Source organism: Cnephaeus nilssonii (genome assembly GCF_951640355.1).
Source record: "Cnephaeus nilssonii genome assembly, chromosome: 6".
Taxonomy (NCBI): Eukaryota; Metazoa; Chordata; class Mammalia; order Chiroptera; family Vespertilionidae; genus Cnephaeus; species Cnephaeus nilssonii.
In genome coordinates this window covers 54,375,765-54,590,699 of record NC_137077.1, presented here as the reverse complement: position 1 = coordinate 54,590,699, position 214,935 = coordinate 54,375,765, and the positions used below count along the sequence as shown (strand labels likewise).

The window sequence follows — 214,935 nt, the reverse complement described above, 5'->3', positions numbered from 1 at the left end:
AGGCAGGCATCTCTGAGTGGATGATGTTTAGTTGAATCTGAATAAGGAGAAGTCAGAGACAGCCTGATGCAAACGAGGAGATGAGAAAGAATTCCAGCTGAGGGACAGGACAGCAAGTAGTAAAGATCCTGAGGGTACATGGAGCCTGGCAGATGATAGAGGGACTGAAAGAAAGCCAACCTCAGCTGTGCTTTCTCTCTCTTCCTCCTACTCCTGACCCAAGGCAGGGTTTGTCCTGTGTCAGGTCTCGTCACCTCTAGAGATGGAACTCCTTTTTCTTCCTGGAGACTCAGCCCCTCCCCTCTCTTAGTTACTAGTGGTTGAAAAGTGGCCCCTCCTTTCTCATGCCCCCTCCTCTCTGCCTCCTTTTACTCTGGAGGATGTGAGGGTGGGGAGCTCCCCTCAAACCACCCCTCCCCAACACACACACACACACACACACACACACACACACACGCCTGTTCCCCTTTCCTGCGGCCCTGGGGTGGGGGTTGGGTGGGGGAGGAGGGAAGTTGGCAACAGGAAGTGAGGAGAAGAGCATAGACTGTGAGGGAGGGAGAGAAAAAAAAAAAAAAAAACACAGCCGAGGACCAGGTTTCTCCCTCAGTACCTGGGTAACCCCAGCCAGGATCTGGTGGTGAGAAAATGGTGGGGGAGAGGGGGAGGTAGTTAGGTGGAGAGAGGTTTGGGGAGAATACCTACCCCTTTCTCCCCCCTTTCCTGGCAGGCTGGACCCCAGCTCCTCATGTCAGAGCCCCCCGTGTACTGTAACTTAGTGGACCTTCGCCGCTGTCTCCAGTCCCCACCCCCAAGCCCTGCGTGTCCCCCGCTGCAGAGGCTGGACGCCTGGGAGCAGCACCTGGACCCCAACTCCGGACGCTGCTTCTACAGAAACGCGCTGACTGGCTGCAAGTCCTGGAAGCCTCCACGCCGCACTCGAACCCAGGAGACGGTGAGACCTTCCCTCCTGCTTCTCTCTTTGTCCCTTCCATCTCCTCCTCTCCCCTGCTGTATTCCAAGGCAGCGTGTTTGCTTTCTGGGGCTCGCAGAAGATCAAAAGAATCAGAAAATTGTGAGAAGGGTGCCCCCCTCAACCTGCTCTCAACCTACCTCCTCTTCCCCCCCCTCCCCCCCAGAACCCTGGCTCCATGGAGGGAACGCAGACCCTGAACAGGGACAACGGTGTCCTGCAACCTCAGGCCAAGGGCTCAGAATCTGACACCGGGTCCCCAGAACTGCTCAACCCCCAGGTGAGATCCCTGCCTCCTCCCGTTTAACGCAGGAAAAGCCATCTTTTCACCACTTTCTCTTATGCAAGACATTCTTCTTTATTACACTCCTGTCACCCACATCCGCACTCCTCTTCCTCCGCAGCGAGGGACTTCCAAGGTAGAGTTTGCTCCACCTGTTTTTCTCCAACCCCCTGCCCCAGGGTTCACCCTGCCTCCACCCGCGCACCTCCCAGCTCAACCCCCGAGACCAGCCTGCAGCCCAGCAGCCCCTTCGGCCTCTGCCGCAGGTCCTGGACGACCCTCACGTAAGTTTCCCATTTTCGTGTGAATGCAAGATCCTCCCAGCCCCACCCCCCAATTCCTGCTCCTCCGAAACATCTTCCTCTTTCTGACTGTTCTCTGGGGAGCCTCCCTTACGCAGCCTCCCTTACCCAGCCTCCCTTACGCAGCCTCCCTTACCCAGCCTCCCTTACCCAGCCTCCCTTACGCAGCCTCCCTTACCCAGCCTCCCTTACCCAGCCTCCCTTACCCAGCCTCCCTTACGCAGCCTCCCTTACCCAGCCTCCCTTTCCCAGCCTCCCTCGAAACTTTAAGCCGAGGTTCTGTGAGGCGCACTGGGTGACTTACTGGTACCCCTTCTCCATTTCCCAGGAGGTGGAGAAGTCGGGCCAGCTCAACGTGACTAAGATTGCTCAGGGGGGACGCAAGCTCCGGTGAGGCCCGGCTGTTGGACCCCTCCCGTCGGGTAGAGCAGTGTTGGGAGAGCGCCCTCCCCGAGGGATTCTAAACGGCCTCTGCGCGGCTGCTGCCCCTCTGCCCCTGCAGGAAGAACTGGTGCCCGTCTTGGGTGGTGCTAGCGGGTAACAGCCTGATGTTCTACCGAGAGCCGCCCCGGGCGGCACCCTCCTCTGCAGCCTGGGTGAGTGAGCGAGGGGAGGGCCGGTGCCCGAGGGCACGGCTCTCCCCGCCTCAGGCCAGCTGTGGGCACGGGGGCGTGGGGGAAGGGGAGGAATTAGGAAGCAGCGCAACCTCCCACGTCCTTGTGGTCCACCCGGCGAGAGGGAGACAGTGAGGGAAACCGCACCGCGGCCTCAGTTTCTCCCCTGACTCCCAGGGGCCAGCGGGCAGCCGGCCCGAGAGCAGCGTGGACCTACGCGGGGCGGCCCTGGCCCACGGCCGACACTTGTCCAGCCGCCGCAACGTCCTGCACGTGAGTGCCTCTCGAGCATCCTCCAAGCCTCCTCTGACCCGGGGGGTGCGCCCTCCATTTCCCGCGGAGTCTCCCCCTCGGCCTCCCCGCTCTATATGCTCCTCCCCGCTGACCCACGCCTTTCCCCCGCCGGCGCCCCAGATCCGCACGGTCCCCGGCCACGAATTCCTGCTGCAGTCAGACCTCGAGGCCGAGCTGCGCGCCTGGCACCACGCGCTGCGGGCGGTCATCGAGCGCCTGGTGAGAGGGGCAGGCGGGGGCGGGGCGAGAGAGTGGGGGAGAGCCGTAGGGCTGGGGGGCAATGGGAGGCAGGATGGGCTCAGTGCGGGGCCCTGGGGTGGGGCTGGGACGTGGAGCCCCAGCAGCCAATTAGGGTCTCCTTGCTTGGAGCTGGGGGTGCAGATTTCTCTCCTCTCTTCCCATCTCCTACTCGGCCCACCTCACCCGCCTGGATCTAGGATCGGGAGAACCCGCTGGAGCTGCGCCTGTCAGGTTCGGGGCCGGCGGAGCTGGGGGAGCTGAGCGCTGGGGAGGACGAAGAAGAGGAGTCGGAGCCGGTGCCCAAGCCACTGCTTCGTTTCGGCGGCCGCCGGAGCTCCAGTGAGAGGCGGGCCTGGGGGCGGGCCTCGGGGGCTATTTCCAGGTTCCCCCTCCCGGCAGCTGTGCTCACACTCCGACCCCCGGCCTCCCACAGGTCGCTGCCCGGAGGGAACCGAGCAGAACCGCGTGCGGAACAAACTGAAGCGGCTGATCGCTAAGAGACCGCCCTTGCAAAGCCTGCAGGAGCGGGGTCTGCTCCGAGGTGAGGTGGGCTGGCCCAGCGGGTGCCTTTCTCCTTCGTGCCTCCGGGAGTGTTTTTGCGTTCCTGATCTGGGCCTCGGCCCATTTCATGGATGAGAAAACGTCAGTGAGGCTCGGAGTAGAATTGCTCTTCGGAGACCATTGCTTTTCCCACTACTGCTGACTTTGGGAGGTGGGTGTACCTCCTTGCACAGGCCTAGAACAGGCAGCCAGGAGGGCGGGCCCGACTTTGGAGGGAAGGCCTGTGCGGAGAAGAGCTTCTGTGGGTGACACTGCCACCTCATCCTGTGTCTCCCCAGACCAGGTGTTCGGCTGCCAGCTGGAATCGCTGTGCCAGCGGGAAGGAGACACTGTGCCCAGCTTTGTGCGGCGCTGCATTGCTGCTGTAGATAAGAGAGGTAATTTTCCCAGAGGCCCCAGGCCTACCCTGCCAGCAGACCAAGGCCTGGAATTTCCCACCTCCCTCACTCTTCCTTTTAGCCTTTTCCCTTCCACCCTTGGTTCCCTCGCCAGACCTCATCACACACATTAGAGCGAGAATCCTTATCTTCTTTTTCCTCGCCTCATCTCCTAGGTCTAGATGTGGATGGCATTTACCGGGTGAGCGGGAACTTGGCAGTGGTCCAGAAACTTCGCTTCCTGGTGGACAGAGGTGAGAAGGCCTGTGGGCAAGTGGTGGTACTAAGAACTTCATGTCTCAAAACCACAGGCAGTTCCGAGGGAGTGAGCTGGCAGACAGGGAGGTCTTCTGGCTGGAACTGCATGTCTTAGCTCTGAATCTCTTCTCATACATGTTGCAGAGCGGGCGGTCACCTCCGATGGGAGGTACGTGTTCCCAGAGCAACCAGGACAAGGTACTTACATGAAAGGCCCCTTTGGGCCCTTAAAAATTCCCCACATCCTCCTTGTTCCTATGATTCCCCCATCTCCTGCTCCTGGAAGGGTTGTCCCCATCCCTACCTCTGCAATCCTGCCCTACTGTAGACTCCCTAGGCCAAGCGTGTCAAACTCAAAGGCTATCACGGGCCAAATAAATGAGACATGCGACCCACGGGCCAAGAGTTTGACATGCTTGCCCTAGGCATTCCTATGCCTGCCTCAGCTGGCTCTTCTCCCAGATTCCTGATCTCTCAGTCTTTGGGTCCCTCTGGCCCTTCATGAGCCCTGAACCCTTCTATACCTCCTTCTTCTTCCAGAAGGCCAGTTAGATTTGGACAGTGCTGAGTGGGATGACATTCACGTGGTCACTGGAGCCCTGAAGCTTTTTCTCAGGGAGCTACCCCAGCCTCTGGTACCCCCACTGCTGCTGCCCCATTTTCGTGCTGCCCTTGGTAAGGGATGGGAGCTTTGAGCAATACGCTTGATATCGTGGGGAGATGTGAGGGGTAAAGAATAAAATAGGGGTTCTCTTATACTCTTCTGTCTCATCCTGAACACAGAGATGGAAAATAACTTTCAGCACATGTGCCGACCCCAGTTGTTGTTGGTTTGTTTTGTGTGTGTGTGTGTGTGTGTGTGACTGTTTAGAGTGCTGAATTGAAAAGATTTCTAAAGCTACGGTTGGGCTCAGTGAAAAAGGAAGCTGCTATGCATAAATGATGTCTTCCATGGGCCTGGGAAAGAGTAATGTTACCCTCCCTGCACTAGCACCTTCCCTAAGTTCACCCCCATGCCCTTCCCATTACTCTTTCTCTACAGAGCTCTCGGAATCAGAACAGCGCCTCTCTCAAATAAGAGAATTAATAGCCTCAATGCCGAAGCCCAACCAAGACACTCTGTGGTACCTCCTGGAGCATTTATGCAGGTCGGGAAAACTGAACATCTTGGTCATTAGGGAGAGGGTGGGGTGGGGCATGCAGCAGGGACTTTATTCGAATGGGGTGAAGAAGGTAGGGAAATACCCACGTTTAGAGCAGATTGATGAAACGGGCAACTTTTGTGCAGGGGTCATATTATGAGGGTCAAAACCTGTGGTCAGCATCAAATGGGGAAATGGGGACCAAGATCAGCACAATGATGCTGTGTGAGAAGTAAGGGAAATCTAACCTCTCCCTTCCCTCTGCCTCCTTCTTTCCCATTGGAACAGTGGTGATGGCTTATTTGGCTGAGCTGGGCCTGGGCAGTGACTTCTGAGAGAGGATAGCCATTTGAATTAAAGCCTCCCAAACTGTGAGCAGAGAGCACTCTAGGGGCAGTCTCTGACGCTGGGAAGAGGTGGTTGTATCCTGGCTTGTATCTTCAAGTTGTATCTTGAAGGTTTCTCCACTGGTCCTATCTCATCCCCCTCGAGGCTCTCTCTCCTTGGTTTCCTTTGGCCACTACATGGAGGGATCCCAGAGTGAACTCTTCCCTGCTCAAATCTTTGAAGGGTTAGATTTATTTGAAGTGGCAAAGCTGCCTCCTTATAGCCCCTTCTCTTGGCCTTTGCCCACAGGGTGATAGCACACTCAGATAAGAACCGAATGACCCCCCACAATCTGGGAATTGTGTTTGGACCAACCCTGTTTCGGCCGGAGCAGGAGACATCTGACCCAGCAGCCCATGCTTTCTACCCTGGGCAGCTAGTCCAGTTGATGCTCACAGACTTCACCAGCCTCGTCTCCTGACTGGGGCACGGAAGAAGAGAAAAGTGGTACCCTTTGGTGTTGTGGTGTGTTCTGAGGACATCCCTTTAAATCCCGTGTCTCCCAGATGGCTGTCTCCATCTTTGTGAGTCTGACCTGAGGGGTTGGGATGTGGTGAGATAGCTTCTCTAAAGAGGAAAGTGGGGGAATTAACCCCTACTTCTCTTCTTGTTCCCTATCATCGCCCCTCCCCAAGATAATAGCACATAAAGCAGGGCTTTTTCTGATGCAGTTCCTTTATTAAGAAACAGTGTCATTATCAAATCCCTCCCCCAAATATATACAGATTTTATACAGCCCCCAGCCCCTACTCCTATCCCTGGGGCATCCCAGGGGTCTATGGCTCCTTCTCCTGACTCCTCTGGGGGGATGGACACCCCTTAGGAAATGTGGATCTGTGATGGGTGGGATTCCACACTTTAGGCACTAGAGTTGAGGAATTGTGTCTCACCAGGCAGGGACCCCAGTAAGACACTCATGCTGCCCACAGCCATGTTGGGGGCTCCTGAGGGAGGTGCAGTGTGTTCAGAGCTGCCCCCCTGATCATGGGAAGGGGGAGGACTCAGCCCCTGAGCCTCATCCAGAATAGCCACAAAGTCCAGCTGAGTGTTGTCAAGATCAAGAGAGTCCAGGGGGTTACACACCTGTCCTTCAGGAGGAGGGTATAAAGCAGGACCCCCTCCCAACCTGCCCACCTCAGGGTGCCCACAGCTGGGGTTGGTGCCCCCTGCCTTTAGGGGCCCATAGCAAGTGGGCAATGGGGGCAGAAGTCGAGGTGGTGCTGCTGCTCTATGGGAAGCTTTATTTCCCCCCACTGCAAAATTTTCATGGCATGGTGAAGGGGTAGAATAGGAGCCTGACTTGTGATTGGGCAAGTTAGGCGCAAAGCCAGGTCCATATGTGGCCATGGGGGCCTTGGCAGGGCTTGGGCTAACCTGGGAACCTCCCAGAAACTTGGGACTCTGGTAGAGAGGTTCCTGGACTGGGGGATCTCCCCTGCCCCCACCCTCCCACAGCAGCTCCTGTTGAGACTGAACATAATTACACACAAGCTGAGCCTTGAGCTGTCCTGTGGAATGAGTGGGGTGATCAAAATCTGGGCCAGGCCTGGATTCTGAAGGAAGATAATCAGGGGGTGGCTGGGGATAGGGACCTGATGGCGGGTATTGGGGAGGGGGTGGCTGGGGGTAGTGGGAGAACAGAGGTTGTGGGCATGGAGGCCCCTCATTGGGGTGGACATTGAGGCAGGGTGCCGGTCCTGTGGAGTCAGAACCCATTGGACACCCCTGTTCCGGCTTGACTTGCACATGTCCATAATGTTCAAGACGAGGACACTGGCTGTAGGCTCCAGCTGGAGGCTTGGTGCCTGGGTACAGCCCGGAGTGGGCAGGGAACTCACCCCATGTTTCTGGGGTGGGGTCAGGATAGGAGACCTGCTGGGGACAGGGATTGTGGTTGTAGTTGGTGGGTGGACCAGGTCCAAGAGGCAGGGAGCCTGGACCCCTAGCTCCATAGGGCTCAGCTGCTGTTCCCTCAGGTCCCCTGTAACCCAGAGTATCAGCAGGTGGGAAGTCCATATAGGGGTTCAGGCCGCTGTCCATCATGGAGGTCCCAACCTCTGGCTCCTCCCGTAGCCCTCTGGTATCCACAGCGACATTCTCAGTGATGCTGGGGGGCTGTGGTGAGTAGACAGAGGTTGGGAGTTGGGGATCAAAGTTCCGTCCTCCCCCTGCCATGGTAGGGTATGTGTGAACACAACCCAAGCTCTTGAACCGCTGGACCCTGGCTGGGGGCGGGTGGTCAGCAGCCCGGGCTGGGTCACTGGCCCTCCGGGTGACCCCTGCATTGGGGTTGTATCCTGGATACTCAGCTCGGCTTCTCCAGGGAGGTCCTGGGAGACCCCCCATTCGATCTAGGCTGGATGCTGCAGTGGGTGGGGTACCACCTCCTCTGGCTGAAGCATATCTTGTCCGGAACAGGTAGTGCTGGGCAGGTGTGAGGCCAGGCAAAGAGGATGCCCCATTCTCTGGTGGGGAGCCAGGGGGAAAAGGAGAGGCCAGGGAGGAGCGGCGGCTGACAGTGTAGGCTGAGCTGACGCTGCTGGAGCTGCTGCTGCGGCGGTCAAGAGAAACTGGGGGGCCCAGCCGGCGGGACACAGGGGTGCCTGCAAGTAATAGGGAGAAAAGGCAGGGTGGTCAGGAAGCCCCCTGAATCTCACCTGCCTGCCCCATTGGGACAGCCTTGTCCTGGAATCCCGGGGAAAGGCTCCTTAACTCTAACCATTCGGTCTGTCTCCTCTTTCTCCCATGCCCCTTCTGCTTCTGTGTCACCAGGGGTTCCGGGCTGCTGTGAACAGTTGTACAGGTTGTACCTGGTACACTGCACTGTGCTAGGGGACAGCATTCACCTCCCAGATTACGTATATCACAACAGTTTTCCGATGGATGGAAGGGCGGTGTCTTAAGGAACGGGGGCCTGTTCTAGTGTACAAAGCTTCTATATTGAAGCTCTGAAGGGTGAAGCGTCCCTCCAACTTCAGGGAAGGTCCAGATCTCAGCCCAGCGACCGCCCGCTACACCCAGGTCTCACCAGTGTGGGTCAAGCTGGGCAGTTTGAGGCCCCGGGGCCCCACTGGCCGGAGTTGATGTAGCTGGTCCAGCCTGAGGTTCTCAAGGCGGCGAAGCGTGGACAGACCGGTGCCAGCAATGCAAGGCCCCTCGTCCAAGCTGGACAGGTCCTCGGTGCTGCCCCCGGTATTTCCAGTCATTTCCACACCGCTGTCGGTGTTCGCCGCGCTGCCTGCTGGGGAGTGGTCGCTGCTGCAGGACGACTGGGCCCCAGGACTTGGCTGTGGCTTCTGTGAGGAAGATGAGGACTGAGGGTGGCACCCTTCCTCCTTTCCCAGAAGTTGGGGAGTGGCTAAAAGCCAGTGGCTGCTCGGGTTGAGGGGAGGCTTACAGGTGTAGAGAGGGCTGAGCAGGTGAGGGATGGGGCAAAGGAGGAGAGACGTTGATGAGCAGAGCCGAGGCTGGAGCACAGATCGCCTGGGCTCAAATTCGTCCTCTCAGTTCTATGACCTTGGAAAATTTCTCTATGCCTGAATTTCCTCATCTGAAATGGGGAAAGTACGTTCCTTTCTCGTGAAGTTGTTGTGAGGTGTACATGAAATTATACAGGTAAAGGGCTTGGAATCATTGCACTGAAATCCCTAATTTGGGCCAGTCCCAGGAGCCACACGGGGACACTTAGAGGACTGGCCACGGAAGAGTGAGAGGATGGGATGGGCGAGCTGGGAAGACGTCAGCAAGGCTGCGTGGAGGGGGGTATGGAGGCAGAGGCCTGTCCGGGCGTCTCACCATGGCACCCTCTGGCACAGTCAGTCTACTCTCCTCCCTGACGGGGCCTCCATCCCGCTCCCTCTTGGGCTCCACTGTGGAAAGGGATGGTGCCCGAGGCAGGGGGCCGTCCCCTCGGTGCCGCTTGGTCACGTGGGCGTCAGGACCGTGCACTGTCTTGACATGTTTCCGGAGTGAGCTGGGATCCGTGTAGCGTTTGGTGCAGCCAGGGAGCTTACACACATATGGCTTCTGTTGAGTGGAAAATAAAGACAGCAGACAAAGGTGTGAAAGTGGAAGAATGCAGAAGGAATGCAAAAAATGGGTGGCATCAAGTGAGGGCGAGGGGCAAGGGGTTACGCACAGCATTCAAGGAAGTACGGAGAGTGGGGCCCGTGGAGTAAAAAAAATGAGAGGATGGGGGAAAGATCAGGAAAACTGACAGCCCAGGCCTGGGAGAGATGAAGGGTGAACCCAGGTCTGTGAAGCCTCATTAACTCAGGGGTTGAAGGGATCAGGGGTCTCCTTTAGTTACAATGGGTCTTTTTTAAATTAGCCCTTTGGCTGGTTAGAAGTGGGGGGCAGGGTGGTAAGAGGAAATTCTTGGTTTCAGAATGGTCTCCGGGTAAATTGTACAGGAGGGGAGAACTCACCTCCGTGGAGTGGGTGCTGGGCTAAGGGATTTCTTAAGGGGGGAACTCCCCGATAGGTGGCTTCTCAAGTGGGGAGGGTCTCTGAGGCGGGGCACTGACCTCATTGGAGTGGGTCCGATTCTGGTGCTTGGCTCGGTCACTGGCATTGCTGAAGGCTTTACTGCAGCCCTCGTGCTCACACATGTATGGCTTCTCACCCGTGTGTGACCGCAGGTGTGTCTTCAGATTTTCGAGGCGTGAGTATGACTTCCGGCACCCCTCAAACTGGGGGATAGAAGGGTCAAAGGATAGCGCTCAGACAGAAGGACATGGAATTAGAGGAACCCTGAAACTCAAATGGGACATACGTCAGAGACTATAATTCCAGATGGGAGAGCACTGGGGCTGCAGGAGAATTCCCATCATTAGGGGAAGAGGGCAGACAAAAGCTGGGGCAGCAAGTAGCCGGAGGCACTCTGCCTGCAGGGCCATGGAGCTGAGGCCAGAGCACCTCCTGGTCAAGCCGGGGCAGGGCTCCCTGCATGGGGATCTTGGACTGTTTTGGGGTGGGGTGATCTGGGAGTGTCTTCTGTCCTCCATGCGGGGCTTCCCCGTTAGGCAGAGTGGTAGGCACAGTGCCTGGGGCCCACAGTACTTTCAAGGGTCCCACAAAAATGTTTTAATTTCTTTGAAAAGCAAGAGGAAATTAGCTTTTAAATCCAAGAAAGTGTTCCAACATATAATAGCAACATGTTTATCGTCATACCAACAGTCATGAAACACACATTTTTAATATTTGCTTCTGGAGGAAGGGACCCATGGAGGGCTGCCCCAGTTTGAGGAGGACCCTGAGCTTGGAAGAGGGAGCCTCACCGTGCACTTGTGTGGCTTCTCGCCCGTGTGTCTGCGCATGTGGACCACCAGCATGTACTGGGCTTTGAAGGGCCTCAGCTCCCTGGAGCAGCCCCCCCAGTGGCACACGAACTCCTTCCGCTCCCCGTGGATGTGCTCGCTGTTGATGTGCTGAGGGAGGAGATGCAGAGGCTCTCTGAGGTTCTCCTGTGCCAGGAGACCCAGACCTCCTTCCCTTGACCTTCCCGCCACACCATATTCCTCTACGGCTCCACTTCACGGGGGAAGATGGTGCAGGAAGGACACGATAGCCCACATCTCAGTTCTGCCAAGTTTTGTTCTTTTTTAAAAAAATATACTTTATTGATGTTTTACAGAGAGGAAGGAAGAGGGATAGAGAGTTAGAAACATCGATGAGAGAGAAACATCCATCAGCTGCCTCCCGCACACCCCCCACCGGGGATGTGCCGGCAACCAAGGTACATGCCCCTGAACTGGAATCGAACCTGGGACCCCTCAGTCCCCAGGCCGACACTATCCACTGAGCCACACCGGCTAGGGCAGTTCTTCCAAGTTTGTAAAACAAAGCTACATCTTCTGAGTTTATGCCTGCTCAAAAGGGCACTCAACCTCTGACCTCAGTATCCTCTGACCTCCTGCTCTCAGCCTGATTCCAGGGTCCCGCCCAGAATGTCCTACAGGTTCCAGCCAACATTCCTGTTACCCCCTGGGGCTCACGTGCACCAGCTGCTCCTGGGAGTCAAATTCCTGGCTGCAGCCATCCCAGCGGCAGTCAGTCTCATACACAGATTCAGGCTCAGGCTTCTCCTCTCGCTCCATGTCTTCCCGCCCATCCAGCATCCCCAACAGGGGATCCTAAGGCAGGAGAGGCAATCCTAGGGTCACTTGGATGACAGCTTTGGTTTCACTCAGGTCCCGGAAGTAAAGCCTCCCCACCCTTACCTGTGTGCCTGTGGAGTTGGGACTGGACATGTCACCTTCCAAGGGCTCCTCCGGACACTTGCTGACCAGCATGTCCAACTCAGACTTCAACTTCACCACGGGAAAAAGTGGGGGTGTGAAGGTGGAGGTGGGCCGAAGGAAGAGGGAGCCCAGCCCCGAGTGCCCCCACCAAGCAGCTGGAACCCCTGAATTTGATAGAGACTTCCTCCTCAGATTGCACTGGTGAACAGGATGGGCTAAAGGCGCTCTCTCCTTTGGAAGAGTCTGATTCAATCCCGAGAGTGAACTCTAGCACCTGTATTCCTTTATTTTCCTGGTACTGAAACTTCAGTATTCCCTGTCCTTCCTTCACGTTCCCCTATATAGTCCTCTCCCCACCCCTTTGAGTTGAGGCAGATAGGTAATAATATGAGGGCTCTCACCTGGCAAGTTGGGAGGGGTCCCCGGGACTGAGGATGTGGCATCATCGCCCCCTGGGTGGGGTCATGGGGACCGCAGGGCTGGACCCCGAAGGATGGTGAGGTCCCTTTTTGGTGATTCATCTGGGGTGGGAATCCCAGAGATGGGCTGAGGAGGAGGGGGGGGAGTGGTTACTTAGGACTATCACCTCAGAAAGTCTCAGGAGTTCTGGGGGCTATGCGAGGGTGCCTGGAAGACAGTATGGGAGGTGCTTGAGGCAGTCCTGGGGAGGTACTGAGGAGGGCTCAATGCCTTAGAAATTATAAGGATTCAAATAGGGCCAGGTAGTTTGGAGGGCTTGAGGCTTTTGATAGGGTTTGTTTGGGAGTGTCTTTTGGGGCCTTTTAGCCCAAAGCTGTCTGCACCTCATAGTGCTGATAGAGAGGTGACCATAGGAGCCCCCCGGAGAGGCACAGTGTGAGTTGATGAAGGCCACGAGGGAGCTGGGTGAGGTTCGGATAACTGTCTGCAGGTCCAGGCTGGCATCTGACAGAGGTGAGATGGAGAGTGCCCGCTTCTTGGTCAATTTGACTGCACTCCGGGGAGGAGGAAAGAGTGGGGCTGGCCAGGAAACAAGGGAGATAGATACGATAAAGTGGCATGCCTTTCCATGCACCCAACCCATGCGTCCTAACTCGCAAAAAAAAAAAAAAGACACGTGACTCTGCTTTGCCCTGTTGACCCCATCTGTGACCTCTTAATCATGCTCTGATGATCCCTCAAGCCCATCTCCAAGCATTTTCTTTTCGAGCTAGATCCCCTGCCCTCCCACTGTTTCCCTCAAGACAAATCCCCGAGGGGCAGAAAGGAGAGATGTTGCCTGAGGCCTCACCCTCGGTGCAGCTGTTGGTCTCTCTGGCTGGCCCATAACTGTGGGGGCCGGACATGAGGTTGGCGTGGTGGCAGAAGGGCAGACCAGACAGTCCTAGAGAAGAGAGACAACGGGAATGGCGGGCACACAAGGCTTCACCTTGAAACCCCAGGCAAGGCCTGGTCCCATTTGCCAAGCCCACATTACACAGGGCCTCCAATCTTTTTGTAGGTGGGAAACTGTCAAGGGATAGGAGACAGAAGAGGGATCCCTGGGGCTGGTAAGAAATCTGCCAGTCCTCAAGGCTCAGCGATTGGTATAGGCACTGACCTTCTGTCCCCATGCTGGGGGGCCCCTGGCTGGGGAGGGGCCTGAGACAGCAGGGCTCGCCATAGCTACTGACTGGCGGTGGGGTCATCGAGTTGAACATGGTGTCTCAGAGGAGGGTGTGGGAGCACTGCAGAAGGGGAAGGGAGATCTGCAAGTTACAACAGTGGGAGGAAAACAGGGAAGGTCAGATAACTAACTCAGGCACAGAACCCTGGGCAGAGCTTCCCCTGTGCTCCCAGCCCCCTCCAAGACATCTGGCACAGGAAATCAGGTGGAAATGAACATCACTCAGGTAATGTTGGCAAGGAACAAAGTCAGGTAAGGAGAGAAGTCCCAAAGAGGCAGGGGCAGTCTTGGCGGTGTTTGTGGAAAGTGGGTGGGAGCTCTGCCTGTGTGGTCTGTGTGTGTAGGGGAGAGTGTTGTGGACTAATTGTGCCTATGAGAGCTTCAAGTGATTTTAATGCCGTGGAACCTTTATTAATTCTTGCTCTGACCAGGGGCCAGCTTTGAGGAGTGGGCTGAGACTCCTGCAGAGCGTCTGGCTTAAGCACTGGGCTGGCTGTTCAGCCTGAGCCTCTTTCCCTTCATTTGTTACTGCTCAGGGACAGCCCGCCAACAATCCCTCCAGTGTCCAGCAGAGGGAGCCCTCGCCACAGCCCAGACAGAGAGGCTGGTGGGGCCAGGAGGAAGCACGGATGATCTGCCCTTTTCCCTCCAGAGCAAAACACTGTAGAACGGGATAAGGTTTCTGAAGGGAGCCTCCCGGGTCCGCGGCTTACAAAGGGTGGAAGTTGGTGTTATTCTGGGTGGTTTGAATCTGGGCACCCACCTAACGCTTTTGATCTGTTTGGGGGAACAGGTAAGGGACTGTGAGGGAAGTCTTTGGGAGAATAAAAAACAAAGTCATCCATTGGAGTAGTGAGGGAGGAAAGGGTGCCGCTGTCCGCTTTTCTCCTCAAACTCCGGTTTTTACTCCACCCCGTGTTTTCCGATTTCCCGAGACTGAGGGTGGGGTGGGGCGGGGTAGGGTGGAGAACGAACGGGAGCGGGCCGGCCGGCGCGGTGGGTGATCCCGGGATGCTGGGATTTAGGGTGAGGGCGGGGTAAGTTGGGGAGCGGAACCCGGACCCCATGACCCAGTCGGAGCTTCGCAGCCTCGACTGTACTCTTCCTAATTCCTCCTTTCCTAGCGGAGATCTGGATCCCGCATCCAAGACCTCCCAACTCGACCTTGGCACGATGGAGGGGGGGCACAGCTGGCTGGCAGCTGGATCGGGGGACACTTCTCCCGCCTCCTTCTATGACTCATCCAGGGGAAGAAGGCGGGGGCTCGCAAACGACCCCCCAACACTAAAGAGACGCCCCCAAACATGCCTACTAAGTCATCTTTCTGCCCCACGGCCCAGCCTCAGGGGTGCAGCCGCTGGAAATGGGGCGACATCCCTCCTCGCCCACGCGTGCCAGGGCCCACCCACGACTCCCCTTCACATTAGTGAAAGGAAAAATTTGCCAACTTTTCCAGCTTTAGTTAAGTTTTTCTGGGGTGTGGAGGAGAGCACAGGATTGGGCAGGAAGCTGGCTCTAGGGTTCTCCACCTGGAGCCCTGAATCATCTTGTGTGTCTTCCTATTTTCCAGAGTCCCTCTCGCACCCCCGCTCCCCAACTCCCAGGAGCCGGCCCCTCCCCCTTCTCCCGGTCCCGCCTTCTCCGCCCCCGTGCCTCCTCGGCCCACCCAAGTCGCCGCCGCAGGCTCTGGCTGCAGACGGCTCCGCTTCCCCCGCCCGCCCGCCCGCCCGGGAGCCCAGTCGAGCGAGCCGCAGCGAAGGGGGGAGTGTTGAGAGGCGGGACACATTCTTCCCTCCTCCCCTCAGTGCATCCAGAAAGCTGGCAGCGGCGCCCGGTGTGTGGGGGGGCCCCTGTTGGAGGGTGGGGGTCCCAGTGGCAACGTGGAAAAGAAAGAATCCAGAAACTACAGGGAGAGAAAGTGACCGGGCAAATAAAATAAGGTGTGTGTGGGGAGGAGAGCCATCAGGACACCTTAGGTTCCCGGGTATCCCAGCTGGCTTCCCAAGGGTTAACTCCAACAGACCCCCGGGAACCCCCATAGTGACGTAAAGGGCGGGGTCTGAGCCGCCTGGCGGGGATGCCGGGGAGATAATGGGGGAGGGGGTCTGGACCCCGCCCCCCTAGGGAAAACCACTCTAACTCCGGCCCTTACAACTCCCCCAGGAAATCGCCCCGCCTTCTTCCTCTACCCGACCGTAAAGCTCTATCCTAGGAAGACCCCAGTTCTCCAGCCCCCCAAAATCTCCATTTCTCAGTCTCTATGGGATCCCCTTTCCCTAATCCTGTCCCCAAAGCTAGCTGCACAGGGCGGATTGTTTCGGGGTCACGGGGCCTGAAAGAGGCTTCAGAGCGGCGAGCAAGGGCAGGCAGGGTGGTCTGAGCCAGAGGAGGGGCCTGGTCCAGCTCCCGTTTGGGAGGGGGACCCACAGGGATGCACCGGCAGGCAGTGGCTAGCGGTCCCGCCCCGTCCCAGTAGGGGTCTCCCTGCCGCTCGCCCCAGCTGTCCTGGTGGTCCTGAGGTCAGAGGGTCAAGACAAGGGCTCTTGGGCTCCTCCTTATCACCCTGCCCACAACCCTTGGGGACGCGGGAGTCCAAAGTCCTTGGGGCGTCTTTCTAGGGCCTAAACTAGACACGGGTCCCTCCAGCCCCCTTCCTTGTCCAGAAGACACTCCTTTTCCAAAAACACAGGCACCAGCAAGCACATCTGTCACAAGACAGGTCAGGGGTTCTAGCCCCGCCGACCCCCCCCCCCCAGTGGTTTTGTCACCTCACGCACACCCATCCCACCCCACCTGGGGTTCTCTCCTTAGCTGTCCCCTCCTTTCAGAAACACTGACGTCTTCCAGCCGGCGCTCAGACACACCTGGAGTTCCCTCTCTACCTTGCAGACCTCCAGCTAGCCGTCCCTCCAGCCTCTTCATCCCAACCTCATGAAAGTGAGATGTTTCTAATGTATGGGAGAGGCAGAGACAGACAAAGAGATCCACAGTTGCCTGAGACAGACACACAGACAGTCCGAAGGAAAAAAAAAAAAAGAAACAGAAAAAGGGAGATACAAATGAAAAAACTCTCCAAACGTTCTAATATCTCACCCCAGGCTCTCCCACCCCAATTCTGCCGCTGTGCCCCAGTTCTCATGGCTGGGCAGAGTCCCTCACAAGCAGAGCATCCCCTCAGGCCCCCTCCCCCACCTCTCCCAGGTGGTCCCCCGCCTGCCCCCCCTTCTCACCTCTGTCTGGGCGCTGGGGCTCGGGATGCGCGGTCCAGGGCTGGAGTCTGGGCTGGGGGGTGCGGTGGGAAGGGGGGGGCGGACGGGGCCACTGCAGCGCAGCCTCAGTGCCACCCCCACCCCCCCTAACCTGGCCCCCAGCCCTCCCGCCGGCCCAGCCCGCCGGGCCGCGAGCCGGGACCACCCGCGAGAAGCGCAAACTTTTTTTTCCCCTAATGCAAAAACTTTTTCTCGCTCAAGCCGCTGGCGCGCCGCCGCTCTTCCCGCTGGCCCTTCACCTCCCTCCTATTTCCCTCCCTCTTGCCGTTCTGTAGGATGAGGCGGGGTAGCTGGAAGCAAGAGAGGGGGTGCCGGGCTTATTGCACCCCCAGGACCCCCAGGATCCTCCCCCTCCCTTGAGGGACCCTATGCTGCCCCCCCCCCCCCGCAACTGAACACGCTGCTGGTGGTGGGCAGTAAATCCCGGCATGGATTCTTGGACCGGCTGTCCACGAAGAGGCCCTGAACCAGTGCCAGGAATACATTGCAGGGCGGGAAGGGGGCGACGAAAAAGTTCATTCCAGAAAGATTATGTTGGAGGTAGGGTCTTCGACTTCGGTGCCTAATGAGCACCACCCTGCGGTTTCTCGGCTGTCCTCACTCTTTGGATGGAACACGAAAGAGCTGGGACGGAGTTGGGGGGTTTGTTGGAAACAGGATTGTGACAGCCTTGGGTTGGGGGCCCTGAGCGTAAGGTGAGGGTTCTGTGGAGCATAAGAGGAACAGAGGCTGAGGCAATGGGTGCAGAGTGTGTGGACACAAGGCTACTAGGGAACCCTAGCACTGAGGCACTGTTCCCGAGGAACCCCGGTTCTCCTTGTTCTCGAAGTTCTGGAGAATGCGGCCACCTCCGCACCTCTGCGCTGTCCGCTCTCTTTCTGCTCTTCCAGGCTGTCTGCTCCCTCTGCTGGCCTTTGTGGCATATGACACCCCCCTGGAATCTTGGAGGCAGAGGAAACCTGGGAAGCCAAAGGAATAGGGTTGACAGATAGCCACCAAAGCCCAGTCGGGAGTCCAGGGAGGGGGTTGTATGAGCCCCCAAAACCGGACTGGCAGAGGCTGCTAGTGCAGAGCGGTAGTGTCTAATAGTGTCTCTTTGGATTTGTGTTGCCATGGTGATCAGATGCAGGGAAAGGGTCAGCTATTTCATTCTCTCTGACCTTTCTTTATGAGAAAGGGGCGAAAGCATGGTGGGGGGAAAGGTCCCTTTATTTTCTGTTACCCTCAGACAGACCTCCCACACCCTAACTCTGCTTCCAAGAACCACTGCCTTGGGGCTGGAGGGTTAGTAGGTTAACTGTTCAGTCTGAGGGTCAAGGGGAAAAGGTGACACTAGGAAGTGATCTGAGGCCAGACGCATATAGATAGTAGCTGTGAGGTACAGATAAGGAGCGTATTTGAGCTCCCTCCCCCATGTTTCTTTGACGCAGACACCAGTTATACCCAGAGGGTCAAGCACGACCAGAGGTCACTGGAGAAGAAGGGATCCTACTCATGCTCCGGTCTCAGCCATGTGCCCCATCCTCCAGGGTAGTTCTTTTAGGTCACACTGCTTTCTCCTTCCCACACCGCTTTCTCTAGATCAGCAATTCTCAAATATTTGGTTTCAAGACCACTTTACACTCTTTAGATTTACCAAGCTTTTGTTTATGTGGTTTATATCAATTTACCATATTAGAAATTAAAACTGAAAGAAGTTTGTAACACAAGAATACACAAAGCACACATCCCATTAACAATGTCAGAAAGATGATGTAATCACATGTCACCAGCCGCTGGAAAACATTGAATGCTTTTGAGATAATGAAAATAAAAAGGCAAACAAACAACATCTTAGTATTATTATGAACATAGTTGTGACCCCATGGACACCCCTGAAAGGGTCTCAGGAACCTCCCAGGGGTCCCCAGACCGCACCTTGAGAACCATTGCTCTGGACCATCACCCCAGCCCTTTATGACTCAAACTGGTTGATTTTTTTTCTTCATTTTTATTAGGAACGTATAAACGTTTGTCTCCCCAGTGGGTCCTGCCCCTCACTGGGAAAAACCAAGGAACTTCTCAGACTCAGCACTCTTCTCTCCTGACTCCCATTTCTGGGGTTCTGCTCAACACCTTTCCTCAGCCCTTGCCCATCTCCTTCTTGACCTTCCCTTAAAGCACTTCAACAGCCCGACCCCTGGCCAGCCTGTTTCCCCTGCCCCAAGTCTGCTGGACCCTCCGTCTGCTTCTTTCTTCTCTCACTTGAGGACTTGGTCTTCTTGGGAGAGACTAAGTCATGTTCTCTGCCTGCTTCTTCCCTCCCTCCCTCCCTCCCTCCCTTCCTCCCTCCCTCCCTTGCTGCTGCTATTTTCTCATAGGGCTTAGGGCAGGAAATCATGCTTTCTGGGTAGATTCCTTCAGAGGACACACTTTCTCGAGCTCCCCACACATCAACCAGCCTGGAATAGACCAGCGCCTGGATAGGAAAGTGTCCATTTGGGTCCCAGAGAGGTCAACTCAGTCATACTGCCCGGTGGCCCATTGGGTGGTGGTGCAGATCAGGAATCTGATGCCTCCAGCCACAGATGCCCTTTGCCTGGGAACCCCCAACTTGATATCTTTACTTTGACCCCCAGATCCTCTTGCTAGCTGCAGCCACAGGCCTCCACCACCATATCTGGCACATCTGTCTTGACCACATTACCATCACGGTTCAGGTAGAGGAGAGAGAGAGGCCTTCGGGTAGTAGGGACACAGCAGGAGGTACCCAAGGGCCAAGGGTTGTTGGCCTTGAGGAGGCTGAAGACAGCAGAATGGAAGGAGGCAGCAATGCCCGGGCTGCCAGCCAGGTGGGAGGGGCACTGCCCACTGCAGTAATTCAGCTGGTACCCCTCAGGCTGCAGGATCCAGTCCCTCCATCCCAGTTCCTGGAAGTCTACGTAATGGTCTCGCCTACAACATAAGGGAGTCTCAGGCTCACAGGTGGGGGTCCTCCTCCTGACGCGGCCTGCTCCCTGCCCATTGGGACGGGTCTTAAGCTCCAGGAAGGGCCGCTGGTTTCCCTCTGTGTCCAGGAGGCGCGGAGGTTGGCCGGCAGCTGTGCTGTTGCCTTCCAGGGGACTGCAGTCCAGTTGGAGTCTCAGGACACGAGACTCCTCACCCCTCAAGCCACTAGAGGGCAGAGTCAGGGCATGCCAGCCAGGGCTTGTAATTGGGTGCTCAGCCAGGAAGGCCCCGGACCCTCTGTGCCTCCTCCTTGTGCCCCATCGAAAGATCTTCAAGTAAAGAGTGCCGGGAAGGGTGGGGAGTACATGAAGCCATAGGCGCGCATGGAACAGCTGGTGGGACCGAGGAGTGGACAGGTGGAAGGTGAGCATGGAGCTGCAGGTTGAAGTGGAGGAATCTGCCAGAAAGATGGAGAAAGGACTGAGGGACTGAGCAGAACTGGAGCTCTCCTCCGAGACTCCTGCAAGCCCTGCCCACTGCTCTCCCTAGCGCCCCCCTTTAGAAGAAACAGGGACTGTCTAGCATCCTCTGCACCCAGTCCCTGCCCCATCTTCTCCTCCTCCTCCTCCCACGCCCTGCTCTGTCTGCCTTGTCTGCCAGCCTCCCTTTCTGCCTCCCTTCCCCTGCTTGCTTTCTGCCTCTCTCTCTCTCACCCACCTGTGGTGGTAGCAAAGCTGATGACCTCCTCCCCTGTCGTCGGAGCCACACTTCCCTGCTGTAGTCTCCGGAGAGCTCTGCTCAGTGCTGCCCGGGGTGGAGGGTTAGTTATCCTGGGACGGCTGGTCAGGTGCAGCCCCTCCAAAATTTGCTGCTTGGCTAGCTCTAGGACCAGAGCTCGTTCTGCTTGGGGCGCCAAGGTGGGGCCCCCACAAGAGGGACACACAGACCTTGTCTCCTGTGCCCACACCAGTGCCCACAGCAGCACCAGCCGGAGCTGGACACCAGGAAGCCCCATGTTCCTGGTGAATGGCCCTGGGTCGAAACGGGAGCCTCGGATGGCAGTTGCTCCTGCTGTTGCGTCTGATTGCACGGAGGCCAAAGAGGGCACAGCAGCGGCGGACAGGAGTGCCACACCTACCCTTAGCCAAGGGCAGAGCCACCTGTCTTCCGTTGCTTGGTAGAAAGTGGACGGTCCGGTGGGTAGCTGTGTTTAGCACAGTCTGCCAATTTGACCCTCACAGCTCATGTCTGGTTACTGACTGGGGCCTCTTTAGAGCCTGCAGCCTGGGGCTCCCGCACCTCGTGGCCAGCCTGCAGACCTGCCTTCTGAGCACCAGATTGGCCAGCTCTGCTGCCCATCAAGCCCCTGCAGGGGGTGGATGTCCCCCCTCCCCTGGAGCTCAGGTTTCACCATCTGGCCCTGGTCACTGAGCTTGAGGTAGGGGTATGGGTGGGGGCAATGTGGACACGCATGATGCAAGAAAGAGGATGATTTCACATGGTCAGCCCTCAAGGTCTGGGACTTGGGGGAGGGAACTCCATATAGCAAGGTGGGGAAGGGCAATTTCCCCTCATCCCTTCAGCCTTTCTAGCTCGCTCTTTGGCCACTGCTGCAGCAGTTGCTGTGATGCAGCTGCGAGTTCCCCTGGTTATTTCCCTGGGGTCTCTGGGCTAGAAGGAGAACTCTGGTTTCTATTTTTAGCAATGGGTCTGGTACAGGGGGAGAGGTTGGCAGGTGGGGGCGGGAGGAGCAGAGTCCTTTTGCCCAGGCCCAGGTGTCAGTGCCATGGGACACAGAAGTCACTCCCTGACCCTGCCTGTGCTGGCTGCCCAGAGTCCAGTTGGACTGGAGCGCACGTGGAGGAGGGCAGGGGCATGGGGTTGGCATGCTACTGTGATGTCTGGGGAAACCCAGAAAGGTGGGGGCGGTGGGGTTGATGCAATCTTACAGCAGGGCAGAGTCCACCAAGGCTGGCAGAGGGCATGGGACTTGGGGGGGCCTGTACCCAGCTGCTGGTTCTCTTGCAGGGACTGTGAGAGTTGCTTAAATGTGGGGCATCCTACAAGTGGTGCCAGGTCTCTCTTAATGGGGATGAGAAATGGATGGTTTAGGACTTGTAAGAGTAGAGCAAACAAAAAGTGCAGCAACCTTAGTTCAGTCCCAGCCCTCCTTATCCCACTCCCTCGCTGACTATAAATTGGAGGGCCAGGCCCCTCCACCTTGAATTTATGAGGGAAGGCCTCATGTTAGCCTTTCTCCTTACACCTCAGTTTCTTCAAGAAGAGGGAGGAAGAGAGCGTGATTTGGAAGTGTGCCCCCACTCCATTTTATTCATCTCCCCGCTATTTAGCGGGGGTGTGGTGGGGGGCTGTCAAGAGAGCCTGCTAATCCAGCAGCAGGGGGAGAGGTGGTGCTTTGGGGGCTGGGTTTCAGTACCCCCGATGTCCACCGTGTGGCAGTGCAGTGCTACTGACAGCCACTGTCTTCGCTCTGACCAGTTTCCCAGAGAAGGGGCCACCGGCGGGGTGGAGAGATGCAGTGCTTCCCAACCTCTCACTCTGGGAACCCAGACTCCCCAGCAGGAGACAGAGGAGCTGGTCCCTCTGCTCTCACATCTCGCCACTGCCAGAGGCAGAGAGTGCTGTTAGGACCAGCATCCCTGCTGCCTTTGGTTTTGGACCTCATCACGCTGGCAGGTGGCAGTGGAGCTTGGTGATGGGTGCGCGGTTCTTCCTAGAAACTCAAGGCACCTCGTGGAGGGGAGCAGGGAGAAGGACAATGAGACTTTACAGACCTCCTGTCCACCCTGCATTTCCCCCCAGGGCCGGAAACATTCAAGCCCCTCTGTCCAGTGCTCTCCCCAGCTCCGTCTCTGTTGATCTGGCTGGTGACAGCCCTCTACCCTCTGGGGTCCGGGCCGTAGAACTGCAAGACAGAGGTTTTTCCCACAATGGCGTTTCAGAGGGCTTACCTGTTGGTGCCAGGGAAGCAGCAAGAAATAGCTGCAGGAGTCGCTGACCCCACCCCTCCCCTCTGTCAGGTGCCCCCAATTTCCAGCTCTTCCTATCCTCTTGCTGCTGTGCCTGGCTTGGCCCTACCTCCTCACTGACACTTACGTCAGAACCCAGCTATAAATATGCTCTTAGCATCTTAGTCACTTTTCCCAAGAAGTGCTCCTGAGTTATAAATACTCCAGCCATCTGCCTCATTGGCCCGCCCTACCACCAACCTGGTTGGGGCTGGGGGATAGCGACAAGGCTTAGGGGTGGGTGAGGAAGTAGAAGAATCCTGAGTGATTATCTTGCCTAAATGAGAAAAGTCTGACAGTCTAGAGTTAGGGACTCAGGGGACTCTGGAAGAAAAGGTTTGAAAGCAGACATACCCACTCTTTCTCCTTGTTATAGAAGGCAGAGCCACAGAAGAAAGGATACTGATCCCATGTTTATTTAAAATTTTGCCTTTTTTCTTTTTTTAATATATTTTATTGATTTTTTACAGAGAGGAAGGGAGAGGGATAGAGAGTTAGAAACATCGATGAGAGAGAAACATCCATCAGCTGCCTCCTGCACACTCCCCACTGGGGATGTGCCCGAAACCAAGGTACATGCCCTTGACCGGAATCGAACCTGGGACCCTTCAGTCCACAGGCCGACGCTCTATCCACTGAGCAACACCGGTCAGGGCAAATTTTGCCTTTTTTATCATAGATTTTTTTTTGCATTAATCTTGATGTTTAAAAAAATATTGAATTAAAATATTATTTATTTTTGCCCTATCCAGTTTGGCTCAATGGATAGAGCCTGCAGACTGAAGGGTCCCGGGTTCGATTGCGGTCAAGGGCACATGCCCAGGTTGGAGGCTCAATCCCCAGTAGGGGGTGTGCAGGAGGCAGCCGGTCAATGATTCTCTCTCATCATTGATGTTTCTATCTCTCTCTCCCTCTCCCTTGCCCCTAAGGTGAGTGCTTCACTCTACCTCCCCTTAGTCTTGGCTCTGGGGACTGAAGTGGTGGGAGGGAGGGGAGTTGGGTGGGTGAAGGGAGAGGTACCAGACGATTCCCTTAAATTCTCTCCTTAGATGAAGATCTCAAGTTAGAGGTGGGATAACGCCCACGAGGTTGCTCAGGAAGCCCCACAGCTCAGCCTTGCAGTCCCTCAGGAGGTCCCTTTCAGACTTTCTCCTCTAGGGTTCCTATTCCAAGGACCTCAGACCCTGGTAGAAGGGGGTTATAAGCTGAGCAAACACAGACATCACGTAACCCAAAGGCCACATGGGTTTTGCAAAATCTCGGCCTTGGGCTGCAGACAATATCGACCCATGGTGCAGGGCTGTCCAACCAAAGGGAGGAAACGGTGGGGGAAGAGGGCAAAGGTCTAGAGCAGTGATTGTCAACCTTTTTCATCTCATGGCACACACAAACTAATTACTAAAATTCTGCGGCATACCACAAATATATTTTTTGCTCATATGACAAAAAAACTATACTTTTGATTGACTTACAAAAATATAATAGTAATTACCTACCTTTTTTGCTCCAAAGTGACTTTAAAAAAAATCAGGTGTCTAGCCCTGGTGGGTGTGGCTCAGTTGGTGAGTGTCCAATGTACTGAGAGGTCGCCAGTTGGATTCCTGGTCAGGGCATAAGCCCAGGTTGTGGCTCGGGTTGTGGGCTCCATCCTCAATAGGGGGCATGCAGGAGGCAGCAGATCGATGTTTCTCTCATGGATGTATCTCTCCCTTTCCCTTCCTCTCTCTTTAAAAATCAATTAAAAAACCATTAAAAAATAAAATGTCGCCCTAACCGGTTTGGCTCAGTGGATAGAGCGTCGGCCTGCAGACTCAAGGGTCCCAGGTTCGATTCCGGTCAAGGGCATGTACCTTGGTTGCGGGCACATACCCGGTGGGGAGTGTGCAGGAGGCAGCTGATCGATGTTTCTAACTCTCTATCCCTCTCCCTTCCTCTCTGTAAAAAATCAATAAAAATATATTTTAAAAATAAATAAATAAAATGTCTATACTTGTAAATAAGGATTTCTGGTACTAAGAACTAATCAGATGCAACCTTATTATGTGATGTGATCAATAAGATGCAACTCTATTATATGACCTATATATTTATGGTTCAAGATAGGCATTCACACAAGATGGCTATTGTTGTTGTTGTCAGGTATTGAATGTTTTTAAAATACTTGCAGCCCAGCTGGTGTGGCTCAGTCATTGAACATCCACCCATGAACCAGGAGGTCATGGTTCGATTCCCAGTCTGGGCTCATGCCCAGGTTGTGGTCTCAATCCTCAGTGAGGGGTGTGCAGGAGGCAGCTGATTGATGATTTTCTCTCATCATTGATGTCTCTATCTTTCTCTCCCTCTTCCTTCCTCTCTCTGAAATAAATAAAAACTTATAAAAAAATTCTTGAAAATGTTTGGTCTAGAGAGAACCCAGAAACCCAGTCGCAAAGCAAATTCCTCCCTCTTCTCACTCCAGGCCTTCCTTTTTTTCTCCCTGCCCTACTGTAGCAGCCCTTAGCTGGTTCCAGCTTCCAATAAGGACTCCTGGATGGAGGCCTGAGAGTTGGTGAAAGGAAGGCAGCCATGTCTGAACCATTCCTCTGCCTCCCCCCACATGTGTGCCCACAGGTTGTTGGCCTACTTTCTGATTGAGCAATGATCTGTGAGTACAGGGGGAAGAGAGGACCAGGTAAAACTCAGGTCTTTATTAGCCTTGAGACCAGGCTAATAAAGGGTGCAGGGGGCCTAACAAAGGAGGGGAGGCAGCCTGGAGAAGGCAGGGCATGAAGTATGGAATGGACACAATAGCTCAGCCCTGAGGAGCCTGTGTGAGGAGAGCAGAAATGGATACAGCAGGCAGGCTGTCATCTGGCCTGTCAGTTGGGGTTCTCACAGGAGACAAAAGACCCACTCAGCTGTCTGTGTTTGCATCACTGAGAAGAGTTAATGAAGGACTTCTTTTTTAAAAAAATATTTTTTATTGATTTCAGAAAGAAGAAGGGCGAGGGGGACAAACTTCAATGATGAGAGAGAATCATTGATCAGTTGTCTCCTGCACACCTCCTACTGGGAGTCAAACTCTGACCTCTTGTTTATGGGTCGATACTTAACCACTGAGCAACACCAGCTGAGCATTGAAGGACTTCTTTACAGAGGTATGGTCAGGGTTAAGGGAACCAATGAGGGATATTGAAGCACTAAGGTACTAGTAAGAGTGGAGAGCCATTATAAGCCTTTAGCATGGAAGCAGTGATATCAGAACCCAGGCAAAGCTGAAGCCATGGAAGAGAGGAGCCAGACAGGAGCTGTAGGGACATAGTCACAGCCACAGTCACACATGGCACCTAGGCCGAGTGAGCATGAATAAGAAATATTTGGACTTCTTGCTTGTGTCTTCCCTTAGTCAAATTCAGCAGGAAGCAGAGGCCAAAGGAACTCAGATGAGTCAGCCCCCAAGGGCATAGAGCAGGGCAGAGAAGGATAAAGAATGGATATGGTTGTGCCAAGAAAGCCTTAGGTGGGCCACCCGGGCAAGGAAGAGGGAAAAGGGCTCAAGATACAGAGAGGAATGAGCCTCATTTTGGAGAGTAACGATCTAATCTTTGGTGAAACCAAGGCAGGCGCTCTTTGGAGATCCAGAAAATCAAGGGAAGGGGCTGGGTCAACTTATTTAGAGAGGGATGGGCATTGAGGGGAAAGGGCAGGGATGCATAGTGGATTATGGTGTAGACTAAGAGTAGGTTATGAGTGTCTGCCTGGGTTGCACTGCTTATGGTTGGAGGTAGATCAGAGTCTCTGGGATGGCAGTTGAGCATGTGGGGCTTGCTTGATGGACTGTGCTCTAGGAGAGAGGCTGGTGGTTAGGTATGTATTTATTTATTTTTTAAAGGTTAACTTTTTAAAAATTAAGTTTTTATTGATTTTAGAAAGGGGAAGGGAGAGGGATAGAGAGGTAGAAAACTATGAGAGAGAATCATTGATTGGCTGCCTCCTACCTGCCCCCTACTGGGGATCTAGCCTATAACCAGGGTATGTCCCCTGATGGGGAATTGAATGGTGACCTCCCAGTTCACGGGTCAATGCTCAACCACTGAGCTACCCCGACCAGGCACAGTGACTCTCTTTATTTTTTTTTAAATACATTTTTATTGATTTCAGAGAGGAAGGGAGAGAGAGAGATAGAAACATCAATGATGAGAATCATTGATCGGCTGCCTCCTGCACACTCCCTACTAGGGATTGAGCCTGCAACCCAGGCATGTGCCCTTGACCAGAATCAAACCCACGACCCTTCAGTCCACAGGCCGATGCTCTATCCACTGAGCCAAGCCAGCTAGGGCACAGTGACTCTCTTTAGATGAAGACCTCCTTAAGTCAAAGTTGGGATAATTTCCATAGGTTGCTCAGGAAGAGGGATTGCACCTTCTGTACAGAGGCAGTAATGGAGCCAGTCCCTGTTCTCAAGGAAGGGCACCTCTGTGGGGGCATATTTGCCTACCCTACCTTGGGGTAGACTAACTGCACCCACAAGCCTCGACCACCATGTCAGGTATGTCAGTCTTAACAATGTTGCTGTCCCTGTCATAGTAGAGCAGAGACAGGGGGCGCCGGACTGTGGGCACGCAGCATGAGCCCCCTCCAGCTGTGCCTGTAGCTGTGTTGGCCTTGAGAAGATTGAGCACGGTGGTGTGAAAGGAGGCAGCAATGCCAGGCATGCCTGCCACATGCAGCGGGCACTGCCCAGTGCAGAAGTTCATCGCGTAGCCCTCAGGCTGGATGATCCAGTCATGCCAGCCAATCTCACGGAAGTCCACGAAGAACTCTTGTCGACAGCACATCCTGGACCCACTCTGGCAGTTGATGCCATGACGTCGAATCCGGTGCTTGCTCCCAACTCTCACCCGGGCTGCCACAAAAGGCCTCTGGGCAGCCCCACTCAGGATGACTGAGCGCTGGGCTACCTGGCCTTCAGGTACAAGCTCCAGGGTCAGGTGTCCCTGGCTGCATGCAGCCTGAGCTTCAGGTCCCAGAAGGAGCTGGTGCCAGCCACTGGCATCCATCTTTAGCAGGTGCTGAGTGGCCCAAGTGAGGTTGGCTTCGTGTGAACCGAGCACAAGGACCCTCACCTTCAAAGTCCAGGTGGTATTGGGAGGGAGCTGCACAAAGAACCTGAGGCTAGCCTCCTGGACCTCCATGCCACCAGCAGTTCTATCAGAGAAGAAGTGGAAATCAAGACGAGTCTGGTTGATGTTGGAGAAGCCTGTGGACACAAGAAGCCCCAGTCATTGTGTGTGCTGAGTCTCAGTTCTCATCAGCTACCGCTCTATTCTGTGCACACTTGAACACTCTGCTCATTCTTGACCACGTTGCTGACTGCACTTTCCTTCTTAAAAGTCCTTTCTTTCTTGGCTTTCATTACACAACTCTCTTTTGATTCTTCCTTGATTTTATTTGCTGGCTTTTCTTTCTCTGACCAGCACTTTAATGCAAGAGTTTTCCAAAGTTTGCCTTTTATACTGAGGAGAGCTCTTACCCAAACTCATGGTGAGCCCAAACAACTTTTATTCTGGTGATTCTCAAATCTGTATGTCCAGTCCAGACCATTTTGCACCTCTGGACTGGACATGTAGATTTGGGAATCATCAAGCTTCAGGACACATAAATGTCCTGCCAGCACATTAAAATCAATTTGTCCCAAATGAAAATCATTATTTTCTTTCTTGCTGATCTCTCTTTTTGTTCTTAGAATTGGTGGTGCCACTACCCTCCTTATCATCTCTAGAAACCCTGTGGTCACCTCCCTCATTCCCCTTATCCAGTCCCTCACCACAGTGGTTCTAATGTCTATGCATTTCTTTCAAACCCTATTATGATTGCCACAGTTCCCCTCTTTATCCCTCACCTGCCCTACTGAAACACTTGCATTGGGTTTTTATTCCCTCCACTCTACTGAAATTACGCTTGTCAGGTTCACCAACACCTGCCATGTTGCCAAGTCCAATGGTTTCATCTCTTTATAATAATCTTACTTGACCTTTAAGCAGTGTTTGGCATACTTAACCATTCCCTCCTTCTTGAAATAGTATTTTTTCCCCTCCTGGCTTTTGTGACTCTGGCCACTCCATTTTGATCTTTTTTTTTGCTGACAACTCCTCTTTCTCTGCCTGACCTCTACATGTTGGAAGTCCTGAGCTCTCTTCTCCTTTTTCTTCTATATCTATACACTGTCTCAGAATGGTCTCATCAATTCCCATGGCTTTTAATTTCATCTATATGCTGATGACTACCAAATATATACCCCTGGACCTGATTTCTCCCCAAGCCCCAGGCTTGTATATCCAACAGCTGATCTGATAACCTAGTTGGATAGCCAATGACATTTCAAACTTTTCATGTTCAAAGAAGAACTCTAGATTTATCTCCCAAAACCCATTCATCCTCCAATCTCCTCCTTCCATATAAATTGCTTAAGCCAAAACCTTGATTGCTCTCATCTCGTACTTTGAAATTATCTGCAAGACCTGTCAAATCTACCTCCAATTCATAATATAATTTCACTGATCTTGTCTCCTTTACTATACATTAGTTCAGTGATTTTCAACCTTTTTCATTTCATGGCACACACAAACTAATTACTAAAATTCTACGGCATACCAAAATATATGTATTTTTGCTGATCTGAAAAAAAAAGGTATAATTTTGATGGATTTACAAAAAAATAAAAATAAAAAAATAATGGTAATTACCTACCCCTTTTGCTCCAAAGTGACTTAAAAAAATCAGGTGTCTAGCCCTGGCAGATGTGGCTCAGTTGGTTGAGCGTCCAATGCACTGAGAGGTTGTCAGTTGGATTCCTGGTCAGGGCACATGCCCAGGTTGTGGCTTAGGTTGTGGGTCGATCCTCAACAGGGGGCATGCAGGAGGCAGCAGATCGATGTTTCTCTCCTGAATGTATCTCTTTCTCCCTCTCCCTTCCTCTCTCTCTAATTCATGAAATTCATCATCTCAAAAACCTTAGTAGTGAAGAAAGCCCAAACTCTTTTAGGAAGCAGTCATAAGCCCATTATGATTTGATCTAAGCTACCCTTTTTTTCTTTATCAAGTAAAGAGTACTTTATTGTGGGAATGCCACTGGCACTTTCATGGACATAAAAGGGCAGAAAATAAAGTTCAACTAGTGTTCATGTGAATTGGAATGTCAGGAATAAGACAGCTTTTGACAGCTTTCAGAGCCAATATGATCTCTCTCATCTCTGTTTCTATGTAAGTCTACTTCATTCTTTTCTCTCTGAAAGTTTGGACTTTCTTCACTAATAAGGTTTTTGAGATGGTGAATTTCATGATCTAGCCAAGTTTTTGGCAAGTAACTCTGGTGTCAGTGTAAAATAAGAATTAAAGAAATAAAAGACCATTCATTCAACAAATTTTTATTAGGTGCTGACTATGTACTAAGTGAACCATATAATGGTGAACCATACAGGCACAATCCCTACCTTCATGGAATTTATATTCTAGCTGGCTTGGATATACTTCTTCTGACTCCTCATCAGCTTTCTCAACTCCCAAAATGGTGGCCACAGGTCCTGAGTCTACAGAACCTTTTACTCACCTCTTCCTAGCTAAGAGAGCTGATCTTTCAGTGTCCCAATTCCAAAATCCCAGAAGAGTCTGATTGGCCTAACTAATCTTTTCTTGCTAGGTCACTAAGCACCTTACTGTTAGGACCTCTAAAGTCACTCCAGTTATGGCAGGCAGACATATGATCCACAGGGGTTGTGGTAGACTATTACATCATTGGCTCCCAATTAACAACAGCTCCCAATATTCATAGCTTTGTGCAATTTCTTCCCATATTAACTCTTGTCTTGGCCATGTGATTTGATTTGGCCAATGAGACACAGGCAAGCATAGTGCAAGCAGAAGCTTATACACTGAGGCTTCATCTTTTTGGAAGCCAGCAACTTGGCTTCAGAGAAACTTGGGAGAGACTACTGAATGATGAGAAGCCATGTGGAGAATCAAAGACCATCATAGATGTTCTAGCCCCATCTGAGCTTCTGCCTGAATGTAGTTACATGAGTGACCTCAGCTAGCCCATGTGGACCAGAACTGTCCAGATAAGCCCAGTCAAATCACAAAATCATGAAAAACATTGTATTTTTTCTTTTAAGCCTCTGTATTTGGGCTTCTTTGTTATATTAATGGATAACTAAAAGAGAAACTAGTATCAGAAGTAGGGTGTTCCATAATAAAGACCTAAAATATGTAGCACTGGCTTTGGGATTGGGTGGCAGGCAGAGGTTGTAAGGATGGTGAGGAGAGTGTTAATGAAGGCAGTTAGAGCAGTGAGAAAATTGCTATTGGAAGCCAGAGAAAGGGGACACTGTATTATGTATTGGCTATCAGCTGTGATAACTTGGAAGCTAGAAGTGATATCTAACCAAGTTGTGAATTTAGCTGAAGATATTTCCAGGCATAATGCTGAAAGTGTCATTTGGCTTATTTTAGCTGCCTTATCACAAGAACTGTTAAATTTTCAAGCAGAATTTCGATAGAATATTTCAAACAGGACTTGCTAGATTGAACAATAAAATATTTTTTCATTCCTTGTCTCTCTGTCTGGCAAAAAGTTCTTCAAATAAGATATGTTCTCAAGGCAAAAGTCAAATCCAGGGCACTGCCAGTAAAACATGGCCTTGGTGTGAAGAAAAAAACAAGTAAAGGGTCAGCCATAAGACCCTTTGCTATGATCTAACATCTTTGTTAAGCTCTACAACTTAAGATGATGTTCTGTAGACCCTCTCAACAAGACAAAAGGGTTTCTAAGAATCTTAAGAGTTGTGTCCCACAACACCATGACTTATAACATAAGTAGGGGTCTGTCTTGACAGAGTGGAGTGCCTTTTGTCTAATTGAGTAGACTATAATTTATTATTTAGAAGGCCCACAGAGTTTTAAAGATAATTTTAATAGTGAAAGCAGTACCAATTTGGACTAAAGGGACAGAGACAATTCAAAATGAAAAGAGGGCCAAAACCGGTTTGGCTCAGTGGATAGAGCGTCGGCCTGCGGACTCAAGGGTCCCAGGTTCGATTCCGGTCAAGGGCATGTGCCTTGGTTGCGGGCACATCCCCAGTGGGGGGTGTGCAGGAGGCAGCTGGTCGATGTTTCTCTCTCATCGATGTTTCTAACTCTCTATCCCTCTCTCTTCCTCTCTGTAAAAAATCAATAAAATATATTTAAAAAACAACAACAACAAAAAAAAAAAAAAATGAAAAGAGGCCTGTGGGCCCCCAACTTCTCAGGAGCACAGGTCATTTCTTATTTAAAAGGAAAGACATCTCAGAGGGTACTTTCAGACATCTCAAGGAGAGCAGTGGTGGACTCTTCCTGAGAGGAGAGGAAAATCCTACCAGGGAGCAGCAGAATCAGGCACTAACCAAGGGAATTCTGGATTTGAGATAGACTGAGATATGTGCCTGGCTAAATATCAGAATTTTCATGGGTCAGTGACTGCTCTGTGCTTCCCCATCTCCCATTTTGAATAGGAGTATCTAGTACGGTTATCCTGTCTTGTCTCAGCATTGTATATTAGGTGTGTGGGAGGCGGTTAACTTGTATTTTTAGGTCACAAGCAGTGGTGTGCTGGTAAATATTTAACAACTGGATTCTAGAAGGGGAAAAACACCCTGATTTGTAGTATTTGCCAATTTCTGTGGTATAAATTCTCCCACCATGACTGATTTCAAACTATCAACGTGATGTCTCTGGATGCAGAGTTGGAAGATATTCACAATCAGCTCTCATGAGCCAGTTCCAGGGCACCACTGAAGGCCCCTACCTTAGTTTCCCAAGAGCCTCAAACTCTCTCTTCATACTTCCAGCAAGAACAATTTTCAGATCTTTATTTCACACTATGGTGTAGATAACTTAAATGAATTGAAATGAAAACTTCAGGCTAAAATATTTAAATGTGAAAGGTGAAATCCAGGCATCAGTCATTCTCACCTTCAAACTTCATCTCAGATCAGGTCCCCTCTGGCCTAAACATTGTAATCATTCATTGATTAGCAAATATGTGGAAAGTATACAGACTTTGAAGTCAGAGAGAATTGTGTTTGAATTCTGCCCCTTGCAAGCTGTATGACCTTGGCCATGTAAATAATCTTCTTTGAATCTCAGTTTTTGCATTCATAAGGTGGGAATTCTAAAGTCTACTTTATAGGGTGGTTGTGAGAATTACAGGAGGTGAGGCAGGTACACGGAATGCATGCAACCATCATTATTATTGCAAGGTGCCAGGAACTGGGCTAAGTGTCAGGGATACAAAGGTGGAAAAAAACCAAAACCAGCCAGGATTTCAGTGTTCAAGGGATTCATGGTTCATGGTCATCTGTCCACCTATGCTAATCTCCAAACTACTTTTCAACTCCAAATGCAATCTACTCCTTCAGACTTTCACCTGATTCCCCCCTCCATTTAGGATGTTATTTACCATTCTCTACCCATTTAAAGGCAAACTTACTCTATAATGGCAGCCCATTTGCAATCTTCTGAAAGACCTCCCTGTCTCACCAGGTGCCAATGAGTTAATCCTGGCCCAGCAAACTCTTGTGCCCGCAGGCAGCATTGATTTCATTCTGCCTTATATTCTAAATAACTTATTTCCAGCAGCAGCAACAGCAGCACCTAAACCCCCCATGGGCAGGAGCTAAGTCTTCTATTTGCTGTTCCCTCCTACCTTAGTCTTCTAAGTACATTACCTGTATTAGCTTATTTAATTATCTCAGCTATCCTCCAGTTATCCCCATTTTACACGTAAGAAAACTATTAACAACCCAGATCACAGAGCCATAAGTGTCTGAACAAGGATTTGAGCCCAGGCTATTTGGCTCTAGAATCGTGTTCTGAATCATGAACAGAAGCACATTTTGAACTAGAATAAGGTCTCATCCATCACTGGGGACTCTAGACTATGGTCAAGCTGACCTGCAATGTGATTTGGTTGTTTTAACGCAACCAATGTTTATTGGGCATCTATTACGTTTGGGAGCGGCAGAGTGGTGTAGTGCCCAAGGCCATGGATTCCAGAGCCATGACTGGTTCCACCACTTACCAGTCATGTGAACTTTAGCAAGTTACTCAACCTCTATGTGCCTCAGTTTCATCACCTCTAAAATGGGATAATGATAGTACTTGCGTCACTGAGCTGTTGTGAGGATCTTAAGGCATTAGTATGTGTAAAAGGCTTAAAACACAGTAAACATTGTAAGTGTAAGTTATTTCTACTATATACTAGCCTCTGGTGATAACATGAGGAATAAATGACAGTTCCTGACCTCAGGGTTGATATCCTATTGGAAGACAGGCTTTATAGAAAACCTGAAAATAGACAATTTCACACAGAGAGTTCTGGTTCAAGGTAAGGGAGCACCTCACCCTCAGGCCAGCGTGGGTTTTTTGAGAATGGGAGTGCCGGGTCTCGAAGTACAGACCAGGAATGGGAAGGGCCTTCAGACCTAAGAAAGCGCTTGTAAGAAGCTCAGAGGACAGATACTAGTAGATCACTTTGTGTTCTGTTTCTAGGGTACTGTCTCCGAATTCTTGATCTTTCTCTCCAGCTGCCCACTAAGTTCTCCAACTCCTCTCCCCTCCACGGAAGTAACTCTCCTCTTCTATCCTCTATCCACCCTTCTATGTCCCATTTTGACCCTGTCCTGATGTGTGTAACTAAGGTATCAAGGCAAGAAGGCAGGGGTAGGGTGGAGAGGTATTATAGTCCTGGTGTTTTTATTTTGCCCTTTTACCCAAATGAGGCATCTGGGGGAGAGGAGATGAAGAAGTTGGATCCTGGGCCAGAGAAAAGACAGACTCCCCAGCCTCCAGTCTCTGGGTCCAGGCCCAGGAAGTGGCTCATACCACAGCCTGGGGAAGTTTGTGGGGTCTTTAGAGAGAGGAGCTAAAGGAGATGGGGGCAGGCAATCTTAAACAAAGTGAAATTTACCCACATCCCAGCTGCCCGTTGGTCACATCTAAATGACAAGAGAGAGACTGGGTGGCGGAGAGGGGGGAGGTAGTGGGAATCCTGGATTAGGAGATTACCGGTCTTGGGAAGAAAGAGTTGGGATGGTTTGGGGGAGGAAGTCAGGGGTTAGGTTGGGGAGGACAGTTTTCCTTTCCTTGAGAGGTCAGGTTTTGAGGAAGATCTACAGGTCAGTAACCCACCTGTCTCAGCAAAGCTGATGATCTCATATTCCTGTCCCCTGTCAGCCTCCGGAAGCGCCCCCTGTGGGCGCCCATGGAGGCGCTGCAGTGCTGTCCTCAGAGCGGCTCTGGACACTGGCCGGCTCAGCGTTGGGCGCTGGCTGAGGTGCAGCTTGTCCAAGATGCTTCTCTTGGCAAGGGGGAGAAGCAGCTCCCGCTGGCTCTGCAGGTCCAAGGCATGCTCCCCACATGCCAGGCATCGACTGTCAGCTCTGGTAGTGGCCACTGTGGCCAGAGCCAGGAACAGGAAGGCCAGGAACAACGAGGAGATCATTGTTGGGGGAGGCCCTTCCTGAGTGACACAGTGAGAGAAGGCCACAAACCCCGGCCTCAGGGTCTCAACAGCTGTGGTCTCGGTTCTGTCTGGCCGCCAGAGGCTGGGAAAGGAGAATGGGTCCAGCTGGCATGACTCCTTGTTGCAGGGGAGAGAGCAGCCAAACATCTGACTTGAGAGATGAAGCCAGTTACAGGTAGAACTTGGCAGAAGCTGCCGATGCATCATCAGTGAAAGGACAGAGTGGGGGATGTGAGCGGAGGTTGGTTTGTTTGGGGAAAGAAGTGTTCCTGGGCCAATGCTGGGAGACAGTGGGTTGCCCATGTGAGCTGCCAGGCCGAGGGACGAAGGTCAGAGATGAAATTCCTCTTCAGATCAATGGCCTTGCTGGGAAGCCTTGGTGGGGAAAGGGAGAGATTAGAGGTTGTAAGATAGACTATTAAAGGGTAACTTTCAAACAGGAGGCGGTTATTGGCAGGCATTTTAGGTCACTGTCATGCAGGTAATTGAGGGTTTGAGAGTTGCATTTTCCTTTGCCTGATACTTCTCATATCTCTGCCGGCCCCCAACCCAAACTCTTGTTAGCTCTTGTTCGGTTTTGCCCGAGTGAGGCTCAAAAAACATCCAGTCTGAAGGGTTGGGAGAGGAGAGGAAGTGTTCTGGCCAGTTCTTCTGTGTACTCAGCGAGAAGTCTGAAGGTGAGGAAGGGGCTTGAGAGCTAGATGTACTCTGGGGTTTCTTCTGTTTAGGAAGAGAAATTTTAAGGTTGCTCAGAATTCTCCCTTTTCTCCCCTAAAGGTCCTGAGTAGTAGATCTTCAGGGAAAGGCTTTTATTTCCACAAGGGGGATTTACCTGGCAGGAGTGGCAGATGGAGTTTGGAGCATAGATTTTTAAGCCAGATGACCTTGGTTAAGTTCTATCTTTTCCTTTTATCAGCTGTGTGACTCTTGGCAAGTTACTTAACCTCTCTTGCTTTAGTGCCTTCATTGGAGAAATGGGATAAATTATTACCCATGATTCCAAAATCCAAAAAATAAAGTCCACATTTTTTGTGTGTGGGGGTAACTCATATAGTGTTTAAACCTGACCTGAACAGAAGTGAAGTTATTTGTGGCCATTTAAAAAATCATTCTGAGACTATTTATATGTTTTTTACTACAGAAATAGTATTTGATTATAGGATGCTACCCTTGGAGGTACTACATAATGTACATTTAAAAAATATATTTTTATTTATTTCAGGGAGGAAGGGAGAGGGAGAAAGAGATATAGAAAAATCAATGATGAGAGAGAATCATTGATTGCCTCCTCCATACCCCACTTTGGGGGTTGAGCCCACAACCCGGGCATATGCCCTGGCAGGGAATCAAACCATGACCTCCTGATTCATAGGTCGGTGCTCAACCACTGAGCCATGCCAGTCAGGCCATAATATACATTTTACATACCATTTTACCTTTCTAAAACTTGACATTTTCTAAATTCTGGTCCTATGGATTTAAAATTTTTTTAAAAATTGATTTTAGAGATGAAGGGAGAGGGAGAGAGAGAGAGAGGTAGAAACATCGATGGGCTGCCTCCTGCATGCCCTCTACTGGAGATCAAGTCTGCAATCTGGGCTTGTAACCTGACCAGGAATCGAACCAGCGTCCGCTTGGTGCATGGGACGACACTCAATCCACTGAGCAACACAGGCCGGGCTGCTCCTATGGATTTTGGATATGAGATTACAGATCTATAATGATTATCTCACAGTTTTGAGATTTAAATAATTTTGTAAAGCACTTACAGTGACTGGCACAGAGCAAGTGCTTAATAAAAGTTTATTATTATTCCTACTACATAGGTTTGTTTGTGGGCCAGAGTACCCTCACCTCTAAATGTGCTGAGGAAATTCTGCCAATATCTGCCCTTCTGGACTCTCCATTTTAATACATTCTGAAGTTCTAAAATTCAGTGTTTTTTAGTACATTCTGCAGTTCTTGTTGCATAGTAATATTTAATGGTCGAATTCTATCAATGTAAGACTACAGCACTTCTCTGAGGTCAGTAAATTATCTACATACACGTAACCAATAACTAAATTGATTCTCCCTTTCCGGGTTTGCAAACTGAAGATGACTCTTAAGAACTGTATTTTAGTGGGAGGTTGTGGTAAGAAGCGATTTTAATAGAATTAAATTTTTACATCTGAAAAACATGGACATTTACCTACCACATGATCTTTATCCACGTATACTACACATTTTTATTGTAAAACTGCTCTTTTGGGCTCAGGAGTTACTGTCCTAAGTCAAAGGCTGTTTTGAAAGTGCTCTGTAAAATTAAATTTCTTTAGTTATTAGTATTATGTTTACATTTAGGCTGAATCTGACACGCTTAATGGGTTTAAGGTGGACTAAGGATCCCAGTGGATGTGGATTGGTAGCTTGAGACACAGGTTACACAAGGGAGCGACACACTGAGCTACCCAGCGTGCCCGCGGGTGGGAGCTGGAAGGTGCCGGGGCGTCTGCAGTCGCGCAGAGGCACACAGCGAGCGGGGCCGCGACGGGCGCAAGACGCGGTGACGTATGCCGGACGTGGTGACGTAGCGCGCAGGCCGCAGCGGGGGGGCGGACTCTGGGCCTTTTCTTCCCCTTCTAATTTCCCCCCTCCCCCCTTTTCTCCCTTTCCGGGTTTGGTTCCCTCCTTTTCTCCCCCTCTTCCCCCTCCTTCCCAAGTCCCTTTCCCCTCCCCCGCCCCAGTTTCCCCCCCTGCACCCCTGTCCCGGGCCCGGGGGGAAACCCCCGCCGAGAAGAGCCCGCCCCCAGAAGCGCGCTGCCGCTGGCCGTCAGGGCCGAGCCGCAGCCGAGCGGCCGTGGGCCCGGGCGGCGGGCGGAGACGTGGGTGCCCTCCCCGCCACGGCCCGCGTGAGGTGAGGCCACCTCCTGGCCGAAGGGGCGGGCGGCGCGGGCGGGAGGCCCGTGGGGAGGGGGCGTGGCGGCCGCGCGGTGCGGCGGGCAGAGGCCCCGGGTCTGGGTTCCCCGCGCTGGAGCTGCCCGGGGCCGGGGGTGGTGGGTGATGGCCGGAGCCTGTGGTGAAGGACGGCCCCGAGGCTGGAGATGTCCCCAGGGTGTGGGAAAACGCTGGCGAAAAACGGAGAAACGGGGGCGCGGGGTGGAGGGGGGGGGGGGGGCGGGCGCCACCTGTGGCCTGTGCAGTGGGACCTAAAAACTTGCGCCCTTTTGATGCTTGGGGGTGACTACCTCCATGTATTTCTTGGGTCTCCGTTTCCTGGAAAAAATGGGAGGGAAAGGTATTGGAGTGTTTCCGATCATGCCGGTTTCCGAGTTTGTGTGGATTCAGGGATTTGAGTCGGAACATACAGGGAGATGTTTCTGGAGCTTAAAAGTTGGGCCTACACTAAGCCCATAACTCACTCGAGCCTCCAAAGACTATTACCGATTTCGGTTTCCTGTAGAGCCAAAAATTTTCAACATGTGTGACCGTTAGCCTAGTAGTTCCACAGAATATTTATTTACTCATAGTGAACTGTTCTTGTATAATGATGAGAAGTGACCGCATAACAGCCCCCGAGTTTCATTAAGCCAAAGAAAGGGAAAATTTCAGTTCAGATCCCAGTTGCATGAATGTTCTTGTATATATTTTTTCCTGGAGACTTAACTAAAATGAAGACGCCTGAACCCTGGTTGATGTTGGTGGGCAAAATGGAGACTGGAGGTTCCACTTTTAAAATGTCACAAATTCCTAACGTTTTATTGTATTTTTGAATCGTCATATTGGCACTTAAATTGGTTTTGTGACTCTTCTTTCTTACTAATGCTTTTTCCCCCTTTTCTTTTTTTGTGTTCTTTCTCCAGTATTTCTCTTTTCCCCTTGTGTGGAGCCAGGGGCATGGAGACAAAAGTTTAGTGGTGGAAAGTGGTAGGTTAGGGCTAATTCAGTTCACTCTTCAGTTGTGTTTTTTTTCTTCCCCTGTTGCTGTTCTCCACAGGTTTGAGAGACCTGAGAACCTTTCTTGAAGGTCTGATAAATTGTCAGCAAAAGTCATATTTCAGAGTTGCAGTTCCAGCTATCTTTGAGTCCACTATATGATCTATACTGTAGATCTCCACAGTTTAAAACAATTTAAAGTTTTGCTTATGTAAAGTAGGGTGCCTGATATTTTTTAATGGAAAGGAGTCAGAAGAGGAGATGGCTTCCTTTTTCTCTCAGAATAAAAACCACAGACTTTACAATTGCCTTCAAAGCCCTAGTCTGTAGCACCCTTTTGCCCCCCCCCCCCCCCCAATATATGCAATGGTCCGTGGCTGTTCCTTGAGGACATTTCTGCTTCAGGGGCTGTGCACTTGTTCCCTGGATCTTCCAGGATAACCATTTCCTTATAGAGCTGCACAGCCTTGTCGCCTCACCTCCTCAGGTCTTGACTCAAATGTCACACTTAACAGGGACATTTCCTTGGCTATCTAAATTGCAAAGCCCCTCTCCCACATACATTTTCTGAATATCCTATCCCACTTCTCTGCTTGATTTTTCTCCTTACCTCTTATCAACCTATAACATGAGAGATAGCAACATCAATGATGAGAGATAATCATCGATCAGCTGTCTCCTGCAGGCCCCACACTGGGGACTGAGCCTGCAACCCCGGGCATGTGCCCTTGACCAAAATCAAACTTGGGACCCTTCAGTCCGCAGGCCAAACCAGCTAGGGCTAACATGCTGTATATTTAGTCTCCCCCATTAGATAGGAAGCTTCATGAAGGCAGATAGTTCTGTTTTGTTAATTGCTATATCCTTAGTATAAGGCATAGTACTTACTATGCAGTTGGTGCTTAACACATTTTTTGACTGAGTAGGTAAAGAGGAGTTTTATTCTTTAATTATCTCATTGTCATGAATTTCTGATCACGATTGGTTGTCCTTGGAGGTGTGGAATGGGTTTTTACTTGGATTTTGTAAGATATTTATTGGAAGAAATTGAGATTTTTTTTTCTTCTTTTGTCAGTTCTTGCCACATTTCTCTTGACAGAAGTCTTGGGCTTTCAGGTCATTGAATAAAGCACTTTGAAGGCAGAGAGGATGAAGTGTGGGGGGAACTTTGTTTGGCAGTGGTGGTCTTAGAGGAAGATTACCTCACATCTCATGTGGGTAGATTTTTACCAACTGCTTCAGGCTCTTTCCTTGAGATTTGTTCACATCCCCAATGAGAGATATCACCATCCTTACCACTTTGGCTCCAGAGAATTGAACAAATGGGTTCCACTTTGAATTTTTCAGTAGACTGAAGATATTAGTATTTATAATCTGGACAATATGGGTTAGGCATTTTTTTCCTCATTCATGTAGAGGCAGTTGAGCTAAAAAACGATGAATAACTTTCTCTAACAATGGTGAAGTGTTCGGTAATAGGCAACATTTGATTCTTTTAATCTCAATTCCATTTTGTGGTCATTTTTAGCAACTAAATTCTATATTAAGTCTGAAGATAAAAGGAGCAGGCCCCCTGAATTCCGTGGATTATCCCTCATTTATTTTGTCCTTTTTTGTTTCTTTTTTGTTGTTAATCCTCCCCTCGGATATTTTTCCCATTGATTTTTAGAGAGAGTGGAAGGGAGGGGGAGAGATGGAGAGAGAGAAACAGATGTGAGAGAGACACATCGATTGGTTGCCTCCCGCACTAGCCTGGAGCCTACGGTGCCCTTGACCAGAATTGAACCCGGGACCCTTTAGTCCGAGGGCTGATGCTCTGTCCACTGAGTCAAACCAGCTAGTGCCCTTTCTTGCTTCTTGATTGATTGATTGGTTACTTTCATTGACCTTCTGGCCAGAGTGGCCTGGATAAGATTTCTCTTTGAGGCAGTCCTGGCCACTATTTTTCAGATTAGGAAGGCAAAGGGGTGAGGTAGTGCTTTTAACTCTGTGGGAATGCTGGTGGCAAAGCCTAAGATTTTTGCTTAACCCTTTGCCAGGACATTGAAAGCTGCCAGGCCAAAGAGAATGGTTTGTGTGTGTGAGAGAGATTGGGTATCTTGTATCTATTGGACTGGATCTGATTTGGATATTATTAGTGTAAAGAAGTAACACCATCAGAAATAAATTAGTAGTTCTCATTTGGTGAATACTTTCTGACATAATTAGGCAGATTTATAGAAGCTTCTATCAGACTTCTATTGTCTCCTTTTTAATCCTTTCCCAAAGTTTCTAGAAAGTCTTTCTGAAGCTCCAGGGATAAACAGTCTGTGCCATGTTCTTACCTCTTATAGATAAACTAGAGGCCCAGTGCATGAATTCATGCATGGGTGGGGCCCAGCCAGCCTGGCCCCAATCGGGGTGGAGGAGATGGTGAGAGGTTGGCTGGCTGACCCGCCCCGATCAGGGCCCAATCAGGGCTGGGCCAGCTGGGGGGAGGGGCTGTGGGCGATTGGTTGGCGGGCCTCGCCCCCGATTGGTGTTGGGGGGCTGATTAGGGGTGGGGCTGACAGTGTGGAGGGACTGTGAGCTGGCCGGCCCCACCCCCAAATGGTGTGTGTGGGGGGCTGATCCGGGGTCAGTGGCCTGGGGGAGGGGCCATGGGTGGTTGGCCACCCGGCCCTGTTCCTGATCAGAGTGGGGGGCTGATCCGGGGCAGAGCTGGCTGGGGGGAGGAGCTGTGGGCCGATCGTGGTGGTGGGGGCCCATTGGAGGTGGGGCCGGCCAGGGGGAGGGGCTGCAGGAGGTTGGCCAGCTGACCCTCCCCCCCATCAGGCTGGTTTGCTGGCAGCAGTGGGCGTCATAGCCACTGGTCATTCAGGTCATTATGGCTTTCCTGTCACTGGCTTTTTATATATATAGATACTGAGTGCTGACAACGGTTCAGAGTAGGTAACAGTTTCTGAATGATGCAGTGCTTATTCCTGTGTCAGATCTCTTCAGGAACTCAAGGAAAGCTTTCAGGAAAAAGCATATTTGGGGGAAAGGATAAAAAGTTTTATTTTGGTTACATGGTCCCAGGAGGTACAGAGGAGAGAATTCTATGAAACTGTGTGTGTGTGTGTGAGGGGGAGGGGGTGTTAAGGTTTTTCTATGCCTCCTTGTAAGATTGGATAAGGGACTCTTGAGTGTTCCTCTGTGGAATGTGCTACCAATTTACAAGTAGGAAAAATAACTGGACTCATGGCTTGAATATGTGTACATGAATACAGTTGGTGCGTCTAATTTTAGAGACTTTCTTCATACACAGTGGCCTCAGTATTTCCCTCCAGTTGTATCCTTCTTACCCTCTGTGTAGAAAACATTCCACTTAATAGTCTTTTAGTGGTTAACTTTCGTTCTTACCAATTTAGCAGTGTAGTAGTACCTGTTCCACCTCTCCAGTGAAGTTACCATGTTCATTCCTTCCTATGTTTGAGTTTATTTGTGAAAACAAGTATAGATAGGAAAGATTTTGTAAACAATCTATTTTAACTCCTTTTTGACTTCCCTTAGATTGCCTTAGCATATATCTGTTTTCTCCATACTTTAAAAAAATTGATGTGAAAGCCCATAATTATAATCTGCAGTGATTTTATTATTTTTATATGGGATGTATGAAAGGAAAGATTCTGGGATGCTTCCTAAATCCAGGTGTTCTTTTTGCTTTTCTGCAGGATTTCTTGTGAGTTGTACAGTCCAGGTGTTAGAGCCCATACTGAGAAAGCTATTTCAGCTTCTTGTTTTGATAATAAGTTTCCTAGAGTACTTTCCTGTACTTTTTAAAAAATATTTTTTAAAATTGATTTTAGAGAGGAAGGGAGATGGAGAGAGAGAGTTAGAAACGCCAATGATGAGAGAATCAATTGGCTATCTCCTGCACTCCCCCTACTGGGGATCAAGCCTGCAACCTGGGCATGTGCCTGACCAAGGACTCAAACCATGACCTTCTGGTTCATCATAGGTTGATCCTCAACCACTGAGCCGCACATGCTGGGCTTCCTGTGCTTTTTAAAAAAGAACTGATCAAATTGGGAACCCCCAGCCTATAGATGAGAGAGGATAAGGAGAAAATATGTGAAAGCTTTAGGTAGTCATGTCTCTCAATAATCAAAACACTTTGTATTTTTAAAGGACTAATATTATTCTATTTCTCTTTAGTTTGTTAACCACAAAAGCATCACAGATCTTTTCACTTCCTTTAATTACTTGTCACACTATGACTTTCTGAATTGTCAAAGACTGATTATTTCCTGGGAAATTATTTTCAGGCCTTTCTGGGTTTTTTCTTCCGGAAAAAAAAATGAAGCGGGTTATTAAGTGCTTTCATAAGGCCTCTTCCTTAATTTAGACCAATGTTTTGAGTCTTTCATTTATCTATAGGCATTTATAGTATGTTTTATAGTGTTTTTTTTTTTTTTTTTTTAGTATTGAAGACTTCAAAATCTTTGCAAGCAAATAAAAACTATAGTTTTGCACTCTTATCATTATTCTGAAGTTCTTATCCTATAGAGCAAGAAGTGTAAAGGTAAGTGAGATAATCAGCAGGGTTTAAGAGAACTCAATTTATTTCCAGTAGCTTTTTTGTTGATTATGAGTATTGCAGGAAAAGAAAGAGAAAAAGATGGTCTGCAGACTAGTCAAGTTGTATCTTGATCTTTTGGAGGTGTTTTTGCTCTGGCTATTAGTCTTCTTTAAAAAAGATTTAAAATATATATATATAGATATAAAATTCTTTTATTGATTTCAGAGAGGAAGGGAGAGGGAGAGAGAGATAGCAACATCAGTGATGAGAGAATAATTGATCAGTTGCAGGATTGAGCCTGCAGCCCCGCCATGTGCCCTGATCAGAAATCAAACTGTGACCTCCTGGTTCATAGGTTGACATTCAGCCACTGAGCCACACTGGCCGGGCCTGCTATTAGTTTTCTATATAATTATTTTCTGATGTACAGAATAGAGATAGATGTTTTTAACTACATTAACTAGTTTTCTCTGCCACTTGGTTCATTATCTTCTTTTGTGTAGATGCTTTTCATATATTCCATGGTTATAACATTTGTGCTACAGTGTTCATTATTAATAATGATCAAAACCATATTTCATATCTGCAAAGTAGTTTTTTTTTTCCTAAAAGCTCACTGGACCTTAAAGTGGTCTCAGTAATTATATTAAAAGTTTAGATTTTCCAAGTGTGCAGTTCATATTTTTTATAGGGGCAGTATTTTTTTTTTTTACATGTCAGTCGTAAGAATTTATGCATGGTTTTGGCATGTGAGCAGCATTCTGGGTACCAGGTAATTAATTCTTCATCCCTTGGAGAAGGGTGTTTCAGACTTGTGAAAGGTTCTGTAAGTTTCATAACAGAACCAGGAGGAAAGTAATCAAGGCAGTGACAATCTAAACTTAATAATGGATACATTTGAAATACATTTTTTTTCTCTATACTCAGAAATTGTTCTTTAGCCTTACCCTCCTTTGTGATTCTGTTGAAGAAGGGAAGAAGAGAATCTAGGATAGTACTCAGTTGATAACTTCCAGGAAAGAGTGGGCTATGGATGGGTAGCAGGTGAATGTAGACATAAGTGACTAAATGATCACTTATGGTTTCTAATGTTATTATGGATGCAGCTCCCAGCAGCCATCAAAATCATTGGGAAGAACATGGTAGACCTGTTGTTAAGTCTAATGGACCTCTTTTCATCCTTATCTTCTTCAACCATTTGTCATGGTTGATCCTTCTCTTTCTTGAAATGTTTCATTGACATGACTTTTTTTTTTTTAAATAGTTTTATTAATTTCAGAGAGGAAGGGAGAGGTAGAGAGAGATAGAACATCAATGATGAGAGAGAATCATTGATTGGCTGCCTCCTGCACGCCCCCCCCCCCCCCACGGGGGATCGAGCCTGCAACCCTGGCATGTGCCCTTTACTAGAATCGAACCCAGGACCCCTCAGTCCTCAGGCCAACGCTCTTATCTACTGAGCCAAACCGGCTAGGGCGACATGACTTTTCTTATCCACTTGCATTCCTGGTGGCTTTTTTTCTCCTGTTCATTCTTAAATGTATATTTTCCTCAGGGTTTCTTTTGTAGTCTCTCTTTCTACTTCTAATTCTTAAACCTTAACAGCATAAGCATCTCTTGGAGAATTTGTTAAGAATGTGGCTAACAAAAGCCTTCATGACCTGGCCCCTGCCATACTCTCTGACCTACTTTGTACCATACTTTCCTGTTCTTACTAGCTCTAGCCATAGTAACATTTTTTTTTTCCTGCCCCAAGGTCTTTGTGCTTATAATTCCTTCTGAGTGAAATGCTGTTTTTCCAGATCTTCGATTGACTTACCTCTTTTCATCATTCAAGTCACAGTTCAAATAATTTCTCCTTAGACTCCCTGACTACCTTATCCAAAATATTAACCTCCTCTTTGTGCTTCATGACATTCCTCTGTTTCATTATCTCCATTGCACTTGCCAATACCTTAAGTTACATTGTTTTCTTATCTGTAGTCTGGCTCACACCTAGAACTTCAACCCTATGAGAACAGGACCTTATTTCTATTATGATTGCTATATTCCTAGTGCCTAGAATAGTCACTCAGCACACATTTATGAAATGAATGAATGAAGTGTGGGTTCCTGGGTCTTAGTTCCAGAGATTTTGATTTAGCAGGCTTGGAATGGAGCCTAGGAGTTTGTATTTTAGCAAACATTCCAGGTGTTTCTGATGTCTCTGCTCAGTTGTGTTGAAAATCATTGCTTTACACAATCTGTTCGCCTCAGCCACCCCGATGGCTTTACTTAGCATTTGTTACTATAAACTGACAATTTGTGAGTCTCTGTGTCCAGTTCTGATCTCTTGTCTGAGCTCTAGGCTTGTCTGTTAAGTGGTTTCTTGAACATCGCCATTTGACTGTCACACAGCACTTCAAATTCAACATGACCAAAGCAAAAATAATTTTTTCTTGGAAATGTATTTTTCTTTCTGAATCCTTTTTTTTTTTGTTGTTCAAGATGCCACCTAGTTGCATAAGCCAGCAACCTGGATGTCATTCTTGAGTCCTTCTTACCCTTTAATATCAATAATCATAAAATTACGTAGACTCTTTATCTGCTCAGTCTTTCTTGACTCTTTTCATTTTTCTCAATCAGCATCACCACTTCCTTAATTCTGGAGACCATCCTCTCTCATCTGGATAATTGATGGCTTTTAACTGGCCCTCCTGCCCTAGCTTTGCTTCCAGTCTTTCATTTAGTTCTGTACCCTTTTCAGGGGTGGCGAACATTCGGCCCACAGGCCGTATCATTTGTTCTGGCTCTGCCAAGGCATTAGGGGTGAGTTAATTAAATGTTTGACCAAATATAGCAGGATAATTTTTAAGTTGATAATTTTGTGTGGCCTCTGAATGATGTTATAAATATCCAATTGGCCCTTGGCAGAAAAAGGTTCCCCACCCCTGCTTTAGCTAAAGAAAACTAAATCTGTTATATTCTGCTTAAAGCATTAAAAAAAAAAATATATATATATATATATATATATATATATATATATGTGTGTGTGTGTGTGTGTGTGTGTGTGTGTGTGTGTGTATATAATGTTTATTGATTTCAGAGAGGAAGGGAAAGGGAGAGAGAGATAGAAACTTCAATAATGAGAGAGCATCATTGATCAGCTGCTTCCTGCACATCCCCTACTGGGGATCAAGTCTGCAACCCGGACATGTACCATGACCTGGAATTGAACTGTGACCTCCTGGTTCATAGGTCATTCTCAACCATGCCTATGAGCCATGCCAGTGGTCATCCTGCTTAAAGCATTTTAATATCTTCTTGTTTCCAGTATAAAGGCTAGGTTTATTTGCTTATTTATTTATTTATCCTCACCCGAAGACATGTTTATTGATTTGAGGGGGGCGGAAAGGGGTGTGTGTATGTGTGTGTGTGTGTGTGGGTGGGTGGGTGGGGGAAGAGAGAGAGAAAGAAAGAAAAAAAGAAAGAAAGAGAAAGAAAGAAAGAGAGAAACATCAATGTGAGAGAGAAACATTGATACCGTTGCCTCCTGAACGCTGACGGGATGGAACCTGCAACCTAGGCATGTGCCCTGACTGGGAATCGAACCTGCAGTCTTTTTGGTGTATGGGATGATGCCCCAACCAATTGAACCATCCAGCCAGGGCTTGAAAAAAAAAAAAAAATCTGGGGGCTTTACCTCACCTGCCTTACACTTTGCTGTTTTCACTTTGATTTCAGGGGTAGACTTCAGCTACAGATGAAGTACTTAGTTTTTCACTCTCCCTGTTTTTTCACCTTATCTTCCCCGAGTGCCTCTCTACCCCAAAACAACAAGAACCAAAACCCTCACTGGTTTGAGTATCATGTTCTGGTACCCTTCCAGGGCATCCCAAACCTCTCATTTTCTCTGCCTCTTTGAACCAGTTCCCACAAAGCTTGGTTCCTCTTTGTCTTTACCATAGTTTTCTCTGTACATTTCATTCTGAGTTTCTGCTCAAACTGAAGTTAAATTTGCTAGGATCGTGATCTCTCTTGTGCCAGAAGAGCTCTCTAGAACATGTGATTTTTGTCTTATTCCTCTACTAGCTGTATGGACAAGAATAGGAAAGAAAGAAACTAGATTATTTGAAGCTTATGTTCTCGAGGTATATGTTCTAGATTGTGATTTTGCCAGTTGTGCTAAAGTAAGTTTTTGCTCTTGTTGCTGTACCATCAGAGTTGTACATTTTCCATTATCAAGGTATCTTCAACCTTATATTAATTATCCCACATTCAAATTTTCCTTCAGAGTTGTTTGGTTTAAAATTTATTCTTTGTGTTTTACTCTCCATCCTAGCAATATTTTTGACTATGAAGGAATGGGAAGACCAAGAGGGTTTGCACTTGGAGTATGATAGTGCAGAAATATTTCTTCTTTATTTTTTTAACTAAATGTCCATGATGGCTGAAAATTTAAGTTATTTGAACAGTATGGTAAGGAGGACTATTGAAACCTGCTTGATTTCTCTGTAGGCTTTATGAGGGAGTAAAATCAGAACCAATGCTTAAAACTTTGACTTTTTAACCCTGTTTGAAGTTCTCTGAGGCTTTGCTGAGTTAATCCTTAATAACTCTGCTGAATCAGTGCCTTTATATGTAAAATGGAGTTGATAGTTTATTTTATGGTAGAAGAAAACTTGACTTTTGGAGATATTTATTAAGGTTGAGTACTTCTTAATACATCTATTGATTTAAATGTAAACACTTGAGATTAAAGCTGTATTTAATGAATTTTCTTAGGCTAGCTTCAATATTTTACTCCACCTATAGTTAGCAGATAATACAAAAGTCAAAGAGGTTTTTGCAGATATTAAATGAGCACACTTTCCATGTAGCTGGGATGTATTTATACCTGTTTGGTGGCCACAGTCAGCAAGCATAGCCTACCTTACAGATCAGATTACTAGTCTCTAAATAATGTTCTCCAGTACTGTTCAATAACAGAACATCAGTGAAGTTAAGATTGGCAGAGAGAAAGTGATGCTTTATTTCTGTGTGCCCCCTCCCCCCATCTTTTTCTTCCTTTCTCTCTTTGGAATTAACATTGCTTTCATAAATGTTTTCCTGACTCTTAGTTTCTTACAGGTTGAGATTAATTAGTTCAACCTCATATGAATTTCCTCATATGGGAAATGGTAATTGTCTTTTCAGTTTAGTAGACTGGCTGGATCCAGCCATAGAGTCTCTTCAGATTAGTAAAGTGTCATAGGCCATGAGATTCTCTTCTATTTACTCTATGCTGTCATTTATTGTTGACTTGTGTTTTGCTCAATGCCCACAGTAGAGGACATACATTTAGCCTTACATATATATACTGTCTGACAGATGAGGCCCCCGGGAAGATTATAGATTTTCAATTAAGAATGACAGGCATTGTCCTAGCCCATTTGGCTCAGTGGATAGAGTGTAGGCCTGTGAATTGAAGGGTACCAGGTTCAATTCCAGTCAAGGGCACATGCCAGGATTGTGGGCTCGTTCCCCAGTGTGGTGTGTGCAGGATGCAGCCAATCAATGATTCTCTCTCCTCATTGATGCTTCTATCTCTTTCTCTATCTCCCCCTTCATCTCTGAAATCAATAAAAAAAAAAAAAGAAAAAAAAAGAATGACAGGCATTCGCTTGCCACTGTTTCATTTTACCAATCCAGCTTTTTTTCACTTAACACAGATACAGTCCTGTTGTTTAACTGCTTTGGTGCATTATGAGCCTATCATAGTATTAGGTTAGAAATCAGAGAAACCTATTATTATTATTATTACTAGAGGCCCAGCGCACGATTCAATCGTGCGGGTAGGGTCCCTAGGCCTAGCCTCCTGCGATCAGGGCCATCTTCTGCCTGTTTACCAGTCCCCAGGCCCAATGCTGCCTCCGCCGCCGCCACTGAGCTGCCAGGCTGTTGGGATCCCCAGCTCCTCCCCAGCCGCTGCCGCTGCTGCTGGGGCTTGAGGCGCTGACGAAGGGGAGCACGGCAGGGGATCCGGGTGCGGACAACCGGCTCCCCGCCTCCGATGGCAGCGGAGCTGGGTGTCCAGGGTGTCCGAGGCAGCCCCCCTCAGCGGCCGCCAATCCAGCCGTTGAGAGGCGGGGGGGGGGGCGGCGGGGGGGGGGCGGGAGTCCCGTGCCTCTCAATGGCCGGATATGCCACCCCAAGTCCCGCCCCCCAGCCTCCCACCGCCCAATTGTGGGCGTAGCGGAGTGATGGTTATTTGCATATTGCCTTTTTATTATGAAGGATTAGTCTCTGTTAGAAAAAACATTTACTTACATGTTTTCTTCCTAGGACAGTTCTCTGTTACTAAGATATTTTCTTAGTTTCTGGTTCTCCTTTATTGGTATGATAGAAAAAGGGATCTTTAAGTCAGAACTGCTGCCAAAGTAATATCTAATATTAAGAAAATTTATAAGAACAACTCATTCCTTTACTCAAATGTTTAATAGGTGCCCATTATTTGTTAGATATTGTTATATGCTAAAAATACCAAGATAAATGCAACATTGTCTCTATCCTCAAGGAACTTGTGTTTTATTATAGATTACAAAAAACTAAATAAATTACAAGGTCACAGTGTTACACAATGTGGTGATAAAATATAATATGAAGCCAAAAAGAGGAATGGTTAACTCTAAATGACAGACTCAGATTCAGCTTTTCAGAGGAAAAGTTTGAACTGAATCTCAATGGATTAACTAATTCAACCTCATATGAATAGCTATAGTATTAGGTGCTGGGGGGTATAAAATTAAAAGCCCTAGTTTTTACCTTAAAAGAGCTTAGACCAGTGGTCGGCAAACTCATTAGTCAACAGAGCCAAATATCAACAGTACAACGATTGAAATTTCTTTTGAGAGGCAAATTTTTTAAACTTAAACTTCTAATGCCACTTCTTCAAAATAGACTTGCCCAGGCCGTGGTATTTTGTGGAAGAGCCACACTCGAGGGGCCAAAGAGCCGCATGTGGCTCGAGAGCTGCAGTTCGCCGACCACGGACTTAGACAAATCAATCAGAGATTCTGCAGCCTGATGAACACTGAGCTAGAGGAATGTACAAGGTGCTTTAGAAGCACGGTGGAGATCTGGAAAGACTTGGGGTGATAATCCAGCTGAATGTTGAAGGGCTGACAACAGTTAGCCAGGTGAAATATGGGGAAGAGAGTCTAGGGTGGAACTGCATGTGTAAAGGGTGGAGGTGTACAGCAGAGCAGCAAGATGCCTTTGACAAATTTCAAGGAGTAGGATGTGTCTAAACATAGGATACTTTTATGGGGTTAGTTAGAGAAAAGGCTGGAGAGATAGGTAGGGGCCTGATCTTGAAGGCCTTATTTGGTAGGTCCGTGGTCGGCAAACTGCGGCTCGCGAGCCACTTGCGGCTCTTTGGCCCCTCGAGTGTGGCTCTTCCACAAAATACCACGGCCTGGCTGAGTCTATTTTGAAGAAGTGGCGTTAGAAGAAGTTTAAGTTTAAAAAATTTGGCTCTCAAAAGAAATGTCAATCATTGTATTGTTGATATTTGGCTCTGTTGACTAATGAATTTGCCGACCACTGTGGTAGGCTAAAAAGTTTGAATTTTGTCTTAAATTATGAAAACTATTGAAGGATTTATTTATTTTTTTAAAGATCACTTTTAGTAATTTAGCAGCTAGACAGGGAAATAGAGTGGAATCAGGAAATAAACTGGAGTCCAGTTCAGTCAAAGTAATCCAGATAAGAAGTAGGGTCTGAAGTGGCCCTGCCAGGGATGAACAGATTCAGGAGATATTTAGTGGGTAGATCTGTTAGACTTGGAGGTGTGTCTGTGTGTGAATATGGAGGTGAAAGTGATGAGTTTTGGATGACTCCCGGGGTGGATGGTGACATTATTTATGTTAGGCAAACAGGAAGTTGCTTATTTGGGAGTAAAAGTGAGGTGTTTGTTTTTGGATTGGTTGAATTTGAGGTACATGTGAAACTATGTGGAAATGACTAACAGGAAGTTAGATGTACCAGTCTGGAGTTGGAGAGAGATATTGGGCCTGGAGAGACATTTGGGAGTCAACAGTATATACCTTGTAGTCATCTAAGGATTGTGTCAAGACTGAAGAGCTGAAGGCTGGGAGCCTTGGAGAACACTGACAGTGGTAATAGAACCCTGGAAGAAAATTGAAGAGGCCAAGAAGGTAGATGGAGAACCAATAAAGTGTGTGTGATAGCGTCTTAGAGGAGAGAGTTTCAAGGAGGCAGACAGTCATTTCAGGTGTGGAGTGAAGGCCTTAATGGCTATTACCTAAATCAGTTATTATATTGGTGGTTGCAAATATTGATTCTCTCATTCCTTCTGCATTTACTAGTTGGTGTTGCTCTGTAAAGAAGAGTTTGATTTCTCTCTCTTTTTGTTTTGTTTTTGTTTTTGAGAGTCACTCTATAGATTTGAGGGTCACTCTATATACTTAAAAAAAACTTGGGCCTGGCTGGTGGGGCTCGGTGGTTGAGCATCGACCCATGAACCAAGAAGTCACTGCTTCGCCCTGGCCTGTTTGGCTCAGTGGATAGAGCAACTAAAGGGTCCCAGGTTTGATTCCAGCCAAGGGCACATGCCCGGTTGTGGGCTCGGTACCCCTACCCCCCCTCCCCCAGGGGCATGCAGGAGGCAGCCAATCAATGATTCTCTCTCATCATTGATGTTTCTATCTCTCTATTTCTCTTTCTTCCTCTCTGAAATCAATTAAAAAAAAAAAAAAGTCACTGCTTCGATTTCTGGTCAGGAGATAGGCCAGGGTTGTAGGCTCAATCCCCAGTAGGGGGTTGTGAAGGAGGTAGCCGATTAATGTTTCTCTCTCATCGATGTTTCTATCTCTCTATCCCTCTGCCTTCTGCTCTCTCTAAAATCAATAAAAACATCTCGATATGTTCCAATCCATTGCTCTACAGATTAAAAACACTGACTATAGCCCTAGCTGGTTTGGCTCAGTGGATAGAGAGTCGGCCTATGGACTGAAGGGTCCCAGATTCTATTCCGGCCAAGGGCACATGCCTGGATTGCGGGCTCAGACGTGCAGGAAGCAGCTGATCAATTTTTCTCTCTCATCCTTGATGTTTCTCTCTTTCCCTCTCCCTTCCTCTCTGAAATCAATACAAATAGATTAAAAAAAACCCCACACTGACTATATTCAATATTATAGTAATTGTCATAGTTTGGTCAATGGGAGCCTCTTCAAACTGACTCCTATGCCCTTTTGACATGAACAGGTCAAGTTTTGAGCACTTGCTTACACTCTGGCACAGATGTTTGAAGTTCACATTGTACTTTACTTGTCCCAGACCTGGAATCAATAATTTCTGCAAGGAACCTCATTCCTTTAGTGGGGAACTGCTTCTCATTCTTAATGCTCTATCCTTAGCTATCTTCATGGGATCAATTATTTCCAGTAAAAAAAAAAAAATTGAGTGAACTCTAGACCTAAGACCCAGATGTACTTAATAACAAAATGTCTAAATTGAATTATTTCTCAGAATGAAGTGAGCTACAGGCAGTGATAATGACTTGCTATGGGAAATGGATATTGAGCAGAAAATTGGTATTGTTTCAGTGCTCCTCACCTTACAATGTAGTTACTGCGCAAGAAACTGATCGAAAGTTGAAAATATCATAAGTCAAAATGCATTTAATACACCTAACCTATTGAACATCATAGCTTAGCCTCTCCTACCTTAAATGTGCCAGAATATTTAGACATTAGCCTATAGTTGGGCAAAATCATCTCGCTGCCACTGCTCACCATCATGAGAGAGTATCATGCTACATACACATCGCTAGCCCGGGGAAAGATCAAAATTCAAATTATGATTTCTAGTATCACTTTCATACCATAAAGTCAAAAATCATAAGTCAAAGCAGCGAAAGTTGGGGATTATCTGTATTGGGGTTTTTTCCCCCCTAACTTGGTGATGACATGTGAAGGTGAAAATAAGTTTTCATGTCCTCTTACTCTCATGCAATCCAGGCTTTTCCTTACTGTGGTGTAATCACTTAAGGGTTTCCCTCTTTGTATCTTCTCTTGTCTGAATTAAAATCTCCTTAGAGAGGGAAACTTCTAAACCAGAGCTTTCATACTTTGTGCTTTGAATCTAAACTTGCATACACACACATATTGCATATTGGTCTGTGAATATAGTCTAGGAAACTGACTTGAAGTTAGGGTGTTTGTATTGAACATGGAGTATGGTTTTAGATTTAAGAAAATCTAAAATCGCCGAAACCGGTTTGGCTCAGTGGATAGAGCTTAGGTCTGCGGACTGAAGGGTCCTGGGTTCGATTCCGGTCAAGGGCATGTACATTGGTTGCGGGCACATCCCTGGTTGGGGGGGGGGGGGTGTGCAGGAGGCAGCTGGTCGATGTTTCTCTCTCATTGATGTTTCTAGCTCTCTATCCTTCTCCCTTCCTCTCTGTAAAAAATCAATAAAATATATTAAAAAAAAAAAAAGAAAAAGAAAATCTAAAATCCCCAAGGGGGGTTGTGCAGCAGGCAGCTGATTTATGTTTCTCTCTCATCAATGTTTCTAACTCTCTACCCCTCTCCATTCCTCTCTGTAAAAAATCAATAAAATATATTTTTTAAAAAAAGAAAATATAAAATAGAATTAGCCTTAGAATTGGTATCTGATATACCCCCAACCAATTATGGTCCAACAGAGTGAGAATGTCCTGCTCTAGGATACTATATGAAACCAGCTATGTCAGTCTCCTCTACAAAAACATTGTTCACTGAAGGTGAAACCCATTAAACCTATCTGTATGTTCTTTTGATGTGGAAACAGATAAGTAAGCTATAAGGAAAGGAATAGTGTGCAATTAGCATGTTCTGTTGAAAATTTAAAGTCCTGCCTATTATCCCTGTGGAAATAGACTACATATTTTTAAAAATATACTAGAGGCCCAATGCATGAAATTCGTGCAAGTGGCTCAGCCTTCGCAGCTGCAGCGGCTTGCCTCGGCCCTTGCAGCCCTGGCTTCGTCTGGAAGGTTGTTCGGCTCTCCGGTCTAATTAGTATATTACATTTTTATTATTATAGATTATTATTATAGATTTTAGAGAGAGAAGGGAAAAGGATATATAGAGAGAAGCATCGATTGGCTGCCTCCTGCACGCCCCACTCTGGGCATCTAGCCTGCAACCCTGGGCACATGTCATGACTGGGAATTGAACCAGCAACCTCTTGGTTCATGAGTCAACGCTCAACCACTGAGCCACACTGTCCAGGCTATAGAATATATTTTTGAAGAGGGAAATTGTTATAGATAGAAGTTATAGATAATATTTTACTTAACCCAAGTGCTAACCTATCTGTTGATTGTGTAGCTTATATATTTATTTTATGTGGATGACTGCTTTAAGATTATTTAAGAAATTAGCTGCCTGGCAACATAAAAATGCAGATATTAAAATAAATTACATGCTTTCCAACTATTGCTGTTACTTGGCTAAATTTAGAACCATGCAGAGCTCCTGCAGAATTGAAATCTCTGGGGCTTTTAAGTCAAGACAGACAATATTTAGCTTTTCAGATTAAGGAAGACGAAATATAGCTTCAAATTAATTTTTGCACTGTCACCCAGACTACTTAATTAAGACATATGTAAAAGACATAGAGTCCAGTGAAAAGTCAAAACTATTCTGAGATTTTTACTTCACTGTTGTTGAAAACTTGTTGGAGCCTAGGCTCTGGGTGTGAAAGGGATAAATTTCCCCCCCATGTGTATTGCTGGAGGCTGTCTACTGTTTTCCCCACTGTCTCTTCAAATTTTGCTTGATAAGTATAGTTCTTATACTTCACTTGGATGGATGAGGTAATGCATCTGAGCTAGATATCAGGTGAGCAGTACACTTGGGTACTTGTGGGTGAATTTTATGACATGAATTGTTTTGCAAGTATATAAATTCACACTAGTGTAGAATATGTGTGTGTGTGCGTGTGTATGAACAATAAACACCTTTATTACACAAGCTAAGATATGAGGGAAGGGGATTTATTTGCCTTTCCTGGCCTTGGTTTTCATCAGCTAGAACTCCAGTTCTTGCCTTCTAGCACATAGTCATTTGCTGTGCCACATTGGCCTGGGGCCTGGTCTTGAAGGGATGCATGTAAGAAGTTTGCCCTGCAGAAATTGCTCCTCTAGGAGATGGCTGATTTTGGCATTCTTTTCCTTTTCATCATATTTCTTCTGAATTTTCTTTGATCATTTTTTGTTTAAAGTCTCTTTGTTCTTCCTCAGAAGTCAGCTAGACCCCCTACTTTCAGTCCAGTGGTACCGAGTGCTGTCAATGAGCACGATGTAGTTCTCTACTAGGGTCTTGGTGTGGACCAGTTCATTGTTGGATGCATTGTAGACAACATTAAAAATCCTTGTTTTGCATAAAACACTTGGAGTCCCAGGAGAAGTTGCCCACATCTGGCCTCACGCAGACTGTGTGTGTATGGCGGGGGCCAATCTTAGGGTTGGCAGCAGGGCATCACTGCTCATATTTTTGCTTTTTTGTGGTAGGACTTTCTCTTGCCCCTGGTCTTGCTGTGCTTGTGCCAGTTGTCTCGAGAGATGCCCATGGCTCGCTGCCAGTTGGAAAGAGCAAGTGTAGGATGTTCTGAGGAGAAACTTAGTTATACATTTAACTGTATATGAAATGTGAAAATCTGTTGATGGAGTTGGGTAGGATCTTTACATGAGAAATAGCAAATAAAGCCCTAGCCGGTTTGGCTCAGTGGATAGAGCATCAGCCTGTGAACTGAAGGGTCCCGGGTTTGATTCCAGTCAAGGGCACATGCCTGGGTTGCAGGCTCGATCCCCAGTAGGGGCGTGCAGGAGGCAGCTGATCAATGATTTCTGATGTTTCTATCTCTCCTCCCTTCCTCTCTGAAATCAATAAAAAATATATTAAAAAAAAAGAAATAGCAAATAAAAGGAATAGTTATTTTGGCTAATTTAAATATAATTTAAAAAGTAAGATTTTACATATGAAGTAAATATGATGTGTTTACTACCTGATTTGGCAATTGGAAATGTAGGATTTTGTTGCTACTATAGTAAGAAGTTTTTTTTGTTTGTTTGTTTTGTTTTAAATATTTTATGGATTTTTTTACAGAGAGGAAGAGAGAGGGATAGAGAGTTAGAAACATCGATGAGAGAGAAACATCGATCAGCTGCCTCTTGCACACCCGCTACTGGAGATGTGCCCGCAACCAAGGTACATGCCCTTGACCGGAATCGAACCTGGGACCCTTGAGTCCGCAGGCCGACGCTCTATCCACTGAGCCAAACCGGTTTCGGCAAGAAGTTTTAAGGACACTTGAAAAAATGCCAAAAATTATTGTAAACCAAGAAAACCCCATAAAAATGGAATGTGTGTTTTTTCTGATTCTGGATTTATACAAATGTTGAAATGGTGAAATGTTGAAAAACAAACCTACATATTATTCTTTTAAAAATATTGATTTCATTGAAAAAATATTTTTATTGATTTCGGAAAGAAAGGGGGAGGGAGATAGAAACATCAATGATGAGAGAATCATTGATCGGCTGCCTCCTGCATGCCCCACATTGGGCATCAAGCCCGCAACCGGGCTTGTGCCCTGATCTGGAATTGAACCCTGAGCCACGCTGGCCAGGCCATATTACTTTTATTGAATTAATCCTATGTGCACCATCCCTCTGCTTTCCTGCTAGGCTTCCATAGATGAGTTCTAGAAGAGAGGAGTTTCTGTTTCTTGGAGAAATGAGCTGCCTTCAAAGGACTTACTGTTTAGTGAGGCAAAATATTATGCAAAAGGTAGCAGGATAGTTTTTCTTTTCTTTTCTTTTCTTTTTTTTTTTTTTTACAAAGAACATGGATTTCTTTTATAATTAGAGGAAAAATAAATTACTTAAAAAACATCAACTCAGTATTTGAAAATATTTTATAGACTTGTTCTCCAGCACTCTTTTATTTTTATCCTCATCTGAAAATAAGTTTATTGATTTTAGAGAAGAAGTAGGAGAGAGAGAGAAAGAAAAACATCGATGTGAGAGAGAAACATCGATTGGTTGCTTCCAGTATAAGCCCCAACCAGGAATTGAACCTGCAACCTTTTGGTGTACAGGATGATACTCCAAACCAGCGGTCGCCAACCGGTGGCCTGTGGATCACTGATGGTCCGTGAGGTCTGAAAGGTTGGCGACTGCTGCTCCAAACAACTGCCACCCAGGCAGGGACAGCATTCTTTTATTTTTTAAAAAAATATTTGTTGGTTTTAGGAAGAGAGAGAGAGATTTGTTCCATTTATTTATGCATTATTGGTTGCTTCTTGTATATGCCCTGACTGGGGATAGAACCTGCAACCTTGGACAAATTAGGATGATGCTCTAACCCCGTGGTTGGCAAACTGCGGCTCGCGAGCCACATGCGGCTCTTTGGCCCCTTGAGTGTGGCTCTTCCACAAAATACCACGGCCTGGGCGAGTCTATTTTGAAGAAGTGGCGTTAGAAGAAGTTTAAGTTTAAAAAATTTGTCTCTCAAAAGAAATTTCAATCGTTGTACTGTTGATATTTGGCTCTGTTGATTAATGAGTTTGCCGACCACTGCTCTAACCAACTGAGCTATCTGGTCAGGGCCTCTCCAGCACTTTTTGTTAATCCTCACTGAAGGATATTTTTTTCCATTGATTTAAAAAAGATATTTTTAGAGAGTGGAAGGGAGGGAGGTGTGATGGGGAGAGAGAAAGAGAGAGCTTTCACATCAATTGGTTGCCTCCCAAATGAGCTCCAACTGGGACTGGGGATTGAACCTGCAACCCAGGTATGTGCCCTTGACAGGGAATCGAACCCGCAACCTTAGGTGTACAGGCTGACACTCTAACCATTGAGCAGATGGGCCAGGGCTCTCTCCAGCACTCTCGATTGGTTTCTAGTTATGTGGAGAGTTCTTTTTTTCCTAGGCTTTATGACTGTTTCTTTGGGTTATCTCTTTTTATGTTATAGCTGAAGCTCTTATTAAGTTTCAGTGTATTTAATCAATCATTTAGCTAACAAAACTTCTATTTAAACCTAGTAAGTATAGAATTCTTTTTCTGTGAAAGAGTATAAATATGCCCATTTGAACTCTGAGAAGAAAACTTGTTGTGATTATTATTAGCTTGTCTTAACTTGCTGGAGACTTAGCTTTTTGATGTCACAAAAGGGACCTCTGCAAAATTTGAAGAAGACAATATTATATGCTTTTACTAGAGTAAAAACTTAATTTTAGCATAAAGTAGCACTTGAGGTAACAGGGAAGAATATTGGATTTTTCCCATAGGTCTCAGGGTTTTTCAGAGACAACTTTATTGTCAGATAAGGTTCTTGGGACCATTAGAAGGCTTAGTATCATGCTAGGGCTGTGGGATCAAAATATTTTAGTGTATTAAAGGACCATACAGACTAGCTGTGGAGATAAATCATGAACATTTAATGATCAAAACAATAGTAGATAATAATGGATTAGATTCTGTAATATAAACAGGATGCAATAGGATTGAGTTGAGTCTAATTGTGTAGTATAAACAAATGGAAAAGAGAGAAATTAATACAGAAAGGTAAGGAAGAGGTAGAATTGAACTGGGCTTTTATTGTGGAAAATTTAAACATTCTAAAGCAATGAGAATAGTAAAGTGAGCCTCCATGTATAGTTATTAGCCTATGACTAATCTTGTTTCATTTATGCTCCTACCACCCACCCCCTTCCTGATTATTTTGGAGCCAATCCGGGATGTATTATTTAATCCATAAATATTTCAGTATATATCTCTAAAAGAAAGGACTTTAAAAAAACAATACTAGCACTAGCTGGTTTGGTTCAGTGGATAGAGCGCCGGTTTATGGACTGAAGGGTCCCAGATTCGATTCCAGTCAAGGGCACATGCTGGGTTATAGGCTTGATCCCCAGTAGGGGGCGTGCAAAAGGTAGCCAATCAATGATTTTCTGCCATCATTGATGTTTCTATCTCTCCTTCTCTCTTCCTCTCTGAAATCAATAAAAATATATTTAAAAAAATACCAACACCATTTGCACACCTAAAATACTTAATAATTACTTAGTATTACTAATACACTTCTGATATTCATATTTCCTTGACTGTATTATCATTTTTTAAACAGCCTATCCTATCTAATAAAATAGTAATATGCAAATTAACCATCACTCCACTACACCCACAAGCCACACCTACCAGCCAATCAGAGCAAGTGTGCAAATTAACCCCAACCAAGATGGCTGCAGCCACAGAGAGCAGGAGGGAGGCTTGGGTTTCCCCGGCAATGGAGGAAGCCAAGCTTTCCACACACCCTGGCAGGCCCAGGCCTCCATTCAAGGGTACAAAGTTTCAATTATAGAAGGTAAATAAATTCCAACAGAAATGGCAGCAGCCATGGAGCTGGAAGAGCAGGAGGCTAGGGTTGCCCCGGGCGATGGAGGAAGCCAAGCTTCTGCAGCCCTGGCCGGCTCAGGCCTTCACTGCAGGCTACAAAGTTTCAATTATAGAAGATAAATAAATCCCAACAGAAATGGCTGCTGCCACGGAGCGAGCAGGAGGCTTGGCTCCGCTCCAGTCTGCAAAGTTTCAGTTGTAGAAGATAAATAAATTCCAGATACCAGAGCCTCCGCTTGGGTCGCCGGAGGGCATGGCTGCCCTGCAAACCACCACAGGCCCCTCGCCCAGGCCCCCCATGCCCCAAGGGAACCTCCACCCTGATCTAGGACACCCTTCAAGGCAAACCAGCTGGCACCCACCCGTGCACCAGGCCTCTATCCTATCTAATAAAAGAGTAATATGCAGATTGACCATCACTCCAACACACAAGATGGCTGCCCCCATGTGGTCAAAGATCCTGCCTCCATGTGGACACAAGATGGCCACCACAAGATGGCCAGCAGGGGAGGGCAGTTGGGAGGGACCAGGCCTGCAAGGGAGGGCAGTTGTGGGCGATCAGGCAAGCAGGGGGAGGGCAGTTGAGAGGCACCAGGCCTGCAAGGGAGGGCAGTAGAGAGGGACCAGGCCTGCAAGGGAGGGCAGTTGGGGGCAAACAACCCTGCAGGGGAGGGCAGTTAGGGGTGACCAGGCTGGCATGGGAGTGGTTAGGGGGTGATCAGGCTGGCAGGCAGAAGCGGTTAGGGGCAATCAGGAAGGCAAGCAGGTGAGCAGTTGGGAGCCAGAAGTCCTGGATTGTGAGAGGGATCCCAGATTGGAGAGGGTGCAGGCTGGGCTGAGGGACACCAACTCCCCCCCTCCGCCCCCCGTGCACAAATTTCGTGCACCGGGCCTCTAGTATATTTATAATAGGATTCAAATAGCCTATTGCTTATAGTTGGTCAGTATATCTTTAAAATCTCTCTTTTTAAAAAAAAAAATATATTTTTATTGATTTCAGAGAGGAAGGGAGAGGGAGAGATAGAAACATCAATAATGAGAGAGAATCACTGATTGGCTGCCTTGTGCACAACCCCCCCCACCGGGGATCAAGCCCATGACCCGGGCATGTGCTCCGATCAAGAATCAAACTGTGACCTCCTTTTTCATAGGTTGGTGCTCAACCACTGAGCGACACTAGCCAGGCCTAAAATCTCTTAATCTAAAAGATTTTTCCTCCTTTTTTTCTTTGCAGTTTATTTGTTGAAGAAACTAGGTCATCTGTTCAGTAGTTTACCACAGATGGATTTGGTGATCAACATCATAGTAATGTCATTTAACATGTTTCTCTGTTCTCTGTGTTTCCTTCAAATTTGGCAGTTACATCTAGAGACTTGATCAGATTCAGATTCAGTATTTTGGCTAGAATACTTTATAGTGTATTTCTATTAGGAGGGAGATGTATGACATCTATTAGTCACTTTTTTATGATGTCAGAAGCCATTGATGATCATTGTCTACACCCATTCATTGAACTTCGTTAAGGGTTAAAAAATGGTGATATTCAAATTCTATCATTTCTTAATTTATGATAGCTAAAATACTTTTATAAAGATACTAGAAGCCCGGTGCACAAAATTCGTGCACAGCAGGGGGTTGTCCCTCAGCCCAGCCTGTACCCTCTCCAATCTGGGACTCCTGGAGGGATGTCCGACTGCCCGTTTAGGCCCGATCCTGGTGGGATCGGGCCTAAACGGGCAGTCAGACATCCCTCTCACAATCCAGGACTGCTGGCTCCCAACTGCTTGCCTGCCTGCCTTCCTGATTGCCCCTAACCGCTTCTGCCTGCCAGCCTGATCACCCCCTAACCACTCCGCTGCCAGCCTGGTTGATGCTTAACTGCTCCCCTGCCAGCCTGTTTGCCCCCAACTTCCCTCCTCTGCCAGCCTGGTCACCCCTAACTGCCCTCTCCTGCAGGGTTGATCACCTTCAACTGCCCTCCCTTGCAAGCCTGGTCCCTCTCAACTGCCCTCCCTTGCAGGCCTGGTCCCTCCCAACTGCCCTCCCTTGCAGGCCGGGTGCCTCCCAACTGCCCTCTCCTGCTGGCCATCTTGTAGTGGCCATCTTGTGTCCACATGGGGGCAGGATCTTTGACCACATGGGGGCAGCTATATTGTGTGTTGCAGTGATGATCAATCTGTATATTACTCTTTTATTAGATAGAATAGAAGCCTGGTGCACAGGTGGGGGCCAGCTGGTTTGCCCTGAAGGGTGTCCTGGATCAGGGTGGGGTTCCCTTGGGGCGTGGGGCGGCCTGAGCGAGCGGCCTGTGGTGGTTTGCAGGCCGGCCATGCCCCCTGGCAACCCAAGGGGAGGCCCTGGTATCTGGAATTTATTTTCCTTCTACAATTGAAACTTTGTAGCCTGGGGCGGCAGCCATTTCTGTGGCAGTTAATTCACCTTCTACAATTGAAACTTTGTAGCCTTAAGTGGGTGAGCCCGGCCAGGGTGTGCGGAAAGCTTTGCTTCCCCTGTTGCCGCTGGCAACCCTGGCCTGCTCTCTCAAGCTCCATTCTGCTGCCATTTGTTTGAATTTGTTTACCTTCTATAATTGAAACTTTGTAGCTTGAGTGGAGGCTTAGGCCTGCAACGGCTATGGAAAGCTTGGCTTGCTCTGTTACCTGGGAAACCTTGCTCTCTGTGGCTGTAGCCATCTTGGATTGGGGTTAATTTGCATACTCGCCCTGATTGGCTGGTGGGCGTGGCTTGGCTGGTGGGCATGGCTTACGTAGCGGAGTGATGGTTAATTTGCATATTACCATTTTATTAGAGAGGATACTTCCCCTCATCACCTATTTGCTTACTCTGAGATACAACTTGTGCAGAAAAGGCAAGACAAATGCCATTTTCAAAATAATGAGTTTGTTAACTAACATCTTGCAAAGGTGATTGGTAAGTTTTATTTTAATTGTTATTATGGACTCTCCAATTTAAGCATATTTATGTGTTTCAACCAATTTTAATTTTGTCCTTATTGATGTCTCACTTTCTCATCTTGGCAAATAGGAACCTCCAATGTCCTTTTGCTGTGATCCTGTTACTCTTTGATAGCTTCTTTGTTTTCTAGCTAACATGATGTTCTGAGATCACCTGTTACATTTCCATTCCTGGGAATGTGTGTCAGCCATTGCCCCCAAAATCCTAGTTCCTTTATGGGGAAATGATGTTTAGAGACCACAGTCTGGGTGCAAGAGTACTCATTCGCTTAGTGGGTTGGTCATTGTTTTTTGCCATTTTCAGTGAACAAGGCTAGGAAATAAGGTGGCTTTTTTTAAAAATAAATCTTTATTGTTCAGATTATTACATGTGTTCCTCTTTCCCCTCCCCCCCCCCATAGCTCCCCTCCATCTGATTCCCCCCCCATGCCCTTACCCCCTGCCATTGTCTTCATCCATAGGTGTAAGATTTTTGTCCAATCTCTTCCTGCACCCCTCAGACTCCCTTCCCCCTGATAATTGTCCGTCCCCTCCCTTTCTATGTCCCTGTTTCTATTGTATTCACCAGTCCATTCTGTTCTTCAGATTTTTTATTCACTTGATTTTTAGATTCACTTGTTGGTAGGTATGTATTTGATGTCTTTTTGTTGTTCATAATTTTTACCTTTACCTTTTTTTACTTCTTCCTCTTCTTAAAGAATACCCTTCAGCATTTCATGTAGTCCTGGTTTGGTGGTGATGAACTCCTTTAGCTTTTTCTTGTCTGTGAAGCTCTTTGTCTGACCTTCAATTCTGAATGATAGCTTTGCTGGGTAGAGTAATCTTGGTTGTAGGTTCTTGCTGTTCATCACTTTGAATATTTCTTGCCATTCCTGTCTGGCCTGCATAGTTTCTGTTGAGAAATCAGCTGACAGTCGTAAGGGTACTCCCTTGTAGGTAACTAACTGTTTTTCTCTTGCTGCTTGTAAGATTCTCTCTTTGTCTTTTGCCCTTGGCATTTTAATTATGATGTGTCTTGGTGTGGTCCTCTTTGGATTCCTCTTGTTTGGGGTTCTGTGCGCTTCCTGAACTTGTAAGTCTATTTCTTTCACCAGGTGGGGGAAGTTTTCTGTCATTATTTCTTCAAATAGGTTTTCAGTATCTTGCTCTCTTCTTCTGGCACTCCAAAAATTCGGATGTTGGTACGCTTAAAGCCATCCCAGAGGCTCCTTACGCTATCCTCACACTTTTGGATTCTTCTTTCTTTCCGCCTCTCTGGTTGGGTGTTTTCTGCTTCGTCATATTCCAGATCTTTGGTTTGACTCTTCGGGTACGGTGGTCTACAGTTGAGTTTCTGTATATTCTTTATTTCAGACAGTGTATGCATAATTTCTGACTGGTCCTTTTCCATTTTTTTGGTATTCTCATTAAGGTCCTTGAAGGTCTCTTCAAGTTTCTCAGCGGTTTTTAGAAGATTCTTGAGTAACCTTATAAATGTGGTTCTGAACACTGTGTTGTCCAGTAGTTTACTTTCCTCCATCTCTCCTATTCATGACATACTTCGGTGTTTCCACATTTTGGCTGCCTCCCTGTGTTGATGGAGTGGTTTTGTGTGGTCAGTGACCTATAGGGGCCGGTAGCTCAGCTTCCCCAGTCACCCTAGGTGGTCGCTCTTGGTACACCCCTTTGTGGGCTGAGTGGAAAGTCTTGGTGTAGTTAAAAGCCCTGATTGCTGTTGGTACACTGGGAGGAATTGACCTCCAGGCCAATTGGCTGTGAGGACCTGCTGTGTCTTATAATGGAAGCGCTGCTGCGCTGGAGACACGCTTGTGGTACAGGGCTTGTTTGAGTGGGGCTTTGGCGCTCACTGAGTCCGCCTCCCGAATGTGTAACTTATGGATGTGAGGAGTTGAAATCTGGTGTCTCACGCTGACCACTAGGTGCATTGGCTAGTTCAGCTGCTGTCTGAGGCTACCCTGCAGGAGCTACAGCGAGAACTGCTGTCCTCTCCTCCCTGCTTGGAGTTTGGAGGCCTTGGAGCTGTCTGTACTGGATTGCAAGTTTACTAGTTTAAACTGCAATAGAGAAGGCCATTCATATACAAAAGCCGCTGCTAGGAGCTTGTGTGTGTTTGTAGATTGTGTGGGGCGGAGTCTCAGGGCGTCACTAGGCTAGGGCGTGGCCAACAACAATGGCTGGCAGTGAGCCGCCTCCAACCGCGTCCCCGCAACTGCGTCCCTGCAGTCTCACGCCCCAGTGCAGCCAACAATTGTACCTCCACGCAGCTCTGCTAGTAAGCCACCCTCACTCTCCGACCCCCTGGCAGACAGCCCAGTCTCTTCCCAGAAACTGGATTTCAGAGAGATTGGGGGCTTGTCTCTCTTCGGATTGAAGAAAGCAACGCCCGCCTCCAGCTGGGCTCCGCCGCCAGTTCGTATCGCGCGCGCACTCCCCTGTACCTCAGTTTTTCAGCGTCTGCGCCCTGATTGCTCCCATCTCTTTCGGTCTAGTTGTAGAGGTTCCGCTCAGCCAGCTTTCCCGAGGTTCTGGGTGATAGACGTTCTGTCTTTTAGTTGTAGTTTTGGAAATTGTTGTGGGCAACAGCAGCCCAGATGTTTATCTATGCCACCATCTTGGATCCTCTTAAGGTGGCTTTTAAAAAAAAGAAAGTATATCACAAATTCATATCAATATTTCCAAATAAAAGTCAGGACAATAGATTTTTTTAATTAAAAATTTTCAACTTTATACAGGTTTGCATTTTTTAAATTATGAAAGTAATCTGTGTTCATTATAAGAAATATAAATAATATAAATATTTATATATAAGTATAAATACACACACACACACACACACACACATATATATATATAAACTAGAGGCCCAGTACACAAAATTCATGCACGGGTAGGGTCCCTAGGCCTGGCCGGCGATCAGAGCCTATCTGTGAGGCGATGGTTGGGTGATTGGGGCCCCTGCTGGTACCTGCCTTGGCTGACCTGGTGCGGCCCGCTCACTGGCCCCACCCCCCTGCTGCCACTGCTGGTCGTGCCTGAGGGCTGGGGGCAGCTCTTGTGTTGGGCGTCTGCCCCCTGGTGGTCAGTGCATGTCATAGTGACTGGTTGTTCCACCGGTCATTTGGCTGTTCAGTCAATTTGCATATTAGGGTTTTATTATATAGGATATAAATAATTCATGCTCAGTGGTTGAGGGTCGACATATGAACCAGAAAGTCACGGTTCTATTCCTGGTCAGGGCACATGCCCAGCTTGCAGGCTCAATCCCCAGTGTAGAGTGTGCAGGAGGCAGCCAATCAATGATTCTCTCTCATCATTGATGTTTCTATTTCTCTCTTCCTCTCCCTCCCTCTCTGAAATAAATAAAAATATATTTTAAAATAGGATTATAAGTAATTCAAAAGAATATAAGATAAAATGTGAAGATCCTGATCCTACCCCAGAATCACTAGTTAACCACTTAATATAGTTAATTCAAAGGTTTAATAGTGGGTATCTTTTATTCTTTTTTGTTTGTTTGGTGTTTTTTTTTTTTTTGTATCTTTTATTGTTATACTAGAGGCCCAGTGTGCGAAATCGCGCAAGACCCAGACTCGCTTTGCCGGCGGGACCCCAGACCCACCCTGTGCGAGATGCGGGACCCCAGCCCCGCCCTGCGCAAGCCACGGGCCCTGCCAGCCCCATGCAAGCCCCAGCCTGCGAGAGGTGCTCCATGCACCTCCTGGTGACTGGTTGTTTGGTCGTTCAACTGTTACAGCGTCATGACCACAGGCCTTTTATTATATAGATCAATTATAGATACCTGATTTAGGCACTTAAAAATTTGGCATCTTTTTTGAGGTTAGAGAAAATAAGATGAGACGTTATTATGTGAAATAGAGATTATAATATATTTTTTAGATTTATATTTTGAGTTGGTATTAATTTACATGGTTCATAATGCTAAGGATAGAAAAAAACAGGGTAAAGTTTTTTCTTGCTCCTATAACCCAACCAGTCAGTTCCTCTTTCCAAAGGCAACTAATATTATCAGTTTTTGTGCATCCTATCCTATCTAATAAAAGAGTAATATGCAAATTGTCCATCACTCCAAGACACAAGATGGCCGCCCCCATGTGGTCAAAGATGGCTGCCTCCATGTGGACACAAGATGGCTGCCACAAGATGGCCGGCAGGGGAGGGCAGTTGTGGGCAGTTAGGGGTGACCAGGCCAGCAGAGGAGGGCAGTTGGGGGTGACGGGGCAGGCAGAGGAGGGTAGTTGGGGGAGACCAGGCCAACTAGGGCAGTTGGGGGGGACCCAGGCCTGCAGAGGTGGGCAGTTGGGGGCAACCAGGCTGTCAGGGGAGGGCAGTTGGGGGCGAGATCAGGCCAGCAGGGGAGGGCATTTGGGGGTGAGATCAGGCTGACAGGGGAGAGCACTTGGGGGCGAGATCAGGCCAGCAGGGGAGGGCAGTCAGGGGCGATCAGGCAGGTAGGCAGAGGCAGTTAGGGGTGATCAGGCAGGCAGGCAGGTGAGCGGTTAGGAGCCAGCGGTCCCAGATTGTGAGAGGGATGTCCAACTGCCAGTTTAGGCCCGATCCCCGATTGGAGAGGGTGCAGGCTGGGCTGAGGGAACCCCCTTCCGTGCACGAATTTCATGCACCGGGCCACTAGTCTATATATATAAAAGCCTAAGCAACCGGCCAACCCGCCCACTGGCTTACTGGCCAATTGGCCAGTAGCTATGATGCACAATGACTACCAGGGGGAAGATGCTCGATGCAGGAGCTGCCGAGCTGCAGTCACTAGGCAGCAGCAGTTCTCGGGTGATGCACCCGGAACCAGAGAGGAGGGAGCCCAATTCCAGGGTGTGTCACCTGAGAACCGCCCTCTCATAATCCGGGACCCCTCAGGGGATGTTGGAGAGGTGGTTTCAGCCCGATCCCCGCAGGCCCAGCCAAGGGACCCTACCAGTGCATGAATGCTTGCACTGGGCCTCTAGTAATTTATACTTATAATAGAGTAGTATGCAAATTCGTTGGGATGCTGTTATGTAACGACTGATCAGCAGGAGGGCGGGGCAGCAAGCTACAAGCGGTGGAGAGCTACAGGAGGGTGGGGCAGCAGGAGGAGAGCTACTGGAGGGTGGGGCAGTGAGCTATGTGCGGCGGAGAGCTACGAGCGGTGGTGGGCAGGGCGGCCAGCTGAGGCAAGCGGCAGCAAGCTACTTGTGCACGGATTCATGCGCAGGGCCACTAGTCTATAATAATAAAAGGGTAATATGCTAATTAGACTGGACGGCTGAATGATCTTCTGGACGGCCTTCTGGACGAAGCCGGGGCTGCGAGGGCTGAGCTCCTTGCACAAATTTCGTGCATCGGGCCTCTAGTATAATATATACTTTTTATGTCTTTTTCTCTCAACATTGTAATTGCATATTGCAATGGTTTGTTCTTTATCATGTCTATATTCCATTGTGTGACTGTACCATAAATTTTCTATTGAGTTGTTTGTCAGTTTTGGACTGTTATGAATAATACTGCTGTGAACATTTTTGTACATGTCTTCATAGACATAAGCACTCACTACTGTTGGTTATATACCCAGGAGTGGGATGATAGTTCATGGGATAAATGTATATTTTACTACAGTTTTTCAAAGCAGTTGTATGAATTTATTCTCTTGCCTACAGTGTATAAGAGTTCTGGTTGTGCTATATCTTTGACTACATTTAGTACTGTCAGTCCTTTTAATTTTAGCTAGTCTGTTAGGGGTGTAGTGATGTCTTCCTATGGCTTTAATGTGCATTTCTTTGAAGACCATTGATGGGGAATATCTTTTCATATGCATACTGGTCTTTAAGTATACTCTTTTGTGAAGTGCCTGTTAAACTTTTTTTAAAAAATATATTTTATTGATTTTTTTACAGAGAGGAAGGGAGAGGGATAGAGAGCTAGAAACATCGATGAGAGAGAAACATCGATCAGCTGCCTCTTGCACACCCCTACTGGGGATGTGCCCACAACCAAGGTACATGCCCTTGACCGGAATCGAACCTGGGACCCTTCAGTCCGCAGGCCGACGCTCTATCCACTGAGCCAAACCGGTTTTGGCGCCTGTTAAACTTTTGGGTTGTCTTTTTCTTATGGATTTATAGAAATTCTTTGTATAGTGCTCGCTTCGGCAGCACATATACTAGAAATTCTTTGTATATTTTACATATGAGTCCTTTGTGGGTTACATATATTTGTACATATCTTCTCCAGGTACTTACATGTGGGATAGATGCAGGGACAAATGGATGAATCTGAGCATTCTACTGGGATCCTATGGTATGTCTTATCAGTGGAGGGTGGTTCTGTATTGTGTTCTTTAGATTCCAGTTTGCTTACACGATGGGAATGCACATGCTGATTTTGAGTGACCCATTAATATTTTGAATTAGTTTCAGCTGATTGTGGGTGTTTCTGTTATCTATTTCTATGGACCAAACCACCCTAAATCTTAGTGATTTAAAACATCTATTTACAGTAGTCCACCCTTATCCACGGGGTGCTATATCCACCGGGGTGGGGGAGGTGTGGGAGGAGAACTTAAGTTCCAGAATCCCCAATGGAAGCCTGAAGCCTCGGTCCATATGGACCTCTGTATATTACTATTTTTTCCTATACAGGGTGGGTCAAAAGTACATTTATAGTTCATATGGAAAGTAATAAATAAATAATAATACAAGAATAAACTGTGTTTTGCACACTCACAACTGTAAATGTACTTTTACCCATTCTGTACATATTTATGATAAAGTTTAATTTGTAAATTAGGCACAGTAAGAGATTAACACAATAACTAAAAATAAAATGGAACAATGTACTGTAATAAAAATTATGTGACTATAGTCTCTGTGTCTCAAAATATTTTATTTTACTCACCATTTTACTTAAAGGAAGCACTTTACAACTTCTCTTTGACATACCCTAATTGCCAGCATCACTACTCTTGTACTTTGGGGTCATTATTAAAATAAGTGTTACTTGAACACAAGCACTTTGATGTCTCAACCATTAATTTGGTAATTAATGGCTACTAAGTGAGGGTGGGTAGTATATACAGCATAGATATACTGGACAAAGGGATGATTTATGCTTTTTGAGGGCCTAGAGCTAGACAGCGTAAGATTTCACTACACTACTCAGAATGGTGCACAATTTAAAACTTATAAATTGTTTATTTCTAGAATTCTCCATTTAATATTTTGGGACCATGGTTGACCGTGGGTGACTGAAACTGTGGAAAGTGAAATTGCATATGGTGGGGGCGGGGCGCAGGGGTCTGCTTTATTTGTTTATGATTACCTGGGCTGGCAATTTGGGCAGGGCTCATCTGGCACAGCTTGCCTCTATTCCATATGGTATCTGCTGGACTCACTCATTCTATGGTTAGTTGGCAGGTTGGCTAGGAGCTGGTTTGTAGCGGGATAGTCTTACTCTAGCATCATCTAGCATTGGGCTAGAGCTGTTATCCAGGGTGCTATGGCCTCTCCTGCAGACTTTCTTGGCGTCCTTGCATGGTGGCTAGGTTCCAAGAGTGTGAGAGTGGAAGTTCTCTGAAGGCCTAGGTTCAGAAATTGCACAGTGCCATTCATGCTGCATCCGATTGAACAAATCACAAGGGCTGCTCAGATTTTGTTTTGTCTTTTGTTTGTTTGTTTTTAGCTCAGATTTAAGAGGTTGGGAAAGGAACTCCACTTCTTGATTGGAATTACTGCAAATAATTTGTGGCCATGTTTAATCTATAACAGTGGGCATTGTTCTTCCTTGTCTTCTTCCCCCTTTCTTTCTTTTGCTCCCTTCCTTCCCAGCCTCCCTCCCTCCCTCCCTTCCTTTTCTTGTTTGTCTTGACTTGTCTTTCTTCTTGGAGGTTCATGTTAGAACAAAGCTTACTTGGTTAAAGGATGTCTCCTATGATTACTTGGTGTAGCAAAGGACCAGATATTTGCAGGTTCTGACTTTGCAACTATTTTCCAAATTACTATAATAAGCCAAACATCTGTTAATGCTGAAGAGATTTTCTTCCTCAAGTGATTTTGATCTTTTCGTTTAACTCCTTTTTAATAAAAAAAAATTGCTAATTGCCAAGAGCAAACATTGTAGTCCTTTTATGGATCTTATTCCTAGCCCCTCTATGCCTTGGTAGTCACCCAGAGTTACTATTATGGGCCTGAAATGACTACTTTTCCCCCTTAGGTGCTCAGTGAAGTCGGAAGGAAAAGACTCATAGTAGGAGACTCATTGCAGTTATCTTGAATTGACAGCGTTTTTTATATATGTGAAATAAACAAGAATCTTGGGCAGGGTGCAGATGTCACTGACCTGTCAGCCCATCAGGATGAATCAGCTGAAGTCCTAGACAAAGTGACAATGTTAGCACAATGAGCCTCTTGCCCTGAGTTTATTGGTCCTCTCATTAAGGTGGCTGTCATAGCCCTTATTTTAGAGCAAAGTCAGAGTCATTGTTTAAGATTCAGCTGACTTGCAACATTATTTATTTTGGAGAGGGAAGGTCACTTTCAGTTTAGGAGCACCATTGGAAGTGACATGTCATGTGGCTGTTTTTCAGATTACAGCCATTTCGGTGTGCCCAAGTGTTAGAGTTGTTAGGATCTCTTTTATTTTTATTTTTATTATTTTTTTTAAAAATAAATCTTTATTGTTCAGATTATTACAATTGTTCCTCTTTTTCCCCCCATAGCTCCCCTCCACCCGGTTCTCATCCCACCCTCTGCCCTTACCCTCGCCCCACTGTCCTCATCCATAGGTGTACAATTTTTGTCCAGTCTCTTCCCGCACCCCCCACGCCCCTTTCCCCCCGAGAATTGTCAGTCTACTCCCTTTCTATGCCCCTGATTCTATTATATTCACCAGTTTATTCTGTTCATTAGATTTTTTATTCACTTGATTTTTAGATTCACTTGTTGTTAGATATGTATTTGTTGTTCATAATTTTTATCTTTACCTTTTTCTTCTTCCTCTTCTTAAAGAATACCTTTCAGCATTTCATATAATACTGGTTTGGCTGTGATGAACTCCTTTAGCTTTTTCTTATCTGTGAAGCTCTTTATCGCCCCTTCAATTCTGAATGATAGCTTTGCTGGGTAGAGTAATCTTGGTTGTAGGTTCTTGCTATTCATCACTTTGAATATTTCTTGCCACTCCCTTCTGGCCTGCATAGTTTCTGTTGAGAAATCAGCTGACAATCGTATGGGTGCTCCCTTGTAGGTAACTGTTTTTCTCTTGCTGCTTTTAATATTCTCTCTTTGTCTTTTGCTCTTGGCATTTTAATTATGATGTGTCTTGGTGTGGTTCTCTTTGGATTCCTTTTGTTTGGGGTTCTCTGTGCTTCTTGGACTTGTAAGTCTATTTCTTTACCAGGTGGGGGGAAGTTTTCTGTCATTATTTCTTCAAATAGGTTTTCAGTATCTTGCACTCTCTCTTCTTCTGGCACCCCCATAATTTGGATGTTGGTACACTTGAAGTTGTCCCAGAGGCTCCTTACACTATCTTCATATTTTTGGATTCTTTTTTCTTTTTGCTTTTCCAGTTGGGTATTTTTTGCTTCTTTGTATTTCAAATCTTTGACTTGATTCTTGTGATCCTCTAGTCTGCTGTTGGATCTCTGTATATTTTTTATTTCAGTCAGTGTATGCTTAATTTCTAGTTGGTCCTTTTTCATATCCTCGTGGGTCTCGCTAAATTTATCGACCTTTTCTAGAAAATGCTTGAAAAACCTTATAACCATGGTTTTGAACTCTATATCCAGTCGTTTGCTTTCCTCCATTTCTTTCATTTGTGACCTGTTTCTTGGTCTTTGCATTTTGGCTGCTTCCCTGAGTTGATAGAGTGGCTTTGTGTGCTAGGTGTCCTATAGGGCCCAGTGGCTCAGCCTCCCCAGTTACCTGAGGTGGACACTCTTGGTGCACCCCTTTGTGGGCTGTGTGCACAGTCTTGTTGTAGTTAAGCCTTGATTGTTGTTGGTGTCACTGGGAGGAATTGACCTCCAGGCCAATTGGCTGTGAGGATCAGTTGTGTCTACGATGGGAGAACTTCTGTGCTGGAGACACCCTTATGAGACAAGACTTGCTTCAGTGGGGCTTTGGTGCTCACTGAGTCTGCCCCCTGAGTGTGTCCCTTATGGATCTGAAGAGTTGTAATCTGGATGGTCCCACTCTGACCCCTGGGTACACTGGTCTTGGATCTCCAAGGAGGTGCTAATTTAGCCTCTGCCTGAGGCCACTCAGCAGGAGCTACGGAAAGATCTGCAGATTCCTCTTCTTTGTTTGCGTTTTGGAGGTGCCCAGATGAGGCCCAGCTGTGAAGCAATGCAAGCTGCTATGGGGCCTTGGGCCTTCTTTTGGATGTTCTGAGTCTCACTGACTCAGCTGCAGTTTGTTAGGTAAGTTTAGAATTCAAAGGACCAGGCCATTCATATGCAAAAGCCTCTGCACTCAGTTTGGATGGGGCGGAGTCTCAGGGCGGAGCAAACAGCAATGGCTTCCCATCAGCCCTGCCCTAAGAGGCCCCTGGGTCTCAGTGTCCCGCAGTAATCGCTGCAAGCACCTCTGAGAGAAAGCCGCGCTCAAGTTTCGCCCGCTGCCAGACAGTAGTTTCTCCCTGTGTGAGTCTAGGTCCCCAGAATTTCGCCCGGAACTGGATTTCAGAGCAGTCGGGAGCTTTGGTCTCCCTCCCGATTGAGAAAGCCAGCCACGCACTCAGTTGCCAGCCCTTTCCGCGCGCGCCTCCGTACCTCTGCACTTTACTTCCACAGCTCCTGTGAGTCTCAGTGTGCTTTTCTCTTCCCTTCTAGTTGTAGAATTTCCACTCAGCAAGCCTTCCTATGGTTCTGGATGATGTCTGTTTTGTCTTTTGGTTATAGTTTTGAAATTGTTGTGCGAGGCAGCAGTTTAGGTGTTTACCTATGCCGCCATCTTGGTTTCTCCTCTTTTCTTTATTTTCTTTTATTTCTTTTATTATTTTTAAAATAATATATTTTATTGATTTTTTATAGAGAGGAAGGGAGAGGGATAGAGAGCTAGAAACATCGATGAGAGAGAAACATCGACCAGCTGCCTCATGCACACCCCCTACCAGGGATGTGCCCACAGCCAATGTACATGCCCTTGACCAGAATCGAACCCGGGATCCTTCATTCAGCAGACCGGTGCTCTATCCACTGAACCAAACCGGTTTTGGCCTCTTTTCTTTTTTAAAAAAATAAATATATTGATTTCAGAGAGGGAGATAGAGATAGAAACATTAATGATGAGAGAGAATCATCGATTGGCTGCCTCCAGCACACCCCTTACCGGGGATTAAGCCTGCAACCCGGGGTATGTGCCCTGACCTCCCAATTCATAGTTTCACACTCAACAACTGAGCCATGTCAGCTGGGCAGGATCTTCAAAACTTGTCTCTGGTTTACTAGAGGCTATTCTGTTTCTCCTAGTAGGTTTAATTGTCTTGGGTCTCAGACAAGTAAATTCGTTACCTGTGGTTTTTGATTTATCTGTTGCCCAAACCAGTGATAATTTTTTAAAAATTGCCACCTGAGGATATGCTCAGAGAGAGGAAGAGGGGAAGGAGAGAGAAACATACATGTGAGAGAGAAACATTGATCAGTTGCCTCCCAATCTGGGGTCAAATCTGCCACCTAGGTATGTGCCCTGACTAGAAATCAAACCCGCAATCTTTTGGTATACGGGATGATGCTTCAACCAACTGAGCCATCCAAACCAGTGATAATTTGATAGAAATAACTCGGAAGTGGCATTTTATTGCAAAAGATGGATGTTGGCTGCTAAATGCAGCTGATTAAAAGGCTAGGACAACGTATGTGTTTTTCTGGTTACAGGGTAATTATTAAGGCTTTATAGAATGCACCATTAGATAACTGAACTGATTCTTTGTATTTCTGTGAAATTATCTTTAAGGCATTTGGAGTTCTTCATAGAACTCTTATCATCCCTGATTCGTTCACAGGCATTTACAGCTTGGGTCAGTTTAGCCTAATTGTTCTGGGCTGTGAGGCACTACTCAATGCAATCAATGCTGGTAGCCAGATCTTTGGGAATTGCTACTGCCTGAGAACATTGGATTTGGGCCCCACAGACCCAGAGAACAGTATTGCTAGATACAATTGCCATCTTATTTTCAGAGTGCAAATTTTATCTTCAGAGAAAAAACGGGAAATTTCTGAGAATACAAGGAAGATTGTTAGAATGAAGAAGAGAACACAGAGTTTTGACAGCTTGGCCATCTTATTGGCTGTACAAATAAGTTTGTAAAAACCTTTAAAAATCTAAAACCTGTTTTATTTATTTTTAATTATTATTATTTTTGTTAATCCTCCCCCAAGGATTAACAAAAAATATCCTCACCCGAGGATATTTTTCCATTGATTTTTAGAGTGAGTGGAAGGGGCAGAGAGAGAGAGAGAAACATCGATGTGAGGGACACATCGATTGGTTGCCTTCCGAATGCACCCCGACCAGGGCATGGGATTGAGCCTGCAACCGAGGTACTTGCCCTTGACCAGAATCAAACCCCAGATCCTTCATTCCTCTGGCCAACCCTCTATCCACTGAGCCAAACTAGCTAGGGCCCAAGTTAGGTTTTTAAAGGTATTATTTGCTGAAACCGGTTTGGCTCAGTGGATAGAGCATCAGCCTGCGGACTGAAAGGTCCCGGGTTCGATTCCGGTCAAGGGCATGTACCTTGGTTGCGGGCACATCCCCAGTAGGGGGTGTGCAAGAGGCAGCTAATCGATGTTTCTCTCTCATCGATGTTTCTAACTCTCTATCCCTCTCCCTTCCTCTCTGTAAAAAATCAATAAAATATATTTTTTTAAAAAAAGGTACTATTTACCTTTGTAAATGACTCAAACAACTAGAAAACTTTCAGTGCTTCTTGTGTGTCAGCCACTATTTGTCATTGGCGGTGCAGATGAACAAAACACACAAGATTTCTGCTCTCAAAGAGCTTGAATTCTTGTTTGAGAAGATAAACTATTTTCAAATAAATAACAAGTAAGTAATTACAGTGTAATAAGTGCTATGAAGAAAATAGATGTGGTAATGTGATTGAGAGTAAAGGAGAGGGGGAGACTTCAGATTGGGTGGTCAGGGAAGACCACTTTGTAGGGACATATGTACTAGTACTTGAGGGGAGGCAGACTCAGCATTTCCTTGATGGGAGAGGCATATTTTGGACAGAGGAACAACAAATACAAAAGCTTTAAGGAAGTATGTGATTAGGTATGTTCAAGAATAGGCAGGGGCCACATTTTGTAGGACTCTAGACCTTGCTTGGGATGATGGAAAGCCATTGGTGGGAGGAAGCTGGTTGAGCAAGAAAGCTAAATGATCTGATTTACATTTACTTTTTCTTTAATTAAATTTTTTTTTATTGATTTGTGTGTGTGTGTGTGTGTGTGTATGTGCATGTGAAAGAGAGAGAAACATTGATTTGTTGCTCCACTTATTTATGCATTCATTGGTTGCTTCTTGTATGTGCCTTCATCAGGGCTGGAACCTGCAACCTTGGGCCTGATTTACATTTTAAAAAGATCACTCTTGCTTCTTCGGGGAGAACAGATAAGAGTGCCCAGAGTGGAAGTAGAGAGATTAATTAAGAAGCTATTGCATTTTATTAAAAAAAACAAAAAAACCCCTGCAAACTATGTGGGGTTTATGGAGGATGGACAGTGGAAAGGAATTGAACTTTTATCAGAAAGTATTCCACTTTTAGTTTTGGTAAGACTACAAATAGGGCAAGAAAACCATTACAACAGTAAATACTAATGGGTGCTTTGAATTATGTTGCTCTTGACTCTCTGACTCAGAGTTGGGGAGTGAGCTCTTGGTGTTGCTCTAAGTGTTTACCTGCTATGCCCACTTAAAAATCAGTCTGGACATGGTTTGAGGGCCTATGGAGAAAGGCAACTAGTAATTTCTTTGCATTGGGGAAAACAAGGCATGTCCTGGGGAAAAATTCACCAAGCAAGGCAGTGTTTCAGACACAAGATTGGTGGTGAAAAGGGAAGGACAGTAGTCTTTGGCCATGTCTCCCAACCCTAACCAAACTACCATACTTTTGTAATGCCCAAACCCTGAAGTTCAGGGGCTATAAAGAAACGAAGAGCTTTTTCATGTAAATCTTAGTTTAATATTGGGAAGACAGCTGTTGGTGATGTGATCATGGAATAGTATTGTGAAACAAAGTGGTAAGTTAAGAATACTACTCACTTCAGCATAGAACACAGTAGGGCCTAGGCATTTTGTGGAATAGACTGTTCCAAGAACACAGACTGTCTTGGGCATATTAAGGGTTCTAGTAGTAGTTCCAGCACTCAGGGTTTTAAAAGAGGATTAAGCAGCAGCTAATCCTCAGTCCTGTAATAGCAATAATACTAATAAATATTGCATTTGGGGTGAGAAGATATTAAATTATGTATTTACAGTAATTATTTATATAGTAACCCCCCAATTTTTTTGGACCTCAATTTAATAGACTAGGGATTTACAACAAATTTCCAGTCATGTCATATGTGAAAATTAATACCCTATTAATTTTAAAATGCTTTTAACCAAGATTTGCTTATAATTAAATTAAGAGGTGTTATTTTTGTTTTTTTTGTTATTCACTGTTATTTTTAACAAATTTTAGTGAATGGGCCATATGTTGGAAAAAACACTGTAGTAATATCACCGACATAAATAAATATTACGTATCTACAACTATAGTCTACATATTTAAATCCAAGAGTCACCGCTCATAAACAATGTTTGGCAAATGATTAGTACGTGATCACACTGTATGGCATGAGGTAATTGGTTCTGTTGTCATTGCCATGACTTTCTGTAGCAGTTTTGTCTTTTTAATATATATTTTTATTGATTTCAGAGAGGAAGGGAGAGAGAGATAGAAACATCAATGATGAGAGAATCACTGGTCGGCTGTCTCCTGCATGCCTTCTACTGAGGATTGAGCCTGCAACCCTGGCATGTGTCCTGATCAGGAATCGAACCGTGATCTCCTGGTTCAACCACTGAGTCACATCAGCTGGGCTCTGAAGCAGTTTTAACACTTGCCGGCCATGTGAACTAAGCCATGCCCCAGCAGTGCATCTGGTGACTGCAAGCATTTACTAGACCTATTCAGTATAAATTTAAAATTACTGTAATACATATAGAAGACTTTTCTGTGATATTAAACTTTTCATAAATATTTAATTTTAATTACACAAACATCTACATAAGTAAAAACAGGTAAACTAATTTGTAAATTTTTTTTATATATATATATTTTATTGATTAAAAAAAAAAATTTTTTTTTTACAAAGAGGAAGGGAGAGGGATAGAGAGTTAGAAACATCGATCAGCTGCCTCCTGCACACTCCCCACTGGGGATGTGCCCGCAACCAAGGTACATGCCCTTGACTGGGATCGAACCTGGGACCCTTCAGTCCACAGGCCGACGCTCTATCCACTGAGCCAAACCAGTTAGGGCTTAATTTGTAAATTTTTTAACATACACATTAGGAAAACCTATTATCTGTAATAATAAAAGCGTAATATGCAAATTGACCGAATGGCCGAACAGCAGAACGACTGTCTGGATGACCTTCTGGATGACCTCTGGACGAAGCTGCAGCTGCGAGGGCCTACTCTTGCACGAATTTCATGCATCAGGCCTCTGGTCTATATATATATGAAAGCTTAAGTGACCGGCCGACCGTTAGCTATGTTGCGCACTGACCACCAGGGGGCAGACCATCAAACCACAGGCCTGGAAACATGGAACAGACTGATGAATCTCAAAGGGAAGGGGGGAGGGGGGAGGGTGGGAAGAGATTAACCAAAGATCTTATATGCATACTAGAGGACTGGTGGGGTCCTTCGGCCTGGCCTGCACCCTCTCGCAGTCCAGGACACCCTTCGGCCTGATCCCCGCAGGCCAGCCCAAGGGACCCCTATATCTATAAATATAAAAGTCTAATATGCAAAGTGTCCCCTTGGGAGTTTGACCGACTGGGAGTTCGATCACTCGCTATGGTGTGTGCTGACCACCAGGGGGTGGCGCAGAATGAAGGAAGGCCCAGGCCAATGGCCAGCAGCTGGGGAAGGGAGGCCCAGGCCAGCAACCAGCAGCCATTAGGGACACTACCCGTGCACGAATTTCATGCACTGGGCCTCTAGTATATATATAAAAGGGTAAGTGTCCATCCTTCCGACTGTTAGCTATATTGCACTGACCATCAGGGAGCAGACACTCAATGCAGGAGCTGCCATGATGCACACTGGCCATTTAAAAATAAATGGCACCACGGGCCTGGTGCTGACAAACCAACACTCTGCTTCCCCCAACTAGGACACAGGCCCTGCCACCACCCCGGAGTGACACCCCACCAAATTGCAGCCAACACTGCCAAGACCCCATGGTACAAAATGTGGCCCACAGCCCAGCCCAGAAACAGTTGCTGTGGGCACTGGGTGATGACATCACATAGCAACGCCCAGCTTCCTCTCCCTAGCGACTAGCTTCCTTGGAGTTTCTTCAGCCCAGGAAACTGACTTGCTTTATAGCCAGATGCAAACATTTTACAGTTGAACCAAATGTTTGTGAAGTGTTTTCACGTGACTCATCTCATTTGATCCTCACAGAAGTCCTGGAGTAGGTAGATAGGAGACTGGGTAGAATCCTATTTTCTTTTCATTAGCTGGAAAACGGAGATTTAGAAAGTTTAGAAACTTGACCTGATTGAAAAGAAGTAAGAAATGGTGGACCTTGAAAATGACTTCAGGTTTTCTCACTGCGCAGAATATAGTCAAACACTGCTACAATTAAATATTTTACCCTTTGTTCTCCCTGCATAATCTTCAATAATAATCTGCTTCATATTGATATTTACTGCTGTGTTGCTGACAATTACCTGAAAGAGAAGTTGGAGTGCTTCACTGGGTTGGAAAAAGTTTAGCTAAATCAGAAAGCAGGTCTAATTAAGCAAGTTTATGCTATATATATAAAAGGCTAAGTTGACTCGCGAATGTGTGATACATATAAAGCTCTCACTGGCGCCAATCGCACGCATGTGTTTTGATCTGTCATTGTCAATTGTGAATTTGGTTGACACTTGTATCATAGAGAAAGGGCGAATAACAATATTAAAATGTTTCTTCTAATTAATTTCCTTTCATTGTGCATGAATCTGCACCGGGAAACTAGTATTACATAATAGACTTTCAGCTTTAACGGACACCCCCTTCCCCAAATTAGTCCATTATATTGAGGTTTTGCTGTACTCACAGAAGAAAAATCTGTCTCTGGCCTCTCTATTCTTGCTTCTCACCTACTAAAGGAGATTCCAGATCTCCTAGCCCAGTTTCTGAACTTGTAAAAAGATAATGAGTAAAAAAACAGCTGAAGAATTTCAAGGAGTAAGACTGGATGATTGATTTATATTAGGAAGTTGAGAACTTATGAGAAGGGGATCAACAGAGGGGAAAGAGCCAAATGAGCAGTGAATTGAGCGGAGGGGTGGATATAAAGTGTTCAGGGCAGGTATTAGAGTTAAGAGAAACATTGTGAGCAAAAGGAATTGGGAATGAAGACATTAAGAAGCTGCTGTGGATTTTTAAATCAATCTCTTTTTTATTTTCTTTGAGAGTCTCAAAATATTAAGATTTAAATTGCTTTTAACTTACTTTTTTTTTTTTTTTTGAGGTTAGACTTGTTTCTTATATGTGATGCCATTCCAACACTGGACTCATGGAGGCTGAACATTTATTCAGGTAATAATAGGTAGCATATACTTTTTATGTACCAGGCAACAAACTAAATGCTATACCTGTATTCTTATTTAATCCTCATACATCTTCATGAGATTGGAAGTGTTATTGTACCCATTTAATAGATGAAGAAATTAAGACTTAGAGGCTATATCAAGATTGAGTTCAGCTGAATTAAAACATAAAAAGGCTGTTGCTGCAGTTGAAGTGAGGGACAATGGTAGCTTGGGTTAGATAACGTCATTCTTCACCTGGCTGGCATAAATATGAATGTAAAGTAGTTATGATTGATAGAACTTCACCTCTATATTTATAACTTTTCCCACTAGTGAAATACATCATACTTTTTTATTGTCTTTAAAACAATGCACATACTTTTTGGTAAAGCAAAATTCAGCTTAGGGTTTTAACCATAAGGCTTTTCTAACTTTTTAGAAAATAGATAAAATGTCTTGAAATAGTTTAAATTTATTTGAACAAATATCTACAAAAGGTAAAATATATATAACTGGGGAATTCTTAAGAGGTGATTTGTGTAGATAGTAGGAGTCTTTTGTTGATTTCATCACACTTGAGATACTGTTCACAGATATTTTTAGCTTTGAAGAACCTTATTAGAGTTTCTTGTAAGAGCTTTCTTGGTGTATCTAAATGCTTATTTACAGATCACATTAATTGTATTACTTGCCAGAACTGGGAGGGTTCTAGCACTACTAACTGAAGGTCAGTCAAAAAAGAAGATTGAAATTATAATGTAGATTAATGGAAGTATTTTTAAGTTTAAGAAAATTCAGATTTATCTGCTACTTTGAGTGGTCCAAGTTTAATTTTGCCAAGTGTTATCTGTACAACAAGATAAAGCAAACTGCTTTTATTACTACCTTATCAGTTTTTGAGTGGCCAGCATGAGTACATTGCCCTATTTTTCCTTCTCCATCTTTTTTTTAAAGCTTGATTGAGCTATAATTGACATATAGTAAACTGTATATATTAAAAATGTACAATTTTAAAATTTTGACATAAGTGTTCACCCATAAAACTAAAACCAGAGTCAAGGTAATGAACATATTCATCAGCCCCACAGGTTTCCTTATTCCCATTTGTAGTCGGTCCCTCAACCTCTGTGGTCTCTAGGCAACTACTGATCAACTTTCTGTTACTATAGAATAATTTCCATTGTCTAGAATTTTATATAAATGGAATTGTAAAGTGGATGCTCTCACATTTATTTCTGGTTTGACTTTTTTTCCCCACTAAGCATAATTATTTTGAGATTCATGTATGCTGTTGCATGTGTCAGTAGTTCATTCCTTTTTATTGCTGAGTAGCAATCTCTTGTATAGCTGTAACACAGTTTGTTTATCCATTCACTTAATGATGTACATTTGGGTTGTTTTCAGCAACTACAAATAAAGCTATGCTATGAATATTTGTGTACAAATTTTTGTATGGACATATGCTTTTTTCCTCCAAGTTAATTTTTTTTATTTGAGGTAAAATTCATATAACATACAATTGACAATTTTAAAGTCTACAATTCAGTGGTACTTAATAACTTTACAATGCTGTGCAACCACTATCTCTCTAGTTTTAAAACGCTTTGATTATTTCATAAGCCATTCCATATCCATTAAGTGGTCACTCCCTATTTCCACCTCCCCTTGGTAACTTCAAATCTGCTTTCTGTCTCTATGGATTTGCTTAGTATGGATATAAAATATAAAAGGATTAAGACAATATATGACCTTTTGTGTCTGGCTTCTTTCATTTAGCATAATGTTTTAGAGATTCATCCAAATTGTATTGTGTATCAATACTTTTCTCCTATCTATGGGTGGTATGTTACATTTTATTTATTCATTCATCAATTGGTGGGCATCAGTATTGTTTCCACTTTTGGGGTACTCTGAATGATGCTGCTATGAACATTTATGCACAGGTTTTTGTGTAGACATGTTTTCATTTCTCTTGGGTGTATATCCTAGGAGTGTAATTGCTGGATCATATGGTAACTCTATGTTTAACTTTTTGAGGAATTGTCAAACTGCTTCCAAAATGGCTGTGCTATTTTACATTACCACTACCAATGTATGAGGGTTCCAATTTGTTTATCCTCATCAAACATCTTATTGTCTGTCTTTTTTTCTAGCCATCCTAGTGGGTGTGTTATTTCTAAGTATCAGTACTTTTCTATTTTTCTTTTTGTTATTTATGCTTTTATTTTTTTAAATATATTTTATTGATATTTTACAGAGAGGACGGGAGAGGGATAGAGAGTTAGAAACGTCATTGAGAGAGAAACATCGATCAGCTGCCTCCTGCACAACTCCCACTGGGGATGTGCCTGCAACCAAGGTACATGCCCTTGACTGGAATCGAACCTGGGACCCTTCAGTCCGCAGGCCAATGCTCTATCCACTGAGCCAAACCAGTTAGGGCTATTTATGCTTTTAAGGTTTTGCCTAACCCAAGGTCACAGAGATTTATTTCAAAGTTTTCTTTTAAGAGTTTTATAGTTTTAGCTCTTTGAGTTAATTTTTGTGTATGGTGTGAGGTATGGTTTGAACTTTATTCTTTTAAGTGTAGATATCCACTTGTCCCAGCACCATTTGTTGAAAACGCTATTCTTGGCCTATTTGATTGTCTTGGCACCCTTGTCGAAAATTAGTTGACCATAAATATAAGGGTGTATTTTTGGGCATTCAGTTTTGTTCCACTACAATACTGTTTTGATTACTGTAGCTTGAGTCCTGCATTTTTGTTTTTCTTTCTCATCATTATGTCATTTATTCTAGGTCTCTTGCATTCCATGTGAATTTTAGATTATTCTGTCAATTTTTCTGCAAAACAGCCATCTAGGATTTTTTTAAAAATGTTTTTATTAATTTCAGAGAGAGAAAGGGAGAGGAAGAGAGATAGAAACATCGATGATGAGAGAGAATCATGTCCCCTACTGGGGATCGAACCAGCAACCCAGGCATGTGTCCTGATCGGGAATCGATCCGTGACTTCCTGGTTCATGGATTGATGCTCAACCACTGAACTATACAGGTCAGGTGTCATCTAGGATTTCGATAGGAATTGCATTGAATCTGTAGATCAGTTTAGGGAGTGTTACCATCTCAGTAATAATAAGTCTTCCAATCCATGAATATGGGATATCTTCCCCTTATTTAGATCTTTAATTTCTGTCAGTAGTAGTTTATAATTTTCAGTATACAAGTTTTACACTTTTTTTAACCATACACCTTACACTTCTTTTGTTAAATTTATACCTAAGTAATTATTATTTTTGTTACAGTTGTAAATGGAGTTTTTTCTTAATTTAGTATTTTGACTGTTCAATTTTTGTATATTGATCTTATATCTTTCAACCTTGCTGAATTTATTTATTAGTTTTTAGTGGGTTCCTTAGGATTTTAGATACAAGATCATGTCATCTGCAAATGGAGATATTTTCACTTCTTTTTGAATCTGGATTTCTTTCTTTCTCTTTATTGCCTCATGCTCTAGCCAGTACCCTCAGTGCAATGTTGAATAGCAGTGGCAAAACTGTACATCCTTGTCTTGTTACTAAGCTTGTACTCAGACTTTCATCGTTAAGTATGATTTTATTTATGGGGTTTTATAGATTCCCTTTATGAGGTAGAGTTATTTCCTTAGTGCTTGCCCTGGGGATTACAATTACCATCTTAATTTATAACAATGTAGTTCAGTTAATACCAACTCAATTACAATAGTACACATAACAATTATAATAGTATACAAAACTTTGTGCTTGTATAACTCTGTTCCCTCTCCCCTCTTTTGTGATATTATTATCATACAATTTGAATCTTTGTACATCGTGTGCCCATCAACACAGATTTATAATTGTAGCTTTATGCAGTTGTCTTTTAAATAAGATGGAAAAATAGTTACAAACAAAAAATTTATATATACTGTCTTTTACATTTACCTATGTAGTTACCTTTACCATTATTCTTTTATTTCTTTGTTTGTATTTGAGTTACTGCCTAGTGCCCTTTTATTTTAGTCTGAGTGACTCTCATAGTATTTCATATGATTTAGGTCTGCTAGCAGTAAGTTTTCTATTTTTATGTGGGAATGTCTTAATTTTTCTATTTTTAAATTAATTGTTGTTTTTTATTTTTTTAATCCTCACCTGAGGATATATTGCTTTCTTATTGATTTTTAGAGAGAGAAGAAGGGGGAGAGAGAGAGAGAGAGAGAGAGAGAGAGAGAGAGAGAGAGAGAGAAACATTGATGTGAGAGAGAAACATCAATAGGTTGCCTCCCCTATGTGCATCAATCAGGGATCGAATTGGCAACCCAGCCATGTGCCCTGGGTTGAGATAGAGAATTGAACCCAAGTCTTTTTCTCTGGTGCATGGGACAATGCTCCAACCAACTGAGCCACCTGGCCAGGGCTCCTTCATTTTTAACCCTACCAGACCTGAGGCCCTGAACCTAACTGTCCCCTTAAACCACACAAAGTCAATTCAAACACATGGAGGCAGACATTTGCAATGGCTAACCATGAGGTTTGACCACGATTGGTTATTTTTAGTTTGTGACGCATTGTTTTTTGTTTTTTTTTCACATACTAGGCAAAGTGCCGAAAATTAGGTACAGCGGTATAGCGGCAGATTTGGAAATTACCGAAAAATCGGTACAGCGGTCTGGTAGGGTGTTTTTACTGGATATAGAATTCTTGGTTAACAGTCCCTCCCTCCCTCCCTCCCTCCCTCCCTCCCTCCCTCCCTCCCTCTCTTCCTTCCCAGTGCACGAATTCATGCACCTTGAAAGGAACTGTGGGCCGCGAGGCTGTAGTAGGCACAGAGGCAGGTCTTGGCCCATCCTCCATGCCCCTGCCTGGCCCCTCCCCCCACATCCCCCGGTCCTGTCTGCTGGCAGCCCTGCTTCTGCCACCTCCACTTCCACTCACTGACGGTGGCGCTGGCCCTGCTTGCACCCGCTGACGATGGCATGGAATGATTGGGGCCAGTGCCAGCAGTGGGTGTGAGTGGGGCCGGTGCTATCAGCGGGTGCGAGTGGCGGCTGCTGCTCTGATCGCCCCTCAGGAGCAGCGGGTGTGAGCAGCGGCTCAGGCACTGGTTGTGGGTGCGAGCAGGCCGGCACTGGCAGCAGGTGCGAGTGCCCGGCGGGACTGCGGTGCATGGGAACAAAGAATTTTCAGTAACCACCATAGGCTCACCCCAATGACAGCGACTGGCACTCCACCTTGGTCTGGCACCCCCGCTCACCTGCTCTACCACCCTGCCGCGGCCAATGCCTGCCATGTTCCACACGCACCCCCTAGTGGTCAGCGCACGTCATAGCGACCTGTTGTTCTGCCGTTTGGTCTATTTGCATATTAGCCTTTTATTATATAGGATTATTTTTAATCCCCACAAATGATACTTTTTTTCGTTGATTTTAAAGAGAGGGACAGACAGAGAGAAATATTGATGTGAGAGAAACGTGTCGATTGATTGCCTCCTGCACTCGCCCTGACCAGGGCCGGGGCTGGGGAGGAGCCTGCAACCGGAATTGAACCTGGGACCCTTTGGTCAGCAGGCTGATGCTCTACCCACTGAGCCAAACTGGCCAGGACAACAGTCTTTTTTCTTTTAGCACTTTGAATATATGGTCCCCCTGCCTTCTGGCCTCCATGGTTTATAGGGAGCTTCTCGAATTTGCAGAGTCAGTGTTTTTAATTAAATTTGAGAAAATTTTGGCCATTATTTTAGTAAATATTCTTTCTTCCCTTTTCTCTTCTCTCATGGGACTCCCATTATGAATTTGTTGATATGCTGATAGTGTCCCACAGGTCTCTGGGGCTTTAATCATATTTTTAGAATTATTTTTTCTTTTTGTTCCTCAGACTGAATAATATTAATTGACCTAGCTTTGAATGTGTTGATTCTTTCTTCTACCTGCTCAGATCTTGTGTCAAACCCCTCTACTGATGTTTTTAATTTCCCTTCTTATAATTATTTTTTAAATATTTTTTAATTGATTTCATAGAGGAAGGAAGAGGGAAAGAGAAATAGAAATATCAATGATGAGAGAGAGTCATTGATCGGGTGCCTCCTGCACCTCCCCTACTGGAGATTGAGCCCACAACCTGGACATGTGCCCTGACCAGGAATTGAACTGTGACCTCCTGGTTCATAGGTTGATACTTAACTACTGAGCCATGCTGGCCAGGCTCCCTTATTATTTTTCCAACTCCAAAATTTCTTTTTAGTTCCTTTTTATAATTTCTATCAATATTCTTTTTTTTTGCTGAGGCATTGTTCTGATAATTTTCCTTTAATCCTTTAGTCATGGTTTCCTTTCCTTTTTAAATCTTATTTAAGATGGCTCATTTAAAGTAGTAAGTCCAATGTCTGGGATTCCTAAGTGAGTTTCTATTGATTGCCATTTTTCCTGTAACAGGTCATACATTATACTTCAAGATAGTGTTGTATTACTTCATGGGTAGTGTACCAACTTTACAATAATATATTTGTGCTTCTTCCTTCCTGATCCTTGCTCTGTTCTGGTTATACATTTTACTTGTATATATAAATTGTATAATATATTTAAATTATTCTTGCTTTGAATAGTTGATAATTTTAAATAATATATCTAAATATTGAACAAAAAAGTTTTTGTTTTTTTAAAATATATTTTATTGATTTTCCACAGAGAGGAAGGGAGAGGGACAGAGAACTAGAAACATCGATGAGAGAGAAACATCGACCAGCCGCCTCCTGCACACCCCCCACCGGGGACGTGCCCGCAACCAATGTACATGCCCTTGACCGGAATCGAACCTAGGACCCCCCAGTCCGCAGGCCGACGCCCTATTCACTGAGCCAAACCGGTTTCGGCTGAACAAAAAAGTTTTTTATAATTACCCACATTGTTACCATTTCTGGTGCTCACCATTTCTTTGTATAGATCCATATTCCTATTTGTTATCATATTCATTAAGCCTGAAGGACTAGTACAAGTCTGCTGGTGATGAATTCTTTTAGCTTTCATATGACTGAAAAGTCTTTATTTTGCCTTCATTTTTGAAAGATATTTTCTGAGTATAGAATTCTTGGTTGATAGTTTTTCATTCAGTCCTTTAAAATATTACTCCATTGTCTTTTGACTTGAGTAGTTTTCAGTGAGAATTCTGTTGTCATATTCATCTTTATTCCTCTATATTGTAATATGTCCTTTTTCTCTGGTTGCTTTTATTTTATTTTATTTTTTCATTTTTTTATTAAGGTATTATATGTGTACATATCTTACCATTGGCCCCCCCCACCCCACTCCCATACATGCCCTCACCCCCAGTGTTTTGCGTCCATTGGTCATGCTTATATGCACGCATACAAGTCCTTTGGTTGATCTCTTATCTCCCCCACCTCTCCCTAACCTTCCCGCTGTAATTTGACAGTCTGTTTGATGCTTTACTGTCTCTGTATCTATCTTTTTGTTCATTAGTTTATAATGTTCTTTATTATCCATAAATGAGTGAGATCATGTGGTATTTTTCTTTCATTGACTGGCTTATTTCACTTAGCATAAAGTTCTCCAGTTCCATCCAGGTTGCTGCAAATGGTAAGAATTCCTTCTTTTTTATGGCAGCATAGTCTGGTTGCTTTTATATTTACTCTGGAAAGACAAGTACCATATGATTTCACTATATGTAGAATCTAATGAACAAAATGAACTAATAATCAAAATAGAAACTTATAGATAGAGAGCAGGCTGACAGCTGTTAGCGGTAAGGGGAGCGGTGCTGTGTAGCGGGGGTGGAGGTATTGAGCAGTAAAGAAAATAAGAGAAAAAACTCATTGGCATGGACAATAAATAGTGTGGTTATGCTGATGGGAAAGGGGATGGGTAGATGTAGAGGAGGGTATGGGGGGAAATGGTGATGGGAAAAATAATAAAATAAACATTTTACTCTGTATTACTGGGTTTAGGCAGTTTGGTAATGAGTGTCTTAGTTTGGTTCTTTGAGCTTCTTGGATCTGTGTATTTATAGTTTTATTCCAATTTGGAAATGTTTAGTTATTATTTACTAGAAGCCCGGTGCACAAAATTCATGCACTCGGGGGAGGGTGTGTGTGTGTCCCTCAGTCCGGATTGCAAGAGGGCACAGGCCAGGCCGAGGGAACCCACTGGTGCACGATCGGGGCCGGGAAAGGACGTGGGAGGTTGGCCAGCCGGGGTGGGACTGCAGGAGGGCTCCAGGGTGTGTCCAGCCCGTCTTGCTCAGTCCTGATCTGCTGGACCCCAGCAGCAAGCTAACTTACCAGTTGGAGCGCCTGCCCCCTGATGGTCAGTGCACGTCATAGCAACTGGTCGACCAGTCGACTGTCTAGCCCCTGGTGGTCAGTGCACATCATAGCAAGCGGTTGAGCAGCCTTAGCATATCATTAGCATATTACATTTTGGTTGAATGGATGACTGGGCACTTAGCATATTAGGCTTTTATTATATAGGATTTTAAAGTTTTTTTCCCGTGCTCTTGGAAATACCACTAACACATATATTAGGCAATTTGAATTTATTTCACAATTCACTGATGCTTTGTTCATTTTATTTTAGTGTGGGTTTTTTTCTTTCTGTGTTTTATTTTGGTTAGTTTCTATTGCTATCCCTCAAGATTTTTTCCCCTTGATTTGTTCTGTTGAAATTTCTAATCTGCTGTTAGTCTTATTGTATTTTTCTTTAATATTTCAGAGATTTTTTTTTTTACTTCTTCTACCTAACATGCTTACTTTTTCCTTTAGATTTTTGTACATATGGAATATAATTTTAATTTTTTAAATGTCTTTCATTACTAATTTATAACTGTATAATTTCTCAGCATTTATTTTCATTGTGAAATAAATATAACTTTCATTGCAAAATAAGTCTAATTTACAGGAAGTTGTAAGAAAAATGTGCCTTCCCCCAGCTTCTACCAGTAGAACAGCCTGTACAACTATAGTACCATATCAAAACCAGGAAATTGATATTGGTACAATCTACAAGTTTATTAAGATTTGACCAGTTTTACATGTACTTCTGTATGTGTTTGTAGTTCTGTGGAATTTCATCATGTGTGAATTTGTGTATCCACAACCATCATCAAGATATAGTACAGTTCTGGTTGCTCTTTAATAACCACACCTTCCTCCACCCTTTTATAAACCTGTAATCCTGGCAACCATTAACTTGTTCTTCACTTCTGTAATATTGTCATTTCAAAATATTACTTAGATGGAATCATAAAGTATGTTACCTTTTTTTTTTTTAATCCTCACCTGAGGATATTTTTTCCATTGATTTTTAGAGAGAGTGGAAGGGAGAGGGAGAGACAAAGAGAAACACTGATGTAAGAGAGACACATCAATTGATTGCTTCCCGCATGCCCCCGACCAGGGCTGGGAGCCTGCAACCAAGGTACCTGCCCTTGACTGGAATCGAACCCTACACCCTTCAGTCCGCAGGCCGATGCTCTATCCACTGAGCCAAATTGACTAGGGCTAGTATGTAACCCTTTGAAATTGACATTTTTTCTCACTCAACATAATTCCCAAGTTATTGCATGTATTAGTAGTTTGTACCATTTTATTGCTGAGTAGTATTTTGTGGTATGGCTGCCCCAAGTTTGATTAAGAATTCACCTGTTGCCGAAACCGGTTTGGCTCAGTGGATAGAGCCTCAGCCTGCAGACTGAAGGGTCCCAGGTTTGATTCCGGTCAAGGGCATGTACCTTGGTTGCGGGCACATCTCCAGTGGGGGGTGTGCAGGAGGCAGCTGATCGATGTTTCTCTCTCATCGATGTTTCTAGCTCTCTATCCCTCTCCCTTCCTCTCTGTAAAAAATCAATAAAATATATATGAAAAAAAAAAAAAAGAATTCACCTGTTGAAGGACTTCTATGTTGATTCCAATCTTTGGCTATTATGAATAAAGCTACTATGAACATTCCTATACAGGTTTTTTTGTAAACATACATTTTTATTCGTCTGGGATAAATGTCCAATTGCTGGGTGTTATGGTAATTGCATGTTTCATTTTGTAAGAAACCGCCAAACTGTCTTCTAGAGTGGCTATACCATTATACATTCCCACCAGCTGTTAGAGAAAACCGGAGAAGAACCAAGCAATACTTAGAAAGATGGAGTTACATTTATTATACACGGGTCCAGAGGAAAATGTCTCTCAAATTCTGGGCCCCAACATGGAGGAATTTTCCCTATTTATATGTTTTTACCTTCTTTGTCTCCCAAATATGGGGTGTTTCCGGCCCCCTTTGCAAGTTCTTAAAGAGCCCCTATGTGCTGGGGCCTTGAGACCTCAACCAAAGGCCTGGCCTGGTGCCAGCACTAATAATTTCGTCCGGGGAAGGTTTAATGGCCTCTCTGAAGTGGGAGTAGTCTTATTTTCCTTATTATTTAAGCAAGCAAGCATTTACAGAAGCCAAATAGCAGGGTTAAAATTTCAAACAGCAATTTTTATGTAAGATGGATGCTTCACAGCTATACATATATGAGTGATCCAGTTTTTCTTCATTCTTGCCAACATTTGGTATTGTCAGTATATTTTATTTTAGCCATTATGATAGATGTGTAGTGAGAAGTTATTGTGGTTTTAATTTGCATTTCACTAATGGCTAATGATTTTGAACATGTCAGTTCATGTCTTTTGCTCATTTTCTAATTAGATTGTTTCTTTACTGTTGAGTTTTGAGAGTTCTTTATATATTCTAGATAAAAGTCCTTTTGTAGGATATGTGGTTTGCAAATATTTTTTCCATTCTGTGGCTTACTCTCTTCTGTGAACGCTAGACTCCTTGGCTTTCTCAGACTTGCTTGGGTAATCATAGGGCTATCCTTATTTGTTTCCTATCTCAGGAATCACTGTCCTACATTGCCTCTGATGGCAGTGTGTTAAAACCATTGTTTCATACAATTTATCTGTTTGTTTTTATGATCCCTGTTACTCCATATTAGTCAGAAATAGTCTCCCTCTCCCAAAGTTTTCAGTAATATTAAGAACATCTGTTGTTATTAACTTCTGTCTAATAATTTCTTCCCATCTCAAGTCCTTAAAAGAAGGTGTGTGTGTGTGTGTGTGTGTGTTGGGGGCGGGTGGAGGCTAAATATAACAGACAAAAAGATACTTCTGATGTTGTTCAGTGTCTGTGAAGTCCAGCAGTTTGCAAATCAATCAGATACAGGCTTAGAACTAGAAATAGGTCAGTTACAGTAGCACAAAATGATGGTGTGAAAGGATTTTAGTGACAGCTTGTGTGTAATAATATATCTTGTTCATAGTTCTCTTTGGATGTAATGCTAGGTTCTAGGTGTTTTCAATATGCTTTTTCTCTACTCTTTTTTTTAAAATAAATCTTTATTGTTCAGATTATTACAATTGTTTCTCCTTTTTTCCCCCCATATCTCCCCATCACCCGGTTCCCTCCCCCCCCCCCGTTGTCCTTATCCATAGGTGTATGATTTTTGTCCAGTCTCTTCCCATACCCCCCACACAGACACCCTGAGAATTATCAATCCACTCCCATTCTATGCCTCTGATTCTATTATGTTCACCAGTTTATTCTGTTCCTCAGATTTTTAATTCACTTGATTTTTAGAATCACTTGTTGATAGATATGTATTTGTTGTTCATAATTTTTATCTTTACTTTTTTCTTCTTTTTCCTCTTTTTAAAGAATACCTTTCAGCATTTCATATAATACTGGTTTGGTGGTGATGAACTCCTTTAGCTTTTTCTTATCTGTGAAGCTCTTTATCTGTCCTTCAATTCTGAATGCTAACTTTGCTGGGTAGAGTAGTCTTGGTTGTAGGTTCTTGCTATTCATCACTTTGAATATTTCTTGCCATTCCCGTCTGGCCTGCATAGTTTCTGTTGAGAAATCAGCTGACAGTCGTATGGGTGCTCCCTTGTAGGTAACTAACTGTTTTTCTCTTGCTGCTTGTAAGATTCTCTCTTTGTCTTTTGCCCTTGGCATTTTAATTATGATGTGTCTTGGTGTGGTCCTCTTTGGATTCCTCTTGTTTGGGGTTCTGTGCGCTTCCTGAACTTGTAAGTCTATTTCTTTCACCAGGTGGGGGAAGTTTTCTGTCATTATTTCTTCAAATAGGTTTTCAGTATCTTGCTCTCTCTTCTTCTGGCACCCCAAAAATTCTGATATTGGTACGCTTAAAGCCATCCCGGAGGCTCCTTATGCTATCCTCACACTTTTGGATTCTTCTTTCTTTCCGCCTCTCTGGTTGGGTGTTTTTTTCTTCCTCATATTCCAGATCTTTGGTTTGACTCTTCGGGTGCGGTGGTCTACTCTGTATATTCTTTATTTCAGACAGCGTATGCATAATTTCTGACTGGTCCTTTTCCATTTTTTTTGGTATTCTCATTTAGGTCCTTGAAGGTCTCTTCAAGTTTCTCAGCGGTTTTTAGAAGATTCTTGAGTAACCTTATAAATATGGTTCTGAACACTGTGTCGTCCATTAGTTTGCTTTCATCTATCTCTCCTACTTGTAACATACTTCGATGTCTCCACATTTTGGCTGCTTCCCTGTGTTGATGGAGTGGCTTTGTGTGGTCGGTGACCTATAGGGGCCGGTAGCTCAGCTTCCCCAATCACCCTAGGTGGTCGCTCTTGGTACTCCCCTTTGTGGGCTGAGTGGAAAGTCTTGGTGTAGTTAAAAGCCCTGATTGCTGTTGGTACACTGGGAGGAATTGACCTCCGGTTCAATTGGTTGTGAGGGCCTGCTGTGTCTATAACGGAAGAATTGCTGTGCTGGAGACACAGTAGGGCTTTGGTGCTCACTGAGTCTGCCTCTTGAATGTGTCCCTTATGAGAGTGGTTGAAATCTGGTGTCGTCCACACCGACAGAAAAGTCACTCTCACTCTCCGACCGATGGCCGCGAGTCCCGTAGGCGTCTGGGTCCCCCGCGTGTCCCCAGAAACTGGAGTTCAGAGTGGTTGGGATTGTTAGTATCACTGGCAGGAATTGATCTCCAAGCCAGTTGGCTGTGAGGATCAGCAGTTTCTCCGCTGGGAGAGCTTCTGTGCTTAGCTTGGATGGGGCGGAGTCTCAGGGTGGCGCAGACAAGCTTTGGTTTCCCGTCTGCTCTGCCCTAAGAGGGGCAGTTTCTCCGTGCCCTAATCAATGGCTGTGCGCCTCTGAGAGAAGGTAGCTTTCAAGCCTCGCCTGCTGCCAAACAGACCAGTTTCTCCCCGACCGCAGCTGGATTTCAGTGCAGTCGGGAGGTTTTGTTTTTCTCCCAAACGAGAAAGCTCGCCACGCAGCGTTTGCTGCCCTCCCTCTCCGCGCGCTGTGAGCAAGCCTGCCGTGTATTCAGCCGCCTGCCCTTTCCGCGCTCATGGATCTCCGCACCTCCACAGCTCCTGAGGCTCAGCGTCCCCCTCTCTTTTTTTCTCTAGTTGTAGGTTTTCCACTCTGCCAGCTTTCCGGTGGTTCTGGACGGTGTGCGCTCTGTTTTCCAGTTGTAGTTTCAAAATTGTTGTGGTAGGGAACAATTAGGTGTTTACCTTATGCCGCCATCTTGGTTTCTCCTTTCTTTACTCTTTATAGTCCTTTTCTTGAAAGAATGGCAATATTTATAAAATCATATTTAAATTTGTACAGTTGACCAGTTAAAGCAGTCTCTCCAACCTCAGTGCACTAGCTAGGTAATTCTCCTTTCACCTTTATTATTAATTTTGGAGCTTATGTCAGAGTTTATGATGATTTACTGGTATTATATAGATTAGGATTTCTTAAAGATTTATCTCTGCATTTCATATTTGCACTTATCTGTGTAAAAACTCAGAGAGATACAACATTGTTATAGGACCAGGTAGCTTTCAAACACTTGAAGGAAATATTTCTTTGTAGTTATTTTGTAGAATTAGGACACATTTCAGTTATTAGGTGACTTTGAACTCTTTGGAATACAGAGCTGCCTCTGCTTGTGTCAGTCAGGAAAGTTTTATTTCTATTCCCAGTTGTTTTTGCTGATGATCCAAAGGCATAGCTTGGTAATTAGTCTTCTGTTTTTCCCAGTGGCTATTGAGATGCCTTGCACAGAGTGGTTACTCAGTATTTGTAGGATGAATGAATGCCTCTTCATTGAGTTACTGCTTCAGTCAACTCCCTTCGTATATTTCATCCAGAATCCATCCTCCCTCCCTCCCTCCCTCCCTCCCTCCCTCCCTCCCTCCCTCCCTCCGTCCCTCCTTCCCTTCTTTCCTTCCTTCCTTCCTTCCTTCCTTCCTTCCTTCCTTCCTTCCTTCCTTCCTTCCTTCCTTCCTTCCTTTTCCATACCTGAGGATACGTTTTTATTGATTTTACAGAGAGAGGGAGAGAGAGAGAAATCAATGTGAGATAGAAACATTGATCAATTGCCTCCTGTATGCATACAATTGGGAATCAAACCTGCAACCTTTCGGTGTATGGGATGATGCTCTAAACAACTAAGCCAAAACGGCTGGGCCCTTTTTTTATATTTCTTAAATATTGGTGTGTTCTGAGGCCTCTGCTCACCTCTCTAGCCTTTTTTGCTGCTAACATGCCACTGTTCTTGCCCTACACTCTTCCTTTAAAATCCGAGGTTTCAATTTCTACCACAGTGTGGTGGACTAGATATCCAGTCTCACTGGTATAACTGCCAATTGGACCCTGACTTTGCCAGCTTGTGGGCATATCACATTTGCCACGTTTTTATTTTTATTTTTTTAAAAAACTTTTATTCATTTCAGAGAAGAAGGGAGAGGGAGAGAGAGATAGAAACATCAATGATGAGAATCATTGATCAGCTGCCTCCTGCACTCCCCCCACTGGGGATCAAGCCCACAAAGTGGGCATGTGCCCCAACTGGGAATCGAACCGTGACCTTCTGCTTCATAGGTTAATGCTGAACCACTGAGCCATGCTGGCCGGGCTTGCCATGTTTTTAAATAGAACTCAATCATCTTTCTTTCCCAACTGGTTTCTTCTTCAGTATTACTATCTCAGTAGTGGAAATATTTACCCTAGTTGTCAAACTTTTTGGTATCAGAATCTAAATACTTTGTATCTTAAAAATTATTGAGGCCTCCAAAAGAGCTTTTATTTTGTTTATATGCACTATACCTATCAATATTAATATATTAGAAATTAAAACTGGAACATTTAAAAATATTCATTCATTTGAAAATGATGATAAATCCATTACATGTTAACCTAAAAGCAAATTTTTAATGAAAAAGTTTTTTCCAAAACACCAAAAACAAACTTAGTGAGATATGTATCATTTTTTATTTTTATAAATCTGTATTAATGTTGGGGTTAATAAATCACAGATGAAATCTCATGTCTGCCTTTTCATTCAATTAATTATGCTTTTACATGTCAGATACCTTCTGGAAAATAGTCTTGTATACCTGTCAGAGCATGAGAGTGAAAAGGAACAACAAGATCTTAGCATTATTATAAAAATGAATTTGGCCATGCAGATCCCATGAAAAAGTCTTAGAGATTCCCAGGAGTCCCAGGCTATAATTTGAGAGCTTCTTTTCTATCAAGTCACCTAGGTTTCCTCTTATTCTTCTCTCCCAGTCATTACATACATCTTATATGTCACTAATTCTTAATGGTTATACCTCAGTGATGGTGAACCTATGACACGCGTGTCAGCACTGACACGCGTAGCCATTTCTGATGACACGCGGCCGCATGCCGAGGATGAAACATTTGCTGCTCCTGAGGATGAAACATTTGCGACTAGAGTCTTGGAGTATATGTTTCATCCTCCCCTATTAGACACTCTGTGCCGGAGGTCTGTAGGCCAAAACAACAGAAGTCCGGCACAGAGCTTCTAGTTCTGGGACTTCCGGTTAAACTGGGATCTTTGCCCTCACTTCCGCCGGCAGAGCAGGGAGCAGCGGAACGCAGCGGGGAACGCATCTCTGGGGGTCCTGCCATTACCAGTAACCAAATAACAGTTAACCACAGCAACCATTATCTACTGTTCTGGGGTGTCATGGATTTCTAATCCATCATTACTGAGATAAGTGAGGGGGAGGCTGGGAGAGGCGAGGGTTTGTGGCATGCTATGGGTGCCGTTTCCCGCCATTAGAAATAGCGGCAGCCATTTTAATTCACATAAGGAACACCATCTTGCTCCATAGTGCAGACTCCATTTCACCACTATTACTGTTGTGCATCCTTATTAACCCCTATTTCTGCTTATTAATTCTGCCCTTTCCTAAAAGACAGTTATATGCACCATTTTGTGGTTAGTTAGGCTCGTTAACCCCTAATTGCCTGCAGGCATAACAATCGTATCTATAATTCTATCTTCTGTCACTGCCCCCCTGATGGAGAACCCAAAAAATAAAAAACTAAGGTTAAGTAAAGGAAGTGGTAGTAGCAGTGGCCAACCCTTTCAAGAGACATGGACCGAGATGTATGGCTTTATAGAAAAAAATGGCAGATCATTTTGCGTTCTATGTACTGAAACAGTAGTAAGCAGAACGTGGAATATAAATAGACATTTTGAAACTAATGATTCCCAGCTCTTGGAAGAAAGTGAGGATGAAAGGAAGGAATACATTTCCAGGCAGCTATACCTTTATAAGAGCCAATCTAATTCCATCCTTAAATTTATAAAAGGCTCTACAAATTTAACATCTGCAAGTTTGAGCTTTGCTCACTCTATAGCTCAGCATGGAAAAGCGCTCAGTGAGGGAGAATTTATTAAAGAAACTCCTAAGATGTGCATCAGTTCTATTTCACGATATGCAGAATAAAGATGCAATTATTAAGAGAACATCTGAGTTACCACTCAGTAGAAATATCATAAAAGACTGAATAATGAGACTGAACACAAACGTACAACATCAATTAAAGAGAGACATAGGAAGTGTAAATATTTTTCGATCTCTCTTGATGAAACTACTGATGTCACATCACATGCTCAGTTGGCCATTATTGGTCGATATTCTGATGGTCTCACAATGAGAGAAGAGTTGATAAAGTTAGTATCAGTGTCAACAAGTAAATCAGGAAGCGAAATATGTAAGGTTGTTATCCAAACATTTTGTGCCCTAAGCATTGATATCTCTAAAGGTGTGTCAGTGACGACAGATGGGGCACCAAATATGGTGGGGGAAAAAGTCAGATTTGTCAAATTGTTTACAGAAGCTATTGGACATCCGATTGTGCCTTTTCATTGTATTATCCATCAGGAGGCTTTATGTGCCAAGGCAGGATTCACCGACTTAAACGACTTAATGTCAGTTGTTACAAAAATAGTTAATTTAATAGCTGCTCGCCCCCTTCACAAGCAAGAATTTTTGGCACTTTTACTGGAGGTTGATTCCACCTACAGTGGACTGCTGATGTACAATAATGTAAGATGGCTGAGCCGAGGCAAAGTTCTTGAGCACTTTGTGGAGTGCTTTGAAGAAATTAAGGTATTTCTTGACGATAAGGATCTGGGAAACTTTCCTCAGCTTAATGATGATAAGTGGGTCAACACCCTGATGTTTTTTACAGATCTCTCTGTTCATATTAATGAACTGAACTTAAAGTTACAAGGTTTTGGCAAAAGTATTGATCTTATGTTTGGATACATAAAAGCTTTTGAAAGTAAAGTTAAAATTTTCAAGTGAGCTGTAGAAACTAAAACTTATAAGTATTTTCCTCGAGTAACAAAGTATTTTGAGAAGGCCAGTGCAGCTGTACAAAATGAAATGGAACTCTTGCATATGAAGTACCAGCATGTTTTAGACTCGTTACTTGACCAGTTTAGTGATAGATTTAGTCAATTTAGAAGTCTAGAACAGACCATGAAAATAATTAAGTATCCTGATGTAGTAGTCTACAGTAGTTTGGAATTAAATGGTTTCCAATTGATGCAAATTGATGATTTGGAGATGCAACTTGCAGAATTTCAAGACAGTATCTGGGCTCAGGTGTTTGTCGACTTGAGGTCAAAGCTTGAGAATCTGGAAAGGTGCCGCTTGGAGAATCAAGAGGAGTGCCACTACGAACAGGAAATTTGGAGTGCCTGGAACCGACTACCAGACACTTTTAGCACCCTGAAAAATAGAGCAATGGCTTTACTCACAATTTTCCCCTCTACATACTTTTGTGAGGCCTTATTCTCAGCGTTAAATAATATCAAAACCAACAAAAGAAACAGATTGACAGATGAATTTAGTAACGCTTGCTTGGGCCTGAAGTGTACAAAATACCAACCTTCAATTGAAGATTTAGCCAATGAAATTCAGCAACAAAAAAGTCACTAATAGGCAGGTTAGTTAAAGAATTCCCCCTCCCCCTCACTTATCTTAGTTCACGGCACCCTACACAAGCTAAATAATATCAAGACCAACAAAAGAAACCGACTGACGGATGAACAAAGAAGTCACTAAGCAGGTAAGTTAAATATTTAGTTTTTGATTTATTAAATACAATTATATATAACGATTATACATTTATGTTATTTAAACTATAAATATCGCGAAATAATGTTTTTTCCTCAAAGTGACACACTACCCGAGTTATGCTCAGTTTTTTGGCGAAGTTTGACACACGAAGCTCAAAAGGTTGTCCATCACTGTTATACCTTTTTTTAAAATTTTTTAATATAAATGACTGGAAGTAGCGGTGGCAGCAGGTGGGTGAGGGTGGTCATGAGGGGGCTGGGCAGATTAGCATGCATCCCTATGCCCCCTGGTTATACCATCTTAATGTCTCTCTTGTCAGAGTCCCCTCAATCTACAGCTAAAATGCTTATCTCATCTTTTTCCTGGCTGGTGTCTCTGCCTCTATTTTATCTTCTTTCTAAGCCATACACATTGTAGCAAAAGTAATAATCTTTCTAAAATAGAAAGATGATGAATTAACACCATTCTGAAAATTTTTTATAAGGTTCTTATAGCTTTAGTTAGTACACAAGATGTTATTGATCCTTTTTCCACTAACCTATAGCTTCTTCTCAGGCCACTTTTTTGTGTGCCTTATACTATAGCTTTCTTTATGCAATACTTACAATTCTGAGAAAGCATCTTGGTGACCCATACATCTGTGTTAGTAATCCTATCTAATAAAAGAGTGATATGCAAATTAACCATCACTCAGCCACACCCACAAGCCATGCCCACAAGCCACGCCCACAAGCCAATCAGGAGCGAATATGCAAATAAACCCAACCAAGATGGCTACAGCCACAGAGAGCAGGAGGGAGGCTTGGGTTTCCCCAGCAATGGAGGAAGCCAAGTTTCCGCCTGCCCTTACCAGCCTAGGCCTCCACTCAAGGCTACAAAGTTTCAATGATAGAAGATATATAAATCCAAACAGAAATGGCAGCAGCCACGGATCTGGAAAGAGCAGGAGGCTAGGGTTGCCCCCAGCAATGGAGGAAGCCAAGCTTTCCACACACCCTGCCGGCCCAGGCCTCCACTTAAGGCTACAAAGTTTCAATTATAGAAGGTAAATAAACCCCTACAGAAACAGCTGCCGGCCACAGAGCAAGCAGAAGGCTTGGCTCCGCTCCAGGCTACAAAGTTTCAATTGTAGAAGATAAATAAACCCCAGATACCAGGGCCTCCGCTTGGGTCGCCAGGGGGCATGGCCGGCCTGCAAACCACCACAGGCCCCTCGCCCAGGCTGCCCTACGCCCCAAGGGAACCCCCAACCTGATCCGGGACACCCTTCAGGGCAAACCAGCCAGCCCCCACCCATGTACCAGGCCTCTATCCTATCTAATAAAAGAGTAATATGCAGATTGACCATCACTCCAACACACAAGATGGCCGCCCCCATGTAGTCAAAGATGGCTCCCCCCATGTGAACACAAGATGGCCGCCACAAGATGGCTGGCAGGGGAGGGCAGTTGTGGGCGATCAGGCCAGCAGGGGAGGGCAGTTGGGAGGGACCAGGCCTGCAGGAGAGGGCAGTTGTGGGGGAACAGGCCTGCAGGAGAAGGCAGTTGGGGGGACCAGGCCTGCAGGGGAGTGCAGTTGGGGGGGACCAGGCCAGCAGGGGAGGGTAGTTAGGGGTGACCAGGCCTGCAGGGGAGGGCAGTTGGGGGTGACCAGGCCTGCAGGGGAGGATAGTTGGGGGGGGACCAGGCCTGCAGGGGAGGGCAGTTGGGGGGGACCAGGCCAGCAGGGGAGGGCAGTTGGGGGGGACCAGGCCAGCAGGGGAGGGTAGTTAAGGGTGACCAGGCATGCAGGGGAGGGCAGTTGGGGGGGGCAGGCCTGCAGGGGAGGGCAGTTGGGGCAGAGCAGGCCGGCAGGGGAGGGAAGTTGGTGGGGGGACCAGGCTGGCAAGGGAGGGCAGTTAGAGGTGACTGGGCTGGCAGGGGAGGGCTGTTGGGGGAGACCAGGCCTGCAGGGGAGTGGTTAGGGAGTGATCAGGCAGTCAGGCAGGCGAGCGGTTAGGAGCCAGCAGTCCCGGATTGTGAGAGGGATGCCCGACTGCTGGTTTAGGCCTAAACCGGCAGTTGGACATCCCCCAAGGGGTCCCAGATTGGAGAAGGTGCAGGCCGGGCTGAGGGACACCCCCGTGCATGAATTTCGTGCACCGGGCCTCTAGTACATTATAATTTATTTGTTTGTCTCCTGCACCATTGATGTTCGTAGTAGGTGCAGAGTGATAATGTCATTCCTCTGGCACACAAATAATAGATTGCATCCCAGAATATTTGTCTCTAAGAGGACAATGCATAGTGAGGACCTTAAAACCTAATGTCACTCTGGGCCTACTTATTCTGTTCATTCTGTGCAAGCAGGCACCAAGAGATTAAGTAACTTGCCCAAGATCACACAGCTTATGAGTAGCAAAGCTGGAAGTCAAATATCTAAAATCTGTACAGAATACTGATCTTCTTACTCAGCATCCCATAGTTATATCCTTTGCTAGGATAAAGGTAAGTTAGGATTAGCTAAAATCATATGAACAGCTCTGGTGTGGTGATCTTACAGAAAAAGATGATGTAGTGTTGATTTTTTAAAAATTGAACTTAATGTTTTTTAAATATGTTTTCTTTATAAAACAACATATTTTGGCATAAATGAAAGGATCTTTCATGTTGTCTTTATTACAAAATCATCACAATTCCTAGTTTTCAGCTTATTTATTTTTCACGTCCCAGTGATAACAACAACAAAAAGTATTTTTAGTTGAAATTTGGGAGATTGATAATCATTTTCTTCTCCCAACAAGTTATATTGGTTAACTTAGAATCCTGCTGCCTTTATTTATTAAAGAAATACATCTGAACTTTACCTTTCTGGTGGGATTTGTCTGCCCTTACCTCCTTTTACCCTTACAGTCCCTTGTGCATTGCAGTGGATTATAATTTTGAGAATGCTAATTAGCTTCAGTAATTATATACCTTGTGACATTTCTAGACATTTATAGCTTTGTACTTTTGGTCTAGAATAGGATGTATTGGAGCTTGTTGGCTTTTGTGTCTTTTTTTTTTTTTTTTTTAAGAAGGCTTTGAACTTTGTTCAGGGAGGAGTTATATTAATCTATGTAAGTCCAGTCATGGAATTTAAGGCTACTGGGATTTGTTTTGCCAGTGCCCAGGAATATCATACTTATCTTTTGCTAATATATAGTATCTTGAGGTCATCAAGAATATTTTTTCTTTCAGATGATGCCTTTTGTTGTAGATGTGTTTCAGAATCAGACCATTATGGAGGATGCAATTTTATTAAAATAAAGTTTAAAATAAGTACCCAGGCTAGTTTGGGGACTTATCCTATATAACAAAAGGGTAATATGCAAATTGACCGTCTCTCCAACACACAAGATGGCTGCCCCCATGGGGTCAAAGATGGTCGCCCCCATGTGGACACAAGATGGCCAGCAGGGGAGGGCAGTTGTGGGTGATCAGGCCAGCAGGGGAGGGCAGTTAGGAGGGACCAGGCCTGCTAGGGAGGACAGTTGGGGGCAACCAGGCCAGCAGGGGAGAGTAGTTAGGGGTGACCAGGCCTGCAGGGGAGGGCAGTTAGGGGTGACTGGGCCTGCTGGGGAGGGCAGTTAGGGGTGACCAGGCCGGCAGGGGAAGGCAGTTAGGGGTGACCAGGCCAGCAGGGGAGGGCAATTAGGGGAAATTGGGCTGGCAGGGGAGCAGTTAGGCGTTAATCAGGCTGGCAGGGGAGTGGTTAGGGGGTGATCAGGCTAGCAGGCAGAAGCAGTTAGGGGCAATTAGGCAGGCAGGCAGGCAAGCGGTTGGGAGCCAGCAGTCCTGGATTGTGAGAGGGATGTCCGACTGCCCGTTTAGGCCCGATCCCAGGGGCCTAAACGGGCAGTCGGGCATCCCTCGAGGGGTCCCAGATTAGAGATGGTTCAGGCTGGGCTGAGGGACACCCCCTCCCCCCGTGCACAAATTTCGTGCACCTGGCCTCTAGTATGACATAAGAAGCATGTCTGCAACATGTCCCTCTTGTTGACAAACTTAATTCTCAGTTATGCATGATGTGCTGCTGAGCTATCTTTTTTTCCAGCCATTGTTCTTTGTACCTGAGAGTGTCATGTATAATGTTGTGAAGGTTGTTTCAATTAGTTTTAGAATAGATTTGATTCCAAATTTCCTACTTCTGCCGCAGTATTGTAACTTTTAGTTTGGAAGTGAGCATTCATTCATCAGAGAAATAAATATGTTAAAGAAATTTTTAAAAATGAAATTTGAAAACCAAAATATGTTTTTGAGAGGATGATGGAATGCTGGATATAGTTTGTAGACTTGCTTTGAGTTCTTAGGAGTTGCAAGACAAGGGGTTAGGCACAAAAGCATGAGCGACATTTAGGAAAGTGACTTTTCCTAACCTAACGTTTTAGACTTCTTTTTACTGCATCCCATCATATTTGGCACTTAAAACAAGAGCTTTAGGACAATTCAGTTAATTGAATTTTCCTCTCTGGTAGGATTATGTTTGAAATTACAGAATATTATTATTATCCCTGTGCAAGTGGGTGACAAAATGAAATTGAAGAAAGCAGGAATGTCCTCAGGTTAAAGATATACTTTAATGTTTCCATTAATTTTATTTTAAGGAAACTGTTCTGAAATTAGAGGAAGCAGCTAAGTGAAGTAACCATGAATAAATAATGGTTATGCCAGGCTTGTTTTCATATTATATTGGTGTTGGAGTGTCAGATAACAATTCTATACTTAGTTTTTGTAGTTAATAGTTTATTAACAAATACTTATTCGTTATGCCAGGAACTGAGAGTGGGGGGTGTAGCAGTGAAGAGAATGGAAAAATTCCTGCTTTTCTAAGAGCTTAAATTTTTTCCAGTTTTATTGAGATATAATTGACATGTAACTCTGTATAAATTTAAGGTGTACCACATATTGACTTGACATATATTGCAAAATGATTACCACAATAAATTTAGGTAACATTTGTCTTTTTTTTGTAAGAGCTTACATTTTTGTGGGAGAAATGGTTGTAAGAAAACTAATACTACTAGACCTTCATGTAATCAATGACAGAAATCCCTAAAATGAGACCCACAAATGGCTGGGTTCTGGTTTCTCTGAAATTGGCTCTACTTTTTTGCCCTTATGGTCCCTTTTTTGGGAGAGGAGTGGTGGCAGAGCCAATAATAATAGTTTTAGTTGGTCACATATTTGCTGTGCATCAGGCACCCTGCAGAATTATTTTGGAAATTATTTCATTGTATTAAGGAGGTTTTAGCTAGCTTATTTTACAGGTCAGTAAAGTGAGACAGAGGTAGTTACTAATCTAAGATCACACAGCTGATGTGTGATAGGATTAGGTAGGCCTGCTCCGAATAATTTTAAGTTCTCAGGCAAGAACCTGAATGGAAGCACATATTCCATATGTCTAAATATTTAAGTTATAAATCAGTATTAAAAAAAAACACTTAGAAAAACTTTTCTCCTCCTACCTGGACAGGTGTATTTTCATAATGGCCTAGAGGCCAGAATTCTTGGACTCTTCAAACTTCTGAGACAGAATGGGATAGTGCAGGAAGACACACTAAATGTAGTCTCCCTCTATACCGTTCATCTGTCCCTTGTTCACCATTCAGACCATGGAATATGTATAATAGTGGTTATTGTCTATGGGAAGACAGAGTTTAAGAAGAGATCCACTGAAAGTGGGCTTGAGACTGTATGGGCAGGGAATTCTGGGATCCAGCGTATAGTTGGAGGTGGTAGAGTCAGGGGCTATAGGTAGGTTTTTTCCTCTTGGTCCCATGAACATCTTGCCTTGAGGGGATAGATAAGTTAGAAGGGGGTCAGAGTGGATCTGTCTAAAGTGTGAGATCCAGAAAATGGTTCTTTACCACAACCAAGGGTGGTACTAGTGCCAGGACTCTAACCCAGGTTCATCTGACCAGACGGTCTGTTGTCAACAGTAAGAAAGCCTGAATTTACAGAGAAGGGGAGTGTTGGCCTACTGTCTGGTGAGTAGAACAGGGATGGAAAACAGCTGATTCAGCCTTGTTATGTCATGCCTGGAGAAGTGCATGTATGGACCATGTTTTAAATGAGCCAGTCTTTTTCTCCTTTGAAAATAGTATTTAGTGTTTGCTCTTAGAATCTAGAGAATTTAAGAATTTAAAAAAGAAACTTCCCCTTATGTTAAGTGCATTATGATCTCTGTGTAGTTTAAGTGGCACAGTATGAGGAGACAGTCAATTTTTCTTCGTTTTTTAAAAAAAAATATTTTTATTGATTTCAGAGAAGAAGGGCGAGTGAGAGAGATAGAAACATAAATGATGAGAGAGAATCATTGATCGGCTGCCCCCTGCACATCCCCCACTGGGGATCAAGCACGCAACCTGGGCATACGCCCTGACGGGAATCAAACTGCGACCTCCTGGTTCATAGGTTGGTGCTCAACCACTGAGCTACACAGGCTGGGTGTCAATTTTTCTTCTACAGGTAGGTGAGGCAGAAGCATTTGGGTCTATTATGTATTTGTCTGTAGTTTATACTGAACAAGAATTTCTTAAATATGTGTTTGTTTTGCCTAGTTAGAATAAAGCAATATATAAAAGGACCAGATTATGGTTTCTTTTTTATTTGTATCATACATTATAGGTAGATTAGGCATCATTATAAGGTCCTAAAATTTTCAGTTGTCTGGAATTCATCTCAGACTTATGAAGAGAGAGTGGTGTATATTTTGATGGCTGTGGGGAAATGCAGTATTTTTTTTTTTAATCCTCAACAGAGGAGTGAGGATATTTTTTTCCATTGATTTTTAGAGAAAGTGGAAGGGGTTGGGGAGAGAGAGATGAAGAGAAACATTGACATGAGAGAGACATATCCATTGGTTTCCCCCCAGCCCACGCCCTGATCGGGGCCAGGGATTGAACCTGCAACCACGGTACATGCCCTTAACTGGGAATTGAATCTTTGATCCTTCGGTCCAAGGGCTGATGCTCTAACCACTGAGCAAAACCAGCCAGGACGGGAAATGCAGTTTTGATGTAGAATGGTATTTCTTCATCATACACATTGTTGAGGTTGTAGAATACATTTGGGTTCTGGTTATTTTTATAATCCTCAGGACACCAAACTCAAAATTGACTGTTAACCATGCTACTCATTAGACCCCATACTTGAAGCATTCTTGAGTCAGTTGAAAACTGCACAGTCCCATGCACACATGATCTTGGACTGTCCTCATCTAATTATAAATTCATCAGTTCTGTTAGACTTGGAATTTAATTTAAACCTGATAAGAACAATCATAGCTTCTGTCCCGTTTTCAGGCTACCCTTTTTGTTAACAGGAGAAAATCTTGTGTTTATATGTGTTGCATGATCTGTTAGAGGTGGAAAATTTAATAGAAAAATCTTGTATTGTATTGAGTGTACCCTCAATACTAGAGGATAATTAGTAAGTAAAAACCCAAATTGATGTTGGACCTAGAACTTGGTGGTATGTAAAATAGAATTTTACCCCCCTTCTAATTTTTCTTAAAAACATGTCTTCCATATTGGATTACCTTTCTATAACTACTGTTGCCAGATAGCACTAATGTTTATTAGCTCTCTTGTTACCATATTTGCCGTGTCCCTGAAAAATACTTGTTTTTTGAAAAAGTACATTAGAATTCTGTCATCTGTTTTGAGTGACAGTTACAGCAGCATCCTGTATTCCCAGCAAAGGGCTTGGGAATTTGTTGACACAAATTCATTTTCTCTGACTCCTGATTTTCCCACCTAGGCTCTGTAGCCTATGTTCTATTTTTAAATCCGACTGCTGTGCTCTGTATTGTGGTAGTTCTTTTCTTGAATTATTTATCATTGTTTGGAGCCGAATGGAGCAGTATGTTTTTCCACCACTGCTCATTAGAACCCATGTGTCTGTCTTCAGCTGGGTTGACAGATTTGGTTCATGTTAAATCCCACTGGCCCATCCTAGGAAGGCTGCAAGGCAGTGTGGGAACAGGCCACAATCTCTGATATACTGTAAAAGCATTCAGACTTGTAGATTATGATTTTGTTTTGACAGCAGTGAGAAAGATAGAAGTTATGCCATGTTCTTCCCTTAAACTGCTCAGAGGTAGAGATTATGCTATGTTGTTTTTTTTTTTATGACAGTTATTTAATGTTTTTTACAGTTGTTTTAATTTTAGGAGAGATGAAGGAGGAATCCCTATGAAAAGCACAGCATTGAATTTAGATTTATTTAGTTATAAATATGACTATTTGGGAGCACTTTTAAATTCTCTGGTCTTGGGGTATGGGTTGTGGAGGATTTGTTTGGAAGTATTCTCATTACCTGTTTTCTCACCTTTTAACAGACTGTAGGCTTGGAAGAAGGATGGCAAAACCTAAAAGGGAGACAATTATTTTGAATTATATTTCTTTCCTGTTTTCTGATGCATAAGAACTGGTGTTTATCTTTTGTCTTCATCTATGTTTTCTCCTGCATCCTGTCTTTCATGAAAACATTTTTCTCTTTCTCGATGTTGCTGCTATTTTCTCTGTGATGTATGAGTACACTTACTTTCGTATTCTTTATTTTTAAAAATATTTCCCTTCTCATATCACTGTAGGTGGAAAGGGAATACCTGTCAATCATTTGGGCACTGGAGAAGGAGAAAAATTGTTTGTATCCCTGCCCTATTGGCCAGCTCTGAATTTGCCCATACCTTTTTTTAAAAAAGTGGTATAGATTTGGTTTCCATTCTTGGAGTAATGATGAAATACTTTATGTTTCGTACCAGAACAAGGCTTTTGGCCTTCTGTTGCTGCTTTTGGTCCATGCCATTGGCTGAGAAACTGGTATCGCACTGCTCAGTGATTCCAATTATTATTATTATTATTATTATTATTATTTTGTGATTCTTTTTTTATTGTTTAAAGTATTACATATAGTAATACATATATCTCCTTTTTCCCCCCATTGACCTTCCCCCAGCCTCCCCTACCCCCTGTCGCATGCCCTCATCCCCCCACCCCACCCCAGTGTTTTGTGTCCATTGGTTGTGCTTATATGCATGCATACAAGTCCTTTGGTTGATCTCTTTCCCCCCCTCCCAAACACTCCCCTGCTTTCCCGCTGTAATTTGACAGTCTGTTGGGTGCTTTACTGCTTCTGTATTTATCTTTTGGTTCATCAGGTTATAATGTTCTTTATTTTCCATAAATGAGTGAAATCATGTGGTATTTTTCTTTCATTGCCTGGCTTATTTCACTTAACATAATGCTCTCCAGGTCCATCCATGCTGCTGCAAATGGTAAGAATTCCTTCTTTTTTATAGCAGCGTAGTATTCCATTGTGTAGATGTACCATAGTTTTCTAATCCATTCATCTGCTGATGGGCATTTGGGCTGTTTCCAAATCTTAGCTATGGTGAATTGTGCTGCTATGAACATAGGGGTGCATATATCCTTTCTGATTGGTGTTTCTGGTTTCTTGGAATATATTCCTAGAAGTGGGATTACTGGGTCAAATGGGAGTTCCATTTTTAGTTTTTTGAGGAAACTCCATACTGCATTCCCACCAGCAGTGCACAAGGGTTCCTTTTTCTCCGCATCCTCACCAGCACGTGTCATTTGTTGATTTGTTGATGATTGCCATTCTGACAGGTGTGAGATGGTACCGCTTTGTCGTTTTGATTTGCATCTCTCGAATAATTAGTGACTTTGAACATGTTTTCATATGTCTCTTGGCCTTCCTTCTGTCTTATTTTGAAAAGATTCTATTTAGGTCCGTTGCCCATTTTTTTTATTGGATCATTTATCTTCCTTTTATTAAGTTGTATCAGTTCCCTGTAGATGTTGGAGATTAAACCTTTGTCAGTGATAACATTGGCAAATATGTTCTCCTATACAATGGGCTTTCTTGTTGTTTTGTTGATGGTTTCTTTTGCTCTGCAAAAGCTTTTTATTTTGATGTAGTCCCATTTATTTATTTTCTCTTTAGCTTCCATTGCCCTAGGAGTGGTATCGGTGAAGAAATTGCTTCGGCATATGTCTGAGATTTCTCTGCCTGTGGATTCCTCTAGTATTTTTATGGTTTCCTGTCTTATGTTTAAATCCTTTATCCATTTTGAGTTTATTTTTGTGTATGGTGTAAGTTGGTGATCTGGTTTCATTTTTTTGGATGTATCTGTCCAATTTTCCCAACACCATTTATTGAAGAGACTGTCTTTTTAAAAAATATATATTTTATTGATTTTTTTACAGAGAGGAAGGGAGAGAGATAGACAGTTAGAAACATCGATGAGAGAGAAACATCGATCAGCTGCCTCTTGCACACCCTCCACTGGGGATGTGCCCGCAACCAAGGTACATGCCCTTGACCAGAATTGAACCTGGGACCCCTCAGTCCGTAGGCCGAAGCTCTATCCACTGAGCCAAACCAGTTAGGGCTGAAGAGGCTGTCTTGACTCCATTGTATGTTCATGCCTCCTTTGTCAAATATTAATTGAGCATAGTGGTTTGGGTCAATATCTGGGTTCTCTATTCTATTCCATTGGTCTATATGTCTGTTCTTTTGAGAACAGTGGCCTTGTAATACAGTTTGAAATCTGGTATTGAGATCCCACCTACTTTGTTCTTCTTTCTCAGGATTGCTGTGGCTATTCGGAGCCTTTTTTTATTCCAGATGAATTTTTGGAGAGTTCTTTCTAGGTCTGTGAAATATTCTGTTGGTATCTTAACGGGGATTGTGTTGAATCTATGGATTGCTTTGGGTAGTATGGACATTTTAATGATGTTGATTCTACCAATCCATAAGCATGGTATGTTCTTCCATCTGTTTACATCTTCCTCTATCTCTTTCAGTGTCTTAATTTTTTTTTGTTGCAATGGTAAATGGGATTGTTTGTTTAGTTTCTCTTTCTGAGGATTCATTATTGGTGTATAAAAAAGCCATTGATTTTTGGGTGTTGATTTTGTATCCTAGTACATTGCCAAATTTCTTTATTAAATCTATTAGTTTTTTGGTGGAGCCTTTAGGGTTTTCTATGTACAATATCATGTCATCTGCAGATAATGAGATTTTTGCATTCCAATTTGGATGCCTTTTATTTCTTCTTCTTGTCTGATTGCTGTGGCTAGGACTTCCAGTACTATGTTGAATAAGAATGGTAAAAGCAGACATCCCTGTTTTGTTCCTGTTCTTAGGGGAAATGCTTTTAGTTTTTGCCCATTGAGTATGATGTTGGCTGTAGATTTGTCATATATGGCCTTTATCATGTTAAAATATGCTCCCTCTATTCCACTTTGCTGAAAGTTTTTATAAAAAATGGGAGTTGAATTTTGTTGAATGCTTTTTCTGTGTCTATTGATATATGATGTAATTTTTGTCTTTCAATTTGTCTATGTAATATTTATTAATTTGTGAATATTGTACCAGCCTTGCATCCCTGGAATAAATTCCACTTGGTCATGGTGTATGATCTTTTTAATATATTGCTGGATCTGATTTGCTAATATTTTGTTGAGGATTTTAGCATTTATGTTCATCAGGGATATTGTAGTGTCTTTATCTGATTTTGGAATTAGGATAATGCTGGCCTCATAAAAAGAGTGTGGAAGTGTTCCTTCTTCTTGGATTTTCTGAAATAGTTTGAGGAGTATAGGTGTTAGTTCTTTGAATGTTTGTTAAAACTTCCCTGTAAAGCCATCCAGACCTGGGCTTTTGTTTGCTGGGAGTTTTTTGACTACTGCTTCTATTTCATCAATTGTTATTGGCCTATTCAGGTTTTCTGATTCTTCTGATTCAGTTTTGGGAGGTTGTATTTTTCTAGGAATTTGTCTATTTCATCCATGTTGTCTAGTGTGTTGGCATACAGTTATTCATAGTATTTTCTTACAATCGTTTGTATTTCTGTGGTGTCAGTGGTTGCTTCTCCACTTTAGTTTCTGATTTTATTTATTTGTGTCCTCTCTCTTTGTTTCTTGATGTGTCTGGCTAACCGTTTATCAATTTTGTTTATCCTTTCAAAGAACCAGCTCTTGGTTTCATTGATTTTTTTTTTAGTCTCTATGTTATTTATTTCTGCTCTGATCTTTATTATTTCCTTCCTTCTACTTACTCTGGGCTTTTCTTGTTGTTCTCAAAATTTTGAGTTCTTTAAGTTGTAGCGTTAAATAGTTTATTGTAATTTTTCTTGTTTTTTGATGTGTGCCTGTAGTGCTATGAACTTCCCTCTCAGGACTGCTTTTACTATGTCCCAGAGATTTTGGCTTATTTTGTGTTCATTTTCATTTGTTTCCAGGAAGTTTTTACTTATTTATTTCTTGATCTCGTTGGTAACCCATTCATTGTTTAATAACATGCTATTTAGCCTCCATGTGTTTGAATGTTTTGGGATGTTTTTACTGTAGTTGATTTCGAATTTCATTCCACTGTGATCTGAGAAGATGCTTAATATGATTTCAATCTTCTTGTACTTGTGAAGATTTGTTTTGTGTCCCAACATGTGGTCTATCTTTGTGAATGATCCATGTGCACTTGAAAAGAATGTATATTCTGCTGCTTTGGGGTGAAATGTTCTATAAATGTCAATTAAATCCATCTAATCCATCATGTCCTTTAGAATCACTGTTTCCTTATTAAGTTTTTGTCTGGATGATCTATTCAGTGAAGTCAGTGGGTGTTCAAGTCCCCTACTATGACTGTATTGTTGATCTCTCCATTAAAGTTCTCTAGAAGTTTTTTTATATATTTTGGTGCTCCTGTATTGGGTGCATATATGTTTACCAGGGTTATAGCCTCTTGTTGGATTGATCCCTTTAGTACTATGTGGTGATCTTTGTTGTCTCTTGTGATGGCCATCATTTTAAAGTCTATTTTGTCAGATATGAGTATTGTTACTCCAGCTCTATTTTCTTTTCCATTTTCATGGAAAATTTTTTCCCATCCATTCACTCTCATCCTGTGTGTGTCTTTTGTTCTAAGGTGGGTATCTTATAGATAGCATATAGTTGGGTCATGTTTTTGTGTCCATTCAGCTACCCTATGCCTTTTGATTGAAGCATTTACTCCATTTACATTTAGGGTTTTTATTGATAGGTACTTATTTATTGCCATTTTAATCTGTATGCCTAGATTTCTCTCTCTTTTTCTTCTCATTACAGCAGTCCCTTTAGCATTTCTAGCTTGGTGGTGATGTACTCCTTTGGCCTTATTTTTTTTTTTGTCTAGGAAGCTCTTTATTTGACCATCTATTTTGAATGATAACCTTGCTGGATATAGTAATCTTGGTTTCAGATCCTTGCTTTCCATTACCTTGAGTACTTCATGCCATTCCCTTCTGGCCTGTAGAGTTTCTGATGAGAAATCATGTGTCTGCCTTTTGGGAGCTCCTTTGTAGGTAACAGTTTGCTTTTGTCTTGCTGCCTTTAAGATTCTCTCTTTGTCTTTAATTTTTGGCATTTTAATTATGATGTGTCTGGGTGTGGGCTTGTTTGGGTTCTTATTTGGGGTTCTTTGTGCCTCCTGAACTTGTGAGACTTTCCTTTACCAGGTTAGGGAAGTTCTCTGCCATTATTTCTTCAAACACGTTCTCTCCCTTTCTGCCTCTTCTGGAACACCTGCTATTCTAATATTGTTACATTTCATATTGTCCCACAGAGCCCTTAAGTTGTCCTCCTGTTTTTTCATTGTTTTTTTTCTTTTTGGTTTTCTGATTGAGTGATTTTTTTCAACTCTGTCTTATAATTCACTGATTTGATCCTCAACTTCCCCTAATCTGCTGTGTATTCCTTCCAATGTGTTCTTTATTTGTATTATGTCATTCTTTATTTCCAACTGTTCCTTTTTCATAATTACTGTAACTTTTTTCATGCTATTGAGCATCTTTGTCATCATTACTCTGAACTCTGTATCAGATAAATTTCTTATCTCTGCTTCATTTATCTCATCTTCTGGAGAATTCTCTTGTTATTTAATTTGGCGATTGTTTCTTTGCCTCCTCATTTTGGCTGTCTTTTGGGATTTGTGACTATGTATTAGGTAGACTTGCTATGCCTTCCAATCTCTAGTGCAGGAGAGTGTCAAATGCAGTTTCTGACTAATTAGATCAGGCAAAGACTCAAAGCCTCCAGAGACCACCTCTGCCTACAGATGGATAGGATTCAGACTTGAATTGCACCCTGGCAATCATCCTCAGGTGTGGCGAAAGTTTTTTTCAACAGGGTGGGGTGGTTGCTTCTGCCTGGAGGCTAATTGTTATTTTTAGTCTCTTATATGGCCTCAGGGCAAGGTGTTTTCCAATAGGGTGGGTCATCTGTCTTTCCCCCCAGGCAAGGCAAATATCTGTGTGGGAAAGCTGTCCTCCCCTGCTTGAGGGAATGACTCAGCACAGGAAACTGGAGGTGTCTGCCTTCTGAGCTATAACCCTCAAGTCCCCAGTCCTGCTTCTGCTCACACAGCTCCAGTCCACTCCGCCCTCCCTCTGCTAGAGCACAAGGTGGGTGGCTCCACAGGGAATTTTGTGCATTGGCCCTTTAAGAGGGTGCCTGAATTTCAACTGTCACTCCTTGGCAGACAGCAACCCCACTGCTTTTCACAGCCAGATGTTATGTGGGTACCCTTCTCAGTTCTGGTACTCTCTGCTGGGGGGCCCAGCTTGGGGATTAGATCCAAGAGTTCTCAGTGACAACCTTCCACAGCTGAGATATCTCTCCAGGACTTCAGTTGCTGTCCGTGGGCACCCGGCCAGCCCCTTCGCACCTTCACCCCTCCTACCAGTCTCTATGCAGTCTATACTTTAGGCCCTCAGTATCAGGGTTCTCTCCTGCAAGTCTTCCATTGATTATTCAGGAAGTTTTTCTGTATTTTAGTTGTAATTACAGTTTGTTCCAGGGAACATGTCCATGCAGCATCCACTTTATTAGTTGTTCTAGGGATCTCTCTCCACTTTTAGTACACACACACACACAACACATATACATGCACATATGTGTATGTGTGTGTATACACATCTAACTTTTAGTGGTCTACTTAGAATTAATATTTTGACATTTCAGGTGGAATGTCAAAGCCTTACCACTACGTAGGTTTATTTCCTATCCCCCTTTAATATAGTTGTCTTTCTATTATATTTACCTATGTATATTAAAAACTCTGTTACAATCTTATAATTTTTGCTTTTAAACTCATTTTAAAGAACTAAGTATGGGAAGAATTATCTGTTGTATGTAACCAGATATTTAGCATTTATATTTTTCTTTCGTTGCTTCTGGTGTTCCTAGTGTAGTTGTATTATTTCCCATCTTTTTTTTTTTTTAAATATATTTTATTGATTTTTTACAGAGAGGAAGGGAGAGGGATAGAGAGTTAGAAACATCAATGAGAGAGAAACATCAATCAGCTGCCTCCTGCACACTCCCTACTGGGTATGTGCCTGCAACCAAAGTACATGCCCTTTACTGGAATCGAACCTGGGACCCTTGAGTCCACAGGCCAACACTCTATCCACTGAGCCAAACCGGTTAGGGCTTTCCCATCTTTTTGAGAACTTTCTTTGGCCATTCTTTTATAGAAGGTGTACTGGCAATGAATTATTTTAGCTTTCTATCATCTGAGAATATCTTTATGTCATCTTGATTCCTAAAGACAATTTTCTCTGGATATAGAATTCTCTGTTTATAGTTTTTCCTTTCAGCACTTTAAATATGTTCTACTTCCTTTTGCTCTTCATAGTTTCTGGTAAGTGTTCCCTTATTAATCAGTGCATCATTTTTGTTTGCTTTCACAATTTTTCTTTGTCTTTACCTTTTAGCTGTTAGATTATGATGAAGTCAGGAGTGGATTTTGTTGTGTTTATTCTGTTTGGGTATTATTGAGCTTCTTGACTCCATAGGTTTATGTCTTTTGTGAAATTTGTGATGTTTTCAGCCATTATTTCTTCAAATGTTTTACACACTCTCTCCCCTCCTAGGATACTGATAGCCCAAATATTAGAGTTTTTGGTATTGTTTTTTTAGGGCCTGATGATCTGTTTCCCGCCTCACCCCCCAAACATTTTTCTCTTTTTTTTTCATATTTGATATTTCTATTGAAATTTGATATGTCTTCAAAATCACTAGTTCTTTTGTCATTTCTGTTCTGCTATTGAACACACCAAATGAATGTTTATATTTTGGTTGCTTTATATAATTAATATATATATTAATCCTCACCTGAGGATATATATTTTTTCCCATTGATTTTTAGAAAGAGGGGAAGAGAAGGGGAGGGGAGGGGAAGGAAGGGAGAGAAACTTTGATGTGAGAGAGACATCAGTTGGTTGTCTCCTGCATACCCTGAGTTCGAACCTGCAACTCAGGTAGGTGCCCTTAACCAGCAATTGAACCTAAGACCCTTCAGTGTGGGGGCCAACACTCTAACCACTGAGCAACACCAGCTAGGGTGATTGTTACATTTTTTAGTTCTAAAATTCCCATTGTTTCTTTTTTATATCCTCAATTTCTTTTCTGAGGCATTCTGTCTTTCCATAGTTTCAGGAGTGTTTTTCCTAATTTTTGGAGCATTTTTATTATAGCTACTATAATAGCTGTGAGATAGTTTCTACATCTGTGTCATCTCAGTATTGTATCTGTTAATCTCTTTTCCTATGTAAATTGAGATTTTCTTGGTTCTTTGTATGCCAAGTAATTTTGGATTATGTCCTGGAAAATTTGAATATTGTATTACAAGGGTCTGGGTTTTGTTTAAATGCTGTAATGAATGTTGACTTTTATTTTAGCAGACATTTGACCTAGTTGGGTTCAGCTTGAAATTTCTATCCAGCCTTCAGTCAGTGGTAATCCCAAAGCCATTTCAGTTTTCTGAGTTTTTGCAGTGATATTTATATCTGCTTTGCATGTATATTATTCATTAACTCATCTGGGAAGTGGCCAGTGGTTATTCTCATAGTTCAGAGTAACCTTTTTGTTAAGAGATACACTTGGAATTATTTTAGGTATGAAAGGTCATTATGAGAACATCTCAGATAGTTCTGAAAAAATATGTGTAAATCTTTCCATACATACTAGTATATACTAGATCTGTATGTGAGTCTAGATGACTATTATACTTTTTTTGCAAATTTTGTGTACACTAGTAATTTCTCAAAAATTTGGAGGCAAATGAGAAATATACATAAAAAACATGCCATTTCTTTGTTTTAAAACCCCCAATGGTATCTCATCTTGCTAGTATAAAAGCCAGATTCCTTTCAGTGGTCTGTTTGGCCCTTCAGGATCCACCTTCTAACCCTCTAGTTGCTCTCATCTCATTCAGAGAAAAAACAGAATCCTCTTTTTTTTCTTCTTCTGTATGACCCTTAATGAATCTATCTCATATTCCTAGAGCATATCATAGTGTCTGGCCCATAGTATGAACACAAGCACACAACAAGTATGTGGTTGAATGAATGACTCGTTGTCTTTGTGACAGTTTTTGTTGTTGGTTTCTCAGGATGACTAGACTTTACCCATATGTTATTTTGTGCTGACCTTCCACCACCTATAATGTCCATTACTTGCTGTAGCAATAGATCATTATTACTTTTCCTTAGGTTCTTATAAATTAAGGCCTAAGGTCACTTCTAAGTCTTCTGTCCCAGAGCCATATATACTTTCAAGAACTATTACTATTCTTTCTTGGTGTCCTTTGTACGACTTACTTTACTTTAATCTATTTATCCTCATCCCTATCCTTAATACTGTGTTCTCATCCTTTTGTATCAGTTCTATCAGTAAGGTGCCTTCACAATTTCCTCATTCCCCCATTTTATGGATAAAGTCTTCTCCCCCTCCTTTTGGGGACAGATACAGGAGAAGAAACAGATAGCTACTAGTATCCAGTGTTGCCTACCTTCTTTCCCAAAATGAAGAATGATTTTACTAAATATAGCTTTCTGGAAAAAAAAATTCTCTATAACTAGGTTTGGTCTTAGTTTCTAAAGTCCAGCTCCGTAGCTTTTAGGCAAAGACCATTTCTCTGGCCTCAATTATTTTGCAGATGAGAAAAAAGCAACATAATTTTAAAAGGGAACTTTTAATTCAATACATATCTCCAACTCATTGTTCTTCTCTAATAGGACTCTATTTTGGCATCTCAATATATGCAGCAGAAAAGAGCTGCTGCTGTGTCTTTAAAAAGCCATCCTCAGAGCAGTGTGGAGGCAGGCATGTCACTGAACTGCTTGAATGAGAGCGAGAAGAGGAGGTGGAAGGGGGTGCTCTTACAGCGTGTGTGTGTGTGTGTGTGTGTGTGTGTGTGTGTGTGTGTGTGTGTGTCTGTGCGCGCGCGCACACACGAGTGGACTGTTGGCAGAGCTCTAGGTGACATCCCTCTAAACAGCTGAGCCATGGACTGCTTCAGAGCTGCTTGTCAGAGCAATTAGCTTGCTGGAGACGCAGCATTTCATTCAAGGGTGAAGGGTGCAAGAGGGGACTGTGGGTGGGGTAAAAGAGGCACAGGTTTCCCAGAAGGAATTTCTTCCAGCAAAATTCCGGCAGAACTGATTCTTACAATGAGGTCTCCATTAATAATGTGAGCTCGCTGTTGGTTTAAGTGCAGATCCATCTGGGGTGAGTTTTGGATAATTTTTATTTCTTTATATAAAAGCCCTTGAACTCCACAGACTGGATGGGGGAGAAGCTAGAAAGATATCTTTTGTATCTTGGCCAATTTAACTATATAACACACACTAGGGAAATGAGAGATTGTCCAAGAGTTACGTTTTATAGGGGGTTTTGGGCATTTTTGTGTTTGTTTTTTTTATTTAAAATATTTTAAAAATTAGGCTTGCTGGAACTTATCCTATATTCAGATTTTACCTCTTCCATGGGTATTTCAAGCGATGCTTCATTCAGATTTAGCTTATGAAAATAGTGGTGATTTCTGTTCTCTGTGGTGATGCTGTTGACGCACATTGCAGGAAGCAGGGAATCCCCTATAAATATCCTTCACTGTGTCATTCCACAGCTATCCACACCCAGCTGGTGAATATGTCTCTCTGTCCTATGTCTTTATGTAACTGTCTCCTAGTCTTTGAATGTGATAAGAGAACGATGTTGCCTTTACTGTTTCTAGGAAGGGTTTGTATTTTTTTTATGAACATCTTAGGAGGAATTTTTTCAGTGTTTTTACTAAAACATGCCTTTGACTTGTTGAGGTTGTCATAAGAATTTCCCTGGGGCTTTACTGCTCCTTATTTGGGATTACTTGTTTGTCTCTCATAATTGGCTTGTTTTTGTTTGCTGGCCTTGGTTTCTAAAGAGTGCAGAGATGGGATTCCCTCTACCTCCAGTGACGTAGTGAATTTGTTTGCAGTCTTTTTCTTCTGAGCGGGAGGGGACAGAGAAGGAAGAAGAAAAATCCATCAGAACTGGTGCGTTCTATGCCTTGATGATAGATAACTGGGTGGATTGAACAGAGTTTAGAGCAAAATGAGATGTTAATGATAAGGATGCTATTTTGTTTGTTTCTTTTTAGAATAGGCTGGGGGCAAAGTCAGGATTGCTGAAGCAGCATGCCTTAATTAACCCTATGTATCCTACTGCTAATGAATTTTACCGAATTGTTTTTTCTAAATATGAAATTTTGAAAAGGGCTCATAAGCAGGTTTCTAGAACCCATCATCCATGAAAAATTCTAGGTTGAGTTTTGGAATTCGGAATTTTTCTATCTTATTTGCACTGGTCCTGAGCATGCAGTTTGTACACTGTTCAAGCAGACCTCAAAAATAGGTGGTTATATAAAATTTCTTGCCACTTTTGTTAAAGTAAAACTCTCATTTTGAATGTCTACAGCTAAAGCAAAGCTTTAGGAAGAAATTGTTAGATATACTCTTAGGTATGAACCTAACTTCTCTTTTTTTTAGATTAAGTGCTTGGGCTTCCTGCTCCTTTTTATGCAACTCCATTTTAATACCACTGATCTCTGGAGGCCTGCCTGCAAAGGTCAGTGTGAAAAATTCAGAAGACTTAGAGCCTAGGAAAATTTAAGGTTTCCTTCCTGTGGATGTGTTTGGATAGCATATGTGGAACAGTACCTTTAAGAATTTACTGTTTTATTTTCTATCCTGATACTTTTCTGTTCTGTGCTTTCATTATTCTAAGTAATATATGTGAAGCAAAAAGAGTAATGTCTGCTTTGCAGCTTACTTTGTGCAGTCCTATTTTTATGGTCATTCAATTATATGAATATGTATTATAGCCATAAATATTTCAAACTAACAAAATTCTAATTTTATTTGGAGAGAAGGGAGTGGGAGTGGTGATAATCCTAAAGTATTCCAGAATAACCTATTTAGAAACTTGCCAGAGACTGGAGCTATAAGGGTTAAGAGAATTCCACTGCATCTTGCATCTCAATATTGCAGCAAATATGTGGATAATTTCTTGCTAGCTTTTCAGGAAACCCCTGTGGTGGACAACCCTCATTAATCGTTGCTGGGAGACTGCTCTGACGTCACTGGGAGCAGTTCCCTGTCTGCAGCGATGACTGGAATAGCCAGCCTTTGAGGGGGAAGAAAACTGCTGTGAAATTAAAAGATGAGGGTTTTGTTAACTTGGTTTTCCTTTCATTTCGGAGTGGGTGGAATAGACCTAAAGTCTTTATCAAATGTTTCAGTCATTAGCAATTATATTATTAAGTCTCTTTATTTCAAATGAAAATACCTTCTTTTTTAATCTTTGTTTTCTAACCATCAAGGTTTTGAAAAGGTCAAGGAAAAGATTTTAGTTTCTTTTTATCCTTCCTTTTTTCCCTACTTTTTTTTTTTTTTTTAAAGGAGAAGAAAAAGATTCAGAACTGCTTTTGCAAAAGGTATTTAGCATCACCCTGATTGGGATAATTAAAAATGTGACTTATGTTGGAAGACCTTTCTGGTGAAATTGATAATGACTATTTCTGTGCCTAAAAGTTACTATATGTACTTCTCTCTGATGTTCTCTCCTAACCTACCCACTCCCACTGCTATATAGTCTGTTAGAAGCTTCTTTCTTTGAAAAGTATAGTGGCTAAGTGTTTGGACTCTGACTTAGGCTGCCTGAGTTCAATTCCCAAGTAGGCCAATTGCTGGTTCTATGACTTTGGACACATTACTTAACCCCTCCATTTCTTCATATGTAAAATATGAAATGAAGATAATAGCATCCACCTACTAGGGTTGTTTTGAAGATTAAAAGAATTAGTGCATGGAAAGGCTTTAACATAGTTCCTGGTAATCTAAAAGGCTTACTTAGCATTAGACATTAATGATATTTAGAAATTAAACAGGGTAATACTATTTATGTCTTCAGATCACCTGTAATTTTTGAGGAAGCCAGGAGAGATTTTCAAGCCATGTAGGATATTGAGCTTCTAAAATGAATATAAATATAATCTAAATATTTAAACTTAAATTTGACAATGTTGATCCTTTTAGGAAGTATCTTTTCTAATTTGATGCTTATAGGCTAAATTGCAAACATGTTCCCTCAGATTAACAGCTATTTTCTTTCTTTGAGCTTTTGACTTCTGTAGATGATGGTTGGTTGTTTTTTAATTTTTTGTTTTGTTTATTTTCTACCACTGATTCTGATCTACTTTAAAATCCTAGGACGCTTATCTTTATTGTATACCTCTGAAACTTTGTATCTTCTGAGTGTGTGAATTGATGTGGTGTTCTTCCTCCATATGTTTGTGCAAGTATAAGATTTATATGAAATACCACGTCTTAAAAACTTTTAAAAAAAATATTTTTATTGATTTCAGAGAGGAAGGAAGAGAGAGAGAGAGATAGAAACATCAATGATGAGAGAGAATCATTGATCGGCTGCTTCCTGCGCGCCCCCCACACTGGGGATCGAACCCACAACCCATGCATGTGCCCTGACTGGGAATCATGCCGTGATCTCTTGGTTCATAGGTTGACACTCAACCACTAAGCTATGCTGGCTGGGCTCAAAATGTCTTTAAATTCTAGCTTTAAAAAAATCTAGGATCTTAAATGGACCAAATGTCAAGTCACAAACAAATACTAAATTAGCCAGTATATCCATGCCCTTTTATCTTCTTTTTTTGTTACTGTTGATCCTCACCCGAGGATATTTTTTTTCATTGATTTTTATACAGAGTGGAGAGGAGAGGGAGAGACAGAGAGAGAGAAATACCGACATAGAGAGATGTATCAATTGGTTGCATGCAGCCAAGGTACATGGCCTTGACTGAGATTGAACCTGGGACCCTTCAGTCCATAGGCTGACACTCTGTCCACTGAGCCAAATTGGCTAGGGCCTTTTACCTTCTTTTAATTTCATATTAAAGACTTAGAGAGTGTTCTTCTTGTATGGTTTTTGAAGTTTCATCTTTTGGATTGCTCTCTAAACTGCCAAGATACACGGACAAGAGCTATTAAGGTGTCTAACATTAATTGCAAAAAGAATATCTACCTGTATAACTTTTTATCCTTTCCTCCCTATTAATTTTCTTAGGCCAGTGAGGCTTAAGGAGTACAGGATACATATCTTCTCTAGTGGGATATGTGGGGAAAGAGAGCCAATATTACTAAAAAGGGGCATGAGCTGAAAAAAAAAAAAAGTAAGAAGCACTGTCTGGGTGAATGTCCTTAAAGTCCAGGCAATGCCATGGGATATGCTAAGTGGACATTATATGTTGCTTGGGGAATAGGTAAGAAACACTATAATTAGATAGTGTGACTGCCCTTGCTTCTATTAACTGAAGTGAATTAAGGGGGAATTTTTTTATTTCCAAAATGTATTAACTCTTAGATGTTTTTATCCTAGGGAGTTGATGAGAAATGTAAATGAAGGTCTAGATGCAAAGAAACTCATCATAGTATTATTTTATTATAAAAATTAACATTTTCTAATATTCAATAATAGGGAAATAGTTAAATTATTTTTTGTTTGTCTCCTGCAGGCGGGGATCAAGCCTGCAACCGAGGTATGTGCCCTTGACTAGGACTCAAACCACTGAGCCACACTGGCCAGGGCTAAAATGAACTTGTTAAAAAGTAATAATGGGCCCTAGCCGGTTCGGCTCAGTGGATAGAGTGTCGGCCTGCGGACTGAAGGGTCCCAGGTTCGATTCCCGCCAAGGGCACATGCCTGGGTTGCGGGCTCAATCCCCAGTAGGGGTCATGCAGGAGGCAGCTGATCAATGATTCTCTCTCATCATTGATGTTTCTATCTCTCTCTCTCTATCCCTCTCCCTTCCTCTCTAAAATCAATAAAAATATATTAAAACAACAACAAAAAAGTAATACTGGGAAAATGGTCACAATTTTAGTAGTAGTTAAAAGTAATAAAAATAATTTTTTATTATAAAAATCCTATATAATAAAACCCTAATATGCAAATTGACCAGTTGCTATGACACGCACTGACCACCAAGGGGCAGATGCTCAACGCAGGAGCTGCCCCCTGGTGGTTTGTGTGCTCAGCCAGAAGCCAGGCTCACGGCTGGCAAGCACAGCAGTGGTGGCGGGAGCCTTTCCCGCCTCTACAGCAGCGCTGAGGACCCCTCGGGGGATGTCCGCCTAAGCCGGCAGGTGGACATCTCATGAGGGGTCCCAGACTATGAGAAGGTGCAGGCCAGGCTGAGGGCCTCCCCCCCACCCCGACCCCCCAGTGCACGAATGTCATGCACCGGGCCTCTAGTCCTACCTAATAATAGACAAATATGCAAATTGACCATACCTTCGCTACACCCAAGCCACGCCCACCAGCCAATCAGGGCGAGTATGCAAATAAACCGAACCAAGATGGCTACAGCCACCCAGAGCAAGGTTTCCCAGGCAACAGAGGGAAACAAGCTTTCCGCCTGCCCTTGACAGGCCTAAGCCTCCACTCAAGCTACAAAGTTTCAATTATAGAAGGTAAACAAATTCAAACAGAATGGCGGCAGCCACGGAGCTGGAGAGACCAGGCCAGGGTTGCCCGTGGTAACGGAGAAAGCAAAGCTTTCCGCACACCCTGGCAGGGCTCAGGCCTCTGCTTAAGGCTACAAAGTTTCAATTATAGAAGGTGAATTAACTCAAACAGAAATGGCTGCCGGTGGAGCATGCAGGAGGCTTGGCTCCGCTCCAGGGTACAAAGTTTCAATTGTAGAAGGTAAATAAATTCCAGATACCAGTGCCTCCGCTTGGGTTGCCAGGGGCCGTGGCTGGCCTGCAAACCACCACAGGCCCCTCGCTCAGGCTGCCCCATGCCCCAAGGGAATCCCCACCCTTATCTGGGACCGAGTGTGACAAAAGACTTCCATCTACTTGGGATGTGTTTGGAAACTGAGATGTGCATGTAAGAAACTACATTCAGCATGTGAAAAACATACTGAAGCCGAAACCAGTTTGGCTCAGTGGATAGAGCGTCGGCCTGCGGACTCAAGGGTCCCAGGTTCGACTCGGGTCAAGGGCATGTACCTTGGTTGCGGGCACATCCCCAGTAGGGGGTGTGCAAGAGGCAGCTGGTCGATGTTTCTCTCTCATCGATGTTTCTAACTCTCTATCCCTCTCTCTTCCTCTCTGTAAAAAATCAATAAAATATATTTAAAAAAAAAACATACTGAAAATACACATGTGATAGCTATTTTTACTGGGCAGTAGTGTCAGATATTCTTAACATTGACTCTTTATTCATATTCACTATAATTCTTAATGTGTCTTGTATAATAAGTACATGATGTAGTAAATAGTCATAGAAAATTACTATAATCTCTTTAAATTTTCATTTATTGAATTGAGAGAGAGAGAGAAATATTGATTTGTTGTTCCACTTATTTATGTACTCATTGGTTGCATGTATGTGCCCTGACTGGGGATTGAACCCACAACCTTGGTGTATCCAGATGATTCTCCAACCAACTGAACTACCCAGCTGGGGCCACTATAGTCTCTCCTGTCTGAGACCATCTATCTATATAAAAGCCTAAGTGACTGTTGTAACTGAACAGGCTTGCATGGGGCAACCAGGCTGGCCGGGGGATTAGTGAGGAGCAACCAAATGACCGAGCAGCAGGCTGCGTGGGGCGACCAGGCTGGCAGGGGGGTTGGTGAGGGACAACAAAATGACTGAGCAGCAGGCTGAGTGGGGCGGCAACCAGGCCAGCAGGCGGGGGCAGTGAGAGGCGACCAAACGACTGAACAGCAGGCTGCATGGGGCGACCAGGCTGGCAGGGGGAGCAGTGGGGGCAACCAGGCCGACAGGGAGCGAGGGGCAGTTGGGAGCAATCAGGCCGGCAGGCAGAGGCAGTTAGGGGTGATCAGGCCAGCAGGGAGGCAGTTAGGGGTTACCAGGTCAGCAGGGGGGGCAGTGAGGGGCAATCAGGCCGGCAGGCAGAGGCGGTTAGGGGTGATCAGGCTGGCAGGGAGGCAGTTAGGGGTGATCAGGCAGGCAGGCAGGTGAGCAGTTAGGAGCCAGCGGTCCAGGATTGTGAGAAGGATGTCTCCTGAGGGGTCCCAGATTGGAGAGGGTGCAGGCTGGGTTGAGGGGACACCCCACCCCCCGTGCACGAATTTTGTGCACCGGGCCTCTAGTTTTCTATAGTGCACAATAATGTGAATGTACTTAGTGTCACTGAACTGTATACCTAAAAATGATTAAAACAATACACAATAGAATAAACCAGATTAAAATATATAGTTTCCAAGCTAATTTTAAACCTTACATCAGATTCTGCTTCTCAGCATTCACTTACCACCATATACTAGAAGGTAGGGATCAAAATTGCTTGTTGTATCCAGAGATATTACATCAATTATTGTGAAAAGCATGCTAGGAAAGGGGAATCCTATCTAATAAAAGAGTAATATGCAAATTAACCATCACTCTGCTAACCATCGCCCACCAGCCAATCAGGAGCCAGTATGCAAATTAACCTCAACCAAGATGGCTGCGGCCACTGAGCGAGCAGGAGGGAGGCTTGGGTTTCCCCAGCGATGGAAGAAGCCAAGCTTTCCGCACACCCTGGCCTGCCGAGGCCTCCACTCCAGGCTACAAAGTTTCAATTGTAGAAGATAAATAAACCCCAGATACCAGGGCCTCCGCTTGGGTTGCAAGGGGGCATGGCCAGCCTGCAAACCACCACAGGCCCCTCCTCACCCAGGCCACCCCACACCCCAAGGGAACCCCCACCCTGATCCGGAACACCCTTCAGGGCAAACCAGCCTGCCCCCACCCGTGCACCAGGCCTCTATCCTATCTAATAAAAGAGTAATATGCAAATTGACCATCACTCTAACATACAAGATGGCTGACCCCATGTGGTCAAAGATCCTGCCCCCATGTGGACACAAGATGGCCACCACAAGATGGCCATCAGGGGAGGGCAGTTGGGAGGCACCCGGCCTGCAAGGGAGGGCAGTTGTGGGCGATGAGGCCAGCAGGGGAGGATAATTGGGAGGGACCAGGCCTGCAAGGGAGAGCAGTTGGGGGTGATCAGGCCTGCAGGGAAGGGCAGTTAGGGATGACCAGGCCTGCAGGGGAGGGCAGTGAGGGGCAATTAGGCTGGCAGGGGAGCAGTTAGGCATCAATCAGGCTGGCAGGGAAGTAGTTAGGGGGTGATTAGGCTGGCAGGCAGAAGCAGTTAGGGGCAATCAGGAAGGCAGGCAGGCAAGCAGTTGGGAGCCAGCAGTCCTGGATTGTGAGAGGGATGTCTGACTGCCTGGTGGGATCGGGCCTAAACGGGCAGTCGGACATCCCTCAAGGGGTCCCAGATTGGAGAGGGTGCAGGCTGGGCTGAGACACACACACCCCCATGCACGAATTTCGTGCACCGGGCCTCTAGTACTTTATAAGTCAGGTGAATTTTAGAATGTTAATGAGCACCATTGGGGAGAATGGTCAGTTTTTTTAATGTAGTCTCCTCATCTAGTTTGTAATTATCTGTTTCCTCTTTTCTTCAAGGAGATCTGTAGCTGAGGGAGAACGAATGGGGGCATATGGTATTGAAGAGCAAATATATTATTTCCTCATTTGGACATAGTTTCTCTAAGAATAGTGGGGCGGGGTTGGGAGGAGAGTATAGAGAAGAGGATAGACATAGAATTCCCAGGACTGTATGAGCTGATTGTGATTTGAGAATATGGAGCATAAGAGCCTGATATCTGTTTTAATGCTAATTTTAATATTTAAAACAAAGTTAGGGAGCCCTAGCTGGTTTGGCTCAGTGGAGAGAGCATTGGTCCATGGACTGAAGGGTCCCAGATTCAATTCTGGTCAAGGGCACATGCTTGGGTTGTGAGCTCAATCCCCAGTAGGGGCCTTGCAGGAGGCAGCCAATCAGTGATTCTCTCTCATCATTGATGTTTCTATCTCTCTCTCCCTCTCCTTTCCTCTCTGAAATCAATAAAAATATATTTTTTAAAAAGTTAGGAAAACTTACAAAGTTTAGCAGTCTTAAATTAAAACGTTTAGCTCTCTGTGTATTATAGCATGGGAAGCTTCAATACTGTGATTTTAGCTAGGCAGCACTCCCCTTATATTAATCCCTCAGTTTGTGCTGGTATTGGTTTTTCACAGTTCAGGGATTTCTGAATTTCTCTACTAATTTAAAAAGGCAAAATCTCCAGAGTTTCAGAGATCCCTTGTTATTTGCATAGATTCATTGTCATTGCTATTGACTTTCCCCCCCCCACTATTCGTTTTTAGTAGATCAGAATGGCAGTATTTCTTATTTTTCTGTAGAGACTATTCTTTGACAGTATTGAAACAGTTTCTGTGGAAAATGCTTTATTTAAAAAAAAAAAAAAGTAAGGAGAATCTCATCTTATAGCTCTTAGTGATAGAGCCTGTTGCCATGGAGTCCTGGATCAGATTGGCTGACCTGGTGGCCAATGAGCAGATAGAACAATAGAACATAAACACATCATCATTTAATCTTGCAGAATTATTTACTCAGTGATATATGCATTAATACCATAACTGTATATAGAGCAGTGAAATAAAATGTTTCAAGAATGGTATATGGTGTTCTTCTCTTTTCTTTCATAATTTGCCATTTACTATAAACACTGCAATGATCCATTATCTTCTTAATATGATTTATTTGGGAGAAAATGTGGTAGGAAATGTCTATCACCTATTTATGAATCAAGCTGCTGCTGCTGCTGCAGTCAGTTGGACTTATGCCAAGTCTAAGTCAGATTCTGGCCTTCTAGACCAGAGGAGATTTGTCTTTATATCTGAAGCCTCCTTGCTTATTTTGGTATCTATAAAGCTGAGTCAGGAGTTGGCAGCTTTTTCTTAACTTGTTTTTCCTTCTTCCTCTTTCACTCCAGTATGGTAGATCCTGTTGATGTTACATTTATATACCAGGGTTTGGAGTTGGATTAGCTGGGAGTAGCTTCCGTGTTTTCCATCGTCACTTCCCTAGCTTGTTCTTCTTTTTGACATAGGTCTGTGCCTATGATCATAACATGTATCTTATTGCTTTAGATACTGGGAATGGTTCACTCATACCAAAAAGAAAAAAAAAAATCCCCTCTATATCTTGTAAACTAAAGAAGTCAAGAATATTATGTTTGCCCTAACCGGCTTGGCTCAGTAGATAGAGCGTCAGCCTGCGGACTGAAGGGTCCCAGGTTCGATTTTGGCCAAGGGCATATGCCTGTGTTGCAGCTCGATCCCCAGTGGGGGGTATGCAGGAGGCAGCCGATCAATGATTCTCATCATTGATGTTTCTATCTCTCTCTCCTCTCTTCCTCTCTGAAATCAATAAAGAAATATATATTTTGAAATTCGTGCACGGGGTCGTGTGTCCCTCAGCCCAGCCTGTACCCTCTCCAATCTGGGACCCCTCGAGGGATGTCCAACTGCCCGTTTAGGCCTGATCCTGGTAAGATCAGGCCTAAACGGGTAGTCGGACATCCCTCTCACAATCCAGGATTGCTGGCTCCCAACTGCTCACCTGCCTGCCTTCCTGATTGCCCCTAACTGCTTCTGCCTGCCCGTCTGATCACCCCCTAACCACTCCCCTGCCAGCCTGATTGATGCCTAACTGCTCCCCTGCCAGCCTGATTGCCCCTAACTGCCCTCCCCTGCAGGCCTGGTCACCCCCAACTGCCCTCCCCTGCAGGCCTGATCACCCCTAACTGCCCTCCCCTGCAGGCCTGGTCCCCCCCAACTGCTCTTCCCTACAGGCCTGGGTCCCCCCCCAACTGCCCTTCCCTGCAGGCCGGTCGCCCCCAACTTCCTTCCTATACAGGCTTGGTCACCCCTAACTGCACTCCCCTGCTGGCCTGATGACCCACAACTGCCCTCTCTTGCAGGTCTGGTCCCTCCCAACTGCCCTCCCCTGCTGGCCATCTTGTGGCAGCCATCTTGTGTGTTGGAGTGGCAGTCAATTTGCATATTATTCTTTTATTAGATAGGATAGAGGCCTGGTGCACGGGTGGGGGCCGGCTGGTTTGCCCTGAAGGGTGTCCCGGATCAGGGTGGTGGTTCCCTTGGGGTGTGGGGCGGCCTGGGTGAGGGGCCTGTGGTGGTTTGGAAGTTGGCCATGCCCCCAGGCAACCCAAGCATAGGCCAGGGCCAGCTGGAAGCAGGTATCTGGGATTTACTTATCTTCTATAATTGAAACTTTGTAGCCTTGAGTGGAGTCCAGGGCCGGCCAGGGTGTGCGGGAAGCTTGGCTTCCTCCATTGCCGGGGAAACCTAAGCCTCCTGCTCACTCAGTGGCCACAGCCATCTTGGTTGGGTTAATTTGCATACTCGCTCCTGATTGGCTGGTGGGCGTCGCTTATAGGTGAAGTTGAGGTGTGGTCAATTTGCATATTACTCTTTTATTAGATAGGAGATATATCCTCTCTAATAAAATGGTAATATGCAAATTAATCATCACTCTGCTACATAAGCCACGCCCACCAGCCAAGCCACCAGCCAATCAGGGCGAGTATGCAAATTAACTCCAATCCAAGATGGCTACAGCCACAGAGAGCAAGGTTTCCCAGGTAACAGAGCAAGCCAAGCTTTCCATAGCCGTTGCAGGCCTAAGCCTCCACTCAAGCTACAAAGTTTCAATTGTAGAAGGTAAACAAATTGAAACAAATGGCTGCAGAATGGAGCTTGAGAGAGCAGGCCAGGGTTGCCGGCAGCAACAGGGGAAGCAAAGCTTTCTGCACACCCTGGCCGGGCTCACCCGCTTAAGGCTACAAAGTTTCAATTGTAGAAGGTGAATTAACTGCCACCGAAATGGCTGCCGCCCCAGAAATGGCTGCCGCCCCAGGCTACAAAGTTTCAATTGTAGAAGGAAAATAAATTCCAGATACCAGGGTCTCCCCTTGGGTTGCCAGGAGGCGTGGCCGGCCTGCAAACCACCACAGGCCCCTCGCTCAGGCCGCCCCACACCCCAAGGGAACCCCCACCCTTATCTGTGATACCCTTCAGGGCAAACCAGCTGGCCCCCACCCGTGCACCAGGCCTCTATCCTATCTAATAAAAGAGTAATATACAGATTGATCATCACTGCAACACACAATATAGCTGCCCCCATGTGGTCAAAGATCCTGCCCCCATGTGGACACAAGATGGCCACTACAAGATGGCCAGCAGGAGAGGGCAGTTGGGAGGCACCCGGCCTGCAAGGGAGGGCAGTTGGGAGGGACCGGGCCTGCAAGGGAGGGCAGTTGAGAGGGACCAGGCTTGCAAGGGAGGGCAGTTGGAGGTGATCAACCCTGCAGGAGAGGGCAGTTAGGGGTGACCAGGCTGGCAGAGGAGGGAAGTTGGGGGCAAACAGGCTGGCAGGGGAGCAGTTAAGCATCAACCAGACTGGCAGCGGAGTGGTTAGGGGGTGATCAGGCTGGCAGGCAGAAGCGGTTAGGGGCAATCAGGAAGGCAGGCAGGCAAGCAGTTGGGAGCCAGCAGTCCTGGATTGTGAGAGGGATATCCGACTGCCCGTTTAGGCCCGATCCCACCAGGATCGGGCCTAAACGGGCAGTCGGACATCCCTCCAGGAGTCCCAGATTGGAGAGGGTGCAGGCTGGGCTGAGGGACAACCCCCCGCCGTGCACGAATTTCGTGCACCGGGCTTCTAGTATATATATATAAAAGAGTATTATGTTTCTCTTCTTAGGTTTTACACTAGAGGCCCGGTACATGAAATTTGTGCACTGGGTGGGGGTGTGTCCCTCATCCCAGCCTGCAACCTCTCCAATTCGGACATTCCTCTCGCAATCCAGGACCACTGGCTCCTAACCGCTCACCTGCCTGCAGGCCTGATCCCCCTAACTGCTCTCCCCTGCTGGCCTGATAGCCCTTACTGCTGTCCCCTGTGGGCCTGATCCCCCTAACTGCTCTCCCCTGCCGGCGTGATCCCCCTAACTGCTCTCCCCTGCCGTCCTGATCCCCTTAACTGCTCTCCCCTGCGGGCCTGATCACCCCTAACCGCCTCTACCTCGGCCCCGCCACCATGGCTTTGTCTGGAAGGACATCCGGAAGGTTGTCCAGAAGATGTCCGGTCTAATTAGCATATTACCCTTTTATTAGTATAGATTAGGAATACTTGAGAAATTATAGTGGATCTTGTTCTCTTCCCCTTTAATGCTCCCAGGCTTGGCTATTTATAGTTTTAAAGGATTGAAAGAGACTCAAGAGGTCCATAAGTTTGTTCCCCTCTTTTGAGCTATTGGAGTCTTTATGAATCAACTTTTCATTATGCCATCGCCTTCTGTCTCAGAGGAAAACAGACAAATAAACAAACTTCACATTCATCTATTGAGAAGCAAATAGTCTGTTTAGCATCTGATTAACTGTTTGTGGGAGGCCCTAAGGAAGTAGGATAGGAAGTATTTGAGGTTTTGTAATTTTAGTTATTGTGACCAGAGAAAGGCTCATTGAGATGGCATTTGAGTAAAGTCCTGAGGAAACTGAGTAAGCAAGCCATGTTGTTATCTGAGAAATCATTTCAAGCATAAGGAAGGAACAGTAAAAAGCAGTCACCCTAAAGTGGGTTTAGGACACAGCGAGGAGCCAGTGTGACAAACTGCGTAAGTGTGTGTGTGGAGGCGGGGGGAGGTAGGAGGTAGTAAGAGATGTGTGGAGGCGGGGGGAGGTAGGAGGTAGTAAGAGATGGGGTCTGAGGGAAAACTAGTGGTCATTGTAAGGTCTTGTAGGTCATTTTAAGAACTTGGGATTTTGCTCTGAGCCATTGGAGGGTGTTAGGGAAGGTGTAATATGGTCTGAAATTGCTTTTACACAATTACTCTGGCTGATTATGTTTAGGATATACTGTAGGGCAGGGGTCCTCAAACTTTTTAAACAGGGGGCCAGTTCACTGTCCCTCAGACCATTGGAGGGCCGGACTATAGTTTAAAAAAAAACTATGAACAGCCCTGACCGGTGTGGCTCAGTGGATAGAGCGTCGGCCTGCGGACTGAAGGGTCCCAGGTTCGACTCCGGTCAAGGGCATGTACCTTGGTTGCAGGCACATCCCCAGTAGGGGGTGTGCAGGAGGCAGCTGATGGATGTTTCTCTCTCATCGATGTTTCTAACTCTCTATCCCTCTCCCTTCTTCTCTGTAAAAGATCAATAAAAAAAAAAATGCAAAAACAAACAAACAAAAAAACTATGAACAAATTCCTGTGCACACTGCACATATCTTATTTTGAAGTAAAAAAACAAAACGGCAAAAACACCCGCATGTGGCCCGCGAGCCGTAGTTTGAGGACGCCTGCTGTAGGGTATCAAGAGTGGAAGCAGGGTACCAGATAGGCTATTTCAATCATTAATCCAAGAGAGTTGGCAGCTTGAACCAGGGTGGTAGCAATGGAAGTGTAGGAAGTCATTACATTTTGGATATATTTTTAAATTAGAGTCAATAGTATTTGCTACTGATCACTTAGATACTCACTTTATTCATATATATACTACAGGCCCGGTGCACGAAATTCGTGCACAGGTGGGGGGGTGTCCCTCAACTCGGCCTACACCCTCTCCAATCTGGACCCCTTTGGGGGATGTCCGACTGCTGGATCCTAACTGCTCGCCTGCCTAATCGCCTCCTAACCGCACCCCTGCTGGCCCGATTGCCCCCAACTGCCCTGCCCTGCAGGCCTGGTCATCCCCAACTTCCCTCCCCTGCCAGCCTGATGGCCCCCAACTGCCCTCCCCTGCCAGCCTGGTTGCCCCCAACTGCCCTCCCCCTGCTGGGCTGATCTTGCCCCCAACTGCCTGCCCTCTCCTGCCAGCCTGATCGCCCCCAACTGTCCTCCCCTGCTGGCCTGATCTCACCTCCAACTGCCCTCCCCTGCAGGCCTGATCTCGCCCCCAACTGCCTGTCCTCACCTGCTGGCCTGGTTGCCCACAGCTGCCCTCCCCTGCTGGCCATCTTGTGGTGGCCATCTTGTGATGACATGAGGGGCAGCCATCTTGTGACAACATTGCGATGGCTTTCTTGTGATGATGTCATGCAACGCCATCTAGGCTTTTATTATCTTATATAATAAAGAGCTAATAGGCAAATCGTCATCAAGCCCTCGCGTCCTCGCGTCCTCGTGTCCTCGTGCCCTCGTGCCAGGGCCAGGGAACCTGAGGCTGGGCTGGGGGACTTGAGGCTGCACCCCCTGCCCTGTGGGGCTTGATGGGGGTGGGGCCGGCCGGGTCTGGGTTTCGCACGATTTCAAGGCGTGAACAGGTGGGCGGGGACTTGACTCTGAGTCCCATGGAGCACCCCAGACACTGACAGGAGGGAGATTTTCATATACATTTTACTAATTTTCTTTCATCTCTGACACTTCTATTATAGAGAAAGGGCAAATAGCAATATTAAAATATTTCCTCTAATTAATTTCCTTTTAATGTGCACAAATTTCGTGCACTGCTCTGCACATATAATAGAGTGATTTTTTAAATATACTTTTATTGATTTCAGAGAGAAAGGGAGAAGGAGAGTGAGATAGAAACATCAATGATGAGAGAGAATCATTGATCGGCTGCCTCCTGCATTCTCCACACTGGGGATTGAGCCCAGAACCCGGGCATGTGCCTTTGACCAGAATCGAACCTGGGACCCTTCAGTCCACAGGCTGACGCTCTATCCTCTGAGCCAGACCAGCTAGGGCAGTGGTCGGCAAACTGCAGCTCGTGAGCCACATGTGGCTCTTTGGCCCCTTGAGTGTGGCTCTTCCACAAAATACTAAGTGCGGGCGCGCACATACAGTGCGATTGAAACTTTGTGGCCCATGCGCAGAAGTCAGTTTTCGGCTCTCAAAAGAAATTGCAATTGTTGTACTGTTGATATTTGGCTCTGTTGACTAATGAGTTTGCAGACCACTGAGCTAGGGCATGCTTGCTACTTCTTATACCCTGGGGATTGAACGTTCTTTATTTTGATGAGTGCTGCCCCTAACTCACCCAGTAATAATGCTCAGCCTTTTCCTTGCAGCAGAGGTAGCATTAGAGCCCCAGGGTAATGATCCTATATCTTCCATAAAAATGCTAATTTTTCTTATTTTCCCCACAAGTACATATAAACTTCAGGGTGATGCTGCAGGATTCCTTGCTTGTAGTAATTGAAGAATGATTATTATTACTTTTATCATTATTATTAGAGTATATGTGTATGCTTTTAATATGTAGTGTATATGTACAACTAAACCTAAATAGTATATTAAACAGGAAGAAGTTTATTTTTCTCTCACATTCAGGAAATTCAGAGGTAGTTAGTCCAGTCAGAGGCTGTTGTAGTCAAGGACCCAGGTTTCTTCATCTGTTGCCCGACTGTCTGTAGTTTTCAATCCCAGTATCATCTCACAGTCCCAGATGGCTGCTGAAGCACCAGCCTTAACTTCTACAATCAAGCCAGCAGGAATTAAGGATAAGTAAAGAAAGGCTGTCCACTTCCTTTAAAGATACTTCATAGTACTACTTGTATTAGTTTCTTACAGCTGCCATAACAAGTACACAGACTGGAATAATGATCCTAAAGATTTCCAGTTTCTTCATGTGAAATTAGATTATTCCTATCTCATTTCTCTGGCCAGTCTCACATTCAATTTTAGGTTTTGAAAGATTCTTTTAATACTAAATTGTTGGCTTAGGTGTCCTCTTCACCTGACAGGTGATGGTGTTGCAGAATTTACCAAGCGACCGGAAAATACACAAGGAATACCCGGAGATTCAGGAAAAACCCTTTATTTAAAGCAGTGCCTGCTAGCTCAGGGGATTTGAAGATCCAAAGCCTGAACAGCTAATACAATGAGATCACCCCCTATATATTCCTAAGTTTCTTTGTTTCCTAACTACCCAGCTTTTATGGTGGGTTTTCACAGCTCCTCCTGAGTCAATTAAAATGGGGAAGTTAAATTGTATCTAAATGCCTGGCCTGGATGGCACCAGCGACCCGCCCCCCCCTTCCAGCCAAGCTGCCAAATTCCCAGCCCAGGGCCCCTGCAAACTGGGAGCACCCAGGAAAACTGACTGTTGCCTAAGGAAGGGCAGTGACTTAGTTATAGGCTGATAAGAATGTGCACTAGGACACTGATCACTGGCACAGATTCAGATTGCTAGCCTCCCTCTCCCAGGTTGCCCCCTATATTCCTCCTCAATGGCATTGACCTCTTAGGTCAGTCATAGGTGGCATTGACCTCTAAAGTCATCACAGTAGGGCAATATAGACTTAGCTCCATGGCATTTAAGTTAGCAATAGAAGGCATCCTGAAATGCCATTGACAGTAAGTAAATTGTGATTTTTTATTTTTATTTTTTCTTCCCAGAATGTCTTGTCTGGATTGAGTTGGAAGCAATTTTGCCAGGGCATGGGAAAAGACAGTGTGAACTTTTAAGGTGCTCTCCATTCCTAAAATTCTGTGATGTTGCCCTGGCTGGCATGGCTCAGTGATTAGAGTGGTGGCTTACACAGGTTCAATTCTTGGTCATTGGGTTGCAGGTTGGATCCCATGCCCTATTGGGGATGCATGCGGGAGGCAACCAATTGATGTGACTCTCTCACATCAATATTTTTCTCTCTTCCCCCTCACTTCCACTCTCTCTAAAAAGAGTCTGTGATGTTTTCTACATAGTGGCATTACTATGATAAAGTTAAAGGAAATGGAAGCAGCAGAGGGAAAAGCCTCACTGCTGCTCTTTGTTTAAAAGAAGAAGAAATTTGATTTGTTCTGTTTCACTCAAGGAAGTAAAATAGGCATTTTGGGTCAAGAATGTAGAGAAGCCAACAGAAACTAACACTTCAATTGATTGAGCTAATCACCAGTAGTTCTCATTTTAGAACATGACAAATATTGAGCAAAGAAAGAAGGTACATGTCTAGAACATTTTTTTTTTTTTGAGAGAGAGAGAGAAACATTGATCAAGAGGGAAACATCGTTTGGTTGCCTCCAGTATGCACCTGGACTGGGGATCGAACCCACAACCTGGATATGTGTCCTGACCAAGAACAGAACCCGAGACCCTTCGGTGCATGGGATGACGCTCCAGCCAACTGAACCATACCAGCCGGGCCATGTCAAGACCATTTTAATCTTGTTTCTCTCTTTACTTTTCTAAGAAATTTCTCTGGGCACCAGCCAACTCCTATGGCCTTCCTTACCACACTAGTGAATTCTTTTGAACAGAATGATTTTTCTCATGCTTCCCTGATTTAGAAAAGTGGCACAATTGTTATTATTTTTATTGGCTTTGTACTAGTAAAACCTATTATAGTTGACTCCTATAGTCTTTCAAGGACCTGGTGAGTATTACTTAATTATAGCTTTACATGTTCCATAAGTACTTTAAACTCTATTCCCCCATATTATGCTTTCTGTCTTTGAAGAGAAGATTCCATATATCTCATTTATAGCTCAACTAGAGGCCCGGTGCACGAAATTTGTGCACTCAAGGGGGGCATCCCTCAGCCCAGCCTGCATCCTCTCACAGTCCGGGAGCCCTTGGAGGATGTCCGACCGACAGCTTAGGCCTGCTTCCCTTCCCCCTCTAGAAATGTGCCTAAGCCAGCAGTCGGGCATCCTTAGCACTGCTGTAGACGTGGGAGAGGCTCCTGCCACCACCACTGTGCTCACCAGCTGTGAGCCCGGCTTCTGGCTGAACGGTGCTCCCCCTGTGGGAGCGCACTGACCACCAGGGGGTAGCTCCTGCATTGAGCATCTGCCTCCTGGTGGTCAGTGCGCATCATAGCAACCGGTTGTTCTGCCGTTTGGTCAATTTGCATATTAGCCTTTTATTATATAGGATAGGGCCTTCTTTCCTGTCTTTCTCCCAAGGGCAAGTAAGCCACTTCTCTCTTCAGGCATGCAGTTACACTGTTTTGTTTTTTGTACTTTGGGCATTGTGGTGGGAAAAACATGGAATTTTGGAATCAAAAAGACCTGAGTTTGAATTTTGACTTTTTATATATTCTGTATGGCCTTGAACAATTCACCTAATATTTCTGAATGCTAGTATTTCATTTATAAAATGGAGATAATATTTTATACCTTGAGAAGATCAAATAAGATACTCTATATACTGTAAAAAATTTAGTCATGAAGATTGAGTGGAAAGATGGAAGAGTTTACAAACCTAATTTTTAAACCCCAAATATGTCCCCTATTGACACTCACTCTCTAAAGAAAGGCCTCCCATCCCACATTTCACATCCCAGAGTGCTCCTGAATGTCCATTTTGGGACACCTAAAACTTTGGCTTTGATATCAGACACAGTCGGGTGGAATACGGCCCTTGCCCTTCTTGTACTGGAAAAGTTGTTTAATTCCTCCAAAGCTTTGAGTTCTTTATCTGAAAGAAAGAAAAAAAGGAAAGAAAAAGCCCAAATGAAGAGTTTTGTAAGGGTTAAACAATGTTAGAAACAATAATCAATGAGATACCACCTCATACCTGTTAGAATGGCTATTATCAACAAGACAAGTAATAACAAGTGTTGGAGAGGTTGTAGAGAAAAAGGAACCTTCATTTACTGCTGGTGGGAATGTAAACTAGTACAGCCACTATAGAAGACAATATGGAGGAAAAATTAAGAATAGAGTTACCATACGACCCAGCAACCCCTTTTCTGGGTATCTACCTGAAATATTTGAAAACACTTATTTGCAAAGATATATGCACCACTGTGTTCATGTAGCATTATTCACAGTGGCCAGAACATGGAAACAATCAAAGTGTCCTTTGATAGATGATTGGATAAAGATGTACATATGTACAATGGAATACTACTCAGCCATAAGAAAAGAAATACTGCCATTTGGGACAAAATGGATGGATCTTGAGCATATCATGCTAAGCAAAATAAGGCAGACAGAAAAAGTTAAGAACCATATGATTTCACTCATATGTGGGATATAAAACTGAAAGAACAAATGAATACCAGTAAACAAGAAAAACAAACAAACAAAAACTCATAGACATAGACAACAATACGGTGGAGGGAGTTGGGGGGTGGTAAAGGGTAATCGGGTCAAATATATAGTGACGGAAGATAATTTGACTTTGGGTAATGGGCACACAATGCAATATACAGATCAGGTATCAGAAGTGTACATTTGAAACCTATATAATCATATTAACCAATGTCATAGAAAGAATGTAAACTTTAGAATCAGTACCAGAATTCTGTTGTCTTAGTAGTGGTGTGACCTTGGGAAAGTTATATAACTACACATGGGGGATATGAGTTGTATAATCTTGCTCAAAAACATTAGTGCTTTTTTTTAACTCCTAACTCTAATATCAAAAAGTATAAGAATAAGCTTGTCATGCATAAGAACCTATAGTTTTGTTTTTTTAGCCTCATATTTTAACCTTATGGATGTTTTTTCCCCACTGTCTTGACTCCTAAGGGCATTTCCCGTGTGTGTGTGTGTGTGTGTGTGTGTGTGTGTGTGTGTGTGTGTGTGTGTTTAAATAACAATCTTAAGCATTCAGTTAAGTTTTGACAATTGTATACCCCATGTAACCACTACGCCAAACAAGATAGATACTTCTAGCAATCCTGAAGGATTCCTTATGTCTCTTTCCAATCAATATTTTATTCTCCAAACTTGAATCAACCACTTTCTGGTGTAAATCATTATAAGCTAGTTTTGCCTGTTCTTGAATTTCATATAAATGGACTTACATTGTATGTTTTTTGGAGGGAGATCCTCTTTCTTTTACTTAACATAATAGTTTTGAGATCAGTCATGTTTTTGTGTATGTCAGTAAATACCCAGAAAAATCCCCTCATGTCTCACTGATGATGATTTGATCACTTGTTCCTTCCCAAGCCTGTCTCAAAAAGGAAATAGAATTACCATCATTTGTCTAGCTAATTAAGATCCATCTCCTGGGCTCAGGGATTGGGTCACCTTCTCTGATCCTGGGTTCTCAGAGGAAGGCAAACACAAAAGTTAATTCTTTTTTATTGCTGAATAGTATTCTATATTGAATATGCCACAGTTGATGTATTCATTCTCTTGATCCCCTAGATTTTAAACAATTTTTAAAATATGGGTATCAGTTTGGAGTAATTTACTCTTTTTAAAGATATTCTTTTTAATTGATTTCAGAGAAAGAAAGGGAGAGGGAGAGAGATGGCAACATCAGTGATGAAAGAAAATCACCTGTTGGCTACCTCCTGTACACCCCCATAACCTGTGCATGTGCCCTGACTGAAATCTGCCATGACCTCCTGGTTCATGAGTCGATGTTCAACCACTGAGCCACACCGCTGGGCAGGAGTAATTTAGTCTTGATATACACATTAGTAAAGGACTGGAAAGTTTACAGGTATTTTGCCATATGTCAGCATTTTTAGCCTGTAGATACTGTCTTCTTGCTTGCATTCTCTCTATTTGGCCATGGATTGAAAGGGAGAAAATGAAACTGCCCTTCTGTTTCTGAGTGTCCCTATATAATGTATTCTTTTTGGCCCAATGCCTAGAAAGCTGCTTATAGAGTTGATGGAAGGATATATAATATCACTATGCTCTGGCAGGTACTTACCGTGGCAGTCAAAAAATTTATGGGGAATATGCAGTATTCTCTCTGAAAATTGCCAAATCTTGGCTCCCAGTCATCATCCCTGTATCATCTTATTTCCTCACTCCCTCTCCTTGCCCCCCACTTCTGACAGCCCTCTCTGTGTAGCTTTGAGCCCACTCAGTGTCCTCAGGAGACATTCTGTCTTAAAATTGTGCTGTTTGCCTGGATGAAATGTACAATGTGCACAAATAGGTTGTAGGGAAGCACAAATCTAGGCTCTCCTGGGAGCTTAATGTCTTTGCTTTGTTCTCATCAAGTTGCATATGAAATAGTTCCTTCTCCCACCAAAAAACCTTCCAAGCCTCAGTTTCCTCTCTGTACTAAAGCATGAAGAGTGAAAATTATTTCTCTGCCTTTTAAACCTTTTCTACTGGCTTTAATCTCACTTTTTATTTTTAAGGCTTTTTCATTTTTAGGTAAATTAATTGTCTTGTCCCTGAGCTGCATCTTTTGCTTTTGTTTGGCCCAGAAAAATTTGTTTCCAGGAATCCTTATGCCCTAAAAGTAAGGAGAGCCTTTTGTATAGGATTATAGGACTGGAAGTGACTGTAGTTAAAGGTTATTTTGGAGGATGAAAGAGCTCAAGAAATTCTGTTTTGAGCTCAGTGTATCTTCTGATGGATCTTGACTCTAGAATAGTAACATTCTGACCCCTCATTATTTGCCTTTGTTGAGGACAGCCTCTTTTACCCTACAAGTAAAATGGTGAAGAGACTTAAGACCATGTGATATGAAGACCTGATTTAAGAAGCTGGGAATGTTTAGAAAATGAAGATAAAGTTGCCTCTGTAAGAGGCTGACATGGAAGTGAGATTAGGAAGATGAGTTTTGCCTTTATAACACACACACACACACACACACACACACACACACACACACACGTTTGTATCTAGAGGTAAAGACTCCCTTCACTAGAGGTATATACAAGCAGGGTCAGCGCAACCATTTTTCAGAGTTACTGATGATTTGGGGAACCTGACTGTGGAGGACTATGGGTGCAGGAAGAGGGAGCTCAGTCCCCTTGCAATTATGAGATTCCATGATTCCTTTGTGTCTTTTTTTAAAAATGTTTTTATTTTTACTGATTTTAGAGAGGAAATGAGAGGGAGAGAGAGAGATAGAAACATCGATGATGAGAGAGAATCATTGATCAGCTGCCTCCTGCATGCCTCTACTGGGGATCGAGCCCACAACCCAGGCATGTGCCCTTGACCGGAATCGAACCCGGAACCCTTCAGTCTTCAGGCCGACACTCTATCCACTGAGCCAAACCAGCTTGGGCTCCTTTGTGTCTTTGATAGACTTTCCATTTTCTTACCTGGCCTTAGTTAGAAGCAGTATTGCATAAAGGTTAAGAAAGCAAGCACTAGAGCTGTATTTCCTGACTTTGAGTCCTAGTTCTTCCGTGTACCAGTTGTATGCCCTTTAGCAAATTATTTAACTTTTCTGTGACTCGGTTTATTTATCTGTAAAAGAGTGATGATAATAATATTTATCTCATAGGATTGTTGTAAGATTAAATGAGATACATAAAGCACTTTAGAATAGTGCCTGGCACAATGTAAACATTCCAAAATTTTTAGCTGATTATTATTATCTCTGTCCCTGTCAGTCATTTCTGTGTGTGGAGCTAGGCTTCTCTGTCTGGTCCAGATACTCCCCCCCCCCCCCCTCTCTTTTTTTAATCCTCACCTGAGGATGTTTATTGATTTTTTTTAAGAGAGAGAAACATTGATCTGAGAGAAAAATATCAATTGGTTACCTCTCATGCACCCCAACTGGGGATCAAACCCACAACTTAGATTATGTGCCCTGAGTGGGAATTGGACCCAAAACCTTTTCAGTATACAGGAGGACGTTCCAATCAATCAAGCCACACCAGCCAGGGCTTAACATACCCTTTCTGACTATCTCAGGTGCTTTTAGCTAGAAGGAACAGTAAACTCAACTCAAAATAGCTTAAATGATAAGAGGATTTGTGACCTCACACATCAAGAAGTACAGAGCTAGGGGGGGTCCAGATTGACTAATTCAATGTCTGATCTGCACCACAGCATCAAGGATCCAGACTTATTCTCTCTGCTCTACCATCTTCCATGTGTTGGTAGGATGTTACCACAGTCCAGGCATCATCTGCATATAAGACAACCTTCAGCAGAAGATAAATACCTTTTTTTAATAGTGTCCTTTTTAAAAAAAAAAATACAGTAGGAAGCTGTTCTTTGAAGACACCCACCCAGCAAAATCCTCTCATGTCTTACTGTTGATGAATCACTTGTCCCTTCCCAAAACAGGAAAAAGGAAAAGGAATTACCACAATTGGTCCAGCTAATTAAAATCCACCTCCTAGGTCTCAGGAATATGATCATCTTCCCTGATCATGTGTCCTTAGAGGGAGGCAGACACCAGAAGAAAGTCTGGGATAGATTGAGTGTAGAAGAAAGGGGAGATTTAAGTAGGCAGCCAGTATAGTGTACCTTTTCCTCTGCTGCTTTATTTTTCCTCAGAGTAAGAATTGCTTTGTTTTACACAGCTCTTCAAGAGGCCAGTGATCTCAGTTGAGAGGACTCTCAAAATTATTAAAAATAGACGCATTAATCACTGTCTGTTTTATGGTTGTGTTAAAGTATCTAAAGCGCAAGTTTTTCTGTTTCTCAATGAATGAAGGAAACCTGGAAACCATGTGGCTCCTTAAAACTTGAGTTGGAATATGTAACCCTATTCCAATATGGACTATTATGAAAAAATCATTTTTTGTTTGATTGGGGTTTTTTCCTTAGTGCTGAGACTTCGTGAAGTTAGTCCAAGTATTCAGATAGTTGAGCCTTTTCTGACCGACATGTGAAGAGGAGCAGCAAAGTTGTCGCTGTGATTTGAAGAAATATACCAATATTTTATAATTGAGGCCCATCCTGGAAAAAGAAACAACCAGCTACTTTGTATTTTTCCATATTACCTCTCTCTCTCTCTCCAGTTTTATTGCAATTTAATTGACATACAGCTCTGGTAAGTTTAACCTTTTGCACTCAGATGTCGAGTGTGACTCGACACGGTTAGCATCGGTAGCAGCAACAATAATTTGAAATATAAAAAAATCCAAATAAATAAGTTTGTATGAAAAGAAACTCCAGTTTTTTATTCTACTGCCGTGCTTTGTAAAATCTGGGGTATTTAAAAAAGTAAATCCCGAGTAGAATAAAGGAATCGAGAAAAAAGCAAGCGAGTGCAAAGGGTTAAGGTTTACCACATAATGACTTGACATACATATATTGTGAAATGATTACCACAATAAGTTTAGTTAACATCCATCTCCTCATATAGTTACCAAAAAATGTTTTTTCCATATAGTGAAAACTTTTAAGATCTATCATACAGCAATGTTAACTATAGTCATTATGCTGTACATTATATACCTAGTATTTCTTTATCTTGTAACAGGAAGTTTGTACCTTTTGACCACTTTCATCCAATTCCCCCACCTTCCCACCCCTCAACTTCTCTTTCTGACAGAGAAATCTGTGTGAGGCTATTTAAGCCTAAAAAAGAAAAATGTTCTATCATGTGAAAAAGAAGTAAACTTAATTTTGTGTGATCCTAAGGCAGATTTAGAATAAAGATTGAAGCAGTTTGTAGCTTGGGATAGGGTGCAACTATATAACAGTTAAAACTGTTTAAGAAATAGTGAAATTATCAGTCTCAGGAGTTTTCTAGGAGCTCTTCTTTGGGGGGAAGGGGGGAGATTGCATGAGGTGACATCTAAGAACTTTTCTAATTCTGATCATTATTGATGTTTTCGAGCTAAGGGATACGGAGAGGGCATGCACTAAGTTTTACTATATTTCAAACTGAAGAGAATGGAGGCTTGATTTACCCATGGAGAGGGGAGGTGGATAAATATATGTGTATATGCAGTTCTTATGTACAACAAATGATCCATAAAGCTCTGTAGGTTATAACTCTTTTTATAGAAGCCTCTAGGTATTGAATCAATTAATTAAAAAATAGAACATCGGCCATTTTCTTTTGTAGTCAGTTTCTTCCCATACTTCTCATCTTTAAATTCAGATGTATGACTACGATTATATGAATGACTTTCTGGCCTTTTAAAGGGAATTTATCTAGCACTATGCAAACTAAGTTTCCAGACAGCTGCTCAAGAGCTGCCACAAGGTAAACAAAGCAATGATCCATGCATATGAGCCTAACCAATGGTTAAGGACAACAGGGGGGTGGGGGCATCCGTGGGGAGGGGTGTGGGATGGGAATGGGGGGATGAGGACAAATATGTGACACCTTAATCAATAAAGAAATTTAAAAAAAGAAAACAGCAAAAAAAAAAATAATAATAAAATAAAATAAAAAAGCAATGATCTTGCAGACTATCTTAACTTACACCAGGATGAACTTACCTGTGCTTCTTAAGAGTCTCTGGGTCTTGAGGGTAGGGAAGGGTGGGGGTAAAGGGGGAGATCAACCAAAGGACTTGTGTGCAAGCATATGAGCCTAACCAGCGGTTAAGGACAACAGGGGGGTAGGGGCATGTGTGGGGAGGGGTGTGGGATGGGAATGGGGGGACGAGGACAAATATGTGATACCTTAGTCAATAAAGAAATTTAAAAAAAAAAAGAGTCTCTGGGTCTTAACCGTTAAATTGATTTGAAAAAGGAAAAAATGTCTCGTGTGAAAGGTGTTGTTTTTTTTTAAGCATTGCTGATTGTTTGTTTGTTTAGCTCATTTCTAGGGCTACATGGAATAGACATGACACTTGGGAGAGTTTTCAGTCTATTTTTAAAGGAGGGAAAGTATTCAGGATTAAAATACAGTCATTAACCATGTAAGGAGAAATCTCTGCAAACCATTGTTGGAGCTAAGTGGGATGACTTCAGTGGTTGAGGACTTGAATCTGTGTAGAGCATTAACTTCTGTTTCTGAATGTATACTTGGAGAACTGTGTTGACTTCATTACAGGATTTCCCAGGTAGCAATAGTAAGTGATAAAGAGCCGACCACCCCTGCACTACAGATACTCTGTATCCCTGGAATGCAGTAGAATGACTGAACACATAGTGAATAACAAAGAAAAGATTCTCTCTTCCTCCAGGGAGAGACCCAGTCTTTCTTAAGGACATATAACTAGAGTACTCTTCTTGCTTTTTCAGCTTGCTTAAGTTAAAGGGAAAAAAAATTAAGATTCTATAACCATTTTTTGATTTTGCTGCTTTTTGATGGGGGAGAGGCTTGAAGTTGGTAACAATGTTGTGGTTTGTGACAGCTGTAGAATTTCTCCCTTAGGAAAGGAGATTGGTCCTCTCTGTTAGTGAATAGAGCTTTATAATATACCAGAGGCCCGATGCACGAAATTCTTGCAAGAGTAGGCCTTCCTTCCCCCGGTTACCGGCACCGGCTTCACCCGGGCTTCCCTTGCAGCCCCGGCTTCATCCGGAAGGTTGTCCGGTCTAATTAGCATATTATGCTTTTATTTTTTATAGATTTTTCTTTCTGGAGAGTCTAGTGAGTTAACTCTTTGAAGTACTCAAGCTAAAAATATGTGCAGATTGCTGTAGGGAACAAGGGAGGGAAATAGGTGCCAAGAGGATTCATACTACATTGCTTTAGAACCAAATCCTGGTGACTCTCAAAATAATTATGCTGAGTAAAAGAATCCAGATAATGTATGACTAAAATTCTAGAAAATGGAGATGAATGTGTAGTGACAGCAGATCAATGGTTGGCTGAGAAAGGTGGGGAAGGGAGGAAGGGCTTACCAAGGAGAAGGGGCAAAGTTTGGGGTAATAAATGTGCTTATTATTTTGACTGTGGCGATGGTTTCACAGATATATGCATGTGAAACCATTGTAACTGACAAAACTACATTTTAAATATATGCAGTTTATTGTATAAAGTTTTACCTCGATAAAGCTTTTTTAAAAAAGAAAATAAACAGCCCTAGCTGGGTTGGCTTAGTGGATAGAGTGTCGGCCCACTGACTGAAGGGTCCCGGGCTTGATTCCAGTCAAGGGCACGTACCTTGGTTGCAGGTTCCCTGGCCCTAGTCAGGGTGCATGCATGAAGTAACCAATTGATGTGTCTCTCTCACATCGATGTTTCTCTCTGTCTCTCCCTCTCCCTTCTATTCTCTCTAAAAATCAATGGAAAAATATACTCAGGTGAGGATTAACAAAACAACAACAAAAAGAGGAAAATAAACAGATCCAAAGATAGTGTTTGTCAGAGAGCCTTTTTCTGGGTTATAGGGAAGCCGCTGAAGACTTATATGTGCAATACAAGTCTTGTGTGGTGTGTTAAGTATGAATACACACCTCCTATTTAATGCATTTGATGTTTCTTTAGGAGTCCATAGAGCCTACTGTATTCTATTGAAGAAGATGTCTAATAGTAACACTACTCAAGAGACCTTGGAAATAATGAAAGAATCAGAAAAAAAACTGGTAGAAGAATCTGTAAGCAAAAACAAGTTTATATCTAAGACTCCAAGTAAAGAAGAAATTGAGAAAGAGAGTGAAGAAACCAGTTTGCGTCAGGAGACACAGGTAAGGATTAGAAGTGCATATATGCACACTCTTTATACCTGAACAGAAGGGTCTTTGTAGGTAGTGTTGGGGGATCTATAGGAAGCCAGTCACTTATAAGAGCACTTGATTCTCCTAAAAACCCAACTTCAGCCGAAACCGGTTTGGCTCAGTGGATAGAGCGTCGGCCTTTGGACTGAAGGGTCCCAGGTTCGATTCCGGTCTAGGGCATGTACCTTGGTTGCAGGCACATCCCCAGCGGGGGGTGTGCAGGAGGCAGCTGATCGATGTTTCTCTCTCATCGATGTTTCTGGCTCTCTATCCCTCTTCCTTCCTCTCTGTAAAAGATCAATAAAAATATATATTTTTAAAAACCAACTTCAGCTCTCAAGAAATATCTCCTTCCCTTTTTGTCATAGATTCCATAATGAAGTCGAAAGAAGACAAGAGTAAAAGCCCTAATCCATTTAGACCTGAGTTACACTGCTTCTTGCTACATTTTGATATTTTTTAACTATCAAAAAATAAACTGTATACAAACACATTTAACAAGTCATAATATGGCTCATACAAGAAACTATTAAAACTGGGGCTGCCTGGTTTTACACAGTGTTAAATTCATATCCTGGTTGTGTTAAAGCAGTCAGCATTTTCTGGATCAGAAATAGTCTCTGAACTTGCTATTTGGTAAATGTAAGTGAGAGGAATTTCACTCTTTGGTTGCCTTGTTCTCCATCTAGATTTGTATGACAGTGCAGATATGATGGCAGGAGGTGATGGTCCGCTGAGCTTCCTTCAGGGCTCCTCTTTGTACCCAAGCATCCCAGACTCTGAGTCTCATCCAGCTTACTTGTTCCCAGTCCTTCTCTTCTTCCATGGTCACTGCTGGTGTCCTCTGTTATCCTAGCCCAAATTACATATATCCTTTCCTTCATGCCTAGGAATGAAACTAGTATTTATTATATGCTTAGGAAATAGACTGTTAACTCTAGTAAATTAGTTTAAAAAGCAGTAGCACCAACATTTTGGAGAGTATGGAAACTTAAAGCATAATTTCCCTTGACAACCCAATACACCTAGGCCTTGTCTTCTTTAAAGATTAAAACAGCAATAGCATAAAGAGATGAATTAAAATCAGACAGCTCTCTGAAATATTATGTTGTCTTTCCTCTTAACAGTTTGCCAGATCTCTGTTCTGGCTGCTTTTCCTTCCATTATCTTGCATGTGAGTTTTCATTCCCTGTTCATCCTTCCAAAGTTTGTGGAGACAGTCTGCCACTGTTCCATCTATACTTCTAGCCTCCACTGGTACCAATAATGAATTTTAATTCCCCAGGGCAGATATATGAAAAATTTGTAATTATGCATTGTCATGGTACTTGGAAGATGATAATTAAATGAACTTTTGGATCCAAGTTACTCTGTTCTCAGGAGATTATTTTAAGCTGTTCTAAGGCAGGTAGAAAAGAAAGGGAGGGAAGGTAGGGGAGGGTGGGGGTAAGGGGGAGAGATCAACCAAAGGACTTGTATGCATGCATATAAGCCTAACCAGTGGTCACGGACAACAGGGGGGTGGGGCATGCATGGGGAGGGGTTTGGGATGGGAATGGGGGGATGAGGACAAATATGTGATACCTTAATCAATAAAGAAATTTTAAAAAAGAAAAGAAAAGACAGGATGTTTATAGGTTTTATATGCCTTATGGATACTCACTTGGTTTAAAAAAGTCTTCACCTAGATATACAAATCGGTTGGGCAGGGAGAGGGGAACCAGTTTCCCTCTGACTCCTTTGCAGCTACTTAGAGCAGGTGGAGCTGCTGCTGCCATCTACTGGAGCCCCTGCTCCTTCTACAAAGTCTCCAGTCTTTTTGGCCACCCTTTGGAAGCCCTCTCCCCTCTGCCATTTCCCAAAAGATCATGTACACTAAACAACACTAAAAGTGCTATTCTTTTTCCTACCTTCCCCCTGACTTACACTCTAGAAGTCTTCCCAAGAATCTTACTGATGCTGTCAAGGGAGCCCTGTTGTGCATTGGTGAAAAGTTGGGGAAAAGGGACTTTGATTACTTATACTGTGTGAGACATATTCTTGGAATCAGCAATTGGAGCTCAGAACATCTTTTGCATGGAAACAGTAGTATAAAAGGCAGGTTCTGAGATTCAGTTTAGAATGGGCAGACTCTGACTTTTAACACATATTGAACCTAGTTGAGTCCTTCAATTACCAACTGATTATGGCCTCCTAGCTGGGCTTTCTGCCTTTAAACTTGTAATCCCTTCTGATTCATGTACCATACTGCTTTAGAAAGATGGTTATGAAAGAAATAATGGATTGTGTTAATTCTCCTCAAACTTTCTGTGTGTCTTATTGCCCTAGGCTAAGTCCCAGATTTGTCAGCATGACATATTGTGACCTAGTCCCTTACCTGTCAGTCATCCACCTCTGGCGTCCTATGCTTCAGCCTTATGTGATATAAATCTTTGACCTTGTTATAAATAGGGACTGAAAAGTTTTGGGAAAGCATGCTTTTGTACAAGCTTTCTCTACCTAGAATGCCCTCCTTTGTATTCTTTCCCCCATCTGCCATTTGTCTAATATCTATTTATCCTTCAAAACTCAATCCAAATGTGTCTTTCTCCTAGAAGCCTTCCTTGACAACCTTACTCACCCATTGCAGGTCTACATTGTATAATTCTTCAACTAATGTCTACCTTCTCCACAGAACTCTAAGCTCTACGAGGCCCAGGATTAGGTCAGTTTGGGCTTATCATTGTATCTCTAAGGCCCAACACAGTTCCTTACAGGCACTCAATATTGCTAGGTCTGAGTTAGACACTTATGCTGTGTGCTCCTGTAGCACTCCACAAGAACCTCTGTAATATACTTAATGTACTGTAATGTAATTGTCTGTTTGTCTTCTTCAACAAGATTATGAGTTCCTTTTTGACAAGGTTTGTGTCTTTTATCTCTGTATCCTCTAGTAATTAGCATGGTGTCTAATAGATATATTATGCTTTTAATATATGTTTGACTATTGGATGAAAACTATCCATTTTGTAAAATAAACAGATTTATACAGACATTTACTATAGGGTTATAAATAAGTTATGAAACATCCATACAATGGAATACCATGTAGCCATTAATAAAGACAGTAGATCCTATATAATAAAGAGGTAATATGCAAACTGACCGTGACTCCAACACACAAGATGGCTGCCCCCATGTGGTCAAAGATGGCTGCCACAAGATGGCCGACAGGGGAGGGCAGTTGTGGGGGACCAGGCCTGCAGGAGAGGGCAGTTGGGGGGACCAGGCCTGCAGGGGAGGGCAGTTGGGGAGGACCAGGCCTGCAGGGGAGGGCAGGTGGGGGAACCAGGCCAGCAGGGGAGAGCAGTTAGGGGCGACCAGGCCGGCAGGTGAGGGCATTTAGGGGTGACCGGGTCGGCAGGGGAGGGCAGTTAGGGGGGACCAGGCCTACAGGGGAGGACAGTTGGGGTGGACCCAGGCCTGCAGGGGAGGGCAGTTAAGGGGAACCAGGCCAGCAGGGGAGAGCAGTTAGGGGCAACCAGGCTGGCAGGGGAGGGCAGTTAGGGGTGACCAGGCTTGCAAGGGAGGGCAGTTAGGGGTGACCGGGCCAGCAGGGGAGGGCAGTTGGGGGTGACCAGGCCTGCAGGGGAGGGCAGTTAGGGGCAGTTGGGCCGGCAAGGGAGCAGTTAGGTGTCGATCAGGCTGTCAGGGGAGTGGTTAGGGGGTGATCAGGCAGGCAGGCAGAAGGGGTTAGGGGCAATCAGGCAGGCAGGCAGGTGAGCGGTTTGGAGCCAGCAGTCCTGGTGGGATCAGGCCTAAACGGGCAGTCAGACATCCCTTGAGGGGTCCCAGATTAGAGAGGGTGCAGGCTGGGCTGAGGGACATACACACACACCCATGCACGAATTTTGTGCACCGGGCCTCTCATCTTCTATAAAATTATATCCATGGGGGAAAAAAAAAAGTTTAAAAGCAAGGTTCAGAGAAGTGTGTACAACCTACTTCTGTTTGATTTAAAAACAAACAAACTTGTGTATATACACATGTATGATAAGCTTATATTCATAAAAGATCTCTGGAAAGATTATAAGAAATTCAGTATTAATTGAGAGAACCAGGTAACTGGAGGACAGATGCCCCATTAATACCTCTTGAATGTTTGTGTTATTTGTGTTTTTACCTATCTGAAAAAATAATGACAAAATACTATTTCATATTCCTGAACTATGGCTCTTACTCTTCCCTTACTGTAACAGATCTTGCCATTGACCAGATCCACCGTCATTGTCATTTCTTACTTTTTCCATTCACTCTTCTGGTTCTCCACTTTGCATTGTAGTTGTCTTGTTCAGTAACTAGTGAAGACAACAAAGAAAAAGAAATCCTCACCTACCCAGAAGCGTGCTGGTACTCTGACTTTGTCTTGTTTTCCCTCCCTAACCCACCAGCCTCAGTTCTCTCTTACCCCAGTGTCAGTGAGTCCCATTCCAAACATTTCAGAAGCCCTAAGTATCTCATCCCGTACATAAGCCCTACCCAGCCTCTTCCCAAAAGCTGCATTTTGACTTTTCAGCTATTCAGAAACTTCATCAATTAATTAGTTGTTTCTTCCCTCCTCCCATCTCAGTCCCTCATCCTTCATCTTCTACCCTACTCCTTACCCACTCTTCTTTTCCTCCCTTTGCTCTGGAGGTTTTTTGTTTTTGTTTTAATCTTTATTTTTCAGATTATTACAGTTGTTCCTCTTTTTTCCCCCCATAGCTCCCCTCCACCCGGTTCCCACCCCACCCCATGCTCTTACCCCCCACCACCACTGTCCTCATCCATAGGTATATGATTTTTGTCCAGTCTCTTCCCGCACCCCCCACACTCCTTTCCCCCTGAGGATTGTCGGTCCACTCCCTTTCTATGCCCCTGATTCTATTATATTCACCAGATTATTCTGTTCATCAGATGTTTTATTCACTTGATTTATAGATTCACTTGTTGATAGATATGTATTGTTGTTCATAATTTTTATCTCTACCTTTTTCTTCTTCTTCTTCTTCTTCTTAAAGAATACCTTTCAGAATTTCATATAATATTGGTTTGGCGGTGATGAACTCCTTTAGCTTTTTCTTATCTGTGAAGCTCTTTATCTGACCTTCAATTCTGAATGATAACTTTGCTGGGTAGAGTAATCTTGGTTGTAGGTTCTTGCTATTCATCACTTTGAATATTTCTTGCCACTCCCTTCTGGCCTGCATAGTTTCTGTTGAGAAATCAGCTGACAATCGTATGGGTGCTCCCTTGTAGGTAACTAACTGTTTTTCTCTTGCTGCTTTTAATATTCTCTCTTTGTCTTTTGCTCTTGGCATTTTAATTATGATGTGTCTTGGTGTGGTCCTCTTTGGATTCCTTTTGTTTGGGGTTCTCTGTGCTTCCTGGACTTAGTAGTCTATTTCTTTCACCAGGTGGGGGAAGTTTTCAGTCATTATTTCTTCAAATAGGTTTTCAGTATCTTGCTCTCTCTCTTCTGGCACCCCCATAATTTGGATGTTGGTACACTTGAAGTTGTCCCAGAGACTCCTTACACTATCTTCATATTTTTGGATTCTTTTTTTTTTTTTAATATATTTTTATTGATTTCGGAGAGGAAGGGAGAGGGACAGAGAGATAGAAACATCAGTGATGAAAGAGAATCATTGATCGGCTGCCTCCTGCATGCCCCACACTGGGGATGGAGCCCGCAACCCAGGCATGTGCCCGTGACCAGCATCGAACCCGGGATCATTCAGTCCGCAGGCCAACGCTCTATCCACTGAGCCAAACCAGCTAGGGCTATTTTTGGATTCTTTTTGCTTTTCTGGTTGGGTGTTTTTTGCTTCTTTGTATTTCAAATCTTTGACTTGATTCTTGTGATCCTCTAGTCTGCTGTTGGATCTCTGTATATTTTTTTATTTCAGTCAGTGTATGCTTAATTTCTAGTTGGTCCTTTTTCATATCCTCGTGGGTCTCGCTAAATTTATCGACCTTTTCTAGAAAATGCTTGAAAAACCTTATAACCATGGTTTTGAACTCTATATCCAGTCATTTGCTTTCCTCCATTTCTTTTATTTGTGACCTGTTTCTTTGTCTCCACATTTTGGCTGCTTCCCTGAGTTGATAGAGTGACTTTGTGTGCTAGGTGTCCTATAGGGTCCAGTGGCTCAGCCTCCCCAGTTACCTGAGGTGGACACTCTTGGTGCACCCCTTTGTGGGCTGTGTGCACAGTCTTGTTGTAGTTAAGCCTTGATTGTTGTTGGTGTCACTGGGAGGAATTGACCTCCAGGCCAATTGGCTGTGAGGATCAGCTGTGTCTATGATGGAAGAACTTCTGTGCTGGAGACACCCTTATGAGACAAGACTTGCTTCAGTGGGGCTTTGGTGCTTACTGAGTCTGCCCCCTGAGTGTGTCCCTTATGGATCTGAGGAGTTGTAATCTGGATGGTCCCACTCTGACCCCTGGGTACACTGGCTCTTGGATCTCCAAGGAGGTGCTAATTTAGCAGGAGCTACAGAGAGATCTGCAGATTTCTCTTCTTTGTTTGGGTTTTGGAGGTGCCCAGATGAGGCCCAGCTGTGAAGCAATGCAGGCTGCTGTGGGGCCTTGGGCCTTCTTTTAGATGTTCTGAGCCTCTCTGACTCAGCTGCAGTTTGTTAGGTAAGTTTAAATTTCAAAGGACCAGGCCAATCATATGCAAAAGCCTCTGCACACAGGTTGGTGGGGCGGAGTCTCAGGGCGGAGCAAACAGCAATGGCTTCCCGTCAGCCCTGCCCTAAGAGGCCCCTGGGTCTCAGTGTCCCGCAGTAATCACTGCAAGCACCTCTGAGAGAAAGCCGCCCTCGAGTTCCGCCTGCTGCCAGACAGTCCAGTTTCACCCTGTATGAGTCTGGGTCCCCAGAGTCTCGCCCGGAACTGGAGTTCAGAGCAGTCGGGAGCTTGTGTCTCCCTGAGGATTGAAAAAGCCAGCCGCGTACTCAGTTGCCAGCCCTTTCCACGCGCACCTCCGTACCTCTGCACTTTACTTCCACAGCTCCTGTGAGTCTCAGTGTGCTTTTCTCTTCCCTTCTAGTTGTAGAATTTCCACTTAGCCAGCCTTCCTGTGGTTCTGGATGATGTCCGTTTTGTCTTTTAGTTGTAGTTTTGAAGTGGTTGTGCAAGGCAGCAAGTTCAGGTGTTTACCTATGTCGCCATCTTGGTTTCTCCCCTGCACTGGAGGTTTTATCCATATCTTCCATTCTCCCTACTTTTTATCTGTCCCATCTTATATTCCTGACCCAGGCAGTCTATAATAAGAGTCACCACCAGGAGCTTAGAACTGGGACAATTCTATGAGGAAGACAGTTGACAAGATCTTTATTCCATTTCTGCAACAATAGGGACATATGATTTGGACATCTCAGATTGGAACTCTGAATGGATTGTCCTATAAAGATGTTGTTATAAGTGAGGGTTAGGAGTCATATTTCATGTCCACAAGCATCATAAACAAGAGTGTTCTATGGTTTACCCAAAAGTAATTTTTATCTATCTGTGGAATAGGGCAACCAGTCAGTGTCTTCCTACTTTTTATCTACATGGTGAATGATGATTTGTCTGTAAGTGGCCTGTAGTGGCTTCTGTGTCATGGTTGCTAGAGTTGTAGCACAGGGGAATTAACCACAGCAAGTGGGTCTCATAATAATTTGGCTATGTAATAGTTTTACAGTTAGTGCTTTCTCTTTGTAAACTTGTATTGCTTTTAACCTGTATTGATTTTCCCCCACCTTTAATATTTTCTAATCTCCTTCTAACAGAGGCGGACATCCAACCATGGTCATGCCAGGAAAAGAGCCAAGGTGAGCACCTTTTCTCTATAGCTTCTTTTCTGGTGTTATTAGTAATACATTTTACAAATGGACTTATCACTAATATCTCATTTATTTGCATTATACATAGGCAAAGTTTTCTGCCTAATTGTGAATATACATGCACATGTGCACACACAGAAACATGCATGCACATATATCCTATTTTAATATTTTTCTCCATTATCTGATTCAGCCACAGGTATTTCTGATAACTGTGGGATACCCAGCCAGAGCCTCCCACAAAAGCCTGAGCAAATTTGTCCTAGTTCTACTGTAATGCTAGTTTCTCTGCTCAGCTCTGGCTTCTCTGAGAATAGCTGCTATATGAGTCTTACTTTTTTCCCTCTACGTTTTTTTTTCCTTTATGAATTTTTTTTTTTTTTAGATAAATTGTGCCCTATTGGTAGAAATGATTCAAGATTTTGAACATCCTAAAAATATAGCCCCCCTTTTTTTATATTTTACTTTTTAGGTTGGACAGGGAGGAAGACTTAATTTTTAATCATTGTATGATAAAATTAACACATCACAGATTATTTTAAGTAGTGTTATCAGGGAGGACTGTATATTATTAGTGTGTGCTAGCATATTAATTTTAGTTGGAAAACTGTAAAATGTTAAACTTTCTTGCAGTGGGAAGAATTATCACCAGAAATAATAATTAAGGGCATCCACCCTTTTCCCCCAGAAAAATAATGGCAGAATTTAAGAGTGGCCCAGCCATTTTGTTGCTTGGGTTTAAAGAAGGCCACTATGTATGATAAATTGACTCTGTGTCTTGCTTTATATAGCCTAATCCACAGTGATGTTCTTGATATTAAAGTTCAAACAGAGGGTATTCACCGCTATATCACTTCTTCCTGAAGTTTTTTCTTTTTTTAAAAAAATATGTTTTTATTAATTTCAGAGAGGAAGGGAAAGGGAGAGAGAGATAGAAACATCAATGAAAGAGAATCATTGATCGGCTACCTCCCACACAACCCCCACTGGGAATCGAGCCCACAACTCGAACATGTGCCCCTGACCGGAATCAAACCCAGACCCTTCAGTCCGCAGGCCAACACTTTATCCACTGAGCCAAACCAGCTAGGGCCTTCCTGAACTTTTTTTTTTTTTTTTTTAAATATATATTGACTGATTTCAGAGAGGAAGGGAGAGGGAGGTAGAAACATCAATGATGAGAGATAACCACCGATCGGCTGCCTTCTGCACGCCCCCCACCGGGGATTGAGCCCACAACCTGAGCATGTGCCCCTGACTGGAAATGAACCCAGGACCCTCCAGTCCGCAGGCCCATGCTCTATCCGCTGAGCCAAACCACTAGGGCCTTCCTGTACTTTTTGAGTTAAGTAAGATAGTTATTATCTTCATTTTACAGCTGAGGAAACTTGGGCTTATAGAGATTGAGGAAGTTTGACAAAGGACATTTATTAGTAAGTGGCAGAACTAGGCTTGAAGTCAGTTCTTCAGACTTACAAGTTTTTTATTTGTTGGTTTGTTTTTGTTAATTCTCACCCGAGGATATTTTTTCATTGAGGTTTTTTTTTTTTTGTTTTTTTTTTTTGTTTGTTTGTTTTTTTAAGAGAGTGGAAAGGAAGGAAGAGAGAGATGTGAGAGAGACACATTGATTGGTTGCCTCCCATCAACAACCCCACCAGGAGGGATATCCAACTTGCAACCCAAGTATGTGTCCTTGACCAGGAATCAAACCTGCGACCCTTCGGTGCTTGGGCTGATGCTCAAACTTAGGCACATGGGCCAGGGCAGACTTGCAAGTATTTTTCACTATACTGCTCTACATAGAATACATATACCAAGTTTTGTACTTTTGTATTCATGGTAAACCTTGATTTTAATGCAAAAACTCAGTAAATGTTTATAGGTAAATTTCTTATAAGTCACTCTATAGTTTTTCACTTTGAAGATCCCTAGGAGAGCAGTGATTTGCAAAATGGATTTCAGACCTTTTTGGGATTCTCCCTCCAGTAGAAATAAACCAAATGGATTCACTTTTTATCACATTAATTCCCAATTGTTAGAATGTTTTCTATCTTTCTCTTTATTCTTTTCTTAGACACTTCTTTCTATCCTTACCACCTAAGGTTTAGAGTCATTTAGCATTTACTGTCTGCTGTACACAAGGCATTATTTATGATATATATGTTTATATACCTTGTGTCATCTAATTCTCACAACAGCTCGTTAAGTATTTTTATCACAGTTTTATTGAAAAAGAGACCCATAGAGGTCAAGTAATTTGCTCAAGTTCTCGTAGTCCATAAGCAAAAAAACAGGAGTTAAAGCTAGGGCTTTTGGTTCTTAAATCTGGGGTCTTTCTACTGAGGTCTACTGTTGTGTATTCCCAGTAAACTTCTGAGCCTGAAATTGGAGCACTGGGCTGGAGAGAGGGAGGGGTAGGGGAGGAGAAGGGAGGGCCAAGTGAAGCGGTTTTCCTATCTGTCTAAAGTCGCCGTTTTGTTTTTATATGTCTACTGTTATAAGCAGGAGAATTATCTTTCTTTTGGGGTGGGGAGAATTATCTATCAAGTGAATCAGGAACTGGCAAGTAGGATCCATTTTTTAAAAAACCTTATTTAATAGAAGCAGCAACAGAGCCAAAGAGGATGTCCATCATTCAGCCAAAAGCTTTCTGAATGTCTGCCAAGGGAATATACTATATGTTATTTGTTTTTTCTCAGTCTAATTCCAAGCTCAAGTTGGTACGCAGCCTGGCAGTGTGTGAAGAGTCTTCTGCCCCATTTGCTGATGGGCCACTAGAAACCCAGGTAGGTCCTTTATAAGAGTAAGTGTAGCTCTTGTGTTTGGCAGTTGTTTGGTAAACTAGTATAGCAACCACAACATCAGCATTAGGTCTGGAAATCAGGAGCTTCGATACAAGCCATTATAGTAAAGCATGGCATGGGTAAGATCATGAAGTATAGATTTTCACACCTGGACCACCCACGATGATGCAGACAAGCAGATCCCAGGACTGGATCTTATTTTCCCACCCACATCCTTTCCCTCTGGTGGTTAGAACCATTTCCATCTAATTCTTATACCAAGAACAGCCAGTGTGACTTGAGCTGCCTATATAATACAAGGCTGTTATTGTAGAAAAGGCTTGGCCTTTATCCTTTTTTTAAAACAAAAGCTAAAACAATTTAATTAATAAAATACCCTCTTCTATAAGAGAATGCTGCCTCCCCAAGATTTATCTTCTCTGATATTTAAGGGGGCTACAGGAGAATTAAAATCCATTTTCCCTTTGATTATATTTCTCTTTATTCTTGTCCAAGGATATAATTCAATTGCACATCAGCTGCCCCTCTGACAAAGAGGAAGAAAAGTCCACAAAGGATGTCTCTGAAAAGGAAGACAAGGACAAAAACAAAGAAAAGGTTCCAAGGAAGATGCTGTCTAGAGGTGAGGACTTTCCCTCTTTCTTAATCTGTTCTAGGGCCTGGCTCTTCAGTGCCCTTTCCTTCCATCTTGAAGTTTGGCACCCGCTGGCCTAACTGACCCAACAGTTCATTGTGTCCTATGGACTTCATGGTTGCTTGACAAGGTACCTAACAAGGTTACTTTCTTTGCTGCTTTATCCAACCCTGTCTTAGGGGCTCATGCCCTACCACAGAGAGCTGCTCCATTAACGTGCTACCCATAGGAAGACGTTGTAGTCAGTTCTGATTTTATTTTTGCTCTGGAATAAACAGTGACATGGGTCATCACTGGTTGCAGCTCCTCCAGATACCTTTCATATTTTGGAATGATTGAAGTAATTATTTTTAGCTGTGCAGATTTGCATATTATTATTATTAAGTTCTCTTTGGCTTTAAACTCTTGGGCTGATAGCAAAAAGTCATGGTCCATAAAATGATAGTTGAGAGGAAAAAAGCAACCATGGAATTAAAATGTTATAAACAAAAAAATCATATAAATAATCAACATTTGAGCATATTTGCCGAGATTATGGAAAATTCAGTCTTGACTGACCTTACCTGGATCTTATTTTCCTTAACTAGAATAAAAACAGCTTTGTTTTGGTGAGGGCATTCAGTAAATACTGAGGGTTAGGTGGCTTTTCACTGTAATCCTTATGCAACACTGACTCAGATTCTACCTTCTATAATTGTCATGAGGAATTGGGGGGAGGGGGGGAGTTGGCAAATCAAAGTCATTCTGGTTTTTAAGCTAAAACCCCTAAAGTTTGATTCTACTTTCCTGTTCTCATCTCTCCTGATCAGGTTGTATTATGCTTGGGATTAGATATTATGCAAGGCAATTTCATTTATTTTAAATTTATTTTTGTTGTGGTGGTTTTAGACTCCAGCCAAGAATATACGGACTCCACTGGAATAGACCTACATGAATTTCTTGTAAACACACTGAAAAAGAACCCAAGGTAATAACATGATTTGATGAAAGGGGCAAAGGGGCCAGCAGCCAGAAGGATACCCAAAAGGCCAGGTAGCTTCTCAGAATTTTTCCATTAGAATCTCAGGATACCCATCCCCCTACCACCATTTCTCTTTAGTATAGTTTTATATTCTGTGAGGGCTTCAGAATATCCTCATATTGAGGTTTCTCCTTTCAGAAGAGTTGATAAAAATTCTGTGGAAGAAGAATGCAGAGACAAATATGAAGACTTGGGAGTACAGTTAAAAAGCACAGAAGAAAATAATAATTGATTGTACATAAATTAAACCATAATAGTTTTAAAAGTCTATGAAAATCATATAGAATGTAGAATAATAATTAGATGAATAAGTGTAAAGTATGTGTTCATATGAATATGACTGCCAACAGAATTAGGTTTCTGATAAGTATAACAAAGTACATGGTTAGCAGGATCTGCAAAATGCATACTCCGTTGTTTTCCTTTTTTTTTTTTTTATAATTCTTTATTGTTGAAAGTATTACAAATGTCCCCTTTTTTCCCCTATTGGCCCCCTCCAGCCCGCCCCTGCCCACTCCCCCGCCCTAGACCTTCAGCACCCTATTGTCTGTGTCCATGGGTTATGCATATCCTACATAATAAAAGGTAATATGTAAATTACCATCACTCCGCTACGCCCACGATTGGGCCAGCGGGAGGCACAGGGGGTGGGACTTGGGGTGGCTGATTGGGCCAGCAGGACGCTGAGCTCGCGTCGCTAGCAGCGGCGTGAACTCAGTGTCTGCGCCATGGCTGTGTTGCGGCACAGAAGGGGCCTCTGGGGCAGCGAGCCCACGTCCTGCTGCGGACCATCAAAAGCAGGGAGCGAAAGCGGGGGAGCTGGCTGGCTGTCCGCTGGTGCACCAGGCCTTTCGAAAGCCTCCAGCGCGGCAGAGGCTTTCGAAAGGCCTGGTGCGAGAACAGACAGACAGCCAGCTCCCCCGTGATTGAAAGCCAAAGCGGGGGAGCTGTCTGTCTGTCCGCTCCCGCACCAGTGGACAGACAGCCAGCTCCCCCGCGATCGAAAGCAGGGAGCTGTGTGTCTGCTCCAGCACCAGCGGACCCCCTGCCATCAAAAGCAGGGAGCAGGCTGCTAGCAGTGTCCGCGGAGCGTGCTAGACTTTGCGGGGCAGTGGATACGGCCTGAATGGCCGGTTAGGCCTAGGGGACCCTACACGTGCATGATTGAATCATGCACTGGGCCTCTAGTATGCATACACGGTCTTTGGTTGATTACCTCCCACCCACCCTCCCCGGCCTTCCCTCTGAGATTCCACACTCTGTTAATTATTTTTCTTTTTTATTGATTTTAGAGAGGGAGGGAGAGGGAGAGAGAGAGAAATATCAATAATGAGAGAGAATCATTTATTGTCTGCCTCCTGCACACCCCCTACTGGGGATCGAGCCCGCAACCCAGGCATGTGCCCTTGGCTAGAATCGAGCCTGGGACCCTTCAGTCTGCAGGCCGACGCTCTATCCATTGAGCCAAACCAGCTAGGACTATTTTTCTTTTTTAAAGTAACATAAGAAAAGTCAGTGAGGTTCAGTAGCCATTGCATTTTGGTCCACTATTGGGGTTTGGATCTCTTTGTCCCTTCAGCTTTTATAGTGAGCAGATTGTGTTCTCAGTCTTTGCTTTGAATACCTATGGGAGGCTGCTTTTTGTTTTGTTTTTATATTTTCTAAACAGGGACAGAATGATGCTGCTAAAATTAGAACAGGAGATTCTGGAATTTATTAATGACAACAAGTAAGTTATTTGAATGAAATACAAATTTAGAGGTGGGAGCGTCACCAAAAGAAATTTAGGTACAATTTCAGGATATCCCTCTTTCATCTTCCTCTTACTGTATTTTGATGTAATTATTCACTGGAAACCAAAAGGAGTTGGGGGGAAGTAATCAGTATGTATTAAAAAGTATATGTGTGAGAACCAAGTGAGGTATTTAAGTTATTGCATAAACTTTAGTTGAAAAAAAAGTATATATTTTCAGCAGCTAGCCCTTGTCCCATATTTTATTATTATTAAATTTCTCCCTTTTTTCTTTGTAGACTATCATCCAGGTGGATGAGACCTAGGACTTAAGGAGTAGTCTTAATGTGTGTTAGTGGGTCTATAAAATACTATTGTTAAGCTGAGAGAACCTTGTTGGTTCCCATTGAATAAATATCTTTCTTATAATATGTCTGTTTCTCCTAAGAAATTACCCATTTTAGATACTTTTAAGGAAAACTACAATTGGCTCTTATTTATCTTTATTTTGTTCCTCTCCCTCCCCCGGTTTTCCCTTCAGTAACCAGTTCAAGAAGTTCCCTCAGATGACCTCATATCACCGGATGCTATTACACCGGGTAGCTGCCTATTTTGGGATGGACCACAATGTTGATCAAACTGGAAAAGCTGTCATTATCAACAAAACCAGTAACACAAGAATGTAAGGGAGGAAACCACAGATTGGGAAGACTTTCCTGGGATAGCTTCTGGGGTGGAAGAGGAAGGTTATAGGATCAAGATGTCTTTCTGGGGTAGGAAGGGAATGTGGGGGTGGGAGGCTGTATTATCAATTCCTCCTCTTTCCTCACTCCTGTGAGGTGTTGGATATAGATTCTAGAGGCACTGATGTTTTGTGAAGACTGGCTCTGGCCTCTCTTCACCTTTGCTGATAGGAGAGATATAACTTTGGAGGAAGACAAGTTGTAGATGTATAAAGAACAGACCCTGAGGACTTCATTACACCTTATGTGACTTTTTGAATGCCTGACTCCAGAAATCCACCTGATGAGAGTTGTGGAATTTAAGAGACCTGTACTAGGAGGTCTGCTTCCTAACAAAAGGGCTTTTCCTCCCTTCCACATTTTTCTCCCAATCCCAGCCCTGAACAGAGGTTCTCAGAACATATAAAGGATGAGAAGAATACAGAATTTCAACAGAGATTCATTCTCAAGAGAGATGATGCCAGTATGGACAGAGATGATAACCAGGTAAAGAATGGAAAGGGGTGGGTGTAGAGAGAGATTGCAGTAAGAGAAACTGGGAGGGCAGAAGAATTTTTGTGGGATAGAGAAAACTAGAAATATGGAAAAATATATTGAGCTATATTGAGTTGGCTTTGGCTTAATGTTGGGGGTTGACACTTGCTGAGCTGAATGCCACCCGTTAGCCCAGAGAGACATGGTGCTGAGGTTTGCTGGGTTTTCTTGTTTGTCCTGGAACTCCCTGGTTCTGCCACTGACTTCTAATTACACATCATTTAGGGACAAAGCAAGGTCCCTCCCTGCTTCTGCCTTGATTCAGTTGATGACTTCATTCTTTTTTTCTTTAATAGTTAGGGATATTTCTTTAGGAACCACTCAAAGCTACTTTATCCCACTTCCACTCTTATCCTAGTTCAGGACTAGCCTTGAACTGGCAAACTTGTGATCTGATTTACCCACTTTTAAAGGTGTTTCTGATCCTTTTCTGCAAATTCTTTTCCTAAGTCCTTCCACCAAGGTGAGTGAGTTAATTTGGCTTCTGACGTTGGGAGCCTCAGACAATATCCCCTTTTTGATCCACTCCTATAGGAATAAGAAGTGAACAATCTGCCCCATCCTTTCCTTTAAGGGCCTGGCTTTTCCTCTGACTTTGAGCTCACCCTTTAGATAGCAAGTGATTATTTGTGGGTTAGTTTTCTAGCCACATGTAGAGTTTAGATCCAGCCTATTTCTGCTTGACCTCCAAAGGAGGTTAGGTGGAGAACCAGGATTAAGGTTTAAAGAGCATGGTTGGGTAATGCCAATATGAGCCTTGCTAATTAATGATAACTATAGTAATATCTTACCTCTAGAGTCAAAATTAGTTTCTGTAGGATATTGTATCATCTTGAGACCAGGACTTTCCTGCTTGTTACTTGAATATTTGAGGGAATCTTTTTGAGAAAAGTACCATTATCTGTTGTGGACAAACATGCTGGGTCTGATTGAAAGCAACGAAATATACAAAAAGATAAACAAATTTTAAAAAATAAGAAAGAGCCTTTCCATCCTGATGCCCTTCTCTCCATTTTCCTAAAACCTTTTTTTCTGTGGATCAGGAATTATTCAGGCCTCAAGGCACATGAGTGGAATTTGTCCCTATTTTATCTCTCAGCTTCAGGCTTGATTCACAATAGGTTAGGCTCTGTGCACTTTCTGTCTGTGATACTAATAATAAACACTGTAATTGCTATTCTTTTGGGTGTTTTTCCTGAACTAGATTCTGTTCCTAACACATATACATTATCTTTTAATCTTCACACCCCAGTGTAGATGGGGGTTATTAGCCCCACTTTAAATGTAAGAAAACTGAGGCTAAGAGATGTTATTTGCCTGAAGTGACATTACTCAGAGGTGGCAGAGCTGAGATCCTGCCTGACCTCAAAGCCCATTACGTACTTTCTACTCTGCCACTGGTTTACTAGTACTAGGGGCTGAAGACAATATAGTGCCATAAAGTCCTGTGTCTTCTTGGAATGGGATTGTAAAAAGACATGTAGTAGAATTTAGGTTCTTCAGACTAGTGAGAACTAAATCTAGTCAAAAGTTGATACTCCTGAAGGCATGCCTACCTCTGGAGATTGGTGAAGGTGGGGAAAGTCAGCCCAGAGCAGCAGTCTTCTTGGTTGTTTCATCTAAAGTTTCCAAAGCCTCTGAATTGAAGGTCAGAATCTTATAACCTGATGACATTCATTTGATGGGTTACCTCCCTCAGAGCTCCTTGCCTTCAAGACAGTATGGGAAAGGACACTCTATAACACCCTACCCAAGATAGTGCTCATAACTCACAAGCCAAGAGAGGAAAAGACAGTGTGGGAGAGTTGGGTGGTAGACAGCCAGAGGTGGTGATCTGCTCAGCCATCCCTTTAGTCACCTCACTACATTTCTCAGAGAATGTAAGGTTCCCTATCCACCATTTTCTTCTTTTCCCTTTCTATCGCTCTGTTTCCCCTCCTTCCACCTTATCTTGTCTGTTCCTTTCTCTGTCCATCCTTCTTTCTGTTCTCTTTGCCATTTCTTTCTCTTTACCTCATTGTGTTGCTCTCTTTCTTCTCTATTTTTGTAATTTCTCTCTCTCCCTCCCTCCAGGAGTTACAGTTAAGATGAGAAAAAAATTCTTAAGCATTGAGTTTAGCTTTACCCTTGGGATTTTATTTCCAAAGCTTTCTTTGCCGAGCTGTGTACAACTTGGATCTTCAGGACATGGCATTCATTAGTGACTAAAGAAGGGATAATATCAGGTGTTAGATCTGTAAAACTCTTCTCTACATTCAGCTCTGCTAATTACATGTTTCTTCTCCTTCTCTAGCTTCCTCCTATCCCTTGCTTTCCCTTCAGAGCAATGTTGTTTCTTCCCTCAGCTATTCTCTTGATCCTTACTGATTGGAGAGTACGTGAATACTATAAGGAAGCAACCCAATCCTTATAAATAGTTGTTGTTCTTGATACTCTGGGGGTGGGGGTGGGGAGATGGAGAGGCCCCAACCATCCAGAAAACCTGATCTCCCAAACTGCATGGTCAGATGTACCCAGTGAAACCTGTCCAACACTGGAAATTTTAGTGCTTCCCCCCCCCCCTTTTTTTAATGGCAACTGTAAACTCTCCCGGTTTCTCTTCCTTGCTGGTGTGCAGTGAGCTTGCAGTACGAGGAGAACTTAACTAGCTTAATTCTGCTCATCGATCTAGATCAGAGTTCCATTGCAGGATGGAAGGAGGAGCAAGTCAATAGAAGAGAGAGAGGAGGAATATCAAAGGGTCCGAGAGAGAATATTTGCCCGAGAGGTAAGTGTAGCTTCTGAGAGTTGTCAGCCCATAGCTTTTAGCTCTTAATCTTTGGAACTGTGAATGGAATGAACCCTCCATAAATGTGTTGTTGTTGTTGCTTTTTAACCAAAATCAGGCAGCCCCAAATTTGATCTCTAAAATTAAATGTGGCTTGTTAGGAAGCTGCAGAGTTTTGTTTGTATTATTTTTTATTACATTCTGCTGTATGGCATATAAAGAGAACAAATGGAGTGGCTGAATTTGGTGGATATGATTAGACTGAAAATAGAAATGGTTTGGCAGGGCTTATGGAAGGGCTTTGAATCTTGCCTGTCAAACCCTCCTCCCACTTACCCTCTTTCACTTCCACTATCCATTTTAGGCATCTTTGCTTCTAAGTGGAAGACTTAGTGTCCACACAGCCTATACATTTTATCTTGTTTGGCCAGCCTCATTTTTAGGATATGTTGGTGATTGTTAGAGCACAGATCTGGCATCATTCTCTGAGCTCCACATTCCATATTCACAGAAGGTACCACTCACTAGTCCCTCCAGTCTCTACCTGAACAGAAAGTTTCTTTCTTCCTATATTTCTTAACTTGCTTCTTAGAATAGGACTGGCTCTTTGGGCCAAAAGCCAGCATGAATCACTTTAGGCAACTTTATTCTTAAGAGTTGTGAGCCAAATCAAATATAGTTGATACCCCTGTATCTGGTGACCTTTGCCTACCAGACTGAAGAGAAACATAGCAGAAATTCAGGAAAGGCCGTAGATAGGGAAGAGGGGAACAAATCTCCAGAAAATGTAGGATCCAGTTAGCAGCACCATCTTACAATCAAATTAGCAAACAAAAGAGGAAGAACCAGCCTCCCTTCATTGTCAAAACATAGCCAGTTATAATCAATATACTTAGATGGACACTACTCTCCTCCCATTTCCCCACTCTCCCCTCCGTCAAGAAGAATACACACACACACACACACACACACACACACACACACACACACACACACATACCTTTTCATCATCACCTAGCTCAGAAAAATATTGTCTCCAACTTTAAGAAAACTGAACTCCTCTATGAACTTGTTCCATTGTCTCAGGAGACCCAAATGTTTGAAGGATCCTCTTCACTGGGGACAGATATATGACAAACCTTCTGGCCAAAGGTCCAAAAAGAAGGAATCTTCTTACCTTCTGTTACATAGACTTCCATTTTGAGTTAGAAAAATCTGTCCTCCAATTATCCAATCAGGATAATTGGATAATCCTCAAAGAGGATTCTCTAACCTTTACCTGCAAACCAATTGGGTGGAATGAAAAGAGATCATTTGTACATGGCTGTGGCTGGTGGTGACCCTAAATTGTGACAGAGCAGGTTGGGGAATGATAATAGAAAACATTTATATAGTTTTTACTATCTTTCAGATACTCTCTTAGCACTTTGCATAAATTATTTAATCCTCATACTAGGTTATATTATTTTCCTCATTTTATAAATGTGGGACTGAGGCAAAGAGAGGTTAAGTAACCTAAGATCACACCACTAGTTAGTAAAAGAGCTGGTGTTTTAATTCAGGTGGTCTGGCTCAAGTCCATGCTCTTAACCCCTAAAGTAAACTACCTCTCAGTAGTTTGCTTTGCTCTGAGCTCTTTAGATTAAGAAGTACCAGTGACATAGCATAGCAGTCTGTGATGTGGACCTCTGCTTCACTGACACATGGAAAATGACTGTCCCACCATGCCAGTATATTAGCAAAGCCACAGCTATTCTGAAAGTACAAGCAACTTTTAACAGGGTATTGGGGCTAATTATGAACAACACTGGAATATGTCTACCTACCTTGCGGATTTATCACTTTCATTTCAGCACTTCCTACATCTTACTGTAGGTAGAGGCATCAGGAATCTCAGAAGGTGTAGATAAAAAAAAAAATGGCCAAAGTCCACCATATTCCAAAGATTCCCATGTGGAGAGGAACCTGGCCAGTCAAAGGGAGATGATTAAGGGTGGAATTGAGGAAAAGGCAGGCCAAAAAAAAGAGAAGTGGCAAGAAGGGTGTTTGGATGGAAATGCTGATGCTGCAGCCTTCTCTGGAGCCTGAGCTGTGTATTGGGAAAACTGCCCCATTTAGGCTCTGCTCTGTGTGGAGTCCACTCTGCTCAATACTCTTGGTACCTTTTTCTAAGGGTTGGGAGTCCACTATAAAGCTTACTTCACTCAGCTCAGTGGCTTTTTCAGGAAATATCCCCAAAAGGAATGTTTCAGGCTTTTAATTTTCTCATTTTTCTAGGCTCTAAAAAGTACCTGCTTCCCCAATTTCTTACTCTCATTAGGTCTCAGGTCAGAATGTCTTTCATTTTGGCCAGTGTAGAGGACAGAAATGGATAATTATTGAGGATGATTTCCAAAAAAAAAAAACAACGAAATTTCTTTCTCTTGTCTCCCTTTTTCCTTTCTTTGAACACATTCTTTAGGACAAGCACACCAATTATTATGCTCACTTTACCTCTAGAGAGAATAAATTTAGAGCTTAAAAAGGAAATAATAGTTAGGTTAATACTTTCCTCTTCCTCCTTTCCATACTCCTACCTTTATCAACCTCTCTTTTTTAACACTCTGGGAAGGCTAAAAATGCTCAATGCTCTTTCCCATTAAAGATGAGAAGTCAGAGTGGGTGTGTGGGTGTGGGTCATCCTGTCCCTGCTCCCTCTCTCCCTGTTGGGGGGTGAGCTTGGTTTGAGGACCTTGGGTATTCATAGCATCATGGACACCCTTTTCGGTTATGCCATGCTGTTTTCTTATAAGTTATTTTCCGTTTTCTCCCCCTCACCTAGACTGGCCAGAACGGATATCTAAATGACATCAGGTTAGTACCACTTAGCATGTTCTCTGCTTCTCATTGAGCTTTTCAGTGAGGTTAATATAATCCTGTAATGATGCTTTTCTTTGATGTTAACCAACAGACTCTCCAAAGAAGCCTTTTCTTCTAGCTCTCACAAGAGAAGGCAGATTTTTAGGTACTTCTGTGTAATCTTTACCTTTCCTTGTTTTTTTTTAAATTTGTTTGTTTGTTTTGTTTTGCTTTGTTTTGTTTTGCTGTAATCTTTTCAGCGGAGTGAGTTTGCTCCATGCATGGCTGCTTGTGGAATAATTCAGTTTGTGGTTTTTGCAACATTGGATATTTGTCCCCATTAAAAAAACAAAAAACACGGCTTTTGCTCAATGACTTTATTTTTATTGTTGTTGATTTCATTTTAAGTCCTGGATAGGTGGTGAAGGGGACCAAATAGTTATATGGGATAGGTACTGTTTCTTCCCAGAAATTTGCTGGAATTGGGCATTTTTGGAGGAGTTCAACATATTAAGGTAAAAAAAAGAATGGATGTCTTTTAAGCTACCTTTTCTGAATCTGTGGAAAGTTATGAAGAGCTTATCCCTGACCCAGCATAGGGAATGTTTTGTATCTTTAAGAAAGAATAGTACTAACACATATACATACAAATACCTCTGTCTATGTAGTTCTCTCTTTGGAACAATGTGTAATGGGTAAGATGACCCACTTCTGAGGCCCAAGAAGGAACTCAGAAAGGATTGTCTACCTTAGGAGGTCTTTAGAGCATGACCTTTATGTTATTGTTCATGACTTGTTCTTAATTATTGGCGAAAGCTGCTGTACTAACTTCTCCAGTATCTAATATTCTCCATTTTCCACAAAGCAGTCATGAGAACCTTTTATTTCAGTCTCTCCGTTCCACCCCAGCAGATTACTAAAGGTGGTGATGAGAGAAGAGCTACTTTAGGACCCTATCTTATCACCAACTCATTTTAAATATATTCTTTCCATTTGCCGTAGAAAAACTATAGAGCACAATATTTAATACCAGGATTCAGGTCTAATCCTTTCCAAAGGGCTTCTGTCTTTTTGAATCCTAAGCTTGATAGGACCTTACTAACTCAGATTAGTTAGAGCTCTCATCCCCAGTACTTCAGTTGTCCCTTCCGTGTTATCCTTTCTAAAGTTAGTTAAGCCATCTGGAGGTTGGGATAGAGAGATTTTCCATTCTTGGGTTGGAGGATTTATCTCCCTTTCCATATCTTTGAACTTTTTTTCCTAGACTATCCCACCTTTATGTCCATATGAAAGCCCCAGGCAGAAAGGGCTCTGCATTTGTGGTGGTGGTCGAGATAGAGTCCCCCTTTAAAAAAAATAATAAGTTCCTGTTCCATATTGTACACTTCAGTTAGAATTCATGCCAGAATACCTATAATAAACAGGAGTTTTAAACTAACTTCTATGTGTGACTTCGTGCACAGTGCTTGACAGTTGCTAAAGTACACTAGCTGATTCAGTTCTCTCACTGATTTGATAAACTGGTTTACATGAAAGAAAACAAAAGCAGAGACATTTAAGTGACCAACTCATGTTTTCATGGCTACTAGTGGCAAAACTGGGACTGACTCTTTGTCCAGTGTACTTTTCATCAAACCACACCAGCTCTCTACAAGCATCACTCCTTCTTATCTGAGTATTGTTCCATTCAGAGCCCTAATTCAGACTTACTGCTAAGGATGATGCCCTTATTAGTGTTGCAGAGCATCAAACTATATCAACTATGCAGATAACTAGAGGCCCGGTACACAGAATTCATGCACGGGTAGGGTCCCTAGGCCTGGCCAGCAATCAGGGCCGATCAGGTTCCCCACCTCCCAACCTCCTCCTTCCCTCCCTCCCTCAGCGCCCTGCCACTGCCGCTGGTCGTCTGCCCTATTCCATGCTGCCCCCTTGTGGTCAGTGCACATCATAGCAAGCGAGCAAACTCCCGGTCAAACTCCCAAGGGGGCAATTTGCATATTAGCCTTTTATTATATAGGATAACTTGAAGGATCTAGTTAGCAGGTGCAGCCTTCTCCTATCCAGACCTCCTTTATGCTGCTGCTTTCTATACTGAGTTTTGATTAAAAATCTATGTCATTTAAATGCAGCTCCATGAACTCTTAAGGGGTACTTCATTCTCTATTTGGGTACTAGTTCAGAATTCTAATCCTTAGAAGCTGATCTTCTCTAACTGCTTTATACCTTTATTCCCAAGTTTGTGAAATAAATACTGATATACCAGATTTCCTCATCCACAATTGGCAATAACTATGGCAGCTTCCCAATCCTTTGAAAAATTCTATTCCACTGATAAATAAGCCACAATGAGGGTTACTGATATTTTTGCCACCTCTTCCACAAACTTCTCTTCCCACTTCCCAGACACAATAAACTGGACTTTTCACAGCACTGAATCTACTTGTAAAAACTAAGTCAGCTCTGATTTCACAGGAGTATAAAGTGTGAATTTTCTCTGTTCTTCACCCTTATCTCTCTAACACACAATCCAATCCAATGCTCAGAATTGCGTTTGGTAGTTTTCCCTCACTGCCTTATTTTTAGTAAAGTGGAAAGACTTGACTAGAGGTTGGGTGTATTCGTAGGGAAGGAAAACTGATCTCTTTCCTGACCAAGACTCAACTTAGATTCTTTAACTCTCAGGTTAGTCAGAAGATGATCAGACGAGCCACATTTTGAGAACTTGGCCATCACTATCTTGGGGGAGGGAACTGGATGAGTACAGAAGTGCTGCCACTTTGGCTCAAGCTTCCCAGGGCGTTTGGTTTAAAGTTGACTCATTCACTGTCCTTTGGTAGAAAAAGTAAGTGGCACAATTGTTCTAATAGATAGTACTGTGTTTGATTTAGGTATAAAAGGCCATTAGGACTTTTGCAAAATTCAAGCTGTAATGTCTAATAAGCAGCCTCATCCATTGCTATTGCTGTATCCCATTACCCCAAAACACACATATCTTTATTGAGTCCTCTCAGTAGACTTGCCTGTGTCCATTAAGATGGAGCTATTGGCTCTCACTTGAGGTCTGGAGATTCCCTGGTTTATACTTCTTTCTTGTTTCCCATTCCACTTTGACATCCCCAAGAAAAAGGGATAAAGTTTTGGAGAACCAGGCATATTTTCTAGCCCTCTATTCTAATGATATAGAGAGTAGTTTTGAGGTCTTTATAAATCTACTTGGAATTCAGAGAAGAATTAGTATGTCACTAACCAGCTGTGCCAGTGTGTTGTTAGCCCACCATGACTGGCTTAGCTAAACAACTAAAAATCGTGACTCAGGCAAATATTTTGCCCATCTTCTCTAAAGTACCTTTGGAGCAGATAGTCTATAAAGAAAGGTATTGTCTTTAATATTATCCCCTTAAGGAAAATACCTTTCATCCTAGCCGGTTTCCTCAGTGGCTAGTGCATTGGCCCGAAGACTGAAGGGTCTTGGGTTCGAGTCCTATCAGGAGCACTTATCTTGGTTGCAGGCTCAACCCCCAGCCCTGGTCAGGGCACATGTGGGAGGCAAACAATTGATGTGTCTTTCTCATGTCAATGTTTCTCTGCCTCTGCCTCTCCCGCTCCCTTCCAATCTCTCCAAAAATCAATGAAGAAAGAAAGAAAAATACCTTTCTATATTAGAATAACTGTGAACCTGGTATCTTTGAGACTAAGGGGATTGCCTTAGGTAGAATGATGGTGAAAAGGATGGAGCTCAAGCTACTATGAGTTTTGCTCAATTGCTCCCCAATATACATACCAAAATCTTTGTAATTGTTGTCATTTGATTCCCTTAGGTTATTAGTTGTTGGGAATGGGAGATGTGAAAGGAAAACCCCTCATTCTTGGTTGCTTATGGATTAAGAGGTGGTAAGAGCTCAATAAGACTTAGGACTTTCAATCCAACCCTATCTATCTTGAGTATAGCACTTTATAGACACAAGCAGCAATTATAGCATCAGGATAACCTGATGTTTCTAAAGCAAAATAAGAGGATGAATCCCTTTTCTCCATAGCCTTTCACCTTGCCTAGGGCAGCAGGGTTATTTACATGGAGGCAACTAGGCACAGTCCGTCCTCTGCTGCTTGCCATCCTGGGTCCCAAGAGCATATTTGCTTGATCATGCCAAAGACTTCAGTCCTTAGAGACCCTGGAACCAATTGTTCCCAGATGCCAATACAGAACTAACTTCCACAAAACAGGTTAGGTCAATTCCAGACTATCAGATTGAGCTTTCCAGAGTGCCCCTTTAGTCCACTATACTCTTCCCACCCCAGAAACAGTGGTCATAAGAAACACCTCTGCCCGGCTGGCGTGGTTCAGTGGTTGAACATTGACCTATGAACCAGGAGGTCATGGTTTGATTTCTGGTCAGGGCACATGCCCATATTGCAGGCTTGATCCCCAGTGGGAGGCGTGAAGAAGGCAGCGATCAATGATTCTCTCTCATCATTGATGTTTCTACCTCTCTCTCCCTCTTCTTTCCTCTCTGAAATCAATTTAAAATATATATATATTTTAAAACGCCTTAGCCAGTTTGGCTCAGTAGACAGAGCGTCAGCCCATGAACTGAAGGGTCCTGGGTTTAATAATGGCCAAGGGCATATACCTTGGTTGCAGGCTCTATCCCCAGCCCTCGTTGGGCACATGCAGGAGGCAACCAATTGATGTGTCTCTCTCACATCAGTGTTTCTCTCAGCCCTTTCCCTTCCCTTCCACTCTCTCTAAAAATCAATGGAAAAAAATGTCCTCGGGTGAGGATTAACAAAAAAAGAAAGAAACACCTCTGCTGTCTTAGACACATTATGTGGAAGACCTGTTGTGGGATCTATCCATGTCATTGGCTACTCCTGCCTTCTAGCACTGATAACTTCTAGGAGTCCTTTTGTTTTAAGAACTCCCAGAAAGAAATGGTACCCCTCTGCTCCCCACTATTTCCTGCATGTCTGGGGTCCTACAGTGGGGAGCTGGGGGAAGAGACCACAGCCAATCTCAGCATCATGTGTGTGGTTCCCACCCACCTCTGGTCTGTTGTATTGAGTTGCCAGTACGCTGTCTTCCAGATGTGCCCCAATGCTCTTTGTTAATATACCGGGTATTGTTCTGTCTGCTCTCATCAACTCTTGGTGGGCCAGCCAACTAACAAGAAGTCAGTGTCCATCCTCTCCCCAACCTCACCCCTTCTTTGTTATTGAAAGAATAGAAATGAACTCTCTCCTAGCCCTTCTGCAGAAGTGATAGGTGGAGGGTGCTCTGACCACTGTGGTCTCTGCAGGGGGAACCGTGAGGGGCTAAGCCGCACCTCAAGCAGCCGCCAGAGCAGCACAGACAGCGAACTCAAATCCCTGGAGCCACGGCCTTGGAGCAGCACGGACTCTGATGGCTCTGTTCGAAGCATGCGGCCCCCTGTCACCAAAGCCAGCAGTTTCAGCGGAATCTCTATCCTCACCCGGGGTGACAGCATTGGGAACAGTAAAGCTGGCAGTGCAGGAAGGATCTCCAGGCCAGGTACTACAGCTTCTCACCTGTGTCATGCTATCATGTTTTGATTGTCGTTTGCAAAAAATCACACTGATACTTACTTTTTTTAAAATTTAAATTATTTATTGTTTAAAGTATTATATATGTCTCCTTTTTTTCCCATTGACCTCTCCCCAGCCCTGATACTTTTAATAAAACACTTGTCCCAATATTCTGTCCTGGAAACCTAACACAGCCAGATGAGGGGAAATTTGATTTCTTGAATTAATCCATTGTTCTTTTGAGTACTCTCTCTGATTTTCTTTCAGACCTTTCCTAATTGGGGGGGGGGGGGGGGGGACTGATTGGATTAGATTAATTGATCTGATTTCTGACTGAGGTGGGACATCCCTATAAGCCCAGGTTCAGGTCACATACTGAGATGAGAAGATAGCTGCTTTCATTCTGTGGCCTCTGAGATTATAAGGAGGGTCTGTAGAGCAGAGGGAACCCTTAGAATTTAGCTATTTGTAATTCATTGGTGGCAGCCAATAGGCTAGGACTTAGAGAGGTACTTCTGTGGCTGCTTCCCTGGAGCTTGTCACTGAGAAAAGGAGCATGAGTTCCACCTGCCAGCCCTGTAGCCACCCTTTAGCTCTTCTCATCTGCTGTGAATCCTTCTCCATCTATTCCTGTTGCACTCTTAGCAGAGGGATATTTAGCTCTTTATGCCCAGTGGAACTCTGTTCCACCATCCTCCTGCCTATGAAGAATTACTTGAGAAAACCAAGATGGCGGCATAGGTAATCACCTATACTTGCTGCCTCTCACAACCACATCAAAACCACAACTAGCCAAAACCGGTTTGGCTCAGTGGATAGAGCGTCAGCCTGCGGACTGAAAGGTCCCAGGTTCGATTCCGGTCAAGGGCATGTACCTTGGTTGCGGGCACATCCCCAGTGGGGGGTGTGCAGGAGGCAGCTGGTCGATGTTTCTCTTTCATCGATGTTTCTAGCTCTCTATCCCTCTCCCTTCCTCTCTGTAAAAAATCAATAAAATATATATTTTTTTAAAAAAAAAACCACAACTAAATGGCAGAACAACTACCACCAAGAACCGCAGGAAAGCTGGCTGAGTGGAAGTTCCACAACTAGAGAGGTGAAGAAAACGCATTGAGACTGGTAAGAGGTGCAGAGGTGCAGAAAGTGCTGGCACCTGGATGTGCTGCTCTTTTAACCAGGAGGGAGATATAAGCTCCTGCTTACTCTGGACTCCAGTTCCGGGCGAGACTCTGGGGGACCCAGACACATATGGGGAGAAACTGGACTGTCTGGCATCTGGACAGGAACTCGAGGGTGGCTTACTCTTAGAGTTGCTCTCAGCGATCATTGTTCCTGCATGGGGGCGAAGGACACAGAGAACCAGGGACTTCTCTGGTTCAGGGCTGACTGGCAGCCATTGCTGTTTGCTCCGCCCTGGTGATTCCCAGAGACCCTGCCCACCCAATTTGCAACCCCACCCAAGCTGTGCGCAGAAGCTTTTGCATATGAATGGCCTATCCTTTCGCCTAAAACCTGTCAAACTGCAGCTGGATCAGAGAGCCCCAGAGCTTCCAAAAGAAGGCCCAAGGCAGCAGCGGCCTCGCTTCACAGCTGGGCCTCGTCTGGGCACCTCCAAACCCCATACAAAGAGGAGGAGTCTGCAGATGTCTCTGTAGCTCCTGCTGGGTGGCCCCAGACAGTGGCCAGCCTTGCACCTCCTTGGAGATCCAAGAGCCAGTGTATCCAGTGGTCAGAGTGAGACCATACCGGATTACAACTCTTCACATCCATAAGAGACACACTCAAGGGGCAGACTCAGTGAGCACCAAAGCCCCACTGAAGCAAATCCTGCCCCATACGGGTGTCTCCTGCGCAACAGATCTTCCAGTGTAGACAACAGCTGGTCATCACAGCCAGTTGGCCTGGAGGTGAATTCCTCCCAGTGATACCAACAGCAATCAAGGGTTAACTACAACAAGCAATCAAGGGTTAACTACAAACAGCCCACAGGAGGGTGCATCAAGAACGTCCACCTCAAGTGACTGGGGAGGCTGAGCCACTGGGCCCTATAGGACACCAACCACACAAGGCCACTCTATCAACTCAAGGAGACTTAGCAGCTACCCAGTAAATAGAAACAAACACAGAGAAACAGCCAAAATGTGGAGACAAAGAAGTCACAAATGAAAGAAATGCATGAAAGCAAAATACTGGATATAGAGTTCAAAACCACGGTTATAAGGTTACTCAAGAATCTTCTAGAAACCTCGGAGAAATTTAGTGAGACCTCAAGGATATGAAAAAGGACCAGTCAGAAATTAAGCATACACTGACTGAAATAAAGAATAACATACAGAGATCCAACAGCAGACTAGAGGATACCAAGAATCAAGTCAAAGATTTGAAATACGAAGAAGCAAAAAACACCCAACCAGGAAAGAAAAAAGCAAAAAGAATCCAAAAATATGAAGATAGTGTAAGGAGCCTCTGGGACAACTTCAAGCGTACCAACATCCGAATTATGGGGGTGCCAAAAGAAGAGAGAGCAAGATATTAAAAACCTTTTTGAAGAAATAATGACAGAAAACTTCCCCTACTTGGTGAAAGAAATAGACTTACAAGTCCAGGAAGAGCAGAGAACCCCAAACAAGAGGAATCTAAAGAGGCCCACACCAAGACACATCATAATTAAAATGCCAAGGGCAAAAAACAAAGAGATTCTTACAAGCAGCAAGAGAAAAACAGTTAGTTACCTACAAGGGAGTACCCATACAACTGTCAGCTGATTTCTCAACAGAAACTATGCAGGCCAGAAGGGAGTGGCAAGAAATATTCAAAGTGATGATTAGCAAGAACCTATATCCAAGATTACTCAGCAAAGCTATCATTTAGAATTGAAGTTCAAATAAAGAGCTTCACAGACAAGAAAAAGCTAAAGGAGTTCATCACCACCAAATCAGTATTATATGAAATGCTGAAGGGTATTCTCTAAGAAGAGGAAGAAAAAGGTGAAGATAAAAATTACAAACAACGAAGTGACAACAAATACATATCTATCAACAAGTGAATCTAAAAATCAAGTGAATAAAAAATCTGATGAACAGAATAATCTGTTGAATATATTAGAATCAGGGGCACAGAAAGGGAGTGGACTGACAATTCTCGGGGGGGGAGGTGTTGTGGGGGTGCGGGAAGAGATTGGACAAAAATCTTACACCTATGGATGAGGACAGTGGTGGGGGGGGTAAGAGCATGGGGTGGGGTAGGAACAGGGTGGAGGGGAACTATGGGGGCAGAAAAAGAGGAACAACTGTAATTATCTGAACAATAAAGATTTATTTTTTTTTAAAAAAAGGAATGACTTGATTCTCCTCCCAGAAGTTCTGTAGGTCTTATCCTCAGAAGAGGTCAGTAGTGGTGAAGATTTTTGCCTCTGACTGTTGGGTCTCTGCTGCCCTTCCCTGATACCTCCTTTCTAGTTCCATTGCCTCTGCCTTTATACAAGCCTTTATCTTCTCTTATTTAATTATGACTCTAGCCCTCAAGTTGGTTTTCCGTCCTCAGCCCTTTTTATAGGCAATTTACCAATCTGTAACATAGATCTAATCAAATCACTCCTCTCTTAAAAACATTCATGTTTTTCCATTCCCTGCATAGTAAAATCTAAGTTACTTATTACAGCATAACTTCCTGGCTCTATTTTGCCATCTCAATCTCATTTCAAGATATCTATCTTCCTCTGGCCCTCCAACAATTTCTTGAATATGACATTAGCTTTGTCTCCTCTCAGTCTTATAAGCCTTCTATTCATCCTTCAAAACTATCTGTCCTGCCACTTCCTCTTTAAACCCTTCCCTTTAACCCTTCCAGGAGTTATTGATTCCTCATCTTTGCTTTCATACAATTTTTTAATATATATTTTATTAATTTTTTACAGAGAGGAAGGGAGAGGGATAGAGTGTTAGAAACATCGATGAGAGAGAAACATCGATCAGCTGCCTCCTGCACACTCCCTATTGGGTATGTGCCTGCAACCAAGGTACATGCCCTTGACCAGAATCGAACCTGGGACCCTTGAGTCCACAGGCCGACGCTCTATCCACTGAGCCAAACCGGTTAGGGCCATACAATTTTGTTTGTATCAGTGATGCATCAGTTATCCTTATGAGATTGTAATCATTGTGTAGGTGTTCACCTTTTGTCAGGAGATCTTGTGCTGTTTAAGGGCAAAGACTGTGTTCCCTTTATTTTAGTGTACTCAGTTCATTATACAATGCCTGACAAATCCTATATAATAAAAGGCTAATATGCAAATCGACCGAACGGCAGAACTACCAGTCACTATGATGTGCACTGACCACCAGGGGCAGACGCTCAATGCAGAAGCTGCCCCTTGGTGGTCAGTGCGCTCCCACAGGGGGAGCGCCACTCAGCCAGAAGCCAGGCTCATGGCTGATGAGTACAGCGACGGTGGCGGGAGCCTCTCCCTCCTCCAAGGCAGCGCTAAGAATATCCGTCTGATGGCCTAAGCCTGTTCCCCGAGGGCTCCCAGACTGTGAGAGGGCGCAGGCTGGGCTGAGGGACTCCCCCCTGAGTGCACAAATTTCATGCACCAGGCCTCTAGTAGTAGATATTCATTAAAAGTATTTTTGTGACATGATCTCACTCATCTAGGGGAAATAATGAACAACATAGACTGAGGAACAAGAACAGACCCAGAAACAAGGAGGCATGGATCAGACTGTCGGGACTCGGGGGGAGGGTAGGGAAGGGTGGGGGTAAAGGGGGAGATCAACCAAAGGACTTGTGTGCAGGCATATGAGCCTAACCGGTGGTTAAGGACAAGAGGGGGGTGGGGGCATGTGTGGGGAGGGGTGTGGGATGGGAATGGGGGGACGAGGACAAATATGTGATACCTTAATCAATAAAGAAATTTAAAAAAAAAGTATTTTGTGTGAATGCATGCATGACTTGGAGAGCCTGGAAATGGGGAAAACAGATGAAAGTTGTGAGTATTTGTGTACACAGGCATGTGCTTGGAGAGGCAAGGCTGCCTTCTCAGCAACTTTTGTGAGATGCTGAAAGTTGAGAAGAAATCAAAGAGAAAACAAGTCTCTTAAAGGACTAGGAATCTGTACCTTCCCAGGAAATAAACATTTATGTTTTCAGATCACCACCAAACCAGTATTATATGAAATGCTGAATCTAATCATGATGGACAGATTCTAGGCACTTTGGGGGAGGTTGACTTAGCCTCACATTTTGTTCAATGCTAAAACCAAACATTGACAATCAAGGTAGTTACTGTCCCTAGGGAACAGAAATGTGCTAAGAAGAAGACTCCCATCATCAGGACAGCTGAAATGCATCCGTGCTAATATGTGTATCTTCCCAAGACAATTGGGGAAATGGACAGGAGAGTGAGGAGAACAGCAAAGAAAGACTAAAGCCCTGCAGTTGGGCCCTCCAGGGGTGGTATGTTCATGACTTGCACTTACAGCCCTTGGTGGGTCTCCTCTTTGCCTTAGGTATGGCTCTAGGTGCCCCAGAAGTGTGCAACCAAGTCACCTCATCCCAGTCTGTCCGGAGCCTTCTCCCCTGTACTGCCCAGCAACAGCAGCAGCAGCAGCAGCAGCAGCAGCTTCCTGCTCTCCCACCCACGTCTCAGCAACAGCCACCCTTGAATAATCACATGATCTCACAGGTGAGTCACTGCTCAGTGCCAGGTCCCCCTTTGCTCAGATTCAAGCAAGCTCTGGAAGTACAGTCATGTCTCTTGTGCTGTGGGTGGTAGGAAAGATCTGTTTTTGGAGACATGCCACTCTCTCCCCCATTTCTTATTTGTTAGTTTTGGGGAAAGAAGAATAAGGATGAAGGTTTAGCCAAAGTGCTCTTCGTAGTGTCAGTCTGGGAGATTTTTGCTTTATATATTTCTTCCTCTTCCTACTGAAAATTGTCAGTGGGATCTTTTACCCCATTACACATTTCTGCTATACCCCATCTCTCAGTATGCCTGTATAATTAACAAGATGATTTTGCTCAATATATCTATATATGGAGCTTAAGAAATCCATAGCTCCCACCATAGTCTGACTGAATGTATTCATGTGACTGTTGAACCATAAACATATTTATATGTTGGAGTTAGGGGAAAAGGAAATAACACGCAAGGCCCCTGCAATACCTATGCCATAAAGCACAAACCCTCCCCCCTCCCCAATATTTTCTGTTTTCCATGCCACAAAAGAGCTCCTCTTCTTCTTTTGCTGGATGGGTAGGTGTTGGTACCAACTAGGGTGTGAGTGAAGTTTTGCTTCTATGGGACCATCCAAGCCATCAGCAAAAGAGTTAAATCCTATTCTAAATGGAATCTCAGTATTCTAGGTTTAAAAGTCTCCTTAGTAACCTGAGGAGAGCTGCTCTGAGCTCTTCATGAATAGAGCCCATGCTTTATCCCAAAGTGTTCACTGGTAGTCAGGAATCCCATGTCTGTACTCTGTTATGCTGTAGTTAAAATTGTTACAGGCTCCCTTGTCTCTCTGTTTAGTTAGTCCAGCTTGACCTAAAATATATCTCTTCCATAGGTACAAGAAACAAGTTCCAAGCACTCATACCCCAGAAAACTAGAGTGGAAAGACCCCAGAATGGCCCAGTACTACCCCATTCAAATACTGTGAAATGAAGCTAAAATAAAAAACATAAAGATCTAGGAAACACTGCTTTGTGTTTTAATGTAACCCACATACAGATCATTCTAGTCCTTCATATTAGTCCCTAAATCAGTTTCTCTATAATCCTGACTTACTTTCTTCTAACACCATCTACCTCATTAAATCTCATCCTAATATATAAAAACCCTGGGTCCGTCACGACTGGAGGCTAAACCAACCAGAAGTCAGTCCTGCAGTCAGCGCTGGGTTGCCGTGGCCACCCAGCACTGACTGCTGCAGCTGAGGATGCGGTGACCCAACATTGACTGCTGAGGGGGCTGTGAATCAGGCCCGGAGAGAGGCCTGAAGAGAGAAGCAGGGTCTGATCCGTAGCAGCTGTTAATCAGCACTTGCCTCTCTCTTTCTCTTCAGGCCAGGCCAGCAGCCGCGCCTCCATTTCTCTCCAGGCCTCCACTGGGGCTGCTGATCAGCCCCGCCTTTCCGATCAGGCCCCATTGATAGGCCCAGAGATGCTGACTGGCATAGAAACCGACCAATCAGAACCAAATTGGCTGGCAGAGGAGGGCAGTTGGGGGTGAGATCAGGCCTGCAGGGTAGGGCAGTTGGGGGTGATCAGGCTGCCAGGGGAGAGCAGTTGCGGGGGCAAGATCAGGCTGGCAGGAGAGGGCCACTGGGGGTGAGATCAGGCCAGCAAGGGAGGGCAGTTGGGGGCAACCAGGCCGCCAAGGGAGGGCAGTTGGGGGTGAGATCAGGCCTTCAGGGGAGGGCAGTTGGGGGTGAGATCAGGCCGGCAGGGGACGGCAGTTGCGGGTGAGATTAGGCCGGCAGGGGAGAGCAGTTGGGGGCAATCAGGCAGGCAGGCAGAGAGGTTAGGAGCAGTCAGGCAGGCAGGCAGAGTTAGGGGCAATCAGGCAGGCAGGCAGGTGAGCGGTTAGGAGCCAGCAGTCCCAGATTGTGAGAGGGATGTCTGATTGGAAAGGGTGCAGGCTGGGCTGAGGGAACTCCCCCCCCCTCTCCATGCATGAATGAATTTCGTGCACCGGGCCACTAATATATATATGTTAGTTTCTCTATAATCCTGACTTACTTTCTTCTAACACCATCTACCTCATTAAATCTCATCCTAATATATAAAAACCCTGGGTCCGTCACAACCGGAGGCTAAACCAACCAGAAGTTGGTTTATATATATATAATTGATCAGTGATGAGAGAGAATCATTGATCAACTGCCTCCTGCATGCCCCACATTGGGGATCGAGCCCTCAACTCAGGCATATGCCCTGACTGGGAATTGAACCATGACCCTCCTGATTTATAAGTCAATGCTCAACCACTGAGCCACACAGGCTGGGCCCTGTCTGTGTCTTAACTCATACCTATAAGGGGGTAAACTCTGTGCTCCTCTCTCTGGCTATCTTCTGTGTATGTATGTTTCACTTTTCTAGAGCCCAGTTTTTTGGGGGTTTGTTTTGTTTGTTTTCTAAAATGTGTGGATTTTAATATAGTCTTGCTCCCTTATTTTCCTCTTAGTTTTCCATCTGCCTCCTCCTTCTATCCATATCTAGAAACAGACAGCAAGAATAGAACAGAAATAGAAAGATAAAGAGAATAACCATTTTAGACTGAAAATTTTTTAAATAATTTCCAAGTGACAGGCCCTGAATCCCAAATTTTACTCAGTCGGATTCTGTCTCTTGCTCTGCATCATGAGGGTCAGTGGGTCAGCTGTTGGTATTGACTGACCTGCAGGGAGTATGGTGCTAATTTAGGCCCTGTAGATTGAGAACTGGGGAGCATTATTTGGTATAGAGATCTCTGCTCCCTCAGAAATTTATTCCTGAGATTAATTGTGATCACAAATTCCAAACCAAAAATTCTTAGCCTGGTTAAGTTTTGGTGTCCCTGAAGCATTTGTGGTAGCTGCTAATATTTTTATACACCTCCACCCCCATATGTAGTTCCTTTTTTCTTCCTCTCCACTTTTTCTCCTTCTCTCTTTATCCTTTTCTTCTTCTTCTTATTGCCCTTTTCTTTCTTTTCTGTTTGTCCCTGTCTCTCAGTGCTGGTGGCTCTCCAAACTCAAGTTGCTGAGCTCCAAAATACTTATTGTTCAGTTTCTCAAAAGGTACATAATAAAAAATAAAAATAAAAAAAGGTACATAATAGAGCAGGCATGAAGGAAGTGACCATACACACACATACCACTGTGCTTATTCTAAAGATTTTCCTTTGGAAGAGAAACTGAGAAAAGATAGTTACCTTTAGCTCTGTAGCAAGAGACATTTGTCCCAGGCTTGGAGACACTGCTGGCTAAACTGTGCTGTTTCCCTTCTTGGCAGGCCTCTGCTGTTAGAGCAGGCCTCCATATCATATATCAGTAGTGCATGTGAAATCAAGGAGTGAGACTGAGGATTAAAGGGCCAGAGGCTACCTTTTGCCCAATTTACTTAAAGTGGAATAGGCCTTAAAAAGGAGCCCTCCAAACCTCTCTCCAGGAGCCCAGTCAGGTATACAAAAACCAATGATTTAGTCCAGAATTTGCCAGTAGGTGACTGTCACATCCCTCAGGGCCAGTCTTTGGCTTCCTCATGGTTTTTAGGAAGTTCCCTAACTTGGGAGTTTGAGACTCTCTAAGAAGAAAACTGTAGCTGAAGGTTGTGGTGGTATAACTTAAAAATAGCACAGCCCGGCTGGCATGGCTCAGTAGTTGAGCCTCGACCTATGAAACAGGAGGTCACGGTTCAATTCCGGTTAGGGCACATGCCCGGGGTTGCAGGCTGGATCCCCAGTGTGGGGCGTGCAGGAGGCAGCTGATCAATGATTCTCTCTCATCATTGATGTTTCTATCTCTCTCTTCCTCTTCCCTTCCTCTCTAAAATCAATAAAAAAATATTTTTTTAAATAGCACTGAGATGCCTACCTTTACCACTACGCTTCTCAGGAGAGTCCTAAGAAAGGAGCATTTCTTTTCTCTTCACTTTTTACTTAAAACTCACAAATTCACATGAGGAAATCAGGCAGCCTTATTTTACCACTTCACTTTCCCTTTGGTCACCCTTTCTCCCTCCGGAGGATATAAGGTCTAAAGCACATTAGGCCCTCCTCTAAGAGAAAGAAGAGGATTAGGATAATAGAAAATGGGTTTAAAAGCTACCAGCACAGGTAGCTCATGCTGAGAAGCTTGGCCAGCAGTTATATTTGGAATGCCACTGGCTTACAGAAAGTAAGTATGCCAGGAGAGCTGAGAGTTTATTTTCAAGGCTATGGCAACATCTCGCCCAGGTCACACAGTGAAGTCTCAGTAACTTTTTCCTAACCAAGATGACTTACATTTTACTTAATCCAGATATCAGGATTGTTCTCCATTTTGGGGGTCTTCTAATTCCTGGACTCTCTGCTTCTGGAAGTTAGTCCCCTCTATGAAAGGGTCTCTCCAGATTTAAGTGGCAGGAGAGGATATTGATACCTTGGGTCTCCCACACCTCTTGCTACTCTAAATTTGAAAGGAGGGAGGAGAATTGTACAAACAAAAAGATGTTGGTGTAATTCTGTTTAGCTTCTTTCCCACCCTCCCTACTACTAGAGTGGAGAGGAAGAATATATGTCAGGTAGAACTGTGTTCCCATCCAAGTTCTGCAGATTGGCTGTGTGATCCTGGATGTGTGATTTAATCTCTCTGAACCTTACTCTTTTTTTTTTTTTTAATATATTTTATTAATTTTTTACAGAGAGGAAGAGAGAGGGATAGAGAGTTAGAAACATAGATCAGTTGCCTCTTGCACACCCCCTACTGGGGGTGTGCCCGCAACCAAGGTACATGCCCTTGACCAGAATCGAACCTGGGACCTTTCAGTCCGCAGGCCGATGCTCTATCCACCGAGCCAAACCGGTTTCGGCTGAACCTTACTATCTTAACTGCAAATACAAGTTATCATATCTCCTTATAAGATTATTGTGAAGCTATAATGAGGTAAAATATATAAATGAGACAATGAATGTAAAAGTTATTTCCCTCTCTTTTCCTAGCCTCTCCCCTTTCTCCTACCCCTCCTACCACCATCAAGGGCCATGGCTGGAGAACTGATAAGGGATTGAAATGGCTGGAAAGGAAGAAGAGAGAGAAAAAATAACTCCTTATTAGTTGGTTTAGAATACACCAAATGCACCTGCTTGAGGCTAATGAAGGGACTGAAGGAACAAAAGTTAAAACTAAGGCTATTTATATTTTATTCCTAAATCCCTCCCTGTTTGCTTATGGGGGCATTTTTCCTACTGCCCTCATAGCCTGGAGTTTCACAGAACAATCTTGGAGCAAGAGGATGTAGCCAGAACCAGGCGTGAACTGACTGTTTTTTCCTTCTGCCCTCGGGAGGGAGATGATCCTTGTGAATGAGCACTTCCTCCAGGAGAGCTGTACTGTGAAATTAGGAGTGTGGCCGGGAGAGCTCAGCCAGACCTTGGATGACGCTTCCTACAGAAACAAGAATCCGTTTTGTTTTGTTTTGTTTTTTAATGTTTTTTTATTTCAGAAAGAGGAAGGGAGAGGGAGAAAGAGATGGAAACATTAATGATGAGAGAGAATCATGGATGGGCTGCCTCCTGCACACCCCCTACTGGGGATCGAGCCCACGGTGCAGGCATATGTCCTGACCAGAATCAAACCATGACCTCCTGGTTCATAGGTCGATACTTAGAACTACTGAGTCACGCTGGCCAGGCCAAGGGATCTCTTTTCAAATGGACATTTGAGAGGGTTTATGATTATGTTCCTCAGGAATCATTGTTCAGAAAAAATGTTTTGGGAAAAGCTACGTTTGGAATCAGACAGCAGACCCCAGCTCTGAGAGTTCTAAAATTGGTCACAACAGCTGCAAAGTCCTGAGTGGCTAATGGGGTGGGGTGTGCAGTGAGTCTGTCCTGATAGGAGAGATTGCTATCCTGGGCTTGGTCTCCATACTGCTCAGCAGCCTTGCTATTCATGTGAAATTTCTTTTATGATTAACATTGTTCCTTCCCTTTTCCTCCCCATCTCTGCCCTGCTGCCTTTCCCTGTGCCTCCCTTTTCTCTTCCCTTTTCCACATGCCTCTCTGCTGGTCCACAGCCTGTCCCAGCTCTGCAGCCCTCTCCGCAGCCTGTTCAGTTCTCTCCAGGCTCCTGTCCCCAAGTCCTTCTGCCAGTGTCTCCACCCCAGCAGTACAACATGGTATAAACTTCATTACCCCTTTTTGTCTTGTCCTTGTGTGGCCTGTATCTCTGGGTATGTCTGGGTCAGTCTGTGACAACCTTGCAAAGCAGTTGTGCTTTTTGGAGGGCCATGTTAAAAGGTGTTTCTTCTTGTGGGGCCAGTATAGGCTGAAGTATACTCCTCTCTAGTGACCAATCACAGTAATTGAGCCATCAAACGATGCCTAAATATAAGAGAGAGGAACACTGAGTTCCCCTGAGTTATAGGAAGGGAAACGCAACCAGATGTTGATCTAACCTGGGCTCATCTTTTCCTTTAAAAATAAAAACACAATTGCAGACTTCTCTGGTCCCACTGGTAAAAACTTAAAATGTTCCCTTCTGTTACCATGTTATTTTACATAAAAAGTAGCCTTTTCTAAAGCATAACACTTGCTGTTTAGTTTGTACCTTGACTACAAATCCTTTGAAGATCTGATTTGCCTCATAATTGATAACTTCTTTCATGATATAGGAGGATTGGCTTATTTTTATTTCATGTTAATCACACCTGTCTGCTTTTTCACTAGAATCCCCTCTTGTCTCCTACCTCTTATCTCCATTCTGAAAAGTCCTAGAATATGGACCTCAAAATAATCAGCAATCCAGTACTTTTGTCATCTGTTTCTGCCCATTAAGGTAGTTAAATAGCTAACTTGAAGATCAGATCCCTGAAAATAGAGTGAAATCACAGGAAAGCATTACCTTTTGTTCCTACTAGTTTTTGTGGTTTTTGTGTGTGTTTTTTTGGTTTTTGGTTATTTTTGTAAAAGAACTCCTCTGCGTGTGTATGTGTTTGTATGTGTGTCAGTTACTGTCCAGGGAGCAGAAAGGACAAGGAAGCTAACAAACTAACCTATCACCGTACAAGTGAGAGATGGAACACCATCACTCTTGCTGCTTAGAGGAGAGGGCTGAGAGAGAAGGCAATTACAGACTAGCCAGTCAGTCTCACCCTCCAGCTCAGCTACTCACCCTGGCCTCCTTTCAGAGGTGAGAATTAGAAGTGGTTTCTGAAGGGCAGGAGAACTCTAGGCAAGTATCAGAGAACATAGGTGGAAATGACCTTGAGAGGGAGTAAGGAGCTAAGCAGCAGGAGTGGGGAGTCCATCAGTCTTTCCGCTGCATAGGCAGAGCTGGGGAGCCGCATGAACCGAGCCACCCATAATCCATTCAAGGTGTTATCTTGGTCCTTTATTATAAAAACAGGATTTTTGGCAACATAGGGCACTTTGTGTGGTTGGAGGCAGGAGGAAGACAGGAAATGGAAAGGCTTATAGTCTTTTTTTTTTAACCCACTAGCTTGTCCTGTTTTTCTATATATAGAAGTTGTGTCATTGCTCCCATCTCCCCAGGACAAATTCTAATAAAAATCATCATCAGAGTGGCCATTGTTACCTCACATGTGGTAAGGAGGCTGGCCTCCCAGGGCAGAGGCAGGAGTGTCTCACATTTGGTGTAGGTAAGGAAGGCTGTAGATGGGGTTGCTATTTCTGTGTGTCTGTGTTGAAGCTGAGAACATGGGGCTTGACACCACCTCAGTCCTTGAGTCTCCACTACTTTTCCAACAGGTAGATGACCTCAGCAATCCCTTTGGACAGATGAGCCTTAACCGCCAAGGTTCTACTGAAGCAGCTGACCCATCCGCAGCTCTGTTCCAGCCCTCACTTATCTCCCAGCACTCTCAGCAGACTAGCTTCATCATGGCTTCCACAGGACAGCCCCTCCCCACTTCCAACTATTCCACATCTAGCCATGCAACACCTACTCAGCAAGTCCTGCCACCCCAGGGCTATATGCAGCCTCCTCAGCAAGTGAGTGGCTCTGGTTCCCAGCTTAAATCACTAATTCCGTTTGTCCAGTATTATATTCTTCTCTCTTCCTCCGATTTAGACAGACCAGAGGGGATACCTATTCCTCACCTCCATTTCCCACTAGTTGTCTTTTTAGTTAGAAGGTTTCTTTCTACATGACACAAGTCCTTCCTGTTCTTTTTCAAATTTGTATACCACTGCTGCAATTGCAGACCCAAAATATCTCCATTTACAGATTTTTGGCCATCAACCCTGATTGATAGTTTGGGGACCTTCTCACACATCTTTTTCCTCTCACCATAGATCCAGGTTTCTTACTATCCCCCTGGACAGTATCCTAACTCCAACCAGCAATATCGACCTCTCTCTCACCCGGTGGCCTACAGCCCCCAACGTGGTCAACAGTTGCCTCAGCCATCCCAACAGCCTGGTAAGGGGAACTGCTGGTGTAAGAAGACAGTGAGTAGGGGAAGGGCGGAGCCTGGGAAAGAGAATTACCATCCCTGTTTTTTAAAAAAAGGCAGGAATGATTAGATTCCTGAAGAGGTACCCAGGATCTCCAGAAAAAGGAAAGGCAAAATAGACAGGTGAAGAAAAATTGCTGATAGAGTGTGACCTCCTAAACATTGTTGAGACCATGCTAATGTCTTCTCTTCCTTGCCTATCCCCAGGTTTACAGCCCATGATGCCTAACCAGCAGCAGGCGACTTACCAAGGCATGATAGGGGTCCAGCAACCACAGAACCAGGGCCTGCTCAGCAACCAGAGGAGTGGCATGGGGGGCCAGATGCAAGGCCTGGTGGTTCAGTATACTCCACTGCCTTCTTACCAAGTGGGTGCATTTTGCATTGGGAAAGATCACCCAGTCCTCGGGATGAGGGAAAGGAGGACAGCCTCCCACGTCATCCAGTCTGACAACTCTAACATAAAATACTGTTCACTTTGCCCCTTAAAATTTTAGGTTTTTTCCCTCTGAGAGAAAGCCCAGAGAATCTGAGAAGAGTGTTTATTTAAATTGTTTGATCTTTATACATTCATGCAAATGAGTACATGCCCAGAAAAGTAGGCTCTAAAGGGAAGCAGGCTCCTTTCTCTACATCAAATGCTCAAGAGTGGTATTTGGAGAAGAGGGAAATGGAGGTAGCTCTGTGAGCATTTCCTTTAGGCAGATGAGCAGAATAGGAGGAGTCTCTGAGAGCTAGAGAGGAAGTTAGAGTGCCTTAGTCTGTTCTTGGATGAACTCATTGGGCGTACGAGTGGTCATTCTCTTCTCATCTCCACTCAGGTCCCAGTGGGTAATGACTCGCAAAATGTGGTCCAGCCGCCTTTCCAGCAACCCATGCTTGTCCCTGCAAGCCAGTCTGTGCAAGGGGGTCTTCCGACGGGGGGGGTGCCAGTGTACTACAGCATGATCCCTGCGGCTCAGCAGAACGGTACAAGGTAAGGACTCCCCAAAAATCCAGACACATCTCCCATAGACCTTCAGCAACGGTTGCACCATGCTTTTGTTTTCACTGACCTAAGAAAATAAAGGCAGGGGTAGAGATCCCAGTAGTGTCCTAAAGCTGGTAGAATATGAGTGAGTTCATTCTCTTTTTGTCCTCATTGATTTGACATATCCATAAGAGCTCACTAGCAGAAAAAAATTCCTTCTTCAGAGACTGAGGCTTTATAATTTCCCATTTTTTATTTTTCTAATCAGCAAGATTCAGAACTATGGGATAGAGATTGCTCATCATTAAAAGAAGCAATTTGGAGAATACACACACACACACACACACACAAATATATATAATTTTCTGTATACCTCTCTTTATATCCATAGATGAATCTCACATGGTCTATTTATACGTATTTTGGATAGACCATAGCTGATTATAATTTTAAAGTACCTTAGAAATATCTAGTCTACTTCCCTTGTTTTATTTTTCTCCCTTTTTAAAAAATATTGTTTTATTGATTTCAGAGACGAAGGGAAAGGGAGAGACAGAAACATCAACAATGAGAGAATCATCGATCGGCTGCCTCCTGCACTCCCCACTCTGGGGATTGAGCCCACAGCCTGTGCCCTGACCAGGAATTGAGCCTCGACCTTCCAGTTCATAGGTCGACGCTCAACCTATGACGCACACCAGTTGGGCTCTCCCTTTTTTTAATAAATGAAGAAGTTCTAGCTAGGGATATTAAGGAACTTACCCAAAGTCATACAACTAGTTACAAGCAGAGCTGGAACTAGAACTCAAGTCTGGGCCTACTTGCAGGTATTTCTGTGTGTCTCTCTCAGTGTGTATATGTTTATTTATGTCTTTTTATATGTACTAGAGGCCCAGTGCACAAAATTCGTGCACGGGGGCAAAGGGGTCCCTCAACCCGGCCTGCAACGCCAGCATCCCGGCCTCTGGCCAGAGGCCCCTCCCTTCGCACGGCTGGGGTGTGGGACGCTGGGCTTGCGTCACCCCCAGAAGCCCCTGCCTCCCTCCATGCAGCCAGGGCATGGGACACTGGCCAGAGGCCCCTCCCTCCCTCCACGTGGCCAGGACGCAGGACGCTATGGGCGCCGCCATCTTTGTGATAGCGTGACAATTAATTTGCATATTACCCTTTTATTAGATAGGATGTCTCCTGTTGTCTTGAGCTTTGTGGGGGGTTTTCCCTGTTTGTCTTTAGGTGACTATCTGTGTTTGCCATTGTGTAAATATCCAAAATCATACATCTCCGTAGTTCTTTCATACCCATCTCTCTTTTACACTGTATATCTGTCTCTGGCACTCTCTTTGTGTGTCTATTATGTTTCTCAGAGTGTGTGTATATTTGTGTTATGTGCATGTATGCACATGTATGTATCTGGTGTTTCCACACTGTTGGGAAGAGCATGTGTCACTGACATTCCATCTGTAGCACTGATTAGCAGCTTCCTAATTGAAAGATTATCAAGTACAAATATATATAATTAACTTTGAACTGATTAGTGATTTTAGAAATTGCATGGCAAATTGGTTTGGGAATGGCTTGGAGCTGCCTCTGCTTCCCACAGGGGAGGCCCGGACAGCAGCAGCTGTTTGCCATGAGCTGTGTTCCTCCCTCTACCTCTTTACCACTCCTCTCTTCTGTATTTCCCCAGCCCTTCTGTGGGGTTTCTACAGCCTCCTGGCTCTGAGCAGTACCAGATGCCTCAGTCTCCCTCTCCCTGCAGCCCACCACAGATGCCACAGCAGTTCTCAGGTAAGACGATAAAAATTTCCGGGGCTGGGGGGCCGGAGGGGAGGCGGGAGGGGGGAGTGGTCTTGGGCACTGGCAAGAGCAAATGCTGCTCTAGATCTGGGAAGGGTAGAGAGCGTTCAAGGATAGTGTGACCCCATCAGGAAGAAAGACCAAAATCCTGGCTGGTGTTTTCCAGGGGTGCTGAAGTTGACCTCTCAAGAAAGGTGAGGTAGGTTGCCCCATCCCCATCCCTGGGCAGCCACATGTCTGATTGGGCTCATTGTTTTCTTTCCTTCGTGTTTTGTTTTCCTTTTTCTGAATTCACCATTACATTTACCACATGCGTTTGAGACATGAAGTGCTTACCTCTCTCCTGCACTTATTCTTCCTATGACAGCTTTTTTTTTTTTTCCTCTTGGGAGTGTGAGCAAAGCTGGTAAATGCTTTTTAAGTCGTATCTTAGATATGTTTAGCACTTTTTTGTATGTGATCACATACATTTTATCATTTTAATTCTTACTACAACTTCATGAAGGGGAAATTTAAGCCTGAAAGGATAAATGACTTGCCTAAAGTCACAGTCCTAGAACTTGAACTTTGGTCTTTTGAATTTCCACATCCTATGTTGCATTCTCAATAACACATTTTCAACAGGTTTCTGTACTCTATTCCTTTCCCTCCAGTGGGAAGTAAATAGATATTGTGTTAACAGCTAAAAGCCCTCTTTTTCTTTTTAATATATTTTTATTGATTTCAGAGAGGAAGGGAGAGGGAGAGAGAGATAGAAACATCAATGATGAGAGAGAATCATTTTTGGCTGCCTCCTGCACACCCACTACTGGGGATCGAGCCCGCAATGATTTCCGGTGAGGCATATGCCCTCACCGGAAATCGAACCGTGATCTCCTGGTTCATAGGTCGACATTCAACCACTGAGCCACACACTGGCCAGGTCCCTCTTTGGAGGGACCAACTCTCCCAGGTGAATAGGCTTATGTCATGCAGCCTTTCACTGTCTGCCTTTGCCAAGAACTCCCCCAGTACACCAAGTGCAGCTGTCCTTGTTTCTTTCCCTTTCACCCCACCCTAACATAGTTTTACACTGCAGTTAAAGAAGCTTCAGGGGTTCTGGAAGGCAGGAGGTCTTAATGTACTTATGTTGTGGGAATATCAGAGTGCCCTCTGCTGGGGAGAGGGAGGTATTTTTGCCAATTTCTCCATTTAGAAATGTACTATTTTTCACATAAGGTATTTTATACTCGTGTTAGATTCTGGAGAGTGGATTCCAGAATTAATTTTGCTCATAAGACAGAATTAGTTGTTACCTTCAAGGAGCAATGACTTCTTCCAGACTAAACATGGATGTCTCACAAGCTGAGAGAGATTTTAAATTCAATAGCCCTGCCCTAGCCGGTTTGGTTCAGTGGATAGAGCGTTGGCCTGCAAACTGAAATGCCCCAGGTTCAACTCCAGTCAAGGACACATGCCCAGGTTATGGGCTCGATCCCCAGTTGGGGGACTTGCAGGAGGCAGCCAATCCATGATTCTCTCTCATCATGGATGTTTCTCTCTCTCCCTCTGAAATCAATAAAAATATATTTAAAAATAAATAAATGAATAAATTCAACAGCCCTTACCTTTTATTATATTACTAGAGGCCTGGTGCACGAATTCATGCACCAGTGGGGTCCCTCTGCCTGGCCTGCGGGATCGGGCTGAAACAGGTTCTCTGACATCCCCTGAGGTGTCCCGGATTGCGAGAGGGCGCAGGCCAGGCCGAAGGACCCCACCAGTGCACAATCGGACCCGGGAAGGGACCGTGGGAGGGCTCCAGGGTGTGTCCGGCCCATCTCTCTCAGTTCTGATGGGCTGGACCCCAGCAGCAAGCTAACCTACCGGTATGAGTGTCTGCCCCCTGGTGGTCAGTGCATGTCATAGCGAGCGGTTGAGCAGCCTTAACATATCATTAGCATATTACACTTCGATTGGTTGAATGGATGACCGGACACTTAGCATATTAGGTTTTTATTATATAGAATTAGTCTCTCTAGCTGTTTCTCCTAGTGTCCCCCAGGAGCACTTGACCTTGACATTCCCATCAGGGTATGGAAATTGTAGAAACCAGCTCCAAGAACCAATGTAGCTTTTGGTGGTGCTTGATACCACAGGGCATTTTCTCTCTTATTTGTTAAAAGTAAATGTGTACATATGGCCGAAACCGGTTTGGCTCAGTGGATAGAGCGTCGGCCTGCGGACTGAAGGGTCCCAGGTTCGATTCCGGTCAAGGGCATGTACCTTGGTTTCGGGCACATCCCCAGTGGGGGGTGTGCAGGAGGCGGCTGATCGATGTCTCTCTCTCATCGATGTTTCTAGCTCTCTATCCCTCTCCCTTTCTCTCTGTAAAAAAATCAATAAAATATAAAAAAATAAAATAAAATAAATGTGTACATATGGATATACTATCCTTAATGGTATATCAGTATATCTATTGGGTCTCTGTGATTATATATCTGTTCATCTTCAAATATAAGGTCTTTGAATATGAAACAAACCAGGTGAAAGAATTTTTCATTACCTCCTCTGGACCTAGTGCTGGGTTAAATAAACTGAAACAGCTATTCTGAAAGTTGGCAGCACTTAAGAGATCTGGGCTGGGATTGGACGGAGGTAATCAGGCTCTTCCCTAATCAATAGAAATGGAGGAAACCCACTTTATCGTCTAGTTCTCTTGCTTCTTAGGAATTTTCTGTTATAATTACTTTCTTCCCTGCTTGATCCTAGGCTTCTGGATTTTCCTAGATGATAAGACCCACTGTTCACCCACATCTAAGAGACCATATTCACAATACCACTGATTTTAAAAGTCTTCAATCCCTGCTCATAAAAATATAAGAGGAAGTAGAAGAAAAGTACCTCTTCTGTCTTCCTTTCCATTTTACCCTTTACTGGGGAGCTAGAAGACCTGCATAGCCCACAAGGGCTCTATGTCACCTTCAGAGGACAATTACCCGCCCTTCTCCCATGAAGCAACATGGTCACTTTTCCAAAAATAAAGGCAGGGATTAGGTTTGACTGTTCCTGGAACAACTGTTCTGGTTTATTAATACATTTTTGTAGTTGCCCAATTTACCCCCAGGCCTGGATCTTAATTCCTCCACTATGATCTTAGACATAACTATAACCCCAGGAATCAATTTACTTTCCACTAAAATGATGGCTTGCAAGTCTCTTAAGTTTTCTACAGAGATGCTGGTCTGGGGAAGATGCACACAGACATAAAATGGCAGTGAAACCTGTACCCAGACTCCCACCTCACAGTGACACAGCAGCGTAGCCAGCGTGAGGCACATACAGACATAGCCTCTCACATACTTACTGGCTCGTTTTGTGGCTTAGAGGTTACCTCAGGCTGAGACTGTTTTCTCTCTCACTCCCTGAAGAAATCCCTCTCCCCCACAAAAAAAAAGACCAGATACTATTGTATTCTATTCTGTAATTTTGGAAAGATGCTATGGATTTTATTTCTCTCACCATTCCTGTCCATAGATTTGATTCCTGGTGGTAAGGAAGAAGCCTTGTCAGGCTTCTTCCTCAGTGATTTCAAAAAAACCAACTAAACAAAAACCAATTCTGCCAGACATAAATGTCATCTGTTTGTATTTATGTGGTTTGCTCTGCCCAATCGACCTTTCTGCCCAGGTTTAATGATGCCACTTAAAGAGCCATTCACACGTCCCCTCTCCTTTCAGAGCTTTCAAGCTGAAATTGATTTCCTTATTCAACGCCCTTCTCCCCCTTCCTACTCCAACACTGGCTTCTTCCTCCAATCTGATTATATAGAAGTGCTGTCATTGGGCCGTGAGGTGGGTTTTGTTTTTTTTGCGGGGGGGGGGGGGGCGTGTTATCGCCATGTCCATTAAGAAAGTAGCGACAGTTCAGCTGCTAACGGATGCCACTTGCTTTGGGCTTGAGAAAGAGAAGCATAAAAATCATCTCATCAGCCAAGTAGTGCTCTGTGTCCTCGGCTGAGTGAAGGAACAATGCTGCAGGCCAGCAGGGAAGGAGGGGAAAGACTCATTGTGGGGAGGGCTGAAGCTGTGACTGATCATCCTAGCTGTGTTTTTGTTGGGAATCAGAGAAAATAATACCAGGACTTTGTTCTCTTTTCCCCTTCCATTGAGCTGCCTAATAGCTCCTATGGCTACATGTTGCAATTAGAAAGAGCTTTCACCACCTTGTATATGCTCACATCCTACACACTCACACATCCTCCACTCTTTCCTGGCCCAGGGCATTAGGCTCAGATTATGAACTGCCTTCCAGAAAAGCTGTAGATTTTATTATTTTTACCTTGGCCCCCTCAGGTAGCAATGAGATGTTTGAATAAGGTCAATTGCAATTTTGTTGGTAGAAGATGTTGGAGCAGGTGGGGCTCTTAGGATGGGGAAATGAAATGCCCAAAGCAACTAGAGTAAGGGAGGAGTTTTTAAATGTATGACATTCCACAGCTGTGCAATTTTCCTGTGGTTCTACAAGCCGTGCTGATGACCCTGTCCCACTTGGCAAGAGATGGGAGGTGCCAGCCTGTCCCTCTGAGTATTTGTGCTCTTTGATTAGATGAACCCTGGACAGGGGGCACAAATTGACTGGGGAATAGGATACAACAGATGCTGTGTCTCCTGAACTGCTCTCAGGCCTCCTGCTGTTTCTTTTCCTTTCCTTTGATCGGTGATACCTGAGAAAAGCAATCACACTTACTTCCCAGCAGGACTGGTGCCCAGGGCAGAGGCTGCAACATTTCCCATCACAGAAAGCAATGTGATGGCAATGGCAGTGGCAGCCCCAGAGCACCGAGCCATGACAACTGAAGCATTGCAGCAGGTTTTTGAGCTAGCAAGCTCCAGTCCATTTCTCTACCACCACATACACATGGACTCAGCCTGTCTTCTACAGGAATACATCCTGGGAGGTCAAGAGCAAACCTTCACAGTGGACAATTCCTCCTGGGGAAGCAGAGCTCTTGCCCCTACCTCCCAGCAGGGACTGTCTATCAAATTGCTTCTTGACCCCTTACCCTGCTTTTCACCATGAGGAAGATTCAGGACTTAATGTTCCTCCTCATTGAGCCCTTTCCTCCCCTCAGCCTGTGAGAAGGTTAGGCTAGCCATGGTTGCCTGTGCTAAAACCTCAGGATCACATCCCATCAGTCACCTGAACCTGTCAGTGAAACCCCTTTAGAGAGGCTCTGACCCTCCCACTCCATTCCTGCTGTCACTGCCTGATTCCAAACCTCCTCATTTGGTTTGCAGAGGTTCCTAACTAGTCTTCCTGCCACTAGTCTCTCCCTGCCTTTAGCCATCTTACATTCAGCCACTTGAGTTAGCTCTCTGAAGCACAGGTCCTATGCCCAACCCTACAGGTTAAAGCCGCTCACCAGAATGTGCTTTAAACTCTTAACTGTCTGGCTCCCTAATAGACTGTCCATTCCATGAGAGCAGGAACCAGTTTTTTGTTTGCTTGTTTTGTTGTTGTTAATCCTCACCTGAGGATATTTTTTCCATTGATTTTTAGAGAGAGTGGAAGGGAGAGGGAAAGACAGAGAGAGAGAAGCATCCATGTGAGACAGACACATCGATTGGTTGCTTCCCACATGCCCTGACCAGGGCTGAGGATCAAGCCTGCAACCGAGGTACATGCCCTTGACTAGAATAGAACCTGGAACCCTTCAGTCTACAGGCCAATGCTCTAACCAGCTAGGACCAGGAACCCTTTTTTGCTATACACCCCGTGCCAAGCATAGGAACATAGGTACATAGTAAATGTTCAATAAACGTTTGCTGAATAAATAAATGTATCTCATCTCCTACTACTTCCCCTACATAGCCCCGGTGTCTCAGCATCTTGAATTGTTTGCCATTTCCTGAATATGATATACATCTCTGCTTGAAATGTTTCCAACTCACCCCACCCTTGCCCAAAAAGTACCTCTTGGGTCTGGCTTAGTAAAGCTATGTGCATTCATCTTCTCCAGAGCAACCAGAGATTGCTGGCTTATCTACAGCTATTACCAGAAAAGCCTGCACGTGCCTACAGCTCTGGCCCAAGTGCCAGGCTGGAACCTGTACTGTGCCCAGACATTTGAGCAATCTAACTTGGGCATTTGGTAATACCCAATCTTGACATAATGGTGCAGGTTTCTGCCCCTCACCAGGTAAAGACCAGGAAAGCATTGGCATCTGGGACTTATGTCCCTTCCACTCAAATTTCTACTGGTTTAGGGAGAAGGAGTCAGAAACCAAATCAGCAGCTATCTCAGATTCCTGGCAGGACACAGTTTAAGTGACCATGAAGAGAGTTGGTGGATTTGTTTACTAGCTTTCCCGCTCAGGGTAAGCTGACAGGCCAAAATTTGAATTCAGAACCAACTGCTTTCTTCCTCCACTCAGGAGTGTCACCTTCTGGACCAGGTGTGGTGGTCATGCAGCTGAATGTCCCTAATGGGCCCCAGTCTCCCCAGAACCCATCCATGGTCCAATGGAGTCACTGTAAATACTACAGCATGGACCAGCGGGGGCAGAAACCTGGAGACCTGTACAACCCTGACAGTAGCCCGCAGGTGAGTCCTGGCAGGGAGTTGACCAGATTCTTCTCAGGGAGTGATCTTTGTCATTGACTGAGCAACCTCTTTTTTGAGGAAAAACACAAGACATAGAGAAGAGCATCTTATTTCAAAGTACCTAGGATCTAAGATGGCAGATGGGACACATACTTGAAAATGCTAAGAGAATACTTAAAATGTTATTTCAAAAGTGGATATTAAAATAATACATACTAATTAGGGACTAAGGGGGCAGTTTGAAAGAGCAACCTGACTTTGGCAGAGTTCACCAAGAGAAGTTTCCTGAGTAAGTGAATTTAAGCCAAGCCATAGAAACGACATCCAAAGAGTGATGTTCAGTGTTTATGTGATGTGTGTTCTTTTCTCCCACAGGCCAACACACAAATGAGTAGCAGCCCCGTCACATCTCCTACCCAGTCTCCAGCACCCTCTCCTGTCACCAGCCTCAGCAGTGTCTGCACAGGACTCAGTCCCCTTCCCGTCCTTACACAGTTCCCCCGGCCCGGAGGTCCAGCACAGGGTAAGGGGTCAGATTAGGGCTGACTGCTGTCAGATTTCCCCTTCACATCCCATTCCCAAGTGGGGAGATTGAGAGGGTAGCAACAGGCAGGGAGCCAGTATGGCTGGTCATCCAACTCTGGGAGCCAACTCTCTTTTTTGTTTGTTTGTTTTTAATCGTCACCAAAGGATATTTGTATTGATTTGAGAGAGAGAGACAGAGAGAAAGAGAGCAAGCAACATCAATGTAAGAGAGAAACATCAATTGGCTGCCTCCTGCATGTACCCTGACAAGGATCAAACCCACAACCCTTTGGTGTACAAGACGACACACCAACCAACCAAGCCACCCGGCCAGGGCAAGCCAACTCTTATTTTAACATCCCTGTTTAGACCAAGGACACTTGCCTCCCTTTATTTTATTTTTTAATATGTTTTTATTTTCAGAAAGGAAGGAAGAGGGAGAGAGAGATAGAAACACCCATGATGAGAGAGAATCATGGATCAGCTGCCTCTTGCAAGTCCCCCAATGGGGATCGAGCCCACAACCCAGGCATGTGCCCTTGACCAGAATCGAACCTGGGACCTTTCGGTTCGCAGGCCGACACTCTAGCCACTGAGCCAAACCAGCTAGGGCTTGCCCCTCTTTAAAGGTGCCCCTGTTAACTTGCTCCAGGCCTCGTTTACATATTTAGTAGTTACTACCAAGTAAGGTGACTGTGAGCCAGGGAATAGAAGTTCACTGAACTTTCTTTTTCTTTTTTTAAATATGTTTTTTATTGATTTTTAGAGAGAGAGAGAATTATCTATGTGAGAGAGAATCATTGATCGGCTGCCTCCTGCATGCCCCCTACTAGGGATTGAGCCTGTAACCCAGGCATGTGCCCTGACTGGGAATCAAACCTGCGACCTCTTGGTGCATGGGATGATGCTCAACCAACTGAGCCACACTAGCCAGGGCTCACTGAACTTTCTAATGAAAGAAAGAGTCTGAGGCCTGGGAATATGGGCTGTGTCAGACACAGCATGGTTTAGAAGAGGGAACGCTGGGTTTGAGTTGAAAGACTTGGCTTCATATTCAAATAAGTAGCTTTGTGATGTTGAACATGTTACTTAAACTTGGAACCAGACCTCAGTTTTCTAATCCATAGAATAGGCTTAATCACAAATATGATGGGAATAATCTTATCTGCTTTCTGCCTTGGTTGTCACAAACAGTATAAAAATAAGATAAGAATATAATTTAAAAACTTTAAAGTTCTCTGAAATATATTTACCAACAATAATAGCTAACACTAATAGTGTTTAGTATGTATCAAGCATTGTTGTAAATGCTTTACATATCTTATATTCATTTAACCTTCCCAACAACACTAATGAAGGGAAAACATACCCAACATCCCATTTTCAGTAACAGAGCCAGAATCTGAACCTAGGCAGTCTGGCTCCAAGTCTGTACTCTTGCCTGCTACACTGTATGCTGACATGAGACAGAAAATTTATCCCTGGCTAAGTGGTGGGGAGAATCTATATAAGAAATGAAAAACATGCCCTGGCTGGTTTGGCTCAGTGGATAGAGTGTCAGCCTGCGGACTGAAGGGTCGCAGGTTCAATTCCAGTCAAGGGCACATGCCTGGGTTGCGTGCTCGATCCCCAATAAGGGGAGGGGGGCGGCGCGCGGAGGTGCGTGCAGGAGGCAGCCAGTCAGTGATTTCTCGCATCATTGATGTTTCTATCTCTCTCTCCCTCTCCCTCTCTGAAATCAATAAAAATATATTTTTTTAAAAAAGGAAATGAAAAACATTCATAAGGGTCTGTAGGTTTCCTCCAGGACCTTTTGTCTACAGAAGACAAAACCCTTGAAGGATGATGGAACCTAACAGCCCCATTTGTCTGAGGTACAGCTGAGACCCAAGCGATTTAGGAAGAGAGACAACTCTTAAATCAGTCATATGGGCACTCCTATAATAGAAAAAGTAGAAACAGTATCTATCTTCAAAGCCCCCTGAAATCTCATAAAAATCATACAATAAAGTTCAAACTCCCAGAAAACTATCTGTTCTTCCTTCTTAGGTGATGGGCGCTACTCCCTCTTGGGCCAGCCCTTACAGTACAATCTGTCCATCTGCCCTCCTTTGCTCCATGGCCAGTCGACTTACACAGTGCACCAGGTAAGGGTGTCCCCCATCAGCCTTAGGACCATCAGACACCCCTTCTCATCCAGGCTCCTGTCTCTGAGCCGTCCACATCAACCAGCAGGGTAGACAAGGGATACAAAACAGAGAGAATGGACAGAGTAGGAGGAGCCCACTCCAGCACTCATTCTTCCCACCCCACTCCAGTGTCCAGAGTGGGGGGTCTCTTTGTTTCTCAGTGGCCACTTGCTGGCCAATCTGACTGCCTGGTGGGGTGGGGTCCTCAGGTTTGGGTGCTGCTCCTTAATCTCTCAGACAAACATTGGGATGCAAGGCAATCAATGTTATCTACCCAGGATGAGCATTATCTTTCCATGTTGAAGGGACAGAGTGGATTGAAGCATGGAAACCGGAGTAAGAGACAAGCACTCAAATCTGCCTCCACTGACCTGGGGACGACAGATGTCGGTGAGTGACAGGACGCTGAATCCCCAAGAGAATATGCTCACCCCTCCAGGCCTACATTATCAGCCCAGGATGACTGGGAAAAGCCAGCTTAGGGAGGAGAGTGGGAATTAGAGCCCTTTACTAAGAACAAGGAGAAGCTAGAGATGTGAAGTGTTTTTGTTCTCCTTACCAAACTATTCCAGATCCTGGGAAAATGATAGTAAAAAATGGGAATAACACATTGCTGGGGGTTGTTGAGCCTATTATTAACTGAGAGTCTTCTGGGAGTGGTCCTGACTTTAATCTAGGATGTCTACCTTTGGTAGTCCTATACCCAATTGAAGAGAAGATTGACAAGAGAATGTGGGGGAGTGACTCTCCTCCTGCAGGCCTTCCATACTAGGTATACAGACCTCTCAGGATTTCCCCTCTTTGGAGCAGTTGGCCAAAAAGTAAAGGAGGGAAACTGACTTCCCTAGGTGATAACGGAGGACTCTGTTTGGGCCAGCCTCTGGTAAGGGATCATATTTCAGGTTAGGCTATTGACTTTGTGAAAGAACATCAGCAAAGGCCATGCTTCCTTCACAAGAACAGCTCCATGAGAGAACAGTCTCTTCTTGCCTACCTCTCTGGGCTGAAGAAGTTTCCTAGTTTCTTCTAGTTGCCTTGATCAGCATCAGGATGGTGGGGAATTGGGTTGACTGGAGAAGGAGGAAAGGTCTAAGTGGGAAAGGCTGGGCTTTTGAGGACATTGTATGTAGACTTGGTCCACTGAATACTTCTCTGCTGGGTCGCTGTTCAGTCCTTCCTGTTCTAACCCTCTCACAATGTCCTCTTTCCTCCCTTTCCAGTCCTGGGGCGGGTGCTGGAGGTGACAGATCTTCCTGAGGGCATCACTCGTACGGAGGCGGACAAACTCTTCACTCAGCTCGCCATGTCCGGCGCCAAGATCCAGTGGCTCAAGGATGCTCAGGGGCTGCCTGCCGGGGGCGGGGGGGACAGCAGTGGGACTGCTGAGAATGGTCGCCATGCAGACCTTGCTGCCTTGTACACCATCGTGGCTGTGTTTCCCAGCCCCCTGGCTGCCCAAAATGCCTCCCTTCGCCTCAACAACTCCGTGAGTCGCTTCAAACTTCGAGTGGCCAAAAAGAACTATGACCTGAGGATCCTGGAGCGAGCCAGCTCCCAATAAATATGAGGGGGAGGGACTCACACTTGTTTCTGAGCAGGGGTGGGGGCAAGGTGGATAACCCCCTGGCAGACCATGGACGGAGGGAGAAAGGAAGGCGACAGACACTAAACTGGAGCCTAAGACAGTAGGGATGAAGATAGAAACAGACAGACACACTGGCACTGGACTCCTTACTCCCTGCCATGGGCCCCCTCTTTCCCTGGTTGGCCTCCCTCTGCTACCCCCTCCTTTCCAACCTCTTCTATCATTTTTTATCTCTTCTCCCACCATGAAATGAATTTCTTTCATATTTTTTGGTCAGGTAGAATTGGGAGGGTTCTACACTCCCCTGTTCTCCTAATTTCCTTACCATCCCAAGCTCCCTTTTCATTTTTGGTCTTTATGAATATATTTATATGGAAAGAATTAAGAAAAATGAAATTGATTTCCCTTTCTTCTCACTTTCCCATCTTGTCACCCCAAGCCCACAAAGTTAAAACTTGGGCCTCCCCCTATACCCCAAGAATACTTGTATATTGTTTGTTTGAGGTTCGTGCCGCAGTAACAGACACAGTATTTAATTGCACATACAGATGTTTGCTAGGTATATTCACTGTAAATTTTATTTAATCTGATTTTTTGTTTGTTAGGGGGGTTACTTGGGGGAAGGTTGATTTTGTTTTTAAATATAAAAAAAAAAATCTGTCAATTGGACCTCAGTCCCTGTTTCTCTTTTGTTGCCCTGGTGTGGGTAGGGGTTGGAGGTCCTGGGTAGGTACAGCCGCACAGAGTGGGAGTGATTTGATGTGGGTTTGGATGGCCTTTCTAGCATATGAACACATATATTCTTAACACTATTTCCTGTGTCCCAGCCTCCTCCTCACACATAATTCTGATAGGTGGCTGGGTCTCTACTGGGACCTTGGTTCTGAGCTCTCCCAACTCTGCCACTAACTGTGGTTCATCAGGCATATCACTTCTCAGCTCTGCAGCTCTGAGTCCTTATCAGAAGCCTAAGAGACTTGGCTGGCTGGGTGACCTCTGTTAATTCTGTGATACTCATTTAGGGTCCTTGAGGCTGAGCTGCAGAGGGGTAAGTGAGGTCCAGAACTGGGTTGAATGCTGGCCTCTTACCTGTCCATCCAATCTGCTGAAAACCCTTCAGGGATGGAAGGCTTGGGCCTTTCTTTAATCCTAAAGCCAGTCGATTGGGTTCTTCCTGGCAGGAACAGAAGTAGATGTTTCTTACAATAAAAGTTACATCAGTTAAACTTGCAGTACCAAGACACCAGGTGTTTTCAGCCATCCCTGCTATGCAGCTGAAGAAAGGTGAAGAGCCGAAGTCACCTGCCTGCAAGGTGGAGCTTTTCCTCTGAGGCTTCTCAGAGCTAGTCTGTTGTTCAACCTGTCAGACCAGGGTCATTAAAGAGCCCATATACCCAGAACATCCAGCAGCCCCTTTTCAATCTCACCCACCCATTAAAGGAGGAGGGAAAATGGAAATGACAGAACATTGCCCTGGAAATCTCTTGGGTCTAGGTAGCAGTGTCTCTAGCTAGGCTTCTCCGAAGCTTGTCTAACCCAACCTTCAACATAACCCTTTACTTGAACAGATACAAGGGATAAAATGGCACTATATTGTCACCTTCAAATTGCTATCCTCTGAGATGGCGGTATCTCCTTTTTCAGCTGTGTCACACAGGGCAGGAGAAGGCTGCATGCCTGAGATAAGAATGCCTGATAACTCACTGACCCATCAGTTCATACACTGGGGCATCTGAGGAGGGAGATGAAATTGGAATCAAAGTGACTCGGAGTGGGAGGCCTGGCATCCTACCACCTCCCAAGAGTTTGCAGTTCTCATGGGGATATTACTTGCAGGTGATAAAAACTCCCTGGGTGGCAGCTATTATTGCCTTGTGTCCATTGTTGAGGCCATCTGTACCTGATCATTAGACCCTCTCTCCCCCAGAGTCCCCCAGCCTGGCTTTTTTTAAATAGAATTCCCTTCACCCTGAGGACAAGATTTTAGAGGAATAGGGGGAAGATGCCTCTGGGGACAGTTGGAGAAAACAGAGCAATACCACATGTTCTTCACTCCCTGACAAGATGGCAGGAAGGTACCCCTCCAACTTCCCACAGAGAAGAAAGCAATCTAGTCTGGCCTATAGGAGACCTCTGAAAATTCAAAGTTTCCTTTCTTCGCCATTTCCCAGCCCTTTCCTTTCTAAAGGTTTGAGTTTAAATCTATGATTGATGATACAAAGACACATGGCGACAAGAAGAATGGGAAGTTCAAGGCTTAATTCCTGAAGCAGGTCCAGGGAGGGTAGAATTGGGGAAATTTTTGGGCCTTGGAGAAAGGGGATTGGTTGGAAAGGCTGTTCATAATCAATCCTTACCTTCAGTCATCTAAAATTATCCAAATGAGTATACAGCATGAACACTGTCCCCTCCTGAATTCACCCAGTACTGACCTGCACACCACAGATGAGAAACTAGGGAACAGCAACTCTGGGAGGTGGGAGGAGTTAGGGTCCAATCCTGCCCAGGCCTCCCCATATCCAATTTCTCTATGTCAGCTGTGTCGCTCAGCTGTCCACTTCACTCCAGCCCTGTCATTCCAGCTCTGACACAGAGGCAAGAGGCTAGGTCTACAAATACCGTCTGGGTGGCTGGTGTGAGTTCAGAGGGTACTGGGGGGGCTTAGCCCCCAAGGAAGAGGACCAGTCTTCCTCCAGTGCTACCGTCAAGACTGCAGGGGCTCCCTCTTCCCTCCACAGACTGAATTAACAGGGAATCCCAAACGTGAGTTGCCTCTTCATCCTCTTTCCATTTCTAGGACTGCTCACCCCAGCCTCCCCAATCGGTAGTCTATTCAGCTTCATTTCTCTTCTTGTCTAGGAGTAGTTTAGATTTTAGGAGTGACATTATTCTACTCTAGGATAAAGAGCTAGGATTGGAGTGGGGTCAAGTGAAGGGAGTAGTAAGGGAAGGAAAGGCTCATATTACTTTGAAAACTTAAAATAGCTGAGGCCTGAGGCAAGCTGGGAACTAGGCACTAGGCCCCCAGGGCTCAAGAAAGAAGTAGAGAACAAATGCCCAGCCCATCCCTCCACACATCAGCCTCCTGAAAAAAAGGAGATCTGGGAAGATGTGTGTCAGATCTCTCCTGCCCATAGATTCCCAGGAGAAATGAAGTACCTGTTAGAAAAACCCTAAATCAGGCAGTCTTGAGTACTGACTGTATTGGGGCTACAAATTTGGGGGTTGCACCTCAGAGTGGATGGATGGGTTTTGGTTTGAGGTTCTTCAGTCTGTTGGGTTTTTCTCTGTATCTCCGTGGACTTTCCCTATTCATAAGCTCTGAGAAAAGATTTCTAACCAAATTTCTCCCAAAACCTCCCCTTCAAGGACCACCCTACTATAAAGGGAAAGAAATAAGGGAGGGAGAATGGCAGTCAGGGATTAGATGTCATAGTGGGGTCCAACCTCTTGCAGGATGACAGAAAAGAAGGTGCTGGAGTCCCCTAAGCCCTCCCCAGCAGAGACTCGGCAAAGTGGGGTGAGTCAGGGCCTCTGACCACTGGGTGTGGGGAACTGGGAAGCCAGTGCAGCACTTGAGGAAAAGTGCTTGAATTGATCTCACTTGTATGCGACTCCTCTGTTGTTAGAATGCCTGCCAGCATCTGCAGCCCCAATACCCCCTAATCCTGGGGTGTGTCCCTTGCCCCAAGCTAGAAAAATGTCTAGTGAGCTTCAGCTTTACCTAGTCCAGAGAGCATGACAATTCTTTTAACATTGGGTTTCCTTCATTCCCTCCTCCCCACCCCAGCTACAGCGGCTGAAGCAGTTATTCAGGAAGGAGTCTGCTGGGACAAAGGAGATGGAGCTTCCCCCAGAGCCCCAGGCTAATGGGGAGGCAGTGGGAGCTGGGGGTGGGCCCATCTACTACATCTATGAGGAAGAGGAGGAAGAAGAGGAGGAGGAGGAGGAGCCACCCCCAGAACCTCCTAAGCTTGTCAATGATAAGCCCCACAAATTCAAAGATCATTTCTTCAAGAAGCCCAAGTTCTGTGATGTCTGTGCCCGGATGATTGTGCGTGAGTCATGAAGGGAAGGAGAAAGCATGTGATGTTGAAGGCAGGGGACTGGGAAAGGGCTTAGGAGAGGAGTATTGGTATAGCAGACAGGCTGTGGCAAGATTTGGCTTTAAGGAAATACTGTTAGAGACTGAGAATGCGGGGTTCCACACAGAAAAGGAACTAGGCGCTATAGTAGCAGCGATGGTACAAAGGGCAAGGGAAGCAGCAACCTCACCCAAATGTTCTCCCCTCTCCCAAGTCAACAACAAATTTGGGCTTCGCTGTAAGAACTGCAAAACCAACATCCACGAACACTGCCAGTCCTACGTGGAGATGCAGAGATGCTTCGGCAAGATTGTGAGTAGGCTTTGGGGAGCAAGAAAATAGAGAGGGGCCCTAACCGGTTTGGCTCAGTGGATAGAGCATTGGCCTGTGGACTCAAGGGTCCCAGGTTCGATTCCGGTCAAGAGCATGTACCTTGGTTGCAGGCACATACCCAGTGGGAGGTGTGCAGGAGGCAGCTGATCGATGTTTCTCTCTCATCGATGTTTCTAACTCTCCCTCTCCCTTCCTCTCTGTAAAATATCAATAAAATATATTTTTTTAAAAAAGAAAATAGAGAGGGGACATGTTGCCAGCCACACCCCTGCCAGTCTCTCCTCAGGCCACCCCTCCACTTCCCTGCTTTTTCTTTCTCAGCCCATCTCTTACTTCAAAAAGGGGTGAACACTCATGGGAGAGATGGGGTTCTGGGTCCTGCCTTGCTCTTTCTGATGCTTTCCATCCTACCCTACAGCCCCCTGGTTTTCATCGGGCCTACAGCTCCCCACTCTACAGCAACCAGCAGTACGCTAGTGTCTGTAAGTGACTCACATGGAACCGGAGGGAATGGGCAAGTTTAGAGATGGTTTCAGCACACCTCTAGATTTAGAAACCAAATTCTGAAACAGAAAGACTCTCCATCCCATGGTTCTCTCTCAACCTAATAGTTTAGCCACCTTGGATGCAGAGTCAATATTCCCCTATTTGATAGCTGAGGGAGACAAGGTTTAGCTAGGTCTCCACACAGCCAGCAAGAGGCAGAGCCACGACTGAATCTTCATCAAAAGCTGTGCTCTGCATATGCAAAACCATTTCTAAGTGAACAAGGATTCTCGACTGTACTCATCCTTGTCACAGAAGAGTGCCAGCTTAAGGCCAGACCCAGAGCTATGGACATCCTGGGCAGATTCATAGTTTAGCAACCCTTAACATTTATGTTGAGGTGAAGCTAAATTCTGTGAGGAGTATGGGTGTAAAAAGAAGGGCCCGCTGGTACAAGCACCCCTGCTTGCACATGCCACTCAGGGGGACAAAAAAGCCAGCAGTTAAAAGGACCACTCTCCTGAGAAGGAGAATGGGAATTCTGAGCATTCCCCAACGCCCAAGCAACTTAGTAAAGTTGACTTTCCAACATCATATAATGAATGCTGTGCCTGGAAGGAGTGCTGGTAAGTATTTTTCTCCATTACATTACATTTCCAGTGATGTTTTTAGAGCTCTTTATAGATTGATGATCTAGGTATGCCCAGGTGACAACTTCCCTGATCCTACACACACACACACACACACACACACACACACACACACACACAGGTATCTACTCAATCACACCTCTCCCTTACTTAGGAGGTCTCTCTTTCCTCCAAGCCTTTCCCTGCCTCCCCAGTAATGTCTTCTTTCTTCTCCCATTCCCACCAGCTGCTGCAAATCGTAATGACCCTGTGTTTGAAACGCTGCGCACTGGGGTGATCATGGCAAACAAAGAACGGAAGAAAGGACAGGCAGATAAGAAAAATGTGAGCACCATACCTCCTACTGAGTTCCCTTCCAGAGACCCCATGTCTCCTCTCTGGAAAGCTGAGAAAAGCTAGGATTCCTTTCCCCTAAAACTGCGCATAACCCAACAGACAGATTTTTGCATGCAATTTTAGAGGGCCTCAGGTTAAGAACTCCTGCCATAGCATGCGTTTTCTCCAGGAACTCCCTTCTGAAACTATCAGATTAACCACTATAACCAACTGAAGGCTAGACCCCAGACCCCTGGCATTGCTAGACAATAGAGGCAAGAGCTGTGCTTTTGGATTCAGGGAACAGAATTTGCCCAGTAATTCTAGAGTCATACAAGGGTCCATGAAGATCATCTGGTCTGACCCATTTATTCTATAGATGAGGTAACTGAGGCACAAAGCTAGTGGCCAAAAGTAGCTTCATTTCCTTTTATAACAGGACTAGAGGCCCGGTGCACAGATTAGTGCACTGTTGGGGTCCCTCAGCCTGGCCTGTGCCCTCTGGCAATCTGGGACCCCTGAGGGGATGTCGGACTGCCAGTTTCGACATCCCCCGAGGGATGTGGTAGTGCGCGAAGCGGTAGGCAACTGAGTAGGAGCCTGAGCCCAGGCCAGGCGCAGCTCCTGCTCATCCCTGCCCCGCTGTGCCTGCTGCCACTCAGTAGCGCTGCCGTGGAGGCGGGACAGGCTCACACCGCAGCAGCTGCACTCGCCAGCCATAAGCCCGGCATCTGGCGCCCTTCGCTCAGCTGAGCGGTACTCCCACTGTGGGAGTGCACTGACCACCAGGGGGCAGCTCCTGCATTGAGCACCTGCCCCCTGGTGGTTAGTGTGCGTTATAGTGACAGGTCATTCTGTCGTTCAGTCATTTGGTCACTTAGGCTTTTATATATATATACTAGTAAATTATTAGAGTCATAATGCCATAGATTCGCATTCAGTTCAGCAAGGGGTTTGTTAGCATATCCTTATATCTTTCTGGACAACCAGGATGGACTAATGTAGATAATGGTTACGGTTAGATGGGATGCTAAAGTTGACTGAGTGACAGAACCCAAAGGACCCTGGTCCTTTAGGGAGTGTCCAGCTACAGGAAGATTTCTGATGGCTCATAACATGATTTTGTCTTTGGTCCTCACCTATGACCATTTTTCTCACTGGTGCAAATGAAGACATAAATGGTATACCCATCAAGTTTATGGGAAACATAGAAGGAAAAACATATACTGAATAATATATTCAGAAATCTTATAGACTAGAAAAAGGCCCAGCACTAATCATTGGAAATTTTGTAAGGAAAAAATGTATATATCTGTTTTTGGATAAAAAACAAAAATAAAAAAACACACAACAACAAATCAACTGCACAAAAACAGAACTAGAGATCTGGCTTCAAAGTAGTTGATATGGAAGTTGGGTACAGATTAGGGATTTCTGTGGAGGGAGCTATGACTGTAAGGCACTAACAATGTGATTTGGCTGCTTCCAGAAAGGCTAGCACACTCGGGTTCTGTTTTCTTAAGGGAATTATAAAAGCTGTGTTGCCCATTTTTCTCTTATACACTGAAGTATTTTTAAGGACAGACATTATAGTAAAGGACATAGAATTGGGATCTTGGGGAATGATTTGAAGGGACTGAGAATAATTAGAGAGAAACAAAAGGCAGGAAGGACATGTGCTGACATGTCCTCGGATCTTTAAAGGGATTATATTGGGTCTATATTCCTCCAGAAGGCAAATCAGGCCAATGACTAATAGTTACAGGGAGACTGGCGTAGGTTTAATATGGGGAAATGTCCTATAAATAAATTGCATGGGCTTATTTTGCAAGGTAGTGAGTTCCCTGTTATTAGCTGCATTCAAGCACAATGTGGGTGGCCCACCTGCCAGGATGTTTCAGAGAAAGTCTCTGCATTAGGCAGGTGATTGAATAGATATTTTCTCCAAGGCTCCTTCCAACCCTTCGATCCTAATATTCTCTGTCCTGACTGGAGAGCCAGGGCAAGCATGGGTTCCCAAGACAGCATCTTCCTAACTCTGGTGTACCCTCCAGCCTCTAGCAGCCATGATGGAAGAGGAGCCAGAGTCGGCCAGACCAGAGGGAGGCAAAGCCCAGAATGGTGAGTGACACCCACCTCCATCCACAGAGATGGAGGAGGTCAGGGGCTCAGCAGTGGCCCAGGGAGAGGACGGTAAAGGGTGCACCAGGTTTGGAGAGAAAGGAGGCCCCACAACAGAAGGGTAAGAGGGTGAGGGATACCCTCCAGGAACCAGAGGCAATTTGTTGGTGTTTCTCATCCCAGGAAACCCTGAAGGGGATAAGAAGGCTGAAAAGAAGACACCTGATGACAAAGTGAGACTCCTTTCTCCCTGCATGGAGCCCAGTCCTTTTCCCAACCCAGTCTGACACCACTCTCGACCTCAGCAAGAGCTCAGACTGCCCCCTCCGGTTCCCATTACCCTTAACCGGCCTTCTCCACCACCTTACACACACACTACTAATGCATTCCTCACGGTTCAGGGACCTGGGAGAGAGTTGGAATGGAGGGTGTCTGGAGAATGCTGCTGCCTTGGACTCCTGCCCCTCAATGTGGGACAGAGGAGCCCCGAGACTCATCCCCCCCCTTTCACCCCCAGCACAAGCAGCCTGGCTTCCAGCAGTCTCATTACTTTGTGGCTCTCTATCGGTTCAAAGCCCTGGAGAAGGACGACCTGGATTTCCCGTGAGAGGCCTTAAGATTGGGGTGGGGGTATACTGGATGTGGAGAGGGGAGAGCCCAGCTCCCTCTGGGAAAGGAAAGGGGGAAGGGATAGTCAGGGCTTGGAGCTTATCGAGGCTGGACCTGGGTACGGCCAAGGGACTGGATACCAAGGCCCCTAAATCTCAGAGGCCCCTCCCTCTCCCTGCCAGGCCTGGAGAGAAGATCACAGTCATTGATGACTCCAATGAGGAGTGGTGGCGGGTAAGAGAAATGACTGAGGGTAGGGTGGGACCTGGGTTGAGTTTAAAAGGCTGATTCTCCCTACCATCTCCTCCAGGGGAAAATAGGAGAGAAAGTCGGATTTTTCCCTCCAAACTTCATCATTCGGGTCCGGTCTGGAGAACGTGTACACCGGGTAACAAGATCCTTCGTGGGGAATCGCGAAATAGGACAGATCACCCTCAAGAAGGACCAGGTTAAAAAAAAAAAAAAGACCGGGTAGCTCTGGTGCCCCAACCCCACCCCAGGCCGGGAGGCTCCTCTGCAAACTACACTCCATTAATGAAACTGGGAAAGGCCTCCGTTACTCCGGGCTCCCCTGCTCTCCTCTACAACTGTTTTCCCTTGATTTCTCTCCTCCCTAATCCTTTAATCCTAGATCGTGGTGCAGAAAGGAGATGAAGCTGGCGGCTACGTCAAGGTCTACACTGGCCGCAAGGTGGGGCTGTTCCCCACCGACTTCCTGGAGGAGATTTAGGTGTGCAGGCAGGCGCCTGCTGGCGGGAGAGACCCAGGCCGGGTTCTGGGCAGGCCCAGTGGAAGCTGGAGAAGAAATGGAGTGAAAGCAACTATACTGCCGAGTAAGGGAGGAGCGGGAAGGCCCGCCAGAGCGAGACGGGGCTCCTGGGAAGGGACCGGTTCCCGCCCCCCTCCCTCGGCTATGCCGTCGGATACTGGTGCCTAGAACAGCCTTGGAGAGCTGGAAAAAGAATGCGTTTCCACTAGGAGGCGCCCTGGGTTGCGGGGGTGGGTGGGAGGCGAACTGTTGAACGTTGTGAATTTATTAAAGTTTTGACAAAAGTTAGAAAAGTTTGTTCTTTAACTTGGGGCCAAGGAGGGAGAGGGCCTACGAAGTGGTGGAAAATCCTCCCCGGCAGTCACATTTTGCTACCATCGGGTAACCTGAAACCCACCTGGGCTGAGACAAGTGCGTCCGCTAGGTGAGGCCTCTGCGGTCAGTAAAGAAGAGAGCCGGGCTGGGGTCACCGCCCCCGCGCCGCTGGGGCTAGAACAGGGCCGGGTTGCAGGGTAGGTCCCTCTAGCCTTTGGCGATTTAGCCGCGGACAGCCCCTTACATTTCGAAGCCTGGCTCAGTGCCGAGCTGGGCCGCCAGGGGGCGATGCAAGATCTCGGTTGGAGAGCGAGGGATGGGGGCCGAGGTGGTGGGGAGAGAAGAGAACCAGAGACAAGGAGCCCGAGACCCTGGGCCTGGGAGGGGGTGGGGTGCGTGCCGTCTCCATGGCAACACTTCCTCAAGTCCTCCGGGAACCCAGCGAGCAAGGCCCGGGGGCTTAACCCCTCCCGCGCGGCCCCCGCCCCAGCCCTGACAGGTACCAAGTGAGAGGGCGCTGGGCAGACAGCTAAAGGGCTCGCGCGGAGAACCCCCCTGCGGCGCGCCGTATGCAAATGTTTTCATTTGCATATGTAGACATGCAAATAGACCGGCCTTGGTCAGGGTGGCAGGTGGCAGGGAGCGGGAAGGTGTAGGAAAGGGAGCTGAAGGAGGAGTTGAGGGACCTGGGAGCGGACCAGTGAGAGGCAGCCTGGGGTGGTCGCTGGAGTGGAGTCTGCGGAGGGTCTTGAGCTTGATGGCGGATGGGGGGAGGGTCAGCGTGGCCAGCCAGGAGATCCTCTTCTCCTGCCCGCTGTCTGCCAGGCCTGAGGTTGGCACCGCCTAGCAAGGTTGGCAGCGGGAGCCCAGGCACCATCTGCTGCTGGCGGGAAAGGGTGGGGGGAGGACAGAGGCTCAGCTGGGCTGGGGAAAAGGAGGGCCCGGGACCGGCGTGCCCCCCTTCCTTCCAGAAGGCTGAGGTGTGGTGGGGGTAGGGAAACACACAAGAGGACTCATTGCAGAACCGGGCTCTGTCTTCTGTTCCTTTGCTCTTGGCTGTACTGGATTCCTTGGGGGACGCGGGTCATAAAGGAAGACTCAGGTAGCACCCCTTTCATCATGCTTGAGCAGGAATAGCAGCAGACCACAGGCCTTCCCCCACACCCTCACACACAAACCAAGCCTTTTGCCCCCGTGCCTCCTCGGGTGGGATCTGCCTACCACGAATGGGGGTGGGCGGGGAACAACTAGGACTTGGGTCCTATCTCTTCATCAAGCAGCCTGAGGGACTCAAAACCAGAGCCCCTGAGATCCTTGAGTGGGGCCCCCCACAATGCTGAAGCAAAACCAATTTACTGGCTCATTGGGCGGCGATGCTGGTGTGGGGGTACTGAGACAGAGAGAGCGGCTGTTCTCCCCCCCCCCATACACTCGGGGGGCACCCCCCTTCCCCGCCTCGCAGAGCCGGCAGCTGTCCCTAATTAGAACGGCGGTTTAATTGGATTTATCAGCAGTTAATAGGAAATTAAGCAAAGGGCCCGAGAGAGGGAGGGCAGAAGGAGCGGGAAGGCCGGCTGTGCGGAGCTGGAAGGACGGGTGCTGGGGTGCCAGGGCTGGGGACACAAGGCCCAGTATCGTGATTGAGCCCCATGGTCATGCCCCGACCCCCAGGACTTGCCCGCTGGTTTAGCCCTGGCCCGCTGGCAAAGAGCTGGTCTCAGGAGAGGGAGTCGGGAACAACAGAGACCCTGTGGGGGCCCCAAAGCCCTCTACTCCTGCCAGCGGCCACCTGGGTGATGGATAATGCTGCCTTACACCGCAAAGGTCATAAGTCTGGGCCAAGGAGCGACTGAATCAAAAACAGACCGGAGGGGGGGGCTGGTTATTAGGGTCCAAGATACAACCTGCACCCTCCTCTTCCCCAGTGCGCACCAACTCATAGCAAAGAAAGTGCCCCTTGGCGTCAGAAGATGGGGCAGCACAGGGGATGAGGGGGATATGGACTGAAGCTCTCTCCCACCCCCTGCCTCCTGGCTGTGTTGAGGGTCCTGGGAGTCTTCCTGTACAGCCGATGTCCCTCTATGGCTCCTGCTCCTGCTTTTCTCCCCAGCTGCTGGGGTTGGGGTTGGGGTCGGCTGGGTTGGCTGAGGCCAGAGTGGCCCAGCGTCTGCAACACCTGCCCTGGGGGGCAAGGAAGAGAGCTTGCAGGCAGGCAGACAGGGTGCAGGGTCAGTAGCCCCAGGCGCCTCCTGTCAGCAGCCCTCCTGCCATCAGGACCTCATTACACGGCTGGAATAACAAGGCGTTCTAGCAGGGACTCTCCACCGCTCCCCTCCACCCCAGGGCACGGCTCCCGCATATGTGTGGGTGCCAACCTCTGAACATGTGGGGGTCTCTGTGCCCTTGGCAATGATGGGTGTGTGTGTCCCTGGTGTGTAGTGTGTGTGTGCTCCAAAGTGTGTGAGGTGTGTGTGTACATTGGTGTGTGCCCCTGTACCCTGAATACGTATCTGTCTTGTCACCATTCTGTTCCGCCCCCCCCCCCAACTTCTATTATTTTTGTCAGTCTAAGCCCCTGCGTGTCCAGGTGTGCACATGTGCTTTGGCGTGTCTGTGCATTCTTCACGCCTGGGTGTGCCCGCTGTAGGCATTTCCGTGGGTCTCTGCCCGCCCCCCCCCCCCCCCCCGCGGGGACTGTGTCTGTGAGAATCAGGAAGAGCCTCTAGCGAGTGTGTGCTGCTCTGGCATCTACACTTGCAGGTGTGTGTGCCGCTGTGACAGTGCGTGGGCGTGTGCCTGGGTGTGAACCGCGCGGCGGCGCGTATTCCAAAGACAGTGTGACGCAGGCGCGCTGTGTGTGTGTGTGTGTGTGTGTGTGTGTGTGTGTGTGTGCCTGCGCGCGCCCGGCTGCCTTCCCCGCCCCCGCCCCTTCCTCTCCGATTCCGAGTCCTCTCCTCTCCGGGCGGGCTCAGCTCCGCCGTCCGCATCATCTCCATCCATTATTGAAGAAACAGCCGCGTCCGCTCCAATCACATCAACAACCCCCGCCCCCCTCGGTTCCGCTCGCCCCGCAGCCCCTCTGGGTGCTGGGAGAGGGAACGCCGAGGCGCAGCGGGGGCGCCAGCAGGAGCGGGCTCGTGACCTGGTGCCCCGAGCCGGGCCAGGCACCGGGACGCCGGGGTCCCCGGCGGAGAGCGCTTTGCATAAACAGATGGCGCGGGCGTCTTTGTCTCGCTCCCTCGCTCCCTCGCTTGCTCTTCGAGCGGCTCCCGGCTCCTCCGCTGTGGAGCTGATGCAATCATGATCATCTCCGAGCCTCAGGACCCGGAGCCCTTAACAGCGGCGGCGAGGGTCAGGGGCCTCGGGGCTCCCGAGCAGATGCTGGGCACGGCGTCTTCCCTCCAGGGCTCCGCCCCCCACGCCCCACAGCTGCAGAGGGAGGACGGAGCCCGTGCTGAGGCGGCGGGCATGTGGAGGTGACCGGAAAGGGGACCCCAGTCAGTGCCCCGAGGTGTCCCCAGGCTGCCCCATAGGACTGCTGCAGCCCCCACCCCTCAGGAGCAGCGAGCCAGAGAATAGGACTCCAACGAGTGAATGGGAGGGAAAGACAGAGATGAAGAGCGACAGAGAGGCATTTGTAACGAGAGACACAGCGAGGTAGAGAGATGTAGAGGGAAGGAGAGACAACAGAGAGACAGAGAAACAGCTGCAGAGGGACAAAGCCAGGTAGAGCTACAGAGGAAGACAGACAGCCAGAATGATAAGGAACAGAGACACCCAGACATACACAGAGACACCGAGACAGACAGGACCCCGAAGAGAGGAGGACAGGCAGGGGCAGAGGGCAGTCCCTGGACAGAGACGGAGCTCCCCCCCACCCACCCCCTCACCCCCGCCTCTGGGACTGCCCAGCTTCACGAGAGGACTCATCCTGAACCTGGGGTGCCCGAGGCTGGCGAGGTGGGAGCTTCCGTGTCTCCTCCCCGCATCCTCCACCCCGCCCACTGCGGAACCCACCGCCTTGGCCGCGGGAGTGGCAGGAGCGGCGGGCGGGGCGTGAACCACACTCCAGGAGCTGACTTACCTGCCCAAAAGCAGTGGGGCGCAGGCCCGACGCGGCCCGACAGGGGGCGTCCGAGGCATCTCCCCTGAGAGCTTAGAAGCAGCTCGGCCTCCAGGGGGCGTCCGCGCCCACGGCCCCTGAAGTCAGCCTGCGGCGCCGAATCCAGCTTCTTCTGACCTACGGCGGAGCCGCCTGCGCGCTGAGTAGGGTCCCGCGCGATTTAGCGTTTGGAGTCCGGTCGCGGCGGGACCCCGGCCCGCCCCTGGCCACGCCCTAATGACTTCTGGGGTCCCTCACCCGCGGGGTCAGTTTGGCCTGAATCCTTTCGGTGGGAAAGTGCGGGGAGGTGGGGGGAGCTGGGATCTGGAACCAGACAGTTCTGTGTTCGGCCCTAGAGATCCTGACCCGGAGATAGGAGTGGGCTTAGGAATAGAGTCACAGAGAAGGTGCCGGAGATTGGCACCAGAAGCAGGTGAAGGGCCAGGGAGCCCCGGAGAGTCCCGATCAGAAGAAGTTGGGGGAGTGGGCGGGGGCGCACGGCTGGAGGACTGCGGCGGCTCAGGGAACGGAGCGGGCAGGGGGTTTGGGACGTGCTAGGCCAAGTCACTGGGGCGCACGGGAAAGGACCCAGGAAGGCGGGCGATGGCCCGAGAATCAAAGGGGTGCGGCGTAGGCGCCAGCTGTGCCACACAGAGCCAGATGTGCAGCCCAGCTCTGGCCCCTCCAGCTCGAGCTCTGGGGTTGCTTGTCCTGCCGGACAGCCTGGGGACACCTCAAGGCACTGACGGGGGTCCCCTTTCCGGTCACCTCCACATGCCCGTCACTTCAGAGACTGGAAGGCTGGGGTGCACGGGTGACAGACACCCCACTCCCTGGCCAGGTGGCGTGCGGGTGCTCAGGGTGCTCAGGGCGGTGCGGCACTGAGCGGCTCTAGGCTCTGACATCCCTTCAGTCAGTCCCCCTTCCCCGCCCCCACACGCGAGTCTCGGTCTCTTTGTTTTCGCCGTGTCTCTGACACTTTATCTCATTATCCGCCGGAGGGAGGCTCCAGCCTGGGACCCCGCATCCTAATTACAGCCGCACTTGTCAACGCGGGGGACAGGGGAGTCTCAGCTCCAGGGAAAGGAAGGAAGCCCC

At 45.0% G+C, this 214,935-nt stretch overlaps 6 protein-coding genes across 19 annotated transcripts; 3 read left to right on the top strand and 3 right to left on the bottom strand.

Annotated features, from left to right (window-relative positions):
* The first annotated feature begins 511 nt into the window (after positions 1-511).
* ARHGAP9 (Rho GTPase activating protein 9) lies at positions 512-6,076 on the top strand. 2 transcript variants are annotated; one of them, XM_079775758.1, is made up of 16 exons: positions 512-637; positions 728-952; positions 1,137-1,250; positions 1,433-1,537; positions 1,884-1,945; positions 2,058-2,151; positions 2,347-2,442; positions 2,584-2,682; positions 2,901-3,042; positions 3,137-3,244; positions 3,543-3,641; positions 3,818-3,895; positions 4,044-4,097; positions 4,440-4,574; positions 4,942-5,047; positions 5,678-6,076. In XM_079775758.1, exons 2-16 carry the CDS (start codon positions 746-748, stop codon positions 5,847-5,849), a joined length of 1,671 nt encoding a protein of 556 aa, XP_079631884.1. In that variant the 5' UTR covers positions 512-637; positions 728-745; the 3' UTR covers positions 5,850-6,076. The 2 variants fall into 2 exon arrangements, with proteins under 2 accessions (XP_079631884.1, XP_079631885.1); XM_079775759.1 differs by having other exon boundaries at positions 568-637; positions 836-952.
* A 185-nt stretch (positions 6,077-6,261) lies between these two features.
* Positions 6,262-16,728, bottom strand: GLI1 (GLI family zinc finger 1). Its single transcript, XM_079775760.1, has 13 exons — positions 16,546-16,728; positions 16,180-16,309; positions 13,250-13,376; positions 12,941-13,033; positions 12,474-12,669; positions 12,072-12,216; positions 11,650-11,739; positions 11,425-11,562; positions 10,708-10,857; positions 9,955-10,119; positions 9,224-9,454; positions 8,457-8,724; positions 6,262-8,031 (listed from the first exon to the last, which is right to left on the bottom strand). The coding sequence occupies exons 3-13, from the start codon at positions 13,347-13,349 to the stop codon at positions 6,287-6,289; spliced, it is 3,321 nt and encodes a 1,106-aa protein (XP_079631886.1). The 5' UTR covers positions 13,350-13,376; positions 16,180-16,309; positions 16,546-16,728; the 3' UTR covers positions 6,262-6,286.
* A 2,483-nt stretch (positions 16,729-19,211) lies between these two features.
* On the bottom strand, positions 19,212-20,527 carry INHBE (inhibin subunit beta E; the record flags this gene model as incomplete). Its single annotated transcript, XM_079776013.1, has 2 exons — positions 19,212-19,969; positions 20,230-20,527. The coding sequence occupies 2 exons, from the start codon at positions 20,525-20,527 to the stop codon at positions 19,212-19,214; spliced, it is 1,056 nt and encodes a 351-aa protein (XP_079632139.1).
* Positions 20,528-26,759: 6,232 nt separating this feature from the next.
* On the bottom strand, positions 26,760-35,151 carry INHBC (inhibin subunit beta C). Its single transcript, XM_079775960.1, has 2 exons — positions 34,749-35,151; positions 26,760-27,783 (listed from the first exon to the last, which is right to left on the bottom strand). Exons 1-2 carry the CDS (start codon positions 35,059-35,061, stop codon positions 27,038-27,040), a joined length of 1,059 nt encoding a protein of 352 aa, XP_079632086.1. The 5' UTR covers positions 35,062-35,151; the 3' UTR covers positions 26,760-27,037.
* A 2,686-nt stretch (positions 35,152-37,837) lies between these two features.
* Positions 37,838-200,722, top strand: R3HDM2 (R3H domain containing 2). Of its 13 annotated transcripts, XM_079774198.1 has the most exons (27): positions 37,838-37,978; positions 43,444-43,543; positions 69,190-69,255; positions 80,703-80,765; positions 145,543-145,742; positions 153,573-153,614; positions 156,326-156,412; positions 156,926-157,052; positions 157,953-158,031; positions 159,755-159,814; positions 160,359-160,499; positions 160,938-161,046; positions 163,766-163,861; positions 166,683-166,714; positions 172,000-172,232; positions 177,754-177,929; positions 184,001-184,102; positions 185,694-185,936; positions 186,240-186,366; positions 186,608-186,768; positions 187,222-187,376; positions 189,058-189,158; positions 195,584-195,753; positions 196,129-196,276; positions 198,328-198,425; positions 198,773-198,857; positions 199,688-200,722. In XM_079774198.1, exons 3-27 carry the CDS (start codon positions 69,198-69,200, stop codon positions 200,026-200,028), a joined length of 3,234 nt encoding a protein of 1,077 aa, XP_079630324.1. In that variant the 5' UTR covers positions 37,838-37,978; positions 43,444-43,543; positions 69,190-69,197; the 3' UTR covers positions 200,029-200,722. The 13 variants fall into 13 exon arrangements, with proteins under 13 accessions (XP_079630324.1, XP_079630327.1, XP_079630329.1 ...); XM_079774201.1 differs by lacking the exon at positions 184,001-184,102 and having other exon boundaries at positions 198,779-198,857; positions 199,688-200,720; XM_079774203.1 differs by lacking the exons at positions 69,190-69,255; positions 184,001-184,102 and adding an exon at positions 119,100-119,178 and having other exon boundaries at positions 199,688-200,718.
* Positions 200,723-202,726: 2,004 nt separating this feature from the next.
* Positions 202,727-209,509, top strand: STAC3 (SH3 and cysteine rich domain 3). The gene is made up of 12 exons (XM_079775959.1): positions 202,727-202,815; positions 203,509-203,572; positions 203,843-204,110; positions 204,352-204,449; positions 204,889-204,952; positions 205,833-205,930; positions 207,976-208,042; positions 208,226-208,275; positions 208,560-208,645; positions 208,834-208,885; positions 208,962-209,099; positions 209,283-209,509. Exons 2-12 carry the CDS (start codon positions 203,510-203,512, stop codon positions 209,379-209,381), a joined length of 1,083 nt encoding a protein of 360 aa, XP_079632085.1. The 5' UTR covers positions 202,727-202,815; position 203,509; the 3' UTR covers positions 209,382-209,509.
* Positions 209,510-214,935: the final 5,426 nt, after the last annotated feature.

Coding starts and splice junctions, on each gene's coding strand:
- R3HDM2 (XM_079774198.1), top strand. CDS start 69,198: ATGTGGGATAGATGCAGGGACAAATGGATGAATCTGAGCATTCTACTG. Junction 157,053..157,952: donor AAGGAAGATGCTGTCTAGAG/GTGAGGACTTTC, acceptor TGGTGGTTTTAG/ACTCCAGCCAAGAATATACG. Junction 166,715..171,999: donor GGATATCTAAATGACATCAG/GTTAGTACCACT, acceptor TGGTCTCTGCAG/GGGGAACCGTGAGGGGCTAA.
- STAC3 (XM_079775959.1), top strand. CDS start 203,510: ATGACAGAAAAGAAGGTGCTGGAGTCCCCTAAGCCCTCCCCAGCAGAG. Junction 203,573..203,842: donor CAGAGACTCGGCAAAGTGGG/GTGAGTCAGGGC, acceptor TCCCCACCCCAG/CTACAGCGGCTGAAGCAGTT. Junction 208,886..208,961: donor CCAATGAGGAGTGGTGGCGG/GTAAGAGAAATG, acceptor CATCTCCTCCAG/GGGAAAATAGGAGAGAAAGT.
- ARHGAP9 (XM_079775758.1), top strand. CDS start 746: ATGTCAGAGCCCCCCGTGTACTGTAACTTAGTGGACCTTCGCCGCTGT. Junction 953..1,136: donor GCACTCGAACCCAGGAGACG/GTGAGACCTTCC, acceptor CCTCCCCCCCAG/AACCCTGGCTCCATGGAGGG. Junction 2,443..2,583: donor GCCGCCGCAACGTCCTGCAC/GTGAGTGCCTCT, acceptor CCGGCGCCCCAG/ATCCGCACGGTCCCCGGCCA.
- GLI1 (XM_079775760.1), bottom strand. CDS start 13,349: ATGTTCAACTCGATGACCCCACCGCCAGTCAGTAGCTATGGCGAGCCC. Junction 12,217..12,473: donor CTCTCTATCAGCACTATGAG/GTGCAGACAGCT, acceptor CCTCCTCCTCAG/CCCATCTCTGGGATTCCCAC. Junction 10,120..10,707: donor AGAAGCCACACAAGTGCACG/GTGAGGCTCCCT, acceptor TCTATCCCCCAG/TTTGAGGGGTGCCGGAAGTC.
- INHBC (XM_079775960.1), bottom strand. CDS start 35,061: ATGATCTCCTCGTTGTTCCTGGCCTTCCTGTTCCTGGCTCTGGCCACA. Junction 27,784..34,748: donor CATCAGCTTTGCTGAGACAG/GTGGGTTACTGA, acceptor TTGTGTCCACAG/GCTTCTCCAACATCAACCAG.